General features: G+C 42.5%; 6 protein-coding genes and 2 long non-coding RNA genes across 16 annotated transcripts; 4 read left to right on the forward strand and 4 right to left on the reverse strand.

The window, feature by feature from the left end:
* Positions 1-934: 934 nt before the first annotated feature.
* Positions 935-29,230, forward strand: LOC125687912 (alpha-2-macroglobulin-like). 6 transcript variants are annotated; one of them, XM_048933253.1, is made up of 36 exons: positions 1,158-1,459; positions 2,471-2,654; positions 3,591-3,750; positions 4,639-4,691; positions 5,169-5,189; positions 5,514-5,682; positions 6,794-6,878; positions 7,677-7,800; positions 8,996-9,110; positions 9,343-9,452; positions 9,908-10,066; positions 10,917-11,144; positions 11,497-11,560; positions 12,006-12,148; positions 13,703-13,852; positions 14,802-14,972; positions 15,577-15,718; positions 16,334-16,442; positions 16,746-16,974; positions 17,248-17,374; positions 17,995-18,116; positions 19,238-19,289; positions 20,074-20,157; positions 20,590-20,766; positions 21,262-21,346; positions 22,499-22,655; positions 22,970-23,044; positions 23,773-23,938; positions 24,841-25,064; positions 25,633-25,851; positions 26,139-26,266; positions 26,615-26,705; positions 27,493-27,561; positions 27,996-28,098; positions 28,277-28,318; positions 29,061-29,230. In XM_048933253.1, exons 1-36 carry the CDS (start codon positions 1,377-1,379, stop codon positions 29,084-29,086), a joined length of 4,446 nt encoding a protein of 1,481 aa, XP_048789210.1. In that variant the 5' UTR covers positions 1,158-1,376; the 3' UTR covers positions 29,087-29,230. The 6 variants fall into 6 exon arrangements, 5 of the variants coding, with proteins under 5 accessions (XP_048789209.1, XP_048789211.1, XP_048789208.1 ...); XR_007374512.1 differs by having other exon boundaries at positions 1,156-1,459; positions 27,996-28,318; XM_048933252.1 differs by lacking the exon at positions 1,158-1,459 and adding an exon at positions 935-1,035 and having other exon boundaries at positions 27,996-29,230.
* Positions 29,231-32,726: 3,496 nt separating this feature from the next.
* Positions 32,727-69,871, reverse strand: LOC125697068 (alpha-2-macroglobulin-like). Of its 4 annotated transcripts, XM_048953684.1 has the most exons (36): positions 69,675-69,869; positions 65,543-65,726; positions 61,848-62,004; positions 61,238-61,290; positions 60,534-60,554; positions 57,337-57,505; positions 55,590-55,674; positions 54,769-54,892; positions 54,022-54,136; positions 53,776-53,885; positions 52,238-52,399; positions 51,724-51,951; positions 50,045-50,108; positions 48,676-48,818; positions 48,180-48,329; positions 47,810-47,980; positions 47,013-47,112; positions 45,460-45,586; positions 44,990-45,218; positions 44,590-44,716; positions 43,848-43,969; positions 42,675-42,726; positions 41,807-41,890; positions 41,211-41,387; positions 40,631-40,715; positions 39,323-39,479; positions 38,934-39,008; positions 38,041-38,206; positions 36,893-37,116; positions 36,106-36,324; positions 35,691-35,818; positions 35,252-35,342; positions 34,396-34,464; positions 33,859-33,961; positions 33,639-33,680; positions 32,727-32,896 (listed from the first exon to the last, which is right to left on the reverse strand). In XM_048953684.1, the coding sequence occupies exons 1-36, from the start codon at positions 69,761-69,763 to the stop codon at positions 32,871-32,873; spliced, it is 4,428 nt and encodes a 1,475-aa protein (XP_048809641.1). In that variant the 5' UTR covers positions 69,764-69,869; the 3' UTR covers positions 32,727-32,870. The 4 variants fall into 4 exon arrangements, 3 of the variants coding, with proteins under 3 accessions (XP_048809641.1, XP_048809624.1, XP_048809648.1); XR_007378663.1 differs by having other exon boundaries at positions 33,639-33,961; positions 69,675-69,871; XM_048953667.1 differs by having other exon boundaries at positions 32,727-33,961; positions 69,675-69,871.
* Positions 69,872-80,173: 10,302 nt separating this feature from the next.
* On the forward strand, positions 80,174-83,108 carry LOC125697090 (uncharacterized). The gene is made up of 3 exons (XR_007378677.1): positions 80,174-80,256; positions 80,665-80,778; positions 82,897-83,108. It is a non-coding gene; the product is annotated as an uncharacterized LOC125697090 (long non-coding RNA).
* Positions 83,109-88,439: 5,331 nt separating this feature from the next.
* LOC125697078 (ovostatin-like) lies at positions 88,440-122,520 on the reverse strand. Its single transcript, XM_048953713.1, is given in 35 exon segments — positions 88,440-88,557; positions 91,773-91,878; positions 92,701-92,769; positions 97,889-97,979; positions 98,338-98,462; positions 98,875-99,090; positions 99,696-99,913; positions 100,031-100,196; positions 101,679-101,753; positions 102,273-102,429; positions 102,873-102,954; positions 103,480-103,656; positions 104,271-104,354; positions 104,554-104,605; positions 105,062-105,180; positions 105,520-105,643; positions 106,971-107,199; positions 107,682-107,778; positions 108,400-108,532; positions 108,903-109,073; positions 110,518-110,667; positions 112,331-112,476; positions 112,981-113,038; positions 113,542-113,769; positions 114,188-114,346; positions 116,128-116,237; positions 116,451-116,565; positions 117,515-117,626; positions 118,193-118,277; positions 118,815-118,983; positions 119,946-119,966; positions 120,305-120,357; positions 121,193-121,349; positions 121,715-121,898; positions 122,399-122,520. Coding segments are annotated over 35 exon segments (4,422 nt in total). The 3' UTR covers positions 88,440-88,495.
* A 12,184-nt stretch (positions 122,521-134,704) lies between these two features.
* Positions 134,705-166,476, reverse strand: LOC125697075 (ovostatin-like). The gene is made up of 30 exons (XM_048953702.1): positions 166,119-166,476; positions 165,850-165,934; positions 165,032-165,149; positions 164,160-164,280; positions 163,809-163,918; positions 162,920-163,078; positions 161,168-161,395; positions 160,914-160,971; positions 159,585-159,730; positions 158,531-158,680; positions 157,499-157,669; positions 156,785-156,917; positions 154,874-154,961; positions 154,274-154,502; positions 153,603-153,729; positions 151,836-151,957; positions 151,150-151,201; positions 150,767-150,850; positions 149,660-149,836; positions 145,950-146,031; positions 144,949-145,105; positions 144,399-144,473; positions 142,973-143,138; positions 141,945-142,165; positions 141,223-141,438; positions 140,967-141,091; positions 140,589-140,679; positions 138,055-138,126; positions 137,650-137,752; positions 134,705-136,721 (listed from the first exon to the last, which is right to left on the reverse strand). The coding sequence occupies exons 1-30, from the start codon at positions 166,240-166,242 to the stop codon at positions 136,669-136,671; spliced, it is 3,843 nt and encodes a 1,280-aa protein (XP_048809659.1). The 5' UTR covers positions 166,243-166,476; the 3' UTR covers positions 134,705-136,668.
* Positions 166,477-170,458: 3,982 nt separating this feature from the next.
* LOC125697086 (ovostatin-like) lies at positions 170,459-173,143 on the reverse strand. Its single transcript, XM_048953724.1, has 3 exons — positions 173,038-173,143; positions 171,312-171,495; positions 170,459-170,701 (listed from the first exon to the last, which is right to left on the reverse strand). Exons 1-3 carry the CDS (start codon positions 173,100-173,102, stop codon positions 170,519-170,521), a joined length of 432 nt encoding a protein of 143 aa, XP_048809681.1. The 5' UTR covers positions 173,103-173,143; the 3' UTR covers positions 170,459-170,518.
* Positions 173,144-187,274: 14,131 nt separating this feature from the next.
* Positions 187,275-191,145, forward strand: LOC125699161 (uncharacterized). The gene is made up of 3 exons (XR_007379467.1): positions 187,275-187,508; positions 187,935-188,143; positions 191,003-191,145. It is a non-coding gene; the product is annotated as an uncharacterized LOC125699161 (long non-coding RNA).
* Positions 191,146-191,679: 534 nt separating this feature from the next.
* On the forward strand, positions 191,680-192,216 carry LOC125695492 (late histone H2A.2.2-like). The gene has a single exon (XM_048950030.1). The coding sequence runs from the start codon at positions 191,680-191,682 to the stop codon at positions 192,214-192,216; it is 537 nt and encodes a 178-aa protein (XP_048805987.1).
* The last annotated feature ends 10,773 nt before the right edge of the window (positions 192,217-202,989 follow it).

Consider the following 202,989-nt stretch of genomic DNA (forward strand, 5'->3'; position numbering starts at 1 on the left):
GACAGAACAACATTAAGGTACCATATAGAGAAGGCAGAGCTCAATCTTGGGCTGTGTTTCTTTTGTGAATTCCCCAAGGAACTCAGACATGCAAAACTATTCTCTTTTCTTTCCCATCAAGGTCACTACGGGACAGAATGAGGTCTCTAACGAAGGGTTGTTGTGTAATTGCACTTGGATTTCTTAACTCCAAACTTTCTGAGCTTAAGAAACTTATGATGGTAGTAGGAGGAGGGAAGGACAGACAGGTAATCATTTTATCCTAGGCTTTTTTAATGCCCAAATTATGTTTTACATTCTGTAACACAGATGTCTATTCTTTGGAGTTTGAGTTAGGACTATGAGAAAGACGCATACATCCAGCCACTTGCAAGGGTAATAATTACCAGAGCTATTGATCTTCCTGCTGCAGACCAAGGTAACTACAATAAAGGCAATTGTCAAAAAGAAATTTCCCTCTAGTTACATTACCCATCACACTGCTATACATGGATTTTCGGGTATTGAAACCAAGAAGGACTCCATCAAAAAGCAATGATTTGATCTATATATCCCAATAACTTGACCTGGAACAAGAGCTATGACCCAGGCTGCATATGTTCTGCAGCATGTGAGCAAGTTCTGTTCCGGGGAATGGTTAATGTGTTACATGCTGTTACTTGGGTTGACCTTTTGGCAGCTTCTCCTCATGTTGCTGTCTGTGTTTCTGTCAGGTGAAGGTCAGGCTATCCCAGGTTTGATTGTCCAGCTGCTCTCTGGCCCCTTTTCCTGGCATTAGCTATTGTGAGACTAGGAATGGACTGCACAAGAGAGCAGAGTGGGTAGAGGAGTAACGTTTTCACAGTTTGCATTCCCTGATTTCAGATCTGTAAGACTGACATATTTGTCCTGCTTGTAATAACTGGCAAACTCACTCTTGCTTCCCAAACACTCACTCATTCTTCTCCCAGCTGAAAGGAAATAATCTCTCCTCTAGCAGCCTCCAGGATCAGAGATGGGTGCAGCCCTACACAAGGAGTCTTGCTGTAAATTGAGGTCTTTTTACTACCCTCTGCTGTTAACCCTTCTTTGCTTTAGCTACTGCTCTTGCTCCTCCATTTCTTGCTGCCCTGCCCCAAAGAGAGACAGCTCTATCCTGCAGGCATCCTCCCCTCCCTCTTTCCTTTTGCATCTGGACTTCTGCCTGGATTCAAAGAGCTCCTCCTTGCAGCCTCTCCCATTTCTGGATGGTGCCTAGACCCTAGTCCTTATCTCCTCCAGCGTTTGGACTGTTTGCAGCAGAGTATAAAGGGTTGACTCGGGGACAGAGTAGCAGTACAAGCACCACTGGACTAGGCTGGGTGGATATTTTACCCAACCACAGCCAATTCTGCACCATGGGGAAAGATGGGTCCAGCAAATTAAACATCTTCATTCTCCTCTTCTTCCTCCTTGGAGATGCTTCACTCATCACAGAACCGTAAGCTACATGGGGGAGACTTTAGGCAGGCTGGAGACCTGGGTTTATTTCTCTGTTTCTTTGTCTTTCATCTTTCAACTACCTTCTTTTACCTTGGAACAAAGACACAAAGGCTGGGTAAAATGTCTTCTACAAACAGCAGCTCTGGTGCTTTTGAGGGACTAAGGAGAGTCTGTGCAATTGAGATATCAATAAAACTGCAGCCTAAATAAACAAATAAAACAAAAAGAAGGAGAGCAGAAAGAAAGAGCTTTTGCTTTTTCACAGAGCAGACAGCATTTTAGCAAAATTTCTTGCACCAAATTGATTATTTACTTAAAAGACAACTTTTTATAACCGTTTACACACTCATTTTTTTCTCCAGAGACTGTTTTTGAAAAGACAAACATTTCTTTCACTTATTACCTTACTCCTTGGTCAACATGCCTGGGAGATGTGAGTGGGTTTTTTGATTAATAACATGGCAAAAAAAAAAAAAAAAAAAAAAAGCAAATGACAAATCTGGCATGACCATAAATGGTTTTATTTCTTAATTCACATTTTTCAGTTCAGCCAAAGGAATGAAAATTTCCTTCTCAGCCAGGGTTATATGTCACTGTAGAACTGTGGCTGTTAGATCTGTGTGGTAGTAGCAGACAGCTAGCAGACTGTATCTTACTGCGTTCTTTCCTTACTCTCTTTGCCCTATTGGTATGTGAAGGAGTGACAAATATTGTCTGGCAAAGGTGACAATTGACTTTTTGTTTTTTACCACACCATTCATAATCTCAGAATCGAGTGCTTCTGTTGTGCTAAAGTTTGGAAAAAATATCCCTTCCAGACATTCGCACTGAGAATTTTCTGTGGTATTTTACTTTCAACAGCAGCCTCTCTGCTTTTCCCTGCTGTTAGCAGACATGATGGAAATCCTTTTCCTGTATGGTGAAGTCAGACTGGTTTATTTGCTCTTTCTGTACAGCTCCAGCTACGTGCTCCTGCACATCTCACCTAATCCTCCCCTCCTCTTTCCAGGCAGTACATGGTGCTTCTACCGTTTCTGATACACACTGATTCCCCTGAGAAAATCTGTGTTCAGCTGACTCACCTGAATGAATCTGTGTCGCTGAATGCTGCAATTGAGTATCAAGGGGAAAACAGGAGCTTGATTGATGATGTGGTGTCGGAGAACGATTTGTTTACCTGCATTCCTTTCACTGTAAGTATCTTAATCCCTGTAGGATAAACTCTAGCGGCTCTGAGTAGTAACAAACAGAGTAACTCTGAACAGGTATTCACTTTCCTCTTGGCCACAGGTATACTCATGTCTATCCTCAAAACACTGTCACTGCTGAGCTCTCCTTAGCAAAGATATCTAAATGAGAAATGCTGAATCCTGGAAAGCCTGCCGCTGTTTAGGACAGTAAGAGGAGAGGCCTGGAGAAAAGTAGATTTGGCAAATATGTTAAAAAATATTGTTTTGTAGCTGAGAATTTGCTCTACCAAGTAGTATTATTGTGCTTTATATATCTGCTTTAGTTTCCATGGAAATAAATAGGAGGCATTATTTTTGGAGTGACTTATGTAATTGGTAGTTCCTAAGTCTAAAGCAACAGTCCTGGGCAACTGGGAATGCTGGTAACCTGGCTCACTATACAGATTATATCTTTGGCCTGAAGGCTGAAGAACTGGTTCTCAGGATACTTAACAGTTGACATCTATGTCATGCATATGTTGAAGACTGCTATTTTGTCACTTGGAGAGAGATGTATGGAGATCTGGTATGGCTGGTTTGAAAAAGGAAATGTTATGCAAAGATTAGAGATATTACCTGAAAGAAGAGGGGGATTACTCCATTCCTCTGTGAATGTCAAGATGGAAGAGACAGATTTTCATCAATGCAGGAAGGACTTCTTAAAAATGAGTTGCAGAGTTGAATTCCTTTACTGCATAATACTTGCATGATCACTGCATAGCAATAGGAAAGTAGAGGAATATAGTACAAGAAAAGGTCAGTCTCTTGTTCCTGATTCCAGTCCCTTCATCTCTGTGCCGGGTCTGTCACAATTACATTAGATCTATTATTTTAGGAAAGCCTGTTCAAGAGGCCTTTACAAGTAGTCCATAACTCAGTTGCCTTCTTACAACTCTCCAGATTCCAAAATCAAAGAGCCAGTCAACAGTCACATTTATTACTGTGACAGTGAAGGGGGAGACTCTGCAGTTCAGAAGCCGCAAGTCAGTGCTGGTCAAGAATTCTGAGAGTTTGGTCTTCGTCCAGACAGACAAACCCATCTACAAGCCTGGACAGACAGGTACGAAGAGGGGGTGGAGATTTGTACTTGAAGCAGAAATTCCTAAAACTGTTGTGCTGTTCAGGCCAGATGTTGACTGCTTTCACTGGAGATTGGAAGATCAGTCTCACATGGCTGAGGTGTATGTTTTTAAAGCTCCACATGGGAACAATTTGGAGAATTTTAAAGAATATGCATGTAACTGGGGCACCTACACACATTTCCGTTGCCGCTGGGAGTTCTGTTGTTGTGGTCCATGCAGCTTGATCCCCTTCTGTGCTGTTTTGAACTCTTTTGTTATAACCACAAAAACTAGAGCAGTGACTGGATATTTATTTTATAGAAAACAAGGTGAAAGTTCAGGCTAAGTCATGAAATAGTTTTCAAAGTGGCAGCTGATTTTGCACTATGAAGATAGATAAAACCATATAAGCCATTTCTTCTGAGCCATTCATCTTCTAAAATTGGCCTGGGCAGGAACAAATGTCATAAAAGAGATGCTGAATTCTCTGTTTATCTAGAGCCAACACAAACTTGCAGCCAGGTGCCAAAATGATTTGCTTGCATTCATCCTTCCTGAGAAGTTAATCTGGTTAGAACAAAATTACAAGAGACATGTTAATTCCAATGTGAAAACATGATGTTGACAAAGGCAACTTAAATTTAACTTTGTCCTCAATTAAACTGATGCCCACCATCAGTAAAATGTTCACATTGCCGTGATTCTGGTCCTAGCATCCTCTGATTAATATCTCTTACATGGGTAACATAGCATGATTTAACTTTCTAGTGAATGGAATTTCTGTAGAAGAGAATTACTCTGTTCTCTCTTGCACCATCTGTGTTTGCGACTAATGTTTTCTGGTTGGTGTCTGTTCTGTGGAACCTCACTCTGCTTTTGTCCATCAGTCCTTTTCAGAATTGTTTCTCTGGATGAAAACTTCCATCCCTTGAATGAGGTGGTAAGTATGACACTTCTTTTTCAATCATTGTTTGGCTTTAAGTCACCTTTGTGGGAAAAGTGAGGAAAGAGGTGTCTCTTGTGGAGAACTCTCAGTACACAGAGATAGTTGTGCAATTCCCAGGTTATTTCAGATCTTGCTAACAGGATCTGTTCTTCAGATTTCTGCATTCTTGGAATGGTTAGAGAATATAACTTTAAATGAACAATGCGGATGTAAAAACCTCAACAGTGAGAAAATCTGCCATTATCACAGTGGACATGTGCCACAGCTGGTTTTAGCTGACTTTTCTGTCCTGTGCAAATGCTTAATATGAAAGTGCTCCGCTGCTCTCTGTCAGGGGCTTTCTTCCTTATCCCATTGTATTATCAGCTTTTTCTCCAAAATATGTTTGTAGTCCTAGTCATTTGACTGTATTGTTTGCACACTCTCCAAACATGGATTCTAAATATGCTGTTTAATTTCTTCCCTTTCTAGCTTCCGCTGGTCTACATTGAGGTATGTATACTCATTAAATTCATGTTCAGATCTATCACATTCCCAGTTGCCTCAAGATAATTCTTGTCTATTTTATTTATACAGCAGATTCATAATATTTATTCAAACACATAAAGTTTTAACTTGTATTATGATACCTATGGCCTAGGGCTCGTTTTGTTGTCCAGCCCTGAACTCCCCAAACAATCCTGCTATTTCTGCCCTGAGCCTCATTTGATACTGGGGTTGTGCCTACTCTCACTATTTCCATTAGTGCTTTTTAGTTAGTTACCATTGCAGCCTCACACTGTTCTCACAATCTCCTTGTGGTCTCATTATCTGTAGGACCCAAAGAAAAACCGTCTGTACCAGTGGACGGAGGCTGAGATAAGAGGAGGGTTAATGCAGCTGTCTTTCAACCTCACTACTGAGCCCATTCAAGGGACTTACTCAGTGGTGGCACAGAAGGCTTCTGGGAAGACAATCCATCATCCCTTCACTGTGGAGGAGTATGGTAATTGTTGCAGCGGTTTCAGGTTCCTAGCAGCTATTCCAGTAGGGGCAGGAAAGAGGAATTGGACAGAGTGGTAGATGTAATCAAGATGTCCAGCAGGGCTGGAAAATATCTCTGTGTTTTCTCCTTCATAAGCTTCATCTGTTCTGGCGGAATGAAGACTGAAGAACTTGAGCAACCTATCTCTACTCCTTCCTAAAATCCAGGCCATGCAGTGCCCATATCAACAAGGCTTCTAGCAGGAGCTAGTATGCTTGTAGCGGTCTATGTTGGTGACCAGTGGCTGTACTTCCTTTCAGAGGTGATTGAAGTCACAGCCTATTCTTCAGCTGGCTACACACGTGTTAAGTGTCATACTCTGAACCTAGGTCTCCCTCGAGTTGCTAAGTTCTGACCTTCTGTTGTAGGCTGGGGCTGTAAATCTTTCCTGTCCTCCTGTGTCAGTCCAGTCTGCTTGGCTAGGAAATGGAATCCTAGTACAAACTTGCACATGGCTCCTACTTCCCCCTGACATCACCTCCAGTGATCAGAACACCTCAGCAAGCCAAGTGCAGCCTGCATTACATGGTCTGCCTTGATCATACAGCCCAGATGAGCCTTCTGGAAGCTCGCTGTCCTGAATTGCTCCTAGTTCACCCAAGATGGTCACTGTCCATGACCTCTCCTGCAGCAGGGTTTGGATATGAGGTCATCTTGTCGTAAGTCAGCAGAGAAGCTACTGGGTCATTCCTATTTTCCAGACTGGTAAGGTCAATATGCTTTGGAAATGCAGAGATCAGGCTACAGTCCCATCTCTAAATATTTGTGAGAAACTTTGACTTAACTCTTTATATCATTCTGCTGTGAGACTGATAATCCTTGTGTTACCTCAGGAGATGCTTTATTTTAATATATAAGTGTCATAAACCAGTTTTCTTACCTGGCATAGAGGCTGGCTGAATGCCAGTGGTTTACTTAGACTTCTGTGGGATGTGTAAATGACACTGGCCACAAAAATCTGACAGCTTGGATGCAAAAGGCTTTCAGGACATTTGTAGTTATGTGGCCTTCAGGTTTCATTCTTATGTTAATCCCCCCCCAAATAAACTTTTCTCCTTTGGTTTTGCTGCAGTGCTTCCAAAATTTGAAGTAACAGTGAAAATGCCCAAGGTTATCACCATTCTTGATGAGGAGCTGAAGGTGACAGTTTGTGGTCTGTGAGTATCATTCTTCTTTCGATACTTCTTTGTTTCAGGTTTTATTTTAGCATTACTGAAGTCTAGTTGAGAGGTTTTATTACATTTCTCAATCATTCTTGAGGCCGCAGGACCAACAAGGCTATTCAAACCATTAGCAAAAAGGCTTTACAAAATTATTGCTTAGGAGTATTTGTTCTGTTTTTTTGAGGGGAGTATTTTTACAGTCTTTTATATAAAAGTCTTAGAGGATTTAAGATTCAGCTGCAGTGCTAGAGAAGAAGTCTTCTATTTAGTTCAGCCAAGAATGGCATTTTTATCTGTGGCTTCTACATAAAAAAACATGTCATGTTTCTCCTGGGCCACATCATTTGATTCTACATGGCATATTCTACATGCATCTTGCAGGGAAAGACACAGAATGGGACAAAAAATGAGCTGAAAAACCCGTTGCATACATAAACAGTTGCATCAGAATTAGGTGGTAGGGTAGATACTTGCATCATGTTCTCTAAGTCTAGGCATACTGTCAGTGAATAAGCATTATAGTAAATGACTTTTGGAAAGTCATGTCTTATTCCCAGGAATTCAATCAGAATTATAAGATTCAGTGCTGTACTGAATCTTAGGTTCATTGCCAACTTTGATTCTAAAATGTTACCAAATTTCTTGATGCCTTTTACTTGGTACAATTAGCCTAGAAATCCCTGAGGCAGTTTAGGGAAAAATTTTGGCTCCACCCGTGGTGAACTAACCATTTTCCTCCACCCTCTCTTACACTGATAATAGCTCTGTTTTTTCTGTCCTCTCTGCTTATAGATACACATTTGGCAAGCCTGTTCCTGGCCATGTGAGCTTTCGTGTCTGCAGGAAATTTGAATACCCAGCCACTGCTTGCTATGGTGAAGAGGCTAAGGCAGTATGCGATGAATTCTCTGGACAGGTGAGTCTTGAGTATTCATCAGGTGGAGTGATAGGAGAAGATGCTGTTTATTAAGCCTGCCTTGTAGGTATAAATTTGCTCTGCTACAGTGTGTAGAAACATGAGTGTGAAGAGGGGAGTGATTCCATGTATTTTAAGGAAGCCTGAAGAAGGAAAGAAGATTGGAAGTAAGTTGAAATGTGAAAGGTCTCTGTAGTAAGCAAGATGTGCATTTAAGCGAGAAAGTGATACAGAAGGAAGAGAGTAAAGAAAAGAAAACAACTCAGTAGATTAGAGAATATAAAGGACTAAAAGATAGAAAGGATGAACAGCTAGCTCATCAAAGTGTGTGGGATCAAAAGCTGTTCTTTGAGGCAAGAAAGGAACAGAAGCTGGAGGAGGGGTAATGCAGTTTAAGAGGAAAGGAACATGAATTTAGGAGCAGTGGTTAAGAGAGACACCTCACATCCCCTTGACATTGCTCTACAGAGCAAAACTCTTTGGAGCATGGACAAGTGCAGCAGTGCTAACTTAATTGACAGAAACAGAGGTAATAGCAATTGTGGAAATGAACCAAGATAATAGAGCAAGCAGAAAAGAGGGTGCTCCTTACAGTATGCTATGGCATAATTCCTGCAATTGTCTCTGCTGCTGTTATCCATGCTAAACAGAAATAGGAATACTGCAGTATTCCTCTGTTCCAGGTAGCTCCTCCCTTTATTGTGGAGACCTGCCTTGGATATGAAGGTGCTAATAAGAGATGGCAAGCGTTGGAGATACATTTCTAGCTGTCTTCTTCTTTATACCCATACAATCTTTATGTATGGTTTATGTACCACTCAAACTTGTGCATTTTAAGTCAGCAGCTATATTCTAATGTGCCTGTCTTTTGGTAAACACTTGGTGTGGCATACACGTGAATAATTCCCTGTGCTTTGGTATCAAGAGAATCAAGAATTCCAAACTTCATACACACGAATAAAAATCTAGGTTGCAAGTTCTTTGCTTTGATATTCCTGTAGGTACTTCAGAATGCTCAGTGCCAAGTTATTTATGGCTGTTTTCCAGTTTCAATAAAAACAAAAAAGAGAATAACCTATGAACTTATGGGCTTCTCTCCCATTTCAAGGTAGCACACAGTGATGGGATCATTATGTTGGATAAACATTACAGTACATGAGACTGTAATATTATTATTATTTTTTTCTTCCAAAAGACAGACAACCATGGCTGCATTTCTAAACTGGTAAAAACCAAGTTATTCCAGCTCAAGAGAATTGGATATGAGAACAAGCTCCATGTGGATGCTAGGATTGAAGAGGAGGAAACAGGTATGAATGATCTAGGTCAAAGAGCCAGATAACAAGCCCAGGAGATACCAGCAGAGCAGACTGCCAAGAGGAAGGAGAAGAGTAGACTCCCAGTTCTGGAATTTTAAAACTTTCCTGCCCAGGTTCCAAGAGCGCCGAGCAAATGGTTGGCCAGCAAAGGAGAGCTGGTATGGAGTAAAAGTAATTCTTGTCAGCGAGATGCAAATCAATCAATCCTTCATGCTTCTTACAGGAATTGTGTTGACTGGAACAAGCTTCTCTGAGATCACAACTACCATCAGCAAAATTACCTTTGAGAACTCAGATTCTTACTACAAACCTGGAATCCCCTTCTTTGGGCAGGTAGGAAAACTGAGAAGTGTTGTGAATTCTTAACAATCATGCTACTGTATCTCTTGGGTGGATATCCGCCTACCTCTGCAAAGATTCTGGAGCTCAGTACAGCTAATGCCTGGGGGCTTCCACTACTTTGCAAGTTCTGTAACCAGAGAATAGCAGCTGAGAGCATAACCCAATATTCTTGTGTTTCAAGTTCTGCTTCTCTGGTGTCCTGCTTAATAAGAGGCCTTACTTGATGTTAATGCATGTCAGTCTGTGTCCACTCTTCTGACACAGAGGTGGAGATAAAAAAGATTCAGAAAATCTGCAACTCTCCTTGAAACATGTAAATTACATGTAAAATACAGTGGAAACGTCTCTGTCTCAAGACAGACCCAACATCCTCACATTTGTGACATACTAATCTGTACAGGTGGCAGGCATTGCTGTCCTGTATCATTCTGTTTTTACTCCTACAGGTTAAACTTGTGGATGGGTCTGGTGCTCCAATTGCCAATGAAACTGTGACGATTTCTTTACAAGGAGGCCAGGAAATGAACTACACAACGAATGAAGAGGGCAGGGCACTATTTGCCTTGAACACTTCCATGTTGTACTTCGATTCTGTTGGAATTAGAGTGAGTCCTGGGGCAGAGAAGGTGATGAACTAACCAGCAGGACTTGGCAGTGGAAGACTATTCCTTAAGTTCCTCCTATAAGTGCAAAAGCGCTTAGCTTCTTGCTCCTGATTGGTTGTACCAGTCTTCCCATCACTGTGGTGGAAATAGCCATGCAGCAAATTAGATTTCCACGTGACAATCATGCTTAACTTGTATTTGATTTAGGCTTGGCAATAGCATGATAGGTTTAGAACTAAAATCATGAGAACATATAGTTTCACCTTGGAATAGGGCAGTTTTTCTATAATTATATTATTTTATTTTTATTTATTATTATTATTGTTTTAATTATATTGTCTATAATTCTATTTTCTTTTCTCCATACAATTTTCTTGCCACAGAATAAAACCATTAAAAATTATCCAGAAGTTACCACAATGTGCCTGTGGGGTAAAGAAAAACTTATTTTCTCTTTAAACAAACTGATAATTAGAGAAGGCAAGATATTAGGGTAAAGAAACCTTGAGGTATTACTGATAGTAAGCAAACAACTGAGACAAACTTCAGCTTCACTGGGAGTGAATAATTCTCAGTTATTTATTCAGGATACCACTGCCCTATATTATATTTTCCAGAGTCATGTGTGTGGGTTTTTTTTGTTTGTTTGTTTATTTTTGTTTGTTTTGTTGTTGTTTTGTCTTGGGCAGTGTTGCTAATCACTGGGCTGCCCAGAGCCACATCCAGCCTAGCCTTGAATGCCTCCAGGGATGGGGCATCCACAACCTCCTTGGGCAACCTGTTCCTCCTGTGCGTCACCACTGTGCAAAAAACTTCCTCCTAATATCTAGCCTATTTTCTGCTTTTTCAGGCAACTCATAAAACACATTCCTACTGCTTTGACCATTCATGGGTTAATCCAAATTATGAAGATGGTTATCTCCACCTAAAGCGCTTTTACTCCCCTAGTAAGAGCTTCCTCAAAATTGAGCCCACATCTGAGACACTGAGCTGTGGCTCCTCAGCTGAGGTCCGGGTTCACTATATCCTTACACCAGAGGCTGTAAGAGAGAAGAAGAAAATCATGTTCTACTACCTGGTAAGCTTGCACTTCCCATGCAGTCAGGATGTCACTGGCAATTGTGGAGGAAAGAGGTGGAGTTGGAAACAGTGGTTTATAGCAGCAAGCTTTAAACACTTCCCCATCATCCTCCACATATTTTCCCAGTAAAATGAGTGTAAACGTTTAGAGTAGAAGAGTAAGGATGTCCCATGTGCCCCCTGGGTGACCACTGGGACTCTGCTACAGAGGGCAGCTGAGCAGGTAGCAATTAGCTACTTACTGCTCACACACAGAGCTCTCTTGCTTTCCTCTCAGATCCACTCTCCCATCTCTTAAGGTTTATTTCATGTATAACCTCAAGCACTGCAGGATTTCTCATTTCTTTCAGGTGATGGCCAAGGGAATCATCAAGCAAGCAGACACCAGAATTCTGGATTTGGACAAGGAAAGTGGTATGTTTCCCTCCCCTCACAAATTGTCTCTGACTTGTTGCAATTGTGGCAGACACACAACCTACTTCCTTGGGGAATGCCAGGGATTCACTTCTCTGTGCTGCTGGAAGAGTTCGAACTTTCTTTTCTGTTTACTTGGTTTTTGCGTAGATTTGTTTTAGCCTTTGTGCCACCTCTTTTTTTATTAACAGTGTATTTCTGGGACTGCAGTGCATGAAGGAGACGCAGTCTGGTCTGTTTTTAGAATCTGAACTAAAATTGAGCTTGCTTATATAATCAGACAGTGAGACTTATCTCTGTGAGAACAAATTCAGAACAGATTCATCCTAGTTAGAATCATAGTTTCACTAGGATGAAGTTCAGCATGAAGGGAAACCTGAAAATTTGGCTGATCCAAGAGGAGATCTCCTGTACTTCAACTTTTTGCTCTTGTTTTGTTTGCTAGTCAATGGTGTCTTCATACTACAGCTGCCTGTGGAAGCTGACTTTGCTCCTGTGGCCCAAGTTCTTGTCTATACTGTTACCCCCAGCAGGGAGGTGATTGCAGATTCAACAAAGTTCAACATAGAAAAATGTTTCAACAATAAGGTAAGTGACCACTTGTTTGAGAGAGTAGTTACACTATAGCCTGGCCACATATATATATATATATTTAATTTAGCCTGACCAAGCTCATTTATTTAGATTTACTGACACTGAACAAATCACCAATCAATTGTTGTAGGTGGTTTCTCTGCCCAAACCCAGTAGGCACATCTAATGCTTACAGTATTTTTCAACTCCTATACATGTCACCTTGTCATTGTAATTTCTGCTCTAAGTAAGTGAACGTGAGCCTTGCTTAAACCTGCCATCTGTAGTGAACAAAGAATTTTAATAGCACTAGTGAGACTGAAAGAGCTGAAGGAGGGCAGAAAAATAAAGCTTCCTGTGAACTTGTGGACCATGATCCTCTTATGGCCCCAAATATTCTTTATGCAGAATAGTAAAGTGATATATGAGCAGCCCTATGTTGCTCAGTATAACTTAAAAATAATAGAAAGGCCCTGCTAAGGGCAGTGCCTTGTCTCACTAAAAGCCAAGCTAAATGAGTTATTGAGATTGATTTCACTGTAAGATGTTGGATATGTGAATTTTACTTCTATTTTAGATGCCACTTTACATGCTGTATTAATATCTGGTCAGACATCAAGTACTAAGTAATACATGTGCTTAGGTATTGCTTTTCTCTCCTGGATTAAAAAAAAAAAAAAAAAGCAGCCTGGATACAAAGCTGACATCAGTCTATCTAGTCTTTGGGCCATTTCTGTGTTAGCCATTTTTTTCTAGTAGCAAGCTTGCTAGATTCCTTGTAAGGTCATTTCCTTAAGAATACTGTTTTTGCATTCCCAAAGTTGATACCACCTTGGGAGTGATGGTGTCAGCAAAAGGCATGCCACGGTCCAGCTGGGACATGAGGGAGACTGGCAGCTAGTGCTGTTTATTCAGGGAACATGTTTACTCTCAAAATATTTTGATTGGTGTATATCGCAGAAGGGTTTTGTACTGCTGAGAACAGAAAAATCTATGCAGGATGGTCATTGCAAAATCATGTGAGATAAGGATGAAAGCAACTTCTGCTAGCAAAACTTCACAGAGCAGAGTTTACTAGGGGGTCATTTGAGTTATGAGTTAGGTTCTGGGGAAGCTACACTAATTTGGCTAGCCTCAACAACAAGCTAGTTCTTCAGAACCATTTCCAGCCAGTCCATATCACAATACTGCTCCAAGACATCACTGCTTTTTATGTTATGAGAGAATCTGCTAACCAAGATCATTGCTGGTATGTTGTATTCTCACAGGGAATGTCTGGATGCAGACTGAACTTTGTGCAAGACCAGCTGCCTGAAGAGATCTAGCCACTATGTTGAATTATATCAATGTTCACAGTGGCTGTTTATGCCTTAACAATCATAAACAATTATGATAATTAAATTCCTATGAACTTCTAGGGCTCATTCCTCTACTACTTTGAGAAGGAAACCTGCTTATGCAGTAGTACAGGATGGATGTGTGCGGAATTCATAAGGTTGGGGCTGATGCGCTCAACTGGTATCTTGCTATGTTAGGGCACATGTAACATAATTTTTCCTATTGCTGCAGGTGGGCCTGAGCTTCTCTCCTTCTGAAGGCCTGCCTTCTTCTGACACTCACTTACTATTCAGAGCCTCCCCCAAATCCCTTTGTGCTGTCCGTGCTGTAGACAGGAGTGTTCTCCTCATGAAGCCTGAAGCTGATCTGTCACCCAGCTTGGTAAGTACTTATTCTATGTAGCATCTCAAAGTCTAGTCATGGCAAGAGCAGCTCAGCAGAAATAGTGAACAAACCTTGTAAGTGCTGACACAGAAATGCTGTCCTGTACAGCTTCTCATCTTCCTTCAGCACGCAAAAAGGCAAGAATTGAACAGCAGCTGTTTGTTAGCTATTTTACATGACTCTAGGGATGGTAACTAGGAAACCCTCTTAAGGAGGCTGCTTTGCATGCCCAGGAACCAAAAGCTGCCCTGTGTTTAATGTTGATTTTTTAGGTATTCTTTACAGCCATGGATATGTTTTATTGGAGTAGCATCTAGAAGTGTCAGAGGGTTTATTCCCCTTATGCTGAGCAGCAAATGCCCTTTATCTGATGTACAATCAATGAATATACAGATGATATAGTACATTTGAGAGCTAGGCTTATGTAGTTATTATACTAGAGCAGAAAAGGATACTTACCCATATCCCAGGCTCATGTAGGAAACTCCAGCAGAGTGGATCTCCAGAAGAAATCCTTCCCTACTGGTAGCCAGCTCTTAAATAGGTCTAGGAAAGGTGCAGCCAGTCTCCACCCCTTCCTGCAGCACGGGTGAATTGCCTTCACCTGTGCTCCTGTGGTTGACTCATTGCTCCCCTCAGGTGATTAATCAGAGGTTTAGGCTATGATTCAGCAGCCCCATATACCTGTAAAGGTAGAAAGGACAGTAACTGAGCCAGCCACTGTAATTTTTGATATATTTGAGCCGTAATAACCAGACTAATGTGCTGTTTATAGGAACTAGACATCTTTTTAGAAAGATGTCTTTTTAGATTCAGTTTCCCATTGCACCCACTGCAGGGAGGACCATGGCTATGTGGATTTGATTGTTATGATCAAAATTCCTTAGCAGTGTTTTGTGACAGCGGATACTGAAAAATGCGAAATATCTTGGCTTTTTCTGCTCAGGTGTATAGCTTACTGCCAGTGAAGGAATTGCATGACTATAGCCATGGTACAGATGTGCTCTTGGAGGAGCCCCTAGAAGACTGTGTCCCCTTGAAGAAAATAATTCTGAATGGGATCACCTATTCTCCAGTAGTGGAGATGAATGAAGATGATGCTTACAGCATTCTAAAGGTATAGCCCTCTAGTAAGTCTAGGGAGTAGAATGGGAGAAGGAATGAGAAAGAACACCTTCTGTTGCATGATGCAAGATAACAAGGGAAGGACTTGTGAATCTCAGTAGTTAAACACTGATTTTTATCCAGAGACAAGTAAGAGTTACAAGCCTCACCTGTCTTACCAGCTGTGTTCCTAACTTGAATTGATCAATCTCAAAGTTTTCTTTTTACGTGAAAAAATTTGAGGTTAGCTTGAATTGAAGTTCTAACTCAAGTCAAAAAATTCTGTGCTATTACAGTTACCCCGAATACATCAGTATATCCTTGAGCAGCACTGTAGCCACAGATGTTTCCTTCCAGAGAGGAGACTTCATATCTAATCCCTGGCTCATCCTGATCCCTAGACTGGAATCAGACTTCAACTAGTATCCTAAAGGCAAGAGATCTATCCTTTGCATTTCTGAGCCGCTCAGGACCAGGACTGAGAGGGTCATCTCAGGCTCCAACCCATAGGCAGCATAGTTTTTACTTTTGAGGCAGTGAAGTACGAACAATGCATCTGGTGTATAAGCCTCAATAGGAGTGAGTACCCAAAAACATATTCTGTTTCTCTCCCATAGGAAATGGGTTTAAAGGTTTTCACCAATTCCAAGGTGAGGAAACCTTGGTATTGCAGCACTGAGAATTACATGCCTGCACAGAGTCGCGTTTCAGCAAGTGGAGGCCTGGCTGGAGCACCTATGTATGCACTGAGGAGTGGTGGTAAGGGAACTGGGCCTAGTTGTCACCTCTGTAATGAACGGAGATCCTGTCTGTATTCTGGGGTGAATATTTAAACAAGAGCTGGGGTTGTGGGCTGAGATTTTAGAAGGAGTACTGAAGTGGTGGGTCCACAGATGTCAACTTCAGCATGTCTGTGGGGCATGTCACTTTTGCTGCATTGTGAAGGCCTACAGACAAGCTTTCATAACTCAATATTAGATGTCAGGTCTCCAGTTACACAATTTTAATCTAAATATAGAAATGAGTTTGCCCAAAGTAAAGATATTAAAAACGATTAGTTAGTTAAGAACTTTTAAACTTTCCCTGCTTGGGTGGATTTCTGTTTCCTTTTGTCAGAGCAAGGCACACAATATCAGAAACAGCTGCTTCCTCCAAGCTACTCACTTTTACTTCATGAACTGTTGTCCCGCAAACTGTGAGGTTTGCTGGAGACCAGTGGGGAATAATGAAGGGCTAGCCCATGCTAATAAACCCTGAAAATCACTGTTCATGGTACTAGTGCTACCAGTGTAGCTTCTGATTGTCAGGTAAACTGCTACTTTCTTAGAGCAAAGCACGATGCTGATGTAGATCTTGTTTGTATGGAATTACCAGACCTACATTCTAGTAGAATCCATGCAACATCCAGCAGTCCTGAAGAGGTGACAGAGACAATACGAAAGTATTTCCCAGAAACATGGATTTGGAGTTTAGTATCTATAAGGTGAGTGATTTGGGCAGATTCCTTCCTTATTTTTATAATGAAAAGTGATGAAAACATAAATCCCTTGTTTTCCAAGCCTTTTCAAATAAAATAAGTCCTTAATTGTTTGCAGAAATCACTTGACAACCCTTTGAAAAGGAACTTCCTCTGGCTATGGTTAGGTTTGTCCAGAGTGTAGTAGTGAGTTTGAAGAAAATGTGGAGTGCCCTATGGTGAATACTGTGCTCCCTCATTCACAAAGGCATTGCTGTTCAGAAGATGATAGATAATCACCCTTCTGTCCTTTTTCTCTGTCCCTACCAGCTCTGAGGGAAATGCTGAAGTAGATGTGACCATCCCTGACACCATCACTGAATGGAAAGCCAGTGCGTTCTGCATGTCCCCAGACACAGGCTTTGGCCTGTCACCAACAGTGTCCCTCAGAGCCTTCCAGCCTTTCTTTGTAGAGCTCACCCTCCCTTACTCTGTAGTGCGTGGTGAGGCCTTCACGCTGAAAGCCACTGTTTTCAACTACCTGACAGCCTGCATCAGAGTAAGGAAGACTTAAATCCTTCTCCATACCTGTACCTGCTTGTATGCTCTTTGCCTACACCTAGCCTTCTTTCTTATCTCTGAGTAGCCTTGGGCCCCTTCCTCCCTGAAATTCTTACGTTATACCTTCGATGTGCGTGAAATGCCCGCGTACAACTCCAGCTTCCTGCTCCTTCGCTGCAGAAGAAATAGACATTGCTAATTTTTCCTAGCTCTCTGTCTTCTCCCTTTCTCTCAAGACCATTCCTTGATTACACCTCTCTACAAATGGCAGGTCAGTGTGATTCTGGCTCAGTCTACTCAATTTCTGGCTACTGCGGTGGAAAAGGAGGAAGACTCTCATTGTCTCTGTGAGGACGGGAGGAAAACAGTGGCTTGGCTGGTGACTCCCAAATCTCTAGGTAAAAGTCAAAGAATGCTGAAAGCTGCAGGAAGGCATTCTCTGTGCTGTTCTCCCATTTTGGTATCTGAAGTTAGAGCAACAGTTTCCTGGAAAATACTGCAGCTGTGTGTGTCATCTGAGGTTATGCGGGACGTAAAGCCTGGTAGACTCCACGGCCGTGTCTAGCACTAAAAGAAACATCATCAAATCTTACTGCCCCTGGGCAACATCTTCTGAAGCTATAGGCATTGCTGGCTGGCTGGCAAGGACATTCTGTCAGCCCCATCCCTCCCAGAGATTAGACGATTGCCCTATGAGACCCTCACAGTTTGCCTTTGCTGTTGCTGCGTGTTGTGGTAGCAGTCACGGGGTGCATGCAGAGTAGCAGACTGCTGAACAGCTTTGGCACCACTATGGTGCTCTTAAGTTCTGGTGAATAAAAGCACCACAACAGAGTCACCTTTCAATGGCAGTGCAGCTCAGCTGCTCCAGGATTCATTCTGATGTGAATAGCTAAGCTTCCACGGGAATGAAGCTGGCCCATCTGCAACGGGCCTCTAGGCTGAAAACTCCCAGGAATGGCAGCAACTCCTGCTGCATGGTGCCGCTAGGCAGGACTGACTGATTTGTTTCCTCCAGGGCTGGTGGAGTTCTTGGTGAGCACTGAGGCCCTGCAGAACCAGCAGCCATGCGGAAACACCATAGTGCAGACCCCTGAGAAAGGGCGGAAGGACACGGTCATCAGGCAGCTGCTGGTGGAGGTATGCGGGCTGTGGCAGTTAGTTCTGTATAGTTTGTTATAGGAAAACGCTACGTGGATTGTTCCACAATGAATGCCTCCAGTTTAATTTCATGGAAACTACAACAGGCACAAAAGAACAGTAGCACAGTCTGATAGAGCAAACGCTCACCTACAAAATACTATTTTTCAACATAGTCGCCACCAGTAGCTGTGCATTTTTGCTAGCAATTAAGTGCATGCAGCACTTACAAAAATCTTGCCTGCATTCCACGCTTCTAAAAATCTTGCTGACATGTTAGCACAGTGAGGTGGTGGGTGGCTTGGTCTCCGTAAATGTTCTGCAGGCACCAATGAATGTCAGTGGGTGCGATTTTTTCTGTTCAGATGCACACCATTTCTTCTTATGCCAAGACTTCCATGTCAGATGTCATTTTTCACATTGCTTCTCCGTAGTCATGTGTTGCACGGCAGCAAAATATAATGGAATACTGATGGGAAAATTCAGCCTCTCCTGCCATACCACCAACATCCTGACATTATAAAATAGGAGGCATTACTTTTGGAGCAGACCCCACGGATTATTATGCTGAGTGCTGTAACTTGACAGCGGTACCCGATGCTCTTTTCTCGTGAAACAGCCTCTCGTCATACTTGCCTGTGTTGCATCAAGTGCATCACCAGATACCATCGCGCCCATTTCCCCTTTCCATTCTCAACAGATCTTTTTCCTCAAGCGTCTGCAACTTATGATCAATAGCCCTGCAGACGGCTTCTGAGCGGCCCTCTAGAGGTGCTGTGGACTTCTGCTAACAAAAGCACTCGCTGTAATGCTGCAGCCCTTTTGTTACAAGGATGCAGGAGCCTCACTGCATACAGTAGTTGCAGGTCACCCTCGTGATGGTCCTGCAGTGTTGTTGCTCTCCTTTTCCTGTTCTTTCCAATAACTTAGGAGTATGACTGTTTTACTTGCACTGATATTTCAGAGTTCTTTCTCTATATTACAGGGAGTGTTTGTCACTGCCTCTCCTTCTCCTGTTCGTTCACTTTTCACTTACTTGTTCCTCTTTCCTTGTTAGGCACCCCTCCGTCTGTATGCTCAATGATTTCTCACCTCTCTTGTTTTCTTTCATTCCACCCAAGCCTGAAGGAGTTGAGAAGGAAACTGTTCGGAGCTCTGTGCTCTGTTTGAAAGGTAAGGCCCTCCCTCCCTGCCCACCATTTGTTTCTGTGTGGGTGATGAGTGGGACATGCCTGGAGGAAGAAGACAGCGCTGCCTCTACCGCTTTCCAGGTTGGCTGATATTTTACAAATATCATTCTACAAGTGGTGATAAGGGGCAATGAGACAAGATGTCGTTCTGTGAGTAAACTGCCATGTTATTCAAATTGCTTCAGAACTTATTCACGCCAGATGTTGCTGGGAGAGTCTTGCATGAATGGCTAGCGAATGAGCTCTGTAGTTTGTAAAATATACAAACGGGGAAGTTTGTGCTTGTACCACTTGCATTTTTTTTATGTGAATTCATTTTTCATTATATAGCTTGCAACAATTATTTCTAGTATATTTTAGTAGTACTTGTAGTACTCCTAGTTTCACCAAGGATGAGTCCTGGCTGACCAACCCTCTGTGGCCTTCCTATGATGGCACAACTGCCCAGAAAGATGTGGTGTGCGCCCCGTTCCTGGAGACATTCAAGGTCAGCCCAGACCAGACTCTGAGCGACCTGGTAGAGCTGTAGGTGTCCCTATTTGTTGCAGGGGAGTTGGACTGGACGACCTTTAAAGATCCCTTCCAACTCAGACGCTTGTATGATTGTAGATAATCAGAACAGGACCCTTCACTGGGGGCTCAGAGACATCTTTATGTATAGCAAGGGATGAAGGGAAGAGGAAACTTTTCTGATGTTCCACCAAAGGCCCTGCCCCTTCCTTTAAGCTTGGGTCTACACTGAAGTTGTTCCATCTTGTTTCTCTCAGGAGAGTCTGTGAAAGAGAAGTTTTCTCTGTTGCTTCCCTCAAATGTGGTACAAGACTCAGGCAGAGCATATTTCTCAGTGCTAGGTGAGTGATCGGCCTGGGAAGGATCTGCTGGGAGAAAGAAACGTGCTGTTTCTGCCCATCTGCATGACTGTGTTCGCCTCCTAGCTCTCACACAGATTCTTCTCCTGGTTCCAAGCACACTTTGTTCCTGCCTTTCCTCTCTTCTGTCTCAAGTGCTTTCCCTTTCAATTCTGTTTCGTTTGTTGCTCTTTCTGCATCTCGTTCTGTCCGGTTTCTCTGCCAGTGACCTATCCGTTGACTTATCACCCTCCTTTTTTTTCACTGCTGTGCTCTGTGTGTCATTCCAGGATTGTTATCAATACAGATTTTTCTGCCAGATATTTCTGCCAGATATTCTGCCATCTCCTCCTTCTGTTTTTCTGTAGATCCCTCTGATTTTGGCAGCTAACGCTGAATTTCATTAATATCCCTCTTGTATTCCCTGTTCCTTAGGCGATCTCATGGGCACCGCCATGCAGAACCTGCACCAGCTACTCCAGATGCCATTTGGTTGTGGCGAACAGAACATGGTCTTGTTTGCACCCAACGTCTATGTCCTGGACTATCTGAACAAGACAGGACAGCTGAGTGAGGAGGTCAAATCCAAGGCCATTGGATACTTAGTGAGCGGTGAGTTGAACGGGACTTTTGCTTCTGCTCTGAACTTTTTCAGAACTTGTCTGGCTTGTTTCTGTCAAATGCTGACCAGATACAGCTTGTCTCTTACTCAGATGGTCTCTTTTGTACGCCAGGGAAGTCTTTCCCATGTCTTTTTTTCTATTCTCTGTTTCTTATGCATTCAAGCACCTCGTCATTTCACCCACTTTTCTCTGCTCCTTAACAGAACTGGAATGCAGTGCACCGATACCAGGTGACCTGCTGCAGCGGCTTGTCCATTGCTGTTAATGTGTCTCCTGCCCGCCTTCTGAAGAAAGGCAGATACTGCATCTCTTGCAGTATAAGCAGTATATGGAGGTGGGGTTGTATGTGCTAGGATAGGACTAACCTGTTTCTCTGTTTTGCTGTCGCTGATGAAGCTGCTTTTCTCTTCTCCCCTGCGTTGCTCAGCAGACATTCTCTGAACACTGCTTTAACTTCTTTTTTTTTTTTTTTTTAACTCTGCAGGTTATCAGAGGCAGATGAACTACAAGCACCCAGATGGCTCTTACAGTACCTTTGGACCACGTTATGGCCAACGGGGGAACACCTGGTGAGATTTCAGTGTCATCTGCTCCTCTTCCACATGCTCTCTTTCTCAGCTACGCAGCTATGACAGATACCACCTGATGGTAAATAAGAAATGTAGTTGTAGACCAGTGGACTTTTCAGAGCTGCTGTGGGCCCTGTGCTGCCTCTTAAGTGAGGAAAGAGGCTGCATCAGCCAGTTATGTAGCTGAAGAATCTCCTCCCCCCTTGCAGCTACGAGGACTATGATGGACAAGAAAGACAGACAAAAACAAACTGGGAAAGGAGGGAGAAGGGATTTCACATCCCAAATGAAGAAAGCTGAAGAGTTGCAGTGGCAGCTCTTCCAGAGTAGGATCTGCTGAGAACTGCTGGGAAAGGTATTTTCGTAAAGGACGATAATCCAAAAGCAGTGCTGTATGGTTATCTTCCAAATGCATTTGTTACCAAACAAAAGACAGCCTGGAGGAGAGGGTGTGTTGCCAGTGTGATTTACTGCAGAGCTCCGAGTGACTCCAGCATGTTATTACCATGCCTTTTCAGCTTTAGGCAAGGGTAAGAATGGATGATTTCATCACCTTGCTTTTGGACTCTGAAACAGTACTTGTGCCCTGGGAGTAATTGGCCTCTCTACATGCCTAGTTTTTTAGCTTTTTTTCCCATAACTGCTATGTAAAAGCTCTTCTAGCGTGTTATACTTTATCCACAGTTTTACCAACATCTCTGGGGAATTCTGGGGAGCCCCTGAGACATGGCTATCTGGAGAGAGAGTCCTGCCAGCAAGACCATAAGCTTCTATGGATTGATTCTTTCTTGTTATTCTGATTATTACTCTCATACAGATGTTGAGCTAATCGGCATGCAATACTCTACTGTTTTCCAAAGACATTTATTTGGATACACATTAACAACCTGAAGTCCTCAAAACGGTAGCCTCTGTGCAGCAGGATCATAGGGTTATATGGGCCAAGAGGCAGAAAAGAAAGCAAGGCAAGAAGTAGATTCTTTTTTTGGCAGATTCTTTGTGGTGAAGGCATACTTCGTGTCTGACTAATTGACCTGCAGATCTCCAAGCCGCTTTTCCTTCTTCCAGACAAGTGAAGTGCACATGTGCTCCGTCACCTGGCATGGACAGCAGGCCTGCACAAGCCCTCTCACTGTTCTGTCTCCCTTACAGGCTCACAGCCTTTGTCCTGAAGTCCTTTGCCCAGGCCCGGCCTTACATCTTCATAGATGAAAAGCACATCCAGGATGCTTTGATCTGGCTCAGTCAAAATCAGAAGGAGAATGGCTGCTTCCGCAGCTCTGGGATGCTCCTGAACAATGCCATGAAGGTAGCATAGCTGGATCTTAGTGAGGCTGGCACTTGACTCTAAATCAGATGGCTGCAGCTGAGCTTCTTGAGCACACAGGCCTTTGGGGAATTCCCATATCAATGGCAAGAACTAAAAAGCCAGAGGCCGTTTTGTGTGACTGCCATGACAAGAAGGAGAACAAGGCAATCCATAAACGGCACAATACGAGCATCAGTGGGGAGGACACGAGCTAAGGGGCTACAATACAGAATCAAGTGTACCCATAGGAATGGTAGAAAAATGACTTTGAGAAGATGTGTGGAGTAAGCATCTAATTTTATGTTTCCCTGCAGGGTGGAGTGAACGATGAGGTAACACTGACAGCCTACATCACTATTGCACTGCTGGAGATTCCTCTGCCTGTAACTGTATGTGTCACCCGAGTCACAGACGGTACTAACCTGCCCCAATAGCCTCCTATAGATGATTAGGCCCCTTTATATTTTGAAAGAAGAAATTCTATCTGGATATACTTTCTTTCTTTTCAAGTCCAAGATGGACTGACACTTTTTCTCCACTTTCCTCCCCTGTCCAATACTGTCTCTTATGCAAACATTTCACTTCATCTTCCCCTAAGTTCATTTCTGGGGTACCTTGCTTTTGCTCATTTTAAAGAGTACTCCATGGATTCATAGTGAGTTAAATAACATTTAAATTTCAGAAATGACCCAGATAGGTTTTTTACATCCTGTAAGAAAAACTCCTTTTGTGTCAGAATTGTACGTGCCTGTTAGACGACTTGTATGGGCTTACTGTGTTGATGCAACGCACCGTCAGGCAGTGAATGCTTCCATAGGCAGAAGAATTGGACCTTGCTTCAAACTTTCAATGCAAAATCACTGAACTGCTCGCAAAAGTCATTGTAACAAGATATTTCAGAGAAAGGAAAGGTACAGAATAAAGAACACTCTTTGGTTACTCATACGTCACATAAGGAAGCAGACCTGGAGGGAAAGGAAAAGGCAGTGGTACAATATATATCAGACAGTGTGCTAGGGTTGTAAAGGGACCGTGGATACCATACAGTTCCTGTTGTTCTAAGATGGACTTCAGTATGACGTCTTGCTGCCTAGTCTTAGTGTCTCCATCTCCCCAGCACTCGGTGGTGCGCAATGCTCTGTTCTGCCTGGAAACGGCAGGAAATGGGGAAGAAAACCACGTGTACACCAAGGCACTGCTGGCATATGCCTTTGCCCTGGCAGGGAAGGAGGAGAAGAGGAAGGCGTTCCTTGGCTCACTTGAAAAGGAAGCCGTCCAAAAGGGTGAGCGCTCTTGGTGGGACATTGCTTTCTTCCATCCCACAGATCTTACCTCTACCTCTGATAAAATGGCTTTTGTTGGTGGGGAAATGGGAGCATGGAACGGCTTCTGTGGATGGGGAAAGCTGTAGGGAGAGGAAATGCTTGTGCAGTGTGGTGGTGTTTTTGACGGCTCATCGTGGGTGCCCCATCCTACCCCTCTGTTCTGAGGGATTCGTCTGGAGACACCCCTCACCATTCCCGTTGGTGATGAACAAAAGGGTGGCTCTGCTAATGCCTCATGTCAGTCTACTCCTCCTGTCATCGCAGGCACTGCTTTAACAAAGTCTTAGCAATGTTTATAGCCGCTCCTTCCTTCCAGCAGACACGCTCAACACAGAACAAAGCTTACCCCTCACAGCGTGAGGGATGATACATCAGAGAAGAGATGGAAGTGCCGAGACAGAATGGATCATTTCAGAGGTCCTAGCATAAGCACTGAGTCTTCCAGGAAACTGTATCAAGACTCAGAACCATTCTGGTAAAGTCAGCCTGGATGGTCCGTTTGCCCAAATGTTGTCCAGCAGGGTTGCGAAGGAAGTACCACTTCTCAAAACGGGGCAGTGTGCCAGCCTGGCGTTCTTCTTAGGTCTCTGTCTCCTTTAGGTGTCCAAACGTGTAAATGTGTCTGTCAGTCTGGAGTTTAAGTGAAAATGGCATCCAGGCCCAGGAACCTTGGCACTCTTAGACTAGTTGTAAACACGCATCGAGTGTGGGGCTATCTAACCCTTCCCATTTCATCCTATAGGACAGGTACATGCCAGGGGCTCTCTCCTCCCCGCTGGCAGCAGGTCAGTAACTCCCTTGCAAGAAACTGCTACTAATTCCTTGCCGTCTTCTCTACATGTACCCTGCCTCCTGTGAAGATGGGTCTGTTCACTGGCAGCGGCCTGGGAAAGAGCCAGAGGCTGATCTCCCGTACTACCGCTATAAAGCTCCCTCTGCTGAAGTGGAGATGACAGCCTATGTGCTCCTTGCTCACCTCACCACGCAGCCAGCACCTTCGCAGGAGGAGCTGTCACTCGCATCTCGTATTGCAAAGTGGATCATTGGTCAGCAGAATCCCAACGGAGGCTTCTCCTCCACCCAGGTGAGCAGCAGTTTCCCTCCTGTGACCTCCCATATCAATATCAGGAGAGTGCCGGAGACCAGGGTGGGAGCGCAGTAAGGTTAAGCCAAGTGGAGACTGTAGCCCCGCAGTATTAGCATCTGCCGCAGCTACCGAGTTCCCGAGAGGCCAAGGCCAGTATGTCAGGTAGCACCGCAGGGAATGACTGATACGTTGATTAATGACCTGGCTTATTTGAGCCAGTGGGTGAGAATGCTGGTGACACAAATGACGCTGCAGTTTGGAGCTCCCGCCATAGTTTGTGTGTGTATGCAGTTGCTGCTTTTCCCCGGGGAGAACAGGTGAAGGCTGCACAGAGCTTCGCCACAGCAAGTTCAGGAATACGTGACTGCTGTGCAGAGGACACGGGAAGAAAATGGGTGCCTGCAAAGGCTGATCTTTCCCTCTTAGCTTCTCGCTTAGGACCAGAGAAAGTGAAGAATGGAGGAGAGGGTGCCTGCTGACAGCAAAGGGCGGGCTGTGGGAGAACAGGATGTGGGATGGTTAAGAGGGTTAACCCGGCCATGGGTGTCGGGCCTGGCTCTTGCAGGACACAGTTGTGGCTCTGCAAGCCCTCTCCTTGTACGGAGTTTCCACCTATGCCAAGAGCGGAGCAGCTTCCAAAGTGACCCTGCGATCTGGAGGGGACTTCCAGCAAGACTTCCACGTGGATCCCTCAAACCGGCTGCTGCTCCAGCACGTGCCCCTGCCCCAGGTGCCAGGGGAGTACAGCGTAGAGGTGTCTGGCAAGGGATGCGTCTACCTGCAGGTGAGGGTGGTGGGGAAAGTGCCGTCGTGGCAGGGGAGCCCTCTCTCAGGCAGGAGCGAGGGGGAGGGCAGAAGGGATAAGGGAGAGGGGGAGGAGCGCAAGGGAAAGCTCCGGGAGAAGCCGGAGAGGAGCAGAGTTGCGTGGAGAACGGAGCGACAGGGAAAGAGGGAAAGAGCCATGAGTGCTGGGGAGCTGTGAGAGTGGGGAAGGGGGAGAGCCGGGCAGGCAGACGATGATCTCTTTCAAGCGTTGAGCATGCACACACACAGCTGCTGGCTCTCCCGTAGACAAGCCTGAGGTACAACGTGCAGCCCAAGCAGGAGAGCGCGCCCTTCCTGCTGCATGTACACACGAGACCAGAGACGTGTGAGGACTCCAAGGCTCACAAGGTCTTTGACATAGGCATAAACGTCAGGTAAGTCTGTGTTTGGTTTGAGCCCTCCTGAGTAGCCGAGGGAGCTGGAGGAGGTCTGGCGGTGCAGGGGGAGCTGGTCTGGAAGGGACGGAGCAGCCACCTGGACTGGGAAGTGGGCTGGAAGCAGCCGGGCTGGGAGGAGAGGCTGTGGAGGCAAGAGTTGTCCTGTGGGGATAAGCTGTGCAGGGAGCAAAGCGCTGGGCTACTGAGGGGCGGCACAGGTGACTAGGCTGAAGAAGAAGGTGCTGGATTGACAGGAAGTGGTGAGGTGTCAAGTGTTACAGAAAAAGTGGAAGTGCCCCAGCTTTGACGTGGCGTGCCCTGAATCTCTGTGGCTTGATTCCTTAGTTACGTGGGTGAGCGCAGTGTCTCCAACATGGTGATTATCGATGTGAAAATGCTGTCGGGATTCATCCCTGTCAAGTCCTCAGTGAGGAAGGTAGGAGCCCACGTGAATTGTTTGTCTGAGGATATCTGCCCCTTTCGTTTTATCACCTGGGCCGCATTCAGTTTCTCCTTTATTTTTAAGACGTGTTCCAGGTGTCTGTGGCTTACTAGGGGGCTCTAGGATTGACATCGTCTTGATCCTGCCATTGTCATCTGTACAGTACATCCTGTCATTGTGTGTACAGTACTTTTCTTTCCACACCTGGCTGGAAGCCAGTACTACGTGATCCATCTGTGTAAAGCAGACTATGTTTGTTTTTTTCTCTTTGGACAGGGGATGGGTTATCTCTGAGTTCAGATACCTTGCTGAAAACATTGTCCGTGTGTATCACACTCAAAAGCAATACTGGTTTCTTTTTCCTTCCGCTGATCTTACCATATAGTTTATAGCTTGTCTTGCAATTGTTTAAGGCTCAGGTCCCTTTGTGAGGTGTTGAGCAAGTGTGTTGCCCTGGAAAAGAGCAGAGATTATAAGATACTGCAGAACTAGCCAGCCTAAAAGAATGCATTGTCATTGAATCCTCTCTTTGCTGTGTTTGGACCAGTGATCAGTCCCTGCCGGAGCTGCTCAGTATTTAATCTGCCAGGCTGGTGAAGGGGAGACCTGGGGACCATTAATGGCTAATGGTGCACCAGGGAGTCAGTTCCACAACGCAGGCCTAGTCACTGCTGTCAGTACTCCTAGTGCTTTATCCGTAGTGTGTCCCGTCCATGGGGCAGTGAAAACGGCACAGGGGGACCACCCTCAATTCAATAACAATTTGGTCTTCTTTCTTCAGCTGGCACACCACCAAGTCATTGAGCGTACAGAGTTCAGTACCAACCATGTCTTAGTGTATCTGGAAAAGGTGAGTCTCCGTTTGGGGCTAGAATGGGAAAGAAAAGCACAAGCCTTGGGGACATTTGGCCACCCAAGGCAAAAGACACGGGTCTCAAAACTGGATCTGATAAAAGTAGGAATGAACTGACTTTTGCTGACCTCAGAATTTACTGGTGCCTTCCTCACAGCCCTCAGCAGGTTTTCCCTCTGGGCCTGCATACGGATCAGCCTACACCTGCCCACCAGACATGAGCTCCCCCAGTGTGGGGAAAGGCCCTGGGGTTTCCCCTTGTCCCTCAGCCAGGCCTGCTGAGGGACTCGCTCTCACACACATGCACTCCCAGTGCCCAGGGCACTGCCGGCAGCAAGAGCACTAGTAGGAAGAGTTCAGTGAGGGGACAGTAGGAGAGCCCAGAGCAGACAGAAGGCGGACACTGATCCTCCATCACTTCCTTTTCCCAGCTGAGCAACGTGACCTTGAGCTTCTCCTTCACGGTGGAGCAGGACATCCCTGTGCAGGGCCTGAAACCAGCTCAGGTGAAGGTGTATGATTACTATGAGACTGGTAAGTGTGGGGCTGAGGGTGTCCCGGTGAGTGACTGTGGGGAGCTGGATTCATGGGGGTGTCTGGGAGCAATGGAAACCCACAGCTGTTCCTGCATTGTCCCTCTGCTTGTCCCTCTGCATTCCTGGGAGAGGGACCTCTGACAGTCCTGCTCTTTCTCTTCCCTTCTGTTTTTCAGATGAGTTTGCCATACAGGAGTACGGTGCTCCCTGCACCACAGGTAGGGTACATAGGAGCAAATAGCCTATTGCAAATTATTTTGAATGGAAGTCTTTTGCAAACCTTAGGCTTCCTTTGCCTACAACAAGTCTCTGAGCTTGTCTTTACCATGCCTACAGCAGGCTTGAGTCATACCGTAGTACAGAGGGGGAAAATAATGCTAGGCACCCTGTGTTATATTTCATTTTATTCACTGAGACCGTGAATCTCAGTGCTATCACCTTAAGTCAGACAGAGGCACTTGTCTTTGCCTGTGTGTGTTTCACGTTGTACAAATGAGACCAAAGTCTTCCTTGGGACAGAGCACCATGCTCAACCTCTGCGTATCTACCTTTTTCAAGGCCACTTTCACCATGCTGCAGATACAGAAGTGCGTTGAGGAATTGTCTCCCAGCCACCTTGGTGAAATGTTCACATGTCTTCAGTGAATTTCAAGCTTTGCCCTAGGTTCTTTTTTCCGATCCTGTGGGAAATCCATGTGCCACAAGACAACATTTACTCTGATAGCTCATGCCTCTCCTTCCTTCTCTGTAGTATGGATGTAATGAACATGTCCAGCCATTCCCAATATGTTGTCCTTCTGCAACGTGGCAATTTTAGGTGTTGTAGGTTCGCAGATTTTAACAGGGTTTAAGCTGACATGGCACAAAAGGGGCTACCACAGAATGCAGAGAAGTCGTCTGGGATTCTGGGTATTGCTTCACCAGGAATTCTCTCTCACTCTGTCCTTTCCCCACCTCCAGCCAAAGCTGAACAGGGAAATGCCTGAAGAATACATCTGTGCCCTGATGGATCAGCTGACTTGTTTCTGCCCTTAGTAGTCTTCCTTAACGAGTCCTCTACAATGTTACATGTAACCAACACCAAAAGCAAAGCAATACAATAAAAATAAATAAAGTCTTGATCCTCCCCATCTGCCTCTGGCCTTATTTTTTTGTTAGCATTTCTCGTGTCTCTTCTCATCCACATTGCAGCGAAGTGCTCTGAGATTTAGATAGAGCCGTCCATGCCAACACAGTGTTTGGCAAGTCCTTGGGAATACCAGAAGGTAGGCAGCTTTTGGCAGTGAGGAGGCGTGTTGTCACACTTGCCGGTTCTCTAGGAGGAATGGGAATTCTGCCTGATCCATTATGCAGCATCTCCCTGCCTATAAATGCAGGTGTTTTCTGTGATATAATTAATTGCTGGACATAAGCCTCTCTCCATATTCCTCCTCTCATTCCACAGTGAAATGGGTTCTGTGCAACAGGAGGACAGCGTAGAACTTGTTCATTCTGGTTTTTCAGAGCAGACCAGAGAGAAATGGAAGGAAGACCTGCGAAGGAAAGGAAAGTCTGGTTCTGAAGACATTGTCTGCTGGTTTCTAAACAGCTGAAGTGAAAGCAGAGAGGAACTGCAAACTTAACAGCATTGTTATTTGGAATTACAATCAAGTACTACATGATGGGAATACCATCCCAGCATACCACCAGCATACCATCAGCCTTTTTAGCCCCAAGGCACACTGCTGGCTCATAGAGTCATAGAATGGCCTGGGTTGAAAAGGACCACAATGATCATGTACTTTCAACCCCTGCTATGTGCGGGGTCACCAACCACCAGACCAGGCTGCCCTGAGCCACATCCAGCCTGGCCTTGAATGCCTCCAGGGATGGGGCATCTACAACCTTCTTGGACAACCTGTTCCAGCGTGTCACCACACTCTGAGTGAAAAACTTCTTTCTAATATCTAACCTAAACCTCCCCTGTCTCAGTTTAAGACCATTCCCCCTTGTCCTATCACTATCCACCTTTGTAAAAAGCCATTCCCCCCCTGTGCCTACACTCCCTTCAAATATTGGAAGGCCACAATGAGGTCTCCCTGGCGCCTTCTCTTCTCCAAGCTAAACAAGCCCAGTTCCCTCAACCTTTCCTCATAGGAGAGGTTATACAGTCCTCTGATCATCTTAGTGGCCCTCCTCTGGACCTGCTGGCTCATAGAGTCATAGAGTGGCCTGTGTTGAAAAGGACCACTAGTTTCTAATTACAGAATCACTGAACCGTATGGGTTTGCTGGCAATACAAAGTTGGGAGAAGTGGCTGACATACCAGAAGGCTGTGCTGCCATTCAACAAGACCTGGACAGACTCATGAGTTGAGCTAAGAGGAATCTTATGAGGAATCTACATCTGGGTAGGAATAACCATGTTCTTGTGAGGCCTCATCTGGAGTACTGCATCCAGACCTGGAGTCCCCACTACAGGAAGGACTGGAGCACTTAGGGCAGGTCCAGAGGAGGGTCACTAAGATGATCAGAAGACTGACCCAGGCCATTCTATGACTCTATGAGCCAGCAGTGTGCCTTGGGGCTAAAAAGGCTGATGGTATGCAGGTGTGCAATAAGAAGAGAGTGGCTAGCAAGTTGAGGGAGGTTCTCTTCTCCACTACTATGCCCTGGTGAGGTTCAGTGATTCTGTAATTAGAAACTGTACCGGAGATGCAAATCTGTTTGATATTGTAAGCTAATATTGTAAGCTACTGTTATTTGGAATTACAATCAAGTACTACATGATGGGAATAAGCAGGTTAGGGGATGACCTGCTGGAAAGGTGAAGGACCTAGCTGTTCCAGTAAGGCCTCTGATTACAAAGCCCGGAACAGAACACAGTCCTCCAGATATGGCCTCACCAGGGCATAGCAGTGGGGTAGGAGAACCTCCCTCAACTTGCTAGCCACTCCAGGGACTTTAGTGGACAGCTGTGATTTTTCAAATATGATGGAGAGCGGCTCGGCAACCACATCAGCCATCTCTTTCCAAGGGGATCCCACTCAGCAGTTCCTTGAGCAGCTGGAAGTTTGCTCTCCTAAAGCACTGGGCCCTAACTCTACTTTTTGCCAAGCCCGCATTCTTCAAGATCACAAACTCCACCAGGGCATGATCACTACAGCCCAGGTGGCCAGATTCTGACCACTTTAATAGTAAAGACTGGGCACACCTTCCAGCTTTCTCTATGGTAGAAAATCACTATCCGAATTTTCTGAGATTTTTAAGATACTGTCTAATCAATAGAAAAAAGTTTCTCTTCTCTGGCTTAGAAACCATGCATTTTTTGAGTTGCTCTCTGATAGGTACTTATCCAAGTCTCTAATCCAACCTCTTCTAAGTTATGTGTTTAGCATGCAATACCGTATATATTGCTATTGTTATATTGTTATATTGTATATTATATTGTTATGTTATATTGTTATGTTATATTGTTATATTGTATATATAATATATATTATATTATTGCTATTATAGTATATATAATATAATAGCAAAACATTAGCAATAACATGGTCAACCCAGGCCACTCTATGACTCTATGAGCCAGCAGGTCCAGAGGAGGGCCACTAAGATGATCAGAGGACTGTATAACCTCTCCTATGAGGAAAGGTTGAGGGAACTGGGCTTGTTTAGCTTGGAGAAGAGAAGGCGCCAGGGAGACCTCATTGTGGCCTTCCAATATTTGAAGGGAGTGTAGGCACAGGGGGGGAATGGCTTTTTACAAAGGTGGATAGTGATAGGACAAGGGGGAATGGTCTTAAACTGAGACAGGGGAGGTTTAGGTTAGATATTAGAAAGAAGTTTTTCACTCAGAGTGTGGTGACACGCTGGAACAGGTTGTCCAAGAAGGTTGTAGATGCCCCATCCCTGGAGGCATTAAAGGCCAGGCTGGATGTGGCTCAGGGCAGCCTGGTCTGGTGGTTGGTGACCCCGCACATAGCAGGGGTTGAAAGTACATGATCATTGTGGTCCTTTTCAACCCAGGCCATTCTATGACTCTATGAGCCAGCAGTGTGCCTTGGGGCTAAAAAGGCTGATGGTATGCTGGTGGTATGCTGGGATGGTATTCCCATCATGTAGTACTTGATTGTAATTCCAAATAACAATGCTGTTAAGTTTGCAGTTCCTCTCTGCTTTCACTTCAGCTGTTTAGAAACCAGCAGACAATGTCTTCAGAACCAGACTTTCCTTTCCTTCGCAGGTCTTCCTTCCATTTCTCTCTGGTCTGCTCTGAAAAACCAGAATGAACAAGTTCTACGCTGTCCTCCTGTTGCACAGAACCCATTTCACTGTGGAATGAGAGGAGGAATATGGAGAGAGGCTTATGTCCAGCAATTAATTATATCACAGAAAACACCTGCATTTATAGGCAGGGAGATGCTGCATAATGGATCAGGCAGAATTCCCATTCCTCCTAGAGAACCGGCAAGTGTGACAACACGCCTCCTCACTGCCAAAAGCTGCCTACCTTCTGGTATTCCCAAGGACTTGCCAAACACCGTGTTGGCATGGACGGCTCTATCTAAATCTCAGAGCACTTCGCTGCAATGTGGATGAGAAGAGACACGAGAAATGCTAACAAAAAAATAAGGCCAGAGGCAGATGGGGAGGATCAAGACTTTATTTATTTTTATTGTATTGCTTTGCTTTTGGTGTTGGTTACATGTAACATTGTAGAGGACTCGTTAAGGAAGACTACTAAGGGCAGAAACAAGTCAGCTGATCCATCAGGGCACAGATGTATTCTTCAGGCATTTCCCTGTTCAGCTTTGGCTGGAGGTGGGGAAAGGACAGAGTGAGAGAGAATTCCTGGTGAAGCAATACCCAGAATCCCAGACGACTTCTCTGCATTCTGTGGTAGCCCCTTTTGTGCCATGTCAGCTTAAACCCTGTTAAAATCTGCGAACCTACAACACCTAAAATTGCCACGTTGCAGAAGGACAACATATTGGGAATGGCTGGACATGTTCATTACATCCATACTACAGAGAAGGAAGGAGAGGCATGAGCTATCAGAGTAAATGTTGTCTTGTGGCACATGGATTTCCCACAGGATCGGAAAAAAGAACCTAGGGCAAAGCTTGAAATTCACTGAAGACATGTGAACATTTCACCAAGGTGGCTGGGAGACAATTCCTCAACGCACTTCTGTATCTGCAGCATGGTGAAAGTGGCCTTGAAAAAGGTAGATACGCAGAGGTTGAGCATGGTGCTCTGTCCCAAGGAAGACTTTGGTCTCATTTGTACAACGTGAAACACACACAGGCAAAGACAAGTGCCTCTGTCTGACTTAAGGTGATAGCACTGAGATTCACGGTCTCAGTGAATAAAATGAAATATAACACAGGGTGCCCAGCATTATTTTCCCCCTCTGTACTACGGTATGACTCAAGCCTGCTGTAGGCATGGTAAAGACAAGCTCAGAGACTTGTTGTAGGCAAAGGAAGCCTAAGGTTTGCAAAAGACTTCCATTCAAAATAATTTGCAATAGGCTATTTGCTCCTATGTACCCTACCTGTGGTGCAGGGAGCACCGTACTCCTGTATGGCAAACTCATCTGAAAAACAGAAGGGAAGAGAAAGAGCAGGACTGTCAGAGGTCCCTCTCCCAGGAATGCAGAGGGACAAGCAGAGGGACAATGCAGGAACAGCTGTGGGTTTCCATTGCTCCCAGACACCCCCATGAATCCAGCTCCCCACAGTCACTCACCGGGACACCCTCAGCCCCACACTTACCAGTCTCATAGTAATCATACACCTTCACCTGAGCTGGTTTCAGGCCCTGCACAGGGATGTCCTGCTCCACCGTGAAGGAGAAGCTCAAGGTCACGTTGCTCAGCTGGGAAAAGGAAGTGATGGAGGATCAGTGTCCGCCTTCTGTCTGCTCTGGGCTCTCCTACTGTCCCCTCACTGAACTCTTCCTACTAGTGCTCTTGCTGCCGGCAGTGCCCTGGGCACTGGGAGTGCATGCGTGTGAGAGCGAGTCCCTCAGCAGGCCTGGCTGAGGGACAAGGGGAAACCCCAGGGCCTTTCCCCACACTGGGGGAGCTCATGTCTGGTGGGCAGGTGTAGGCTGATCCGTATGCAGGCCCAGAGGGAAAACCTGCTGAGGGCTGTGAGGAAGGCACCAGTAAATTCTGAGGTCAGCAAAAGTCAGTTCATTCCTACTTTTATCAGATCCAGTTTTGAGACCCGTGTCTTTTGCCTTGGGTGGCCAAATGTCCCCAAGGCTTGTGCTTTTCTTTCCCATTCTAGCCCCAAACGGAGACTCACCTTTTCCAAATACACTAAGACATGGTTGGTACTGAACTCTGTACGCTCAATGACTTGGTGGTGTGCCAGCTGAAGAAAGAAGACCAAATTGTTATTGAATTGAGGGTGGTCCCCCTGTGCCGTTTTCACTGCCCCATGGACGGGACACACTACGGATAAAGCACTAGGAGTACTGACAGCAGTGACTAGGCCTGCGTTGTGGAACTGACTCCCTGGTGCACCATTAGCCATTAATGGTCCCCAGGTCTCCCCTTCACCAGCCTGGCAGATTAAATACTGAGCAGCTCCGGCAGGGACTGATCACTGGTCCAAACACAGCAAAGAGAGGATTCAATGACAATGCATTCTTTTAGGCTGGCTAGTTCTGCAGTATCTTATAATCTCTGCTCTTTTCCAGGGCAACACACTTGCTCAACACCTCACAAAGGGACCTGAGCCTTAAACAATTGCAAGACAAGCTATAAACTATATGGTAAGATCAGCGGAAGGAAAAAGAAACCAGTATTGCTTTTGAGTGTGATACACACGGACAATGTTTTCAGCAAGGTATCTGAACTCAGAGATAACCCATCCCCTGTCCAAAGAGAAAAAAACAAACATAGTCTGCTTTACACAGATGGATCACGTAGTACTGGCTTCCAGCCAGGTGTGGAAAGAAAAGTACTGTACACACAATGACAGGATGTACTGTACAGATGACAATGGCAGGATCAAGACGATGTCAATCCTAGAGCCCCCTAGTAAGCCACAGACACCTGGAACACGTCTTAAAAATAAAGGAGAAACTGAATGCGGCCCAGGTGATAAAACGAAAGGGGCAGATATCCTCAGACAAACAATTCACGTGGGCTCCTACCTTCCTCACTGAGGACTTGACAGGGATGAATCCCGACAGCATTTTCACATCGATAATCACCATGTTGGAGACACTGCGCTCACCCACGTAACTAAGGAATCAAGCCACAGAGATTCAGGGCACGCCACGTCAAAGCTGGGGCACTTCCACTTTTTCTGTAACACTTGACACCTCACCACTTCCTGTCAATCCAGCACCTTCTTCTCCAGCCTAGTCACCTGTGCCGCCCCTCAGTAGCCCAGCGCTTTGCTCCCTGCACAGCTTATCCCCACAGGACAACTCTTGCCTCCACAGCCTCTCCTCCCAGCCCGGCTGCTTCCAGCCCACTTCCCAGTCCAGGTGGCTGCTCCGTCCCTTCCAGACCAGCTCCCCCTGCACCGCCAGACCTCCTCCAGCTCCCTCGGCTACTCAGGAGGGCTCAAACCAAACACAGACTTACCTGACGTTTATGCCTATGTCAAAGACCTTGTGAGCCTTGGAGTCCTCACACGTCTCTGGTCTCGTGTGTACATGCAGCAGGAAGGGCGCGCTCTCCTGCTTGGGCTGCACGTTGTACCTCAGGCTTGTCTACGGGAGAGCCAGCAGCTGTGTGTGTGCATGCTCAACGCTTGAAAGAGATCATCGTCTGCCTGCCCGGCTCTCCCCCTTCCCCACTCTCACAGCTCCCCAGCACTCATGGCTCTTTCCCTCTTTCCCTGTCGCTCCGTTCTCCACGCAACTCTGCTCCTCTCCGGCTTCTCCCGGAGCTTTCCCTTGCGCTCCTCCCCCTCTCCCTTATCCCTTCTGCCCTCCCCCTCGCTCCTGCCTGAGAGAGGGCTCCCCTGCCACGACGGCACTTTCCCCACCACCCTCACCTGCAGGTAGACGCATCCCTTGCCAGACACCTCTACGCTGTACTCCCCTGGCACCTGGGGCAGGGGCACGTGCTGGAGCAGCAGCCGGTTTGAGGGATCCACGTGGAAGTCTTGCTGGAAGTCCCCTCCAGATCGCAGGGTCACTTTGGAAGCTGCTCCGCTCTTGGCATAGGTGGAAACTCCGTACAAGGAGAGGGCTTGCAGAGCCACAACTGTGTCCTGCAAGAGCCAGGCCCGACACCCATGGCCGGGTTAACCCTCTTAACCATCCCACATCCTGTTCTCCCACAGCCCGCCCTTTGCTGTCAGCAGGCACCCTCTCCTCCATTCTTCACTTTCTCTGGTCTTAAGCGAGAAGCTAAGAGGGAAAGATCAGCCTTTGCAGGCACCCATTTTCTTCCCGTGTCCTCTGCACAGCAGTCACGTATTCCTGAACTTGCTGTGGCGAAGCTCTGTGCAGCCTTCACCTGTTCTCCCCGGGGAAAAGCAGCAACTGCATACACACACAAACTATGGCGGGAGCTCCAAACTGCAGCGTCATTTGTGTCACCAGCATTCTCACCCACTGGCTCAAATAAGCCAGGTCATTAATCAACGTATCAGTCATTCCCTGCGGTGCTACCTGACATACTGGCCTTGGCCTCTCGGGAACTCGGTAGCTGCGGCAGATGCTAATACTGCGGGGCTACAGTCCCCACTTGGCTTAACCTTACTGCGCTCCCACCCTGGTCTCCGGCACTCTCCTGATATTGATATGGGAGGCCACAGGAGGGAAACTGCTGCTCACCTGGGTGGAGGAGAAGCCTCCGTTGGGATTCTGCTGACCAATGATCCACTTTGCAATACGAGATGCGAGTGACAGCTCCTCCTGCGAAGGTGCTGGCTGCGTGGTGAGGTGAGCAAGGAGCACATAGGCTGTCATCTCCACTTCAGCAGAGGGAGCTTTATAGCGGTAGTACGGGAGATCAGCCTCTGGCTCTTTCCCAGGCCGCTGCCAGTGAACAGACCCATCTTCACAGGAGGCAGGGTACATGTAGAGAAGACGGCAAGGAATTAGTAGCAGTTTCTTGCAAGGGAGTTACTGACCTGCTGCCAGCGGGGAGGAGAGAGCCCCTGGCATGTACCTGTCCTATAGGATGAAATGGGAAGGGTTAGATAGCCCCACACTCGATGCGTGTTTACAACTAGTCTAAGAGTGCCAAGGTTCCTGGGCCTGGATGCCATTTTCACTTAAACTCCAGACTGACAGACACATTTACACGTTTGGACACCTAAAGGAGACAGAGACCTAAGAAGAACGCCAGGCTGGCACACTGCCCCGTTTTGAGAAGTGGTACTTCCTTCGCAACCCTGCTGGACAACATTTGGGCAAACGGACCATCCAGGCTGACTTTACCAGAATGGTTCTGAGTCTTGATACAGTTTCCTGGAAGACTCAGTGCTTATGCTAGGACCTCTGAAATGACCCATTCTGTCTCGGCACTTCCATCTCTTCTCTGATGTATCATCCCTCACGCTGTGAGGGGTAAGCTTTGTTCTGTGTTGAGCGTGTCTGCTGGAAGGAAGGAGCGGCTATAAACATTGCTAAGACTTTGTTAAAGCAGTGCCTGCGATGACAGGAGGAGTAGACTGACATGAGGCATTAGCAGAGCCACCCTTTTGTTCATCACCAACGGGAATGGTGAGGGGTGTCTCCAGACGAATCCCTCAGAACAGAGGGGTAGGATGGGGCACCCACGATGAGCCGTCAAAAACACCACCACACTGCACAAGCATTTCCTCTCCCTACAGCTTTCCCCATCACAGAATCACAGAATCCCCATCCACAGAAGCCGTTCCATGCTCCCATTTCCCCACCAACAAAAGCCATTTTATCAGAGGTAGAGGTAAGATCTGTGGGATGGAAGAAAGCAATGTCCCACCAAGAGCGCTCACCCTTTTGGACGGCTTCCTTTTCAAGTGAGCCAAGGAACGCCTTCCTCTTCTCCTCCTTCCCTGCCAGGGCAAAGGCATATGCCAGCAGTGCCTTGGTGTACACGTGGTTTTCTTCCCCATTTCCTGCCGTTTCCAGGCAGAACAGAGCATTGCGCACCACCGAGTGCTGGGGAGATGGAGACACTAAGACTAGGCAGCAAGACGTCATACTGAAGTCCATCTTAGAACAACAGGAACTGTATGGTATCCACGGTCCCTTTACAACCCTAGCACACTGTCTGATATATATTGTACCACTGCCTTTTCCTTTCCCTCCAGGTCTGCTTCCTTATGTGACGTATGAGTAACCAAAGAGTGTTCTTTATTCTGTACCTTTCCTTTCTCTGAAATATCTTGTTACAATGACTTTTGCGAGCAGTTCAGTGATTTTGCATTGAAAGTTTGAAGCAAGGTCCAATTCTCCTGCCTATGGAAGCATTCACTGCCTGACGGTGCGTTGCATCAGCACAGTAAGCCCATACAAGTCGTCTAACAGGCACGTACAATTCTGACACAAAAGGAGTTTTTCTTACGGATGTAAAAAACCTATCTGGGTCATTTCTGAAATTTAAATGTTATTTAACTCACTATGAATCCACGGAGTACTCTTTAAAATGAGCAAAAGCAAGGTACCCCAGAAACGAACTTAGGGGAAGATGAAGTGAAATGTTTGCATAAGAGACAGTATTGGACAGGGGAGGAAAGTGGAGAAAAAGTGTCAGTCCATCTTGGACTTGAAAAGAAAGAAAGTATATCCAGATAGAATTTCTTCTTTCAAAATATAAAGGGGCCTAATCATCTATAGGAGGCTATTGGGGCAGGTTAGTACCGTCTGTGACTCGGGTGACACATACAGTTACAGGCAGAGGAATCTCCAGCAGTGCAATAGTGATGTAGGCTGTCAGTGTTACCTCATCGTTCACTCCACCCTGCAGGGAAACATAAAATTAGATGCTTACTCCACACATCTTCTCAAAGTCATTTTTCTACCATTCCTATGGGTACACTTGATTCTGTATTGTAGCCCCTTAGCTCGTGTCCTCCCCACTGATGCTCGTATTGTGCCGTTTATGGATTGCCTTGTTCTCCTTCTTGTCATGGCAGTCACACAAAACGGCCTCTGGCTTTTTAGTTCTTGCCATTGATATGGGAATTCCCCAAGGGCCTGTGTGCTCAAGAAGCTCAGCTGCAGCCATCTGATTTAGAGTCAAGTGCCAGCCTCACTAAGATCCAGCTATGCTACCTTCATGGCATTGTTCAGGAGCATCCCAGAGCTGCGGAAGCAGCCATTCTCCTTCTGATTTTGACTGAGCCAGATCAAAGCATCCTGGATGTGCTTTTCATCTATGAAGATGTAAGGCCGGGCCTGGGCAAAGGACTTCAGGACAAAGGCTGTGAGCCTGTAAGGGAGACAGAACAGTGAGAGGGCTTGTGCAGGCCTGCTGTCCATGCCAGGTGACGGAGCACATGTGCACTTCACTTGTCTGGAAGAAGGAAAAGCGGCTTGGAGATCTGCAGGTCAATTAGTCAGACACGAAGTACGCCTTCACCACAAAGAATCTGCCAAAAAAAGAATCTACTTCTTGCCTTGCTTTCTTTTCTGCCTCTTGGCCCATATAACCCTATGATCCTGCTGCACAGAGGCTACCGTTTTGAGGACTTCGGGTTGTTAATGTGTATCCAAATAAATGTCTTTGGAAAACAGTAGAGTATTGCATGCCGATTAGCTCAACATCTGTATGAGAGTAATAATCAGAATAACAAGAAAGAATCAATCCATAGAAGCTTATGGTCTGCTGGCAGGACTCTCTCTCCAGATAGCCATGTCTCAGGGGCTCCCCAGAATTCCCCAGAGATGTTGGTAAAACTGTGGATAAAGTATAACACGCTAGAAGAGCTTTTACATAGCAGTTATGGGAAAAAAAGCTAAAAAACTAGGCATGTAGAGAGGCCAATTACTCCCAGGGCACAAGTACTGTTTCAGAGTCCAAAAGCAAGGTGATGAAATCATCCATTCTTACCCTTGCCTAAAGCTGAAAAGGCATGGTAATAACATGCTGGAGTCACTCAGAGCTCTGCAGTAAATCACACTGGCAACACACCCTCTCCTCCAGGCTGTCTTTTGTTTGGTAACAAACGCATTTGGAAGATAACCATACAGCACTGCTTTTGGATTATCGTCCTTTACGAAAATACCTTTCCCAGCAGTTCTCAGCAGATCCTACTCTGGAAGAGCTGCCACTGCAACTCTTCAGCTTTCTTCATTTGGGATGTGAAATCCCTTCTCCCTCCTTTCCCAGTTTGTTTTTGTCTGTCTTTCTTGTCCATCATAGTCCTCGTAGCTGCAAGGGGGGAGGAGATGCTTCAGCTACATAACTGGCTGATGCAGCCTCTTTCCTCACTTAAGAGGCAGCACAGGGCCCACAGCAGCTCTGAAAAGTCCACTGGTCTACAACTACATTTCTTATTTACCATCAGGTGGTATCTGTCATAGCTGCGTAGCTGAGAAAGAGAGCATGTGGAAGAGGAGCAGATGACACTGAAATCTCACCAGGTGTTCCCCCGTTGGCCATAACGTGGTCCAAAGGTACTGTAAGAGCCATCTGGGTGCTTGTAGTTCATCTGCCTCTGATAACCTGCAGAGTTAAAAAAAAAAAAAAAAAGAAGTTAAAGCAGTGTTCAGAGAATGTCTGCTGAGCAACGCAGGGGAGAAGAGAAAAGCAGCTTCATCAGCGACAGCAAAACAGAGAAACAGGTTAGTCCTATCCTAGCACATACAACCCCACCTCCATATACTGCTTATACTGCAAGAGATGCAGTATCTGCCTTTCTTCAGAAGGCGGGCAGGAGACACATTAACAGCAATGGACAAGCCGCTGCAGCAGGTCACCTGGTATCGGTGCACTGCATTCCAGTTCTGTTAAGGAGCAGAGAAAAGTGGGTGAAATGACGAGGTACTTGAATGCATAAGAAACAGAGAATAGAAAAAAAGACATGGGAAAGACTTCCCTGGCGTACAGAAGAGACCATCTGAGTAAGAGACAAGCTGTATCTGGTCAGCATTTGACAGAAACAAGCCAGACAAGTTCTGAAAAAGTTCAGAGCAGAAGCAAAAGTCCCGTTCAACTCACCGCTCACTAAGTATCCAATGGCCTTGGATTTGACCTCCTCACTCAGCTGTCCTGTCTTGTTCAGATAGTCCAGGACATAGACGTTGGGTGCAAACAAGACCATGTTCTGTTCGCCACAACCAAATGGCATCTGGAGTAGCTGGTGCAGGTTCTGCATGGCGGTGCCCATGAGATCGCCTAAGGAACAGGGAATACAAGAGGGATATTAATGAAATTCAGCGTTAGCTGCCAAAATCAGAGGGATCTACAAAAAAACAGAAGGAGGAGATGGCAGAATATCTGGCAGAAAAATCTGTATTGATAACAATCCTGGAATGACACACAGAGCACAGCAGTGAAAAAAAAGGAGGGTGATAAGTCAACGGATAGGTCACTGGCAGAGAAACCGGACAGAACGAGATGCAGAAAGAGCAACAAACGAAACAGAATTGAAAGGGAAAGCACTTGAGACAGAAGAGAGGAAAGGCAGGAACAAAGTGTGCTTGGAACCAGGAGAAGAATCTGTGTGAGAGCTAGGAGGCGAACACAGTCATGCAGATGGGCAGAAACAGCACGTTTCTTTCTCCCAGCAGATCCTTCCCAGGCCGATCACTCACCTAGCACTGAGAAATATGCTCTGCCTGAGTCTTGTACCACATTTGAGGGAAGCAACAGAGAAAACTTCTCTTTCACAGACTCTCCTGAGAGAAACAAGATGGAACAACTTCAGTGTAGACCCAAGCTTAAAGGAAGGGGCAGGGCCTTTGGTGGAACATCAGAAAAGTTTCCTCTTCCCTTCATCCCTTGCTATACATAAAGATGTCTCTGGGCCCCCAGTGAAGGGTCCTGTTCTGATTATCTACAATCATACAAGCGTCTGAGTTGGAAGGGATCTTTAAAGGTCGTCCAGTCCAACTCCCCTGCAACAAATAGGGACACCTACAGCTCTACCAGGTCGCTCAGAGTCTGGTCTGGGCTGACCTTGAATGTCTCCAGGAACGGGGCGCACACCACATCTTTCTGGGCAGTTGTGCCATCATAGGAAGGCCACAGAGGGTTGGTCAGCCAGGACTCATCCTTGGTGAAACTAGGAGTACTACAAGTACTACTAAAATATACTAGAAATAATTGTTGCAAGCTATATAATGAAAAATGAATTCACATTAAAAAAATGCAAGTGGTACAAGCACAAACTTCCCCGTTTGTATATTTTACAAACTACAGAGCTCATTCGCTAGCCATTCATGTAAGACTCTCCCAGCAACATCTGGCGTGAATAAGTTCTGAAGCAATTTGAATAACATGGCAGTTTACTCACAGAACGACATCTTGTCTCATTGCCCCTTATCACCACTTGTAGAATGATATTTGTAAAATATCAGCCAACCTGGAAAGCGGTAGAGGCAGCGCTGTCTTCTTCCTCCAGGCATGTCCCACTCATCACCCACACAGAAACAAATGGTGGGCAGGGAGGGAGGGCCTTACCTTTCAAACAGAGCACAGAGTTCCGAACAGTTTCCTTCTCAACTCCTTCAGGCTTGGGTGGAATGAAAGAAAACAAGAGAGGTGAGAAATCATTGAGCATACAGACTGAGGGGTGCCTAACAAGGAAAGAGGAACAAGTAAGTGAAAAGTGAACGAACAGGAGAAGGAGAGGCAGTGACAAACACTCCCTGTAATATAGAGAAAGAACTCTGAAATATCAGTGCAAGTAAAACAGTCATACTCCTAAGTTATTGGAAAGAACAGGAAAAGGAGAGCAACAGCACTGCAGGACCATCATGAGGGTGACCTGCAACTACTGTATGCAGTGAGGCTCCTGCATCCTTGTAACAAAAGGGCTGCAGCATTACAGCGAGTGCTTTTGTTAGCAGAAGTCCACAGCACCTCTAGAGGGCCGCTCAGAAGCCGTCTGCAGGGCTATTGATCATAAGTTGCAGACGCTTGAGGAAAAAGATCTGTTGAGAATGGAAAGGGGAAATGGGCGCGATGGTATCTGGTGATGCACTTGATGCAACACAGGCAAGTATGACGAGAGGCTGTTTCACGAGAAAAGAGCATCAGGTACCGCTGTCAAGTTACAGCACTCAGCATAATAATCCGTGGGGTCTGCTCCAAAAGTAATGCCTCCTATTTTATAATGTCAGGATGTTGGTGGTATGGCAGGAGAGGCTGAATTTTCCCATCAGTATTCCATTATATTTTGCTGCCATGCAACACATGACTACGGAGAAGCAATGTGAAAAATGACATCTGACATGGAATTCTTGGCATACGAAGAAATGGTGTGCATCTGAACAGAAAAAATAGCACCCACTGACATTCATTGGTGCCTGCAGAACATTTACGGAGACCAAGCCACCCACCACCTCACTGTGCTAACATGTCAGCAAGATTTTTAGAAGCGTGGAATGCAGGCAAGATTTTTGTAAGTGCTGCATGCACTTAATTGCTGGCAAAAATGCACAGCTACTGGTGGCGACTATGTTGAAAAATAGTATTTTGTAGGTGAGCGTTTGCTCTATCAGACTGTGCTACTGTTCTTTTGTGCCTGTTGTAGTTTCCATGAAATTAAACTGGAGGCATTCATTGTGGAACAATCCACGTAGCGTTTTCCTATAACAAACTATACAGAACTAACTGCCACAGCCCGCATACCTCCACCAGCAGCTGCCTGATGACCGTGTCCTTCCGCCCTTTCTCAGGGGTCTGCACTATGGTGTTTCCGCATGGCTGCTGGTTCTGCAGGGCCTCAGTGCTCACCAAGAACTCCACCAGCCCTGGAGGAAACAAATCAGTCAGTCCTGCCTAGCGGCACCATGCAGCAGGAGTTGCTGCCATTCCTGGGAGTTTTCAGCCTAGAGGCCCGTTGCAGATGGGCCAGCTTCATTCCCGTGGAAGCTTAGCTATTCACATCAGAATGAATCCTGGAGCAGCTGAGCTGCACTGCCATTGAAAGGTGACTCTGTTGTGGTGCTTTTATTCACCAGAACTTAAGAGCACCATAGTGGTGCCAAAGCTGTTCAGCAGTCTGCTACTCTGCATGCAGCCCGTGACTGCTACCACAACACGCAGCAACAGCAAAGGCAAACTGTGAGGGTCTCATAGGGCAATCGTCTAATCTCTGGGAGGGATGGGGCTGACAGAATGTCCTTGCCAGCCAGCCAGCAATGCCTATAGCTTCAGAAGATGTTGCCCAGGGGCAGTAAGATTTGATGATGTTTCTTTTAGTGCTAGACACGGCCATGGAGTCTACCAGGCTTTACGTCCCGCATAACCTCAGATGACACACACAGCTGCAGTATTTTCCAGGAAACTGTTGCTCTAACTTCAGATACCAAAATGGGAGAACAGCACAGAGAATGCCTTTCTGCAGCTTTCAGCATTCTTTGACTTTTACCTAGAGATTTGGGAGTCACCAGCCAAGCCACTGTTTTCCTCCCGTCCTCACAGAGACAATGAGAGTCTTCCTCCTTTTCCACCGCAGTAGCCAGAAATTGAGTAGACTGAGCCAGAATCACACTGACCTGCCATTTGTAGAGAGGTGTAATCAAGGAATGGTCTTGAGAGAAAGGGAGAAGACAGAGAGCTAGGAAAAATTAGCAATGTCTATTTCTTCTGCAGCGAAGGAGCAGGAAGCTGGAGTTGTACGCGGGCATTTCACGCACATCGAAGGTATAACGTAAGAATTTCAGGGAGGAAGGGGCCCAAGGCTACTCAGAGATAAGAAAGAAGGCTAGGTGTAGGCAAAGAGCATACAAGCAGGTACAGGTATGGAGAAGGATTTAAGTCTTCCTTACTCTGATGCAGGCTGTCAGGTAGTTGAAAACAGTGGCTTTCAGCGTGAAGGCCTCACCACGCACTACAGAGTAAGGGAGGGTGAGCTCTACAAAGAAAGGCTGGAAGGCTCTGAGGGACACTGTTGGTGACAGGCCAAAGCCTGTGTCTGGGGACATGCAGAACGCACTGGCTTTCCATTCAGTGATGGTGTCAGGGATGGTCACATCTACTTCAGCATTTCCCTCAGAGCTGGTAGAGACAGAGAGCAGGGTTTCAGTCATATTCTGGAGATCATCTATTTTTTTTCCTCAGCCTAATGAACAGCAACTACTCACAGCAAATTCCTGTCCAGTTAGGGACAAAACATTCTGTACTTAGCATTCTTGAGCAATCCCTCTGTCTACTAAAAATTCGCTCACCAAAATATTGACACTTTTACAGAAGCTTAACCATCTTCTGAAGTTTTGCCCCAGTTCCCATAAACACTTACTTCACTGAAAATACGTCCCAAATCCATGTCTCAGGGAAGTACTTCCGGATGGTCTCCACAGGACTGCCAGCATCCATCTGTTTTAACATTGCATAGTCTGAATCATCAAGGAGTTGTGAGGCACTGACTAAAAAAATTTGTTACAGGAAAAGGTAAGTCAAACTCCATTCTAATCAAGGAGGATACAATGCTTCCAGTTAGTGGTTATTCTTTAATAGAATTATAACATTGAAAGAACAACTTGAATAATTTGATCATGGGAAGACTCACAGATTCAAACTCTGAGCTGCCTCTTTGTTGGAACTGAATACAGCATTCCCTGTACTACATTCTTATCCTCACATCAACTGCTCATTGGAAACAAATGTATTGTTCTTTTGTCATTTCAATATTTCATGTTTTCTAAAGCTTCTTCTCTTACAGGGGTTGATCATTCTAATTCCACTGCCAGCAAATCCAGGAACACCAAATGTTGTAACAATGGCTACTGAGGGTACTTTTCTATTGCACCAAAGAAGTCAAATGTGGAACTCACTGCCTCCAGATATTATGGTTGCATATAGCTTAATAAATTTCATTTAGCAGATTGTATTTATACATGGCCAGAAACTGCAGTTACACTTATCCTTCCAGAGTTCCAGAGTAGGGAGACCAATTCTGACATTGTTTCACAGTGATGTGCCTTATGAAAGGCTTTCCATCAGTCTTTGAAGTCTCTACACCCTTTCATAGTGCACAGTAGTCTCAGGCCATGCTCTGAAGACAGATCTGGCGTTTCAAAACAGAAGATCAGATCTGTTATGACTAGGAGCTTCCTCAAGACTAAAGGCTATTGTTTGTAATATTAGCTGAGCTACTGTACCACAAAAATAAGTAAATAAATAAATAAAAATCTCACAACCTAGTTATTTAGGAAAAAATGGAAAAAATCAGTCATTTAGGAAAAAAAGTAATGTTTTTTTTTTCTGTCTTTACAGTCACTGATGCTGCAAAGAAGTGAAATGACCTACACAGACTCTTTAAATCATATGAATGGGAAAACTGGGAACAGAACAGTTTTCCCACCCTCTGCGCAACACATCAGCGCACAAATTCGTATCACCTTCTCATCACCTTGGCCTACTTCTGCCATAGTTATTTCCCTAGTAATTGCTGGAATGTAACTACCTTGAAGTAGAGACTGTCACTGTTTAGGTTGCAATAGGTAAACCCTGATTTGGTGGAATAAAGCCTACTCTTCATGCTTGGCAGTCTACCCAATGTAGATGGATGGTCTTAGCATCTACGGGATCCTTGCTGTAGAGCTTGGCGTGTGATTCACTGAGCACACAGTGTTAACCAGATATTTCTTTTTAGGTGAAGATAAGGTGTATCAGTTTCATATTTCAGGACTGAATCCAGAAGGAAGTGATACTGAATTAGGCTGACATATCTTAGTACAAAGTTTGATTGTTCTAGTGTAATTAGTATTCAAAGAAGTAGAGGCGAAGAAAGGAGCATGATGGTAAATTTTAGGTAGTTGTGTGGAGATAAAATGAAGCAGGTCTTCTTACTAGAACCACTGTAACTCCTTTCCATCATATGTGCTGTGTAATGCTGGCAGATTTCAGGTTTATGGATCTTGTTGCTAGTGAAGACTTTTAAGCCTATTAGCTGTGAAACAAAAAAGAAAGAACAATAAAAAAGCAAGTAACCTTTTGAAATTAAGCTATTTTTAATATGCCAAGCATAGATGTATCTGGAATTGGTCAGAACAGTAAAGGCTTGTATATAAATGCTAAGTAGACTGGTTCAACCCACATTATTGAAGCTTTATCATGATATGTTCATCCCAAGGCTAAATCCTGACATGATTAGATGAAAAGTTTCGAAGACCATAGTCTACCTCGGGGACACCTGTCTTGGTGAAAATGATGTGTGAAAAGCATTGAATTGAAAGTACCCAAAAAAATTACAAGCAGGACTCTTTAGATTTTTTTTTTTAATGGGTTATTACAGTAACCAGAACTTTATTAAACCACTATCTACACCAAACAGAGAACTTGCATGACTGAGGAAGGGATTTCTGGTATTAGGCCAGTACTCACGACTGTTTCCTTATTTGAGCCTATTCACCAGCTTCTGCCCTAGCACTGAGGAGACCCCTCAAGGTTTTAATGGCTCAGAGGAGCACTTAGGTACCAGCAATGGGCTATACAGAGGCAGGGACTGGGCCTGGCTGTTGCCTTGCATACACAGATTAGCAAGCTCACAGCAAATTTCATTCAAAAAGACCTTCAAGATGGGGAAGAAAAGGAAAGGATGCTGTATTCTAAAAAGAAATAAAGAAAAATCAAATTCTGGTGCTTACTTTGAGAATTTCATAAACATCACCTTCACCATCAGGAGAAATGGGTACATAGGTGAATCCATTCAGTAATATGTTGTCAAGTGACACACAGGGGTTTACATCTTCTTCTTCCAAGTAGTAGTCCTTGAAGCTATAGCCCCGGAGTTCCTTGAGTGGGAGAAGGTTATACACCTTGGAAAATACAAACAACCAGGTAAAAATGTGGCAAGTTAGCCCTCACAGGGACACAGAAACTAACAGTCCAGTGATAGAACACGGCTACTAAAACCAGTTATGGTGAATGCCATACATGGCCTTGTATCCATCCTGGTGTTAATAAGTACCTAGTTAATTTTTTTATTACTTATTACTAGAAACAGCAAAGACTTACGGAGCTGGGAGAGAGTTCATCTTCAGGCTTCATGAGGAGGACGCTCCTGTCCACAGCACGGAGGGCACACAGGGACCTTGGTGAAGAATGGAGTTTCAGGCTTGTGTTGGAGGCAGGAAGTTCTTCCTTGGGTACAAAACTCAAGTTGACCTGCAACACCAGAAGTTAAAGTAGCCAGTTTTCCAGATGCTGTTACACGCTCTTAGATACTGAAGTATCTAGCTTTGTGAATTGAGTTCTGCTAGTGCTCTACAACTCTTCTAATGTATTCAGCTTTTACTAGTGTGATTCATAATGACTAGCAGTTATCTTTGTTATTATGTTTTCCTTCATTTTTGCAGTTAGGCTTTGTAACCTATTCTGAATATAAGTTACTAAACCTCAGTCAGTGTCTGATGAGACAATTTCATGAACCCATTGTGAATTCTGCCTCCATGATGGTATTAATAACTGAACGTATGGCCATGAAGAAACAGAAACACTGATTTTTACTTACTTTATTGAGAAGGCAACTTTCAACCCGGAATTCTCCTGTACTAGCAATGACTTCTCCACTGGGTGAAGTGGTATACACAAGCATTTGTGCCAGGGGAGCAATTGTCACATCAACAGGTAAGATCAACTGGAATATCCCATAAGCTGAAAGAAAGAAGAAATATTAAGCTATATAACAAGATGTTCCAGCCTATATATTTGTCTTCTTGATATAAAGAAGTTCACAACTTTAGTTAGGAGGGGCATGAAGTCTACATGACTGAAGTCCATGCTTATTGCTGAAGACATCTGCATTCAGTTGTGATAGTGATTACGTAATAGCCAAATTAGATGTTTGGTGGGTCTCAACATGCCCTCTGGATCCTCTCATCCTCTCCAGCTATCATCTGGCATTACCTCCTAATGTTCCTAGCCCCTTTATTCCTCAAGCTCTAAGATCTTCTGCAGTCTACAAAACAATAGATGACCAAAAAAGAATATACATAGAAATTAGGGAGAGTTGTAGCATGCAGTAGCAGTCAAGGCTGCAGTATGATTGAAAGAAAAACTTCTCAAAGTTACTCCTAAGCTAATATTTACCTGAACACCAAACTTTTACCCCAGCTACCATGGGAAGTGCTCCTTTATGTTGAAAGGATCTTTCTAGGGGGGCCTGAGTTTTATTTCACAGTTTGTATGAAGGTGATAGAAAGTCTCTTGGTATGAGTCAGGGTGTTAGTTTAGTTACTACAACTAGTGGGGAAGCAGAGACTTCTAACACCCTCTCACAACATCATGTCTTGTAGCAACCAAGATCTTTTAGTTCTGCATACAGTTTATTCCCACTATGGTGCAAATCCTCATAGACTTCCAAAATGGTTTCCCTGGTCTCATTGTCAAAAGACTTTTAAAGATGCAACACAGACAGTCTCAATCACTCAAATGTATACTCCATGGACATTTATGTATACAGAATTACATACCTTGGTTGGAACATACATATATACATGTTTTCACAATTATAAGAGAGAAATAACATCCTCAAAGATAAAAAGAGAGACAGAAGGAAAAAGAGACATCTTCCAACTCACCTGTGAATCTTACAACATTGACAAGTACTCACAATCAGAATTGTTTACATCAATCAGCAGGAAAGCATTGAGAAAAAAAATTGTGTGTATTTTCTGTTCTATCTTCTAAAATATTTTGGTCAAAAGCATAGCAACAGAAAGAATTCAGACAAAACAAAACCAATTCAAACTACTTAATCTAAGAAGAATTAAATTTCACAATGTTCTTCAGTTTTTAAAAATGTTTGAACTGAAATAATTTCTCTATATCCTCCTATCCTCATCTCACAGTAGATGCTAAAAATCCATATTTCTACTCACCATTTCCAGGATCCACAGTCAGATCATAGGTGTCTGCTAACATAATACTGCCCTTGGCCATCACCTATGTAACAGAGAAAGATTTCCATAATCACTGCTGGTGGTGATGAAGGGAAGAAAAATGAATGTTCACTGGGTAAGCTGTAGGATATGTGAATATGAATAGTAGTAACTGGGAGCAAAGAAGACACTAAGCAAGAGTCAGACTCAAATTTACTAAGTTTTTTAAGCCAGAAATGTTCCCTCCTTGAAAGACCAGTGTTTCCTCATTAGTCAGATCCAGTTTCCCTTTTGTACACATTACATGAATATTTCAAGTTAAAATGCACTTTGCCTCTGAACTCACAAAGGTTTGTGGGTTGATGTGCACTTTTCTAACATTTTTGAACATACTGGTGACCAAAGATTGTCCTCACTTTACTCTCATTTGCTTTGTGAAACACAGTAGAGAAAAAATGAATCAGAATTATTTCCATAACTCACACAGAGTTTGAATAGAAGAACACAGGCTGTAAACAACAAGTACTTGAATCAAGTACCTGAAGCCAGACTTAAAACATTCTGAATGCTGCCTGCAATTTTCTCATTTCGAGGAATACTTTCCTTTTTACAACCCCAAATGCTCTTTATACAATTACTTCACACTCCTATACTCTATGGGAGATATCTGTGACATAATACTGCGTATTATAATACTGCATATTACTGCATAATACTGCATAGTAATGCTATGACACTGTATTATTAATTTCAAGGTGTGGCTATAAAATGTAAGTTTCCTGACTGCTTACCTGCTCCTATTAAGATAATCTTTCCCAAGCTGCTAGGATAAACAGGAATCCTATGTTTCAATTTATGGTTAAGAGTCTTGACATATCACATGGATATGTCTACCACAGTTTTCTATTCCCTTTCTGGTTTTTTATGTCTATTCCCCTGATTTCTTCTAGATCTGCATAGCTAGAAGAAATCTCATCTCTTCTGTTAGTATCACTAAATGAAATAGCCAGGAAAAAAAATTAGGGGGAAAGAAATACTATCTGAGTGTTCACTTGATTCTTTCTCTTTTCCCAAGCACAAGTCATGGACCATTGTTCAGTCACAGCTGAATTAGTTTATCTTCTCTGCCCTCAATACAGGCATATTACAATTTGTTCCAGTGGCCTTGGTATCCTGAACTTTCCATCACTGATTGATCTATGGGAAAAAAAAAAAAAAAAAAAAAAAAAAAAGACTCTAAATTTATCAAGCTTTTCCAATTCTGTAGCTAGAGGTCTTACTTTAGTTTCAGTGGCCAGGTATCTACCAAAAGACTGAGAAGGAAACAGGTTTCCAGATCATCTTTCATCTTCTCGTAGAATGCTAGTTTCTGAGCTGTAACCATTTAGGAACCAGAATGTGGAATGGGATAGGAGAGTACTAAGAAATGAGAGTCTTGACAATATTTTGTACATCAACATTTTGTCTCTCATCTGTTCTTAAGCAAACACAGGCAACCAACCCAAGTCAAAAAATGGAAGACAACATGGGAAATATTATGGAAATTTGTTTAAGTCCAACTGCTACTGGTCATACTTTCAGTTTCAAGCTCCCCCCACTATAACTGGCTAAGGACTAATCACCTAGCAATGATATGGTCGCTATGGACATGGATCAAAGTAACCACAAACAATTCTTACCAAATAGTAAATGATAATTTTCCCCTGCTGCTCAATAACTTCTGGTGTGAAGATATAGTGCACCTGGATCTCTGCAGAGGAGCCACAACTTAACGTCTCCAACTTGGGCTCAATTTTGAGGAAGCTCTTACTGGGGGAGTAAAACCGACTTATTCTACGCATGGCATGCTCACGTGAAGGCGTGATCCAGTCACTGACATAACAGTTCAGTTCAGGTTTATATTCAGCCTGATAAAGAAGAATAAAAAATTCACAGCTGACTAAAACCAGGTAACAAGTCACATGAATGTCCATGGGTAAACTCTGGTTATGTTCTGTATCTCTCGTTCTTAGATGAAGGTAAAGAAAAAGATACATAGAAAAACATGCACAGGAGACAGAGAAGGGAGGTGACCTGCCAACAAATCTCACTTAATCTCCTTTTTGGAAGAAAGGCTGATGACTTATGTAAACATATTTCCTCTGCTGAACAAAAAAGACAGAGACAGGCCCCTGCCCTGTCTCTATCACTCACCCGGATTTCCAGGGAGGCTTCTGTGAACGTGGTAGTATCAATGGAAAACCAGGATAGTCCCTGCTCATCTGTAGTGTAATTGCCTTTGTATATGTCTCCATTCACAGAAATCCTGATGGTTTCATTGGCAATGGGAACATCATTACCATCTACCAGCTTCACCTAGTAAAGCAAAAGCAAACTTCAGGTTTTAAGCTAGAAACAGAAATAATTCCTAAGTTCTAAAAACCCCTCCCCCTCTTCTTCTTTGCCAGGCTAGATGTTTCTTATGGAGAAGAACAAAATAGAAGAATGTGGAAATGCGCATGGTAAGTCCTAAGTTGTTTGAGGTAGCAGATCTTCATCAGCAAACAATCTAATCATCAATCAAACAATCAATCATCCCATGGAACTCATTTATTAGCACCTTGATTTTCTTAGCCAGTTTTAATTGTTCCGTTCAGCCTCTTTGATGACATCCACCGCATATCAACTGCCTCTTAGTCCAGGAATTCTGAGTTCAATTAGGCTTGTGCCTTGCCAAAGCATTAGACTAACCTGCATCATGGTTAGATCTACACTCAGCTATTTCTCCTGCTGTTCCCATCATGTTGATAAGACTTCCTTGTTTGAGCTCAGCTCTCACTTATTGCCTTATATTGCCTGGTGACCATTAGACCGTTGGTGGAACTTGAAACTGTTAACATCCCTGCTCTGCTTTGCTCCTGGATAACTTTTCCTTGTGGAATGGCCCATGCTTACTGCTCCCTGATGTTATCCTTGTATGACAGAACAACAGACTGTCTATTCTTTACTGTGATGACAGCTGGGAGGTTCAGGGACACGTGTTTCTTAGGTACCCCTGCAGACAATAATTTGGCTGCCTTTGTGGAGGTTATGTCATCTGCACACACTGCTATTCCAATTGATGAAATTACATACCAGTGTCATGGTTTTATGATTTTTGATTGTTTTTTTTAATGGTTTTTATGATTTTTATCAGTATTCCACGTTACAACATAATGTAGAGAACTGGGAGTTAAAGAGTCCAGTTCCATGGACTGCCAATTTTTTGAGTATCTGGTTTTCAGAAGAGAAGAAGAACTACATACCCCAGAAGATTTTTTCGCTTCTGTTTTCTGTTCAGAGAGATAGATAAAACTGTTCACAAGACACAGGACATTACTTTTTCCCTTTCTGCTCATCTCTGCGTGTGTGCTCCCTAGCTGTCTCAACTTCAGCATTAGAGTAAGACCTTTGGTTTTTGGACACTCTCTCATTTTATTTGATTTATTAGCTTCAATTCCAATTGTACTGTATTATCGTTATCTTGCATTCCAATATCATATTTAGTAGATTAACTTGCCTCCTCAGATCATTGCTACTGTTTTGTTTTTAGGTCCATCTCCCTACACTTTCCTTTTCCCCCTTTCCCAGGCAGGTCTGTGGGTCCCCCCACCCCATTAGTCACGGAACTGGGCTGAACCAGCCTGTAAACCATTGACAAACAGTGAGTTTGCTGTGATATTACACTTTCCAAGGTCTCAGAAGTTACCCACCCAGCCAAAGAGTGGGATCCCTGGTCTGTAATGAGAGTCCAACAGGTCAAAGCTGACTTTGCTCATTATGGATGTGATTTCACAGGAGCCTGTTCCAGTCACAACTATTCCTGAGAGAGAGCACAGTAAAGAGTGATTATTAATGAACTTTAACATTTTTAGACATGCCATTCTACCTTCCTCATCTTTGCCAAGCTCACCTCTTGTAGCCTACAGTTAGTTTCCCACATACATGATGATACATACCTGTACCATCTTCTGTGATCTTGCCTTGCACCTCAATGCTCATCTTATATCCCCTGCGCCGGAGTTGAAATATCTTAGTTCTTACTACAGCAGAAACACACCCGTGAACATCTGCCTAAGTAAGGATTTGAAGAGAAAATAGAAACAACTTGGGTGTCCTGTAGAACAGAAACTCTCAATGCAACATGCTTAATTTGTGTTCACGTAACCTCAGATTTATGTTCTTAATACTTAGTTCTCCAGCCATGCAGAGATTTCCTTATTAACTCCTTTCCTTATTAACTCCAAAACAAAACTCAGTTTTGTTTGTCTTCCTGCTTCTTTTCATTGTCTTACTCTCCTCATTTTTTTTACTTTTTCCCTTCTGCATTTGACCCATATATATATTGCCTTCTTGTCTTCTCATTCTCTATGCTTTTGCTCCCTGCCAATCTTTCCCACAGTTATGACATTCTGTCAAAGGTTCTTTCCTAGTTTGGTGATAAATACCAGACATCTCACAGCTGCTAGTTAGTTACTAATTTCACTGGGGTCAGGATTTCAGCTGTGGCGTTTTCTTCATTTCTGTTTCCAGTTTAATGACTGCTCTCTGAAGAACGTCTTCCTCTGAGAACATCTGCTTTTTTCCTGAACAGTTATCACTGATGTCCTACCATCTACCAACAGTCACAGTTTTGCCCTCTTAATTTAAGCAATACTGCCCATTACTCATAAGAAGGACTCCTACATTTTAATCTTGTAGCTCACCTGCCTGGTGAATTCTTCACATACAGCTTCTCCTTCTTTTCTATAACAATGTGAAGCAGAATGGGAAAATTTCCGGCACACTTGGACACTCACCATACCAGGGACTGGTTTTCCATAGGTGTAACTATAATCACAAAGTGTTAAACAATATACTAGATGATGAGATAAGCAGTCAGAGTCACATTCAGACATACATCCTTAAGAATTGTGTATTACTTAGTAGTATTTCTTCTTAAAGCCCAGTCTGATACTCTGATCATTCTAGTGATTATGTTTCCATCATTACAGTAGTGAGATTCTTACATTAGAGTCTGATCTAGGTGGGAGGTCTCCATAGCAATGCAGAAAAATATTGCATAATATGATGTCAGTTATTGCATAATATTATGTCAGTTGGGGGTATCTTTGTATCACAAAGAGTCAAGGGTTCAGGTGAACAGGGTTCAGCAGAACAATGTATAAGTTACAAACTACAATGCTGGTTCTAAACAACCTGCTTAAGTGATGTCAGATCTGACATCCCCAAGTACTGGAAGGTTCAGGAGTGGTAAAGATCTAACTGATGAGATGTAAAGACAGAAAGAGAAAACGTAGAATAAACGAAGAGAGAACTGCTGATTGGTTTGACATCATCCTGTAAGGAATTGTTAAGGTCAAGTAGCAGCCTCAGAACATACAGGGTGGAAATAGCCTGCCTGCATGAGATCTCTTTTAAAAGTCCTTTTTTTTTTAATGTGATTTTTGTTGTTGTTGTTTAGTTCATAGTGGAAAGGAGAACTGAAGGATGCTTGAGAGAGATTTACTCCAGCTCTGTGACTCACAGACCACAGACGGACACTGGAAGTTCCTTGTCCTCAATTGTGATCATCTTAGGCAGCTTCACCAGGACCTCATACTTGGGCAGCACTGGATAGGAGACAGAAAATCTAATGTGAGAAGAGTGAAAAGCTGTATACTGCACAGAAACCCAAACAGGGAGCCGGAATCAGCTCAATATGAACCATTAATGGTCTTCAGTACCACTGCTACCCCTTTCTTATGTTTCTGTTGACTTCACCACCATTTGTTTTTAAAGGGAATTAGGAAGGGTGAGGGTTGTAGCCTCTACCTTCCCTCATTTGCAGCACATACTTGTGTGACCCTATTGACGTCAGACAGTTTTATAGATTGATCAGATATGCCTATTCGGATGGACACACTGCTATCTGCATGTTGCGTTCCATGTTTCACAACACATAATTTTTAGTTAAGCCAAAGCAGTACATTCACCACCTATGTGATTTACTACATTGAAACAGCTCAAATAATTGATTCTCTCTTGATGTTTCTCATTGTTCTGGAAAACCCAGCCTGCTATGAAATCTCAGGTTTTTTTCGAGTGAATGAGGTGGCAATAAAATCTGATACGAAGGGTGGCAAGTAAAAAGCATGTTTTGTTTCTGACTTGTTACATCTCACTTCCTAGACTTCATCCTGCTACTACGTCCCTCAGCTACTCAAGCCCAGGACTGTGTAATGGCCTACTTCTGGGGTTTGCACCTGAAGTTTTTTTTGTTTTTCCCGGTGCAAGAAAGTAAAAGGAGTGAGATTGCACAGCTCCTCAGCTCAGTGGTTCAATACTCTTCAAAAGGCTCAGCATGAGATGTAGAAGAGTTAGCAAAGTGGGAATGAGGCTAAAGAGCAAATAAAAGGGAATGTAGCTTACCATAAGTCTAGGAAAGGGACAAATATCTTTAGTTTGGGGAGGAGGCCTGTAACATCTTTGTGGGAGGAAGGCACAGCCCATCTGTTACAGTGACAGGGTGGAGCCTATAACCCAGTTTCTGTTTCGGACATTTTTATGACCATAATAGTCTCAGTGCCTAACTGTGACCCAGATAAGACAGATCCCAAGCACTTCAGTTACAGTCTTCTTTGGATCTGCATCCTTTGCTTTCCAGAAACTGTTCTGAACAATGAGCTCGGTGAATCAAGTTGTTTACAGCCAGGGGATCCCCAGGGAGAACCAGCAAGGGGTACAGGCCAAGAGGCTCCTCAGATGCACATAGGCTAGGCAGAGACACATCTACGCACAATAGATTTGGGGTTAGATTAGGTAACCCAAACAGCACATAGTTCCTTATTCAGTCTCTACTACCAGCCTACTTTCATTTTCTTATAACATTTCTCAAGTGGTATTCTTTAAATTGGGGTGCAAGGGTTGTCTTCAACCAACCAGTTTCTAAACTTTTCCAGAAACAAGAAGAAAAGGAAAAAGAAAGAGAAAGAGAAGCGATGAAGAGACTGTGAGTCAGGATCACCAAAATGCTGTAATTGCTTGCTTTGTATCTAGTGCTACTTTCAGCAAACTGCATGCCTAAAAATGCGAACCTGGGGTGGGATTTACAAAGAAGCCATCATTTACAAAGAAGCTACATCCTTCTGTATCAGCCCCTCTGAATTCCATTGCCTATGTATTCAGATTTCTTGTTTTCTCCATGTCATTCCTAAAAAATCCCAAATCCCAAGGAGGCCAAAGTAAAAGGTATTTCGTCAGCCCTGCTTGCAGCCCATATCTCCTTTCCTTACCATATTCCTCTACGGAGAAGGAGTGCTCCACGTGGGCAATGAAGTTCTTTTGCACGACTATTTTGTAGGAGCCTTGGATGGGGTCAGAGGTGAGGGGGAAGGAGAGCTGTGTAAGGCCAGTCTCAAGTTCTACCCCTTGCCATTGATAAACACGGTTTCTCTGGGGATCCTGCAGATGAGAATAACTCCATGTTACGAGTAAGTTACGTACACAGTCAGGGCAGTTTGGTGAAGGCTGCTCCCAAGGACAAAGCATTGGAGTGTCCAGGAAATACACATCCAAGCTGGGAAATGCCTAACCTTAAATAATAATCTATGAAGAGCTGTGACTTCAGGATCTCTTACCTGCCAATTCTGCATAACTAGCATGCAATAAAGCACATTGTTTTTAACCACAGATGTCCTGTGCTGTCTCCTCCTCATAAACATGTGCATGCTTACAAAGGACGAGGCCAGGAAGTTGGAAAAGAAAGACTGACAAGGTAGCAAGGCATAAAGATGGACATCAGGAATTAATTGAGCATGGGGAGAAAGAAAATTTTTGGACTGACTCCTTCACTTGCTGTACAGTCTGTAACAGGAATTTTTTTGTGCTTGGGATAGAGCATGCTTGAGAAGTAGCGCATAGTATGCTGAGGAATTAGATACATGATTTACCTGAGAAACTAAACAAGTCTACATAGATAAGAGTCCAAATGTTGTCATAGGGTAAGGATGCAGGGGAAGGAGCACAGAGTACACCAGAATACAGTAAGCACATCCAACATATGTGCATCCAGCTGAGACCTCTCCTTTTTTCTGGCTATTCCTTATGCTGGACCATATATCACTACAGTAGTTGAGTATTGCTCACTATGTACCGACTGTCAATAAGCTGTGCTCCAAAATCATCAGGTCAGCCCCAAATTTCTTGTAGAAGTCACCAAACTAATTGCCCTTTGCAGGCACCTCAGCAGCATGGTTGTTTACAGCCTTTCATTTTCTGCTTGCTATATGTGTTGTATATTGGTTGTCACCAAAAGCCTATTTATTATATATAGCACAAGATAAATAATTTCAGATGGAGTACATTCACTATTCTGAGGTTATATTCCCATGCTCAGGGAAAATGTGATGTGAATGTCGTCTTAGCCAGAGGCCACCACTCAGAAACCAGAAGAGTTTGTCCCCATGAAGCACTCTCTGAGTTTGGAGAAGACACGGGCCATAAAGCATCCTGTGGTTCTGATGAAATCTTATCTGTCGTAACTCATAAACCATGGTGAAAATATCACCACTTGTTTTAAAGAACACCACAGGGCCTCATTAAAGGAGAAATCTAAATTTTTTATACAACTGGGCTTGTAATCTTGTTGCCATTTCTTTGATGCATTTATGGAGAATGCATTTATGGCAGCCAGCTTGTTTCTCCTGGGAAGCTTTTTTTTTTTTTTTTTTTCTTTTAAATGAAGCAATGGGTCAAATTAACAGGTTAGAAATAGGTTCACACTAATACCTGCCTTTGTGGCTGACTGTGATTGCTTAGCAGTGTTAAGGGTGAAAGGATGAACATTTGTTTCTTTGGCACTTAGCAGTGCTAACTTAGCACCTTAAGTTGCCACCTTCCTTCATTCCTGCCACCCTTTCCTTTGGGCCAGTCCAAATTTCATGCAAGTATGAAGTAAACTGCACTAGTGGATCTGATTTAATACATTAAAAACAAACAAAAAATAACAACAACAACAGCAACAACAACAAAAACAGCAACAAAGCAAAACAGCAGCAACAACAACAACAAAATCCTAGAAAAAAAAAACAGATGAATGAATTTGCTATTGGATGAGTTTCCTATTCTATAAGATTGCCTCATTGGCGTATGTGAAAGCCAGAGAGCAGTACTACACTGAGAAGCTGCAGCAAAAAAGGGAGAGATGATGGTGGGAGTGGGGGATGGTGGGACTGGCCTTTGTAAACTGTTGTAAACGCCACTGACAAACACTGTGCCTCACAGGCTGGAGCTGAAAGCCCAGCGTGGCCTTCTTAGTATTTTCAAACTAAAGCTTTTAATGATAGTGATACAAAAACGGTTACAAAATTATTGATGGCAGAGGATAGGCTTTCCTTCTTGTTCATTTCATGAAATTCCTGTAGTCAGTCAATTGTCATCTAATTAAAAGGAAAGGGACCTGTTCTTTTGGGGCTCCAAACTCACAAGAAGGACTTAGCAGAAGGTACTTCTGAGGTATTTTCCTCTACCTGATACCCCACACCCCAATAGTCTCTTACCCTTCCTTTTCTCTTGCTATTAACATGCTGTCAGTTGCCCACCAGCTCTGCAACTCTGTTCTGGTAGTTGCTGAGGGGAAGAGGGAGTGATAGCACTCCAGCAAGAGGATAGAAAAGAGGAAAATTGTGTCCCAGCCTCTGTCTCCTCTGGTCTGGCAACACTTCCAGCTTCAGAGAAGCAGATCAGAATGAAGACATCAACCCTAAGCTGCAAGGAGTACTACTAGAACTGACTATGTAGGATCCATGATCACACAGACCAAGCTGAGATTTGTGCATACTAATTTCATCATTCTTTGTGTTGCTATCAGAACTTAGGGCATATCACCAGGTCCTTCCCATCAATTTTCCACTGGATGATGTCCCACATGATAACTGCAAAGTGATTTACTCAGCTGAAATAGTGGATATAGTGAGTACTTAATTGATTCATTGTCAGAATCATCCTTCCTATTAACTTTTGCCTGTCACTGAAGTTTGACTGTTAAAACAAAAAACAAGAAAAAATAAAACAACCAAACAAAAAACAGGCTTGCTTGGGAAGACAGAGGAAAATGTTTACTCACATAATTTTATTTCTTTACTTTTATTTATTAAATGTATTTATATGGTTTTGGACATATTTTGCAGACAGATAATCCTAGATCTGCTTGAGAAGAGGAACAAGACATTCATGCACTCTAGCCGTACTTCACAGCATGGCATGTACTCATCAAGTATTTTGGTTCAACAGTACAGAATCCTCAATCAGAGAATCAATATCAGAACTTATTCAGATGTCATTATCAATGTTAGAACTTATTTAGATATTCAGTCTTCCTTTACACACCATCTGTTTTCACTTGCACCTCAGCATGAAAACACCACTACTGGGTAATAATACCGAGCGTTCACATTCTGCTGAAATAATAATCATGCAGTTATGCACTTACCTGAACATAGACGAATGGAAACTATGGGGAAGGAACAAAGGAAAATCAGAGTTAGAAAGGAGAATCACATGCGGATTAAAGCAATTTTCAGTTTTGAACTGAAAGACAGAAAACCAGCATGCTGAGAAACCCTCTGAGCCATTTTCTGTATTTGCACTGCATGCTCATTTTTTCATAAATAGTACTTTAGAGCTCCATCTTGTTGTCTTACCATGGTTTGAAAACATGATCAAGAATTCTCAAATAACTTGTCTGCATGAGGGCTGATTAACAAATAAACCAAAAGGTGAACCTATAAGAGTAATCAGTTTCTTCAAACCTAATCCTTTTCATCCTTCTCTCTCGGTCTCTAAGCATGTGGTGGCACTTATTGCTGAAAGTATCTGTTACTTTCAATGCAAACTTGTCTCACATTTTTTCTCTGATGAAATGTCTGTCTATGGGCTTATTCCTTTGAAAGTAGTACGTTCCTTTGAAAAATCAGGTTCTAAATATCTATATCCCTTTGAAATAAAAGGAGCAGCTATTAGTGGAAACAGATGGACTGTGTCCCAGACAGAATATGACCTATGGGATGGGTCAATGGTATTGTGAGAAAGGATCATTTGCTGTAAAGGTTCTCTTCAGTTTTTTTGGATGTGGATAATAAAGGTGTTAAATGGGAATTAAGCCTCTTGGTTAAAAACAAGGAATTATGTGCATACCTTCTCATTCAGTGGGTGGAAGTCTTTATCCAGAGAAACAATCCGAAACAGAACTGAGAAGTGTAATGAAAAAGAAGAAAATTTTGTTGTTAAGATTTATAACAATTACCACCAAACATAAATGTTTCAATAACTTTTAACTCAGATTAATTTCACTGATCAACAGATTCCAAAATGAGATCCTTAAGTCATGGTAGTGATTTTTTTTACACTCATTTTCTTACTGATGGTGAAAGACGAACAAATTTAGAGGGAGAATCAGATCTTGGCTGAAATGAGTTATCTGTGGGAAGTGCTTGTTCTGCCCTGTTGGTTCAGATGCAGCCAAGGGAGACAACCCAGATTTGTGCTTATAATTGAGAGGGAGGAATGTGAATCTGTGCCTCCATCTGGCTGAGATATTGTGCCCAGAGGGCAGAGAATACAAACAACAATGGTACCACATGCCTTAGATCTCAGCTGACAGAAGTAAGATTTTCTTTTGGCTCTCAATCCCCCCCCAAAAGAGCTTTGAAAACTTCTTTAATAAAAATATTGTCTGGGGAATTAAATCCAGAAGATTTTCTGCTTAACACTGCACCAGAGTTAACACCAACCCAATTCTCTGTACCTGTCTGTCCAGGCTTGTAGATAGGTTTGTCTGTCTGGACAAAGACCAAACTCTCAGAATTCTTGACCAGCACTGACTTGCGGCTTCTGAACTGCAGCGTCTCTCCCTTCACCGTCACAGTGAGAAGTGCCACTGATGTGCTGTTGGATTTTGAAAGCTGAGAGAAAAATGAAGATCATAACTGCTTTACTGATTCACCTCACTGCACTGAGCCTTTGCAGGACAGAGTCTCTGTAGAGACATGAAAGACACGAGGTTGGAAACAAGGGTAAAGCATGATTTTGTGATGTGAACTGGGAGGGCTCATTGAGGGAGGTGATTCACCCCTCTACTTCTTTGTAGTGAGACCCATCTGTGGTAATGATTTCAGACCTGGGGCCCTCAGCTTAAAAAAACATGCCTCTATTGGAGTGATAATCAGAAGGCTGGAGATCTCTCCTATGAAGACAGGCTGAGGCAGTTGAAGTTGTTCAGTCTAAAGAATGAAATGCTCTGAGAAGACCTTACAGCAGTCTTCCAGCACCTAAAACAGGCCTACAGGAAAGCTGAGGACAGAGTCTTCATCAGGGAGTGTAGAGAAAAGGGAATGATTTTAAATGAAAAAGGGTAAATTTAGATAAGATATCAGGAGCAAATTCTTCACTATGAGGGTGATGAGGCACTGGAACATATCTATCAAGGAAGCTTGGATGGATGCCCTATCCCTGGAAATGTTCAAGACCAGGTTGTATGAAGCTTCAGGCAACCTGATCTGTTGGAAGATCATAGAATGACTCAGGTTGGAAAAGACCTTAAGGATCATCAAGTTCAACCACAACCTAACCATACTACCCTAACTCTAACAACCCTCCACTAAATCATGACCTTGAGCACCACATCCAAACAGTTTTTAAACACATTCAGGGATGGTGACTCAACCACCTCCCTGGGGAGCCTATTCCAGTGCTTAACAAGTCTTTCTGTAAAGAAGTGTTTCCTAATATCCAACCTAAACCTACCCTCGCACAACTTCAGGCCATTTCCCCTCGTCCTGTCACCTGTCACCAGTGAGAAGAGATCAACCCAGACTAAACAACCCCAGTTCCTCCAGTCTCTCCTTCTAGAACATATTCTCCAAGCCCTTCACAAGCCTTGTTGCCCTTCTTTGGACCTGCTCCAGCACCTCACTGTCCTTTCTGTGCTCAAAACTGGACACAGTACTCAAGGTGAGGCCTCACCAGTGCTGAGTACATGGGCAGGATTACTTCCCTAGTCCTGCTCACCACACCATTCCTGGTATAAGCCAGGATGCCACTGGCTTTCTTGGCACAATGCTGGCTCATATTCAGCCTACTGTATGTCAGTACACCAAAGTCCCTTTGCATCAGGCAGCTTTCCAGCCACTCCCCCCCAAGCCTGTAGGGTAACCTGGGATTGTTGTGACTAAAATTCAGGACCCGACACTTGGCCTTATTGAAACTCATACATGCAGTTTACCTTGGCCCACTGATCCAGTCTATCCAGGTCCCTCCGTAGTGTCTTTTTCCCCTGTGCTGGCAGATCAACAGTCCCTCCCAGCTTGGTGTCATCTGCAAACTTACTGAGGGTGCACTCAATCCCCTCATCAAGATCATTAATAAAGATATTAAATAGAAGTGGCTCCAGTACCAAGCCCTGGGGGACAGCACTTGTGACTGGACGCCAACTGGATTTAACTCCATTGACCACAACTTTTTGGGCACAGCCATCCAGCCAGTGTTTCACCTAGTGGAGTGCATGTCCATCCAAATTATGGGCAGCCAGTTTCTCCACAAGAATGTTGTGGAGGACAGTGTCAAAGGCTTTACTGAAGTCCGGGTAAACCACATCAACAGCCTTACCTTCATCCACTAAGCAGGTCATCCTGATGCAGAACAAAATCAGGTTTGTCAGACAGGATCTACCACTCACAAACCCATGCTGACTGGGCCTGATCTCCTGGTTGACTTTTAATTGGTCCAAAATGGCTCTCGAGATTATCCATTTCATAACCGTCCCTGGAACCAAGGTGAGACTGACAGGTCTAGAGATACCAGGATCATCTTTCCAGCCCTTTTTGAAGATGGACGTCAAGTTTGTCAGTCTCCAGTCCACCACGACATTCCATTAGCCAGGATTGTCGAAGGATGATGGAGAGTGGTTTGGCAACCACATCCGCCAAATCCCTCAGCACTCTAGGGTGCAATCTATCTGGCCCCATGGACCTGTGAACATCCAGCTTTCGGAGCAGGTCCAAAACTATTTCATCGTAGATCATGCAGGGTCTATTCTGTTCCCCATTCCTACCTGCCAGCACAAGGAGCTTTGTGTTCAGTAACAAGTCCTGCCATTAAAGACTGAGGCAAAAAAGGCATTAAGTACCTCAGCCTTGTCCTGATCCTTGGTCACTGCTTTGCGCTTGGCATCCAACAAGGGACAGAGATTCTCCCAAGCCCTCCTCTTGCTGTTGATGCATTTATTGAAATATTTACTGTTGTCCTTTACCTTAGCGGCCAAGTTCAGTTCTAGTTGGGCTTTGGCTTTTCAAATTTTCTCCCTGCACAGCTTCACTATATACTTGTAATCATCATAAGTTGCTTGCCTACTCTTCCAAAGACTGTAAACTTTCCTTTTGTTCTTGAGTTCCAGCCGAAGGTCTCTGTTCATCCAGCCCAGCCTCAGTGCCTGTTGGCTTGTCTTGACATGGGGATGGTCAGCTCCTGCACCTTTAAAATAACTTCCTCAAAGCATTCCCAGCCTTACTGGGCTCCCACGCCCTCCAAAGCTGCCTTCCAAGGGACCCTCTCCACTATGGTCCTAAAGAGGCTAAAGTCTGCCCCCTGGAAGTCCAAGGTGGCAGTTCTGCTGACTCTCCTCCATGGTTCAACAAGGATCAAAAAAAATCTGTAATTTCTTGATCACTCTAACTCAGATATCCTCCAATCTTTACATCCCCCACAAGACCTCCTCTGTTAAAAAACAACAGGTCCAGAATGCCTCTGCCCATGGCAATGTGGTTGGAATTTAGATGATCTCTTGCATGGTCCCTTCCAGTACAATCCAGCACAACCTAACCTAACCCAATCCAACCCAACTCATTCTATGATTCCTTCAGAAATTAGTAAGATGACTGATATTCTCCATTTCCTTGCATTTTCTCCATGGTTCTTCCTCTTCTCCTTCCAAAGCTGTTAGCCTCTCAGTACCTTCACTTACAAACTTTCCTCTTTGAAGTATTGAAACTGATCTTGCACCATCCATCCTATGATTCATTAAAATGGAAATCATCTAAAATTCATTATTTGGGATTGGTACCACTTGCTTATATTACTCACCAACTAGCCTTCTGCAAGAAACATGAATAAGCCCCAGAAAGAGATAAGATAACATCATGGACTTCAGTTTAATTTTCCACATCCCCGTCTTCTATGGTTTTCATTCCAGTTCATTCTTTTTCCTCTGAGTCTTAAGCAGATCAAGCTGAGATGGGCTAAGTTCTACTTTAAAGTCAAAGTTTGAAGATGAAACATTGCGTAAGTCCTGCATGCACACTCAGTTTTCTACATCAAATGCTTTTGTTGTTGTTTGGCTCAGCTTAAAACCTCTGATTGCAACACCTTGTTTCTCATCTTTGTTTAGTTCCACTGCATTTTAGCAATAAACACAGAAGATATGCTCACAGAGATTAGATTACTCACGGAGTAAGGGATGCAGGTAAACAAATCTTTCTCCGACACCACATCATCAATCAAGCTCCTGTTTTCCCCTTGATACTGAATTGTAGCACGCAGTGTTACAGACTCATTCAAGTGAGTCAGCTGAACACAGACTTTTTCAGGAGAATCAGTATGTATCAGAAAGGGCAGAAGCACCATGTACTGCCTGGAAAAGGAACAAAGCAAGAATCAGAACTGTGAAACAGTATTAAGAAAACAGTGGAAGTTTTCTAAAATAAAAGGAAATTAGCAAACCAGCAAGTCTTATCCACTACTATTCCTGTGAATTCAGTGCATAAACATGAGTAATACATCTTACTTTGGGTTTATACGTGTTAAGCCACCTTATTAATTAGCCTAAAAACAGGAAAATGCTTCACAGTAGGGAACAATTTTGATGCCAATAATAGATACTCCTTTATAAAGGCTGCTTTGTTCAGCTTCACAATAGAGAGTAAAGATGGCATGAAAAGTTCCAGGCTGTTACTTTTTTATTATTATTTTTTTTTATTTCACAGTCCCATGAGACTCAAAAGCATTAGCTAAAAAATGTTGGAAATTCATCAGTTGTAAGGTTGAAAAAATTCCAGCGTCTGTGGCTGCTCCTTTTTTTGCCTGTCCAGGTTTCCAAATTCTCCTCATGCTGAGCAAAAATGTGAGTGCTGCAGTTCATGACTTTATTAAGATGAGCACACAGAGCATTTCAGAGGACAGTGCTTTGTCACAACAGAAGTATACTTGTATCTTCAAAGAACTTCTGGCAAAAGTTCTCAGAGAAAACATTAGTTGGCATTCAGTAAAAGGGATAATTTGACTAATTTTCATTAATAAATCCAATTATTAATTCTGATGCACATTAATTGGTTAAAAAGTAGAACATAAAGAGTAAGAAATAACAGTCTGTTTATACAGCAGAAGGTGGTTACCAGTAAAAATCTCAAGGATCTGTGCAGAGTCCCTGTTGCTCAGTCTATTGCTGAATAATCTGTAAGGTACTGACTAGTGTACCTTTGAAAACTTTGTATTGTGGGTTTGTGTAGAAAATAATAGCAAATGAACCATTCATACAGGGAAAATAATGAATTAAGAAATAAAATATCACCCCCAACAGTGTACACATAGCTAGATTTGCTACTCCCACTCAGAGATTAGCACTGCCAAGAGCTCTTGTAAAATCTTCAGAGATAAGTGACAAATGGACGATAAGGAAATATTCTTAACCCTCTTTTCTTAAATAAAGGAATAAAGAACAATTCACAACACAGTTTGGCTATTGTATAACTAAAGGTATGTTGTCATATTCCCATTTAAAAAAAAAAAAAAGGTTTTAGAAAAAAAATCATTGAAAGATGTGAGATAATCTGAAATCTGGAAGATTAACATTCTTTAGCACTGAAAAAGGAATGAAAGAAAGATGACATTGTTCATCACTGAAATATCAAATTAAATCAAGGAACCTAGTGGCATCAGGTACTATAAAGCCCAAAAGATTAATTTGGTATGACTAGCTTGTGGCTCTTGAACCTTCTCGTACTCTCAAGCAATCCAAGAACAGCAAATAAATATACTCAGGCTGCATCATGTGATAAACAGCAGCTGAATATCCTTCCCTGGGTAAAGAACAAAAGGAGCTAACAGGTACAACTGAGCTTGATAACTGGAGCCCTGCTTGCATGTCCAGTGAGGTGCAGCCCATTAAAAATTACCCAGGTGCTTTCTCCATCTCTTTCTTTCACAGCCTTCTCACCACAGCTTCACCCTGTGCTTCCTCTAATCTCATTTCCCCTGCTTCCTGTCAGTGGCACTGGCAATCTGCATGCAGTGTCCAGTCTACTGAGGGGACAGCTTGACCTACTTCATAGGGAATTTTGGCTTCATTCGGAATTTTGGCTTCATTCCTGTTCACTGTTTCACGGAAATTTTGGCTAATGTGCTGAATGCTCCCCTAAACACACTGTCTTCACTGTCACTGGAGCAAGTTTATGAAATTCACTGCTTATAAACCTCCCTTGGGCTGTTTTGGACATGCTGGTGGAAATGTATGGATGAATTAAAATACTATGAAATCCTTAAATGGCTTAAGTGTCCAAGTCCGTGTGTAGATATTCCAGAACAGAATGCTTCTAGGCTACCAGCAGAGACATCATCAGCCTCAGCAGCAGAAGCAGCAGCTCAGTATTCTGAAAACAGATGCAGTGACTCCATCAGAAGCAGGCAACAAGAAGGGATAGGAGACCTCAGAGTAAGGGATTGACTAAAAAATGCTGAGTTTATCTATATAGAGAAGGCAGTATAAGTAATAAAAGCTTAAAATGCATAAACTCTCAGCTATTTCCAAGATCAGACTTTCAACAAAAGAAACAAATGAATTTAATTAGCTCTATAAGTCCCAATTCACATCTATCAATTCTAATACCATCACCAGCTAGCATTTTTGACTACATCCACTATATTATCAAGCATAAGAAGTTCATTGTAAAATAGTTTACATGCACAACCACATACTAGAATAGGCAAACAATGCCTCCACTTGAATTCTTCCAGAAGGAAGCCAGAGAAGGAAAAAAATCCCACTGTTAGTGTATAACAGCATTGTAAATTTTTTAGTTGAAAAAACCTCTGGATGTCTTAAGATCAACTTCTCTCTTGGAAAATGAATGTTACATAGACCTTCACAGAAGGAATTTCCACTGTATCTCTGGGAGAGTCATTTTCAATGCTGCATTAATGTGATAAGTTTTTTTTTCCAGTATCCAATCTGAAACTTATTTGCCTTTCTTTTGCAGCTGGCCGCACCTGAAGCAGAAAGAACAGCAATTGTTGCTGTTCAAAGAAGCTGTCTCCTCAGGCAAAATGTACCTTAGTTGGAAGCTTCATTTTGTTTTGACTTGGAAAACTTCACACCTCTCCTTATCCCATCTCTCTCAACCTTTCCTTCTTCTCTCCTCCCAAAATGGTGCTCAGGTAAGGGAGTAAGAGCAACATGTTGCTCATGGGAGGACTGAACAGTATGGATCCATGCCTTTTCTACCTGATCCCAGGCAGAAATAACAAGAGATTACTGTGGGGAGATCAGAGAGCTCTATATGACCCCAGAAAGACTTGGCTGGCTGATCATCTCTAGAACCAGTGAAATAGAGAAGGTGAATGAGACACTGATGGCACAGTATGAGTCAAAAGTCAAAACTAATTTTAGCCTGATACCACTTCACCTCTGAGTACACAGTAAGCAAAGCACTGCACATTATGCTAGATCTACCACTGCTTGTGGTCATGAAATCTCTAGCAGGCATCATGAGACCAGATTCAGAACCACACCTCCCCATTCTCTTTTCAAACTGGTTTATCCCCTTGCTCCTATTTCTCACAGCAGAAAACTGCGCTTTTGCGAGCACAGTAATAAGCACAATGATAGCAGCAAGGTCTGAAGAATGAGACGGCTTTGCCTGGACCTGGGACTGTGGAATAAGCCTCTCAGTAGGTGAGCTCATGATGGGCACACTCAGGTATACCTTCTGCTTGGGGCCCTAAGCAGGGTGGACACTGCAGCCATTCTGCTTGTCTGCAGAGCACTGGGGTGGACACACCAGGGAGAGTGCCAGTGCCTGGCTCAATGGTGGTGAAAGAGAATCTAGGTCACAGATTCTCTTTGAGAACAAGCATGTCTGATGCTGCCAAGGGAAACAAACTATTTTGAAAGAAACACAAGAAAGGGAATAAATCTGTTAGAAAAAAAAACAAAACTAAACAAAAACAAAAACCAAAAAACAGGAATAGGAACAGGGAACAATGACTCAGTGATCAAAACAAGGATACTACAAGAAAGGTAAGTACATGCATGTTCACAAAAGCTGAGCCACCTGAAGATTTCTAGTTATGCATTTAGGCAGAGGTGTTGTGATGATACAGTGCTGGACTAGCTGAAGGCTGTAGCAAGAAAATGGAACACTGGCAGAGTTTTTCAGGAGAGTCAGCGATGGGCTAATAATGGGAAGCAGGGCAGAAGTGGAAGAAATTGTCACAACTGTTTGAAGAATGAAAGAAAGAAAAGTGACTGCAAAAAGAAACGCTATGACCTCCCTCCCTCCCTCCCTCTTCCATGTGTGTAGCTTACGGTTCTGCAGTGTGAGAGATATTTCCAGGGAAGAGGAAGAAAAGGAGAAAGATAACAGGCTTGTTGAAGAGCCAGTTCTTCCTCATCATGCTCAGCAGGACGCAGTGACTCAAGCAAACAACCAGACTGGTCTGGCGCTGTTGTTTTCCTGCACTCTGTATTTCCTCTCCACTCTCTGCTGGGTCAGCCTCTTTATAACCATTCTCTGTAAACAGCCCATGGGCTGGAGGAGATAAGGGCTGGGGGCCAGGGCACATGCAGAAATGTGAGAGCTGCAAGGAGAAGCTGAAACAGAGGTACAGTATTTGGCTAGAGACATTCAAAGTGGGGGAAGGGCATTTATTGGAAAGTATTTGAATTGGAAAGTTTTGAACCATTCATATTCAGAATTCTTCAATCCATCAGGAATTCGGTCTTGGGGAAATTAACTGCATTCAATACAATGTTACTTCCTGAGGGCAGCATGCAGTTCCAGAATTCTGATGAGGGGTAATGTCATATGTTGCAAAAAACAGATTTATAGGTATGTTAGGAACAAAAGGAAACCCTCAGAAAAAGACAATGCATGTATTATATTAACATTATAGTAGTAGTTTGCTGAAAAAATCACCTAACAGGACTGCTATAGATTACACAATTAACCTGTTTAATGAAATGAGAGGGTGTCTGGGTGTGGAAGTAAGTTCTTTGAATGTACATAAAGATCAGTCAGTTCTACTGGGACACATCCTTGCCTCCCCATCGTGGTCATCATCTTCCAGCATTGTGTGTTACCTGCTGTGGGGCCATCTGGTCAAGGGTGGAAACATTCCAGGTGTTCCAGGTATTCTCCTCTTACCCTTAGCCAGATTCAGAGCTGTGCTGCAGGAAGTTGCATCCATAACAAAAGTCTCCCAGAAATAGCACTGCTCTCTTAACTCACTCATATGTGGATCTTTGGTTGCAGCACTGTTACCATAAAATGGTGGATCAAAAACGTCTCTAAGACATAAGTTGGAATGTTGGAAGGTAGCCATTCTTTAGTACCAGTGCTGGATATATTTAAACCTATTTAAATACAAGGACACAGAGGTTTCCAATTACCTAAAAAAACTGCAAAGTTTTCCACTAAGAAACAAGCTGGAACTTGTATCAGCAACTTATGAAGAAGTTCTATTTAGTAAGAAAAGAGTTTGCTAAGTTCCAGCTTGTCGCTAAAATGAAATATTCAGCCTAATCTTGCAGAACTCCCTGGGTAGACTGAGTACATTGGATATTTGCAGCATTCCACAGAAGACTACAAAATTGTAGCTGTGGGGCTTCAGTTTCTCATACAGTGTCTGTGCAGTGAAAGGATTGGGTTGTGCTCTTTTTAGAGATTTATAACCCCTAAGTTGTGTTGTGTACGAGTGATCCAGGAGAGAAAATACTTTAGCACAAATCACATTGAACGTGATTACATGGAGCTACATTATTGGCAGGGATTCTGTGATCTTTGCAAAGGGGCTTATAAGATCCTAACAGCATAGGCAGCCCTTCGTAAAAGAGTGAATGTTAAGACTGAATATTAACTATGTAGTGTCTTGATTATGATGTAGTAATCAGAAAACTACAGAGAAGAGCAGTGCAAAGGACCAGCAGAAATGTCTGAGAATGAAAGGAAGTTTGAGAATGGTGAAGCCAAGAAAAATTGCAAAGTAATCTGACTCACCAGAGAGCTACATCAAGCAGGTATTCCCCTTATTACAGCTCTGAGTGCATGGGGAAATCACTACACTGAACATGCACAACAAAGAAATGACAACTTATTTAAAAGGCATAAATATATGTATTCATTACATTTCAAGAAAACAGGCTGAATTCTGAGAAATAATTAACGTACTATTCCACCCCCCTGAGCATGTGCTCTAAATACATGGTGAAAGGCTGACAGCCATGGGATTGGTCAACTAGTAATCATCTTCACTGTGAATTTCCAACCTTTTAAAGGGGGGTAGCCCAAACCAGTTCCCACTGATGTTACATTGAGCTGAGGCATCTATTTTGTCATCTTATCCTCAAGAACAGAACACCTATTTGATTGTGTCTTGACTTCACAATTTCCACAGCCTCAGCATTTAGTTCTGGAGCTTACACTTACGCAAGCCTCCTCTCCTTCAGCTTCTATCCACTCAAGTTATGTGGAAGGCTGTTCTCACAATATAGAAAAGCTGTTCTCATGATTCAATGGTGTTCAAAAAAGCAGTCAGTCTCCCTTGTTTATTCTACATTTCAACACCTCTGGTAAACCACAAAAGTTAGGAAAGCAAGCTAGAAGCAGTCAGTATTGAGTAAAAGTATTATAAAAATGTCACACAGAGAAGGGATGAACACACATACTCACAGAAATCAAAAGATCTAGCAGATTATCAGTTAAAGATGGAAATACTGATAAATTGGTTGAGTAACTGTCTTTTCCAGTAAATAACTTACGTAAAGCTGCAGTTTTCAAAGCGATAGTGTCCTGGGTATCTGTTGAAGACACAACTCACCCCAAGTTTTCTCTCTTTTCATTCAAGACATTGAAAATTGAATCAACAACGAGCAGAATGGGCACATGTAAAGTATGCTTTGAGGATGAACACATAAAACTAACATTTATCCAGAACCATCAAAAACAGGCATTCAGTAGAGGACCTGCCCACTGTGATCCTTCTTTCACTAATCTATTTACTATCCTCGTGTTATTGAAACAATAAATGAAAAAAAAAACAATTTCAAGAAACTGAACAGCGGAAGTTTTATTACCCTTAAGTAGGTATTCTTATTTGCAGTGCTGGAGTAGCAGTGGGATAAATCTCCAAGGAATCTTCACCAGTTGATCATTCATGAAGAGATTATGTTTTCATATGCATTATACATTAATTACGTTCCCCAAATCATCATCCTATCCACTCCCAATGATTGTCCAACAAATATAGCCTTACTTGGAAATCCTCAATGCCATTGATTGTTCCTCTAGCATTATGACAGGTCCATTGTTAGTCCTTTGGTCTTTATTTTTAACCCCCAATTCACCTTCCTCTGTTCACCTCCATTAAAGATTCCATGTGTAATGCTGTAAGGTGATGGAAAATACAGCAATGATAGCATAGTAGCAAAATCTTAGGCTGCAGCAAGAGAAGATAAGTTCTAATGGAGGAGTTACAGACATAAACAAAGACAAAGGGAAGAAACAGCTTACCCTCAGAAGGCTTCAGGTATGCAAGGATCTCCAACAAGATACCCTTGCCTCCACTGTCAACTCTCAAATGAGAGCTGGGAAGGGGTGGATCCTGGCTCCACTCCTTCATTTCTACTACACTCCACCCCTTCATGGCATGAACAAATGACTGAGCAAATTAAAGGTAAGCCCTTTCCATTACGGTGATCCAGTACGCTACAACACTTGTACAATCTGCCTGTTACGACATAGGTTGACAAAGCATATGACAATAGATGATTGGTTCATGGTTGAAATTTGTGTTCCTTTGTAGGCCAGTACTGGATAGTTCTCCTGGACACACATAGCTGCTTAGGCCAGGGAAGATTCAGTTCATGTTCCATCAATCCCATATCGTCCACCACCAGATGTCACACTGATCATACAGTGACACTGGAGCATCTTGATGCCACGCTTCTCCTCCCAGCGATTCTGAGGACTGAGAGAGTCTCATGGGGAGTGTACAGACTTTTCAGAGATAATAGGAGAGGGAGGTCCACCCTCCATGGCAAGATACAGGCCTTGTTCCTGTCCTGGGTCAACACTTCACCTTGCACTGAGACATGTCCTGGCCATCTGTACCATATCCTTTGGCCCAATATCTGATACTGCATAACTATGTCTGATATCAAAGGGGAGTCCTTATTTGCCATAGAGACATGATTAAAGTCCCCTTAGTGATGAAAACTGGAATGTTGACCACAGTGTCTGCAGACCATGTACCTATTACCAGGGGGGACTACCAAACCCCCAACCTCCAATAATCTCCAAGATGCAAGTAGGTCATATCACTTTGGTCCTACTTGCACCTTTGAAGGCATTCTATTTTATGGGTACCTGGTTCTAGGTTCTCAAGGGCAGGGAACAAAAGATTATTTTCATTGCCAATTTGGGGTCTTACCCAGTTATCGGTACCTGTGATTTGGATCCTAAATGGGGAGGCCCATGTTGTCTGTAGCATCTTCAAGGACATTGGGTCAGTCGTTTCCAGGTCTTTCATTTAGGTCCCACAGGATTTCATAGAATCTTTGTCCATCTCTTGCAGGGACTGAGAATCTGTCCTCAGGGCAGCCTTAAGAATACTGTTATGGTGTTCAATAATGTCTGCCCCCCAGTGTTGTACAATTGCGCCAGCAAAATGAGTTCCTAGGTCACTCTTGATGACTTGAGGTGACAGGTGGTGCCCTGTAGGCAGCCACCAACTTGGTGAGTGCCTTGATGGTATATGCCTGGCTCGGTCTTGGCACTGGATAGGCCTGCATTAGTCCACTTTCTGTGTCAGTGCAGGTCAGGGCATACCTCACCCTCTCAGATGGAGGGATGTGCCCTCTGTAATTGACCTGCTATTGCTGGAGAGGACCAAGTCCTCTGTCAAGATGGGCTGTTGTTTCAGGCAACGATCTTGGTCTCATCTTAGAGAAAGCATCACATTCTCTGCATGCCTGGATGATATCAGACAGTTTTATGGGCAGCCCCCATGCTTTAGCAGCTGCCCACATTGTCTTTTATCTGGCATGCCACAGCTTCTGATGTAACCAGACATAGATGATCTTGAACGGTGAATCCTCAATCCATCAGACTCATGCCAGGGTTTTGTCTTCATCATTTCCTGGTAACTGTAGAGGTTGGTGGCCAGAAAGGTGGTAGACATGCATAGTCCTGTGTTTAACGATATTTCATGTGTCCAACCACATATCTCTTCCTGGTATTGGTCAGATATGAATACCCATTCCTGGGTGGCCCACTGTGAATAAGCCCCTGGTACACAGCCCAACTATCCATGCAGACGTTCTTGGTCATAACTATCCACACACCTCACAGTTCCGCCCATTGGCTATTCTGACCGTTCCCCTCTTCAAACCAGATTGTTTTAGTGGAGGAATAGCATGCCACTGCTCTCCACTTGCTTGGGTTACCCTTGCTGGACCCATCCATATACCAGGCATCTTCAGGAATGAGATATTTCCCTTCCTGAACTGGACTTCTCTCTAGTGGAGAAATTATTGTCTCTTCTGGTGCATCTCTGTGATACGTCACTGAGCCTAAGATCTTCTGGCGCTTTTCTTTCTTTGGTGACAAAGACAGACTATTCCTCAGGCTGAGATAGGTGACCCATCATGCCACTATCTGTGCTTGGGCCATCCCGTCTTAGGAAGGTGGGTCAGATCTTTCACCCACCCCTTAACTGGCAAGGTCATCTTAACTATGACTTCAGCTGTTTGGGTTATTGGCTCTACTGCCTGTAATGCTTTGAAGGCAGCCAATAACTGTTTTTCAATCATAGTATACCTCTTTTTTGCTCCATGCCAGGCCTGAGACCAAAACCTAACTGGGGTTCAAACAGAATTTTGGCGCTGTGATAGGTCCCAACCAAACTCATCCTGAGCTACATATATATCAAGTTCAGCTGGTAGGGTAGGATTGAACATACCCAGCACATGAGCTGGTTTAACAGCTAGTTTTCCTTGCTGGAAGGCCTCTTGCTCCACTTTCCCGCAGTCCCATTTTTGGCCTTTCTTTGTGAGCTGGTATAAAGGCCTCAGCAGCTGCACTGTGGGGTATAAAGGAACGCCAGTATCCCAATATACCCCAAATTTCTCATAGCTGCCTTGCTGCTGTAGAGACTGGGAACACCTGAACCTTATCTATTATTGCACTGGATAGTACTTTGGTCTTTCCTGTCCAACCTACATCCAGGAATTTCACCAGCGGGCTTGGTCCTTGTACCTTCTGTGGATTTATAGCCCACTCATTCTCTTGTAAACAGGTAATCAACGCCTCCAGTGAGTCAGACATCAACATGATATCATCAGTATAGCGATACTGTTTGAGGTTGTGGAGTTTATTACAATCTGCTAGGTCACACACCACTAATTTATGACAATATGTAGCTGAATGTACATACCCTTGCAGCATGACCTGAAAGCTCCACTGCCTGCCTCCCCACATAAATGCAAACTCATCTTGTGATTCTTCATGAGTGGAAATACTGAAGAACATACTTGCCAAGCCTAGGACACAATGGTAGTTTTCTATCTCCCTACTCAATGTGCCCATCAGGGGGGCAATATTGGATATGGCTGTATGAATGGGCAATGTGACCTTATTAAATATTCTGTAATCCACTGTCATTCTCTATGTGCTGTCTGACTTTTGTGCAGGCAATGTGGAGATATTATGTGGGCTATGTGAAGGTCTTATGATTCCTACATTTTCTAGTTCCTGCACCACTCTGGAGATTTCCTCTTGCCCTCCAAGGAGTCTATACTGTTTAGTGTTAGTATTCCAGCACAGATTTTGTAGATGAATAGGCTCATGTTTCACATGGCCTCTTAATATTGTCTGCACTACCTGGATACTAATACATCTCTCTCTTAATCCGAACTCTCTCATGGTTGTCTGGAGAGTCAGACCCCATAGTATATCTATTCCCAGTATATACTACAGAACTGGGACAACAGACATCTTATACTGGTGGGTGGGAGAAGCTCAACCCCCAACTTCAACCATGCGTGTGTAACAGGGATGGTCTGTTCCCCAAGCCCATTAATCATCACCATCTCTATGGAATTTTGTTGAATCACCATTAAAAAATTGACATTTCTGTGCCCATGTCTACTAATGCCATAACTCACTTTATGTTCTTTTGGGATCAAAAAGTCTTCAATTCAACATAGGACATCCAGTCCTGTCTGGAGGCCCTACATGCAGGAGGGCCTGGCAATCCCATCACACAATTAATTGTGCAACCACCAACTCTTTTTCCTCAGGTGACTCAGGCAGCATGGTCTGGGTCACTTGAAGAGGCTTTTTCCTTTTCCTGGAAACTAGGAAATCTTCCAGGTTCCATGTTCTCATTGGTACTTTTTTCAATAATTCTCACCCCTTCCTTTTGGGGGATATTTTTAAACTTTTGATTTTTCTCCAACTGCCTCCAGAGCTGAAGGAGGACATGGCTATCAATTTTTGAAAGTTGAACCCCAGTCCAGATTAAACCATTAAACATCTGTTTTAGGGATACACATATGGATGCTGATAGAGAAGTCTGTGGAGTGGGTCTCCTGGTTTTAGTTAGGGAGCGAACTGTGCCCCTTCCCGTTTATAGATATTGTGCCTGGTCCGAAGGCACTCAATCTCCCCTAGATCAGTCACCGACTGTGTGACCTGCTGGATAATGGCCTCGAAGGCTACTAAAGTGTATACTATGGGCACTGATGTGCCAAACTGGTGGAGAGGAGCTTGTAATATGAGGTTCCTCATCCCTGCAGAAAAGTTAACCAGGTCTGGACTCTCAGAAGTATCATCCTAACTGGCCTCCTTTATTCCCAATTCCACGCATCACTTTTGTTTTACTACATGATTCTACATGCTACCATTATCCAATGAATTAGCGAATGGATTTCCTCATTATTTATCGCAGTTGCATACAGCCTTTGCCTGATGGCCAGATGTGCGGTAATGAATGCAGGTTTAGAAATCCTGGGTCAATTAATAACCACACTTTCAGCCCCCATGTTCATAATCTCAAGAGCCAAGCTGGTATTCTCACCAATGGTTTTTGCCTAAATCATTGTAACAGATCCACACATTCAGCAGCTGTATACAGGCACACTGTTATATGTAATGTGGTGTGGACAGGGGGCCACTCCTAGAGTGAATGGTCTATCCTGGACTTCCTTCATTTTTTGAGTTATCACTGATCTTATTTCTAAAGGATCTGAGGTTCCTAGGTCCTCCAGTTGGATTTTAGTCTGCTTAGTTTTGTCTTATTCTTAGATTCAACTGGGATCCAAGGATCCTGCTGATCTAAGTCCTTTTCCCCTTCTAAAGATATGGTTCTTAATTATAATGCAGAAGCACTCCTTCCACCCTGCCAGTCATTCAGGTGCATTGCATGAACCTGAACTCCCCTGTGGGCTGGCTGTGCCTTCCCATCAGGTGCTCAATCACTCTTTCAAGCAATGACTTAGCATTTCTGCTACACCATGCAAAGACTTTTTGACCCAAATATTGCTGTGGAATGCAAGGACAGATGGAGAAGTCTTTACACATGAAGATAATGAAAACAAAAAGGAATGTCTTGATGTTGTCTGTCATATTTTAGGCCAATTCTACCTAGTGTGTGGATCCTAGCTTCCTATGATGTTGATAAGTGATAAGGACTCCACAGTTTTCCCTTGTGTGTTTCTTCTGCTTTAACACAAGAACAGTCCTATAACGTGCATCCCCATTCACAGCACCTAAAGACTATTAAAGTATTGAGTCTATGGCTCACTTTGTTCTACAAGAACCAACCAACCTTGAGCTCAGGAAAACTAACTGGTACATAGGTGGGCCTGTGTGAACCTAATTAGGTTCAACACAGCAAAGTGCAAGGTTTTGCACTTGGGTAGAAGTAATCCCAGATCTGTATACAGACTGGGAGAAGAACTTGACAGTAGCCTGGTGAAGAAGAACCTGGGCATCCTGGTGGATAACAAGCTGAACATGTGCCAGCAATGTGCTCTTGCAGCTTGGAAGGCCAATAGTATCCTGGACTCCATCAGAAGAGGGGTGGCCAACAGGGACAGGGAGGTGATTGTCCCCCTCTGCTTTGCCCTCACGAGGCCCCATCTGGAGTACTGCATCCAGCTCTGGAACCCCCAGTATGTGAAAGATGTGGAGCTATTGAAGAGGGTCCAGAGGAGGACTATGAAGGTGATCAGAGGGCTGGAGCACCTCCCTACGAAGACATGCTGAGGGATCTGGGCTTGTTCAGCCTGGAGAAGAGAGCACTGAGGAGACCTCATTGCAGCCCTCCGATATTTAAAAGGGGATTATAAAGAGGAAAGGCATCAACTTTTTGTAAGAGTGGAAAGGGATAGGATAGGGAATAGTTTTAAGCTCAGAAAGGGAAGTTTTAGATTGGATGTCAGAGGGAAGTTCTTTACAGGGAGAGTGATGAGGTGCTGGAACAGGTTGCCCAGAGAGTCTGCAGATGCTCCATCCCTGGAGGTTTTCAAGACCAGGTTGGATGAGACCCTGGGCAACCTGATCTAGCACCAGATCTGGAGGCTGGTTGCCTTGCCTGTGTTAGGGAGCTTGAAACTTGATGATTCCTGGGGTCCCTTCCAACCCAAGCCATTCTATGATTCTATGATTCTATGATTCTTATGTCATTAAGCTCATAACAATTTATCTGAAATTCGCTTGAAAGATTTTGGTTCTTTTTCAGACTTGAAAGACTGGCTACTTCTTTCAACAAGGCTAGCTGATCTGATAAGAGATCTCTCTTTTATTTGAACATGTTCTGTCTGTATCTTTTGATCATAGGATGCAGCAAGTAAGGACATGTTGTGGCGTCTGTATCACCATAATTTAACCACTGCTTCAAATGCTGCATGTTCAAAACCAAGTCCTGGTGCTAACCATGTAAAGGTATTTCCTCTAACAACACTCCTTCCAAAGAGAGTTCACAAAATGTCTGAGGACACTGCACACCTGACAAGATCAAAGAGAGTTTAAATAGTTAACATCTTCCATAATCAGATCCTATCCTAAACCAGAACAAAATCCTAGTGAGTGATTGAACCTTAAGCGTTGACCACAAACAATTTAAATTATGCCATATCACATTAAATGGTTGCTTGTAATCAAAATATTAAAGCTAATTTCTTAAAATTCAAGCAAAGTGGATTTCTGTACTTAATGGTAGCAGTGGATTTGACTTCACTGTGCTTGAAAACAAATGGCTACATATGTTTCCTTTACAGGTAGCAAATCTTTTGGCTATTCCACATCTGGTCTTTCAAATTTCTTACTTATTTCCCCTGCTAAATTAAAGCTGTAATATTATTCTATTTTTTTTTTCCAAGAAACATTTGGAAAAAAATAGCTTAATATTAGATAAGGTTTATAATATGAAAATAGGGTAAGAAACTAGGTCAGTAACAAACAGATGTTACAGGAGCACTTTACCTTGCCTGAAGGCATCATTGTTACCATCTCTTTTTTTTATTTTTTCAGGAGTGTTTCGTCCTCCATCACATTTTTGAAGGCTACATTCCACCAGTTTAAAATATATTATTTTGATGCATTTTGACAAACACAAAAAATGCAATTTGTAAGCTAAAGACCACCAGAAATGTTGATAAATTCCAATCACAGCATGCTTTATTCTGCAAAGATTCCTATAAGCCTTGCAATCTTCACTGTGTTGCCTAGAGTAATGGAAATGCTAAGTCACAGCTTGAAACAGTGATTGAGCACCTGGTAGGAAGGCAGGGCCAATCTAGGGGGGCTCAGGCACAAGCAATATGTGACTGGAAGGGGTGAAACAGGATCTATCCATTTCTAGACTTCATTTAAGGGATGGCTGTGGAGGTAAGGGTATGTGGAGATCTCTGTGTACCTAGGATTTATATATATATATATATATATATATATATATATATATATATATATATATAATTTTGTTTTATTTTACTTTTTCAGTGTCTTTCTCCTACTTTTTTTTTTGTGCACGCTGCTGTTGTGTTTGACATATCCTTACTTGCTGCATCTTATGATTTTGCTGCTTTGCTGTTGTTGTACTTTATTTTGTGTTACACTTAGCAAAGGTGACAAAGAAATTTTAAAGTGTGTGTGCATGTATTTGTCTGACTAAAATAAGGATATTGAATTGTGCAGTTCTAATAACCTTAACCCAGTTCTGGTATACTTCTCTCTAATTTCATTTTAATTTTTCTTATTTAGTATTCAGCTTTCTTGATAATAGCTGTCTCTTAACAGCTCAGCTGTCCACTGTTTCTGGGGGAAGAAAATGCACCTGTAAGTGCGTTTGGATATTCTTAGTACTGTCTGTTATAGCAGTCTTCAGCAATTTTGGAACCATTTTCACCAAAGGTAAATAAACCTAAGAAGGACATTTGCTTCTTTACTATCTTGTTCTAATTCTTCTAGTAATGCTAAGCCTTCAAAGAAAAAAACAGGACAATGAACTTAACTTCATCCACTGGCTCTCAAGAGGCCCATGCTAAAAGCAAAAGCTAAGAAAACAGTTCTTGGTAACTCTCATATCATGCTGATATGGCAGTTCAATGCACCTTTTCATTAGAAATCCTAACAAAAACCTTGGGGCATTTGTTATTTAGAGTTAGTAGCTCTAGTAAAGGAATCTTTCTCTTCAATGCCTACATCAACTCTGTGTGGGAAAAGGTGAGAGAACAGTCACTGTAAAATATGAGACCTGTTAACAGTTACAATGATCAAAAATGTTAGCCATTCAGCTGAGTGCTGAAAGTAATCCCTTGTGGAAAAAAAAAAAAAATAATTCAATCTTATTATTTTGAAGAAAATCCAGTAGTGATAATGTTTCCCTGTCCTATGTATCTAAAGCAAACAACCACAAAGGAGCGTACTTCAAATGAAAAACAGTCTTTACAAGAAAAAGTACTTGTACAAATTTATAGACGAACAACAATACTCGGAGGCTAAAATATTGGTCTCCTACTGTGTAAAAAAACCAAGATTTCACAGGCTGTAGTGAAGAGGAGCTCCTCTAAAATTTATCAGGGAAACTCAGGAAGTATGAGCATCTTATATATGTTGCAACATGTAGATAAAGCAAGATATTTAATGAAGTAAAGCACCATAACAAGACTTCATCAACTAAACCCTAAATTTCAGAAAGTATCAGAGCAAATAAAGATTTTTTCACTTTAGTGGTCTTTTGAAAATCTTAATCTGATGAAAGGCCTTGATGGCAGATCAAGTGCCTTTCCTGAGAGGTGGACACTTAGGCTAAAGTAACTCATACATATTTCTATGGTGTCATAAGAACAAATAAATCAATTCAAGTATAGCAAAGGCATCTGTGAATTACCTTCATTTTAATCCAATTTGTAAGTTAAAATGTAAACCAAATCTGTAGTTGGGTTTTACAAATAGATCTGTGACTGACTTAGTATGGTGCAATGCAAGCCCATTTGTAGGGTAAAACCTCTATGATCTATAAACTCTATATGAGGTAGGACTGATCCACCTTTCTCAGCTATCTTATAACAAATGTTATCTCTATGTATAAACTTATTTTTGCCTTAAACTTATGCTGTATGTTGCTAAAAAGGCTGCAAAGAAAATTGTGAACTTACAAGTTCACTTATGTTCACTTATGAGTTCTCATAACTTATGAGTTATGAGAAATCAGCAGTGTGCCTGTCTGATGTTTATAGCACACAGTACATATAGAATAGGATCACTTGTTGAAATCTCACCAGCCTCATCTCTCTGAAATAAAATACAAGTGAACAATACTAATAATTTGAAAATACATAACCAAGAAACTAGCTGTTGCATGTTGACAGATGTTTCTGTTATCACAGAGAAATTAAGAATGTCTCTGTAAATAATGAAAAGGTATTATGGGATCACAGAATTCTTCCCTCCTATTTTGGGATAGTATGCATTGGACACAAGTGATTGGTAGGAAGCAGGATAAGTCTTGAGAGCATGAGGATCTTGCTTAAGCAGCCAAGGGGTGTAAGGAGAGCTGTGCATCCCAGACTAGTGTGTAGGGCTTGCCAGAGGAACTTTCCTATGGCATAGACACCAGATGACCAGCTGTGGACACTTGTACCTTAACAAGAGAGAGAGCATGGAAGAACAGGTTTTGAGGTTGCCTCGAGCTCGTCACTTCCAGAAACGTTAAGTAGGGCAAAGATTTGGCATGGCTATACAATTGCTGCTGGTAACCCAGCCTTCACTTCCTAGTGGGTACTAAAACAAAGTGTGGGAGGCTGAGAAAAATATGTAAAGTTTGGACCTTGAAGCATGCATACATAGCCCATACTTAATATAGAGCATGGTGATTTTTATTCCTTCCATCTCTGCCTACCTTTTTCATACCTACCCTACCTATATTCACTCTCAAATAAGAATTTTTCACTCTCTTATCTATCAGATTATAGTGTGAGAACAGGGCTGAGATCACATTCTTCAGATTGTTTCTTCTTTGCCCACCAGGGGAGCAGGAGAAAAGAGGAATGAAGACTCCAGAGCAAAATCATCAGATTATCTTGCAGGAACATCCAAAAGGAGAACAGTGAGAAGTTTCCTAGAAGGAAGTTTTGGGGTCCTGTATCCAATGCGATGTTAGCTTTAAGGTTTCCTTGACCTTGAAAAAGTCAATCTTTAGGAGGTTGAGCTGAAAGGCTGAAAGAAGTTGTGTTTTGCTATTGAGTTGCAGGACTAACTGTTAAACTTTTGCTTCTCCATAAATTAAAAAAAAAAAAAGAAAAAAAAAAAGAAAAAAAAAAGAAAAAAAAAAAGAAAAAAAAAAAAAAAGAGGGGATCCAAAACATTTCTTAGTAACTCTGAATAAACAATTTAAAATTGTACGTGTGAGAAAGATTAAAAATAAATAATTGTATATTTATGAACTTATTCCTCAAGAAATCCTTTTCTGATGCTGTCCTTCTCACAGATATTGGTGCCACAGATAAGACCATGCCATTTGTATAATGAATCAGGCATGTATGGGGTGCACATGCACACCACTGCTTTCCTAATTGCCCACCAGGTGGGTGGCAAATGAGCTCAATAGGGAAATGATCAGAGAGCAAGACTGAGTAGTTTCCTCAAAGCATTTTGACACATTATCATTTCTTGACAGATTCCCTGGAATATCTCTGGTCTTCTCTGATCAGTTAATTAATTGTTCATCATCCACACTTCATATTTGACAGAAAACCTAAGCAAGTGGAAAACAGGATCTGGAAAAATAAGACAAATCATACAGAGTTGGTGCGCCATTGTTTAAGAGCTTAGCACTATTAACTTCTGACACTACAAGAATCACAGAGAATTCGATTCAAAAGATGAGCAACAGAATGCCATGAGCTAAGGACTTGTTTTACTAATGACAGTAGTAGGATAATAAATTGAGAGACCTCAGCAAGAGAATACTGCCATACTGAAGATCACATTTATAGGGGAGATTCATCTGTCCTTCTCTAGATTTTGTATCCTGATATCTGCACTGTGGGTGAGGCCCATTGTTTACATTAAACTTGTTTACGTGTTGCTTGTTCAGGTTCCAGAGAAAATGTGGTCATTTTAAGTGATCATATCAGCCTTTAGCTGATACTTCAGTACCAGCTCCTCATCATCAGCAGTCCTGTGACAAAAATAAACTCTACAAAGAAGGCTTAAGCACAGATAAAGCAAGCATGACAGAGCATTTTAGTCAGATATTCTCGTGTGATTATACTTTTGTAAGCCATTTTTTTCTCATAAAAGTCCAATTTTCAGAACAGCTTTTAATGCACCTTTAACAGTCATGCACAAATTCACAGGAGATCTGTAAAATGCAGAGCAGGCATGAGGGCACTGGCAGATCACTGTAGTGAATTTTGTACTTCCCATTTCTTGCAGTCATTTCTGACTCAGTCCATGGACCTGGACAACAGTTTCAGTGGTCACTTGTGTCTGTTTCTGCTCCTTGATAGCTTTTTAAACTGAGTCAAGCAACACCAAGCGTGTTAAACCAAGAGCACCTCTGGGGCCAATGGGCTTTATTTACTCATTCTTAGGGAAACTGACTTTGCCTAGCCTGTATATCTTGCCAGAACTAAAACAGTTCTGGTCTTCTGAGATCTATAATACTCTCTGACATTTTATGACATTATGGTATTATTGGACTATGAAAGAAGAAATGATACTCTAATGGGTGCTTTTGTTTTGCCTAGTAAAAAAAAAAATAAATCTTCAGTGTAAGGTATGTGCCATGAAGCCTGTAGCTAAAACAAGTTATCCAGGTTCTAGAAATCTGGGAGGTCTTGGAATACATTTTAAGGAATATTGCTATTCTCTATGTGAGCAGGAGCCAAGGAGAACTTGGTCTACAGGTAAAATTCTGAAGGAAGAATCTGAGCATATGACGTTTATTACATGTGATTGCAAACAGCAATTAGTTGTTGGAACCACCAGCTAAAATCAGGATATAAATATTGCATTTTCAGTACTTAAAGGAAGAGTCTGCAGTGGGAAATATGTTCTTGATGTTTTAATACTTCAGGTTTGATCTAAGAAGCCAAGAATGATAAAAATGTCTTTTTTTTTTTTTTTTTTTTTTTTTTTGTCAGGATCTTGTTTATCCCCGGAAAACAATGTTTGACTGAGCACAGTAACATCTGGCCAGACTGAGGAGTATTTTTTTAAGTTCCATGTGGGATACTGAAGTCTTGGCCTAATTGGCCTCAAATCCCTAAGAAAGATGCACATTCTATATACACACCTACTCAACCCACTCTCTCTTTCAACCCCATTGCTGTAAGTATTGGTTTTTCTTGTTTCAATATGGTCTAATGCTAGTGTAGCAAGTTAGATTATAGCTCACTTTCTACAATTTGGGGTGTATCAGGAAAGTAACTCACAGCCTCACTTGCCTACCTCTTTCTTCCAGTGAATGTTTATAAGTTTAGAAATCTGCACCCTGCTCAAAGCAATTTCATCTCTCATAAAATAAAACGTCCCTGTAACATGAAAAGTCCCCCAAAACATAAAAACTCTGTGAAACTTAATGAAATGTCTTTTTATAAGCTTGTTATCATGCAGATCCTGGGTGGTAATCCCTTTGCAATTCTGAAAATCACACTTGGTATACATTCTGGGAGTAGTTGGATACCCTGCTGCCTGTAGAGAATCAAACATCTGATATCTTCAGGACTTAACACAGAAGCACAAATCCCACTGATTCTTAAGTTATTTAGACCCTTTCGGGAAAAATAAAACCAAACCACCACCAACAAAATCAACAATGGACAGAAAACAAGAAAAAAAAAAAACTTAAAAAAAACAACAACATTCAAACTCCTGGTTTGGGAAGGGAATTGGGAATTGAGAATTCTATGTTGACATGGAGAGTCACTTTCATTGAAAAAAACACAAGGCTCTATTTCCACACACATCATTAGCAAATTGCCCAATGAAATGAACACCTTTTCCAGTTCCTTTCAGTCTACATACAAGCCCTTAACAGTTCTCATCTGCACTTATTATTTACACTCTCACATGACAGGCCCTTTTTCCTCTCCCCCTTCTCTTTTGTTCATTTTAATCGTCTTTAATGTACATCATAAATCACAAACCACTATATCTTCTGAAATCAATTTGTTAAGTGGGAAAATATTGGACAAAATTCAAATGATACGCAGAGTACTGGGGACACCTTGTGGTGTGTTATAATCAGACTTGTTTGAGGAACATTAATGTCCTCCATGTACAGATGTTTTCTGACTCATTTACTTTATAGTTTTAAACCTGACACTATTTCAGACTGGGACATACTTAAGATCTCTAGGACAAAGTCTGGAAAGGACCTTAATCAGTAATGGAATATTTACTGAAATCCCTCTGCTTCAGGACTATGCCTTTGTAGGAGCTGGTCATACCTACTGAGACTGCATCAGACAGTCTTAACCTGAAGCAACAAATATATGCTGCAGGGACCAGCATTGAGCCTGGGTGTAGTGGATGGTCAGCCTGTGGTAAGGACAGCCTGTCAACTGCTACCCTACAGAATACTATAAATAACCAGGTGTTGGACTGGATCTCATCGGCTTCTTGCCTGTTTCATAATAACCACCCATGAGCGCTGAGGTGATTTTATTTCAGACACCAATGTTCCTCTCTGACCTGAGAAACTCACTACTCCCTGCAAGATGCAGGGATGCACCAGAGGCAGCAGGGTGACACTGCCTCAGTGGAGCCCTGAGCTCAGTGGCCTCTGCACACCTTTCAGTCTGATCTCAGCGAGTTTGGGTTGCTGTGGAGCTGCTGTTTCTGAATAAGACCAGCCATATTCATACATCCTGAGCCCTCCTACTGCCTAGTACACAGTTGCTTTCCATCCTCATCTCCTGCCCTGCCAGGGCTCTCTGTCCTTCTTTCCACTATGCCAGAACACTGGTAGTTCACATTCCTATCCATCCCGTGACTCTGGTCTGGTTCAGCCCAAGAGCATTTTCCTCTTGCAGAAGCTACCCTGGTGCCACGTGTAACAAAAACAGGAAGAAGTAAGCCGATATGGGAAGGCAGGGAGGATCATATCAGTTCATATACCAGGGCAGGATGATTGAGGCTTACCATCTCTCTTGAACATAGCCTCAGTCAGTCTTGGCTGGAGCAGCTCTGGGATGTGGAAGAACTCTGGCATGGCTCTGTGACCGAGGCCTGGGACCTAGCCACAAAGCCTTCACTGAAATCTGTGCCTTTCATTACTTGCTCTTCTACTTAAGCATGATGCAGAAATGCTAACCCTAAAACCATACTTTTATGTCAAAGGTGCAGAGGCAACACTTTGGCAGGGCCGGGGAAAAGTGACAGGCTGCTCAACAGCCAGGGGAAACAGGAGCTATACTACAGAGATGAAAGGCTGAGTGACAGCACATGCTGCATTTTGTGGTAGTTATCAGTGGTTATCAGTTACAGCTGGCAGGAGGCGAAATTCAGGACAGAAATGGTTCTCTCTTCTTTCTCCCCCAGCCAGCCATCACAAAGCGAACTGTTATTGAAATGTAGGTTCTGTGACACTGAAAGAAAGTCAATGCCCAGTATAAAAGGGAGTTTTATTGAAAAAGTACATATGGTTTATGGTATAGATCTAGAGAGATTTGCTATGAAAGGAAACAGAAAGTAAGATACTAGTACAAACAACATCACAGCATCCCACCGTGCTTAGAAAGGTGAAATAACCCTTCCTGGGACTTAATGACAGAAGAATATAGGGTGCTTGATCACTTGTTCAATTTTCTCCTACAGGGGAAAATTCAAAAGAAAATAAACACAATATGGAAGAAAAAAAAAAAAAAAGGAAAAAAAAGAAAAAAAGCATATATAGAATATAAAATATGCTTTCAGGATGCTGAATAGATAGCCCATTCCATGCAAAACAGACAAAAAATGGATGAAGAACTATCAGCAAGCTATGTCTACATACCCAGATAATTGCTCAGCAGATAATGGCCAGCGTAACTGCTGAACTGAGCAGCATGCAGGCCTGCAGCTCCCCCTACAGTGTGACAACATCGTACATCTGACTGGTCAACGCACACCTCTGAGATTCACGTCACATCAAACGTTCTCCTCAGAATACAATTTGACTGGCTAGGATTCCATTCCTTAAGTTCGTGTGAAATGTGCCCATTAAACACATAGGCTTTGAGAGATGCTGTAGGTAATGTTTAATAAGAGTTGATGTTTTTGAGGAATCTCTGCAGGAATTTTCCACTGTTTCCATTTTTCTGCACTTTGGCTTTCACCCTGTAGGGGGGCTGATTTCCTCCTGATGAACAGCAAAGTGGTCCACAAATGTAGTCCACAGAGCACGTGACATAGGACAGGATCTGTCCACTGCTTCTTGGAAAGCCTGGTGAAGGCTCCTTTCCTGCAAGAATAGCCCTCACTCATCCTTCCAATTCCTCCGTTCACGCTACTTTATATTTCACCTTCTTACCTTTCTTTTTACTAACTGTTCTCTCCACTTTCCTTCCCCAGTGCTTCCCCTTCGTTGCTGCTTGTTTTTGTTTTTCCTGAGTTCCACTTACCTTACTTTCACTTATCATTAGCCCATTTCTGCAACAACATCTCTGCAAAGTGACGTGTATTGAGCAACAGCATATTCTTCTGGAAAAAGCAAAGACTTCGTGTGAGTCAGCTTCACAGCAGAAATTCGCACCAAGGTAGCCTTTACAGAAAGGTACACATCGCGAAAAAAACCGTTGCGAAGAGACGTCCCTGACGTTCGGCAGCACTGACGCGGTGCGGCGGAGCCGGGGGTGACAGCGGCCGAACCTCCTGCGTGTACAAAACCTGCCGCTAGGGGGCGGGAGAGAGCGGCTCGAGCAGGGATGGAGAGAAGCCGGCGTGCAAGAGACAGAAGTTCATTAGGCAGTTATCGCCCGCAAAGGGCAGGGTCGTCACACTGCAAGTGCAGGATTGTCACCCTCCGCGGACACAGGCTGTCATGGTATCCACGCGAAGGAGAGCAAGGATGTCTGCCCCTGCCAGAAAGGATACTGAAACCCTGACTGAGTTCGGAAGCAGCTGTGCACCTGTCCAAACCTCTGTGTTTGGATGGATGTTGTCTGAATGAGCCTTTCCCTGGCAGAACAGCTGCGTGAGGTGTGAGCAGGTAGAAGATCTGATCTGACTTGTGATGAGGCTACAGGATGAAATATACAGATTAAAAAGTGTCATGGGGGACAAACCACAGTTCACCCACGCACTGACAGGTTATTTCAAGGGAAAGAACACGAAACACAAGACTGTCTGTATCACATCAGGTCAAGGAAAAAATTGCAAGGCTGGAGGCAAGAACACAAAGGAAAAAAGCAGGTGGAAGCAAGTTAGTGCTTGAAGTCAAGTACAAAAGTCCTCCTGGCCTTCTCCACATTCCTCCCTCCCTCTCCTACCCTTCCCCCCCCCCCCCCCCCCCCCCCCCCCAGGTGCCTCTGTACAGCAGGTATAAGGCCCTGGATGTGGAAGGCCCATCTGTGGGTGATAACAATCCACTCAGTCTAGACAAACTAATGAAACCAAACCACAAAAAGCCTTCTCCCAACATCAAGGCTACACCATTGAAAAACAAGAGATGGATATTAGCTGCAGGTGATTCTTCTCTACAATGAACTGAATGTCCAGTATGCTGAGCAGATCCCCTTAGAACAGTCTGCTGTCTTCCTGGGTGGGAAATGTCAACAGAAAACTATCTAGCATGGTACAGCCATCAGACCGCAGCCCCTTACTGCTTTTCCATACTGGGAGATATGAAGCAGCTACATGTGCATCAAGAGCTATCAAAAGGGACTTCGAGACCTTGGGATGACAGCTAAAGGAATTGAATGCACAGATCATCTTTTCTTCTCTGTCTCCTGTATTGAGTAAGGACATTTAATTCATCAAACGACCTCATCTTTAAACACCTGGTTCTGTCAGTGGTGCCATTGCCAGAACTTTGGCTTTTTGACAGTCAGATGGCTTATATGGCACCAGGTTTGTGGGCACCAGGTAGGGTTTGCCTTTCTCAAAGAGGGAGAAAGGTCCTTGGGGAAAGGCTTAGTGGGGGTCATTGGGAGGGGTTTAAACTAGGTCTGAAGGGGAATGGGGGGGAATAGTAAGCCTTTCCATGATGCAATGTAGGAGAGCGTAGCTAGATTAGACGGACAGAGTGCTGGCAGGTGTGGGAATCAAATGTTTTTTCTGCATTAGAATTGGATAATATTTTTTTATTTCACAATCTCTGCTCATAGTTCTTTTTGGGTGTCTTTCTACTTTAACTGGGGATGACTCTGATAGTTTGCATCACTTATCCTCTGGATGAACCTTCCCCAGGAATGCACTCTCTGTATATAGGTGTGTATATGTATATTTTGTCATACACATTGCAAGAATATTCTGCATGAGATTGATTAAACCAGAGAACAAGTCATGGCATGACCGAGGAAGTGCCTGAAGTGATGTCGGAAGGCCTGGCATCATTCTCCCTCCCCTCCTCCACTCCCCCTCCGGTGCCTTTTGTTTAACAAAGACTTTAAAGAAAATCACCGTATCAACATGACAAGAAGAGCACTGAGACATCTTGGAAACAACAGGAGGACAGGACTGACACCCGATAACAAATAAATTAACAAGTAATTAACAAATGTAAACCTTCTGATAAGATTGTGAACCTGGAGTACCCAGCCAGTGGGGAAACAGGGGAGGAGGGGGAGGGAAGGGGGAGAAAACAGGGTATAAAGGCTGTCATGTTGTGTCCATAGGGGCGCTCCTGCTTGCGGGAGGCCCGCCATTGCAATCGCGAATAAATTCTGCTTTTATCAGAGATACCGTCCTGACAAAAATTACTTGGACATTTCCAACACAGGGGCCTTGAAGAACCCTCTGCCTTGAGAGGTGGTGGAAACACTGCAGCATATACAAAATCCTTTGATGACAAGGCAGTAGCTGTTGCAGCAATAGGAAAAGGCAATGGGAAAAATCAAGGGAAGTATTTAAAAGGGATTAAGGAGTTATGCTTTAAGGAAGTGACAAGACCAGCTGCCCAGCAGAAGTGCCTCTACACCAATACATGCAGCTTGGGAAATAAACAGGAGCTGGAAGCTACTGTACTACTAGAACATCATGATATAGTTGTCATCACTGTTCAGTCTGGAAAAGGCTCTGAGGCGACCTGATAGCGATCTTTCAGTGTCTCAAGGAGAGCTACAGGAAAGAAGGGGACAGACTCTTAAGCAGGGACTGTGGTGATAGAACAAGGGGAAATGGCTTCAAGCTTAAAGACGGTAGATATAGGTTGGATATAAGGAAAAAGTCCTTCAGAATGAGTGTGGTGAGACACTGGAACACGTTGCCTAGAGATGTGGTTGATGCCCTGTTCCTGGAACCCTTATAGGTGAGGCTGGATCAAGCCCTGGACAACCTCATTAGTTGTGCGTATCCCTGTTCATTGCAGGAGAGCTGGACTAGATGACCTTTAACAGTCCCTTCCAACTTTAAGGATTCTATGATTCTATTACCCTGGAGATCACTTCTTGTTTACTTCCTTGGAGGTGGATACACATTTCCTTACACATATTTAAGCTGAAGATTCTTGAAATCCCCTGAGTACTGACAAACACATTTTCATAGCTTTCCAGTCATGCCCACTTTCATCTTATACATATAACCAAGCTAGCTGAAATGAGATGGGTCTCTTTCCTGGCACCAGTTCCAATTCCTAACATAGTTCAGAGGAATGTTAGTTCCATGAGAATTGGCTCTTTGTCTCTCTGAAGTCATGTACAGTTTCTGCTCTCCCTGTCCCTTCCCCACACTTCATTCTGGTTAAAACAAAGACCTACCTGTAAAATAGTAATCATAGATCTGCACAGGAGCTGGCTTGGGATGAGTCACTACAAAGTCCTGTTCAACTGAGAAAATGACTTCCTTTCTCCTCTTTTGCAAGATCTGGTAATGGAAAGATGAGGATCACATAAGACGTTTTGTTCATCTAACACAATCTGGAGTTGATCAATTATATATCCTATATATATATATATAATATAATCAATATAATATACAAGATCATATATATCCAATCCCAGCTGGTACCCACTGATACAGATGTGGGAAATCCATTATCTGCCTGCCAAGTCAAAATCAGAAATATTTTTGAAGAGTCCAAAGAGAGACTGAAGAGAAGAGCTGTAGGTTTCCAATCATGCTTGTATTATCTTTGTAAGATATACAAATCCTATTGGCTTGAGGCAAGAGAGAGAAAAGAAGTCTCAAAAGACTGGTATTAATTCTCCAAGCAATTGTATTTCTATATGTACATTCTGGTCCAGAATTAGATTAAAAACTAGAGTTGGGAATGAATTGAAGTAAGAGAAGGAATTTTTTTTTTTTCTAGATCTCTTAGTAGTGTTCCATGTCCTGTTAGAAGAACTGGAATTTAACAGAACATTGCCTAGGGAACATACACATAAAAGAACCTCCTTTTTGGTGTTTATTCACCATTTACAGAAAGGAGAAAGATTTTTGATTAGTTTATTAATACTTTTTAAATTAATTTTATATAGTTGCTAATAGGTATCAGTTTGAAGCTTTGTGGGATGTGTGGGATGTTACACACTTTGGGGAATAAGCAGCTTAGTGAGTAGAGGGCAAAGCTGATGGGGAGGGGAATATATCTGGGCACTTAAGAGAATGTAACCTCTCTGTAGGTGCATCTATAACATGCTGATTTTATTATTTGTTTAAATCAAATATCCAGTGTTTGGTACTTACATTTTCCAGGTAAAGGAGAACATGGTTTTTCTTGTATTCTACTTGCATCACTGTATGGGTATCGATGAGCTTTAAAACAAGGACATGGAGATAAATCCATGGAGTCATAGAATTATAGAATGGAAGTGAACTTTAAGATCATCTAGTTCCACTCCCCTTGCTGTAGTCAGAGACACCTCCTTCTAGACCATGTTGCTCAAAGCCCCATCCAGCCTGGCTTTGAACTCCTTCAGGGAGTGGGAACCCACAGCCTCTCGGGGAGACCAGTTCCAATGTTTCACCACTTGCACAGTAAAGAGTTTCTTCCTAATATCTAGTCTAAATCTACTCTCTTCCAGTTTAAATCCATTTCCCCTTGTCCTGTTGCTACATTCCCTTATAAAAACTCTGCAACTTTTCTGTATGCCCCCTTCAGGTACTGGGAGGCTGCTATAAGGTTCCCCTGAAGACTTATTTTCTCCAGACTGAAGAGGCCAAACTATCTCAGCCTGTCATTGCAGGGGAGGTGCTCAAGCCCTCTGACCATCTTCATGGCCCTCCTCTGAACCCACTCTAACAACCTGATGTCCTTCTTGTGTTGTGGATGCCAGAACTGGTTGCAGTACTACAGGTGAGGTCTCAGGAGAGCAGAGGGACAGAATCTCCTCCCTTGACTTGCTGGTCACACTTCTCTTGCTGCAACCCAGGATACAGTTGGCCTTCTGGGCTGCAAGCACACATTGCCAGCTCATGTTGAGTCTTTCATCAACTGACACTCCCAAATTCTTCTCCTCAGGGCTGCTCTCAAGCCACTCTCTGCCCAGCTTGTATTTGAGCTTGGAATTGACCTAACCCAAATGTAGGACCTTGCACTTGGATTTGTTGAACTTCACGAAATTGGCATGGGCTACCTCTCAAGCCTATACAGGTCCCTCTGAATGGCATCCTTTCCCTCTAGTACGTCAGCAGCACCTCTCAGGTTGGTGTCATTTGCAAACTTGCTGATATAAACCATAAACTAAAATTAAATGTTACCTCAGAACCTGCCACCTTGTGATTTCGTGTTCTGTTCCTAGCCAAATATCAAGGGCTGGTACCTGTTTTTTTTAGAGTCTCAATTTTGCTGAATAGGTAGAAGATGCTGAGCAAAAACTGCCACTTGACTTAGTGGGGGCTTATATGCTGGGAAACACAGCTGTTTACTAGAGGGATATGCCTGCCTCCACTGTCATATAGGTTTCAAAATGAGTCTGCTGTATTTCTGACCCTTTCCCTTCTCAAATAGTGCTGGTTCTGAGTTCTCAGCTGGTAAGGCTTCAGCTGAAACCCTTCTTAATTTTTGTTACGGGAAAGTCAGTGTTATGTGTTCTCAGCTCCCTTCACCCAGTATTGGGGATGATGCAGCCATACAAACACCTCACAGGGTTTTGTAGAATCATAGAAATAATTTACGGTGAAAAAGATCTTTAAGATCACCCAGTCCAACCATCATGTAACACTACAAGTCTATCACTGAACTATGCATGTCACTAAGTGCTACATAGAATCATAGAATCATGGTTGGAAGGGACTTCCAGGATCATCAAGCTCCAAACCCCCTGACACAGGCAGGGCGACCAACCTACAGATCTAATACTACACCAGGCAGCCCCATGCAATCTGGCTTTGAACACCTCCAGGGATGGCAACTCCAACACCTCCTTAGGCAGCCTGTTCCAATGCCTAACCACCCTCTCCATGAAGAAATTCTTCCTGTTGCCTCATGTCCTAATCACTTGTCACCTGATAAGAGACCAGCAGCCTCCTTGCCACATCCTCCTTGTCACAGCCTCTTTTCAGGTCATTGCAGAGAGCAAGATTTCCCCCCAGCCTCCTTTTCTCCCAACTAAACAGACTCAGCTCTCTCAGCCAATCCTCTTAACTCTTGTTTTCTAGTCCCTTCACTAGATTCATTGCTCGTCCTTGCACAAGCTTGAGCAACTCAAAATGGTGGATGGGATGGATACCATGATTGGAACTCTCCAACTGAAGGCTACAGGCTCTTCAGAAGAGATAGACAGGGTAGGAAGGGACGGGAAGTTGCCCTCTATGTTTGGAAGTGGATAGATTGTAAAGAGCTGTGTCTGAGCAACAGCCATGACTTAGGTTGAGAGCTTATGGGTGAAAATCAGGGATTGGCCCAATAAAGGGCATCTAGTGTTCGGAATCTGCTACAGGCCACCTGATCAGTGGGTGCCTGTTGACGAGGTCTTCTTGCTTCAACTGCAGGAGGTTGTTGTGCTCATGGGCTCTTGTCCTGATGGGGGATTTCAACCACCCGGATATCTGCTGGGATAGTGGCAGACAATCCAGGAGATTCCTGGAGTCTGATGGGGATAAATTCCTGGTCCAGGTATTAGATGGACTAACCCGAGGTGAAGCCTTACTGGACCTGGTGCTCACCAGTGTGGGGGAGAGCATTAGAGAGGTTAAGATTGGAGGCAGCCTGGGTTGTAGTGACCATGCCGTGGTGGAGTTTGTGATCTGGAGGAAAGCAGGCCTCGCAAAAAGTAGAGTCAGGACCCTGAACTTCAGGAGAGCAAAATTCCGACTGCTCAAGGAACTGCTGAGTGGGATCTTCTGGGAAACTGTCCTTAAGGGCATGGGTACAGAACAGAGCTGGCAGCTCTTTAAGGACACTTTTCTGAGAGCAAAACAGCTCTGCATACCCCAGCAGAAGAAACCGAGCAATGGAGGCAGATGGCTGAGCAAGGATCTGTAGCTTAAACTGAGGGAAAAGAGGGAAATGTACAGGAAGTGGAAGCAGGATTGATAGCCTGGGAAGAATACAAGGACATTGTCCGCATGTGTTGAAATAAGATCAGGAAAGCCAAGGCACAGATAGAGCTGAACTTGGCAAGGGATGTGAAGGGCTTTCCTAACACACGCAACTCAAGAGTGTGAACTCTGCAATTACCTGGTGTAGCCTGGGAAGAATATATGGACATTATCTTGATGTGTAGAGATATAATCAGGAAAGGCAAGGCACAGATGGAGCTGAACTTGGCATGGGATGTGAAAGATAACAAGAAGGAATTCTACAGGTACATAGGCAGAAGGAGACAGATCAAAGAGGGTGTTCCCCCTCTGATAAATAAAGATGGAGAACTGACTTCCTCAGACATGGAAAAACCTGCAGAGCTCAGGTTTTTGCCTCAGTCTTCACAGGTGGTCAGGCTTCTCCCCATATCTGCCAGGACCCTGAAGCTCTAGGAGTGGGTGAAAGGAGTGGATTCCATTGCACTGTAACAATGGAATAAGTCTGAGACCTCCTCATGAAACTGAATGTATATAAGTCCATGGGGCCAGATGATATCCATCCTGGGGTTCTGAAAGAGATGGCTGATGTGGTTGCCGAGCCACTCTCCATCATATTTGAAAAATCAAGGTTGCTGGGTTAAGTTCTAGGTGATTGGAGAAAGGAAAGAATTACTCCCATTTTAAGAAAGGGAGAAAGAAAAACCTAGGGATCTACAGGTCAGTGAGCCTCACCTCTGTGCGTGGGAAGATTATGGAGCTGATCTGCCTAGAAGTTATGTTAAGGCACATACTAGATAAAGAGGTGATTTGAGACAGCCAACATGGCTTCACCAAGGGCTTGACCAATCTGGTGACCTTCTATGATGGACTGATAGAATCAGTGGACAGGGAACAGATGTCATCTACCTGGACTTCTGCAAAGCCTTTGACATGGTCCCTCACCACATCCTTCTTTCTAAATTGGAGAGGTGTAGATTTGAAGGATGGACTGTTGGGATGATTAAGAATTGGTTGGCTGATTACAGACACAGGGTTGTGATTAATGGTGCTGTGCCAGGGTGGAGGCCAGTCACAGGCGATGTCCCTCAGGTGTTGGTCTTGTGACCAGTGCTCTTCAACATCTTTATTAGTGACACTGACAGTGGCATTGAGTGCACCCTCAGCAAGTTTAAAGACACCAAGCTGAGTGATATAGCCGATACATTGGAAGGAAGGCAAGGCATCCAGAGGGACCTGGACAGGCTGGAGAAGTGGGCCCGTGTGAACCTAATGAGGTTCAACAAGGTCAAGTGCAAGTTGGGCTTGGGTAATCCCAGGTATTTATACAGACTGGGCGAAGAATCCCTTGAGAGCAGCCCTGCATAGAAGGACTTGGACCTAGTGGACAAGAAGCTGAAAGCAGCAGTGTGTGCTTGCAGTTTGGAAGCCAACTGTGTTCTGGGCTGCATTAAAAGAGGGGTGACCAGCAGGGAGAGGGAGGTGATTGTCCTCCTGTACTTGGCTCTTGTAAGGCCCCATCTGCAGTACTGTGTCCAGGTCTGGAGCCCCCAGCACAAGAAAGACACAGAGCTCTTGGAACGAGTGCAGAGGAGGTCCACTGAGATGATCAGAGAATGGGAGCACCTCTCCTATGAAGAAAAGTTGAGGGAACTGAGCTTGTTTAGCTTGGAGAAGAGAAGGCTCTGGGAAGACCTCCTGGTGGCCTTCCAATACTTGAAGGGAGCATACAAATAGGAGGGAGATGCATTCAAGGCCAGGATGGATGTGGCTCTGGGCAGCCTGTCTAGTGGTTGGTGACCCTTCCTGTGGCAGGGAGGTTGAAAGTAGATGATCTTAGAGTCCTTTTCAACCCAGGCCATTCTATGATTCTATGATTCTGTCAATATTCATCTCACAGTGAGGAGGCTAAACTGAGCACAGTACTTAAGGTAAGTTCTCACCAGTGCTGAGTACAGAGGGACAATCACTTCCCTGGTCCTACTGGCCACACTATTTCTGATGAGGCCAGAATGCTATTGACCTTCTTGTCTGCCTGGGACACTGCTGGCTCATGTTCAGCTGGCTGTTGACCAGTACCCCCAGGCCTTTTTCTGCTGGGCAGTTTTCCAGTCATCCTTCAGCAGGTCTATGCCATGCAACGGGTTGTTATGACAAATGTGGGAGCTGGCATTTAGCTTTTTTGAATGTCATGTGACATCACTGTAGCCTAAAAAGATCTCCCTGCAGAGCGTTACTGCTCTCAGACAGATCAACACTCCCACCTAACCTGATGTCATCTGCAAAATTTGCACCCACTTTTTGGGTGAATAGTTTTTGTACCATGCCTCTGTTTTCATCCAATTCCTATAGTCACAACCTTGTATCTCCTATCTACCTGGGTGACTCATTTAATCATGTTTCTTTTGTTTACCTTATCCAGGGAAGATTTCACAGGAACAAAGCCGGAGAGCATCTTCACATCAATAACGACCATGTTGGAGCTAGAGCGCTTCCCTGTGTAACTGAAACAACAGACATCCCAGTCAGCCTGGTTTGTGTCAGGGGAAGGAAATTCTCATGACTATTAGTCTCATAGAACACAGAAAGAATGGGGTGAATCATATGCACTTGCTGACTGGCTCGAATGGGAGACACTGTGGGAAGGACTCTGGCATGAGGGGGCAAAGTACATGCTAGCAATTTATGTATTAATAGTGTAAGTATCACAAGGTCTTTTGGGAAATATGTCATATTAGTTGATACCATCAACACTGTCCAGGATAGATCAGCTCATGGTTCATGACTTTAAACAAAACTGAATACACACATTACTCTACTTGGCATGTCAGCTGCGCAGCTGGTTTGTTGATGGCACATTACCTGCTTATGAGTACAATATCAAATTTTCCTGGTTGGTCCTGGGGGCAGGAAGCATTTGATGTCTGTACTGAGAGAGAAAATCCAAATGCCCCCTCTGGAAGGTGTATGTTGTATCTCAGTGCTGTCTGGAAGAGGAAAAAAAAAGAACTTTTTTAAACATGCCAAGTATTTTTCTTTGAATTCTAAAATAGAACATGAGGCTGAGTGAAGTTTCCAGGGCATGTGAATGATTCTTGATTATGTTGAAGACTGACACATCAGTCCTGCATTTTGTCCATAAAGGTGCACCACACATTAGAAAATCATTTTATCATTTTTAATCACACATTAGAAATCCCTTACTATTAGAAAAACTTTTTTTGCTATGTTGTGATTTCATAGGAGTCAGAATATGAAACAGAGAAAAGATTGTTTAAAGAGTTTAGGAAAATCAAATAATTAGGAAAAAGAAAGAGAAATCAGATGGAAAGTCATCAGAAACACAGCTGCATTGCATGCAGATTGTAGGATACAGTAAAGAGGAGAGCAGACACTTACTTGTGTAAGTACACATCCAGTGCCATTCACTGTTAAGTTGTATTTCCCAGGGACTTCAGGGAGGGGAGTCTGTTGCAGGAGGAGCCTGTTCTCATTATTAACAGTGAATACTTTCTCGAAAGTGTTCTTGGAAGTGATCTTGATGGCATTTTGTGTAACAGAATTATAGGTAGCCTCACCATAAGCAGCAAGGGCTTGAAGAGCAACAACCGTGTCCTGAAAAAAAAAAAAAAAAAAAAAAAGACAGCTACACTGTGATTATGTGGAGGAAATCAATATTATGATTCTAATACAAAACAAAGCCACTTTGACCTGGTTAAAAAAACCCTGAACTTGTATATGATTCCAAGTTTCCCACACAGAAGGAGGCATTTCCTTCTGATGTGCATATTTTAGTGTGAAGGAAATATCTCTACTAATTATAAAGGTTTCAGAGTACAAAATATGAGCACTAGAGCACATCTCAATAAGATATTTCAAGTGAAAATGCATGGGTTTCCTAGGGACTGCAGAGAACCTCTTGGTCATATAGCAATTAAGACCTGGTAATAAGAGGATTTTTTTAGGTTTACTGCTAACATGAATATCTGGATTTCTTACTAGTCCAATTACTCCTTTATGTATTTAACTTAGGTATAGTTAAGAAGGGAAAATAAAATAATAATAATAATAATAATAAAGGTTTTAGGACTCACTAAGAAAAAGACTTGGTCTCTATATACATGAAAGCAAGATACAAGAGAGAAATAAAACTAGCCATAGCCTCACTGACAAGAGTGTCCCAGTTCCTAAGACCAACTGGGGAATGGGAGTTTATGCACCTGTGTGGAAGAGAAACCTCCGTAGGGATTCTGTTGCCTGATAATCCACTGCACAATTGCTGAGGCCTTTGTGAGATCCTCTTGATTGCGATTTGGTTTGTAGAGCAATGCCAACAGCACGTAGCTGGTGATCTCAACCTCAGTTGATGGAACATGATCTAAGAGGTGGGATGTTTCAGGTGGGGATCTCTGCTTCTGCTCCCAGTACTTTGAACCATCTGAATAAACAAAGGGGGTGAAAAGCAATGAGAACGGAATATTGTCAAGGTGCATGCCACCAGTAAAATGTATTCCATATTCCCACCTCCCCAAATCCTGATGTGGCTGAAACTCACCAACTTCCTTTGCTGATTTCTGTAGTTCTCTAAGGAATGATTCACATATTTCTGCCTTGCCAGCTAAGCAGAAGGCATAGGTCACAAGCGCCTGAGTATAAATGTCACTGCCATTTTTCTCAGATGCAGTCTCCAGACAATAAAAGGCATTTCGGATTACTGTGTACTTCAAAAACAAACAAGCAAATAAATAAAAACAACAACCAAAACAACATGTGTCTCAATTCTGAACAGTTGTCCTCCCTAGATCTAAAGTGTCTTTAAACCTCTTGTTCATCCTGTCATCATCATGGCAATAAAACTTAAGTTTGGATAATAACCTTGGGAGAGAGAATACATGACTCTTTAAGGAAGGATTTCAGACAATTAGATTCCATACAATTAGAGCAGATTTTCAGTGTGTTCCTGAAGATGTAGGTGGATAAACAGAAGACTTCTCTGCTTCTTTCACATCTAATTCCTTCTGCTTACTCTGTGGTAACAATTCACACTGTACTTTTGTAATTAAGAGTCTGTTGACTTGAACAATTCTAATATTTTCAGAATAGTCTCTATCCTCAGTGACTCTACTGAAATTTTAATTCAGTTCTGTGGAGTTGTACTACACAGGTTGTGTTGAAAATAATGCCTCCGATTTATTTTCATTGAAACTACAACAGCCACAATAACATTATTTGACGAAGCAAGTTCTCAGCTACAAAACACTAATTTTCAACATAGTCACCACTGTTAGCTATGACTTTTGCCAGTGATGAACAAGAGCCTGCATACCATACTGATAAAAATTTGTACCAGCTGAGATGACCTACTGCTGCTGTTACCACTGCTGAAAACACAACCCATTGCCTCATTGAGCTCACATCCACTCTTTGGTCTTCGTAAATGTTCAGCAAGCATTGATGGATGTCAGTGGGTGCAATTTTTTCTGCATGGAGGAATTCAGTAGCACACCTTTGCTTCACACACACTTCCATGTCAGATCTCATTTCATCAGACTGCCCATCTGCTTCCATATGTTGCATAGCAATAAAATTTGATGGAATATTAGCAGGGATGTTCAAATTCTATCACTATACCACCAACATCCACCTCTGGCTTCATGAACCAGCATAATAAAATAGGAGGCATTACTTCTGGAGCAGTTCTCATTGGTTTACATTAAGTGAAAGAAGTTTACTGTTGGACTCCATGTCTTCATTAATGTTCTTCTTAATCAGGAAGTTTCTCAAAAAGTACACGACAAACTAGAGGCAGAGAAACTGATATACTGAAGTCTAACATCTCAGCTGTGCTCTCCTTTGTACTAGTAGTCACTTCCAAAGAAGGATAAATCTGCTTTCCACTCTGGTGGATCTTCCTTTTCCCAGTATGGCTTTTAGTTCCATTTAGATTTTACAAATTTATCTGTAATGCTTTATTTTCTTGACTAAGTCGTATTTGAGGCTAAGCCATAGTGTGTGTGCTACTCCCTAGGAAGATTTTTTAAGTGAAGGTGAAGAGTGTCATTGAAAGCAGGGTAATGTTAACTGAGAACTTTCTCTCTCCATCTCTTTGTCTTTCTCTAGGACTATTTGTAGCAGCTACAGAATACAAACTAACAACTGGGAACTAATTCCAGATGAATAGCAGTAGTGAAAAGCGGCCTTACCGACATAGAATGCCCAGCCTCCAGTAAGGCAATGGTGATATAGGCAGAAAGCGACAGCTCATTATCTACTCCTCCCTGAAAAGGATATGGAGAGAGGAATTACCAGTGAATAGCATGAATGAAAAGCTTTCAAATATGAGTTGCCATATCCCAGCTGAAGAATGTGGCTGTTTCTGCACGCAACCCAAAAATAAAGGAAAATACACACATAGCAGAGATAGCTCAGAAGTTAAGAAAAGCCCTTTACTATTTAAACACACATATATATATATATTAAAAAAAAAAAAAAAACAAAAAACCTCATCGACAACAGCCAACAAACTACCATCAGCAGCAATAAAAAATCCTCAGAAAACACAAATTCCCTTAAGGAATCCTCTCCTCTAATCCTGTCCTGTAATCCTCTCACAGGTGCAAGATATGTAAAAGAGAGTGAGGAAGCTGACTGGTCTGGAAATAGTTACTGTAAGATGTGGAGAAGTATCCCTAGGCAGAGAAGAGTATAGCATTTAGAGGAAAGTATAGGTTTTGGTAGTAATGAGAGAGGATCTTAATGATAAGAGCATAAATTTAACAAAAGTAATTCTTTATCACCTTCAAGGCATCGTTGACAAGTATCCCAGCACTTTGGAAGCAGCCATCTGTCTTCTGTTTTCTTGCCAGCCACATCAGGGTTTGAACCTGGACATTGTCATCAATAAATATGAAGCGACTAGCTTCTGCAAATGATTTGTACACAAAGGCAGTGAGCCTGCAAGGGAACCATGAAGCTGTGAGCTGATCTAGAAAAAGTCAGCCTTTTCACTCATGCTAGACACAAGTCTGAATAATTATAGCCAACAAGTTGGTGACTTGCTTTCTTGTGTACTTCTCGAAGGAAGGGTACCAAAAAGAATTGTATCTAGCTAGAATCCATGGAGGAACACTAGCACACTGTGAGGCTGATCCTGGCTGCAAAGCACTGCAGTGCATTGGGTTCCATAGGAGAAATGAGGTGCAGGAATCAAGTTTTTAGTCTACCTACTATCAGTATGCACTCTGATAGGAGCTGGAAAGCCATTTCACTTAGTACTTAGAGTTTCACTCCTAGCGAGCTCTGTACACCTGATTCAGCTAGCAAAGGTGTCTTTTACCTACACCATGTGATTTCAATGCAAATTCATTTCTAAGCCATTTCTGCTCCCAGTCACTCACCAGGTGTTCCCTTCTTTATCTCTAATGCCAAATGTGCTGTAGGACCCATCAGGATGTTTGTATGATAGCTGCTTCTGGTAGCCTGAAAGAATGTGAAAGAGAAAATGTTATCTAATTAAAAAACAAAACAAGCAAACAAACAAACAAACAAAAAAACCTTCTAATTCTATTTTCCATCGGATTTACATGGAATCACAATGGGAAAACACGAAACGGTGAAATTTGTCTGCCATACAGTGGGGAAGCTTTGAAGAAGCTTAAGTGTAGAGATCCTGTCTACACAATGTCCTGTCCTGTAGGAACACTGAGTCACAGAATAGGTAGCGCATGTCAGCTCTGTGCTCTACCTAAACTGACAGGATTAAGGCAGATGCTGTGCTTGTGTGGAAGAGGAGGAAGGGACTTAAAGATGGAACCTCGAAGGAAACATGATGACCAAGTTTAGGTAGAGCAGGAGAAGGAAAGAAAAAAAAAGCAAGGCAGTGGATCTCTGAGCTGTGCTACAACATCAGTGCCATACTGCTTGAATAGCCATGCTACTGCTTCTGCTCACTAGGCCTCAATAGTAATTCAGCACACATTGTAAAAAGATGCACAAAACTCTCACCGCTCACTAAGTATCCAACGGTCTTGGATTTTACATCTTCACTCAGCTGTCTTGTCTTGTCCAGATAATCCAGTACATAGATATTTGGTGCAAAAAGGACCATGTTCTGTTCCCCATTGCCAAATGGCATGAGAAGGAGCTGGTGCATGTTCTGCATGGCAGTGCCCATGATGTCACCTGGTGAAGAAAACATGACAGGGGAATTAGCACAACTCATGGCCACAGAAACATACAGCAATTTTCACTCAGTAGGGTGAGCCATGGAATACCTGGCTGGGTTAGAAAACCTCTGTTAGAAAGCCTGAAGTTCTCTGTACTTTCTGAGTGATTTGTTCTGTTCTGCTTGTCAAGCCAACAAATAAATTCCTGCCCTGTGTTTTCTTGCTTAGATTAAATTGCCCATTCCAGAAATACTACCTATTTTAGTGCCACTTTAAGCAGACACTTGATGTCTATTAAAATAATAAAACCAAGGCCACTACAAGACCAAAAAGTTTCCATTAGCATCTCTAGTTTGTACACGGGTGAGTGGAAGAAAATCTTATGGGCATGAGTCTGGTAGCACACTCAGAACTGTGCTACCTGTGGGCAAAACATTCAAATGCAGTAAGTTTAAACAGAAATGTGAATAAGGATATCACTGATTTTTAGATGCAGCAGAGAACATTGCTGGGCAAGATAAGAATCAATCTATTTGCTCAAGATTTCCCACAGGAAGAAAGAAAAGTCACAACAAAGCTTTCATTTCATAGTTTAAAGTTTTCTTAATGTTTCATTAATTTTATGTTTACCAACAACAGAAAAGGAAGCTCTGGGTGATCCTTCTACCACATTTGTAGGTAGATCTATTACAACATCTTGAGTAATGACATCATCTGTAGAGAAAAATATTAAGTATATTGTGGATATTTGTATAGAACATTTGTTACAGCAGGTAACAAACACTCCCCTCCCTTTTCCTTTCCCTTTCCCTTTCCCTTTCCCTTTCCCTTTCCCTTTCCCTTTCCCTTTCCCTTTCCCTTTCCTTTTCATTTTCCCTTTCCCTTTCCCTTCCCAAGTATATTGAGCATTTACCTTTCATGCAGATCAAGGAGTTCTGGGTCTCTTCCCTTCTTATGCCTTCAGGCTGGAATGGTGATGGGAAGAAGAGTCATATGCAGCAGATGATAACAAAGCATAGAGAAACAAAGCAGTGAAAGAGTATTCATTGTCAGCCTCATCCTCCTCCATCATAACATGGCTGTACAGAAGCAGCCATAGCTTACAGGTTCATACTTGTTATGGCTAGTACAAAAGGTGAGTTCCAATCAGATAAAGTCCCTCGTTTCCAGCTTCTCCTCTGTATGAGGAAGATGTGCACTTACCAACACCCAGTGATCCTCATGGAAGAGGACATCAGATGGGTGTGGACTTAAAATTAGATTGAACAGCCCAACCCTGTCCCAGTCAGATGAGTGTGGAGCTAAACAGGAAGTTTGTTAAGGAACCAGAATAACTTTTGCTTCCTTTTTGTACTTTTGTTGCAATTTTCTTTTCTCATGGTAGGAAGTACAGGGCAAACAAGAAGTGCTGTCAGCAGTACCTCAATCAACAATGTCCTGATCTGGGTGTCTCTGTAGTCAATACTGATGTTCCTAAGTGCTTCTTCTTCACAAGCTTCATCGTTATTGGTCTCAGCCGTAATGCTGAATAATACTTCGCCTTAAATAGTAGCAGAAAAGAGGGAAAATTGACCTCTGTCAAGAAGATTTATGGTTAAAGTGAGAAATTGCATCTGATAATGATTATCTATAGAATAGTAGAGTAAGTAGTGTAGCACAATGAATGATCAATCACTCTAGGTGAGACATATGGGAAGAGAACTGATCTCTAAAAATTGAAATGATAAATACCCTGCATTTCTGGAGAGGCTTTTTGGCCTGGACAGCTGGAATAGGGGTAGACAAAATTATCCAGGTTGGAAAAGAATTAGGTTTACAGATGAGGTATAAACTGATTAGTAACAGTCCTAGGAAACCAGATAGATTCCAAGCCACTTACCAATTCCTGTGGGGGAAATATTCCAGACATAGGACTTTCTTTTTTTGGTACATACACATCCATCATCCTTTGGGGAGATGAGTTTTGCCTGATAATCAAGGGATTCTGACAGCAAAACATTAATCTGAGAACAGAGAGAGGAATATGGTGTGATAAAGATTTTATACCATAGAAAAATGGTGCTTTATTGTTTGAGAGTGGGTGGATCAACTGTACTTATGTCAAGTATTAACAGTGTAAAGCAGATTGAAAGCCTGGGATAATGGCATACAGGTGAATCACCTATCAGATGCAACTTTGGCAGTGTCCTCTTCTGCTCCTCTTGACATTCTCCACTGAGATATTAAATACCCTATACATATATCTGTTTCTGGATCAGGATGTGGAACTATGTCCAGTTGACCTGGTGCTGACTAACTTGCAAAGGAAGATATAATTTAATGTTTGGTTATGTTTTTGTTGCTGTTGAAGAACAAGGTGAAGAGATGAAAGCCTCAATAATTGATAAATTTTTTTAATAGGCTGTTTAAAGCCCTAGGCTTTTTTTTTTTTTTTTTTTTTTTTTTTTTTTTTTTTTTCTTCCCTAGTCAAACTATTAACAGAGTTTGAAACAAAAAAATGACTAAGATGTGTCTTGATTTTTCATCCTTTCGTGACAGTCTCCTTTTGAGACCAGAGAGCTGATTTTCAGCAGATAAATTAAGCAAAAGAAGTCTAGAATTTGTGCTTGCCTCACATTTTAGGATTCAGCATAATAAACAAGAAATCAAAGAGAAGATCTCTGCTTTTCTTTCTTCAAGTGTGTGTAAGCTCCTTCAGTGTAGAGATACAGTACACCTGTGGTCTGGAGACATTTTACCTGGAAAGTACAGAGCACTGAGAGCACAGACAACCACTGTCTGAGACCAGTATTCTCCAGCTGCACGTACACTCTTTTGGGTGAAGTACTGGGACTTTGATACTCCCTGCTTTAGAGAACCTTTGTCCCAGGGAACAAAGTTTTTTCTGTCCTTCACTTGTTGCTCTTCCTATACGCTTCTATTTGGGAGGTACAAGCACTTCATTCCTTCACAACACCACATATCCTTAAAAAAGGACCCCAATAAAACGTGATGGCTTACACAACATTGAAAAGTGAATGATACTTCACAAAGCACTGTTCCCTTTCTTCTTAGGTCTCAGAAGACAGGTATTTGTACAAACATCCTAGACATAGTTCACATAGATCTCTTCCGGTTTTGTAGTGGTGTAGGACAAATTCAGTCTATCATTAGATAGAAGGAGCAGTGCCTCAATCAAGCAGGGGCAGATCCAGTCATTTGCATCCATCACTTTGATACTTTTTTTTGTTTGATTGTTTGTCTGTCTGTTTGCTTGTTTTTCCAGATTACAAAGCCTGCAGAATGCTTGGAGGTGGGATAGGGATTAAAAGCGTGGGCAGATGTACGTACCTTAATACAGTGATTGAGGTAGTTAAAGACATTGGCTCTAAGCAGGAAATCTTCTCCATGAATGATGGAGTATGGCAAGGTGAAGTCCACAAAGAAAGGCTGGAAGGCTGTCAGGGTAGCAGGCACAGATAAACCAAATCCAGCCAATTCTTCCACACAGAAGGCACTGGCCTTCCATTCAGTGACAGTGTCGGGGATGGTGTATGAGACACTAGCTTTTCCAGTAGAGCTGGCGGGAATGTACAAAGAATGGGTTTGGACAGATGAATTTTCATATAACTTACTTTTCTGTAGAAACTCTAAGTTTTCAGGATGAATGCTATCACTGTTCTGTTTGTAGAAATCCCACATCCAAGCCCTCACAGAACTTACCATCCAAGTCTTCTTGGAGAAGTCAGTGTGGAAGTTCTTCTGCCCATCATTTCCCTGACTTTGGAAAGAAAACTCAGATTCCTTGCTTTGCAGACCAATGTTTTGAGAAACAGAGGTTTCTCTTCATAGGGAGTATGACTCATAGTATACACATTGTGGAAATAGATGTTTTGGTTAATATTGTAGGGAGGGCGGATGGTCAGAAGAAGACTGAAAAACATGGTTCTTCAATGTCAAATAGTAAGAAGAGGTGGCAAGAAGTTACAATAATGCAGGAGAATATATGGACATTTAGTAACTTTTAAAGTACAGCAAAGAGAGAGAAGCAGCAGTACTCACTTTATTAGGACAATATCCCAAATCCAAGTTTCAGGGAAGAATTCCCTAACAGTGTCAAGGATGTGTCTCTTCACATGTTCTTCTCTAGCTACTTCAGCTGTTAAGAGATAGTGGGAATTTAGTTAGTCCTCATTCATGTGGTAAAGACTCCCAGAAAGGACAAGCTTTGATTTGCATGAGCAAGTACAAACAATAATTAGAGTTCACCCACTTTCTACTGGAAACTAGCGGTATTTCCACCCAAGTATTAATTAATGTCACTAATGTGTTCATGAATTTGGTATAACCTTACATTACTAAGAAAAGAAAGCATTTATTGATCTGCTCCTGGTCTCCAAACATGAGCATAAGACCTAGAATTCAGAACACTTGGCTCTCAAATCTGTGTGATGGCCACACTGATGCACTGTCTCTTCAGTAACCTCTGGAAAGAAAGGAATCACTGTCAACAGTGTCCCTTTTGTTTGACACTCTCCCAGTTGCCAACGCTTCCCAGTATTAAACTGGATATGAATCAGAAGTGTAGGCCTGAAAGGGTTTTTTGGGTACTTGTTATAGAAAGCCATCTCATTCTGAGCCATAGTATTCAAAAGAACAGTTCTGAATGCTGAACACTGACAAAGGAGATTTGTGAGGACTGTCCACGTCTGTTAAAAAAAAAAAAAAATCCTATTTTTTAAAGAGAAAAATAAAATCGCTTACCTATCCCCTATACTACCTGATAATTTGACGTGGTGCGTAGAAGCTGTGAATCCTGCATTCAAGAAATATGATGGAGGTCTTCCTGTTCCAGTAGTACACACAACTGGTTGACGAATCTTTGAGTTGGTAAAAAATTTCATGCCCATATCCTGTGAAAAATACATTTTGGTGTCAGCTATAACCATACTGCAGCTGAGGTTTATTTTATTCCTCCCTCTTTCCATTACTACCTTTCCACCACATAAAAGCCCAAAGACGTATATGCAGACTTTTGGGAGTTCTGGGCACAATGGAAAATCACAGAGTCAGAATCAGAATCAATTGAGAATGGATGTCAATTTAGAGAATTTTCCACGTATGAGTTCTGCTAAGAGCACTGCAAAAATTGTAAAGCTACTACATAAGTAGAATCATAGAATCATAGAATTGCCAAGGTTGGAAAAGACCCTAAAGATCATCAAATCCAACGGAAAGTAGAAACTCACTTCAACAGATTTAAATTATGTGTAGGATATTTACCCTGAGGAACTGATATACATCTGGGCCTAATCCAGAAGTTAGAGGTCTGTAATACAAGCCTTTGTGAAAGATGTTATCAGGTGAGATGCAGGGGTCTTGCGGATCATCTTCTAGATTGAACCCATTGAATATATAGCCTTGTAGGTCTTGAATAGGATGCAAGTTGTATATCTGTGAGGGAAGGAAACACAAAGATTGATTTTTATTACATAGCCATGTGCTGGCAATTACCAGCGCTGAGATGCTTGCCTGTTTGAAATCATGCTCTGTTACTTGAACTGAAAACTCTTCAACAGCCAGGCCCAGAAGGTGGTGAGAACAAAGAACAGTAACTAATGTGTACCCCAGAGGTCAGTACTGGATCCAGCCCTGTTTAATATCTTCATTAATAATCTGATGATGGGAGTGTGCCCTCCACTAGTTTGATGCCATCCAGAGGAATATCTGCAGGCCAGAGAAACAGCGCTACAGGAGAGTAATGAACCTGAAAAAAGGAGAAGTGCGAAGTCCTGTCCCTGGGGAAGAATAATTCCAAGCATCAATATATGCATGGGGTCAATCAGCTGGAAAGCAGCTTTTCAGAGAAGGATCTGGAGTCCTGATAGACAAGAGTCAACAAATGTGCAAATTCCCATTGTTTCCTGGGCAACATTAGGAGGATAGTATCCAGCAGGTTGAGGGAGGTGACTCTTTCCCTCCACTCAGCACTGGAGAGGCCACACCTGGTATGCTGGAACTAAATGTGGGCTCCTCAGTACAAGAGAGATGGAAGAGCTGCTGGAGAGACTGCAACAAACTATCACAAAGATGAGCATTTCACAGCTAGGAGTGTTTAGTCTAGGGAAGAATAGACTCAGAGATATCACATTAATGTAAATAATTACCTGAAATGAGGGTGCAATGAGGACAGAGACAGGATCTTTTTAGCAGTGCCTATTGCTATGACAAGAAGCAATGGGCACAAATTGGAATACAAGTTGTTCCCTCTCTACATCAGGAAGCTATTTTGAAGTGTGCTGGTGATGGAGCACTGGGACAGGTTGCCCAGAGAAGCTGTGGAGTTCTCTTCTTGGAAACATTCAAAAGTCATCTGTACGTGGTCCTAGGCAACCAGCTGTAGGTGATCCTGTTTGAGAAATGTGTTGGACTGGATAAACTTCACAGAGGCCCCTTCCAAATGTGGGTATTCTGTGATTCTTATAGAGCATAAGGATCATGGGAGTGCTACCTGCAAAGTAAGCTGAGGCTTCCACCTTCAATTCGGAATTTTACTCTTTCTCAAGTCTTTTCTTACCCTGCATCTTTCAGAGGGTACAGTACCCAGGATAAAGCTGTCTCTGTGTGGCGTGCTTATTGACTTGTGATCGTCTCCTGAAGCTTCCCAAATGACTATGCAAGTCCAAGAGTCACTGCTTAAATCAAATCCTAGGTCCTTTACAGGACATCTGACTGCTAAGAAATGAAGTCTGCGTATTATGTACATATTATTATGACCAGCACATGTAAATAATGGGGGATGTCCAATACATGCTAACAATCTCTAGTGAAGAAACTGTAATAGAGAATAAAACAATATTGCAAGGAAGGAGAAAATGTACTTGTTTGGGTAACTTACTGTTTCTGCAGACAACTCTGTCTCAGTCTTCAGAAGCAGCACGCTTTTATCCACTGCCCTCACAGCACAGAAAGAATTAGCAGCAGCTTCAATCTCTAAACTGACATTGGAAGTGGTGAGCATCTGCTTTTCAGAGAATTGCAACTGGACCTGAAATTTATCAAACACATGTTGGTGTGGCTAATCCTTACTGCTTAAGGCTTCTCTGGATGTTGAGAAGAATAATGTAAGGTTCTTCTGTTGAAACACTGTGGGTCTTACTAGAGGGTGTTGGTCTCTACTGCTTCTGTTAACCAAGCCTCAGCTATAATGGAGGCTTAGGCAATAAGCACGCTTGGATTCCTACGTTGTGGTAACTTAAATGAGGCCTACCTGAAGTTATTTAAAATAAAATGTGATTCTGCTGCTGCTTATGTCAAACAAAATCTTATTATAACGCTTGACTGCATGTGATAAGAACTACAATGAGCAAATCATATTTTTACTACAAGTTTGTACTGCCTTAAAAATTACAGTTCAAATAATTCTGTTTTGAATTTTTTCAAAGCAAAAAAAAGAACTTGATACTTGCATTAGATAAGAGGGAAAAAGTAGTAGTTGGAGATCACAAGAGATAAATGAAAACTTTTGCTTAGACCCACTTGTTTTATCTTCTTGATCGTTTGTTTCATGTTTGAATATCTTTTAGCTTTCAAGAACAAAAGATAAGAAAAACCTTAAAATTGAAATCTCAATTCAAAATTACAAATCAGTGTCCAGGTTTTGCTAAAAGGAGGGAAAAAAAAAAAAAAAAAAAAAAAAAAAAAAAAAAAAAAAAAAAGGAAATAAAAGAAGTTAAATCCTAAGATTTAAAAAAAAAAAAAAAAAAAAAAAACCAAAAAACTTTTTCTCCTGTATGTATGAGGGCTGCCCTGAAAGTAATGTCTCTTATTTTATTATGTTGACTCACAACCTCAGAAGCAGATGTAGGTGGTATGGCAGTAGAGGCTGAATGTTCCCACCAGTATCTTGTTACATTCTGTTGCCATGTGACAGATGGCAGTGGAGTGGCAGTCCAACAAAGTGGCATTTGATGTGGAAGTGCATATGAAGCAATTGTGAATCACTGAATTCCTCCAGGTGAAATAATTGCACCCACTGACATTCATCAATACTTACTTGAATGTTTATGGAGACTGAAGATTGGTTGTTAGCACAGTGAAGCAGTGGGTGGTGCATTTCAGCAGTAGCTGAAATGACATGAAAGACAAACCATGTTCCAGATGACCGTGCATATTTTAATGAGTGTGGCATGCAGGATTTTGTTCTTTGTTGGTGAAAATGCATAACTAGTGGTGGTGACTATATTTTGTAGCTGAGAATATTATTGTTATGTCAGACCATGTTATTGTGCTCTTTGAATCTGTTGTAGTTTCCATAGAAATAAATAGGAGACATTACTTTTGGAGCAACCTGTGTATTTAATTGTGGTAAGCATGAACTGCATTTTTATTCATCACAAAAAGTGTAAAAAATTAGATTACACTGTAAAGTGGAGTAAGACTAAAACACATTTTTATGGTTAAAAAACAGGCACTCCAAACTATATAGGACACTAGTATGGTTTTAGAGAAGCTGGTAGAATTTGAGAGTAGTGTGTTTTCAGAAAAGTAGATTTTAATTTTAGAGGATTTACCTTTTGGCAATGAGGATAGGTGGAGGTAAAGAAAAGATACAAGGCCAAAGAGAAAAAAAGAAGAATGAAGAAGAAATAAATGTGTGCACAAAGGATTTGTATTTATTTGGCAACAGCCAAATTCTTAGCACTTCTCACCTTGTTTTTGAAGCACTTCTCGATTGGAAGTCGGACACTGTCTGCTACCAGCTCCTTGGCAGGGTGTAACGTATATACAAGCAACCGAAGGGCTGGAGCCATTTTCTCACTGACCACAAGTGGAATCATGAAAGTGCCGTTTCGATCTGTTATTTGAGAAGAAGAGACTAATACAGAGACAAACATGAAGGTCTGCTCTTGTAGCTACCATATAGACAGACATGCATCTGTACCAGTCCATGGAACAGTCTGCAGTTGGACTATAAACTGAAAAATCCTGGAGTAACGGACACTGGCCAGGAGGTGACATGTCACAGTTTAGATCCAGATGCCTTCAGATTTACTGTGAGTTTGAACATGTGGCCAGACAGCCCCCCAGACCAGACACTGCATTCCCTCCCTAATCCTTTGGGAAGATCTTTACATGACACTGCATCTTGACTCACCTGACACTGGTTTCTGAACTACACCTGATTTTATTTTGCTCTTAGTGGTAGTGATAGAATCATGCACACATGCATTGGTGAAAAGGGATACAGCCATTCCATAGCTGCTGTGCACATCCAAAAAATGTTGTCTTGTTCCCCAGTTCTCCAGTTTACCCATTTATTTCTTAAATGCAGAAACGTGATGATGACAACTTAACTTACCAGCCTGGATGTTAACTTCAATTTCCCCTGTGAGGACAATCTTGCCTTTTGCCATGCCCTGTAAAGAAAATAGCAATACATTTATGGATTATTAAAGGTTGGAAGAAGAAAGTGACAATCAAATTCAACATGCATCAACATGACAATTGATACATGCACATTGGCATGGCTTCAAATGTTTAAATATCAGCCATAAGGCATGCTAGATGCTGCCACTGCTGCTGCCACTGGCCAGAAAGCAGAAGAAAAAATGATGGAAGGGACTAGGGCAAGGAAAAAGAGTTTATTGGACAGAAGGGAAATGAACCATGGCCTAAGACAGTATAAAAATGGTTAAAGGTGGCTACTTGCTATAACATTAAGTAACCTGGCCAGATATCTAGATTATTTTGCCCGATTAAGTAGTTTTTCTAAGTCAGCTTGGTACTGTTTCTGATCTTAGGTTACTGGTCATTGAAGTGGCTTCCAGAAACCAAAAGAGCTCACTACTGCTGTAGGTAGACTGCCAGATAAATTCCTGGTAAAGCCCTTTCAGTGGAACTGCAATAAACCTATACTCACCACATAGTAGAAGTTCACCATACTGGTATTCTCATATCCTTCTGTGTTCAAGATATAGTACACAGTGATCACCCTCTTCTGCCCACAGCTCATGTCTTTCCACAGTGGATCAATCCTCACAAAACTGCTAGTCCAGGAGTACAAGCGCTGGACAGAGAGAGATGCATCTGGGTAGGAAGGCTCTATCCAGCCTTCAGAATGGCACTGGTCACTGGTTTTGTATATTGCCTGATTAGGAGAGGTAGAAGGGAAGAAAAGGAAAACAAACAGCTCACTAGGGAAATTGTTGTCACGTGCATCAGAAAGATTATTTCACAGAATCCACAAATTTAAGAATCACATGTAAACCCAAACAGGTAAGGAAGAAGTAGCACAATGATCTTGCAGCTTTGCAGCAAGACATTGCATTGCAACAACTCAGGTACTTTCCTCACTTCTTTTATGGCCTTTTTTTTTTTTTTTTTTTTTGAGAACTCTAGAACATGAAGTAAGACAAATCACATTTTATTACCAGAATTCAAACCTCATCCCATCTTTTGGAGTTCAGTTTAAGATCAGTTTTCTCTGTCTCCGTTTCCACCTCCCTCTCCCTGTCTGCCATCCTATCCCTCTCCTTCCCTCCCCTCCCATCTTGTTCTGTACTCACTTTCAGACTAAGCTCAGGATCAAACATTTTGGATGTGTCAATGCTAAACGAAGCAATACCATTAACATCAGTGGTGAAGTTGTTTGTATTCTTGTTATTAACAAATAGCTGGATAACTTTATTGGAAATAGGAGAGTTGTCTTTGTCTACCAGCTTGATCTATAGGAGAAGAAAACGACAAATATGTTTATATTGTTATATATCTATGAATAGATATGCATAACTTACAGCCATTCTTTCTCCACAGAACAGAATAGCTTTTTCTCCTCCCTTCCAATTAATACTTTAGAAAAATGTTCATCTTCACTGCCTGGCTGCTAGGCTGCTACCTAATGCATGCAAAAAAAATGCATCCTCAGCAGCTGTTGCATCACTGAATGAGAAGCAAGAATTTCTTAAGTGTTATCTCTTTAAACATCACTCCTTCCTGACTATACATTTCCAGTTTAAATATACAATTACTTTTCTCTGTTTTTTCCTTTCTTAGTCTCTGATGCTGTTACTTTCCAAGTCTGAAGACTTTTTCTTCATATCTTTGATCTGAACATTTTTCTCATTTTTTCTCCACTATCTGTTCTATTTATTAAACAAAGAAATTATTAAACATATTAAACAAAGTATTAAAAAAAGAAATAAGAGGTGTCAGAAACAATTCAATAAATTTTAGGTTGCTTGAAATGAGCATTCATTTGTATTAAAAGCAAACAAGCAACAACAACAACAAAAAAGAGCAGAAGGAGTAACGATATATTAAATACACTGACCACCCTTACTGTCCAGATATGGAGCGAAATTAGCTCTGAAGTATACATGCAAATAGCGAACTAAAAGTCATTTAGATAAACGTTGACTTCAGTGAACTGAATGCAACAAAAGTGAAGGCGTATAACATAGAAAAAAAGATATTTCCTAGTGCTGGGTGAGAATTGCAAATGGCATGAGATGAAACAAGTACAGGATCAGGAAGGGATGCATTTTGAGAAAGTTTTTTTATGGCAGCTGCATTGATCTTAAGTTCTACATTTTTTGTTTCTTTTTTTTTTTTTTTTCTTCCACAGAAGCAAAGAAAATGCCAAATGATTGTAATTGAAAAGAATTTTGTCTCTGAGATGGAGGCATCCCAGCCTCCTACCATATGTCTTTCTACATTCAACATTTAGCATGTGGGGAAATGTGTGTATTTCATGAATTGATTGTGGCACATCGCACCAGGGAGCGTGTTGAACCACTCTCCTCTGGTAAGTAATTGTAAGGGAGATGCACAGCACTCAGAAGAATGGGGTGGGAGTGGAGAACAAATGAGAAAGTCATATGAACATCTACCAGAGGAGAAAAATTCCTTAAAGAACAATCACTTCCTTCCCTTCAGTGCCACTGATAAAATGACCCCTAAGCCTTTCCTCATTGAAAATAAAAAATCTGAACTGGATGTAAGTGGAAGAAAGACAGATTTATATCTACCCTTTCAATCACTGAGAGTGATGTGGGATTTGTCATTAAACATAAAATAATGAAAAGGCTTTTAGAAGCAGAAACTGTTGTTAATACCTTTCTTTTTTTTCTTAAGTAAAATTTCTTTCACTCTGTCTTCCACCATATCCCAGTATTTTTACTCCTTTTTTTTTTTTTTTTTTTTTTTTTGCCATTTTTATTTGTCGCTTCTGAAGAGAGAAGCAGTGATTTACATCAAGTTGAAAATACAAGTTAGAAATATGCTGATTAATGGATCGTTTTGATCCAAAGTATTTCTGGCAGACACAAACCCAGACAATCTTATACTCATCTGTATTCAGAAGTACTGATAGGGCATTGTATATGTAAAGAAAGAAGCCTATGGAGAAAACAGTTCCCCAAAATAATTTCCCAATCTTTCCCATCACTGTTATCTTGTTATTTACTCTCAGTCATCTTCAGTACAATCTCTTCATGCTCTCATTTACCTGTCCAAAATAAGGAATTCCTCTTCTGTAGTGATGATCCACATTCTCAAACTGTAAACTGCTCATCACTTGAGTTATGGAAATAGACTGAGTAGCTGTAAGTTGCAGACCTGTAAGACATGCCCAGAGTAAAAGGAAAATACACTTTGTCTTGCATCTTGTATCTTCATCAGACTTAACATTTGCATGGAAATATGCTTATAAAAATGGACATTCTTCTTCAAAAATATATCTTTGTGCTCAGAAAACAAGAGTTGAATACTCCTTCCTTTCTTTTTTGATCATACCACTATTGTTGTTACTGATTGTGTAGAAGGGATTACCTGTTCCTTTCTCTGTGACAGTGGCTTTCACATCAAGATTCCTCTTGTAACCAATGCGATTTAGTTCAAAAACCTTGGAGCTGAGAACCTGGGAGAGGCAGCCATCTGTATCCAGCTGGAAAGTGAAGAAAACTAATCCCGTTACAAGAATCACAGCTTACAAAAGATATTGGTAATATACAAGACCTTTATTTACTGATGTCTTTAACCATTACTGAAGTCTTGTGCAGATGCTTCTTGTGACATTGCCTTACACCTATGATCCAGGACAGCATGCTGCATTCATAAGTCCATCAAACTCCCATTTTTTCTGTCTTATGAAGTGTCCAGCATTGCCTGGAAACAGTGGGAGATGAATGACACTCCCATCAGTTTTGACAGGAGAGGAGACCAAGAAACTCTTGCAAATAGTTGTTCTATCTTACTCTCCCTGTCAGGCAGCTCTTGACTCTGGGGAGTCTGGGAGAATACTGATGCATCCAGAATCAATTGTGAGCACATTGCATGTTCTCTTTTCTTTCCATTACTTTTTAATTTCTTAGTACACTGTCTTAGAAACACAGTGTTGCATAGTATTGAATGAACACAGATCATCTCTGCTTACAATGATATTTAATCAGTGAGACAAATGAAAGTAAAGTTCTTGGGTCTGTATGCTTCCCACATCCACAGATCACTTATTCTACATGATAAATGACAGGACTTCCACAGCAGAGTGAAAATGGGCAAAAATTGTTTACTGAATTTTATCAGTTCTCTGCTGTCAAGAGGAAAATTTTCCAAAGCTTTCAAAAGGGAGTATTCTCTCATTACTTTCAAAATTATTATACAGGACAGGATCATTATGCACATTTCAGGTGGGCAACTGAGAAAGAACGTGTCTGTACTTCATCAGGCCTAAAACCAAGAAGATAATTAAATGCTCTGAGTTCCTGGAAGCAAATAGATGAATAGAGTAAAGTAAAGCAACAATGAAGGAAAAAAAAAAGTGCAGCCAGCAAAGGAAGAGATACAGTAGCACTGAGGAGAGAGCAAGCATAAAGAACAATAATTATGCATCATACATCTTTGGTAAATGATTGACAAACTGGGCTTTTCTTGCACTTCCCATATGAATCAAAATCCCTGCACACACTGAGCTGGACTTTCCCCTCAACAGGCTGGCCGTAGGTGTACCTGGGAGAAGAAGAAATAGGTCTATGAGATGATGCTTGAAAAACTGACTTAAATTAACCTGTTCAGGAATAGACCCAGGATGACCAGTGACCTGGCAAGCCAGGGACTGGAGTAATTTCACAGGCATTTTCCTAATTCTCCTTCCAGAAGGATAATACAAATGTGAAGTTGAAAAACTGATAAGTTTTACTTCACTCACAAACCAAAGCTATGCCATAAATGTCAAAATAAATACATCTGTAAGATTGGTCGTCAAAAATGACTACTAAATTATGACTGTTTTCTCCACTGTTTATCTTAGAGTGAAGTCCTAGACTTACTGAGATCAAAATGAAACTTCTCGTAACTGCAAGTGGTTCAAGACTTCAGCCTTCTATAATAAATTATGAGATCTTGTACCTGGGTCATGGCAATCCCCACTATCAGTACAAGCTGGGGGATGAAAGAATGGAGAACAACACTGCTGAAAAGGACTTAGGAGTATGGGTGAATGGCAAGCTGCACATGAGCCAGCAGTGCACACTCACAGCCTAGGAAACCAGCTATATCCTGCACTTGGTACTTACACTGCGCAGATTTTCACTGTCAATTCCGAATCCATGACTGTAAGACTTTCTGGTGCAGTGAATGTAACATCAAATTTTGGCAACACTACAACAAACAACAACAAACCAACATTGGCATTATTGTCAACTTGCAGGTTGAGATAAAATAGAGAATGAGGTTATATCATCAGTCAGAGATGGAATACCAGCTCAAAACTGGGGTGTCAATATGCCTCAGAAGCGATATGACATGTGAAGACTAATGTAGCTGTTTTTTGAAAGCTGTGAAGAAAAGTCAAAACTTATGAATGATGAATTCTGTGATGTCTAGAAGCACTGCCCAGCTTTGGCCAGGAAAGCCGATGGACCAGGCTGCAAGAAGGTTACATCGTCACAGTGGATTTTTCCATCAGGTCATTGATCTGTTATGCAGATTCTTTTCCCAGCTGAATCTGTGCAAAATGGTTAATCTTTTTTCTCTGTCTTTTTTCTTCTTTTTCTCTCCAGTTTTTAATGACATCTATATGGTGTTGTATTTGCTAGAGAGCTGTTTAAAGTGTTACCAATCAAAAGGATTACTTGATGAAGATTTATCTCTATTCATGTTTTCTACTCTGATTTAAAACCAGAAGGTAGCATTTACCGTATTCCTCCACAAGGAATGAATGATTTGTTTTCTCTCCTGATTTCTTTGTTACAATGATTTTGTAGTTTCCTAGTATAGGCTCTTCAGCTAGTGGGAATTCAATCTGGACAATGTTAATCTCTGATGTCACATTTTGCCACTGAAAGATCCTGTTGCTTTGTGGATCCTGAGGGGAAAAATACAAATCCACAGTTTGTTTGCATTTGAAATCTTCTGCAATTAGCTAACAAAACCAGAAAAAATGAAGCAAATAGACCAAGCTGCTTTTACTAACTGAGGAAGTTATTTAATGCAAATACCTTGTACTTATTATTAATGTTGCTAGATTCTCATCTATTTATTTCAGATTAAACTATCCTTTGTTTTGTCTATTTATTAGCTTCAATGATCAGAAAAAGTTACACTATACTTTTCTTCTCCACTCTTAAGCATATATTTTCTGGCTTCATGTTGAAGGAGAGAAAATCCATCCTTTATGCTTCCCCTGCAGCCTAGCTTTTTTTTTCAGATGCCAGTGAGGTGTCATTTTCCTCAAGTGTATTTTATGCTAGTCTGGTTAAGGAACATTCATTCACAGCATTTCCTTGAACTCTTTAAACTAGGGACTGAAACAAACAAACAAACAAACAAAAACAACCTGTGAAGATCCAGATATTTATGATTCAATGTAGACGAAAGGATTAGGTATAACAAAATCTTTCAGGAATATTGTCTAGATGTGGGCTATGCTTGCTATTTAGAAACCACTGCAAAAAGCCATGGCAGCACCACTATAGCTACTAATTTTAACCACTGCCTATATTTGTTCATAGTTTTCAGGAGGTTTGAGTTATGGAATTATTTACTTCCAGACAAGTTGAACAAACTGATGGGAGTTGAGTAGGATCAAAGTCAGGCACAAGAACAGTTTGACTTTTAAGACTGCTGAGATGAAAGTAGATACGTTTTCTGTGTTAGTAAAGTTTGTTTGAAAGTATCCTGGAAATTTACAGTTTCTGTTAATTTCTGCCAGTGTACTTAGGAGTAAGATTTGACTGTGTATAAACATGTGCACACCAATGTAAGCATATGTGCTCTAGATTTTATCTTTATAAGCATGATATATAACAAAGAGAAAAAATCTCTTACCTGAATTGCAATCAAAGGGTACTGAAAGGAAAAAAGTGGGAGAAGAGATTAATGTCTGAACAAACACAAATTATTATTCCCCCCAAGATTGTGAGAAATACCTAACTAATAATAATAACAGTGATAGTCATCTCTTATTACAATCAGCTTACATAGTAGCTCAACTTCAATAAGATTACATAAAGAAAACTGATGAAATGAAGATGCTGGGGCAGATTCCAATCATACTGGATTTAGTGCTATCCAGGAGCATTGAGTACATAGAATTAGTAATGCCTCTGATAAGACAAACATTCATAGTACATATTTTCCCTTATATTTCCCCATTTAAATACAGAGGGATATTTCAGATCACCTACCATCTCTTGAACAGGTTTAAAATTGAAATCCAGAGCAACGACACGAAACATCACTGGAAAGACAAAGAACAAGGCATTAGAATTAACCAGTTTATTTAGCTGAGCATGAGTGCACTCGTTACCACTTCTAGTTTCATCTGTTCTTCTAACAACCCAACTTGCACAGGATGTAGATAATAAAATGCATCTGGAGGCAAAAGAATCCTACTTTGTAGAGACTTTGCAGAATGCACTTCTGCCAGCATTGTATTCTCATAATTTCACATGAAAATTTGCTTAACCTCAGAGAAAAGGAATGGCTGCACTGCTATGCAGATCACACACTCTCAAGTGAGAAGCATAATTAATTTAGTGTCTGTCTGCATTAAGTAGACAAATTTATTTCTCTCTAGTATACCACCTCAAAGTGAAGTTTTTTGCTTTGCATATTTGACAGCCTCAAATATGCTGGTGGCTAGATAAACTGACATTGTTTTGCTAATGCAGTCTAATTCTTGTTAGTGCACTTTGTTCTCATCTCTTCTGCAGGATTTCAGATTTTTTTACTTCACTAGAGAAAACTAAAAGGAAAACAATGAATTACTTCGTAATGAAAAACAAAAAAACATGCCTCAAAAATATCCTTAAAAAGCATTATGTTTTCAGCATTTAATATAATCTATTTTCCCACCTCCCAGCCAAATAATCTGAGAAATAACCAGGCTATGTTTGTGGGACACCTTTGTGGCACCAATTTCTTTCCTTCATGCTATTTATTAAGGTAATACTCATCCATAATTAAAATATAGCTGATCCAGTCTATTATGCTATTTGGCTGACCTCTGGAAAGAAATAGTCTGTCAGTGTTTTCTACAATGTTGTTGTGCTATGAACTAAATAAATATTCACCACTCTGTCCTGGTTTGTAGATGGGTTTGTCTGTCTGCACAAAGACAAAGCTCTCCATGTTCCAAATCATCACTGACCGCCGCTCTTTCAGGTCAAAAGTTGTGCCCTTGGCTGTGAAGGAAATGAAAGCCAATGGGACAGAAATGACAGGAGGAATCTGAGGAAACAGAAAAAGGGGAGGATGTTAGTCTTGAAGTCAATTTCCCCAGACTTTGTGGAACACTTCTATCTATGGGCTGAACAGCTAAAAAGAGAAATCTAACTCACTCCCATCACTTGATACATCTTTCTTGAATCTTTCTCTTTTCTTCTGTCAATTAAAAATCTCTCCATTTTTGTCACCACATCTCTCCTCTGCTTCCTTTTTAATTCAATGTGTTTTTTTCCTTCCTGTGCTTGTTTCTCTTTGCTAATCCTTGTTCTATCTTTCTTGCTCTTCCTTATATTTCCTGTAGACTTCTTACATTAGCTATTTCAACAACTTTGACTTTTCCATTGGGACTTGAATTCAAATTAATTTACCGTGAAGTTCAAGCACTGTAGACCACTGTTTGCTGTTGTGTTTTTCTCAAAAATAGTGCTGTTAACAGTACCATACTCCAGGATGACTCTGACAGATACTGTTTGATTGAGGTTGAAGAACTGCAGGCAAACCTGACTTGGAGAGTCACTTTGGAGAACAGCAGGCACCATTAGGACATATTGCCTGCAAGATACAAACACCACAGTAATCAATCTTGTTGTGGAGAGTGGAGCCTCAACAGGAAAAAACAAAATATTTGTATTGTTCAACACTCATTAATTGGTTTGGAATAAATATTGGGCATTCTTCCTGACGCCCGTCACTCCTCCTTTTCAGCATCCAACAATCCCAGCCCTGGGTTCCCCACACAACTCTACCAGCACCCATCACTCTTACCCTTCAGCTTATTACTAAAATTATATTGCTACTACTACTGCTACTGTCCTTTCTGAACACGAACATCCATTTCTATGAAAGTTCTGCAATAGGCAAAAGGTCTACTTGGTATTAAACGAGAGCTATTCACTTGTCATTCACATTCCAGTTTAACTTAATTGTCCAAATATGAAAGATGAGGTTTCACAGTATTTAATATTTAGAGTAGAAGTAATGGCATCAACTAGACTTGTCTTCAAAAACTCACTAGTTCTTAGTACTACTAATAATAATACAGTAGTTCTTACGGCTCAGGTTCCTTTCCAGCTGTTGCATGCAGGAGAAGAATAGCCAGAAGAAACTTCAACCACATTTTTCTTACTGTTAGACAGAAGAAAGAGAGAATTTATCTTCAGAGGAAACAATGCATTGCCTATTAGTTTAACAGCTTTGCAGCATTCCTCACTGAGAGCTCCAGAGGAAAGGAGTTGGCCCTTCAACTCCTCCCTGACTCTTTCTTTAAACGCTAGTGCATTTATAATTGCAGCAAGGGGTGGAGATCCTTGTCTGTCTTTCCTTGAAGAACCTCCCCTAACTCCACTGCAACCTAAACCAGTTCACTGTCTTCAGATGGCAAGATTTTACAGTGGTTCTTGGAATGTCCTTAGCAGTCATATTTTCCTGGTGAGGGGCTTCTGCTCTTATGATGATATTTGGAACAGAAAAGCATGAAGGGACCTAAAACAGAAGTGATTTGTCAAATTACATTAATATTTTGAGAGTTCACCTCATTGTTCTTGTTAATTTACCTCCTGGGTTCACAGTCTGAGTGAAATAAACTGACTTCCTATACTTTGACACCTAATTCTGATTAAATAATGTAGTGGTTTCTCTTTTCACTTCCTTTGTACATATTTAGAATATTGAAGAGATTTAGAATATTTAGAATATTGAAGATACCATTAAGCACTTTGCAGTGTTGTTTATTTCAGCTTGAAAATAGCCAGCTGATGAATCCATCCACAAATATTTTAGTTCCACAGGGTTCTAGTTTATACTTGCACAGTGTCAAGATTTGCTCTCTCTCCTCCTCCATCCAAAAGACAGTAAGTTGAGCACATAGCCAAAAGGAACTAAAGAATAAATTTCTCTTTTTTTTCTTCACTTTTGTGTGGGTATTTTTGCTTTTCTTAATAATCTGTCTTTATCTCAACAAAGTCTTTCCACCTTTCTTCTGTTCATTTCTTCCAATGTCCGGGGGAAGCACGTGAGCAAAAGGCAGAGAGGATTCCAGAAGTGCCAAACTTCATTGCATGTTAGCAGCATGGTTAATTTTTTAGACCTGAAGCCAGGTCTATATATCAAAGGCAGAGCATCTTCATAGAAGTATAATTTTCTCCTGAAAAAAAAAAGGTGCAACTAACTCTTCTTGTTTACTGCTGGAGTATGATGCAGGGAATGGTAACATATGCCACCCTGACAACTATGAAAATGTCTTCCTTCATGCCTGTAAATTTTTAAAGAAGTATCAAATCATATGAAAATGAAACAGGGCAGAGTAGCCAGTTGTCAGCCAGATTTCCTTATCACATTTGTGGTTGCTTAGACCACAGACAACACAGTGACATTCTGCTATGAAAGCCCAGCTCCCTGTCATTTTTATTGAAGAGGATCTCAACCATTCTTAACAGTTCATAGAATCATAGAACTACAGAGTAGTTTGGGCTGGAAAGGACCTGAAAAACCTTTCAGTTCCATCCTCTCTGCCTCTTTTCCCACTTTCCACTGTATCAGATTGCCCAGGCCCCCATCCAACTTGGCCTTGAACATCTCCAGGAATGGGGCATCAACAGCTTCTCTGGGCAACTTGTACTAGTGTCTCACTACCCTCAGAGTGGAAAATTTCATCTTAACATCCAACCTAAATCTCCCTACTCTTAGTTTAAAACCATTCCTACTTGTCCTGTCACTATCAGATGCAAACAGTTCAGGAGCTTCACTTAGAATCAAGCTTCTGAACAGTTTTCTCCACCACATGATACCCACACCACGATCTGTCAAGAATAGAAATTCACTGACAAAGGCTTCATGTTGACATTTTAAAATAAGTAGCTAACAAATATTGCATATTCTTACTCTTTCTGACTTTCTCAGGTAATGATGTGTTGCAACATAATGAAATACTCATCCCAAACAGGCCTATTCTGTTACTATTTGTTACTCATTCCAGTCCAGGTGTTTATGCAGAGAGAAGTTTCCAGAAACTAATTTCAAGTCTAAATAAAGTGACAAATGAGTTAGGTGATGTTCAAATATTGTATAGATGGGCAGGGTAGCTGTGAAAGTTGTAACTTTATGTTACAGTGAACTTTTTTTTGCCCACATATAGGTTGGATTCACTATGCTAGTTTAAACTCTCCGCTAACCATAACAGAAAAGGGAAATCTAGTTATGAAATTATCCAGAAAACAGTATTATGGACTTACATGCTCGTAGTCAAATACCTTGAATGAGAAAATGCTAGCTATTAAACTTCATCACAAGAAAGCAAAAGGTCAACTCATCATCTTGGTTATAAGCATTAACATAAATCAAACAACATTCCACTTGATACAACAAAAGGATAATTTTCAAGATAAATACATACAAAATCATTGTTGTCACACTTTTTTCTTGTTATCTTTTTTTAACTATACCTATTTGTTCTTCAAACCCTATCCATTCTGTTTGACTCACCTGTACATATGCAAGTTGCATTATTTGAGGTGCTGGATATTTTTTATCACTAAAAAGTTATCTTTGCTAATAAAAACTGCCTTAATGTTGTATACTATAGTGATACTACTCAACTCTGGTAATAATACTCAGCTATTCAGAGCACTGGCACATGATTCCCAGAGCAGTTGTGTGGAGAATTTCTAAAGTCACCTCGACCTGGTCCTGGGCAACCCGCACTGCTTGTCCCTGCTTGAGCAGGGGGCTTGGACTAAATGCCTTCCAGAAGTCTCTTTCAACATCAACCATTCTGTGATTCTATGAACTGTAAAATTCTTTTCATGGAGGTTTGGTCACAATGACTTCTGTGTCAAGGAATGATCTGACCTCAATTTTCATTCATTATTATTACTGTAAAGAGCCCTATTTTTTTTTTTTCCTGTGAGAGTAACAATTCGACTTTAGAAAAATCCAGTAGTCTCTGGAGCTCTGCGTTGTTGTTGGGTTTTTATTGTTGTTACTGTTGTTATTGTTCTCTTCTCTTTTTTCTTTCTTCCTTTCCTTCTTTCTTTCCTTCCTTCTTTCTTTCTTTCTTCCTTTCCTTCTTTCTTTCCTTCTTTCTTTCTTTCTTTCTTTCTTTCTTTCTTTCTTTCTTTCTTTCTTTCTTTCTTTCTTTCTTTCTTTCTTTCTTTCTTTCTTCCTTTCTTCCTTTCTTCCTTTCTTCCTTTCTTCCTTTCTTCCTTTCTTCCTTTCTTCCTTTCTTCCTTTCTTCCTTTCTTCCTTTCTTCCTTTCTTCCTTTCTTTCTTTCTTCCTTTCTTCCTTTCTTCCTTTCTTCCTTTCTTTCTTTCTCTTTCTTTCTCTCTTTCTTTCTCTTTCTTTCCTTCTTTCCTTCCTTCTTTCCTTCTTTCCTTCTTTCTTTCTTTCTTTCTTTCTTTCTTTCTTTCTTTCTTTCTTTCTTTCTTTCTTTCTTTCTTTCTTTCTTTCTTTCTTTCTTTCTTTCTTTCTTTCTTTCTTTCTTTCTTTCTTTCTTTTTCTTTCTTTCTTTCTTTCTTTCTTTCTTTCTTTCTTTCTTTCTTTCTTTCTTTCTTTCTTTCTTTCTTTCTTTCTTTCTTTCTTTCTTTCTTTCTTTCTTTCTTTCTTTCTTTCTTTCTTCTTTCCTTTCTTTTTTCACTGAAGCATTCAAAGGAGGATCAGCACAGAGAAACTTAGTTGTTGGAGCTGTGAAAATAAATTGCAAAGCACTGATATGTGTCTATGACTGCTTCCTATAAAACTTTTTCCAAGCAGATTAGATCGTAACGATTTGATTAAGAGAGTAAAGGTCGAAATGCTTGGTTTGGCCCAGGTGGCTGGGGAACAATGCTGAAATATTCTAACTGCAGGTAAAGTCTTGTTTGACCAATAATCTCTCCAGTCAAGTATAGAGTATTTCTTTCATTGTTCTAAGTGATGTTTGGTCTGGGAAAGTTCTCATCAGCAAAGCTAGTTAATGGGGTGGTGAGCTCATTAACAAAAATATATGAATCCTTGGACGAAGAGTAAGAGTTGACAGTGATATGTGATAGAGTTTACTTCAACAAAATGCAGTGAAGGAAAGGCTGTAACAGTTTGTTTCAGTGGTCTGCATTTACACTCTTAGAGGAGGCAGTGGAGGCAGTGGTATGTGATAGTCAAACAGCTGCAAGGAGTCTGTCACAGCTGTAACTCACATGAGTGCTGGTGAGTTCAATATTTTCATATCCCTTTGTGTAATAAAGTCTAGGTCTGAGCAGAAATAGCTGTGTATGAGCTGAAGTAGTAAGACAACAGTCTTACTTGCTTGTCCTTGCTATGTCCTTGCAGTCCTGGTAAACATGCCTGTCAAAGTTGGGTAGAGTTAGATGCTGATTATTGACACTACAGCTGCATAAGCATGGGGGTGAACACAGGTTTAAAAAAGAAATTGTTTCCTACATACACACAGTTTACCTGAAAGAACTTGGGCTAAGCTATACACACCGTAGTACAGTCAGGCTACCATGTTAGCCAGCGCTTGATTAGGGATGACTTTGCTGTTTCACTGCTCTCCTCATATGTACAGGACCAAGAGTTATTTAACACCTTCTGCTTGAACTTAACAGGCATCATCAGCAATAGTTGGGTTCAGATGTAGAGACATTACTAATAAAACAACTGAATACGTCCCTCATAAAATACCTGGTACATAGTAAGTTCATCCCTAATATAAATGTGAACAAAGATTCTATTAGAGGGAGAAGGAAAGAAAATACTTAATGACATATATAAATATGGGAATTTTTTGACATGTAATTCCAAAACCACAGCTAGTTAATCCCTATTCTCTAGTGAGACAATGAGTTGACTGTGCACCTCTTCTCTAAAACTCCCATGCTAGCATTCAGCTCATGGCTGGTACTGAGAGACCTTGTTTACAAAAAAGCTGACACAAGTTGCATGTGATTTTTTCATATATTTCACTCTCCTGGCTAGCAGAATACACGAAACTAAAATAGCCCTCTTCAGCATGATAAACACCACCAAACACATTCTCTGACATCTCACCTTGTTAGGAAAATCCTAAGTCACTCTTCATCATATTCAAAAAGTCATGGCTGTTAGGTGAAGTCCCTGGTGACTGGAAAAAGGGAAGCATCACTCTCATTTTTTAGAAAAAGAGAAAGGAAAATCTGGGAAACAACAGGTCAGTGAGTGTCACATCTGAGGCTAGGAAGATCATGGAACAGATCCTCCTGGAAGCTGTATTAAGGCAAGATGAGAAGGTGATCTGTGACAGCCAGCCTAACTTCACCAAGGGTAAATTATGTCTGACCAGTCTGGTGATCATCGTTCTATGTATCTATCTTCATACTTCATCACCACACACAACTCCCCTGTCTTCTGAGCCCTAACTTCTGCAATCTGTATATAGACTGAGTTGCTTTGAGTTGAGTTGGCAACTCCTGACTGTTCCATGTAGAAAGAATTAGATGCTTGAGGCCCTCAAATTGCCATGACTTTTCTTTAGTTTTTGGAAAACCTGACTCTTCATTTTCTTCTGCAAAATGCCTCACAAACACATAGTAACAATAGTTTTAATGTGTAAGTGTTCAGAATTCTTGGTTAGTTCCTGTTGTTACTTTCTCCTTCCCTCCACTATTTCACAGTGGAGTACCCTTCCATGGCTGGGCTTCCTTCTTTGCTGAGTTTGAGAGGGAAGACCCAGGAATTTTGCTTCACTTTGAGATCTCGTCCATCAGGTACAAAACCTACAGAGGCATGACTGATATAATTGTATTCCTAAAGCCCTTTTATGAAATTGTGGATGTTATTGACATAACAGATCTCCAGCATTCCTCTGCGCAGAAACCTGATCTGTGAAAAGCAAACAGTGTAGTAAGAATGTCTTTAAATGCTTCTTCAAATAGCCCACTTGAATGCAGCTTTGTAGCTTCACAAAATGAAATATCACTTTGCCAGGCTTTCAGCTTCATTTCTCAGACATTTTTTTTCCATTTTTAGGATGGCAAATGCTGTCTGGTTGTTCTAGCAGAGGGGTGTGAATATTGGTGCAGTCACTTCGGGGTCATCGAATGGTGTTTTCAAAACCAAGACTTCATAGAAGACAAATCCAAGAAATTAGACTTCTATCTTCAGGAGCAGATGCTGAAATTTCTTTCTTCTGTTTTAAATTTAGTCATTATATTGCTTTGGTTCCAATGTGAAAAATGAGCGGAATGTAAGGGTCTGTCTTAGCTGCTTGACAGCATAATGTGTTGGAGACTACAGATCACAAAATCACAGTATTGTGGGGGTTAGAAGGGACCTCTAGAAATCATCAATTCCAACTCCCATGCCAAAGAAATCACCAAAGCAGCCTGTATAGGTAGGCATCCAGATGGGTCTTGAATATCTCCAGAGAAGGAGACTCCATAACATCTCTGGGCAGCCTGTTCCCGTGCTCCATCACCCTCATCCATGAGATACCTGCAAGTAGGTCCTGGAAAAGGTCAAAGTTGGCTCTCCGAAAGCCCAGACTAGCAATCCTACCTTTTTGCCTTACCTTTTTGCCACTCAAGATCTTGGACTCCACCATCTCATGATTGCTGTATCCCAAGCTGCCCCTAACCTTTACATCCCTAACAGACCCATCCCTGTTAGTAAGAACAAGGTCCAGAAGCACTCCTTGCCTTGTTGGTGCCTCTAAAACCTGCATCAGAAAATTATCTTCAACACATTTCATATCTTCAGGACATTTCAGGAACTGTCTGGACTGCATGTGCCTGGCCGTGTTACTTGCCAAATGAGTGTCTGGATAGTTTCCCATGAGAACCAGTGCTTGGGATTGTGAGCTTACTTCCAGCTGCTTGTAGAAGGCCTCATCAACTTCCTCCTCCTGATCTGGTGACCTGTAGTACGGCCTCACAATGGTGTCACCCATACCAGTCTGCCCCTTAATTCTCACCCACAAGCTCTCCACACTTTTCACCCTCCCCCAGGTGGAGCTTGATACATTCTAGTTGCTCTCTCACATAAGGGGCAATTCCTCTACTTCACTTCCCCAGCCTGTCTTTCCTAAAAAGGACATAGCCCACCATGAAAGCATTCCAGTCATGCAAGCTGACCCTGCAACTGTACACAGATTTACAGCTCATCCTGTTCATTTCCCATACTATGCATTTGGTATACAGGCACTTCAGGGAAGCAGCAGGTGCTGTTACACCTAGAGGAATATAAGAAGATTTTGGAAAGGATATTGGCAGCATGACCTTCTCTGAGGAGCTCTTGCACAATCCTATGGGAAAACTCAGAGGTTATTCCCTGCAATCTCCAACAGTAACAATAGTGACAGCATCCTGCAGCCCTTCTCTGTCACACCTAACTCCCTTTCCTTTCCACTTTGAAGCTAGTGTAAAGTCCTGATAATCAATTCAGGGAGCTTGCTCCCCAGAACACTTGTGCCACACTTGCTCAGGCGAAGTCCATCAGAAGCTCACATACCCAATTTCTCAAAGGCCTCCCCAACATAGAAATACCCAAAGACTTGATCAAGACACCAGTCCCTCAGCTAGTCATTTACCTGACTTGTTCTCCTCCTTCTTTCTGGGCCCCAGCTCACCATCAGGAGGACAGAGGAGAACACTACCTGCCCCCCTGATCCCTTCAACACCTTTCCAAGTGATGTAAAGTCCTTTTATACACTTTTTTAGTTTCCTCATTGCAGCATCCTGGGACCCAGCCTGAATGACAATAAAAGGATAGTGGTCTTCGAGTTTAATGAGCTGCAGTACAGCCTTCTATCTCTGTATCCTTTATATATGATCTCTAACATGCGCCCCTGGAAATAGGAGCCTCAGTGCCTCCCAGCAAGAATTCCTCAATTACTAAGACTCTCCGCCCTTTTTTGGTGGTGCTGGTATTGATGCAGTGCTCTGATCAGCCTTGTTGCGTATGCTTGTTATTCCCTGCATTCACAGTGTGCTTCTCAGGGCATGGGTTCCGACTGCTTTCCAGACCCTCATCCCTTATGATATACAGGAACCACTTCAAGCTTTTGCCATTGACCAATACCTAGCTTTCAAATCTGTTTTATTTCAAAGAGTTTTTCTTTCCACCATGACATGCCAGAAATTGAACTTGTTCCAGATGCATCATGGGAGGTATGCAAAGGCTACTCAGACCCTGCTGCTTTCTCTTTCTTATCTCCTACTGTTATCTATTTGGCAGTGGAATAATACACTTATGTTACCTGATATAATTGTGCTGCTTCAAGGATACCTCCCAGAGGGAGCCTGTATTTGTGCCTTCCACACCTAATCTTACGCCTGGAAGTTTTTGGTATTAATTTCACAAATATTTCTCCTTGCTCTCCAATGGAATATACGCTGTAGCTATACACTGAACTGCTGAGCACTGTACAGAACAAGTTGGAATAAATTGCCATGAAGAAGAGCTATTACTCTTCATTAACTTCTGTTATCTTTCTAAGCATTTAAGTCATATTAGTTAGGATAAAGGATAACAAGTCAGCTTTAGACAGTGAGTCAGAGGAAGTCCCTGTTGCATTGTTTCCCTTTTAAAGAGGTAGATATTTTTTAAAGCTGCACTAATAAACTACCAGTACTTGGCAAAACCATCTCCTGGAGAGCACTAAGTCAAGATAAGTGAGTAACTGAAGAGTTACATCCACATGTAATGTCACCTCTACTTGCTAGCCTCAGGAGAGCACAAGCAATTTGCTTTACATAAAATGTATAGATATTCTGCCAACTGCCAGAGGCCTGGCTGTTCACACTTCTAAGAAAAATCTCCAGAAACTCTTATCCCTACATGTGGATTCCATCATAAGGATCCTATATGACCTGCTGGAAGAAGTGGGAGTAGGTGGGTAACCTTTTCTTACAGTGAAAATTAAAGTTTGATTCACGTTATACTTAAGGTTCTGGAGCATCTTTTAAACTAAAATAAAGTAAGAAAACAAGACAGCTAACTTCTGAAGGTTGTCAAATTGTCAGGCCCTCTGTTGTTAAGTCTTTGCATGCTAAACACACCTAGCTACTCACTGAGACAGCAAGAGAATGACACTCTAGTTAGTTAAAGAATTTCCTTCATCCCACCCTGTGTTCAGTGATTGTTCAAGTGTTCCTCTCTGTAGGGAGAGTTAACGACAGAAGAAAGCTCCTCAAGTCACAAAATATAAAATAAAGAGGATTATTTTTATCATAATCCTTAATCTATAGCATGGGTCCTTTCCCTTACAACTGCCCTCTGCACTCATTTTAGCTACGTTATGCTTTTTGTATTAAAAACTGTAAAGTACTAAACATTATTTTCTTAGTTGGTGACTCTTACAGCTTAGCATCCCAAATTCCTCTGACAGATAGTTTCTGAAAGATCTGATACAATGGTGCTATCTTGTACCTATTAAAAAAAAAAAAGAGATTATGTGCATGAGTGCAATGAGTATAACAGCACCCTCCTGAAATTTATCATTAGCAGATAGTGTAAATTCAGTGCATTTTTTCTTTGACCTTTCAGGAGTTAAAACCTTTTGGCTGAGCTATCTGTCATGACTTTTTTTCATTGTTGTCCTATGAGGTTTTTTTTCAGTTCTTACTGATGCTTGTTTTGCTTGGATGTGAATGTTGGGAGAAGTTTCAGTGACTTGGCATTGTTCAAATTACACTCCTACTTTTCTACCTCAACCAAACAATGAGGACATGGACTAGCTTGATCTGAGCACCTTTTATATTTATGTAGTCTAGGATGACTAAGTGATACTTAAAAAACAGACACTGAAAACTAATCTAAATAAAATAATCTGGGGTAATTCTTGTTTCTCTAGTTTTATGTGATCCAGCCTTTGATAATATGAAGAGGACAGCCCTTACATTAACTTCTGCCAAAGGTATTCAGAAAACATTCCAGTGCTCCATCCACACTGCTCACTTTATCAGTCGTTGACATGCAATTTGTGAAGTGTTCCATATTTTTTGCTGTCCAGACTGGCAGAGAGGGGTTTAAGAAAGCCAAGGTACAGAATAACCAAACTTGGCAAGGGATGTTAAAAATAACAATAGGGGATTCTATAGGTACATTGGCCAGAAGAAGCAGACCAAAGAGAGCTTATCTCATTTAGTAAATGAGAAAGGAGAACTGGCTGTGACAAACATGGAGAAGGCTGAAGTACTAAATGATTTTTTTGCTTCGGCCTTCACCGAAATCCTGGATTCTCGTATTACTCATGTCCCTGGCCTCTAGGTTGGAAATGAGGGAGTAAATCCCCCCACTGTAGCAGCAGAATAAGTCTGAGACCATCTCATGAGACTGAATATACACAAGTCTACGGGGCCAGATGGCATGCAACCAGAGTCCTAAAGGAACTGGCTGATGTGGTTTTTGAACTGCTCTCCATCATATTTGAAAAGGATCCAGATGATCTGGGCTACAAGAACACACTGCTGGCTCAAATTCAGCTTCTCATCCACGAGGACCCTCAAGTCCTTCTCCACAGGGCTGCTCTCAAGGGGTTCTTCACCCAGTCTGTAAAAACACCTGGGATTGCCCCAGCCCACTGGGAAACTGCCCTCAAGTCCAAGGAAGCTGAGCAGAAAACCAGCCATATCCTGGGCTATATAAAAATATATGTGGCCAGCAGGTCAAGGGAGGTGATCCTGCCTCTCTGCTCTGTGCTGGTAAGACCTCACCTGGAATACTGCATCCAGATGTGGAGCCCTCCGTATAGGAGAGACATGAACCTCTTGAAGTACATCCCAAGGAAGGATGCAAAAATGATCCAAAGGATGGAACACCTTCCCTATGAGGACAAGCTGAGAGAGCTAGAGTTCTTCAGCCTGTACAAGAGATGGCCCCATGGAGATGGCCTTGCAGTGTTTATTGCAGGGCTATAAGAAGGTAAATTGCTGTTACTGAATTGGATAGTACATCTTTTCCTGCTTTCTTCCTAGTGCTGTCCAATGCAAGGAAAGTTACTGCACACACACACCCAGCCCCAAATCACCTAAATCACATAGGCAAGGCTTATAATGAAGCATATTAGGTTTGGCTAAACCAGGCATGTACAACCTGCACCTTTCCGGATGCTTGCGGCCCAGCTCAGCTCTTACTGCGGACCGCGCCCCCTGCTGCCACATCGTCACGGCAGCAGCTCTGCCGTGGCAAGCGGCCCGGCCCGACTTCGAGACGTGGGGAGCGGAGGGCAGTGCCGAAAAATATTATGGCACTGTGCTTAATTGGCAAGGAAATCGCGTCAGTTTTCATAGATTACAATTCGAGAAAATATTATATTTAGAAACATGAACCGGAAAAACATCTCGGCTCAACAAAGTCTTCTTTAAAAAAAACAAACCTCAAATAGACTCTGTTATAAAAACTAGTTAGGTGACAGCAAATCTGATTGCAAAAACAAATAAACTGAAAAACAAACAAACAAACAAAAACCCACTATTTCCTTATGGCGAGTTTGTTAAACAATGTATTGGAAAGTACAACAGGTGTAAGGTGTCCTGATAAAAACAAAACAGAAACAAACAGATTTTTCTAGAATCAGTTTGTCTAGCCAGAGTATAGTCAGGCACACTGAGAAAAAACAGGAAAATCTATTGAAAAAAAGAATTGGAGACTAAAGCTGCTAATTCCAAATTTTGTGCTTTGGTGACAGATGCTTTCATCTCTAGATAGATGCTACAGATATGGCTCAACTTGCCATTTTCATTAGAGATATTGATAATAAATATAGTGTCATTGAAGAAATGGTTTCTTTGGTGCCATTGAAGAACAGAACTGAATCTCTTGAATTGTATGAAGCAGTAGAAAAGTAAAGTAGAACAATTTCCTTTAACCTTTGTCAATGTATCCGGTATAGCTACTGATGGTGCTGTGGTAATGATTGGTAAAAAAAAGAGAGATTTATAAAATCAATAGAAGATGATGCAGTTAGCACTGGTAGCTCTTCTTTGATGAAATATCACTGCATCTGACATCAGGAAAATTAATGTCCAAAAGCTTTAACAATGGATAATGTCATGCAAATAGTCATCGCAGCTGCGAATTTCACAAAGTCAAAGGAATGGAATCATCACCAACTCTAAGCGTTCCTTATAAGTTTGAATTCTGATTTGGGGGTCATCATTTACTTTTCTGAAGGAAGGTGGTTAAGTCAGTATAAAATGCTAGAAAAAAAACTATGCAAAGTGACATCAAGTCCTTTATGAAACCAAAAGGAAAATTTGTGCCAGAACGTGAAGATTAGAAATAGCTTACAGATTTAGCATTTTTGGTGGATTTGACTGCTCATTTAAATGAATTAAACAAGAGTCTTCAAGGTAAAAATCACCTTATCTGTGCTATATTTCAGACTATAACGGTGTTTAAAATTAAATAATGGCAAGGTCAAGTTATGGCAAACAATTTCATGCATTGGCTGAACACAGTCCTGCAAACAGTGAAAAATACATAGCTGTGCTTTCTGCTTTGACAAAGAAATTTCAGAATAGGTTTTAAGATTTCAAAAATAGTCTTTTTTAAATATATATTTGGAACTCCATTTTCAGTCGACATAAACACGTACTTGTAAATTTACACATGGAATGTACAGAGTTGCAATCAGACATTCAACTCAACAAAAATTTGGTCATATTTCTTTACCAGACTTTCATAATCTCTGTCTTACCAGAAAAAAAAAAATACCCCTTGCTTCACAGTCACACCTTATTCATGTCATCATATTTGGCAGTATATACATTTGAGAAGAATTATTGTCAAGGATGAAGAATGGGAAGAGCAATAGTTCCTCAAAAATCTCTGACAAACACCTTAAGAACTCACTAGATATGGCAAGCACTGCCATCAAACCAGCCTGACACATTAGTTTCACAAAAACAAGGTCAAACATCCCACTAGTTTCGTGTTTTTTTCCTCCCTGTTCATATATTTTAACAAAAATGACATTAACAAATAAGTTTTGTTACTTATATACATTAAGTTTATTATATATTTTATATGTGGCCCAGGCAAGTCAAAAGGTTGGACAACCATGGACTAAATCAAAGAAAGCTGTAATAACCCAGCCCATGCTGGAGGACACAAACCCTATCACAGGTCTGGACTTGCAGAAAACTGCATTCAGCAAGTCAGTGTTTGGCACCCTGTGATATAATTCAGTGATATAATTCAACTGGCAGATTTATACTCACATTGTTACGGATACGCTGATAATTTCTGTGTCCTTTCATCAGTGTGGGATAGTCAGGACAAAGGTCATTTCTGGTTACTGTAGACAGTGAGGGGCAGTAGCCACAGTGTGTGGCTGTCCGCTGTACTCATTCATTAAATGAAGAAAACATGACAGGAAATCTCTTGTAGTTCACCCCTGCCTCATCTTAAGTTCCCTGTGGCTCTCATTTTTCTCTCTCCAAACACAAATTCACTGTTCCTCCCTAAAACATTCTCAAAAGACTTCCTGTGTTGCATCTCTGTTTTCTTCTACACTATCACGCTTTGGCAATAAAGTTTCCATCACAGAAGCCAAAGCCTCGATACTTTGCGTCACAAGATGTCACTGGTGTCAAGATGTCAACGGTTGGCCTATGAATGGTATGAGTTCTTATTTAATGAAAAATCATATAGCACCCATACAACAAAGAGTGATGACTGAGAAAAACAGTATTACCAATCAGAACATTTTATTTCAAGGAACAGTAAAATATGAGATATTAAACTGGAGATGATCTTTCTAGATGGAAGCAAAAACTGCGTAAAAGTTGTCTTCCCGTGACCAGAAATTTAACATCTGCAAGAAATACTCCCCAAGTTCAATCACAGAAAAATGTGGAAATCAATGTCATTTCTTGAGTCTTTCCACAGGATGAATAGAAAAAGAAAAAACAAAAAAAAAAAAAAAAAAAAAAAAAAAAAACCAAAAAAAAAAAAAAAAAACCAGCAGCAGCAGATTTTTCCCCAAATGTTAGGTTTCTTAAGAGGAATCTGTGGCCAAGAATGCATGTTTCAGGAGTCTTCTTCTACATAAAGCTGCCACTGAAATTATGGCACGTATTTCCAAAAAGGTGGATGGCTGCACAGATCCTCTCCTATTAGGAAACCCACATTATTTAGAGTTTCTGATCCACACTGATCCAAAAGCTTTTTTTTGTTGTTTTTTTTGTTTTTTAGTGCCTGGGCCAGTATAAGTCATTTTAAAAGACTGAAAGTTGGGATTTGCTTATTCCTTATTCCTCTACATGCTTTCCATTGCCCTCATCAGAAACAACCAAGTCTCTTATCTTCTTCCTCTACAAATGTTTGCCTGATATCTTCTATCCCATTACTTCTGGCACATATCTGATTTCAGTTGGAAGGTGGGGAGCAAGGTGTTTTATATTCTGCAAAGGCATATTCATCTGGAAAGAAAAAAAGAGATCTGACAGTTGTATTAAAGTAAGAAATCATTCTGATCCCAGTCCATGTGCACCATGCTGAATCAGAAAACATTTGATAGATTTTGTGGTGTTTTTCCAGTTTCAAGGTGCTCACTTGCAGGTTTACATGGTCAGTGCATAATGCACTCCTCTGACAATGTTGGTTAAGATGCATCATTGTTGTGACCACATGATATATAGGTAAGGTGGCTGAATAGGCATTCGGGAAGAATTCTCTGGATATTACTGCTATTCTGCTAAGAAGTTATACCAATGTTCAGAAAAGCTTATGGAACTCAAAGCACAGTTTTGATAACAAATCTGTCACAGTTGGTAATGTCTGATGCATTTATAGTTCCTTGAGGCTGGACATAGAAAGGTGGTCATTCATATTCTAGGTGCTTAAACTCCTGCTGAGTTCAATAGAGTTGTCATTCCTACTTAAGCTATAAAGTCCAGAATAGTTCTTTGACCACAGCCTATTATGGCAATGTTAAAAATATGAGACAAGCTATTTTGGGGAAGTTGGGAACACTGCTGCCTTTGTGTTATTATCATGTCCAAGCTGGGGAAAGAAAGTGGAACCATACTTCTTTCTATATGTAGTTTGCTAGAAAGCAAATCATGACGCACCACTTTCTTATCTGCTTTGTGCCTAAATGAAGCAAGAAATGAAAAGATGGGGGACAGCTTCTTTCTATCTTTCTGCAAACTCCTTGCAGTCCAGTAACATAAAGCAGAAAAATTGCTAGTTTGCTCTCTAACAAAGAGGAATAAAAGCTGAAAATGCAGAAACATAAACAGACGCTTGCACAGAAGCAGTGGAGGAAAATCCACTGTCCTCACCTAGGAAATGCTGAAATAAATACCTTGATTTCACAGGTTTTTAAGGTCTACAGAGGTCACCTACCTGTTTCGTAGTAATCATAAATATGTACTGGTGCTGGCTTGATATCTGACACAGGCAGACTTTGTTCTACACTGAAGGAGAAGCTGACTTCTTTCTGGGAGAGCTGGAAATGGAAAGACAAAAAGATGCAGACTTTACGTGTCTGTTCCCACGCGTAAGGTTCAGTTGCATTTTTGTGTCAGAGTGGGTGACAAAGTACCATTCTACAGCCCTCTCAAGATTGTGAGCTTCATGTCAAATCAAATAACTGTTTAAATGCTGTTACTAAATAAGTTTTGTTGCAAAACTTCTTTGCTCTTTTCTTTTTCATATTCCTAATCTGCTTCTGATGACATTTTTTGCTATTTGGGAGCCTATTTTAAACTTCCAGTTTAACAAAACCAAAGAAAATACCTCCAAACCTACCTTTTGAAGGTAGAAGAAGATGTGGTCATTCTTGATGTCTACATGATCCACAACAGAAGGTTGGTATTGAAGCTATAAATAAAACAAATTATATCAATTTCAGCATAGGCAACTTGCCAAGGAGGAGTAGAAGTATTAATTGATTAATAATTAATAATAAATCAAAAATAATTACAAAAATTGTGAGGAAAATATGTCTGAAGTGGCTGCCATTCTCCAGTTGTGCCACCGTGACACTTTGTGACCAAAATAAAAAAAATACAAAAAGTTGACTTTTCACAAGATGGCAAGTACATATAAATCACCATTGGAAAAAAAAAAAAAAAAAAAAAAAAATCCTGATTTACTAGTCAGATTTGGTATGTATTTCTCTTATTATCAGCTTGAGAGTTGTCTCATTTCAGTAAAAATTTAGGATTGCATGATCATTTCTACAGGTCAAAATGACTCATTTTTTAGTGCATTACGTAATTTAAAAATCCCCAAATTTAAAATTTGTAGAAAAACGTATGATTAAAATTATTTTACTATGAAAATGCATGAAAATAAAATGCTCCAAATATTAAAACCATTCATTTTTCCCATGTGGATGCAAAGGGTAGGGTGTGAAACAGTATAACATCTCAATGCAAAAAATCTTACAAAGAATTTCTTCCAGTTCCAAAGGCAGGGGAGGAATTCAAACCTGAATTGGTTTTAAATGCACCAATGCACCACACTATGAGAAGATTGTACAATGAATTGCATTCTTATTTTTATCAACTTCGTGAGGTAAGTTTCATGACTTGAAGATGATATACCTGTTATAAAGCCTAAATCACACCAGAAAGTAGAATTCAGTTATCAACAATATTCTCTGCGCTGTTACCAACATCGTGACCAAACTTACAGATGAAGGAGGAGGAATACCTGCTTCTTTTCTACCCTTTAAACTGTGTGTATAGGAACAAATAAACAAATCAAAGAGCTAAACTTGTAAAATGCTCATTTACTCAACTACAGCAGAAGTTCTTCCTATCTGGATTCTATTGGGCTGTGTGATTAAATAATCATATCCACAAACACAAAGGAGTGCAAAGGAATGGAGAAAAGTTGACCTGGTTCCTAGGGCTGCCACAGGTGAGTGAGCAGCCCCACCATGCAGGATTGAGGCACACTAGAGGAATCAATAACAGAAAATTGCTGGATCACCTTACAGACTAAGAAGAGAATGCTGCAGGGGCATGGGACTGAGTATGGGGTACTGGAGGTTAAGAAAGAATTATTATGGAATGTTCAGGGAAAGAAGTAACAAAGGAAGGGATGAAGTTAGACTGGGAGGAAAAAGTATGGGGAAATAGAAGGAAAATAGGACAAAAGAGGCCAGTTACATTTAAACAGGTACACTTGTCTGACAGCATCTTCTCTAAGATCACTGCAATCTGTCCTGCATTCTTATTAAACTCAAACTCTTTTCCTTGGTGAGGGACTTTCTGTTCTCTGTGTATGCACAGACTACTAGATGCTGAAGAAGGGAACGTGAATCAAAGAGGAATATATGCTTGGGGTTCCAGTAGTCCAGAGTGCATGTAAAGGGTGTGCAGGTGTGTAAATGAGTGTGAGATTGCTGGTGGATATAAAAATGGAATAGTGTGAGAGTACATTATGTGGCTTGGCAGCCCAATATGGAAGCAGGCGTAAGTACGAGCCAATGCTGAAGAAAACAGGATTTGAGTCACCTATGAGGATGTCTGAACCTGTCACTGGAGAAACCAGTAGGTTCTTGAGATCCACATATTGGTCAGAGCAGTCACCTGGACTAGCTAGCAGAGAGACCAATCTTTGTGTGCTTGTATGTGTGTGTGTCTTAGTAAAACAACTGGGAAAATGGGATCCAAACCCCTCTGAATCAGTGTGTGTAAGGCCAGTTGATGGAGTTATCCACTATCCATATGTGTAGGTGCACGGGGCCTCAAGGGTGCATATATAGATATATATATATGCAGGTGTCAACATAAGGCAATTTGTGTCAGACCAAGAATTCAAGGGCAGCTATTGGTCAGACTGACCTGGAGCCAGCTACCAGAGAGAACTACATTGCATTTATGCATGTGTAGAAAATATATTTTCCACGGATGATCTTTCATCTTGATCAGACAGAAAGGGGAAGATGATAAGTTCACCTGTGCTAAATATGTTTGTATAAATGCTCTTTTCTGTCTCAGCTGATCTGTATAATCAGCTGCGTATATGAATACAGTTGTATATATCTGTTGTGTGACTGTGTACCTACTGGAAATACATCTTTAGCGTTAGTATTGGCTGGACATGGCTAATACTAATACAACATTTTCACCTCTTTCAGGCTACTGAACTTGGCAGCTCCTAACAGACTTGTTTTCATCAGATGAGCAGCTGCAAGTCTGACACAGAGTTTACAGAAGACAGAGGCTTTTTGTAGAAGTCCCATGGGACCACAACTTAATGATCAGACATATTTTTATCAGTTTCCTATATTTCTAGGGCTTACTATTCATTTTCCTCTCATTCTTTACCTTTTTCAGGGAAGTTCTATCGGGACTAAATCCTGAGAGCATCTTCACATCAATAATAGCCATGTTAGAGACATTACGATTTCCTGTGTAACTGAAAAGAGAAAAGTTCTGTTAATCTGCAATTGGAGAGGAGACCACTGAAAGACATCTTCAGCTCCAACTCATAGACAACTCAGATAATCTTTTTATTGGATTGTCCTGGTGTCCCAGTGATGTATAGCATATAGGAAAAATTTAGCAATGAAGGACAAAAGTGTTTCAGGATATTGTCCTGTTTGTCTTCCTGCACAGTAGCACTTAACTGTCTATACTTAAATCCTTCCTGAGATGCTTCACCAAACTGAAATGCAAAAGGGTAGATCAGTAAAAGGAAGTTACCTGGCAGAGAAGACAAGGTCAAACTTTGGTGGGAAGTTGCTTGTGCAGGACACATTGGCTGACTCCACAGAGAGAAAAAATCCTGCAGCTTTCTTTGGTAAATGGATGTTGTATCTCAGGGTTGTCTAAAAGAGATGAAAAGTGTGAGATGGTCACAGATTCTAGCGGCTTTGCCATGAGGTACAGAAGGGAATGAGGCAGAGATGACTCCTGCTTAGTCCTCAGTAGGATGGTGGTGAGTTTCCAGCTTATTTACCTGCGTATAGACACAGCCAGTGCCATACACTTCCACACTGTAATTCCCTGGAACAATGGGTAGAGAAGTTTGCTGCAGTAAGAAGCGGTTCTTGTCATTCACCTGGAAAGCTGTCTTGGGGATTTCCATGAAGTTGACCTTAATTGTATTATGACTTTCCTTAGTGAAGGTGAGGTATCCATACTGGGCTAAAGCTTGGAGGGCAACAACAGTGTCCTGAAAAGAAAAAATATTATCCCTAATTAGGTAGATATCCAGCTGTGAAATAGTACATGAGATTAGCAAAGCTGCTATCTTCCTTCGTCAGTGCACATAAATGCTGGAGGACTTTGTAAAGAGACAAGGAGAGAGGCTACAAGTTCTGGAGCAATGGGCATGAATTATCCCAGGATCAACAGTTACTTTTGTCTTCTGCTAACTTGAAAATCAGATGAATTGCTATTTCCTAATATACATATACATATATATATATATAAAATACTAAAAATGTATATTTATATGTATATATTTATATATATATTTTTTTTTATATATATACACACACACACACACACACATATATGGAGCTGCCAAGAAAGAGCTCAATGTGCTCTAACAAGATTTATGTAGGCACCACTTATGAAATACTGTTCAACTGAATGTACGATGAGGAAGAAATGTCATCCACCTTGCAGGCTGCACTATTCCCAAAAGGTATTCTCTTTACCACACCCAATTGTCACCTGGCTGGAGGAGAAACCCCCATATGGGTTCTGTTGTTTCACAAGCCAGTACACAACGCGGGAGATATATGATAAGTCATCTGATGTGAGTTCAGCTTTGTTGAGCATAGCCAGAAGCACATAGCTGGTCATTTCAATCTCAGCAGAAGGAGCACGGGAATATAAAGCATGGAAATGTTCTGTTGGTGGCTTATTTTCTCTCTGCCAGTAAACTGAACCACCTGAAAACAGAAAAACAGAACCACCTGAAAACAGGACAACAACAACAAAAACAAACAAACAAAAAAAAACCAACAATGCAAAAAGTGTTAAAAAAAATACTTGCTAGTTAATTCACTACATGTGGGAGACAGGCATACAATTCCCACCCTTCCTTTATCTAAAAGGGTTTTTTAGCTTGTGATGTTCTAAGCTGTATGAATGTCAGTTTCAAGGAGGAAAAGAAAACAGAAAGGAAATTAATAAAAGGGAGCAGTACAAGTAAAAATGGGGGATGCCCCGTCCTAGAGGTGTTGAAGGCCAGGCAGGATGAAGCCCTGGGCAGCCTGTTCTATTAGCAGATCTGGAGGTTGGTGATCTTGCCTGTGGCAGGGGTAATGGAACCTGATGATCCCTGGGGTCTCTTCCAACCTAAGCTATTCTATGATTCTGTGACATGAAAGCAGTGCAGCAGAAGGATGCCAAAATGGTAATGAGCTGGAGTACATGACACAGTAAAATGAACTAATTGAGCATGTAGAAGAGAAGGCTAACGGGAAAACTAGATGCAGTCTTCCATAATGTTGGACTGGGGAGTCTTCCTGAGGTCTTTTATCATCTAGATTATTTAACAATTCTAAGAACATCAGTCCACAGCTCAATCCTTAGTGAGGCCAAAAGACAGAGAGAGAAGTTCATAGAAATAAATTCAGACACGAAATGGGAGGGGAACAGCATGAGAGAGAAATAGGTATGTGAGAATAATTTACACCAGGCCGTAGGCCATTCCATCAGCTTTATTGTTTGCACCATGGCCATATTGCACTCACCTTTTTTTGTAGCTCTTTCGTCCAGCTTTTCAAGAAAGTATTGGTACCTTTCCTGTTTGTCAGCTAAGCCATAAACGTAGGCAAAGAGGGCATGGTTATACAGGTTGTGGACCCCATTGCTAAATGCAGTCTCCAAACAGTTCATGCCATTCCAAACCACAGGATGCTAGGACAAAATACAGTAGAGTCATCAGGTACTCCAGTTTGTGTCTCAGCTTCCCTTTAAAGACCTTCATCACTTCTCAAGCTACCATATGATCCTTTACTCTAAAATATACAAAATCAGTTCTACATCTAGGGGCCTACAATGCATCTCTTTTAAAACATGATATTGCAGCAGTGCTAGTTTGTTTCTACTTTCGTTTGGAGAACTAACAGAGTATTGTTCCTTCTCCTGACTTGTGAGATGATCTTTTGCAAGAGAACCCTTCGACATTTGATTGCTTCATCTAGAAAGTGGGATCAGTTTTACAGAGTTCTGTAAAGCGTACTGTAAAGTCATAATGAAGCAAGCTCTCTCATATGGGTGTTATTACTCATTTCCAAGCTATAGCTATCAAGATAACTCTTCAACCTTTTATCCCTATAGATTATCTTTGTGAGCCCTGGTTCAGCTTAGGTATATCACCAGCACACTAATAACCATAGTAGCAGTTGTCTATGCAGTCTCACTTATGGAGGTTGGCACCAGGCTTTGGAGCTTCTTATGAAAGATATTGGGAACTAAGCCCTCAAAGGTGCAGAACTATTCAGTGCTGCACAATGCTTTTGTCTTGTCTACCTTAAGTACATAAATTATGTCCCATCCCACAGTATCTGAGGGCCTTGTAAAACTCAGCATGCTTAGAACACTTTTGTAAGAATGCAAACAATTATAATCATCCCTGTTTTACAGAAGAACAAAGAATCAGGTCAGGGTCTCAAAGATATTCAAGAAGTACATTACAGAGAACAAAACTCAGTTCTCACTCTCCCACACCTAGTAAGTATCCCAACCAGTAGCTCATCATTTCCTTTCATTTTTAACAATGACACACAACATGGATCTAAATGTACAGAGATGATCTGTAGAACTGGAGATTTGGATATCTTGGATTTGGGATTGGGCAAATCCAGAGTGAATTTCAGAATGAACTCTGAATGGGGTAGGTAAACCCAGTATGGATGATGCATACATATAGACTACTACTGTTTATCATAACTGGATTCCTCAGGGATTCTATGCAATCAGATGAATCCATACAAATTGAACAAATAACCATGCTTATGGCAACTGCAGGGTTCTGGAAACAGATTCCTGTGCAGGCCGTACTGCACAAGAATTTAAGACATTAAAAATAAATTTATGTGAGTACAAAGACTTGTTCATTGCTTGACGTGTGGCTGACCAGACTGAAAAAAAAGGACAACTGCATCAACTACCTACCTGAACAGAGTGTCCAGCCTCCAGCAATGCTGCCACAATGTATGCTGTAAGTGAGTATTCACCTTCTTCACCACCCTGAAGAAAAAAGCCACAAGTAAAAAAAAAAAAAAAAAAAAAAAAAAAAAAAGTCAGTACAGGTGTCCTAGAAAACAAAAAAATAGGATTTTAATGATAGTTTACATAATAGTTAGAACAGACATCAGAATCAATTTCTGTCTCCCTGTGTGCACAAGAAAAAGAGAGTTCAGTCAGGATAAAGCCAAAAGCGTGCTTTTTCTTGGCTTTACACATGTAATAAAGCATATAATATCTTGTGTAGCCTGCAGTTAAATGCAGTGGTGGAAAAAAAAACCTGAGGTGTCTAACTTAGAAAATTCTATTTGTTTCTACCTCATCATCAATGGGAGACAATACTCATGCCCTGCTTTTATAAGAGACATCAGAGAACGGGAGAGTATGGGTCTGGTGATTAGCCTGCGTCTAGCTGAAATTATCCAAATCGATACCAATGGCAGGACTGGAAGTTTGAAAGTATACTGAACTCAATTACCTTCAAAGCATTGTTGAAGTGTGACTCAGCATTTTCAAAGCAGCCATCTGCCTTCTGCTTTCTTGCCAGCCAGATCAGAGTTTGAGACTGGACGTTTGCATCAATGTAGATGTAACGTCTTGCTTGTGCAAATGACTTGTATACAAAGGCAGTGAGCCTACAGGTGAACCAGAACCAGAAAGCACATAAAGTGTGAACAAGATTAAGAGAAGGAATACCAGTAACTGGACATGAATAGAAATGGACATAGAATGAAATCCATAATGCCTGTGGTGAAAGAAACAAGTGTTTTGTACATTTTAAATGAATAGTTTCTCCATTACTGCGCTGAAACCTTTCTTTCAGAGCTGGAGTAAAGCATAGACACAGCTTGATGATTGATGGTAGTAATTTCTTACTTTAACCAACACTATTATAAAATAAACTGGGTAGGAAGGGACTTCTAGAAGTCTCCAGTCCCATCACCTTCTTAAACTAGGATCAGCATCAAAGCTCAGTCAGATTGCTCAGTGTCTTGCCCTGCCGCATGGCAAAAATCTGCAGAAATTGAGTTTTCTACACCCTCTCTGGGCACCTGCTTAAATGCTACACCCTTCTTCTAGGCAAGACTTGTTTTAATTCTATCCAGCTTTCCTTGCTGCAATTTGCATACAGAAAAATTGTTTTCCTTACTCTGTGCACCTCTGACAAGAGTTTGACTGTCTTTTCTACAGGCCTGATCTAGGTGGTAGAAGGCTGTATCTAGGTATCCATTAGCCTCCCATTCTACGGGATGAACAAATTCAATTCTTTCAGTCTCTCCTTGAGCATTATGTGCTCCAGACCCTGACCATCTTATTGTCATTCTGTTGCAACGTCTCCAGTTTTACTCACATCTCTCTTAGTGGGAGATCCAAATTAACTGAACTATGTCCGTTTAGTCCATTAAAAATAAGAATCACCAGAAACGTTTCAAAGCCTAAAGATTCTGAACTAGGGAAATAGAAAGTGTCATCATTTACCACACATTTCCTTCCTTGTCCCGTGTCCCAAAGGAGCTGTAGGAGCCATCCTGGTGTTTGTATGACAGCTGTTTCTGGTATCCTGAAAATACAATAAAGATGTTTTCTTATCAGAGATAAGAACTAGTTATGGTCTTTATTCAACAGAAGCACACTGTGTTTTAACACTAAGATTCTAGCCACTTATGCTCCTGACAGTACTAAATGCTTCTTTGGCTTGCTGCCATCACAGGCTTCTGTGCAATACGTAGAATCACAGACTTGAGGTGAAAGGGACACTTAAATAACATCTAGTCCAATGCCCCTGCAGGAAACAGGACAGGTTGCTCAGAGCCGCATTCAGCCTAACCTTGAATGCTTCCAAAGACAGGACATCCACCATCTTTCTGGGCAACCTGTTCCAGTGGCTCACTACTGTTATTGTAAAAAAAAAAACAAAAACAAAAAACAAAACAAAACAAAAAAAAAACCATTTCCTTATATCAAATCTAAACCTCTCTTCTAGTTTGAAACCATTTCCCTTGAAGTCTCCCAAGAATCTCCCCTTTTCTTTCTTATAGCCTCCTTTAGATAATGAAAGGCTTCTGTCTAGTCTCCCTGAAGCCTTCTCTTTGGCTGATGCCCAGCTTGCAATCCATCAGAAACCCAAAGTCCTTTTCAGCAGTGCTGTGCTCAATCCTTTCATCCCCCAGCTTCTATTAATAGTGAAGGTTGTAGTAACCCAGCTTCAATGCTTTGCACTTGAATCTGTTGAATCTCATTAGGTTCTCCTGGGCCCACTGCTCAAGCATGTCTAGGTCTCTCTGGATGGCATCCCATTTCCCATTCATATCAATTGTACCACACAGGTTTGGTGTCACTGGCAAACTTGTTGATGGCGCTCTCAATCCCACTATCAATATAGTTGATGAAGATACTAAAGTGCATTATTCCCAGTACAGATTCCTGAGGGACACCACTTGTCACCGATCTCTATCCAGACATTGATTCCTTAACTACTATCCTCTGGGTGCGATCTTGCAGCTGGTTCCTCATTGAATGGTCAGTCCATCCCACCCACATCTCTCCAATTTGGAGAGCAGGTCTTTATGGGAAGACTGTGACAAAGGCCGTACTGAAGACCCAATAGATAACATAAGCAGCTCTTCCTTTTTCCACTGATACAGTCCATCATAGAAGACCACTAAGTTGGTCAATGAGGACTTGTTCTTGGTGAAGTCATGCTAGTTTTCTTGCATCACTTCCCTCTCTTCCACGTGCCTTCGCATAGCTCCCAAGAGGGTCTTCCCTGGTACAGAAGTCAGTAGTTTCCTGGGTCAACCTTTCTTAAAAATGGATGGGGTTTTTTTTTGTTTGTTTGTTTTCTTTTTTTTTTAAAAAGCTATCAGGCACTTCACTTGACCACCATCATTCTTCAAATATCATGGAGAGAGGCCTGGCAACTATATCAGCAAATTCCCTCAGGACTCTGGGACACATCTCACTGGATCCATAAATATATGGGTGTTCAGGTTTCTTCTGTGTTACGAACCTGATTTTCACTTACAGCAGGAGGGGCATTGCTCTCCAAGTCCTCACCTTTTGACTCATCTACTCAAGGGTTGTACAAAAACCTATCATTAGTGAAGACTGAGGAAAACTGTCGATTGCCTCAACTTTCTCCCTGTTCATTGTTACTAAGCTGTCCTGTATGGGATTGTCCTGTATCTCTTGGACTTTCCTTTTCTCATTGATGTAGCTGTAAAAACCATTCTTGCATCAGTGTACAGGCGTATCAGCTGGGCAACCAGTCTTGTCACCTTCTTTGAGGATAACTCCTTAATTCTTTCTAATTACCTACCTCGAGTCTTCCTCTTGCTTTCATCAGCACAAGGTCTCAAGAGTGCAGCAGGTTGACAGCCCCCACTAGCACCCAGTTCCTCTAACCTAACTATGCTGTCCCACAGCTTATCATGGGCAGGCTCACTATAGCCCCCCTCCCCCTGACAATGAGCCCTGACAGCTTTTTCACAAGAACCATCTTCCCCCTTTGAGAAAGGATAACCCTATCTAGCTCCTGCAAGCCTGGTGCCATATAGGCTGCTCCACTTTCAAAAAACCCAAAGTTCTAGCAGAGGCAGTCACAAAGCCAGCTGTTTATCAATAGGATCTTTCAATTTCTTTTTTCTTACCCAGAACAGAAGATTATTTGTGCCCTCAGTTCCTTCAACTGATGTTCCAAAGCCCTGAAGTCCCTTTTGATGGCCTTTGAACTGCATGTAGCCGTTTCATCACTTTCCAAGTGGAAAAGCAGTGATGTTGGCCATACCAGGCTAGGTAATTATCTCATTATATCCTTCACCTGAGCCCCATAGAGACTTCTGTAAGATGACTTCTCTAAGAAGGAGATATGCTTAGAGTATTGGGCATTCAGTTCTCTGCACAGAAGAGCTCTCTATAACTAATAACCCCCTCTTCTTCTTTGAAGATGTAGCCTTGATAATGGTGGAAGGCTTTTCTTGTTTTGATTTCATTTATTCCTCCAATGTAAATGGGCTGTTAACACCCAAAGACAGGGATTCTGTATCCAGATCCTTGTACTGTTATACAGAAGCACTTGGGGGTTTAGAGTGAATGAGTTCTGCAGCTCTGAGAACAGATTTTCCTCCAGCTTTTCTTTCCTTTCCTTTGAGTTTTCTTTGAGTTCAGCCTCAGAGTGATAGGATACAGTCTTCTTTGTATCTTCTGCCTTCTTCTGTGGTAGACCTGTATAGGAACGCAGATCCTCTGCTCAGTCCTCTTGGTCCCCATGACACTTTTAAACTTATATATTTCATCTCATAACCTCTCCACTATGCTGAACAAATTATCCACCCACTCACACCTCACACAGCTGCTCTCATGGCTGCCAAAGGATGTCAGAGAAAGGCTCAGGCACTCCATGCAGCTGGAGGCCTGGATGACCGTATGCTTGCCTTAGAGATCAAGCTGAGTTTTGGCATCTTTCCTGCTGGTTGCCAATGTCCTTGCTTTCCATCGGGTGGATACCTTGACTAGGGTCTCTATTCTCTGGGGACGTTAATCCCATACTCCAATCACAGGATAGCCCTGTACCTAGAAGGCAATAATCCCCTTTTGAATTTACCCCTCTAGCCCAAGGGTGCTGGCTCTGTCTACTCGCTCTTCCTGAGCAAACTGCCTTGCACAGTGCCGCAACATTCCCTACTGCCACACCACACCCTATCTGCCTGCTCCTAGTCACTAGTGCTCCTAGGGGCTGCCTTTGTACGTGTGGGCAGATTCCGCTGTCTCTCCTGGCTCCACCCATGCTGTATTATAGCTGCCCCTCCCCAGAGGCTCTAGGGTTCTTGAGTTAGCGGTTTTCACTGTGGTTTTGCCTCGCTGGGAAAGGCCTCCAGCATGAGCCTACGCTCTGAAACCAGTCTCTATAGGAAGTCTTTGAGGTTGTCTTGATTTTTATAGCGCTGCCGTTCCTCCTGGTTCTGTCTGCGTTGTCTCAGAGCTGCCTCTTGTTACAGCCACCACGCTTCTGATTTTGCAGTTTTAAACGTCATTTTGCTGGGAGAGGACCTTTGTGCAACTCTCTGCTCTGGAGCTGATCTCCTCAAAGTCTAGCACATGTGGTGCTAGAATTCAGAGGTCTGCATTCACCAATTAGAGCTCCAAAGTTTAAACACAATACTAGATGAAAGAATGTGAAAGGCTGTCACCTGTGGTTAAATATCCAGTACTCTTGACTCTAATCTCTTCAGTCAGCTGCCCAGTCTTATTCAGATAATCCAGGACATAGATGTTGGGTGTGAATAAGGCCATGTTCTGTTCTCCACAGCCGTAAGGCATATGGAGGAGGTTTTCCATGTTCCTTAAGGCTGTACCCAAAATGTCTCCTGAGAATTAAAGATATGAGGGGTTAGGTCAAGCATATTTTTTATTACACAGCTTTATACATTGCTTTATGTTACATTACTCCATTGCCTTTGAGTCCATAATAATCACAGCAGTCAAAGAATATTATGATTTTTGATTTTGATGCTGGGCACCTGAGAAACTGTAAATTTAAGAAGGAACCAAGTGCTGATACTGACTGGAATGATTTCTGAGAATCAGCTATCAACCCTTCTGAGTTAGTATTCCCTAGCCTTTCCAGCGTGCTTCCTTTTTGGTGTGCATATGTGAAAATGACAGTTGATCATATGTTGCTGCTGGGCTACATATGCTGTATTCCACAGTACCAGTACATTCCACACTGTCTCTGGCACGGAAAACAACTGTTTTTAGAAAGCAGTCTGTGTTCAGAATCTCATAAACTTTTCATTAAGGAGAACTTTTATTCTTAATGAGTTTAAGATTAGTAGGTCAGACTGGGATATGAAAGTCTCATTCTACAGATATTTGTGAACAGACAAATGTTTTTCATTATGCAAAAGCATAATTTAAATTATGCAGTCAGCATATTTTTGAAGTCTTCTATCTAAGAAATCAAAACAATGTGAATTTTTTTTCAAGAAGTCTGCTTTTGCTTACTTTTCAGTTTTACTGCACAGAACAGGATAGCTAACGCAATATTATCTGAAATGAAATATAAATGGAAATAATTTTACTGTTTTGTTCTATCCTTTTTTGATACAATAGGAGAGAATTTTGGCAAAGAAAGATGGTTGTTCATTTCAGAAAGTAGGAAGCATTTGTTTAAAATCAAGATGAAGATTCTCCTCAAATTTGTTTTAGTTTTGCATAGGTATACATGATAGCACTGGAAGCCACACAGGAGGAAAAAAATACTTCACTTTCAATTGTAGTCTAGGTGTTACACTTACCAATGACAGAAAAATAAACTCTGGCTGATCCCTGCACTACATTTGTTGGCAGGTTGAGAAGCACTGGTTCAGAAACTGTTGTGCCTAACAAGAAAACATAACAGTAATTGTTGAAAATATCATTTTTCTGGAAATTTTTACTTTCTAAGCACGACTACAGTTAGAATTACTATTTGCTGTTTTGATAATGAAACTGCTGAAGAGTCCATGCCCAATGAGTCTGAGGTATTTTTGAAAATCCTGAGCTGTAGCCCATCTCATCTCCTCAACCCTGAGACCATTCTTCCTCCTCTGGAAGGGTCTCCGATTTCATAGGACAAAAGCAACAAAGCAGTGAATTCTTTCTACTGATTTCCTGGATTCAGTGAATAAACTTGCCTTACCTTTTGTACAGATGAGGAAGCTCTGAGTCAATTCTTTTTTAACACCTTCAGGCTGTTTGATTGCAGACAGGTCAGGGAGAATTAAAAAAAAAACATCACCATGAAACCAGAAACAATTAAATAGTGTAAGGTATTACATAGATGTGGCTATCCAGAGGGTGCATCCCCTGTACCCAGTTCTGCCTTATCTCCATTAGAATATCTCTTCGTCCATGTCCTACTCTCATTATTACACCACAGCCTGTGCAGAGCACTATCTTTCTTAGAAAGCATATATAAAATAGGCATTTCCAGCCTCTGAGGAGGACTTGGGGAGAATTGTGTCTCTTCTACTCTAGGACGCTCAAGACAAATCTCATTCCTTTCACATCTGCCCTCCTCTCCCCAGTGTTACAATCACAGGCAAAATGCACATGTAGATAAGGAATGGAATCTCTTCCCCTCTAAATACAGCTCTGCTGACATCCAGAGAGTTCAGGGCATTTACGCTCTTTGTTCTAGAAAGAACAGTGGATGCCAAATTGTCCTGAATTCCACTCTCAGCTTCATATGGAGAAATCTACTGTACACATCTCCATCTGTGTTAGCTTTCTTGTCTCTTAACATCAGCTAATATCTTCCAGATCATAGGTAACAGAACTGAATTTCCAAAAAAACAGGGAGTACATGAAAATCTTGTATTGTACCTCAACTAGTAGCATTTGAGTCAGGGTGTCCGTGCGAATTGTCTCCTCTTCTGCTGGTGTGCTATTTTTGGCAGCTTTAGTATTCAGTTTGGCTTCAGCAGTAATTGTGAATTTCACTTCACCTGGAGAGCCAACCACCAGTTCAAGAAAAGAAAGTTATTTTCTGTGTCTATAGTTACCTCTGGCTTTCATTGCCTCCTTCTAGTCTTGTGGTCTGTTGACAAATGTATCTCTCTGAAGGCAGCTTAGTAGAAACAAATTTAGTTAAAGCTCCACATCTCTCCAAGGATGGCAAGGAACAGTTGCCTAGAGGCTCAGCACCACACAGTCATTAGCTCACTCCTCCCGTTCCCAGTGGGATGGGGGAGAGAATCAAAAGAACAAAGCAGAACTCATGGGTTGAGATAAAACTATTTACTAAGATAGAGAAAAGGAGAAGGAAAATAGTTATGACTATATATATATACACACACACCATACAATATATTCTATACCCTATACATAACATGTTATATACATATATATACACACGTATATGTATGTATATAACAAATGGTGTACAAGCAGTTTCTCACCAATATCAAGCAGATGCCCAGCTAGTCCCCTGAGCAGTGGGAGAAAGAGATTAATTCCCATCACTTTCACTGCTTAGCAGGCAACTATAAACATTGGTGTGTTATCACATTGTTTTTCTCCTAGAACCAAAACATAGCATCATACCAGACACTACAAAGAAAACAATTCCTTCCCAGCTGAAACTATGACAGGGTCCAGTACAAGGAATGAAATAGTGATGTATGCCAAACAACTGACAGTACTCACTAACAGTTTCTACCTCTTCTTGACCTTTTGTTATCTCTCTCTGGCCTAGGGGCAGTGTTGCAATACTTGCAATACATGCAATACAGCATGCGCCTCTGCCTCTTTCCTTCAGACAGAATTCATTAACTGAAGGCAATGCTTAAGAGCAGCCTCAGTGCTGCTGCAACACACCAGAACAACTCTAGAGTGAGCAGCTTGACAGGCACTGCTCATTTTACCCCTGAAGTCGTTGCAAATAGGAGATCCAAAGGAGTTTTCCTCTTGGGACAAGATAGAGAGACCACAGCTTTATTTCTTTCAGCTTTGCAGCACTATTTCACTACTTATCCACTTCTTGTCTTACTATAAATTTTCCACTGAGTTTGAAGGAAATCAGTCACACTGATTCAGAAACATTTTAAAGAAAAGGCTTATCTGTTGTTCATGTTCAGAAGAATTTTTGCTAAAGTTTTTTTATACTTCAATTTTTAACGTACTAGCACATGCAAGCTGCTGTAAATGCTTCTTTTGAAGACAATGCTGACTCAAAGATAGTGTAAATTAACACAACTGGGTTAAACTAAGGAGGAGCAATGTCCTCTTCACTCATTCATTCTTACTGAATAGAATTGATTTGATAATAAGACTGTCAACTGAATTATTATAGCCTCATGAAGTCCTGACAGTATTCCAAGCATGACAAGGCAAGTGAACAATTCTTCCTAAAATAGACAAGAAATAAACTACTGAAATTAGAAGAGATAAAACACCAGAACAAATAGCTACTTATTCAGTGCATATATCCATGCATAGGGGAGCTTTAGCGAAAGTCCAATACTAGATTTATGTAGTGGGGTTGTCCAGAAATGCCTGCCTGTGGATTATTGATCCTTCATTAACAAGTGAAATGACAAAAGTTGAAAGATAAAATTGAGATGAATTAAGGTGACCAAAAGACAGAATTACCAAGACTGAGGAGCCTAGCAGCCCAAATATAAGTTTTTCTTTCATTGGCACACACTCTTGCTGTGTTTACTTCTGGTGAAAGGACTTCCACCTCGTAGTCACTTGACTCTGCCAGTATGGCACTGACCTGAGATGCAGAGAGAAAGAGAAAAATTACAAATGAAGTAGGCTGCCCCTGAATTTATGCTTCAGGGCACAGGAAAATGTCACTTGCCGGTGAAACCATGTCATCTGATTCTATAAGATAGTACCTGGAAATAAGAAAGGGACGTTTGTTTGAGGAAATAGGAAACCTACCTAATTTGTACCTGCTGTTACTGGCTGCATACAGAAGCATGCCAAGACGTCTGTGCTCATTTTATCAGTCACATTTTCTTATGATTTTCTGCTACATGCTACATACTCGGTACACATTATTTGGGAGAGCAAAATACCCACATGCTCTGTTCAATTTTCTCTCTCAGGAGCAAAAATAACTGAACTATGTAGGGATAAGAAGCAGGTTCTTATCTTCTTTGTACCAGTCATAGTGATCATTGGCCACACTATCCTAATGATGCAGCAATGGATCCTGTCAGAGAGGCTGAGAGAGTACTCAGGACAGAAAAACAATGCTGGGAACTCTGGGGAAGAGGCAAACCGGATAGAAATTGAAAGGGAATTTGATGTACCTGGATGCACTTGTCAAGGTAGTTGAAGATGTTGGCTATTAAATTAATTCTTTCCCCTCGAATGACGGAGTATGGCAAGGCAAGATCCACAAAGAATGGCTGAAATGCTGTCAGTGAAACAGGTGAGGAGATGCCAAACCCAGCATCATCCTGCAAACAGAAAGCACTGGCTTTCCATTCTGTGATGGTATCAGGGATGGTGTAGCAGATATTAGCCTCTCCAGTAGAACTGAGGAAAACAAGAAAATCTGAATGAGAAATGATATTTGGAATTGTCAGAGCAAATTATAGAATAAGCCCATAACAGAGTTAATACTTCAGACTTCTCATCTCAGTTTCTTTAGGATTCTCCTCCATATTTAAAAGAAATTATGAAATTGGAGGTAAAGATGAAAGTGTTGATGAGTTACATGTTAAAAAGCACTTGGAAAAATACTTGGCTTTTTAAATTTAGAAATAACATTTGTTTAAATGCCACAATGTCCAAGCATGCAGATTAGAACCAATATATTTGGATTAATGTTCTATCCCCCAGCATTCATCTCAGCAACAACTCAAACATCCACATAAGAAATAAGAAGTGAAGGTGAAAATACTCACTTTGTGTGAACCAGATCCCAAATCCAGGTCTCAGGAAAGTATTTCCTAACAGTGTGAACAGCACCAGCAGCAGTAATCTTTGAAAGTTCTAGGGAAGATTACGAGAACAAAGAAAAAAATGTACTATCTGTTCTCTCTTCCCATAGGAAAATATTTGAGAATCTAGGCATTTCACAATACAATTCAGCTTTTCCTACAGTGAAAGGCACATCACCTAATTAGTAAGGGATTTTAGTTTCTCCTCTATCACTACATCTCTTCAATTTGCAAATGGGCTACCAGAGTATATATTGCTTTAAAAATTTCCCCTTATAACTCAATAAGTTTACCCTGTCCAGACAAATAAACTGGAGCTGAATTTTCATTCCGTTGGAAAGCCAAACAACATGACTGTATGGAAACTTCTGAATCATAGCCTGAACCTCTGATTGATCACCTGAGGTGAACAATGAGTCAGCCCTAGAAGCACAGGTGAAGGCAATTCACCTGTACTGCCAGAAGGGGTGGAGCCTGGCTCCATCTCTCCTAGACCCCATTTAAGAGCAGGCTACCAGTAGGGAAGGATTTCCTTTTGGAGTTTTCCAGTGAGCCCAGGAGAAGGGTAGGCCCTTTACTTATTCTTTTTGGTATAACAACCTGCTTAGCCAGGCTCTCTCATTTATTTCTTAATTATAACACTTGTATATTCATTACACAGACCAAGACTAGGAACCTAGGACTTAGTTCTATGATTTCATGGCCTCAGTTGTGGTGTCAAACAATCAATTTAGCATGCCACAGATTTACTCAGGCTTGTTTGCTGTATCATAGAAATGACCATGCAAATATCTGCGAACTTTAGTTATTTTGTTGATTAATATCTAACTTGGAGGATTGTTTTCTTGAATCTTGCTGATTTATAAAGTGCTTTCAAGATCATGTGTGAAGTATGTTAGGTGCTGTGTGAGTTCTTAATATCATTAATTTGCATAATATTTCCACATTAGTATTTCACTTAAAATGTATGATTGAATTGTGAGTTGTGCAAAGGTTCTTATGGGAGAAACACTAAAAAACTGATATCGGTTTAGGAAAGTAACTCTCTTTTTCACATGCATCCTCCTATACCTACGAGGGAGAGAAGTGATTGTAATTCTGTGAGTACTGTCAGCAAAAGATTACTAGAGGCAAAATGTGAGATAGAGATCTGTTCCCTAAAACCTTAATATGCTGTCCATTATTTTCTATACGCACAAGTTTTGAAGACAAGGCATACTGGAAATGGAGACACAGCATGAATCTTCTGTTTTGGGACAAGTGTTCTTCAACATCTTCATCAGTGGCATCAATGATGGGCTTGAGTGCACCCTCAGCAAGTTTGCTGATGGCACCAAGCTGAGTGATGTGATTGACACACTAGAAGGGAGGGATGACATCAAGAAGGACCTCAACAAACTCAAAAGTTGGGCCAACATGAGCCTTGTTAAGTTCAACATAGTAAATGCAAGATTTTGCACTTTGGTCAAAGTAATCACAGATATCTATACAAGCTAGGAGGACTCCTTGAAAGTAGCTTTGCGGGTAAGGATCTGGGGGTCCTGGTGAATCAATAACTGAATGTTGTGCCAGCAACGTGCTCTTGCAGCTTGGAAGGCCAATAGTATCCTGGACTCCATCAGAAGAGGGGTGGCCAGCAGGGACAGGGAGGTGATTGCCTACTCTGCCCTCATGAGGCCCCAGCTGGAGTGCTGTGTCCAGGTCTGGAACCCCCACTGCAGGAAAGATGTGGAGCTATTGAAGAAGGTCCAGATGAGGGCCACAAAGATGATCAGAGGGCTGGAGGGTTGGTGGCCCTGCCTGTCTGTGGGAAACTTGATGATCTTTGAGGTCCCTTCCAACCCAAGGCATTCTATGATTTTCTGATTCTTTTACCTTTGCCAAAGGCACTGCCACCACTGGCACTATGATCCAAATAGATAGGATTATCTTCCTGATCCAATTTGTCTTCATTGCACAGAACTGGCTTCCGTAGCATGGAGTTGGTGAAGACCTTCAGGCCCATCTCCTGCATGTAAAAGAATTGATCATGTCACTTGGTGCATGCAGTAGCTACAAATACATGCCACATCTCCTATCTGAGTTAACATCATTCCCCTCCTCACTTCTCACATTCCAGCCTTTCAACTCTGAATGTCACGTTATTCTTCTGCTACATGTAGGTAGTGACAACTGTTGTTTTGTCACAAGTAGTACTGGTGGTGCTCATGTCAGGTCTTTTGCAACTGGGCAGAGTAAGTTACAAACTCATAGGATGAGTGAGAGTGGAGAAAAGTGTATCAGGAAAGTGTGCATAATATACTCAGAGCTTTACTAGGAATGACTGAGGTTGTGAACAAAGTTAATGGTCCTGTTTAAGAATCATCTACTGAAGTATGGACTGGATTCCAATGAACATATCAAGTAGTGATTCTCACTCTTCCTGAGTAAGAGGTGAGTATCAGATGGTAGAAATTGGATGACTCAAGAGTGAAGGCAGTTGAGGGATCAAAACCACCTTAGTAAGCTGAATGCTAGTGTGAATGAATTCTTCTGGAACATTTGAGGGGGGGGGGGGGGGGGGGAACAAAAAACAAACAGAACACATACCATGAAAATCCTGTAGACATCACCATCATGGCTGACATTGACAGGTTCATAGTACAAGCCTTCAAAAAAAGTGGTTTTGACTGGGGTACATTCCTCTGGCTGGTCGTCTTGCAGGTTGAGTCCATCGTAATAATAGCCATACAAATCACTCAAATGAAGCCGGTAGTACACCTGGGAGGTGAGAACAACTGATGTAAAAACAAGGAAAGGTCCCAGGTTGGTGCAAAATTCTTCACACTGTGAAAATCTTTCATGGCTGTAGAGTGAAAAAGGAGAAAGTTCACTGAAAACCGGTGTGTTTGCAGTGCAGCTCCTTCTGTCATCCTCATTGTGCAGCACATATGCACTCTCCTGCTTCAAGGCAAAACTGCCTCTCTTAAAGCATGAAATGAGCAGGATATCAGCTTATTTATTTTTTTCAGAAGCACTACATATGCGTAGTATATGTATATATATGATTTTAATCACAAGGACTTGTTTCTTCCCATGCTCCTTTCTCATTTGTATTCAGTTGTTACGGTGGCATGTGAGCAGTCCCATGTAATATTATAGGTTTAGCTAGCAATGCCTACACAGATGAATAAGCAATTTGGCTGATGTTATGCAAGAAGGTCTAGACTCTCTCCCTCTTTTTCTGAGTTGTGATGGCTTTTGTAGGGTGAACTTGAACAAAGAGCATGAAGAGATACTGCTGAGTTTTGCAGAGAGAAGGTTTGAGTCTGACAAGTTGCTAGCTGATATTTGCAGCTTTTTTTCTGTGTCTAAGGCCTGTTTGAGCCACTCTCAGGTACTGTCAAAGTTTTACATTAGTCATACTCTGTTTAACACTGCTATGCTTTCTAAAAGTAAATATTTCACCATCATCTTTGAAGTATACAGCTACTATTTCTTTTTTTCAATCATGGAAATGTCTGTTTACATAGAAAAAAAAAAATAATACATAGCCAGCAGAAGAGATATTAGGTGGGCATAGGAATTGTCATTCTGGATGTCCCTAGATTAAAAGAACACAGGGCTGGGCATGTGGCTTACACTCTCAGCAGATAGCTCTCGCTCAGGCTGAAGAAGGAAGACACTCTGATCTACAGCTCGCAAGGCACAATAGGAGTTGGCAGCAGCTTCAAGGCGGATGTTGATTTTAGAGCCTGGGAGAGCCTGCTTCTCGGAGAACTCAAACTGGAGCTGGAAATGAGTAAATTGAAAACAATAAAATAGAAATTAGGAGAATTAGCTTGGCAAGTATATCTAAATCTCACCTTTCACTGATATTAATGCCATTCTCTGTTGGGCAAAGTTCCTGTTGCTTAGCAGTCCTTCTGAATCTCTGTTCTGCAAAAATTCATAGCCACATAATCCCCAAATCATTTCCTGACAGCTTAGCATGAGTTTGAGTATATGTGTGAATGCCAGGGATAGATTCTTGTGTTATCAGGCATGCCTGTATCGTTTTCATTCCTAAACACCAACCTGAGTGCAGTTTTTGTGATGAAGTAATTTCCTGCCTTTTCACTCAGCAAAAAAAAAAAAAAGAAAAAAAAAAAAGAAAAAAAGAAAACTAGCAAGGACATTGAGGTGCTGGAGTAGGTCCAAAGAAGGGCAACAACGTTTGTGAAGTGCTTGGAGAATATGCCCTATGAGGAGAAACTGAAGGAACTGGGGCTGCTTAGTCTGGGGAAAGAGAGACTGAGGGGAGACCTTACTGCTCTCTTCCAATGTCTGAAAGGTGCTTATGGTAAGAGCGGGGTTGGTCTCTTCTCACTGATGACAGGACAAGGGGAGATGGCCTGAAGTTGCTTGAGGGTAAGTTTAGGTTGGATATCAGGAAAAACTTACTTACAGAAAGGGTTGTTAAGCACTGGAATAGGCTCCCCAGGGAGATGATTCAGTCACCATCCCTAAATGTGTTCAAAAACCATTTGGATGTGGTGCTCAGGGACATTATTTAGCGGAGGATCATTAGAGTTAGGGTAGTATGGTTAGGTCGTGGTTGGACTCGATGATCTTTAAGGTCTTTTCTAACCTGAGAGATTCTACAATTCTATGATTCTAGCAGATATAGCCCTTGGTAAGAAAACAAAAGTTTCACCTTGTTTCTGAAGCATATATCACTGTGTATCCAAGAGCTGTCAGCCACTATCTCTCCATTAGGATGGACCGTATAGAGCAACAATCTGGCACTGGGGGCGAGCTTCTCAGTGACAGTCAGTGTAATGGCAAAAGTACCCCAGGGAGCTGTGGAAGGTACATGGAACAGGGGAGGAAAAGCCAACAAAAGAGATTAGATAAGCCTTGGCGTTGGTGGAAGGACAACATATTTGTTCGTAACCTATCCGCACCATTAAAAAAGGGATGCTGGCTACTGGGAGATTAATTTCTCAGTGGCTCAGGAAAAACTCCCATCAACAGTGTACCAGATGCCAACTAGACAATGCTGAGAGCAGGGTGTTTTGCAGAGAGGGAGCTAAGCTGAGCAGAATTTGGATAGGAAAATCTGTATGTGATTGCTACAGGAAGAGCAATGCTTTGCCTTTGTAGCTCAAACCTTGTTCCTTCTACACCAGATTAAATAAACCAATTACCTAAGCTAAGACAGTGTTCTCTTAACATCAGGAATTATGAAGTTCCTGTTAATACAAATGGCAACTACTGGAGCAGAGACAGGAAACTAAGCTTTATCTTTTTTTGTAAAGTCACATTCTAACACGCATCTTGCTTTTGGTTAGTCACAGATATATGGAGAGACCACATAGCCTCAAGATATTTTAATGAAGGGAGAATTTTATGACAGGGCTGCCTTTTGATGAATAGATGCCCCTCCGTAAACCGTACGCAAGCACATGCTGTGCAGCCATAGTGCACAGATACCTGGAGAAAGACCGAAGATGGCCAATACTAAATAAGTCGTAGGAGTGAAACTGAAGTCTCTTACTGAACACCTGGTTCTGCTAGAAAGTACTTTTTTTTAATGAAAAAATGGAATTCAGTTTGCTGAATCATTCATGGTATTTGGAATCTTCTGAAGCTTTGATGAATTCCAAGCATCTAATTGCTCTGTCAAATGAGGCACTTATTATTTTGAAATTTTTGGTCTTCTGATTGGTGAAGACTTGGATGTCACAGAACATCTGAAACCTTAAATACTCTTTGAAATAAATAAAAAATAATACAAAAAATGATTACATTCCTCCTGTTCAGTTGTAACAGGGTTTTCACCTCTCAACTCAAAAGACCATTTTGATTATTGTTAGGAGCTGCATTAAAAGCAAATAATAGTGTGAGTGGTGAAAGATGTTTAAGAATTAATACCTATTTAGCAACAGTTCCCTGCTTTCATCTCATCTTATATGAGCTACTACTGTTCTGGTGATAGGAATGATGCTCTGAAGTAACAGTATTGATACAGTCCAGAACTTACCATGAGTGATTCTCACTTGCTTTTGTCCGCTGAGAACAATTTTTCCCTTTGCCATCACCTAGGAATAGAAAAAATCACAAGATAGAATCAAAAGCACCTTCTCCCACAAAATCACTGGTATTGAGTGGTATTCTGACGGGCTTGAATCAAGCTGTGATTTGTAGCCACTGGCTGATCTGAACACTTCTGCCTTATTTAGCGTTCAAGAAAAGATGGAAGAAAATATATGTTTTGGAAACTGATGTAGTACGTACCACATAGTAGAAGTCTGTGTGGGTGGCATTTTTGTAGCCCTTTCTACTCAGGACATACTGAATATTAATCATTCTCTGCTGGCCGCAGCTTAGTTTCTCCTTCACTGGCTCAATTCTCACAAAGCTGTTGGTCCGTGAGTAGAAACGATGGACAAAGAATAAGGCTTGGGACTCATGATCATTTCTCCACATAAAGAAATCTGCACAGTCATCTGGTGCTTGTGTGGCCTATGATAGAGGAGAAGCATATACAAGGAATCAACAAAGTGGAAATTAAAAGATCAGCAGGTAAGTGAGAGGCAAAAGCATCTTCCCTCTAAAATACTTTGTTGGAAAACAGATTTTTTGAGGCTGGTGTGAAAAACTTATATTTCAGTTGTCCACAGTGTGAGGATTGCAGGACACAATATATTCACATTCAGATGACACCGAGCTGGGTGAAAGTGTCCATCTGCCTGGCAGTAGCAAGGTCCTACAGAGGGATCTGGATAAGCTGGACCACTAGGCTGAGGCAAATTAGATGAACTTCAATAAGATGGAGTGCCAGCTTTTGCACTTTGGCCATAATATCTCCAGGCAACACTACAAGCTTGGGATAGAGTGGCTGGAAAACTGTGTAGAGGAAACAGACCTGGGGATGTTGGTGAAAACTCAGCTGAACATGAGTCATTAGCGTGCCCAGGTGGCCAAGAGAGCCAATGACATCCTGGCTGGTATCAGAAATAGTGTTGCCAGCAGGAGTAAGGAAGTGATCATCCCTCTACACTCAGCACTGGAGAGGACACAACTTGAGTACTGTGTTCACTTTTCGGCTCCTCACTATAAGAAAGACACTGAGGGTCTGGAACATGTCCAGGAAAGGGCAATGAAGCTGGCATGGGGTCTGAAGCACAAGTCTTCTGGGGAGTGGCTGAGGGAGCTGAGATTGTTCAGTCTGGAGAACTCTCTACAACATTCTGAAAGGAGGTTGTGGTGAGGTGGGGGTCAGCCTCTTTCCTCAGGTAAATAACAGTAGGACTAGAGGCAATGGCCTCAAAGTTTTACCAGGGGAGATTCAGGATGGACATTAGGAAAAGCTTCTCCAAAAGAGTGGTCAGGCACTGGGACAGGCTGCCAGACAGGTGGTGGAGTCACTGTCTCTGGAGTTCAAGGAATGCTTAGATGTTGTATTAAGAGACATGGTTTAACGAGGAAATAGTGGTGGTAGTGGAAGGTTGGACTGGATGATCTTGGATGTCTTTTGTCACCTTGGTGTTTTGATGATTCTATGATCTATGTCACAGTATATTAGGGAGGTTATTTTAGATTCTTATTAGTTTGAGACAGGTTGTTAAAACTTAATGTGATTTGGAACTGCCTTGTTCTCAAACAGCCTGCTTTTTCTCATCTATCCACATAGCACCAGAGAAAACACATGATAACTTGGGGAAGACCATGTCATGATAATGGGCACGAGTGTCAGAAGAAATGTAGGGAAGCAGGCTGGCATGCACCCAGGCTGGGTCAGGAAAGCAGGCAGGCTTTGAGAAAGGTTCTCTAGTTCATGAAATAAAAAGAAGGAAGATGACTGCAGAAAGGGCTACAGAGCTGAGAAAAAAAAAATAGTAATAGTTTCACAGAGGTTGTATGTGTTGCTGAGCTAATTTCCTGTTTTTCTCATCCAAAGTAAACCTGTCAGCATCCACTGCTTGCTTCTGATTCTTCTTTCTGCTGAAGAAATTTTTCAGGAATTAGACTAGAGCTTATACTTACTCTCAGTTTAACACTGGGATTAAAGAAGTTGGATGTGTCAAGGGAAAAGGCTGCCGTGCCATTCTCATCAGTGGTATAGTTGGCCTGGTATTCTCCATTGACCTCTAGCATGACAACGCTGTTGGCAACAGGCTTGCCATCTGCATTTGTCACAGTGATCTAAACACAAAGAACACACAGGAGTTTCAGGTTAAAAAAACAAATACCAAAAAAAAAAAACAAAAAAAAAAACACCCAAAATGAAAAGGATGATAAATGTTATGCTCTCCAGAGAACAGTAACTTAACCACTATGGACATCTGCAAAGAGAGTAGAACTCAAGAGTTAAATGCATGGATATTTAAGAGGCAAATGTGTAACACAGGGCTCGGTAACACCTCCTGTCTTTTGAGATCCAGACACTACCTTCCTTCTGCACTCTGAATCAGGAGAATGCTGTAAATTTCATTTTTCCTTCTGTACCAGGGTTTATATTGGGTGTACAGGTTGGGAAGAATTTGGATGTGTTCCAGCAGTTACAGTGTTTTAAGTACACATCCACAGGACGATGTGATACCATGTAGGGTAAATTCTACCTTCAGCTTAGGCTCTGCTGTTGTGAGCATAGTTTTTTGCATACGTGTCTCACCACTGTGGCCTTTCACTTACTAATTTCTCAGTTGTTCTCTAATCACTGCTAAAAAGACTGCCTTACACAGTAGGAATTAGGGTATCATTTTCTGATTTTCTCTAGAAGTTTCTAACACAATGACAGACGTATGAAGCAGTCATGTTTATGTGACATTGATGGAAGCTGTTAGTATAGGGTAAGGGATGGCCACAAACAGGGCAATATAGAGATCCTGCTGGACCTCAAGTTCTGCTCTACTGTATCTTCTCAGCTACTCACCTCACCAAAGTAAGGAATTCCCCTCCTGTAGTACTGATCCATATTCCTGAACATCACTCTGTCATTTTCTTGGCTGACTGCAACATAGTCGTAGTTTTTCATCTGGATACCTGTGAGACACACCCAGAAGAAAGGGAAGGAAGCAGAAATCAAAAATGTGCAGAGAACAGTCTCTTTTGAAAAGCTGTATGGAGATGTGATTTTCTGTACAGAGAGCTACACAGATAAAATTGTAGTTGTTCATTATTTGATGAAAAGATCAGAATCCAGGAGATTCATCCAAAGAGGTATCACCTGTGAGATTTAGGGTACTTCCAGTTTAGCTACTTCCCAGTTTTCACTTAGTATTACCTGTCCCATTTTCAGTGATGATGGTTTCTATGTTTAAGCTGGCATACATCCTGGTATAGCTGCGGTACAACTGAAAAGTTTTGGTGGAGACAACAGTGCTGAGACAACCATTGTTTTCCAGCTGAAAAAGGAGCAAAAAGAGGAATACTTATTTTTCTCAAGATTTGGAAAAACAAATACAAGCTCCTAAGCTTGTATTAGTGGGTCTCTGAAGAGCTTCATGCCTCTGCTTGCATTTCCTTTAGCTTTTATCACCTACTTGCTCTCCTCTTCTATTAAACATCTTACTCTTTGGCTCCTCTCCCAGTTCATTGTTGGAAACTCCTACACCCACATACATGAAATCCTTTCTCCTCCCTAACCCCTGTACTCACATCCCTTCTTAAGCATGTTTTGCATGATGAATGAGCTCTCTGATAGGAGCTTAGTTCTTTAAAGTACTTTGAATCTGATCTAGATGAGAAATCAAATATCAATTTAACACTGTCCTCAAAGACTCCCAGTAGAGGCCAGCTGATTATCCTTGGTAAGTACACACATCCAGTGTTTCAGGAACGATCACGTATTCATAGTTTTATAAGCTCTCCTCTCTCCTACTGACTCTTCTGAGATAGAACTCAGATTTCTTATGAAAAATAATTTCTCTTCTCATGCTTTCTTGAGGAGAAGGGGCAAAAACCATTCTTCTAATGAGGTCACTGGTAAAAACTACATTCGTGTTCTTTCAGAATTGTCTGTGAAACAGTGAGAAAAATATGCCTCTGGGATTATCTGTCTCATCTTCTCCAGGAAACAAATGTGGTCTCCAAACTTTGCGCTATGTGTTGAGTGGTGAAGTTCACTGGGAAGAAGGGCATAGCCCTGTATCATACCAATCCAGTGACAGCTTCACAGGTTGGTTTCTGGCTTTGCTGACATCGTGGATTATAAAAGTGTTGCTGACACACATTGATTCGGGCAATCCCCTGCACTGGTTGGCCGTAAGTGTACCTAGTAGAGGATGAGACATAAGAATCCAATAATTACCAACTGTAAAAGGAAACTTAGCATGAAACCAGGAAAGATTGCAAAGCGGTGCAGACTCTAAACCCCTTAGGATCCAAGAGTACAAACAGAAAAGTAGCTGGGAATTAGAACATGTTAGTCCTACCTGAATTCTCCTCAATTATTTTTAGGCAGACTTTGACTTTAAAAAACCTACCTTACCATTGTCTTGGTTGAGTCATTCTTTAAGGTCTGAAGCTGGAAAGGGATGTTGGGCTTGTGTTTGGGATATCATTTCCTTCTGCTTGATTTTTTTTTTTTTATTATTATTGCCTTACATGAAGCAAGATGTATGGCAGTCCTTGTTTCTCAGGCTTATGCTACCCTGCCCCTTGGCAGTGTCACATACAGAAATCTTAATGATAGTCCTCTATTATTTCTCTCCTTCTCTGTAATAATAAAATCAACAGCTAGCAAGTTTATACCACTTAATACCTTCAGACTGTTAAGACACACAAACTCACAAAATTCTAATTCTGCTATGAAGCAGAGTTATCATTATTTTTCATGTCATGGAAGTCATAGCTAAATAAATTGCTCTAGTCTATACACTAATCAGTAGTGGCTCCCTATTTCACAGCATTTCACACTATCCTCTTTCCTGTGTTTCTTGTTTACACATGTTATTCTCAGCTCTTATACTTACAAGGCACAAACATTCACCCTGATTTCTTCATCAAAGAAAGAGATCCTCCTGGGCATGCTAGTTGTCACTTCAAACTTTGGCAGAACTGAGAATACAAGGTGAATATGACTGATCAGTAGTAGTATACCATGGACAGGTGCATAAGAGGAAGACAGTAAAAAAAAAATTAAAAAGAATTGGAGATTTCAAAGCAATTAAGCTCTGCACTTACAGCTTGTATCAGACTTAGACAGAGCCAGCCTTTGGGGAAGTTCACAGTGCTTGCTTACCATATTCCTCCACTGTGAAGTATTCATGCTCCTTATCCCCTGACTTCTTCTCCACAATGATATGATAGGACCCCAAAATTGGCTCCTCGATTAATGGGAATGAAAGCTGGATAATGCCATGCATAGATGATACATCCAACCACTGGAAGATCTGATTTTGCTCTGGGTCCTGGGGAGTGGGAGAAAGAGAAGTGTCAAAACTTTTTTCACCCTTTTTCTTGGCTTATTTTAAATTTTCTATCCTGGTATACTGGTTTAATGTTTTACTGAATGAATGTGAGTCTGAGCGGATGGCATGTGTGATATGACTTACCATTAGTTTTCCAGATCTCTTTGTGCCTTAAACAGTCCCAAGTCTATGTTTACCTGAAAATTATCTACACTGCCAGATGATCTCAGATCATCCATGAATAGTATCTGATTATGACTCAGGTTGCTTATCATCTAGTACGAGTATTATTGATTCAGTTCTTCCTTATGTCAAATGGGAACAGTATGCTGGCCCCCCTTGAAAGGAAATGCAGAACACTGACTTAATGTTTGCCTTGCTTCTAGCAGAAGATGACATTTTCAGAAAGAGACTCTTTTTTGCCTGTATGCAGATGACTATTTAATATTCCAATTTGCTGCAGTCCTACCAACATAAGACCGTACTAAACACCCATGTTTGAATCCTAACAAAAGAAACAACAACTTTTTGCCATCTCCAACTAACACCTCCGGTTCTGCTGACTCCTCCTGCTCTTTGTCTTTAGATTATGTGCTCTGGATGAGTCTTTGTCGGATAATGACACTCAGAGGAGCTATGTCTAAACATGCCAGCACCTGCATGTACACTTTGCTGTGGCACAACGGGGAAAGTGTTGTGAAAACAAATGGAAGAGATTACGTAAAGACAGGGTTGTAAAGACAGAAGGGTCTGGATTTGAAGCTGCAAATTAAGTATGTAAGCAAATAATAAAGAAATCATAAACCAAAAATTCTGTTTGATTCTGTGGTTTGTCTAATAGTTAAAATTATTTGAGAAGTAACCTGTGCAGCAGGGCATATTTATTTTCTATCCAGGTTAACAGGTTAATGGGACAATGTTTTTTCTACCACTATGCTTTACAACTACATTTTCCATCACAGAATCATACCATAGAATCATAGAATGGCATGGGTTGAAAAGGACCTCAAAGATCGTCTAGTTTCAACCCCCTGCCACAGGCAGGGTTGCCAACCATCAGACCAGGCTGCCCAGAGCCACATCCAGCCTGACCTTGAATGCCTTCAGCTTTGGGGCATCCACAACCTCCTTGGGCAACCCATTCCAGTGCTTCACCACCCTCTGAGTCAAAAACTTCCTCCTAATATCTAACCGAATCTCCTCTGTTTTTGTTCAAAACCATTCCCCCATGTCCTATCACTATCAACTCATGTAAACTGTCATTCCCCCTCCTGTTTATGAGCTCCCTTCAAGTACTGAAAGGCCACAATGAAGTCTCTTCTCTAAGCTAAACAAACCAAGTTCCCTCAACTCTTCTTCATAGGAGAGGTGCTCCAGCCTTCTGATCATCTCAGGGGTTCTCCTCTGGACTCGTTCCAAGAGCTCTGTGTCTTTCTTGTGCTGGGGGCTCCAGGCCTGGACACAGTACTGCAGATGGAGCCTCACAAGAGCTGAGTAGATGAGGACAATCACCTCCCTCTCCCTGCTGGCCACCCCTTTTTTAATGCAGCCCAGGATATAGTTGGCCTTCCCAGCTGCAATTGCACACTGCTGGCTCATGTCCAGCTTCTTGTCCACCAGGACTCCAAGTCCTTCTTCACAGGTCTGCTCACAAGATGCTAAGTCATGCTGGAATATATCAGTGTTAAATTCCAGAAACTCTGGAATAAAATGTTCAGTGTCAAAATTGTAACAAATCAGTTGTAACAGTAACAGTAATGTCTGACTCAGACATTAGACTGTACTGTAATTCTTGAAACTGCTACACTGCTAGTAAGAATAAATGATTGGTATTTTCTTTACAATTCTGTTAAACACCCTTGCAGAGGATTAGTTATGAATGAATTTCACGTAGTGACAGGCATCTGAAAGCACAGTTCTTGCATACTAGAGATGGTATCATCTAGGAACACTTTTCTGTGAGTCTTCTGCTACACTCAATGTCTGATACATTTCCTAAATGAAGATGGAATCACAGAGTCACAGAATCATAAGAGTTGGAAGGGACCTTTGGAGATCATCTTGTCCAACCCCCCTGCAGGTTCCCTACAGTAGGTTACAGAGGAAAGCATCCAGATGGGTTTTGAATATTTGCACAGAAAGAAAATCCACAGCTTCCCTGGGCAGCTTGTTCCAGTACTCTGTCATTCTCAAAGTAAATAAGGTTTCTCACTTTCATATGGAATTTCCTATATTTCAGCTGGTGGCTGTTACCCCTTTCCTTTCACTGGATATCACCAAAAAGAGGCCGGACCCATCCTCTCAACGCTTGCCCTTTAGATATGAGTGTTGATAACATCCCCTCTCGATCTCCTCCAGGCTGAACAATCTCAGGTCTCTTAGCCTTTCCTCATAAGGGAGAGATTCTAGGCCCCTAATAATCTTTGTAGTTCTCCTGAACTCTCCAGTAGTTTCTGTCTTTCTTGAACTGAAGAGCCCAGAACTGGACACATCAATTTCACTTGTTCTGGATGCCTAATATTGACAGTAGAATCAGTGAGGAACATGCACTTCAAAAGGCAAATGAGAAAATCATGTTTTGGAAATGACAGCGTTGGCATTTCCAAAGAAACTGTCACTATAATGACAGTGCATCTCTTACCTTAATGGTGATTCGGGGATACTGGAGGAGAAAAAAAAAAAAAAGAGAGAGAGAAAAAAGAAAAAGTTATCAAAGCATAAAGAAATCAACTGTGGACTTTGAAAAATACCGGTTGAATCCCTCTGAATACTGATAACTGGCTTAAGGAAACAATTTGAAATTCATGTCTGTAATTTAAGAGATAATTTTAGGATACAACCTGTTTATAAATCTATCTTTTACATAAAGACATCCAGTCTCTTTCTACATATCAGGGGCATTTGAAGAGAAATGACCACAAAATCTGAGCACTGAGAGATTTCCAGGAGTGCTTTCAGAAACCTTGCCTTCTATAAAGGCAGGAAAGGGATAGAGTATGAAGTTACAGCAGTTCTCTAAGAACACTGGGAACAATTCCAGCTCCCTTTTACTCAACATACAAGTGAGGGAGTCTCTATGAAGAGTATTCCAAGGTCATGCTAAAAAAATCTTGACTATCACTCTTACTTACTGTCTCCAGAACAGGTCTGAACTGGCTATCCAAAGTGACCACACGAAACATCACTGGAAAAGATGTAGGACAAAAGAGAATCATTTACTTTTGTAGTGGTAAGTTCATCCCAGCGTATGACTGAAACAAAATTTGTGCAGGCTTTTAGGAAGAACTAATGAGTCCTCAGAGAACTGGAGTGTTAGAAAGGTCTTGATTATTTTAGATAGTGACAAAGAAAAGGGAAGAGAAGAGAAGAGAAGAGAAGAGAAGAGAAGAGAAGAGAAGAGAAGAGAAGAGAAGAGAAGAGAAGAGAAGAGAAGAGAAGAGAAGAGAAGAGAAGAGAAGAGAAGAGAAGAGAAGAGAAGAGAAGAGAAGAGAAAAGAAAAGAAAAGAAAAGAAAAGAAAAGAAAAGAAAAGAAAAGAAAAGAAAAGAAAAGAAAAGAAAAGAAAAGAAAAGAAAAGAAAAGAAAAGAAAAGAAAAGAAAAGAAAAGAAGCTTATTATCTGAATTGTCTTTAATACTGACCAACATTTTTAAGGACTCAGTACTTTGGAGCATTTCCTCAGAAACTATCTTTACAAACCAATTCAATGAAAAAATGAAAGACAGGGAAGAAAGTGTCTTTATCTCACTGTAAACCTTGTGAAGCACTGAAACATGATTATATTAAAGATATAACTAACCAAACCACAGATAGTTATTATTTAAGTCTGGTAGTGAAATCAGCTTTATGAATTAGATTAGCAGTGAAGTGTAGAGAGCTGTTGACAGGAAACTATATGCTGTATCTATTTTTATTAATTCCAAGCTTAACCTATTTTCTGTATTTTTAAGGATATTCTTTTCATGACTGACCTCAGTAAACCCAACAGAACTCAAGATTCTGTAAACGAAATTAACTTAGAAAAGACAAATAAATTCTACTCATTTCTGGCAGTTTGATGAATTGATTCTATTTTTCATAGAGTTTTGATAAGGTCATTGTCAGACAACATATACTATCTAATGACAATTATGCACAATATGCTAAACACTGCTATTGCAGTCTGCAGAATTTTCCTCCACAAGAGAAGTGTTTGTTATTCTTGACCCACTCTTGCATTCAGTTTCCTAGTTCACTAGCTGACTCCAGCTCCCCAGCAACCTTTTTGCCCTGGTTTGTAGATGGGCTTGTCTGTCTGGATGAAGAGAGTGTTATGCACATTCTCAATCGCCACTGATCTTCTCTCAGTTATGTTGACTGTGTTGCCTTTGGCAGAGAAGGATATGAACGCCAGGGGATCAGAAGTAGCAGGAGGAACCTGGAGAGAAACAAAACCCCAGAAGAAAAGTGGTAAATGAGGCATGCTGAGGTACCCTGATGCTCCAGGTTCTTTAGTTGACTGTCAAATGAATCATTAACAGCTTCTGCAAAGTCATGGGAAAACTCACATTTGCCAGTGACAGAGCATTTGGGAATCTATGCTCTGGAAATCCTTTAATCTGTCATCAGGCAACAAGATTTTAAACTATGTTCTGTCCTAAGCATTTCATCATCTCCTGTAGCTACCTGCCTACAGGGAAGATTCCCAGCCCTATTCTAGAAGACTTAATCTTGGCTATTTTTTTGTCATACCTGTTCTGATTTTGCAGAGTCACAGAAAAGGCATGCACCTGGGACAGCAATCGAAAGAACTTTTCTATTTGTGAATGAAGATGGAAAGCCATTTTCCAGCACTCTCATACAGACCACATGGCTTTCTTTTTCCTCTCTCTATTGGCAGCTTTTTCATTAAGTTATCTTTTTCATGTCATATTCCAGGACTGCTCTTTACATTCTTTCCATCATTGACAAAGACAGTGGCACTCAGAAATATTTCCAGCCTCTACATCCTCTGCAGTGTTCTCAAAAAAAAAAAAAAAAGAAAATACCTTGAAGTCGCAGCACGTGAAATAATCATTTTTTGTCACAAAATCCTCGAAGAGAGTTGTCTGTATATTGCTGTATTCCAGAACAACACTCAGAGACAGAGGCTCACTGAGACTCTGAAACTGCACACAAGCAGTCTGTGGAGAGTTGCTCCGCACCACAGTTGGCACCAGCAGCACGTATTGACTGCAAGAAGATGAGAACAGATCAGTCATGGAGGAAGGTGAGGGCAGACAAGAGAGGAAAATATCATAGAAATATTATACATGTGAAAGAAGATGTGGGACTTAGGCCAAGACTCGCTCAAACCACTGGGAGGATTTCCATTTATTTCAATTAATTTTGGATAATATTCCAAGTACAAATGATGACACATTTCTGTTCCTCATTGCTCTTTGTAAGCTGAAGGACTGGCATCATTTTATGCAGTCTCTTATCCAGCATGATATTGCATCTTTTCATTCATCTTTTCATTCCAGTTAAACATTTCCAGTTAAAATTATGTCTAATCACTTAAAAGGCATAAATGTACTTATCTTCTGACAACTTGTGTGTATACTTAACCCTCTGGAACCTCCCATAAAAAAGAGTGACAATTTTTTTTAAATCATTGGCAAAAATGCTAGTTAATTGTTGCAGTAATTTTTTAAGTTCTTTTTCTCTGGATAACTCTCCCTCCAGATAAGAACGAAAATATCATAAGGCAGTCAGCATAATGCAGAATACAGGATATTCCAGGAAATCTTCCATATTCAATTTAACCTGCACGCTCTATTGCTTTTCTGTTTTTCTCTTTGCTTTTTTCTTCCATTAGATATTTTTAGATATGATGCCCTCTATAATTAGTGCAGCCTTTGTTCTCCAAACTCTTCCTCTGAAAAAAACATTTCTAGATATTTGCTATATTTGACTAACTTTCTGTTGCTGGCTTACTGTTCTCTGATGTCCAAACTAGTCTTTCCAAATAATGTATGACAGAATTGATGAGTTTGGTGTGCATGAATCACACAAAATTTTCTGGGTCATACGATCCCTTCCCTTTTTCCCTTCCTAGTTTGCTTATTAATGTTATACTTACTGTTATTTTCCCTTGCCTAAGTTAGACTGTATGATATGCAAACACCAGAAGTAAGTTTAATGAAACCAAGAGTGTATCTGAGAAAGCAGAACCATCTGACTTTCACAGTGTTTCCTTTCAGCACTTTTGAGAAGGGCACTTAAGCTTTCAAGTTGGTGTATTTTTGAAAACTGCGACTGAAGTTTTCAGTTTTCATAAAGCCATCCACACTGACAGTGCTTTATAAGCATCTACAGCACAGCAGGTGTAACAATAACATTAAGAATAACAGTAACAGATTTACAGTTCAGCATAGCTCCCTGCTACCAGCCATTATTTGTCTTGAGGACCTCCTCATATGCCATGCTCTCTATGTATTTCCAGTGCATTCCAAACCTGATCATCACCTGCTAACCTAGCCTTGAATCTCCTCCCAGTCTTACCCATGCACTTCAAATTTAATCTACTCCAGTTCCAGGTTTCTGTCACTCAGATTTTGCAGAGGCTTTGTAATGGAGATCATCGTTTCAAATCACGCTTCAATATTAGATATTTTCATTTCAAACGCATTTCAAAATCAGCACATTACAGAGCAATGTCCCAGAATAAATTAACTGAAGTGAAACAAACTTATCTATTATGTCATAAAAGCACAAGGTATATTCTCTTACAGTTCAGAAGACACTGCGACAATCCAGCTCAAGGTGACAACACTCAGAAGAATCCTTGACCACATCTCTGTCCTTGAAGAAGAGAGTTTTATATCAAATGGACAGACTTTCCTCTGGCTTTTAAACTGTCCTGAAATGACGCTCCTCCTCCACAGCTTCTGTCACTTTCTAACAAAAGATAATACATAAAATTTGCATAGGTTCATCTTCCTCTCTCCCGCCTATTCTCACATTCTCAAACAGCTTAGGTGAACTCTCATACTTCAGATAGATTTCAGAGCTAGTCAAACCGGTTCCTGTCCATTTGTTTTACTGATGCTTACCTCTCTGATTATCATATCATTGTCTGAAGTTTGCTTAATGCTTCAGCATGTTAATTCTTAATATTGTTAAAGTATTTCCTTGTATTGTGAAGATCTTACCTAGAAATATCTCACCGAACAGGAGTAACCGTAACAGTGCGATTGTATGCCTGCACTGGGATCTGGGTAGTAATAATACAGAATTAGACTGTATCTGCATTCAGTATGGTCCAGAAGAAAACTCCTAAACCTAATCTGGTTTTCTTACTGAACACAGTATCATTCAGCAAGGAATGGTGTTTGCTAGTTGTCTACCATTCTGTGGTAGGACAAGTATACCTGTAGGAAAAGGACTCTTACAAATTTATTTTGTTTGTTCGCTCATCTGTTTGTCAGTCACCTTTTCCCTCCAGCTTTGCAGTTTCTATTAAATAACTTTTAAGTCTTTTGGTGAAGTTTAAGTAAATATGACTGAGAAAGAATAATGAAGTTATGAAATCATTAATTAATTTAAACTGAAAAGAACCTGTTGACATTGTTTGGTTCAATATTTCATTTAAAGTATGGCTGTCTTCAAAGCAGGTCCAATGAGGTTTTGAATATCTCAAGGATGAAGAGTCCACATAAGCTCTGGACATCTGCTTCCACGCTTCACCATCCATCGTTTGAAAAATTTTTCTTGCCTTAAATCAGAATTTATTTTACTATATCTTATGTCCATTGCTTCTTTCAGTGCGCACCCTGGAGAATAATCTGTCTTTTCTATAAACCAACTTCACATGGTGGAAGACTGCAACTATACTTCCTCTTAGCCTTTTTAAATTTAGGCTGAGTTAAACCAAACTGTCTCAGATGTTGTTTTTGTTCCAGCCACCAGCTATTCTGTTGACCTTCCTCTGCCTATCTGCCGTTGCTTTTCTTGTACCACGGAGCAAATCCTGGACATAGGACTTCATCTCTGATTTCGCAATTACTGAGTAAACGAGAAGTGCCAATTTCCATCCTGTGATAACTACATTCTTGCTAATATAGCCTGAACATAGAAAACTAAATTATCTATAGTAGTAGTAGACTGCATTTATACTTCTCTTTAAAAAAGAAAGAAAACAAAACAAAAAAGCAAAGTGGCTGATCAACATGTGAGTAACTGCAGACTATGGGAAGCAAGAGTTTCCCTTCCTCTTCCTCAACCAAACAGGTGATGAAAAGGAAGGGAAAGCTGAGTATACTGTTAAAGCAATTAGGGACAAAGAAAAGATATAGGGGTGCTGAAAAAAAGACAGTCAATGTAGAGTGGGCCTACAATTATCTCAGTAGTAAGGAATATAGAGAAGGAAATGAAAATTGTTATAGTAACATTGTAAAAATGGCTGTAGGACTGTTGAAGACAGACTATCATGTTTACTTCTCATTATATAATACATTTATGCTAATGATTTGGTCATACGTGTTATTATTTCTGTCAGCATAAGTAATACTTCAAACTACTCCTGTCTAACTTCTTACCTACACAACCTTCCCAGAAGACTTATGATTAACAAGCGAGGACACGAGCAAAAATGCCTAAGTTATTGCTGGAGCTACTGTTTATTGCTACTGTGCTGCTAGTAAAAAATATTGCACAAATCTTCCCAGAATGGCTTGTCACTAATGTGATAAGGCTGCATGGCAAATGTGCACACAAGGCAAACATGCTGTGAGGAAAGCAGCTGCATTGGCTGCAATCAGGACAGAATACAGCTAGGAGCAGTTTGCCTAAGTTTGTGTTTACAGCTTTGAAATGCCTCACACTCCCTGTATTATTTCAAATAGGCCATAGCCACTAAGCAGTAGGCACAAAGGACTGAAGGAAAGAGAAGGAAGTGGAAATCAGTTCTGGGACTTTGGTACAAATTGTTCCAGAAGCTCACCTTCAGCGAGCCTTTAGCACGTTTTCGTTCAAAACCATTCCCCCATGGCCTATCACTATCAACCCATGTAAACTGTCATTTCACCCCTTCTGTTTATGAGCTCCCTTCAAGTACTGAAAGGCCACAATGAGGTCTCCCTGGAGCCTTCTCTTCTCTAAGCTAAACGAGCCCATTTCCCTTAACTTTTCTTCATAGGAGAGGTGCTCCAGCCTTCTGATCGTCTCAGTTCTCCTCCTCTGGACTTGTTCCAAGAGCTCTGTGTCTTTCTTGTGCTGGGGGCTCCAGGCCTGGACACAGTACTGCAGATAGAGCCTCACAAGAGCTGAGTAGAGGAGGACAATCACCTCCCTCTCCCTGCTGGCCACCCCTTTTTTAATGCAGCCCAGGATATAGTTGGCCTTCGCAGCTGCAATTGCACACTGCTGGCTCATGTCCAGCTTCTTGTCCACCAGGACTCCAAGTCCTTCTCCGCAGGGCTGCTCTCAAGGGGTTCTTCACCCAGCCTGTATAAACACCTGGGATTACCCTAGCCCAAGTGCAACAACTTGCACTTTGACCTTGTTGAATCTCATTAGGTTCAAATGGGCCTGTCCTGGTCCCTGTGGATGCCTTCCCCGGATGGGGAAGGGGGTTGGATGGGGTTGGACTCGATGATCTCTGGAGGTCCCTTCCAACCCCTACAATTCTGTGATTCTGTGTGATTCTTCCCTTCCCCCTACTGTATCAACTGCACCTCTCAGCTTGGTGTCATCTTTAAACTTGCTAAGGGTGCACTCAATTCCATCATCTATGTCATTAATAATGATGTTGAGGAGCACTGGTCCCAAGACCAACCCTTGGGGAATACCACTTGTGACCGGCCTCCGTCTAGACAGAGAACCGATGATCACAACCCTGTGGCTGGAAGCAGCCAACCAATTTTTAATCCACCTAAGTACATCCTTCTAATCCATACCTCTCCAATTTAGAGAGAAGGATGTGGTGAGGGACCATGTCAAAGGCTTTGCAGAAGTCCAGTAGATGACATCCATCACCCTTCCCCTGTCCACCGATGCTGTCACTCCATCATAGAAAGCCAACAGATTGGCCAGGCATGATTTTCCCTTGGCAAAACCATACTGGTTGTCTTAGATCACCTCTTTGTCTCATATGTGCCTTAATGTAACTTCTAGGAGGATCTGCTCCATGATCTTCCCAAGCACAGACATGAGGATCACCAACATGTAGTTCCCTGGGTTATCCTTTCCCCCTTTCTTAAAAATGGGAGTAATTTTTCCCTTTTTCCGATCACCTAGAACCTAGAAAACTGGGCAATTTGAACAGGATTAATTCCTTTGTGAGAAGTTACTTTCTTGTCTCATTTATGTAAAACAGTTCTGCTGCAGAGAAAAATCACGAGTAAAAGGAATTAAATAATAATATCAAAAAGTCTCAGCAAAAGCTCCCTGTTCATCCAGGCCAGTCTTCCCTGCCAGCTCATCTTATGATGCAGGGGTGCAGCCTGCTCCTGCACCTTGGAGATTTCCTTCTTGAGGAACGTCCAGCCTTTCTGGACCCCTTTGACTGTCAGGACTGACTTCCAAGGAATTCTCCCAACCAATGTCCTAAACAGTTCAAAGTCCACCCTCCAGAATTCCAAGGTAGCAGTTTTGCTGACCCCACTCCTGTCTTCACCAAGAATAGAGAACTCTATCATTTCGTAGCCACTATGCTCAAGGCAGCTTCTGAGCACCATGTCTCCTAGTCCTTTTCTATAAACAGCAGGTCTAGCACATTGCTTCCCATGCTACGCTCTCTTACCAGCTGTTTCAAAAAGTCGTCTTCCACACACTACAGAAACCTCCTAGATTTCTTCCTTTCTGCTGTATGCTACCTCCAGCACATGTCAGGCATGTTGAAGTCCTCTGTGAGAACAAGGGCTAGCAAATGAGTGATTTCTGCCAGCTGCTCAAAGAATGCTTCATCTGTCTTTTCATCCTTGTGAGGTGGTCTATAACAGACTTCTGCCAGGATGTCAGCTTTGTTGGCCTTCCCTCTGATTCTACCCATAGGACTTGACCTTATCAATTCCCAGCAATGAGATCTGCAACATGAAAGCATTCCCTAACAAAGAGAACCCTCTCCCTCCCTACCCTCCCCCCCCCCCCCCTCTTCTTTGCCTATCCCTTCTAAAGAGCTTAGAGTCCTTCACTGCAGTGCTCTAGTCACGAGGATGCTCCCACCATTTTTTGGTGATGTTGACTAAGACATAGTTTTCCTGCAGCACAATGGCTTCTAGCTCCTCCTGTTTGTTGGCCACGCTGCATGCATTGGCGTAGATGCACTTCAGCTGGGCTACTGGTCTCAGCCCCAGGATCTGGGGTGGTTTGGGGAGGAGAGAGCATAGGAAAGTACAGGAGTTTGGAATTAAGAAGTCCTGTCGTATGTACTATGCAAATCTCTGACTGGCCAGTATAATTGTCTGGCCTTTCTCTGTGCCTGACCAGCACAGTCATTCTTCACTTACTATTAAATTCAATTTCTAACTCTTTTCCATCTTCTTCCATTTTAGGTGTGTGCAAGGGAGTCTGAGTGACAGCGACTGCAGTGGCACCATGGGTCAGACAACCCTGTGTATGTGTCTGTGTGTGTGTGCAAGAGTGTGTGTGTGCCTCAGGATGTAATCAGAGCCTGCTACTGGAGGGACAAGGAGGAGTTCTAGTCAGCTGTGTGCATGTGTGTGTGTGTGTTTGTGTGAAGGTCCGTACCAGCATCAGATGAGGGGCTTAGCCTTGGAGATTCATATATCTACCTACCAAGAAAGTAAGAGACTAGGGTCAACTGCTGGACAGGCTGATTGTCTGAGTCAAGCTGCTGGAGGTGCCCCCTGAGTACACAGATGCATATGTGTTTTCTGTTAGCAAACTTTCAACCTACTCAGACAAAGACAGAAGTGGGTGGGAGGTTGTTGTTGCTGTTTGTGTTCATGAGAGCATTCTGTGCTTCTGTGTAGATCTGTGTAGCAGCCATCTATGCATTTGCATATGTGCAATTGTGGTGCATGAGTCTGTTTGCATGTGTACTGGAAATAACAAACGTCACTTCTGATTGTACCCAGGAACAAGATGCTGCAATAATTTCACTTCTGCTGGGATGTCAGATTCTGACCTCTTTAAGGAATATGTTGCACAATGTATCCAGTATAAGGTATATTTAGATTCAAACACAAGCAGAAGGATCTGTATACAGATTAGGGATGATATTTCAGAAAAGAAGATATCAAAGACATGAATTACCTGTCTCAGGAAATGGTAAGTGTATGGCAGTTGTATGGGATTCAGTGAAGACTGGAAAATTAACCCAAAATAGCAGGAAAAATAGAAATTGATCCAAGTTACATAGCTCTGTGCTTCTGTGACTACTGAGGCAAAAGGTGAGAGTTCACTTTTTGGCTTTACCTGCAAAATACAGATACACTGACCACCGCACAAAGTATGTTCCAGAGTGTGGTTTCTGTATAATACAATACCTTGAAAGAAAAAGTATTGCAAGATTGTGACCAAATTAAAAAAAAAAAAAAATAGAAAGCATGCTACATGATTTGCAACTACTTCCATGTAAACTCATGCCTTACTAAGAAGAAAGGAAAACAGAAGCGCCAGCATTTCAGTCTCTGTACTCCCAAGGATAAATCTAAAGAATTTATTAATACTCGTAGGCTGCTGAAGGCAGCTGCTTAGGGGCGTTGACAACTGAAGGAAAATCTGAAGGATCTTATAACAGGCAGTATCACCTTCCGGTATTCTTGGAGTCTATGGCTGCCGTGGAAAAAAAGTACTGAATTCAGAGACCCTATGACAAGAGTCAGACAGTAAAAGCACATTCTACAACTGAAGGAATAAGTCCTTACCACCCCAATGACACTGGGCACTGTGTGATTTCCCAAGCTACCATGAATGCCGTCTTCAGCATAACCATTATAATCCTGGATTGCACTTTTGTGGGGTTATCCATCTGGCTTTTGTTCTTTCAGGCTGCATAGGAGGAAACAAAAATTGCAGTCCTCAAGGGAACATGAGAATTAGTCCTGCTGCATAACTAAGGACTGTCCTGGACAGAGAGGAATGAGGCCCTCCTACCACAGTCTAAGGCAGAGCTAGTACAGAGATGGTGCTGCAACAGTGGGATATTCCCCTCAAGCTTTTGGATAGCAGTGCCAAACCACCCCTATAGAATGTGCAGGGATAGCCTAATTTCAGAAAATGATTACAGTTTTCACAATCTGAGGATGACTACTCAGTAATGAAGAAGCTATAATGCACAGCTCTCTGGATGACATCCTGCAACTGCCAGGAACTGGGAGTGGCAGGCCACAGGCGTGTCATGAGATGCGTGGACGAGTAAAGAGGAAGCAAAGGGAAACTAAATGGAAAGCTGTCACAGAATATATGATCCAGCAACAAACGCTGTGTCAAAAAACAAATACTGGCAAATGCTGAAGACAAATGCTTAAGAGGAGGTAGACAAGAAAATATACTGACAAAAGGGAGGAGATGAATAGGCAGAAAGTTGGTGGATGTGACTGTGGGCATACCTGCTGTCAGCAGGCTGAAGCTGGGCAGTTGACAACCTATGTCTCAGGGACTCCAGGAGCTGCTTGAAGACTTGCTCAGCAAGGCCATGACACCAGAAACCTCCCTGCATTGCGTTGATGTAGAAGCAGTGGGCAACGCTTCTCAACCAGAAGAAAGGAGAAGCTCATGCTTTGCCGTAGCAGCGGTGCATGGAGTCAAAGTCTCTGTAACTCATCTGCTGCTGAAGGGAGCTGTTGATTGAACTGTTGATTGAACCCCTGGCCTTGCAGCACTGTCCTTCCCTAACTGGTCCTTGGTTGCTGAGGAGAGCTGAGAGGGCAAATCCCAGTGGAACAGCCCAATAAGTTCCTCTCCAGGCCAGGCCCCCTGGTGACCCTGGGCTGGGCTGCCAAGACTGTTATGGAGGGAAAGCAACCAGCCCTGGGCTGGCAGGGAGGAATATGGTTGGGATGGGGTGAGGGAAACACTGTCTGAGGGTGGTGTGCACCCTGCATGTCCTGGCCCTTGGCACAACCAATGGCATGGGGCCTTCTGGAGCTGGCTTGTCCCTGAGCTGCACCCTTACCAAAGCCCAAAGCTTGGTCAGAAGTAGCAGGCAGCTCTTGTAGAGATCCAGCACCCTGGGACTTGCAAGATGACTGGAGAGAGACAAGGAGATTTGCAGCATGGGCTAGGTTTCCAACTTGGCAGCTCTCTGAAGTCCTTAAAACTTTTCTTTGACTTCTTTGTTTACGACAGCCTGATTCTGATATGCCACCTTTTGTCTGATTCAAAGTACATTTTGAGTAATGTCTCCTTCATTGATATGTTTAATATGCAGCAAAAAGATGCTGTAAATATGACTTCCAAGGGATTTAATGATACTGAGTTGTGATTGAGAGTTCAATCTCCTCACCCTGCTAAAGAGCAAGAACGTATCAGTCAGTTGAGCTCTGATCTTTAGACACCAACTGTGAGAGTGTGTGTCCAAGTCACTGTATCTGTTTTCAACAAGTAGCACTAGTTGACAATTAGCTGACGTGTGGCATTGATTGAAATTGCAGTCTCAATGAGCTAGAGAAGAAGTGCAAGAGGATCAAGGTAATTCCAACATGCTCAGCACTACAATATGGGTGGAAAGGGGCACACTTCTCAAACTCCTGGATCATCTATCCGAAGCTGGCTTTTCAATTCTCTCCTGTTTTAAATTTTTATTAAAATAGCCAGTTATCTAAAAATGACAGTGTTTTATAAATAAACGAAAGAAATGCTGTCTATAATCTGCTGAAAGTAAAGCTGTTTCGTATGTTGCAGTCTCCAGGGCCTGCCTTCGCCTTTCTTTTTTCCTACATTTGGCATACATGATTGCTTTGAAACGATATTCCTGTGACAAAACTGCTCACCTGAGTTTTCTTTGTCATGATTGTAAAGTATCATCATCCAGCAAAGGGAGGTTGTTCCACTGTTCTGCTGCTTGATCTTTGGGAGGGTTCTGACTGACACCTGAATTACACTTACTTGGTTACTGAATTACACACAGTTCAGTGCTGCTCAGACAGTGACCATGTCTTTTTTCCTTATGCTGTCTCTTTGTACAACAGAGAAGTATTTGCCCTAGGTTGAACTGAGCGAAAGAAGAATATTCTTGCAGTGATGTTATTTGCTAAGTTTCACAATGATTTGATAGCACCTGCAGAAATGACGCCAGCAGTAGATAGGGGTTATGTTTGTCCTCAGGTGACAAGTGGTCATGTTGGAAGCTTCCCTAATTATGAGAAGGTTTTTCTCTCCCATGAAGATAGATTTCTGTTATCCTGATCTCAAAGTGGACAAGAAAGGCTTTGTTCTACCTTACCCAAGAGGGACAAATATTAGGTGAGACAGACCTGTTTTTCCACATGAGCACTGAACAAAACAAACACCACATCCTTTTGCTCTGTTCCAGCCATCAACGAGCTGCTTCTGTACTCCCGACAAGGCAGGTTTCAAAGACACTGCTACCTACAAATACTCCTAATAGAGTGGAACTGGGATTTTACTGTTGGGGGACATTAAAATAGTCTTTGGTTTCAAATAATCCTGAAAAGGAACTGCAGCGTGAGCATACCACGCTCGAATATATGATACATTCTGAGCTGGTAGCTTTTGATTGTAGAGATCTCGCCTCCTCTCTGAGTGATGGAAATGAACCACAACAGGATTTGAAGTTGGGAGCTTAACAATTGTGAAATATTTGCATTTCAGACAGCTTTTTATTTTCTCAATCCTGAACAGCATAGGCTGCTTTTCAGAAGGCAATCGTGAGTAAGACTCATTCACACAGGAATTAGAGCATTAGAAGCAGACTGGTATCTCCGTAAGACTGGTTGATCTCACAAGCAACATCCTGCACATCTTAGCTTTTTGAACATTCAAACATTGCTCTAAAAAAAGCCTGTTCCAAGTCAAATTATACACTTCTGCATCAAACTGGGAGAACGGTAACAGAGGTGACAAACCTTTCTGTATCCCTGGAGCTAGTCTGCACCGCATGTGGTTAATTAAAAGACAGTGTTTTGTATGAAATTTCAGTGTAAGAAATTTTAGTTATTATCTTGACCAGCAGCATATATTGACATCAGTTTCTGAAAAAAATGACAAAACCTAACAGGAGGAGGAAGGACATGCTGAAGTTGAGGTGAGGGAGGGACTGCCTGTTACAGTTTGAAACATCAGCCAAGAAACATCCTTTTTCCTTGCTCACCTTTCAGGATGAGAAGGTTATGTTAATGTATAAAGTCTGCCTATTTTTGTGCCAGGGCCAAGCCACCATAAGAATGATAACAGGACTCACTGGAATAATGTGCGCCAGGTATTTTCAGAGATCAGTCTAACTGCGATTGCTGACGTTGATTCTAACTGGGTGGAAATATTCATAGGTATTGATTTTGCTCTACCTTTATTGGCCTTCTCTCTTCCTCATCGGCTCTAAGACAAAGCAAATACAATTTCCCAACTTTCCCATTCTCTAAATATTCTTCCTATTTGAATAAGAGACCGTTCATCCAAAGACATAAGTAGGCATGTGTGGCATTTATCTAGCAACTGCTTCACTTTTGAGATTCTAGCAGACTCTTAGAGAGAAAATTTTTAAGTGTCATGGGTTCATTTGAAAAGGGAGGTGGGCACCTCAGACATTCCATCATTCCAGAAACTGCTGCCCTTGGTCTCCAGCTTTCTGAATGCACTTGTGAAAAAATCTTGGCAGGGGACATGCATGTGTACCACTCCCATCTCAAGCAGCTGTTTGCAGGACAAGTTGGGGCAGAGCTAGTCTTGTACTGCCAAGGACTCCTCCAGGTCTCTCTTGGCAGTCAGGCACTGAGAACTGCTAATGAAGTAGACTGGGTTTGCAGTCTCAGCTGAGCTGGATGAAGTAGAGGTACTGGGACCCTTGACTGCTGGAGACAAAGCGAATGGGCATCTTGTAGTATAACAAGAATTTGGATATGTGACAAATTTACACTGTGCCTGAATCTCAGTGGTTTATCTGGGACTTTAATTCTGCTCGTTTCACTTTCAGATGAAAAAAAGGGCATATTTTTTCAGGATTCAAGTAGGAATGTTCATACATCTGCGTGCTTTACACCACCTGGAATTAGCTGGAATCTAAAACTAAATCAAAACTAGTAGAGATCAAAGGATGACACTTTTTAACCTTGTATTAACGTGTGCTTTTAGGAGATGTTTCCTGTTACTTATTTATTCGGCTCACCTTGACATCATTTTTCTGAGCTTTTCTGGTGTGTGGAATCTTGGGTGCTGCAGCAGGGGGAACTGATGGGAAACATAGGTAAAATGAAAGTAGTAAAGATGGATGCACTAGATTATTCTTAGTTTTCTTCCAGAAAAGAATCAGTCTTAATTTATAAATGTACACATGGAGGAGTAGCTTTTTAAAACGAAAGCAACTGCAGAGGTGTAGAATGAAATTGAAAAATCAAAGAAAACAAGATAAACTTACTGACTACAAGCTGTACTCTAAAATTTTATGCTTTGCTCCCCAGATATATTAAAAATAATATGATTTCTGCTATATTTGTTATAGGAAAGCTGAATGTGAATCCTTCTGGAAGTGGAAGAAGACTTCTGTCTTAAGCAAAACTCATTTTTCTCTCATACCTACAAGTGCCAAGGTATGTGTGTCCCGGTAATCTGGAAAGGAACAGTATTGCTGCACAAGAGAGCTGCTGAGGTCCCTTCCAACCCTGGCCATTCTGTGATTCTGTAATTCATTGCCTGAGAGAAAAGCCTGCCTGCATGCCCCTCCATTCCCCTTGCAAGGAACCTGTAGGCCACCATGATGCTTGCTTTCAGTCTCCTCTTCTCTAGGCTGAACAAACCAATGGCCTCAGCTAGTCTTCATACATCTTGGTCTCTGTACATCTCATCTTGCTCATCTTCACAGGCTTCCTCTGGGCACCCTCTAATAGTATTATGTCCTTCTGATACTGTGGCACCCAAATTTGAGCACAGTGGCTTGAGGTGAAGCTGCATCAGCACAGAGCAGGATAATCCCTTCCCTTGTCCATCTAACTGTGCTGCTGGGTTTGATTCACCCCAGGGCAGAATTGGCCTTTTTGGTTGTCAGGGCACACTGCTGATTCAGATTCAACTTCCTGTCAACCAGAATCCCCAGATCCTGTTCCATAGGGCTACTCTCCATCCTTTCAACTCTTGGTCAATCCATTTTCAGCTTTATGTGGTTGTTTACGCTTAAAATGGATCTAGAACATAATTCACCTAGCCATAATTTAAGAGACATTTTATGCAGCTGACCATAGAAAGAGCAAGGCAGTAAGGCAAGAAAATCTTGGAACACAATCTGTGTAGCTTCAAGTGCTGTCTCCTCCATGAAAGGGGGCTGAAATTCTGACATCTCGAAAGTGTCATCATATCCATCTGCTCCTGGGAGGAACACTAAGAGCACTTAACCTTAACATTGTAAGAGATCTCTCTATGGTTTTAGTGTGGGGAAAATGCTAAAAAAAAAAAAACAAAAAACAAACAAACAAACAAAAAAAACAGTTAGAAAGAAAGATAAAGCGAAAGACAAAGCAAATTGGTTAGAAGTTTGAGTGCAGAAGTCACTAGCTTTGAGGCCAGAGTATTAGCGTTCCCTGACCTGATGTATTTATGTGAGAGAGAAGGAAATGAATTTTTAAAATAAGCATTTTCTTCTTCCATGTATCCTACTTATAACTGCCTGTAGAATAGACATCAGCCACTGGGAATCTCATAAAGGAAATGAGCTGTCCATGGGTGCTCTCGGTGAGCACCTGCTGCCACCTTCTGCTTGTTAGGGCATCTAGAGGTATCAGATGTTCGCGTGTGGCAAAGTTTTTCCTCAAAACCATAACTGAGGGCGTCAACAGAGTTATGGTTCTTGTTTGTTTGTTTGTTTGTTTGTTTTCCAGAGTGATTAGTAGAAGAGGAAGTCTTAAATCTTATGCCCCAGATTGGATGGGATTTTGTTTTCGCGGAGCAAGTGTTCAGGTTCCAGCTTTCTTTTCAGAGAAGCAGCACTGCTGCTGTCTCCCTGTAGTGCTTTTTACTTACTCTGAACCTACTTTTTGACAAATAAGTGGACTCAGTTCTATGCCAGCTGAGGCAAAAGCAAAGTTTCAGACTTCTATCTTCCCAACAGCTATACACTAGTGATATCCTTAATAGGCAGAAGATCTTTGTGGAAAATCAAGAACATTTTTTCAAGTTCTGTTGTTGCATAAGAAAACTGCCAAATTTAGTCTTTCACCTGAGCTGCTTGGATAGTATAAACTTAGGAATATTAACTATTACTTGTAGAGGTAGGTTTCTGTTTATCAGTATGCTAAGGAAATCTAGGAAATAAAACCCAATGTAAGTTTAGGATATTGCCATCCAAACATTAAGTTAAGAACTGTCTGTTGCTCAAGAGACCATCATGTATATCAGAGGCCTTGATTCATGGTCTTCCCTAGAGGTAGCCTGAAAGGATGGAAAGCAACCACCATCTTTGACAGAAACAGCCTCTGTATTTCATCAGGCTGCCATGAACACTTCCAGAGGTATCAAGAAATCCCTTTATTTGTGTGAGAACACACACGGAGCAGCCACGCCAGGCTGTGCTGTCCTTGCCCATGGATGCCATCCCGCTCCAGCCCGGCCAGCACTCAGCTCGGGACCGCTACGAAGCCCACGGGCCGGGGATCGCGGTGCCGTGCCCGCAGGCCGGGGCCCCGGACGCCGCTTTGAAAGGCGCAGCACGGATCGGCGCTGCGGACGGAGCCCCGGGAGATACCGACGATCGTCGCCCCGCACCTCCCCGTTCCCTCGGGCAGCCCCGGCCGCCGCCGCCGCCGAGCGAGGGGGAGGCAGAGGAGGAGGCGCGAGGAGGAGGGCAGGAAGCCTTTGCCGGGGCGGTGCGCGGCTGGGGCGGGCGCTGTGCGGGTGGCAGCCAGTTAGAACGCGTGCCGTTGATCTCATCCCAGTCCTGCTCAGTGGCATCATCTGTTTGAACAGGAACGAGCTGATGAGCAGCTTCTCGATAGGGTTGGCATTTGCTTTACAGAATCGAAATGCGCTGCCTCTGTAAGTCTTTGCCTCTTACTACCACTAGATGGTACCCTTAGCGAGCATTTCCCCTTCCTCTGCGAAGTCCAGTTTAATACTCAACTGCAAAGTTTCTGAATTGATCAAGTCTGCACGTTTCTCACAAACAGTACAGGGCCAGGATGCTGGCGCTGGCTGCTAGTGACTGCTAGTAGTAGACTCAAGTGAACAAAGCTGAAGGTGTGTGCAGTATATCAAGCCCAGTACAAATGCAAGTATACACTGCATCACTTGCTCTGCCCTTACGGTGGGGGGGAAGGGGAAGGAGGGGATTTACTCCCCCAGTCTCCACGCAGAGGTTTAGGGATGTAGAGTTCAGGGACCTGAGAAATACAAGGATCCTGACAGCTCTAGTGCTCTCTGAAAGGCATCCTTGAAGAGCAGCCTTGAACGGAGAAGCGTTACTGTGTTCTCTGTAGCTGCAGTTTGGTACTTGAAGGAGTAAACCCGCACTTCAAAAGGAATGGTAGAATCACAGAACCATTACGGCTGCGAAAGTCTCACACCGCCACGTCCAGCCCCGACCCACAAAGAGTCCTTCCGCGGTTTGCCCTAAGGGAATAATGACGCTATTTGAGTAGTCATCATCCAAGTTGCTTTATTGCTAAACCAATATCACGGGAGGACAAAACCGGCCACAGCCGGGGATCGCGGTGCCGTGCCCGCAGGCCGGGGGGGGGGGGGGGGGGGGGGGGGGGGGGGGCGGGGAGGGGGGCGGACGCCGCTTTGAAGGGCGCAGCCCGGATCGGCGCTGCGGACGGAGCCCCGGGAGGTACCGACGGCCGCGGCCCCGCACCTCCCCGCTCCGCCCCGCCCCGCCCCGCCCCGCCCCGGCCCGCACCTCCCCGCTCCCTCGGGCAGCTCCGGCCGCGGCCGCCGCCGAGCGAGGGGATGCAGAGGAGGAGGCGCGAGGAGGAGGGCAGGAAGCCGTTGTCGCGGCGGCGCGCGGCTGGGGCGGGCGCTGTGCGGGTGGCAGCCCGTTGGAACGCGTGCCGTTGCTAGCGGCTTGCTTGCCGTGACGCCGCTAAGCACGGCTGTGCGCCGCAACCGGAGCCGAGCCGACGCCGCGCTGCCAGGTGGGGGAAACGGGCCGGGCGGGCGGGGAGCGCTTCGAGCCGGGCAGCGCCGGGCTCTGCCGTCCTCCCGAGTGCCGGCACTGCCTCCGGCATTAAGGCGGCCGGCAGCTTTCGTCGCCGCCCGTCTGCTTCGGCCGTTGAGCGACAGAAGACGCGGCGCTGGGGCACGGCTCGGGGAGGCCGAGCCTGATCTCCGTCCCGCGTTCCTCCTCCTGCGCTCTTTTTCATGGAAAGCTGTGCCAGCTTCTGCAAACGTACAGCTTCCTGAAAAAGTAAGTGTGGTAAACCCGTAATTTTGTCAGTACGGGCAAGATTGTAACTGACAGCTAACAGAAAATAAACATGGGAGGGAGTGGGCTGAAAGAAAGACGCAGAACCACAGAAGTTGCAAGAAAATAACTTGTGATTATATTTCTTCCCACCTAGATATAACGGAGTTGAACAGAGAGAGCTTGTGAAACAAGAGATCTTGAAGGCAAAGCACAACGGCAGGGAGAAGCTCAGCCTCAGATAGGTGTACATGGCCACAGCCAGCAGACGGGCATGAAGACGCTAGCAGAGACACAGGCCAAAGAGCAGCAAGACCACCTCAGCTACGGAGCAGCCAGAGTGCCTGAAAATGCGACAAGCACCAGGTACCACAGACACGCACTCAGGGGAGAGACCCCTTCACCAGGGGCTATTCCCCACGCACGGGGTCCCCTCCCCAGGTGTCACAGCTTTATGACTTTTGGCTATCAGTATTACACACGGTAACATCGTGTAATGCACTGGGGGTTTTATTTGTAATGCTCAGTTCCGAATATTTGTCTGACAGAGGAGAACTACATTTCCCCAGGTGGCTATGTGGTCAGCGAGGAGATATAACTGTGTGCAAGGTCACCTGATCCTTCTTCTTTGCCTGCTCTATTCCATCTGCACTTCTCCATTTGCAATTTGCCGTCTGCTGTTATCCATCTGCTCAACTGAACTGGATCTACACCTCAGCGTTGTGACAAGACTTACCTTACCTGACAAACTCTCAATCTCTCTCATTGTATTTTGCTGATTGCTAAACGACATTGCTCGACGTCGGATTGTTGCTGCTGTTTAAATTGCTTTGGAGTTGATGCAGGTGAAGAAGAGCATAGAAAGAAGAAGGATGAGGTGACCTTGCATACAGTTATATCTCCTTGCTGACCGCAAAGCCACCTGGGGAAAAGTAGTTCTCCTCTGTCAGACAAATATTTGGAACTGAGCATTACAAATAAAACCCCCAGTGCATTACACGATGTTACTGTGTGTAATACTGATAGCCAAAAGTCATAAAACAATGACAAGGGTCACGGAACCGGGCCAAAGAGGCGGTAAACCGTTGACACCAGGCAGAGGGCACCCCAGCCGCACCCACACACAAGGGGATCCCTCGAAAACTCGAGGGCGAAGCCCCATCCCACCTCCACGCACGGGGTCCCCTCCCCAGCCGGAGGGCACCCCAGCTCCACCCACACACATGGGGATCCCTCGAAAACTTCAGGGCTAAGCCCCATCCCACCTCCACGCACGGGGTCCCCTCCCCAGCAGGAGGGCACCCCAGCTCAACTCGCACACATGGGGATCCCTCGAAAACTTCAGGGCTAAGCCCCATCTCACCTCCACGCATGGGGTCCCCTCCCCAGCCGGAGGGCACCCCAGCTCCACCCGCACACATGGGGATCCCTCGAAAACTTCAGGGCTAAGCCCCATCCCACCTCCACGCACAGGGTCCCCTCCCCAGCCGGAGGGCACCCCAGCTCATCTCGCACACAATGGGGATCCCTCGAAAACTTCAGGGCTAAGCCCCATCCCACCTGCACGCACGGGGTCCCCTCCCCAGCCGGAGGGCACCCCAGCTCCACCCGCACACATGGGGATCCCTCGAAAACTTCAGGGCTAAGCCCCATCCCACCTCCACGCACGGGGTCCCCTCCCCAGCCGGAGGGCACCCCAGCCACGCTTGCATGCAAGGGGATCCCTTGAAAACTTCAGGGCTAAGCCCCATCCCACCTGCATGCACGGGGTCCCCTCCCCAGCAGGAGGGCACCCCAGCTCAACTCGCACACAATGGGGATCCCTCGAAAACTTCAGGGCTAAGCCCCATCCCACCTGCACGCACGGGGTCCCCTCCCCAGCCGGAGGGCACCCCAGCTCCACCCGCACGCAAGGGGATCCCTTGAAAACTTCAGGGTTAAGCCCCATCCCACCTGCACGCACGGGGTCCCCTCCCCAGCCGGAGGGCACCCCAGCTCCACCCACACACATGGGGATCCCTCGAAAACTTCAGAGCTAAGCCCCATCCCACCTCCACGCACGGGGTCCCCTCCCCAGCAGGAGGGCACCCCAGCTCATCTCGCACACATGGGGATCCCTCGAAAACTTCAGGGCTAAGCCCCATCCCACCTCCACGCACAGGGTCCCCTCCCCAGAAGGAGGGCACCCCAGCTCAACTCGCACACATGGGGATCCCTCGAAAACTTCAGGGCGAAGCCCCATCTCACCTCCACGCATGGGGTCCCCTCCCCAGCCGGAGGGCACCCCAGCTCCACCCGCACACATGGGGATCCCTCGAAAACTTCAGGGCTAAGCCCCATCCCACCTGCACGCACGGGGTCCCCTCCCCAGCCGGAGGGCACCCCAGCTCATCTCGCACACAATGGGGATCCCTCGAAAACTTCAGGGCTAAGCCCCATCCCACCTCCACACACGGGGTCCCCTCCCCAGCCGGAGGGCACCCCAGCCACGCTTGCATGCAAGGGGATCCCTTGAAAACTTCAGGGCTAAGCCCCATCCCACCTGCATGCACGGGGTCCCCTCCCCAGCAGGAGGGCACCCCAGCTCAACTCGCACACAATGGGGATCCCTCGAAAACTTCAGGGCTAAGCCCCATCCCACCTGCACGCACGGGGTCCCCTCCCCAGCCGGAGGGCACCCCAGCTCCACCCGCACACATGGGGATCCCTCGAAAACTTCAGGGCTAAGCCCCATCCCACCTGCACGCATGGGGTCCCCTCCCCAGCAGGAGGGCACCCCAGCTCAACTCGCACACAATGGGGATCCCTCGAAAACTTCAGGGCTAAGCCCCATCCCACCTGCACGCACGGGGTCCCCTCCCCAGCAGGAGGGCACCCCAGCCACGTTTGCATGCAAGGGGATCCCTCGAAAACTTCAGGGCTAAGCCCCATCCCACCTGCACACACGGGGTCCCCTCCCCAGCCGGAGGGCACCCCAGCTCCACCCGCACGCAAGGGGATCCCTCGAAAACTTCAGGGCTAAGCCCCATCTCATCTCCACACACAGGGTCCCCTCCCCAGAAGGAGGGCATCCCAGTTTCACAGAATCACAGAATCACAGAATCACAGAATCACATTCACTTGCTCGCAAGGGGAACCCTTGAAAACTCAAGGGCTAAGCCCCATCTCACCGCCACTGGGAGAAGGACTCCCTTCTCCCGGCATCTTTTTTTTTTTTGTCCACAGGAGGCTGTGCATAATGGTCTGCCGTTTTCATCATCCTCACTACTTCTTCTCCTGTTGAAGGATGATTAAGAAGACAAGTCGAACAGAATGCAGCTGGCACGTCTGCAGGAACACCTGGAAAATAAAAAATTTGGCTCACCTGAGATGTTCCGCTCTTCTTTGCCCCCCAGAATGCTGGCAGTGGATAATTAGGAAAAAAAAATTGAGGGTAGAGGAGAGTTCAGAATTTGCCTTAGGTATTAGCATTGTCGCTTGGCATTGTACAGTTATACACTGGGAAAGGCACTGACATGGGAAAATGGGAGAAGGTGGGTGCAGAGGCCATCCCTGAGCTCATTCCAAGTGGCAGGGCCAACGGGGATGATGTCACAAGCAGGGAGGTGTGATCACAGAGGAGGTCCCAGCACACAAGAGGTGCTCTGGTTCCCACTGGGCTGGTGAGTGAAGGGTCTCACCGTGCAGTGGAGAAGACCTGAGCTGAAGCCCATCCTGAGGGAAACTCGGCCAGCGTGGGGAGGTCCTTGCCAGAGCACGTGGGGCCACCCTGCCACAAACACCTCTATACTGGGTATACTGGTAGGGACACAACAGACAGAAAACATCAGCAAGGGCCAGCAAATACTTGGAGAGGAGGCAGGAAAGGCAGACAGAGGCACGGGAAGATCGGGTTGTGCAGCATGGAGAGACCTATGGAAGGAAGCAGCACACCCGAAGCAGAGGGGGTCTGCACTGTGCCCGAGCAAAAGAGGGAGCCTGAGGCGACGTGCTCTGGGGAGCCTTCCACCAGCCGGGAAGCAAAGGCCAAAAAGAGTCGCACCTCCCGCTCCTCCCGGGCTGGGCTGCTCTTCCCTGTGAGCCGCACAGACAGGCAGCTACGCAGAGGACAGTTTGCTGAACGCTTTGGAGCCAGCGCTCCTGTCTACCTGGCTGCTGTGCTACAGTGGGTGACGCACAAGACCATGGACATGGCTGGGAGGATTTCTAAGAAGAGCAAGCAACAGTGCATCTCTCCATGCCACTTGCAGATGGCTGTGAAGAACAGCTCTGTACTCAAGCACCTTCTGGGAAGTGGGCCCAAGCGCCGTGGCAGGGCTGTCCCGCAAAGCCAGCGGATGGCCTCACCCTCCAAAAGGAAGAAGACCGAGAGGAGGAAGAGAAGCCACAGGCGACAGGCTGCACCTGCTCGCGCCACTGCTGCTGTCACTGTCAAGTGAAAGCAGAAACTCCTGTCCTATATGGGCATGGCAAGGGCTGTCTCATTCTCCAAATTATCCACTGTGGTCTATAACAGTTGAATAAAAGTCCTTGCACTACCATATTGTGCTGGAGCATGCCTTGCAGGTGTTAGGCAACAACATAGGGAGAGCAAGGCCAAGGGACCACAACTGCCTGTCACACAGGGGCAGAAGGCACCCTGCCAGTGGACTGGTTTGTTAAACAGTGACACCTGGTAGTGTCACAGTGGGGAAGATCCTGTAGAAGACTTGCTTAGGACCCCTGACTGCCTTCTGCCATTTTGCCAGCAGCTGAGCCTCCAGGGCCTTCCTGCTGCTTTGCCTTCCCTATGCGGATGGTTCCTGTACAGGAGGCTAAGCATGACTTCCAGAGAAAGAGAAGAAGGGAGAGGGAGATAGGGAGGGAGGGGGAGAAGGGGAGAAGGACAGGAAGAGAGACAGAGTGAGGAAAAAGCAGGGAGAGAGGGATAGAAAGGAGGTGTGGGGGAGAGAGGGACAGAGATAGAGGGAATGAGAGGGAGGGACAAGGAGAGTGAGGGAGGAAGGGTGAGACAGAATAGGGAGAGGGAGAAGGAGAGCGAGGCAGAGACAGAGAGAGTGGTGGAGGAAGGGAGAGAGAAGGAGATGGAGATAGAGAAGGAGAGGGAGAAGGGGAGAAAGAGTGGAGGTGGACAGGGATAGGAGGGGTCCTTGTGCAGATTGTGGAAGTACACCTGAAGTGCAGAACAACCACAGTGAGATGTGACGTACAGAAGGTACCATACCTTTCTTGGGTTCTCCCCAAATATACCGAACCAGTCAAGGACAAAGGCATACGCTGTGAGAGAGATGGGGTTCAGTTCTGCCTCAGCTGTCAGTGAACGGCCCCATAACCACTGTGGTGATTGCTCTGATCACAGTGTTGCAAATGCTTGTCTTCTCCTTGAACCCTTCAAGGGGTTCCCTTCAAGGGGAACCCTTGAAACCTCGAGCGCTAAGCCCCATCTCTCCTCCATGCACGGGGTCCCCTCCTCAGGTGGAGGGCTCCCTTCTCCCCGCATCCTTTTTTTTTTCCTCCACAGGTAGCTCTGCATTATGGTCTGCTTTTTCATCATCCTCCCTACTTCTTATCCTTTTGAAGAACGTGTAAGAAGACAAGCCGTGCACAAAGCAGCTAGCATATCTGCAGGTGCACCTGGAAAATAAAAAATCTGGCTCACCTGAGATGTTCCGCTCTTCTTTGTATCCTGGAAAGCAGGCTGGAGGGGTATGGAGCTTCTGGTCTCCCCCCACCTGCAAGACATTTCATGCACTGCCAGTGTGCAGCCCCCATCCAAGCAGCACCACCCAGGGAAACCTCAGCCTCAGCCAAGAGCTGGGGGACAAACAGGGGCTCAAAAGCTGAGCGGGGCCCCGGGGGACGGAGAACTGGGTTGGGGGCACTGGGGGGTTTCGCCACATGCTGTGTCCCACTGACACTGCGTTTAGCGGGACAGAGAACATCACACTGTTGTGCAGATTCTGCCATTCCTTGCTCACAACCTCCAGCAGCACCCAGCTGCATCACTGCATCGTCATTGCCAGTGGGGGACAGCAGGCAAGATGCACTTGCCCCCAGGATGCTGTGTCCCCAGGCAGCCCCTACCCTCGCTGGAGCAGGGAGGTGCCCCACAGCAGGAAGCAGCACCAGGACCCCAACTGCTGTTAGGAAGCAAGAGCTGCTGTCATTCCAGCACACTTGCACCACTGCTCCCCTTTCCTCTCTGCTCCCATCGCAGCTGCTTCATTTTCATTGTTTTGTGTCATGTACCCACAAAGAGTCCTTCTGGAGTTTACTCTAGAGAAATAATTACGCTTTTATACAATCATTACCACTGTACCTCACTGCGCCATGTTTTGCATTCCACTTGTTCCGAAGCCCAGGCTCCAGAATTGACCAAAATGAGGCCATATTGATCCTGCATCAGGAAAAACATTCTTTATCAACAACAGTCATCCCTCCCTCATCTGCTTGCTAACAATTGCACAGTGCACAAAGGTGGGAGAAACACCCAGTGTGTTCCTGCTTTGCTTCTGAGCTAGCTTCAGCTGTCAAAGTCTAAGAAGTGATCGGTCCAAGGCCACTTAATTTCATTCACGTTGCATACAATTTCTTTGGAAGACTGGTAAATACAAGTCTGTTCACTGCCTAACAGGGTTCTGAGATGCGGAATAGTTCTGGGTAAGAATTATTTGCCCATGAAGGACAGGCCCACCTCTCAAGCCCGTCCAGGTCTCTCGGCATGGCATCCCTTCCCTCTATTGCATCAACTGCACCACTCAGCTTGGTGTCATCATCAAAGCTGCTGAGGGTGCACTTATCCCACTGCCTGTGTCACTGATAAAGATGCTGAAGAGCACCAGTTCCGAGACAGAACCCTGGGGACACCACTCATGACTGGCCTCCACCTGGACATAGAGCCATTGGCAACAACCCTCTGGCTGCAACCTTCCAGCTGAATCTTTGACCACCAAACAGCAAAGCCTTCAAACCCCTCTCTCTCCAATTTAGAGATGAGGATGTGATGTGAGTCCCACGTCCCAGAGGTCTTGCACAAGTCCCGATAGGTGGCATCAGTTGCTCTTCTTTTGCCCTCCTGCTGCCAATCTGTTGTAGACAGCCACCATATTAGTCAGGCACAATATGCCCTTGGTAAGGCTGTGCTGCCTGTCTCAGATCACATTTCAGAACTCGTTTTCAGATTTCTCAGATCTCATTTCAGAATGAATCTGAAGCTGAGATACGTGACAAAAGGATTGCATTTAAGGGTCTTTGTGAGGACCCAGATAAATTCCTGAAAAGTTTTCAAGGTTTCAGGCATTAGAACTTTGCAAGGAAAGTGGAACTAGCTTACAGGCATCTCATGGCTTGTGAACAATGTTGGATTTCCAGGAAGATGGGCCTACATCCCGTTCTCCATCCATACAAACTGCAACATCCAAAATGATCCAACAATATTGGGGAAGGCAGCATCAAGAGTCTTGCTAAAGCTGAGATAAAAGATAAAGGCAGCTTTGTTCATACTCCATTCACCTCCAATTGCCAAACAATGATTTGCATTCTGTTTCCATCTACTCTCTGTTCCCACCCTTGCTGGGTCCCTCTGATGGAGGTCTTCTCCTGTCCTGTCCGCTCCATTTGTGCTTTTCTCCTTTCTCCATGTTCTGACCTCTCTGCTGAAAATCTTTTTGGCTGTAGCCCCTCACTTCATGACATCTTCCCTTTCAGCCTCTGAAAATCTCTCTAGGCATCCACTCACAGCCTCAGGTATTAGGTGCCCATTAATCCAGACCAAAAGCACACAGGGTTTTTACATGTAGCTGGCCTTTGTGCACACTTTATTTCTACATGCTAAGGACGTAGGAAACAGCATATATTCACTTCCATGTTCAAGAAAGCCAATCTCAGAACAGGCTTCCGTCCATCTTGTAACTGATGCATCTTATCTGTAAGGCTCTTGAAACAAACTCTGGCATGCAGATATTGCCAGCTTCCTGAGCTGCTCCTCGTAAGTTTTGTGCTCCAGACCCCTCACCAGCTTTGCTGCCCTTCTCTGGACATGCTCCAGGGCCTCCATGCCTTTCTTGCAGTGAGGGGCCCAAAAGCGAGCACAGTACTCCAGCTGCAGCCTCAGCAGGGCTCAGAACAGAGGGATGGTCACTTCCCTGCTCCTGCTGGCAATTTCTGGCTATTTCTGATACAAGCCAGGACGCCATTGGCTTTCACGGCCACCTGGCACACTGCTGGCTCACATTCAGCCCAGCACGGACCAATACACCCAGGTCTGTTTCCTCTACACCCACTCTGCCCCAGACCTGTAGCGCTGCCTGGGATAGTTTTGGCCAAAGTGGAAAGTCAAGGATTTCCTTCGTGTGGCCTCACCCCACACAGCTAGGACATGACGGGCTGGATGAGATCTGATGCCAGTCCTACTCAGTGGCATCATCTGTTTGAAAAGGAAAGAGGTTTTGAACAGCTTCTCGATAGGATTGGCATTTGCTTTACAGTCTCTAAACCTGCTGCCTCTGTAAGTCTCTAGTTGCTCTAGTTACTACCACTAGATGGTAGCCTTAGCGAGCATTTCCCTTTACTCTGTGGAGTCCAATTTAATATTCTGACCGCAAAGTTTCTGAATTGATCAGGTCTGCACTTTTCTCACAAATAACACAGAGCCAGGTTGCTGGTGCTGGCTGCTGGCTGCTAGTAACAGTTGACTCAAGTGAACAAAGCTGAAGGCGTGTTCAGTATATCAAGCCCAATACAAATGCAAGTATTCATAGAATGACTGAATGGCTTCAGTTGGTAGGGACGAGAAAGCCTACCCAGTTCCAAGGCCACTGCCATGGGCAGGTCTGCCACCCACAAGATCAGGCCACCCAGGGCCCCATCCAACTAGACCTTGAACACCTCCAGGGAATGGGCACCCATATCTTCTCTGGACAACCCATGGCAGTGCCTCTGTGGAGTTAAACCAGTTCTCCACAGAGTTCTCCACTGACTGAGGGAAAACATTGCTTCATAATGTCTAATCGAAACCTACCTTCTTTTTGCTTAAAGAAAAAAAAAACCTATCCCCATTCTCTCACTGCACTCTGATAATGAGTCCCTCTCCATCTTTCCAATAGGTCCTGGAACGGCACAATGAGAAAGCCAGAGCCTTCTCTTCTCTAAGCTAAATAACCCCATCTCTATCAGACTTTCTTTGCAGCAGAGGTGCTCTAGCCATCTAGCCACTTTCTCGGCCTTCTCTGGACTCCTTTCAAACAGTTTCACATTTTTTTTCATGCTGAGGTCCCAGGGCTTAAAACAGTGCTGTAGGTGAGGTCTGACACAAGTGGAATAGAAGGGGACGACAACCTCCCTCAGCCTAATGGCTACATCTCATCTCCTGTCCCACTGATGTTTTTGGGTGCTTTGCAACTCCTCTTACAGATCCAAATTTCACAGAGTAGCTTTTGCTGAATGGCTCGATGCAGCTGCTTCAAGAAAAAGCCTGTGCAAGGCCAGTGTAAATACAGACCTGGCCAGGCCTCTGCTCCACAGACAGAGATCACGGCACAACCATCTCTAGAGCTTCTGCTGCGTGCTGTGCTTCTGATCACTCTTCTGATCACTCTCCTTCCCAGACAGCCATGCCAAGACTTCCTGTGTCTGTGAGACAGCGTCCTTGTTTAACATTCGGATGTCTCTCGTTCGTTCTCTGAAGACTGCTCAAATGGGAGTAATGCTATATTTAGCTGTGATGACAGAGCAACTAAAGCACAACTGAGACAGTCTGCAAGAATCTGCCAAACCCTCTCTGTAGAAACAGATATGGAGTACAGAATCCAAAGCAAACCAAAACCCACAGATTCCTCCCTTCTTCCTCCAGTACTCCTGCAGTGAGTGGTGGAAGTGCTGGAGGCGATGGAGCGCACTGGAATTAGCTGGGAGGGAGTTCATTGTCTTCACAGCAGCTTGTGTGGCGCAATGCTTCAGATCTGTGGCCAAGCCAATGCTGATAACAGAGCATTGTTTTAGTTGAGGCTGAGCAGGGTTTGCAAGGCATCAAGTCCTGCATTGTTTCTCACTGTGCCTCTATGGTGAACAGACTGAGGTGTGCAAGAGGTGGGAAGGGCACACAAGTAGGTTGATGACTCCCACTGTCCATGGGATTAAACCCACAAGTCGAGGCTAAGTGTATGAGCCCTATTCATTATTCATTTGGGAGAGGAAAAATAAAGACATACATATTAGTAGTAGGCTAAGAACGCACAATCAACTGTGGGACTCACAATTACACTGTAGCACATCTTACTTGGATGTTGTATTATTCAATATTGTTTTGCCCTTTGTTACTATGAGCCACTCCAGTAAAACAGGGTGTTGCAAACTGAGTGTTTGAACCACAGCAGGCAACAGGAGTAATCACCTGATGTGTCTTGGGAAAATAGATCCTTGTCTATCTCTAACTAATTTTAGTAAGTTTCCTTTCCAAAAATACCTGAGCCTTACTTGAGCATTTGTAGCAGTGCTCAGGGCAAGATTAAAGCAGCAGTTCCCACTTCTGATTATTTTATGGTGCTGGTATCAAGTTCTAGAAGCTTTGCCAGATTGGGACATCTGTCAAATTTTCATGTCCTTTCATTTTTAAGGATATTTTTTCATCACTCTGGAACTAAAGGGAAAAGAAGGGCTTTGAAATATTAAACTATGCAAATAATGAACTAGACAAAAGATTAAAACAAAATAACAAAACAAAACAAACACACACACACACACACACACACAAAAACCACAAACAACCAAAGATATGGAAATAAAACACACTTCAAACATATTATTTAGAGGTAATCTTGCAGCCTGACTCAGATAGGCTGACTATCCCAGATATGTTTTGAATACGGAGTACGGCAGTGAGCAGTGCTGAGCAAGGTGGTACCAGCAGTAGATAAGCCCAGCCACATCAACATTGTTTCTAAACAGATCAAGCTGGCAGAGAAATTTTTACTGCAGGGAAAAACCATGGACTTAGGCTCTAAGCATCCTTCTGGTGCTGCTAACAAGCATCTTGCCCTGAGTATAATTGGTCTAGAGGGAACACTTGCAGGGCTATGCAGCCTGGTCAGTGAAGAGGCTGACCTTTTCCCCACAGACCTTTGCTCTATTAAGACATAGGACGAGCAGGAACTGCAGGAAATCAGAGACAGTGTATAAAAATATTTTCTTAGACCATGCACCTGGGAAAGAAGTATTTGTGTATTATTTAAGTTAATAAAAATCAATGCAACAGTGTCTCCTGGATGTAGCAGTACATTTTTCTTTGTCACTGAATCCACTGAATCTGCATCCCAGGAAAGTAGATGATCCTACAAATTGATGACTGGCAGTGTTCAAAGTTTTGTTTTGTTTTGTTTTGCTTTGTTTTTCCTGGAGGAAATAATCATTTTGGATGCGAAAAATGAGTAAAAACCTGAAAACCTGACATTGCTCTGACACAGTAGGAATGCAGTGTCTAAGTTTACAGAAGATTGGGATTAGGTTTTAGCAGGTTAAAGTTTGATATCAGTCACTGCCCAAGTAATGCTGGTTCTGAGATGTAAGCACACTGACAGCAATAATGTATTGCTTCTTTGAAATGATTTGCTTAGCTAAAGTATGCTAAATATGTAACTCTGTTATGCATAACTGTGTGCAGATCTAAGAGTCTGCTTGCAAAGATGTCAGAGAACTGTCAGGGTAACGCCTTGACATAAAAGGTAATTAGTATAGAAATAATCCATAGACATAACGCACCTCAAGCAATAACAAGATATGCAACCAAATTAAGGGCAGAAAGAACTGGTAATAGAAGTCCAGATGTACAAATAAGGGCAAAAAAATAACATAAGCATATGCAACAGACATTACCTTGGAGAGCATTTGGATACAGATGATCTCAATCTGTTTTGCTGTGCAACAATTACTGCACAATGGACTCTGCAGTGGAAAAGTATATTATTCTGTTCTGTGCCACTCTTTTCTATTTAGCACCGAAGTCCTTGTTCCTTGCTTGACAACAAATCTTTACATAAAAGAGGTTGGTGTCCTGGGTTTGAATACTTTGCAAACTTTTACTGATGGTAAATCCAGCAGTGAAAACTTAATAGACAGCCACATTAGAAAGCTGTAGTAGCAAGTATTTAGGTGATTCATAATTATCCAAACAACACAGCAAATGTGAACGAATTACTGCCACCCTTGTAGAAAAGCAAGGCTTCTTCTCTAATCCATTGGCATTTCACACTTGTACAGCACTGGAAACAGATGACAATACAAAGGAAAGGGCTTCTGTAAATTGAGCCCCGGATACAAAGCTCACAAAGGACCTCAGTATGTAGGACAGGTAGAGACCTCCTATTTCCGTGTCTCAGGTCCCTGAAATTGCAGGCAAACACACTGCATCATCCTTTTCTTCAGTAGATAAACAAGTTTTCTAATTCTAGGGTGTAATCAGAAATCTTTTTCAATTTTCTAATTCATTCAGATACTCCATGTATCAATTTGTGTGCTTGTTCTTTTCCACGCCCCTTCCTCCCGCCCCCCACAAGATGATCAGCAATGTGATGTGCTGTGGACAGCAGTTATCCCCATTTTGTCATCTTAAACTCTTCTCACCTCTCTTGATACAAACTCCTAAATACTCCTATCTTGTCCCTGTTCCACAGAGACAGGCACTTTTAAATGTGAACAGTCAGAACAATACATTGTACCTCAGATGTTCATCAGGCTTTGTACAGTAGTGATACTTTCTACATTTCATCAGAAATACCCCTTTGATGCATACCAGCTTTACATAGGTGAGGATCTTCACTCAAACAATTTCCACAAATTCAATAATGGACTGGGCTAACTCCTATGAATAAAACTCACCCCAGCATCAGGAGCTACTAAATACAAGGACGCCACCTGTGGCTCAGGGAGTTGCAGATCATTTTAGGGTACATTGGTGAGGTATCAATCCATACTGTTTCCTGCTCTTCCCTAGGAATTTGCTCTTAGTGTCGAGACAAGATGCTAGGCAGACCTCAGATGTGACCCAACACAACCATTCTTTTATTTTCACTTGCTTTGTTTCACCTTGCACTGATGATCAGAATAATTACAGCTGAATGTATATTCAGAACTTCCTCACTGTTAATGACATTAGATTAACAACATCCCAAACTACAGCAAAAAGTTTTATTTGAAGATCATGGAAGAATAAGTTTGCATTTGCCTTTTTGAATTTCTCCAGTCCTCAGCTACTCTAGGCCTCGAGATTACCTGATTCTTCTTCTTCTTTATTGATAATTACACCTAATTTTCTTCTACCATAAACAAATTCTTGTCATTACACAAGATTTATCCCAAGACCAGCATTTAGATAAATTCATGAATACATCTAGAAGTTTCCTTCTCTACTTTATACTTTGTTGTATCTTTGTTATCCAGTTTCTTTTTCACTGGGTAGCTCTACTGTTCAAAGTCATACTCGGGTTCATCAAGGTGCAGTATTGCATACATTACTGAAGATATGTATGAAATGTACCATACATTCTTTACCTGGAAAGCAATTTATGTTGTAAAAAGTTCTGTATCTGCTTAATCTGAAAACTTTTGTCTTTGATATCCCCAAATTCTACATCTTCATTGAATTTTATTTTTTTTTCCTCAAAATACATTTTGTAGCCTCAGACAGTTAAAGCAGAATCTCTTTCAGAGGGAGACATGAATGTCAGGCATAATCTAGATGCCAAGTAGGAATGGGTCTATTTGTCTGTATGAGCAAACCCACACAGTCTTCCTACACCTCACTCCTGAAACACAGTTGTGCAGGGTGTAGCAGCCAGCTGCATCTACCTCACACATCTTCTCTGGGACGTTTTCCTGATTTGCTTCCTGAAGCTTCAACATGGATTGGTGAAGAAATGGGCATGCAGACATATACTTTTGTGCTGTACAGTACAAAAAGTAATGTAATTCACATGGAACATCTAAATGATCCCAATTTCAACACCTTATACCATTATCTTTGGGGTTGGACTTGATGATCTCTGGAGGTCCCTTCCAACCCCTACAATTCTGTGATTCTGTGATCTTAGGCAACAAGTCATTCTTTCTGGTTTGCATCCTAACAGACATGCCTGTTGCCTGCAGCTACTTGTACAACGGAAGTCATACAAGAAAGAAAACAGTGAAACTGTTGTTACACAACAACACTGCGGTGCTTTTCTTTTTCCTCCCCGATTTCTTTCCCAAATTCTTACCTGTGAGGAGTTTGGTTGTATGAACAAATACCCTCCTCAAACCCTTTCACATGGGAGTTTGCTCAGCCTCAAATATTTTTGACAAAAAAGACTTGCTCTTCAATTTAAAAAAAAAAGAAAGCAAAGCACACCACTACACCACTGCAAACCTTCAACATCAAACATCTCACATGTGAACTGGCACAAGAATACCTTCCTTTTCCAGGGCACACAGCACGTCTATGGCTTTGCACTGAGCAAACTGAACTCCCAGAGCTCCAAGATGAAGGCTAAAAATAACCCATTACGTATTAATTTCAGGATTTTAAAGTATGGCTAATTAATATGCATAGGCAAGGCAAGGCGTGTGGTCTCCGGGAGGGAACACACACAGTCAGATTGCAAGGAAGAGGCTAGGGTGATATCCTGGCAGAGAGCCAAAGGAGAAATGAAAGAGAGAAGCTTGCTTTGATAAAGGAGGTGCAAAGACAGTGTTTCAGAAGAGGCAGAAGCAAAGGGATGAAGCACTTTGCTACTGAAGTGGCAGAGGCAACACAGTGCAACCACAAAGGACAGGATCCTGTTAGAAGAGCCACAAGTACAATAAAAAAACCCTTTGGCACTTTCAAAAGTGGTATCGGAACAGCTAGAGAGCTTGTTGCTACTAAAGAAGGTGGCAGAGTTAGGGCTTGGTGGCTCAGACTGTGTGCCACGGACTGATTATGGAAATAATTTGACACAGTAGTGAAGGAGGACTCTGCATCTTGAGTCAGAAGCACCTTGCCAAGGTGGTGTACTGGGTATGGAGCACTGAACAAGATGCACAGGATGGCAGTCATGGCACACCGTGAAAACAAGGTACTGCACATGAGCAGTAGGGGTGATGTCAGACAGCAGGGATTATCTGCAGCTAATGTGAATCAGAAAGCAAATTTGGTTATTTACAAGCAGTTCCGGTGAATTAGGAGGTACAGGGGGAAATCAGTC

This window comes from Lagopus muta, chromosome 1 (genome assembly GCF_023343835.1).
Source record: "Lagopus muta isolate bLagMut1 chromosome 1, bLagMut1 primary, whole genome shotgun sequence".
NCBI lineage: Eukaryota > Metazoa > Chordata > Aves > Galliformes > Phasianidae > Lagopus > Lagopus muta.

What these genes read in the sequence shown, in the direction of transcription:
- LOC125687912 (XM_048933251.1), top strand. Translation starts at nt 1,377, where the DNA reads ATGGGGAAAGATGGGTCCAGCAAATTAAACATCTTCATTCTCCTCTTC. An exon ending in TTCCGCTGGTCTACATTGAG is followed by an intron (nt 5,190 to 5,513) that starts GTATGTATACTC and finishes CATTATCTGTAG; the next exon opens with GACCCAAAGAAAAACCGTCT. An exon ending in ACCTGACAGCCTGCATCAGA is followed by an intron (nt 16,975 to 17,247) that starts GTAAGGAAGACT and finishes TACAAATGGCAG; the next exon opens with GTCAGTGTGATTCTGGCTCA.
- LOC125697068 (XM_048953667.1), bottom strand. Translation starts at nt 69,763, where the DNA reads ATGATGAGGAAGAACTGGCTCTTCAACAAGCCTGTTATCTTTCTCCTT. An exon ending in ATGTTTATGAAATTCTCAAA is followed by an intron (nt 47,113 to 47,809) that starts GTAAGCACCAGA and finishes TTTGTTTCACAG; the next exon opens with CTAATAGGCTTAAAAGTCTT. An exon ending in AGGGATGCGTCTACCTGCAG is followed by an intron (nt 35,819 to 36,105) that starts GTGAGGGTGGTG and finishes GCTCTCCCGTAG; the next exon opens with ACAAGCCTGAGGTACAACGT.
- LOC125697075 (XM_048953702.1), bottom strand. Translation starts at nt 166,242, where the DNA reads ATGCATGGCATTATCCAGCTTTCATTCCCATTAATCGAGGAGCCAATT. An exon ending in GTGAAGCTGTCACTGGATTG is followed by an intron (nt 164,281 to 165,031) that starts GTATGATACAGG and finishes CTCCTTTTTCAG; the next exon opens with CTGGAAAACAATGGTTGTCT. An exon ending in TACTGGATATTTAACCACAG is followed by an intron (nt 146,032 to 149,659) that starts GTGACAGCCTTT and finishes TTGTATTTTCAG; the next exon opens with GATACCAGAAACAGCTGTCA.
- LOC125697086 (XM_048953724.1), bottom strand. Translation starts at nt 173,102, where the DNA reads ATGTGGTCAAGGATTCTTCTGAGTGTTGTCACCTTGAGCTGGATTGTC. An exon ending in GTCGCAGTGTCTTCTGAACT is followed by an intron (nt 171,496 to 173,037) that starts GTAAGAGAATAT and finishes ATCTTCTTGCAG; the next exon opens with TCAATACGTGCTGCTGGTGC. An exon ending in TCACGTGCTGCGACTTCAAG is followed by an intron (nt 170,702 to 171,311) that starts GTATTTTCTTTT and finishes GTTTCTCTCCAG; the next exon opens with GTTCCTCCTGCTACTTCTGA.
- LOC125695492 (XM_048950030.1), top strand. Translation starts at nt 191,680, where the DNA reads ATGGAGAGACCTATGGAAGGAAGCAGCACACCCGAAGCAGAGGGGGTC.